The 288,358-nt window shown below is 46.2% G+C and overlaps 9 protein-coding genes across 21 annotated transcripts in view; 5 read left to right on the top strand and 4 right to left on the bottom strand.

Annotated features, from left to right (window-relative positions):
- The window catches only part of LOC144933393 (steryl-sulfatase-like), a 23,775-nt gene extending 3,858 nt beyond the window's left edge, over positions 1-19,917 (bottom strand). Inside the window, exons 1-10 of the mRNA XM_078858109.1 lie at positions 19,709-19,917; positions 12,895-13,055; positions 12,470-12,591; positions 10,608-10,730; positions 9,322-9,745; positions 6,358-6,494; positions 5,554-5,691; positions 3,137-3,299; positions 2,231-2,352; positions 1-1,228 (exon numbers count right to left, since the gene is read on the bottom strand). The exon at positions 1-1,228 is cut by the window's left edge and continues 3,858 nt beyond it. Of these exons, the coding sequence (XP_078714235.1) occupies positions 867-1,228; positions 2,231-2,352; positions 3,137-3,299; positions 5,554-5,691; positions 6,358-6,494; positions 9,322-9,745; positions 10,608-10,730; positions 12,470-12,591; positions 12,895-13,055; positions 19,709-19,831 (1,875 nt within the window). The 5' untranslated portion in view covers positions 19,832-19,917 and the 3' untranslated portion in view covers positions 1-866. The remainder of the gene's footprint in view (positions 1,229-2,230; positions 2,353-3,136; positions 3,300-5,553; positions 5,692-6,357; positions 6,495-9,321; positions 9,746-10,607; positions 10,731-12,469; positions 12,592-12,894; positions 13,056-19,708) is intronic.
- Positions 19,918-21,532: 1,615 nt separating this feature from the next.
- On the top strand, positions 21,533-32,833 carry EMC7 (ER membrane protein complex subunit 7). Its single transcript, XM_078858110.1, has 5 exons — positions 21,533-21,779; positions 24,181-24,300; positions 28,019-28,157; positions 28,486-28,566; positions 29,605-32,833. The coding sequence occupies exons 1-5, from the start codon at positions 21,550-21,552 to the stop codon at positions 29,752-29,754; spliced, it is 720 nt and encodes a 239-aa protein (XP_078714236.1). The 5' UTR covers positions 21,533-21,549; the 3' UTR covers positions 29,755-32,833.
- Positions 32,834-35,577: 2,744 nt separating this feature from the next.
- Positions 35,578-87,407, top strand: LOC144933392 (platelet-derived growth factor receptor alpha-like). Of its 2 annotated transcripts, none has more exons than XM_078858107.1 (25): positions 35,578-35,983; positions 45,037-45,111; positions 48,196-48,368; positions 55,377-55,557; positions 56,504-57,151; positions 59,163-59,290; positions 62,135-62,312; positions 63,218-63,770; positions 64,149-64,264; positions 64,838-64,976; positions 68,075-68,226; positions 68,583-68,741; positions 69,231-69,325; positions 70,285-70,417; positions 71,367-71,459; positions 77,592-77,702; positions 78,926-79,052; positions 79,457-79,593; positions 79,726-79,841; positions 80,533-80,655; positions 81,352-81,463; positions 82,523-82,622; positions 83,834-83,939; positions 84,774-84,898; positions 85,996-87,407. In XM_078858107.1, the coding sequence occupies exons 1-25, from the start codon at positions 35,965-35,967 to the stop codon at positions 86,066-86,068; spliced, it is 3,972 nt and encodes a 1,323-aa protein (XP_078714233.1). In that variant the 5' UTR covers positions 35,578-35,964; the 3' UTR covers positions 86,069-87,407. The 2 variants fall into 2 exon arrangements, with proteins under 2 accessions (XP_078714233.1, XP_078714234.1); XM_078858108.1 differs by lacking the exon at positions 35,578-35,983 and adding an exon at positions 42,890-43,023 and having other exon boundaries at positions 85,996-87,406.
- Positions 87,408-125,933: 38,526 nt separating this feature from the next.
- DPY30 (dpy-30 histone methyltransferase complex regulatory subunit) lies at positions 125,934-129,390 on the top strand. Its single transcript, XM_078858106.1, has 5 exons — positions 125,934-125,999; positions 127,123-127,169; positions 127,805-127,852; positions 127,958-128,097; positions 129,063-129,390. Exons 1-5 carry the CDS (start codon positions 125,990-125,992, stop codon positions 129,133-129,135), a joined length of 318 nt encoding a protein of 105 aa, XP_078714232.1. The 5' UTR covers positions 125,934-125,989; the 3' UTR covers positions 129,136-129,390.
- A 3,115-nt stretch (positions 129,391-132,505) lies between these two features.
- Positions 132,506-142,162, top strand: NPRL2 (NPR2 like, GATOR1 complex subunit). The gene is made up of 11 exons (XM_078858105.1): positions 132,506-132,934; positions 134,771-134,862; positions 135,462-135,630; positions 136,093-136,201; positions 136,831-136,967; positions 138,039-138,136; positions 138,395-138,431; positions 138,619-138,712; positions 139,475-139,592; positions 139,825-140,024; positions 141,056-142,162. Exons 1-11 carry the CDS (start codon positions 132,863-132,865, stop codon positions 141,121-141,123), a joined length of 1,194 nt encoding a protein of 397 aa, XP_078714231.1. The 5' UTR covers positions 132,506-132,862; the 3' UTR covers positions 141,124-142,162.
- Positions 142,163-145,514: 3,352 nt separating this feature from the next.
- Positions 145,515-175,935, bottom strand: LOC144933387 (E3 ubiquitin-protein ligase PHF7-like). 2 transcript variants are annotated; one of them, XM_078858103.1, is made up of 10 exons: positions 175,832-175,935; positions 164,951-165,035; positions 159,351-159,448; positions 158,714-158,815; positions 157,613-157,737; positions 154,337-154,505; positions 153,647-153,753; positions 152,344-152,460; positions 148,725-148,855; positions 145,515-148,249 (listed from the first exon to the last, which is right to left on the bottom strand). In XM_078858103.1, the coding sequence occupies exons 2-10, from the start codon at positions 164,988-164,990 to the stop codon at positions 147,807-147,809; spliced, it is 1,332 nt and encodes a 443-aa protein (XP_078714229.1). In that variant the 5' UTR covers positions 164,991-165,035; positions 175,832-175,935; the 3' UTR covers positions 145,515-147,806. The 2 variants fall into 2 exon arrangements, with proteins under 2 accessions (XP_078714229.1, XP_078714230.1); XM_078858104.1 differs by having other exon boundaries at positions 175,868-175,927.
- Positions 175,936-176,324: 389 nt separating this feature from the next.
- Positions 176,325-188,565, top strand: CCS (copper chaperone for superoxide dismutase). Its single transcript, XM_078857901.1, has 8 exons — positions 176,325-176,368; positions 179,810-179,882; positions 182,630-182,767; positions 184,913-185,102; positions 186,321-186,381; positions 186,551-186,628; positions 187,382-187,485; positions 188,159-188,565. Exons 1-8 carry the CDS (start codon positions 176,345-176,347, stop codon positions 188,316-188,318), a joined length of 828 nt encoding a protein of 275 aa, XP_078714027.1. The 5' UTR covers positions 176,325-176,344; the 3' UTR covers positions 188,319-188,565.
- Positions 188,566-189,619: 1,054 nt separating this feature from the next.
- WDR81 (WD repeat domain 81) lies at positions 189,620-224,408 on the bottom strand. 5 transcript variants are annotated; one of them, XM_078858102.1, is made up of 17 exons: positions 223,993-224,408; positions 218,299-220,116; positions 216,929-218,118; positions 210,932-211,063; positions 210,216-210,359; positions 208,736-209,045; positions 207,224-207,331; positions 205,359-205,570; positions 204,340-204,527; positions 201,010-201,178; positions 199,305-199,425; positions 198,243-198,473; positions 197,623-197,891; positions 195,274-195,526; positions 194,336-194,481; positions 192,859-193,038; positions 189,620-192,490 (listed from the first exon to the last, which is right to left on the bottom strand). In XM_078858102.1, exons 2-17 carry the CDS (start codon positions 220,064-220,066, stop codon positions 192,149-192,151), a joined length of 5,763 nt encoding a protein of 1,920 aa, XP_078714228.1. In that variant the 5' UTR covers positions 220,067-220,116; positions 223,993-224,408; the 3' UTR covers positions 189,620-192,148. The 5 variants fall into 5 exon arrangements, with proteins under 5 accessions (XP_078714228.1, XP_078714223.1, XP_078714226.1 ...); XM_078858097.1 differs by having other exon boundaries at positions 216,929-220,116; XM_078858100.1 differs by having other exon boundaries at positions 216,929-220,116; positions 224,008-224,408.
- A 7,937-nt stretch (positions 224,409-232,345) lies between these two features.
- Positions 232,346-282,698, bottom strand: LOC144933384 (F-box only protein 34-like). Of its 7 annotated transcripts, none has more exons than XM_078858090.1 (3): positions 282,567-282,698; positions 246,671-246,864; positions 232,346-236,980 (listed from the first exon to the last, which is right to left on the bottom strand). In XM_078858090.1, exons 2-3 carry the CDS (start codon positions 246,742-246,744, stop codon positions 234,601-234,603), a joined length of 2,454 nt encoding a protein of 817 aa, XP_078714216.1. In that variant the 5' UTR covers positions 246,745-246,864; positions 282,567-282,698; the 3' UTR covers positions 232,346-234,600. The 7 variants fall into 7 exon arrangements, with proteins under 7 accessions (XP_078714216.1, XP_078714217.1, XP_078714219.1 ...); XM_078858091.1 differs by lacking the exon at positions 282,567-282,698 and adding an exon at positions 261,689-261,754; XM_078858093.1 differs by lacking the exon at positions 282,567-282,698 and adding an exon at positions 261,631-261,680.
- Positions 282,699-288,358: the final 5,660 nt, after the last annotated feature.

Raw genomic sequence — 288,358 nt, 5'->3', positions numbered from 1 at the left:
TAAATTATCTGAGTTACATTCACTAACACAGCCACCGTTAGCTGTATTAGTAAATGGCGGCTTGCCATTCTTTTCCACCTCCATGTGGGCACTGCGCTGTCTTACATTGACATGCTAATCTCTCACAATACAATGGCCACCCCCCACAGCTCCGTAGCACCTCCCCCACATTGGCATTAGCTGCCCCGCCCATCTCTAAACCATTTGTAAACAGCTCTTTGATTGGTGTAGACCTACTGCATGTTACGAGACCTCTCCTACATTAACATTAGCTGCACCGCCCATCTCTAAACCTATATAAACAGCCTGCTGAGGCAGATTTCCCCCTCTTTTTTCACCTGTTGCGATCGAAACGTCGTGATATTGTTATTATTTTGATTATTTTTTCTATCTACATGGCTTTACCGAAAGACCCAAATAATATTTGCACAAACAGTAACTCTTTGAGATACAAATGTTTAATAAACCCGTTTGAGAAAACATCTCTCAAGAGTCATATAAGACTGCCATCGAAATGACTGAAAATATCCACTGTCTCCATCAACCATGGTCAATCCACTGCTGGATGAAGGCCGCCCCAAGCCACCGCTACCTCACACGATCTTGTGATATAACAATCCACCCAGCACCTGCACACACACACTGATTTCATTGCTCTATCTTCTCGGTGGACATGCTATTGGGCACGTTCCATTATAATAATAAACATTTGTAATGCACATTCTATCCTCGAATCCCAATACCTGGACAGCGGTAATATTGATGGTAAATGAAACAGCATGTTGTAGAGTACCAGTGCGTTTGAAGGAAAATGTGACAACTGATCAAACAAATTATTGTCATTAAATTCCCCTTCCACTGGCACGTTATTCATGCGGGAGGGTCACATCGTTGTCGCAGCCACACGATGGAAGAAAGCCACAACAAGGCTGCAGCCAGGGCTTCCAGAGCAAGTTGTTTAAGGAGAATTGGCTGGGCACCGGCGTGAGGCTCTGTTGGTGCGAGGACACGGCCCTCTGGACCACAGCCAGCACCGCCTGGACAGCGGCGCTTGTGACGGCCAAAGGGGAGCTCTCTGAAGGATCGCTTTGCATCTCGAAGACCAGCGGGGGGTCGTGTGTCTGCACAAAGTTGCCCTGGCAGTGGCAAATGACCGTGTTGTAACACCCATTGCTTCCGGCAGGAGAAAATACCGGCGAGAAGAAATGCACCTTCCAGATGAGCTGGCCTGTTAGGATAAATAATGAACGTGAATGTTAGGCGTGAAACTTAAATAACTTTTACATAAAGCGGTGAATCCTTTCTACAGAGCAACAACACATTTACTCAATTACACGATCTTAGATGGTGCAAGGGGTAAGTACAAATGGTTCAACCGTTGCCATTCATTAAAAAAAACCCGCACATTGAGGCAATAATGATGGAGTGTACATATATTGCTCTTTCCTTTCCACATGAGACAAATTCTGGCATATTCCCATCTAATCATCAAAATAAAAAATTTCTGTATGCGTTGTAAGTTTTTTGGTTTTGTCTTTGAACACCGAACCTATTGAAGGCCGACAAATGAATGAGGCTTCCAGGCAGACGGATCAATATAGAAACTTGGCAAAACCAATGCATGCGATTCTTTAGATCCTCACTTTACAAGTGAATATATTTTATCATCAGCCAAAATCAATCCACTGCTGAATGAGGCCTCCCCAAGTCGTCATCTCTTACAGCACTTCAATGTATAAATCCCACGATGCACACGAGACGATTTCATCGCTCCCATTTCCTCGGTGGACATCCCCTCGGATGCGTTCCCCTCCTTGGCTGCCACCCCAACGCTGTCATCGACGACCGGCCATCGAGCAAAGACGGTGGTCACCGCATCGCGCGCTTTCAGATGCGCTTCTGCGGCCGTCTGGAATGCTCTTCCTTTCGATATTAGGAAGCCACCGGGAGCTATGCACATTAAAATAAAATCGACTGCACACTCGTTTCTTTATAACTTTTTTCTTTGTTGTCCTTCCCTGACACGTCCAATTAGTACGGTTGTCTACCATCGGTGTGAAAGAACTTCAACATACAACAAACATCCCTACGGTCTCTCAGCGTAATTTCTGTGGCGTGCATCTCTCCACGCTTCTTCGCGCTCTTCAGTTTGCGTTCCATTTTTTTTGCCGTTATTGCCTGCGATTTCCGAACCTCGCGTTCACATGAGTGGCTGCGAATGCTGACGTACTGTCGCGAGGCACCCAGCGCACGGCATTGAGATATGTGCCGCAGTAGTGGAAGAGAAACTCGTGCTCCGAGTAGCTCTGATTTCCCAGCAGCAGGGGCAGCAAGTCCTTCCCATCGATCACCCTGCACAACGTGGAATGTGTATGCAATAAAGAGATTAGACACGGCAAGGCATGGGGAGCAGTAGCATTGCAGGTTAGTAACGTGCGTGACGAACCTGGCGACCCGAGTTACATAAAGCTCGTAGGGAATTAGAAATGCAATACATCACGGCCAACACAACTTACTGAATTTCCGATTCCCTACAAGATTTATGTAAATGGGGGAACGTGAATTCACGTGAGATGCTACACGCGATCAGGAGCAGAGTTAATTCCGCTATTACTTGCGTAGGCCGTTTGGTACTCGAGGCTCTGTTCATTGTAAAAATTATTAAGTACATACACCAACCTCTACACCTCCTTCTGCGCTCTGTCCCCCCCCCCCCCCCGATCCAACCTTTACACTTCCCCTCCCTGCAGACTTCTGTGCCCCATCGACACATTTACCCACCAGCCGTCATTGGCTGCTACATTTAACTGATTCTTGGTCTCCTACAGGCAGGGATGCACCATTCTTGAGTACTGTATTCCACCCTCCATATTATGTGATTAAACAATGGTGTAAAGTTTTCAACTGTGTACATATAGATGCAGAGCGCCTTGCAAATTACTTGCGTCAAAAAGTCACACCTACAGGTACGTAATGTCCGCTTTGTAGCTAAGATTATTCTCTGGTCATCCTGCAAATACATTATTGGACACCTCCATGAAACAAACCAAGAAATTGTTATGAACTGGCCCGGTCACAAACATGACAATCGCTCAGCTCTTCAGCAGCCCTGAAATGGCCAGGAGGATAGGCTGACCTGCCCTGTGGTAGACTGGCTCCAGCCAGTGACAGCACTGTTGGGTATATGTCCATGAGGCTGGTCGGCTGGTCCACTTGGACACTCGCAGGGAGTACTCCTGGCCATCGAAGGATTGCCGGCACACGAATTCCACCATCAAAACCACCCATAGACTTCCCACCTGCGGCACAGCACAATGAAATGGCGTTAGTGGCATCTTAACTGGTGCTAAATTCGCCCCAGCAGCATTACTCAACCAAGTCTCGAACTTCTGTTTTCGGAAGGTCCTGCTGCATGTGAGTAAACAAGTGCATGGAGAAAACTTTGGCACCAAAGTTGTGGGACAGCTCAGCCATAAATATGATGAATGCACCCACAATTCATCACTTTTAGACTAAACTAAATACACGTCATTTCCATATGGCATATGAATAACTCGCATGCATTGGACAAAAAAAGTTTTCAAGCACATGTTCATATAATTATTTATTTATTCAATATTTATGTGCATTTCGATTTAAAGCTTTCGTGACTGCAGGGATTCATCTTCTTGGTTCTTTCGGTAAAGTCACGTAGAAGGGAAGTAATAAAATAATAAAAATAAAACATAATAAAACAATTCTCACATTACTTCTCACAAGAGAATTGTGACTTTATTATATAAAGTCACGTAGAAGGGAAGTAATAAAATAATAAAAATAAAACATAATAAAACAATTCTCACAAGAGAATTGTTTTATTATGTTTTATTTTTATTATTTTATTACTTCCCCGGGGAGGCCATGAAGGGAAGTAATAAAATAATAAAAATAAAACATAATAAAACAATTCTCACAAGAGAATTGTTTTATTATGTTTTATTTTTATTATTTTAATACTTCCCTTCTACGTGACTTTACCGAAAGAACCAAGAAGATTTATGTGCATATTATCTATAATGTATTGTTTTTCAATGCTGTATTCAGTCTGCAATTGCCTCCTGTTCTGCATGGGAGGAACTGTATAGATTTTTCGTAAGGCAGATGTAGATGCAGAAACAACAGCTACAATTTCACATTTAATAATTATTATTATTGAGGTGATCAATCCAGAATACAGCGCCAGGAGTATCAGAGTGTATCATCATCGCTGTGATGTCTCCTTCGTATTTGTGGATCGGGGCATTGCGGTCTGTTCTGGATGACCACATTCGCACACTACTGGAGAGTTTTTAATTTTCCATTTGTGCATCCGGAATCCGCATCTGCCTTGGTTTGTGCGGCTGCGGGTTCGGGGAGGCCATGAGCTTCGTGGAAGATCTAACCGAGGGAATCTTCTGCGCTGAGTCTCTCACAAGGTATTTGTCAGTTCTTTTGAACTGTGTAGATAATACATTTTGATGATGACGTCTTCTGCAGGAGATCTAATTTCTCTGCCAGTAGCACTGATGACAATGTCCGCGTATTCCACCAGCACCATCTCCACAGCAGCGCGGTACCGGCTGGTACCAGCAACGTTTGGTACACATAGCCCACTCGTGCGATCCGTGTACAGTCCGCAAATGTGCAGGGGGGACACGAACCCTCTGGTCGAAAACTGACGCATGTCAAGTGTCCACATTGTGGCCTTTTCTTTGACAAGGATTTGAAAGAGCCCCCGGTCTATTTTCTCTGTGGTAACGATCACGGTAGCTGGGTAGAGCGAGCAACTCACAATCAGAAGGTTGTGTGTTCAAGTCTAGGTTGGGGGTTATCTCAACCAATCATCTCTCTGGGGCCCATAAAATATGTATCACCTTGTGGGTAAGTCAGTAGTGCTTGTTCTATGAATAAACTCACCACTGTCATAGCAACATAGAGTTTGCAACACCGGCTCAGGGCAGTCAATATGAGAAGAGCACTGCCTCAATGCTCATTTGAGCAAGAAATCACTTTGACCTTTTAAATGATCAACATGGGTGGATATTTGTATTTCATGCAATTAAGTGTATGCTTGTATATAAAGTTCATTGCCCTTCTTGTGCATATTTGGTCTGTTGAAAAGAAGTTCAGCAGGGTGATTAAAGTTCACCGTGTTATATATTTAAACATTTATTTAAGTTGACAGGGTGGCACAGTGGGAACACTTGTGTCTAACAGCAGGAAGGGCCTCGGTTCAATATCTGACTAGGGCACCTTTCTACATGTGGTTTGTATGTTCTCCCCTGGTTCTGCATGGGATTCTTCTGCATTTCCTCCCACAGCTAAAACACACACAATGTAACTGGTATTGGCCAAACATCCCAATGCTGAAAAATTACCTGCATATTATTCAATCGAGATTACACACAGCAGCAACATCAATTGCGAATACTTAGCAGGGCCCTCCTGAAAATTAATTGAGACTCACTGAGGCTTTCCTGGGTAAACAAGCTGAATAAAAAAAATCAGGATGAGCATTTATACTAGGGAACTTACCTCTATAAATACCATTCCATCCACCTTCCACATCTCCAGAGTCACTAATCTCTTCCAAATGTCCACCCTGGTCTGATGTAAAGTACACGAGGGTGTTGTCACTGAGTCCCAGCTTCTCCAGGTGGTTCACTACCTCACCTGCAAAAAGACCCAACAGGAAAGTATTGTTTACAACAGTATTGGAAAGACTGGTGAATTACTGCCAAAACAATTGTAACAGTTTCAATTACAATAGGTTATGCACTGGTATGTCTGATTATAAATGGGACTGATCAGGATTCAAATCGTATCCGGGGCACTTTTCATATCTGCCAAATTCACACCCAAAGAACAGAAAACAAGTCTACTCATTTTTAATCGATGGCAGGAATTTTCGGATCAACATTTAGCACCAGAGAACAAGTTGAAATAATGGTGCTAGTTTCTTAAATCCCGCCACCTCTTTCCACCCAGAAATATAAACGGGTATGTAACAGTAGACCAGAAGTTCTCGCACAGTGGGGTCGTGTGAGTACTCCCAGCTCGTCCAAGACGTCTGGCCACCATGGCAGAGAGAATTACACGCACGTATGTCTAAGGATAATTGGTAATAAAGAGTTGGCCATACATTTTCCAATAAATTAACTTGGTTAAAAAGTTGTTCAATTCAAATGTAACGAAATATCAAACAAAAGTACAAGTTCGATTTTTTTTTTTATATTTAAAACGTCTATATAATTATAATTGTGCCAATTACCAAGTGTTACGCGAGCATTTCCAAATATACACATAATACATCTACAGAACGATGGAAGTTTCGCATACCAACCGCCCAGTCCATCTCGTGCACGTTGTCGCCGTAGAAACCGTGCTTGCTCGTTCCGTGGAAACGCTTGGCGGCGAACAGCGCCGTGTGGACGTGGACAAATGACAAGAACAGCATGAAGGGGCCATCGCGATTCCTGGGACAGCACAAGCAATTAGTGACATAATATCATTTAGCTTGACACGGAACAATTCTGATCAATGTAGCGCCTTATATGTGCAGCGGTCACATAAGCTCGAGGTGTCCAGACGTGACATGTCGTAAAGGAATGAGAGTGACGTCATGTGTCGGAGGCATGCCCAATGCATGCTGTTTCGCTGTTTCAGGCCAATCCCGTGCTCGCTGGTCTGTGCTGGTGATTTTCAAAGCAGGGCTGTGAAGTTTTACTCGAAGTGAGCGGTAAGCAAGCAATAAGTGTGCAGAAAACTGTGAGCTATGAGCTGTAGGATGTGGCAATGTTATCCTACCACAAACTCATGAAAGGGAATTATATTTGAATGTTAGTGTTGTCCTTTTTATCAGTAACATCAAGTCAAAAATAATCAACAAATCATCACAATCATCATTATAATCCCCACCCCTAATAAAACGTAGTGCCTGCAACTCCCAATGCAAACCCGAGCACCAATCTTAGCTCGCATTAAACTGCCTATATTGGGTACACCACAATTAGTCGGTTGGCAGGTCTGGCACGGTGGGGTAATGTATGAATAGCCACTGATTTAAGTGTTCACAGGGACACTTCATTATGTTGGAGGTGGATCAATGAGTGAATGGTGAATGAGCGATGAAGAATAAGAAAATCTGTATGTTAAGTAGCAAGAGAGAACATTTTGAACAATACACTGCAGTAAACATATAAATGAACATGAATATACAGTACATTGGTGTTTCCTGAGTGTAACATGTCCAAGATTATTTTATAAAAAGGCAGAATATGGGAGAGAGATGGTAACATTAATTACATTGATCACTGAAGTTAAGTTTTGATATGGATTAATAAACGGCCAATAGGCTGTTTTATATAACAGGTCAGGCTTAGTGCTATGTATTACATTGTGAGTTGGTGCCACCGTGGTATTGGTACGGGATGATTATGACAAAAATTATGATGAAGATCGTGTGATTATGGTTGATGTTGATAATGTGACCGATGTGTTATTCACGATGCTATATAATTAGCCACACTGGAAAGAGGCACCTGTAAGGGTGGGTAGTGATGAGCAATCATGGGCATTGGAGAACACATTAAACAAAGTGTTGGATTTAGGAGCATGGTCATTTGCAGACTTGTGTATTTATGTATTTTGAACTTCTTTCGCATTCTACGTAGCCAACCGAGGAGCAGGAGAAGGACAACAAACTAAACAAAAAGCAGTTCCAAAGAAATGCGTTTTCTATCTTGGTGTAGGATGGCAGGGATTGCTAAAGCACAGAGATGGTCTATACGAAAGCTACATTTGTGTCAATTAATAAGCCGAGAACGTGACTTTGCATTATGGATGACAGCAAGACTGCAGCACTGCCTTCCAAACAAAATGTTCCATGAGCTGCTATTATAGAACAGATGCTGCCAGAGGAGGGATTACTGCAGTAAAACTCTGTAAATGACATGACCCACCATCAAAGTTTGTGCTTGTAAATAAAATAGCTTTTTTTTTGTCGGATTAATGTAATGTTTTTATAGGCTTCCCGTTATTTTCAGTTTATTTCATGTGAGATGTATTGTTATAAGACGATGCACACAGTGTTTGCCCCCGACTGCCTTATCTACGAATATCAGTGTTGTGCTTCATAGGAAGATCAAAATAAAATAGTCGTTTTGCAGGAACAAAGCTGGTTTAGAATGGAGTTATTTTTGATGAAACGTTCGCCATTGGGAAGGCCAAAGGGTGAGGGAGCACGATGGGCAGTGGCATGAAACAATACGGATAGGAAATGGGTTGTGGGCAGGAGAAATATTGTTCTTATAATGGGGTAGGAAACAAATGTTGAAATGGTCAGCAATGGTTGAGAGTGAGGAGAGGGGCTGGCTACGTACGGTGCGAAAAAATGTTCAACATACATACGGATGCGGAATGTCAAAACTATTTTAAACTAAACTCCGTGTGGTAGGACAGCCGTTTAGAGGCAATGGGCGGTCGGTAAAGGGGGTGTCGGATAGGAGACAAAGGAAGAGGGCGGCACTATTCGGGATGAGGTAAAGTACAGTAACTTTAGTGTCCATGGAGGTATGAGGTAAAACACATCGCACACAAACTTATCTGTGGCTAATGTGCATCACATACCTCAACAAATTTTACATAAAGCTTGTTGTGTTTTAGTTTATGACCTGCTATAATATAAGTCTGCTGCTGAATGAAAGCATCCCCATGCTTTATCATGCTGGTCAGTGTGGGTTGATGAATGGAGGACCCAGCAGTGGTACAGATAATCATTCACCACTGATGCGAGTCGGGAATTGAACTCTGGTCCCCAGGTTCATAGAACTGCGCTAAACTGCTGTGCCACTTTGGTGAAGTATGGCAAAACCCCAATACCCATCGGCATGCGGAGGCCATTATCCAGGAAATAGTTTGATAATATTGTAGCAGGTCAGGAGTTAAACCAAAACAGGTTTGGGTTAATTTTGTTAATTATTACCACATAACTATCAAGGTAGATATTTTCATTATACTAAAGAGCATTAAAAATATGCCAACTAAAATTACAATTATATTTAATTCAATTATAACAATGTGTTCATTCACAAAGCCACAACTTTATGGGAACACACCGACTTTCAAAAGAAGGATCGGAATTACCAGTGACATGACGAAATTTCAGGCGCATTTTTGTTGTTGCATATTCGAATTTTGCATTTCTAAGCACAAACCAAAATCCTAAATTAGTTATAGACACCAGGTGCAACTCGGAAGTAAAGGACGTTGATGTAAACCGGGTAAAAAAAAACGGGTTTATACCTGTCAATGTAGCCAATGGCTTGGGAAACAATCCTCTGCGTAAGGTTTTCAAACACAATCGGTTGTTGAATAACCTCGTGGTTCAGCATCAGAATGCAGTTTAGCATCCGTGAGTGACTCATGACAAACACAACAAGTCCAATGACGCTCATCAAAACTACACCGAAAGTGAACCATATGATTCTCGGGATGCGCACAAGCCCTGCCAAATGGGAAAGGAGCAGGGCAAGCAGAAGTGGCAGGGAGTAGGTAGCAAAATGTATGACTAATTTGTAGCTTCCTGCGATGATCACACTGCCTTCCCCTTGCTTGCAGTCCCGTAGGTTTGTCATCGGCATTCCATAGAAATAGTCAAATCCATGGCTCAGCGGGTGATGGCAGTGATCTCCTGCCACGTCACAGTTCAGCCCCTGGTGCCACTTTCCTACAGCAGAGAATTGAGAGACGCGGCGAGTTTAAAATACATGTCTGCATATTGAACATTAAAAACAGTGAAGTATTTCTTGTTTTGAAAAGTGTAGACCTATTGTGAGCCTAATCACCATTGGCAACGCGGATGAGAATGTGCAAACCAATTGACAGTTGAATTTAATGACAGCAGGTTGTATTAAAGTAGGGCAGTCGAGAGTAATGCTTTCCAGAGTATAGCAATAGACACGATGCAGAAACGCCGTGGGGACAGTCTACAAGGAAACGCAGTTGCCATGGCGAGACGAGGAGAGGTGAGTAATGCCAGTGGGTTGACAGACGGGTGGAGTCACGTGAAATACTTGACAACAGCATTGACCATAGAAGTATATGCTTAATGTACAGGGTAATGTATGATGAACTTGGTTTGCACCGTATGGGGCAAAGGAATGGCAATTAGAGGCAAGAGGGGCTGGATTATGAATAATAATTCTGCACTGGATTCCATTCAGAAGTCCCAGTGTTGACCGATGCCCTTGGCAGCAACAGTGCCATGATGCCTATACGTGCATTGTATGACATGAATACCTTTAAAAAGCAATGTATGATCTCAAAATGAATGACATTTATTTCACATGTAGGAAAGTGAACTTTTATTACTGCAATGATTACACTCATTGTGGAGATTAATTCCTGCACAACGCTCGTCAATGCAGGCCGGTGAAGGCAGGGAGCATATAAGTATAGTCTAACAAAGGCTTTTGCTGCACTGTCCTCTACTTCCCACCACATAATGCTACCCTGTGGATTTCACAACATGCTAGTTTCATAGGTTTTCTCGATCAACAAACTATAACCCTTACACAAAATTTACTTACCTATTATCGCAGTGGAATAGCCCTGCTCCTTTAACAATTTGGGGAATGTAATTTCACTTGTGGGAAGACCTCCAGAGTTGGCATTGAAAATGAAAACACGCAACGATCCCCTTGAAGCCATTCCTGCCATGAGATAGGAAAGACATTTGGCATTATTTATATAATTCAAAACAACTCACCGTTATCTCAATAAAGTTATCACAAAAGAATTTGTGTAGCTATTGTCTGTCAATAAAACATAAATACGTTGATAAACCAAAGGGCTGGTTCAATACAAAAATTAAGCAAGCTAAAGTTACATATACAGTTAATCAGTTTGCAGGCCTTTGGAGACGTATTTTCCAGCAGCATTTGTTCAATAAACATTAAGCACTGGGCCAGTGTGGACTTTGAGGCTCATTATGAGGGTTCAATGCAGGCCTGGGACTGGCCATAGGACAGCAGTCCGGGCAAATGCCTGGTGGGCCAGTCCATTCCGAGGGCCGGTGGGCCAGTCTGTCTGATTGTAAATGTGAAATACTTTAACTCCTCTAATGTGTACACTTCATTGCTTATTTGCGCTCTCAGTTGGCATTAAGTCCCATATTCTTCAGCCCTAAAGATTCTTCCTCACCGGCCCATTTGTTTTTTAGGACCTAGCCCAAATGGGACGATGAGATCGCACAGCAATCTTGGTCGGTGTGTTTACAAAAGCCTGGGCTGATTTTTATTCCCAGTTCATCACTGGTTCAGTGTCACTGGGCTACTCAGTGTTAGGGAGAGACGAGACCAGTTCATGAGTGAGTTGGATTGTGGCATTGCGGGGACTGCAAGGGATGACTGTGGTGTAGAGAGGTCGTCATCCAGCAGTGGTTTGAAATTCTTATCTTGTATAGATTTACATGCAAGGCGCTTTACAATTATGCAATTGTACGTAAGATAAGTGGTTAAAACAAAGAGTGGGGTTATTAAAGGTGGTGGCTGATGATGAAAAAGTAGGCCAAATATCCTCACGTAGGTCTCTCCAGAGCTCCCTCTTGTGCAGGCTCTTTCTGGCAGCAGAAGTATGATACATCAATTACAAGGTTGCTGCACCTTTAACTCCTTTTATTATTTGTACTCATGAGGAGCTGTAATACTTTTCTTTTTTGCCGATGGCAATATACCCAAGGAGATAGATGCCAATGTCGAGGTCTGCTAGCCATGAGAGGGTTAAAAGAGAGAGTTTATGTAGTTTTGCTAATCCTCCTCCGTTGAAGGAGCAGAGACTACAGTGGTTTAAACTCGATTTGAAGCTTTCGTGACTGCAGGAATTACTCTTTGGTTCTTTCGGTAAAGTCACGTAGAAAAAAAAAATTAAATAATAGAATACGACGTTTCGATTGCAACACAAGCAACCGTCATCAGGTAGAACTAAATTTGAGAGAGAGACAAAACACAAACACAGAGACACACACAGACACACAAGCAGAGAGAGACAACACAGAGACAGACAGAGAGATACACACAACATAGACACACGTGTCTACATAGACACACGTGTCGTATTCTATTATTTAATCTATTTTCTTTCTACGTGACTTTACCGAAAGAACTAAAGAGTACAGTGGTTTACTTTTTGGTCCATAGATTGGGTTGCATGGCCAGTCTCGCTGTGGTTTGTTTTAGTTGTCCATTTGTGAAGATGTGCACATTGCCCTGTTGATTTAAACCAGAGGGCCCGGACAAAAATCAACGCGACCACAGTGAGAACATTTCAACTCCAAATATACAGCAGGTGTCAGGGTCGGGATTGAACCCACGACCTTCTGTATACCAGGACGAGGTAGTTAACATGTCACCACTGCAGCACCTACTGGTAATTAACACCTGGTAATGCTTACCAGAGCGGACAGGGTAACGCCCAGTGAGAAACGCCGCTCGGCTTGGGGTGCACAGTGAAGCAGCGGCAATGTGCTGAGTCAGCTTGACTCCTTCTTGGGCGAGACGGTCAATATTAGGGGTCCTGTCAAAAAGCATATGGGGAAAAGTAACCCTCAAACATATCTCACTCCCAACAATTAGAGAGAACATGCATGGGTACATTTTTAAACGCATCTAGGAAAGAACCAGAAAAATAGCGAATCATTAAATACGGGCACTTACATCGGTGAAAGACTTGTTAATAATCGACTGAAGTGATTTGTCGTGTTATTGGCGTAAATTGAAAATTCCTGAAATCAATTCTCATGCGTCTGATATGAACATTTTAAGACAACTTAGTTCATTTCATTTTAAAGTAGCATTTGGTGGTGTGAAAATCTCTTACTTAATGGTGTGATTTCCATAACAGCCAACGTCCCCTATTCCCAGATCGTCGGCCATCATCAACACAAAATTGGGCCTGCGAGGGTGTGGGTCTGCATTGCCGATGGGGCCCATCAGCAGCAAGACCAAGCCCAGAAGCATGATCCTCATGGTACCAAGAGACTGCGAAACAAAACGAGGCAATTGTCACTCATCGGCATTTAACTGCAGATGTCTCGTATGTAATAACACAACAAAAGGCATACTTGCCATCTGTGGTCGTTGTTAAAATATGTGATGATTATATTATTTGCCAAGTTACTAAGAATTCGTATATTTTAAAAGAACAAATAACCTGCAATTCTGTGGATTGTTGTAGATATCATGAAGGTAAAAGCATCTTCTTGTGAAAATGTTCATACTTTATCGTCTTCATCATACAGGGAGTGGCTGAGAATTTGTTTTATATTGCTCACAACAAGTTGGGGCTTACCAGGCTCTCATTTATGAAGTGAGATTGTTTTACTACAACGAGCTATGGTCATTACCAGTCTGAATTCCTCGCCATCGGAATCGGTTTACATCAACCTATAACCCACTGAGGGTGCGGAGGGGAGTACGGTGGACACATTTTTAGAAGAATTTCCAATGTGACCCAAAGATCAAATCATGGGGGATTCAACAGTCACAGTTGTATCGACACGTGTGTTGTACGTGTCTACATGTATGTGGCTGTGGGGAGCGGTAGTGTAGCGGTTAGCACGCTGCGCTACAAACCCGGCGACCGGGACGATTCCTACTCACGGTCAACATCAGTGACGATTATCTGAACCGGTCCAGGCCTCCAGTAGGTCGACTCAGCCTCAAATAAATAAGTGTACAAACATTGCCACACCCTCGTGTGCTGTGCCAACCTTCATTAGGTACTCGCTAACATCACCTACCCCAACAGTCTGTTAAGGCTGTTGGGGTAGGTGAGAGATCACGGATGTATGTAAATGTGAGTAATGCCGGAATTAAGTCTACTCCTGACCACGCGTAGCATCTCACGTAAATGTACGTTCCCCTCTTTACGTAAAGCTCGTATGGAATCGGAAATGCGATAAATCGTGGCCTACGCAACTTACAGAATTTCCGATTCCCTACGAGATTTACATGGCCATCCGTGCCATGAACTGTGCGTCATTGTGGAGGTCACGGATTGGGCGTGAAGGGGAGGCAAGACTTCTTCTTCATCTCCCAGGCGTGGATGACAACGAGGAGATTGTGAGGAGGAATCTCCTTGGCGGCATTTCTGTGAGATGAGCATGGTCACGCATGCACCAGGCTTCCACCAGCCTTCCCTGAAGCCTGCTGGGTGACCCTCTTATCCACGCAGCCTGTATCCACAGGGTCTAGAAACCTCGAGCTTTGAGTTCAACTGGCTGCAGGATTTGGTGGTACATGTTGTTTATGTCGTTTATTGTGAAAATTCGGTCACAGTCCCTATGATCACTGGTTCATTACTTTTATGGCTTTCTTTAGGTGATTTCGAAAGTTTTTTGGTTTGGCCATGTTTGTTTGTTGTAGTACGGAGTTAGACTGATGGCCTTAATCTAAGTTGTCTTGTGGTTGTTGTTGTTTGACTTGCATCCCACTGGGATTTTTGCACACAGCGTTGGTGTACGGCGCTTTTTCTGCAATATTTTGCTGTCTTTTCTTGGATTTTCTGATTGCACATAGTCACATAGTAACTTTAAGATGTTTTCTTTTCATGTTTTTGCTTTTTGTTTGTTGCAGTTGCACCCGATTCAAGAGCTATACCTAATAAATTAAACTTGAAACCTGAACTGAGTCGCAGACGTACTCCTTGAAGGCAACACATTTATTGATACCAACACAAAGGGGTAACTGCCCTTAACCAGATAATAACATATGGTGGTGGACCACCAGGCTAACTACACCAATTACACTGGGAGTAGCTACAACGGACAGGACCCCGGCTTGGGTCCAGGTACTACACCCACATATACGGGGTGTCTGCGATGTATGCCGTGCCTCGCTAGGGCCGGCACCACACATCTATATGAATACGCAAGGATTTGCAGAAAATTCAGGTAATGGTTCACAAAATCTAAATATTAACTTTCAGCTAATGATTGAATTGTTGTTAGATATTTTACTGTGATAACAAGGAGACAGAGTTCTTCTTGATACAGTGAACCTGGCCATATGCACAAATATGCAGATAAGTCTCTTCTGATCTATATTAGTGTTTTTGGTCAGATATTTTTCATACATGCCAACGTATTGATGAAATTCTGGCTTTAGCTTTTTATCACGACTGAATTTCATCATTCCGTTTGGACGTATAAATAATTGTAAAAGTGTAGTGGTTCCAATCAGGGAGGCAGAGACTTCTTAGAGGCAACACGTTTATTTAACAATAAAGCCCTAACCACGAAGGGGTATAGCTGCTCCTTCACCAGCTATCCTAGGGAGGTACCTCCTCCGGGCTAGCTAACCCTAGCTCACACGGGGTGGCTATCTCAGACCGGACCCCGGCTCGGGTCCGGGTCTTGTAGTCGGGCAAGTCTTCTCCAGGTGACGGCTTCGGTCTTGATTCTTGCAACAGCCAGCCGGACTCGTTCAGGGCTCCGGCTGATATTGCCCGTGGCGGGGCTTACTCCGCCGCTAGCCACGCCCCCCTTCTCGAGCCTTCGAGAGGGTCCTGGTCCTGGTGTCGTGTTCCCCCAGTCCCCTCTTTGGGGCCCCCGGACCGGTACCTCTGGTCACCAGGCCTCCGGGTTCACGTGGAGTGCCATGGCCCCCTGTGTACCCCTGCACCGTCCCTGGCACTCTCTGCACATGGAGTGCAGTGCCATCCATCCTTGATCAGCAATCTCAACCGGCCCCCGCTAGGGCCGGTACTGCATTCCTACTGCAGTGCTGTAGATGGTGTGAGCGGCGTGTGTCGTGCCTCACACAGGCCAGCTTCACACAACATGCAGTGACATCCACCGATGGCACTACAAAAGTCACAATCTTGTTGGGTGGTGAAAGGTTAATGGCAATAATTTTTGTATAAAACTACCATGTGGCCTTACCCAAAAACAAATATGGATCATTGTATTGCTATGACAACTTACGTTTCAAGTAAATTGTCACTTCTATTTCGTATTCTAAATGTGTACCCCACTCTCCTGGACTCCAGCCAGAGATGAGGTGAAGAAACTTGCCACTGACTGGAAATAACATGAAGAAATCGTTTTCATGAATGAAATATAACACTTAAAGTACATTAAATATCATTGTAAGTGGGCTCTTATTTGGTAATGCTGACTGTGCTCGAGAGTTAGATGAGATGAATCTCAATGATAAGATGGAATTGTCCCATCAAAGTCTTCCTCTATAATCACAATACTATACTGATCTCGTCAGGGAGTATAAACCATCACGCAAACTCCGGTCATTCTCACAGCAGCTTTTGGCTAACCATCGAACAAAGATGGTCACTGCATCACACGCTTTCGGATGCGCTTCTGCGGGCGTCTGAAACACTCTTCCGTTCCAATATTAGCAAGCCACTGGAGCTATGCACTTTTAAATCTAGGTTGAAAACTAATTTCTTTAGAAGTTGGCTAGGTATGGTGCAAAACAAGTTCAACATACATATATACATATGGCCGATCGAGCCTCGTGTGCTTCATAATGAACTGAAAAGAGGGCTTCTTGTACACCAAGAACCTCATGAGCAAATCGTGTTTATCAGGAGTGGTGTAATGTGCGCATTTCTGCAGTGGTGTAATTTCAGTGGTACTGGCACAACAACTGGGCAGACTTCAGTCGCTCTCCCCACCCAGTCCAATTACTTGGTAACCCCAGCGTGATTACACTGACTTCAGATTGTTATATACGAAAGATCAAAAATCGTATTTGATTGTGTTGTTAAAATATTTGTATGTCAAATATCCCCTGACATACAAGAAAAGTTTGGCATGCTCAATGATAAAGCTTTGCTTGCATTTTTCATGAAAGCTATGGGCTACGCTTGCTAATGATTAACTCGTGTAGATTATTACCATCTGACCTGAGAGCCAGCAAAGCCCCGTCTCCCATGTCATACAATGTCAACACTGCAGACGCCATGTTTCTCACGGAACACAGTATCCAGTCCAAGCCCAATTCAAATGCACAAACTAAAGTCCAGAATCTACACCAGACCCCTTCATGTGGGTCTAGATGCAATTCGGTCCAATTTTCATGCGCCGTCCAAGATGGCGGCGTCCCGCCGCGTGGTCTCCGTAGCATGCGTAATGACGGACATCTCTTCAGCGCCCGCAACGGTGGACGTCGTCTCCGCAGGGGAACCCTCCGAGGCTCCGGCCCCAAACCTCTGCTCGTTATGCCCCGGCAATACTTCAGGTGGGCGCCCTGCCACCGAAGACGATGTGATGATCGACACCAGCTGGAGAAGCACCACCCGCAGTGAATCTAGCTGCTCCTCCACCCTCTTCCAGCCGTCTTCAGCCCGCTGTGGCGGAGATGCCGCAGCCGCGCCGCCCGCCTCCGGTGCGGCGACCTCACCAGCCGTGGTTCCTGTGACCGGGACCACGGATCCCGGGGTCAGCAGGTCCTGGGTCCCCGCATCCTCGTCGTCGGAAGACGCAACAGGTGGGTTCTTCTTCTTGAGATGCTTAGACATTTTTCACACTAGTAGAATATTCTTGTCTCTTCAAGGACCACTTCTGACTCCAATGTAATAAAAGACTTCCACGACGATTCTTGAATAGTGCTTCTTTATTAACTGAATTACTGTACAGTTCCGCTCCTTCCCTCTCCGGGTTAATTTCCTTTAATCAACCGCCGTGGACGAGGTGTTTTCTCCGTTCCACCGTCGAGGATCGCCACTCTCCCTCGATGATCTCGCCGCTGGCTGGCGGTGTGCCGGGGAGAAGAGGCGAGCTCCGCTGGGGATCCGCCACGTGGCCGATGGCGAGGAGAGGATGAGCAGCGACGCAGTCCGGACCCGAGGCTTCCCACACCGACCTCGAGTCCTACCCTGCCTCTGCTTATATTCCTCCCAGTGGAGCTAAGCTCCGCCTCTAGCCACGCCCCCTTGTGGAACCTTCTTGATGGTTCCCGAACATCCCCTCCGGCTCCGCCCGTCACCTTTGGCCCAGATGTCATCCCCGCTCAGGATTGGATATCGATTACCCGATAGTGCCTGTACAGTTATCCCCTGGCGCCCACTAGATTGCGCTCTCTCATTACAAAAACATTGTATTCAGGGGTATGTTGTACAAAGGTCCTTTATAAAGTCTGAACCAGACTCTTGGGGAAAGTGCTGTTAGCGATCACCTATTAAGGCTGGAACGTCACACGAGGGGGTGGGTGACTGGAACCACACCCGGCCGCCTTTGTCTTCCAAGTCGCAACAGCCAGATTTGCCTGTCACCTGATGAAGCTAGTTGTAATCACTGGCGAAACGTCGTAAATGTTGTGGCTTAGCTCTCCAACACACCGGTGTGCTGTGCTCGTAACGAATTGGCACGTTCTGTTAATGTGACAAACCTCACAATTTGGCTATGTTGGGTGGTGTCGGATGGTGGCGGGTTTACCGACACATTTATATATTTACACGATCTAACCCAAAAAACCTGTATTATGGATGATATTGGTCGCAAAAGCCGATATGTTAAACTAACATTAAAGGAGGTAAAAGTAAAAGAAAGGTAAATAAATTATCCAAAAACATACAAATAAAACTAAATATCCTCGATCCTACCAGGCGAAGCCCACTGAGGTATTAACTTATTTTTCAGAAGTGGCCTGTTCACAAATAATAACTCAACAAAGTGGCTTATCATTTGGACATTTATAGCAGAAAAATTATCTTAGCGCACACACTAGCAACACCTTACCGACACACACTATCAACACTCTACCTACACTCACTATCAACACCCTACCTGCACACACTAGCAACACCCTACCTACACACACTATCAACACCTTACCTACACACACTAACAACACCCTACCTACACACACTATCAACACCCTACCTACACACACTAGCAACACCCTACCTACACACACTAGCAACACCCTACCTACACACACTAGCAACACCCTACCTACACACACTATCAACACCCTACCTAAACACACCATCAACACCCTACCTGCACACACCATCAACACCCTACCTACACACACTATCAACACCCTACCTACACACACCATCAACAACCTACCTGCACTCACTATCAACACCCTACCTACATACACTATCAACACCCTACCTACACACACTAGCAACACCCTACCTACACACACTACCAACACCCTACCTACACACACTACCAACACCCTACCTACACACACTATCAACACCCTACCTGCACACACCATCAACACCCTACCTACACACACTATCAACACCCTACCTGCACACACTATCAACAACCTACTTACACACACTATCAACACCCTACCTACACACACTATCAACACCCTACCTACACACGCTATCAACACCCTACCTGCACACACTATCAACAACCTACTTACACACACTATCAACACCCTACCTACACACACTATCAACACCCTACCTACACACACTATCAACACCCTACCTACACACACTATCAACACCCTACCTACACACACCATCAACACCCTACCTACACACACTAGCAACACCTACCTACACTCACTAGCAACACCCTACCTACAATACACACGACAGTGACTGCTCACCTTCTGCATTGAGCACAACTACCCTTCACACGCTACAATGGGCTCACAACACCGCACTCGCAACACCACACACGCAACACCGCACTGACCCTTGTTCGTGAGCTCTGCACCGCGACTCTCCTCCGAGTTCCGTCCGGTTCACGTTGAGCAACTTTGTGACGCTCCTCACATTCCAGCGAATCCATTCCATTGATTCGCTTGTGTCGATCCATGCATCGAAAATCCGCGCCCAAGAAGACATATCTTATTAAACACCGTACTTGGATACACGTGTGTGTGTGTGTACGATGGGAAATGGCACGTTTGGGCTCCCTGGATTAACGAGACTGAACAAGACAGTAACAAACTCGCTCACAAAATATATCGATTCTTAGCTGCAATGGTGACTTCAGCGATGCGGTGCAAGAAGCACTGCCCCCTGTTTGGCCATCCCACGCCTCATCATCCTCCTCCTGCGTTGAACCACAGCGTGCCCACAGCAATAATCTCCTCCCCTCCCGATAAACAAAATATAAATTTTGAGTTAAAGCTTTCGTGACTGCAGGGATTCATATTATTGGTTCTTTCGGTAAATTCACGTAGAAGAGAAATAATAAAAGAATAATAAATTAATTGGTTAAAATTTTTATTATTTAATTATTTCCCTTCTACGTGACTTTACCGAAAGAGCCAATAATAATAAAACATTTTAACTATTTTTTATTGAACCTGGGTAAGGCCCACTGAGCTGCTGGTTTATCTCTTTTTCAGAAGCGACCTGTCTGTCTAACACAAATTATATCTCAGCAGCAGCCAAATCCTCTATCTAAACGCGTGCTTGTAAATGTGGAGGGGAAAACCGGAGGACCCGGACAAAAATAATAGAAAGCGTGTAAAAATATAATTCAATTTTTATTTTTAATGATAGAATATAGCATTGTCATCAGTAATTCAGTATGACATAAGTATACCAAGTTTGCAGTCGATATCACATTGTGAAGTGGGTTAAAATTGAGTTACAAGACTTGAGGATACAACAACAACAGAGTGAGTTAAATAAAAGCCTGTAATGATAAATTCTAGATTTGAAGCTTTCGTGACTGCAATGATCCATACTCTTAGACTTTACCTAGAAACCCTAAGAGTGTTTAATAATAGAATCCACACGACCACTGTGAGCCCACGCAAACTCCAAGTGTCCAGCAGCCGGCGTCAGTCGGGATTGCACCCACGGGGCCCCTTGTGTGCCGGGCGAGGGAGTTAACATCTCGCCAGCGGAGAGGGATACATTTGCCAGAATGTTATTAGCTACATAGTGATCATTTCCATCGCCTAGCCACGTGTAGAGAGTCAACTTGGTACCTCGTAACATAAAATTAGATTTTTTATTTTTATTTGTATGTTTCGTTAAAGTGATTTGCTTACATGTCCTATATTTCGCACTCCTGTTGTGTTTTTGTATTGTTTGTTTTGTTGTGAAGTTCTGACTCGCCCCTACTGGACATCAGAGAAAGAACGCTTTGTAGCTCATCGAATTCCTCCGATTCTAACTGCGCCACCCTGGCGGCACCGCCCCCTCCTACATAGCCCCGCCCCTTCCCACAGAGCCCCGCCCCTTCCCACAGAGCCCCGCCCTCTACAGCATAGCCCCGCCCCCTCTCAGAGAAACCCTCCCAAAGAGCACCGCCCCTTCCCACAGAGCCCCGTAGAGCCCCGCCCCCTCTACCAAAGAGCCCCGCCCCTTCCCACAGAGCCCCACCCCCTCTACCATAGAGCCCCGCCCCTTCCCAGAGCCCCGCAGAGCCCCGCCCCTTCCCACAGAGCCCCGCCCTCTCCAACTGCCCCCTCCCACTGAGCCCCCCCCACCCCCCATGAGAGCACCGCTACGAGCGGAACCACGTGACGAGTAGGAGGAGCCCCCCGCCCCCACGTGACCGACCGGCAAAGCAACATGGCGGTGTTGGTGTCGACGCTGTTGGTGGTGCTGCTCGCGGGCGGCGCCGCCGCCTCCACCTCCTCCCCCGTCTCCTCCTCGTCCTTCTCCTACCTCGAGGCGGAGGACGCCAACGGGGAGCGATTCAAGATCGAGGGCCGCGTCTCCGTGCCCGGGTTCAAGATGCAGGAGTGGATCTCTGGCGCCCGGGTGCTGGTGGAGGGCGGCGAGTACACGGGGCTGCTCAGGTGAGACCCAGGCCTCGGCGCGTCCATCCGCGGTCACTCCACTGCTCGATGAAGCCTCCCAGAGCCGTGACGACGGTAGAGATACACATCTGATGCGTTTCATATGCTCGTCCGTGCTACGGCAGTGCAAGTATGCACTCGACTACAACACTACAGCAATATAACTACACGTTCACTACATAGGCAAAGATCCCCCGCCTATAGCCTTCAGAGACTGCTGGGGCAAGTGCTGTCAGCGAGCACCGATGAAGGCCGGCACGGCACACGAGGGGGTGGGTGGCCAGCAACACTCCCAGCCGCCTTTGTCTCCCCAGGAGCAATGTTTATACATCGCACTAGGTGCTGTACTTACTTGAGGCTGAGTCGACCAAGGGGAGGTCAAGGACCGTTTCAGATAATCGTCGCTGATGTTGGCCGTGAGCGGGAATCGACCTTCGTCGCGCAGTGCGCAAACCACTGCACCACCACTCCTCTCTACAGAAGTACCGGTATACACTCAACCACAACACTACAACAATAAAACTACACGTTCACTACTAGTACCTATGTAAATTAATTACGCACTACGACAGTATAACCAAACACATTAACGTCACCACCCCAACCGTACAAGTACACAACTGATTGTACACAATAATTGCAGTGTAAACTGGGTACTATGTACACCATTACGCACGCTGCAGCAGTACGTCCACGTACAGCCGTATCGTCTTGTCTGTTGCTGGATGAGGGCCTAGCGAGTCTTGGGAGTTGTTTGACCATACTTCGCTCTCGCTGCTCGCTGCTGGTTCGTGAAGGCGGCGAGTATAAACAATGGGGCAGAGTAGAAGATGGTAACAACGATGGATGTTTTCGCACCGCGCCCTCTGCTGTCAAGGTAGCCGCGCAATCGTCTGCAGCAGGAGGTGGGCGTTGGGTTCAGAGATTACAGACAGCCTTGAACTGACTGTCACCACAGAGATTCGGGGTTCAAAGCCAGCCAAGCCGTCTGAAATAAACCTGGTTCTCAAATAAAAGGTTTTTATGACTTCGACACGGTCAACAATGACCGCGCAACAACAAAAAACCGCAACATTTGGTTCGTCGATTTATTGGGCTAAATTCTAATGACTGTCACGTGACGACATGGCGTGAACGTGCTGCCCTCTATTGTGTCGACCAGGCAAGTAGGGACCTCTGATACCCGCTTCCTGGGGACATTCGCTCACATTACTCTGAGAGATCCGAATGGATGGCTTGCTCTCATGACACAGCTGGGTACCACAATCGGGTTAAAATTTGGGGAGAAAAAAATCTACAATATTACAATAATGTAACTCTTTCAACATAAATTCTATACTATAACTGTACACCCTACATCAGTATAGCTATGCAATTATAATTCCTGTATATGCTCCTTTAAGTGAAACGATTTATGTTTGTGTATGTTTGCATGGATGTGGGTGTGTCCTTAATTTTACTTCAACCGTGAGCAGACTGAATGTTGGAGGAGAAAATTCTACTGTGGGACAATGGTAGTAAATGTAATGTTTAACCTTTTCCCAGCGCAGACATCCAGACTAAATGCTTTAGATAAAAACAATTTGTTACACTACATTGGCCGAGGTGAATAAGCACATATCACAAAAACTCAACACATTTGTCAATAACACTGGCCTAAAAGAGGGGAAACATAAGTGATGTTTGGAGCAATAACCCTTCCTCATAGCAGGAATATTTATGCTTTTGTTAATCATCTTAGAACACTGCAGCACACTAGGGGATGACGTTTGAGCGTGTGTGATACATTTCCTGTGTTTGCCTGGTAATGTGTCGTGTGGCAAGTCCATGAGACGGTTTGCATGCATCAAATATGCTCAAATGACGTTCGTCATGAGATGAAGAATACGTTCATAACTCTTATAGAGCATTGTAACCCGTTGTAGTGGAGTGGCCCACAGAAGTACACATCACAGAGCTACCTCTGAGATCGGTTCAAGTGACCCCTGGTCTACACAGTAATGGGCAGGACTTTCTCACCCACTTTCCAAAAATTGTTGGTTGCATTATAGTCAAACCATTATTTTTATTCTTAGACCTGTAGCTTTGCCAAGTTAACTGTAGAGCCACATTTTACATTTTTTTGTGCAAGTTTGCTTTTTGCTTGGTCTCCCAAGCTGCCACCACTGTTCTTTTCCAAGCTCCATTTCGTCTCCCTTGCCCTATTTTGCCATACTGTCTACTCATTACAATTATTGATGGCAGGATTGAGATCATCGATGTACACTTGAGAATCCGGTTTAACCACAGATGGCAGGGATGGATTCAAACCCTGAAACTTCACGGTGGCAGCTCAATGCTCTGACCTCTGAGCCACATGGCCACCTCCGCTCAAATGACGTGGTGTTGACTGGTTTTGCAGAACGGATGGAAGCTTCACCGTGCATAACGTCCCCTCCGGCTCCTATGTTGTGGAGGTGGCATCCCCCTCTTTCAAGTTTGATCCTGTTCGAGTTGACATCACCACGAAGGGGAAAATAAGGTAACTACATCAATATTTTCAAATCAAAGTGCTGTACATTTGTTGCATTCTTTTTTCTGTAGCCGCACATGTAACTTTTAGTCGTATGGATTTGGAGGGGCATAACGATGCCCCACAACAATGTCTCAGATATTACCAATAGTCTTTTAAAATCGCAAAACTTCAACAATGAGTAGAAAGCATAGTGCAGGTGACGGTGCAGGTGGTGAGCAAAAGAATAACCGCTGTATTACGCTCGATGTTCAAACGGAAGTGACAAAGCGTCGTAGGAAAGGTGAAAGTGTGGTTGATATCGGGTGCCATTTGAATCTTCCTTCAACGAGTGTACGTACGATAGAAGAAGAATGCTGATTAAATAGAAAGTAAAGCTAATCACCCTTTAAAGCATTCGGAGATTAAAATTACACGGCAAACAAGTGTTAAAATTATATCTGCCCAGAACTCATCCACTCTTCAAGGTAAGATCATAAAAAGTATAGGTTAAGCTAAATTATTTAGAAAATACTGCTTAAGATTGTATTTGATAAGTATAATTGCTGTTATCAGTATAAGTATTATTGCTGTTTAAATGTTCTTGAACTCACAATTGGTTATAAATGTGTACATTGTGTTGTAAAATATAGTACAGGTACTATACATGTACAGTACATGCTTTTCTGTACAGGTAAAATACGTATATTTTGGTTGTTAGCTATGAAACACAACATTTCACTAAGTTACTGTCACTATCAGTACCTTATCCCATTGTTTCTTATAGGAGAAATTGCCCCGATTTGCATCGCATAGGCAATGGTTACGCTCTTACGAGCCAACCCCCCCCCTCATTAACATGTAGGATTCCTGTGGGAGAAATGTCCCCGTAATATGAACCTTATGGCGGGACCCTTAGGTCCCATAAGCACCCAGCGCTCGCATAGACATATTGTAATGTAAACAAAAACTTTGCTCTTTTTCACCAATGGGTTTGAAGGATGGTGGCAAGTGTTGTCTTGTTAAACTATGCCTTTAAAACTGAAAACTACTTAACTGCAGTATTTCTATTTATATACACTATCGAAAAAATAATTTACACCCCTCTGTCAATCATCGTGTTTCTTATTGTGGATTTGTGAACACACTTTGTAAACAGTACATAAAATAGTGCGCGTTTTCAATGCGCTGTTCATATTGTAACAAGCGTTTATACCAATGTTACTCTACAGAGTAGTGGGTCGCCGCTCCTCTTATCCGCATTGATACGAGCGGTATGTGGGGACTATGGCTTAATCGCAAAAAAAACTATCTGCACAGATGCATACGGAGAAGAGAAATATCAAACAGGAGGAATTAACGGTGCAATGCATCTCATCTGTTAAATATCTGCAGGTAATAGGTTTGTCATCGATTGATCCTGGCTGCAGACATTGGTAGGTCACAAATAAAAATGAAGATAAGAGAGCAGTTTCACTGTATTATGCATACCGTTGACAAATAAAGGACTGAAGTCGTGTAGGCAGTTTGAGCAGCTTTGGATAAGATATATGATCCTGCCCGTACCCGAGCATGGAGTGCATTCGCTTGTTCAGCTCTTCTGCACATTCGTCCTCGCTGCGTTTGGACGACATGACAACAGAATGATCCGCGCCAGGTGCGTCGCAGCGTTTATGTGCGCGGTGGGACGGAGTCACCAAAAATAAATTAATTAATAAAGATTTTGACTTAGAAGTCCCAACTTTCCAGTCCCTAACGCCGACGTATATAGTGGGGACCCCCTGTAAACATACGGAGTTGGAGTTTAGGTACAGCGTAACAAGTTATGCATTAGACAGATATGAAGCAGGAGAGAGATCACACCCACCATATATACCAGATCTCTGACAGATTAACATCTTAAAATTAATTTATTTCTCATCAATAGGGGGAGAAAGACCACCAGGCTCTGCCATAATGATATACAGTACATATTGCTTCGGGTTCAGTTCTGATAGCATATGTAGTGGTGGTGCGGACGCGCGCCCGCAGTGAGAGATCACGGGGCGGCGCGGGGTGCGTGGTTGGGCACGCGATGTAGGCGTGGTGTTGACGCGCGCGCCGGGAGTGAGAGATTACGGGGCGGCGCGTGGTGCGTGGTTGTGCGCGCTGACACAAGGTGGGAAAGAGGATCGTGGGCAGCGCGCAGTGATTGGTCAACTGGGGTGGGTGCTCTCAGCGACGTCCGCATGAAGGACTATAAAGGGGGACGCGCGGGAGCACTCGGGGAGTTGTTAACCAGTCGAAGACCGAAGACGGAGTTCAGAGGTAGGCCCTGAGACCCCTAGTCCCGCTGTCCTTGTGAGGGCCGGGGCCCTGTGTGGCTCGGAGGCGAGACTGTGGGACCCGTGGTCTGACGTCCCTGTGGACCGAGACTGTGGGACCCAGAGTCGAGACGGACACCCCGGCTGGGTGTGTTCCGAGAGGCTACGGGGCGTAAGAGCCCGTGTGGGTGTAGCCGGGGGAACCCTGTGGGTTAAGGCTGGAGTTAGCCACCCGTGTAATATAAGTTGGTGTTAATAAAAGAGTGTGCTACCCGTAAGGTCGTCTCCCACCAAGTTCCTACATTACACATACAACAGATCTATATGTGTGAGGCATGAATAATTAGAACATTGATCATGCAATTTGATTTCATGTGCAGTCAGTGCACAAAGCATTTCTACTCTTTACATAGTCATTCCATTGCATTATATTTAGAGGATAAAGCTGAAGAATAAAGACAGTACATATATTGTTAACTGTGTAGCAATTACTACAATATAAATGAATGCTCGTTAAATTGTATCTTGCACGACCAAATTATGAAAGATATTGCCATGTTTATGTAAGAATATGACATCCTATCTCCCAACTGTAATAAACACATACATAGCTGCATATGCACACAAGTGTACACGTGCAGAGACGGAAACGCACACACACCGAGTTCCTGCTTCTTACCTGTACTGCAAGCCGCCACTATGTATGTACGCCTGCCCCAGTCCCAGCTACATTGCCTCTCCCTTCCCCTATGCTGCCGTACTCTCTTCTAAGTACAGCTGCATTTGGAAATTTTTATTCGGCCACATGATAGAAATGTCGGAAGATGCGGTGCATCCCTTATTATTTCACCGTACTTGGTGTTTTAGTTTTGCGTATTAAATTTTTAATGCATATGTTTACATTTAGTTTCTCTGAAAGTGAGGTAACTTATGTATGTCTTATGTTATCTCCATACTCAAATAATAGCTTTTAACCTATACACAAACCTTAAATATCAAAAAGCTAAATTTTATAGTTCACATGCCAGGACCCAAACACACAGGCCAGCTTTTTTAGCAGCCAACACGATGTCTCTGATTTATGTTTGTTCTCTGATCCATTTGTTTCTCACTTATTTTTTTTGGTCAGTGTCCGATATGTCTGATCCATGTAATAGCAGATAGTATAAGTATCCAAATCCTTACACCTAAATAATATATCCTTGTTTAACTCCTATTGTTATGTGTATAGTCATCCAAGCTCTCAAACCCATGTCTTAATTAACATATATTACCTAAATAATTTACAAGTAAGGAATCACAATTTCCTTTACCTTTGTTGAGCACAGTTGGCCACGTACGGTGTGAAAGACATTCAACATACATATTGATATTGCATGAACAGTGGTAAATACTGTTTTATATTATAAATATAAAAATCAAAGATGCACATTGCACCTTTGCAGGGCCCGTAAACTGAACTACATCAAGAGCTCTGAGGTGGTGCCAATGCCTTACCCGCTGCGGATGCGAGCCTTCGGAACGCCCAACTACTTCATGAAACGCGAGACGTGGAAATGGACCGACTTCCTCTTCAACCCCATGGTTTGATTCCCCTACAGATGTCTGAGCGTGCACGTGTTAATTTAGTTTACTTGGGACAAAATCGCATACATGCTCGTCACACAAGCAGCTTCTAATCTCTACAGATATACTCATTAAGAAGAATGCAGCGACGCTACTGATGGTGATAAGCGCAGTTGCACACTTTTGCTGGGCTGTAAATTCATGAGTTATTTGTAACATTTATAGCAATAACCAATACAATTGCAGTGACTATACAATCACTGTGGAACAATATTTATACAAGAGGATTGGCACCACTTGTTATGAAAGCTACGTTTGAACTAACTTGCTCTTTTGTGTTTCACAGGTGCTCATGATGGCCCTGCCCTTGCTCATTGTCTTCCTCTTGCCCAAAGTAATGAACACCAATGACCCAGAAATGCGAAAGGTAAGCATAGTTTAATGTATATTCTTGGTTCTTTTGGTAAAGATAGAAAACAAAAATATAACTTAAAAGTTAAAAACCCACGATGTTTTGATCGCAACACAAGCGGTCTTCGTCAGGTGGAGAGAAAAGAGGGGGCAAGCCTCCAAATGTAGCTGCTTATAAGGGCTCCAGAGTGAGTGGGCGGGGAAAAGGGCTGCGCAAGAGACTGGGGGAGAGGGGGGGTAGAGATGGGAGGGGGGGGAATTGACAGGGGGAGAGAGAGGTGGGTAGAAATGGTAGGAGGAGGGAATTGCACCTCGGTCCACCCATCAGACAATGGGGGGGGAAGGAATGGGGTTGCACAAATTCAAGTGCTCCAGAGTGAGTGGGTGGGGGAAAGAGCTGCGCGAGAGACAGTGGGAGAGAGAGGGGGTGGGGCAGAGATAGGGGGGGAGGAGAGAGGGATAGAGATGGGAGGAGGGAGGAATTGTACCTCGGTACACCCATCAGAAAAGGGGGGGGAAGGATGGGGCAGAGACAGGGGGAGAGAGAGAAGGGGTGGAGCAGAGATGGGGGGAGGGGTAGAGATGGAGGGGGGGAATTGCACCTCGCTACGCCCATCCACACTGCTGACGGTAGCGGTTGACAAGGAAACACAAATTCAAGTCATGACACAAAGTGGTTAATAACATCTTTCCAATGATTGCTGAGTTTAAAACCGTCGTCTCGGTTGAAATTGTGTTTGCCCCATTCCTCCCCCCCCCATTGTCTTCATGCAATATGGAAAATAATGTAATTTATCATAATATATTATCCATAATGCTCTACAACTGAGATAAGTGAGGTTTTATACAGTTTCACATGCAAAAGGTATTTGTTAAATTGACAGTAATATATTTTTTTCAATCTTCAAATCTCTGACTCATATGTAATGTTCTTTTTTTATCAAATGGTTACATATAACTATTTGAACTTTTTTTACGTTATTTTATGAACGACCGAATTCAATTAACTTTTAATTATACAATTCTCATCATTGTAATTTGTTTTACTTTACAGGAAATGGAGCAGTCTATGAACATGCTGACACCAAACAAAGATCTTCCCGACGTGTCCGAACTCATGACGCGCATCTTCACCACGAAGAAAGCCGTTAAGAGCAGCAGCACTACGAAAGTCAGTAAGCCAGGGCCGGTTAAGAGGAGATAGATGACAACTGTCACCTGCACCCTCTGATCCTTCCCTCTCTTCACACAACCACAGCAGTGGCTGCAGTTCTTTTTTGTTCCACTCTGCCCCATTGCCCAAAACGAGACATCAATATTTAGTAACATTGTTTTATATTTAAAAGAAGCTCGATTTTATTGATCCAATTTATAACTTTGAATCCCTTGTCAGAAATTGGAATAAAATCTTGGCGAATTTATAGTTTGAGAAAAAACATCACATCAAGATACGTTTCTCACGATATCGTGTTGCTGCGTGTTTTTATGCCACAACTGCCCATAGAACAGGTTATCTCATAATACTAATTACATTTTCCAAACACACGTCCAAATTTAATGGTAATTTGTTATGTTTATTATGTTTCTAGTTATTAGAAATTTCCTCGTAAGGCTGTCCTCAGATAACCATTAGTATATGTGTATATACATAACAGATTAAATAGAAATAACAACAGGTTATTTTTATTTGAACTGTTATTTTATTTATATGTACATATTACGCCAGTAGTTTTTTCTAAGCTCGCAAATTTTTTTCTGGCTTGCACCACAATGCGTTGTGCATTAATGGTAAAACACACTGAAGGAAAGTGCAAATCTAAACCCTTTTAAAACGACCTAACGTTTTGCAGGTAAACATGCAAAATGACTCATCCGTGGTCACTCTTGGATTAAATACTTTATTATTATTATTTAAGTGATGACAAATGCAGATTTAGCCAAGATATTGTTTTAATAAAATGTGAGAGCCAGTTTGTTTAAATGAATGTCATCAATTATTTGAATTCATACAAAAATCTGCAAATAAATCCTGCACGCCTAAAACCAATGGAAAAATTAAGCAGGGAATGCTTTCCAAACATAAACTTAGACGCACAACAATATTTAAGATTTACATTTTGTGGTACATAAGAAATCTGTGACTGCAATTTGAAAATAAATCCCTTTTCTTCACTCATATCATTTCCGTTAGTCCTTGTGTTACTTTCATACCAAGTACTGAGCAGAGTAAATCATCGTTAAGTGTAGTTACAAGATCTCAATTTATATCATTACCTCTGCTTGGGGACGGGGGGGGGGAAATGTGGATATTTGTAATTTTTCACATCCAGAACACATGAGCCCCATAAATGACAACTCTTGTGTAATGTTGGTTGGCGATGTTTCTTGCAGATGAGTAAACAGACCACGCACAGCCAGCCCATATACAGGTTTCCCTCATTGTGTGCGGATTCAGTTTGTGCAATTTCGTGCTGTATATGCGGCTATAACATATTTCTACCCAAAATTTTCAATATGCGGTTTGAATTCACTCCTTTGCGGTCGGACATGGGCCCACATTGTGTAGTGTGTACTGTATTGGAACGCCGCACGAAGCGAAGGAACTCTTTACTTCCCATGCATAGGGCACTGCAGTTGCTGGCTCAATGCAATCGACCGTTTCCCTAAACAATTCTAAGCTGGTAAGAGACATTTGCAACCTTTATAGGCATGTCGTCCTTGAAAATAAGCTGTTTAGCCCCATTGGGCCTTACAACATATGATGCATTGAAAAGATGATACATTTAAAACATGATAAAAAGAGCTTACTGACATTCCACAACTGTTTATTATTGATTCGTTCTGCTTTCAAATAACTTGGCACACAGTTTTGGCATACACAGTTCTTAATCAGGTGGGAGTGGCAGCAGCAAGAAAGTATGAATATGGGTTGGAGTTGGTGACTTGCAAAATAATATAAACTTTGTGTTTGTAAAGGCAATGCACTTTTTCTACCTGTATTCACATTTAAGGGTGATGTAAAACAATGTTCATTATGCACTATCATGATGGATTATAAGGAATAATATAATATACATTGGTCTGTTTTACCCTGTAAATAAATAACATTTAGGTCCATCAGCCTATCAGCTTGTGGACCACTGATTTCAAGCAATATTTGTTTAATCGGGCAAACTGGACAGGTTTTGGCTTGATCCGCGATTTAATAGAGTTTGCTGTGAGTTGTGGCACTGGGTTGCCTTGATAATCTGATAGGGAGGAAGTCTCCACAAACCCCATGCGGCTCAGCAGCACAGTACAGCAGCATTGTACAACGTGTGTAATGGATTGTTGTCGTAGATTAGTTTGCAACAACTTTGTGCTGCAAAATATTTATTGATATGCATTTCGGCTGATGGACCATGCTGTCATGGCGAAAACAAACCCCTATCTTTCATATTCCACGGCTCACAATTCAACATGACAGCACGTACACTGTTGTGCATTTTTGCTGTGCTGACGCTTTAGTCTTTCCCATTCAGGAAAGGCAACAACTTGTTTTAAAAAAAGGCCTCGCTCAGCTGATTAGACAAAATCAAGACCAGTCCATGGTTTGCTGCTTAAAACAAATGCTGTGGAAAAACATTGGGCCAGAAAGCTCATAAGTTAATGCACTCAAATGGAATTATATTTTGTATGGAAACAGATCCTTGTCTGTTTATAACTTTATTCGCTTGAAAATATAACCAATATTCACTATAATACAGTTAAATTATTGTACAGCTTTGTGTTCTTGGTGTAAATTGGTAGTGGGGTGCTGTGATTACGCAATGGTGAGTGAGCGTCTTGATGATTAGAAATGCATGATGAGGAATGAAGTGCCTGTCGAGCCGGTGGCTGTGATCCATGGCAACGCAGAGAAAATTCGACGTTTTGGTGACCGCACAGCAGCAGCTGCGACAGTAATGGCTACTGAACATTGGGGCCAGATGACCGGAAGGGAAGTGTGATTGTGCAATGACTTATCACAATTAAGAGATAACAGAAATAACTCGACAACTGATTAAACATTGTTTTGTCTTTTTTTCTTTCTTTCTGTTGAGTAACTTAACGGAATTGTTTCTCCTTGACAAGCCACTTCGTTGCTGTCCAGCGACTTGCACGTTTTGTTTTGACGGTTGAATCTTGAGCAGCAGAATGCTCTGGCGAGTGGATGGAATGCGTCACGTATAGTTAGTCTCATTTTTCATTTATTGCATTTTCATTCGCTGTGTTTCTTTGAAAATAAAATAACATAGAAGGCCGTTTACATGTGTATCATTGTCATCAATAGAAAGTGTATTATGACGGGAACTAATAACCCAAAAACCTTTATTATGAATAATATTGGTCGCGAAAGCCAATGTGCTGAACTGGTATCAAACAAATTGTTACATATATCCATGTGACCGGTTTGACAAAATAAGTTACACGATTTTTAAAACGTGTATCAGTGTCTTAACAGAAGAGTGATATGGAAACGAGTATGTTCAACTTCATATCGCTGATGTGTGTGCTGTGGGAACACCTAAACATTACACGAGTGCATCTATATTCATATTCTTGTTTATGATCCATATTTGTGTTTTGGCTAGGCCACGTAGTATAGTTTTATGGCAAACTGAAACCACGACATTGCCTTGCCAAAAAATAACATGATGAGAGTATCGACTAGGAAACCCCACGTTTTTATTGGTGGCGGTTCGTGACATTTCCATTAGGTGGTGGGGCTGTTGTGAGTGACCTGAAAATATGGTGTTCTAATTATGAAAAACCTCGTCATGTTATTGGCCTTCTCGTGAAAGTGATATAACTGTCTTGTCTTTACCAACAACGGTAGGCATTTATAAACAATACGAAACAAAAAGCACTAAAATGCTGTCCCCATGACCCTCAAGTCCACACTACACAACCCCCTTGCCACTGCCAAAAGCTTCGAGTGTGTGCACGGTGCAACCTAGCGTTGTGTCATAGTAATTACAGCCATGGGCGCCTTTTTCACGGCCCTGAATGGGTATCAAACGGCGTGGCTACAATGCGAAGATTATCGTAATTAATGAAGGGATATATCTCTCACTCGGATGCCTTCACAGCTGCCCCGAGACCTCCCCAAGGCATAAATCAGACTTGCAGCGGTTTCTAATATGAACTTAAAATGTTACCTTCATTAGGCAATTCACGTTGAAATAATCATATTTAAAAACATTTAAACACAACAAAATAATGTATAAAAAATATATTTTTATTTGAAACATAATTTGTCACCTCCAGCTGCTTGGTGGCGCGTGGCGCAACGCCCCTAGTGGACGAACCTCGCCTGCGTTTTATGTTGATATCAATATGCAAGATGACACTTTATGAATAAATTCAAGACAGTGGTATTCCTGTCGGGGGACACGTAAACATCCCATGTCATTCACACTAATACCACAACGTGCGCAAAATGGAACGTTGATGGTCATTTTTCAATATTTGCACAAAAAAGCCATGGCTTGTTGATTGGATTGTGGATGGGGTGGGGGGGTCCTGCACAAACGTAACATGTTCTAAAAAAAAAGATACAAAGAATGTTTCCTGAAACAAAAAACACATGCCTGTGCCCTTCCTTGATAATTATTCTCAGAATCCTTAAGAATACAGCCCAGCTCCGTGCAAGCTGTGCGCAGCTTTGATCTTTATTTCCTCTTGTGAGGATGTCTCGCTTGGGGTCTCGATATCCCACGTGGCTCCACTCGGCCCTCCTTGTCCCACGCACCGGGCCTAGTGCACACAGAGGGCTTCTGCGCTTACGGACACGCGAGGGAGCTGTTGCTGCGCGAACAGCCACAGTACTTGGTAACAATGTGCATGCGTGTTCCCGCACTTTAGCATTGTTAAAGTAATTTACTTTTATAACATCGTAATGTTGCGATTTAACAACCATGATGCTCACAGAGCCTTCAGTTACGTGTTATCGTCGTGCAACCAAGGGAAAGGCCAGCGGGATTGAGAATCTGCATGATTCCTTTTGGATTTTTTTCAATAAAGGAAAAATCAGCCGATGGATAACGGGGGTCAATCCGAGGTCGCGCATAATAGCACTTAATATGGTTGTGGATAAAAGGAGGTTCACTCTCGTTGCACGATATCGAGCATTCGGGACAAGGCTAGGGAAGCAATTTAGTTGGGAGGGCGGGGTGAGTTACAATAAAAAAACAACTTCAAACAAACATTAAATCAGTGGGCTTCGAGCATCAACCGTTTGTGAGGTTTGTCGGGTCCCCTCGGCAAGAGCGCCTCCTGCCTGGGCCGAGCAGAGTCGCTTCGACTTCCTCTCCGTGCGTGGAGTGGGCACACCCCGCGTCTGAGATGGTGGCCTGGGATTGCAAAAAGAATACTAAACAACCCCGCTGCAGGGCTGCACTGCATGTGGGGTTCTTGAGGCCACGGGAAGCAGTGTTCTGGGTTGCGCTGTGACCATGCATGGAGCGCATGGGCAGTTCGTGGTGCTTTTTAACACGTAGGCTTACTAGTTAGGGATGCTGTTGGCTTCCGATGAGGGGTGTGAGCTCCAGCTTCTATTGAGATGCCATCGTCCCGGGATCATAAATCCAGAGTCAATTCGTCTCGTCCCGTTCCACTATCTGCTTTGTGTCACGCCTCAACGTTGTTGCCATTAGCAGAGTACATGCAGCGTCAGCGTAACGTTTGCATAAACGGGAGGAAATGGCTTTTCGTGGCGTGATATTTGGTGCAACATATCCAATTCCGCAGATTCTCTTACGCAATATCAGCTTTGCCTGTGTCTCGCGAGCGTGAGAATGCGTTCAGGGCGATGGTGCATCATCGATGGTGATCTTTCCGTGCCTCGTGTTTGGTGGCACCGCAGCGCCTGCCATGCGTGACCATTGAGGACCGCACGCGGTGAAGGAGAGCGGTTCGCGGGGGTATGGTGAGGTCTAGGGGGGTGTAGAGGGGAGCCCTGGGGGGGGGGGGGGTGAGGCAGAAGTGGTGGGGTTGTTCACGACAGACAATACACGGAGACAGACGCAGAGGCGACTCAAGTGACGGGGAGAGCTCGAGACGAGATGCAGTGGGACACAAGAAGACGGGGAAAGTTTATACGGAGCGAGAGATAACGTGGAGATAGTCGTCGAAATGCACAGAAACACTGGCCAGAGAGACAAACGGAGGAGACGACTCAATAGACACGGAGCGAGGCACTCAGACGTAGTGACAAGACGACAACAAGAGAGCAGATACGGAGAGATAGAGACGGTCGCAAGCAGAGACCAACAAACACAGTGACCAGAAAACCCACAAGAGACACGGAAACCAACAAAGACACGAAGACCAACAAAGACACGGCCATACGGAGAGGGACGCTCGCCTGTTCGTCTCACTGCACCCTGCGCTGATGTTCGTCTGTTTTAGGGGTAAGAGATAATCATTAAAACATAAACTGGAGTAGGAGGAGGGGACACATACCCGATTCCCGTGGTTGAGTGTCGGCCCTATAATCATGGCACTGCTAGCCATGGTAACACTATACGTTGCATCCTCCTTTAATATAAAACACGATGACCCATTTATATGGGGACTCGTGTTCAATGTGCGGGCCGCGTGGCTGTTGCGTCCAGCAGTGGATAGAGCGCGGCAGTAAGGCACGACCACTCCTACCTGCGCACGGCACCACGCCACCTCTCAAGGTGTTTTCCGTGGCTGTCGTTCCGTGCGCCTCGCTCAGATGTCGACTTCGTCCCTGTACGCGCCCGCTTCCTTTGCATCCGCTGCTCGTTAATCCGGCGGTACAGAGCAGAGACGAAGACGGAGAACAGATGGTGAGCGAGACTGAGAACGAGAGATAGGTTGTGTTCCCATGACCAAACACATCTGGGCAATGTTAGTGCTGGTCTATTATTAGCACATGGTGCGCGTGTGACCTCTCTCTCGTGTTTGTATGTTGGGGACTGCCGTTGACACACATTTACTAAACCAATGATTTGCATTCTAAACTTATGGTTGTGTTCACGCGCATTCCCGCAAGATTGGCTGTTCGCGCCTTATTCATGTCGCGGCTCTGCAACAAATCCCATTCATATCCAGTTGTCCGCTCATAACCCAGCAGCAGCAGCAATTTTACCCCTCAATGATCAACACCAGCGGCGCCAAAGACAAAGACCCCCGTGTAGCCTCAACAGACAGTTGGGGCAAGTGCTGTTAGCGAGCACCCATACGACGGGTTGGGTGGCCACGACCACGTCCGGCCGCTTTTGTCTCCAAAGTGGCGATGTTTACACACCACCCCACTCCATCCCACACTACCCCACTCCATCCCACACCACCAAACTCAATCCCACACCACCCAACTCAATCCCACACCACCCCATTCCATCCCACACCACCGCTCTCCATCCCACACCACCGCATTCCATCCCACACCACCCCACTCCATCCCACACCACCCCACTCCATCCCACACCACCCAACTCAATCCCACACCACCCCACTCCATCTCACTCCACCCCACGCACGGGCGCGAGGGCGAGGGCGCACCCGGTCGGAAATGCCAGAGAGCTCAGCCCGGCGCAGTCGCGGCCACACTGCACGCACGCCCCTCCCGCAGCCCCGCTCCGCCCCGACTACTACCACCGCCGCCGCTGCTGCTTACATGCGTACACAGCACGGTGCACGCAGTTGGCGTAACATCGAGACAAAGGTTCAGCCCCCGCAATTGCCTGCTCGCGTGTCACTTGCTGGCGGATAGTGACGGGCTGGGGCTTAACAAAAAAAATTATCGACCCAGGCATTTTGGTGTGAACGCACCACGGCCCAACATTGCCGTGCGGTCATCCCACCGAGAGCGTAAATAATTAGCATTGAAGCGTGCACATTAGAGGTGGTAAAATATTGAATAAAATGTGTTCACATTTGGCAATTTCCCCACACAGCCCGGTCCACCGGCCCTCGGAATGGACCGGCCCCATCGGGCATTTGCCCGACGGGCTGCTGCCCCTGAGGCCCAGTCCATGCCTGCTGGCGGATTCACTTTGAGCCAGCGTTAACTTGCGTCGAAGACAGGAAACTCGCCCCGAGCCTCGTGTTGTGTATCAGAGGCTCCAACTTGTGATCTGCCCCGCAGAGCTCAATGATGTCTCAAAGATCCTCCAGCGTCAACGGACAGAGGAGCAGCCCTGCGATCGCTGGTGCACGCCACAGCTAGCGGGAAGGACCTACAGCAAAGGAAGTTCTAGAGACTCCCCTCTAGTGGAGGGTATTTGGCCTCCTCTTCCACGCGGAACAGAACGTCTTCGAAGAGATATGGGAGTACGCACACTTCCCACCCCCAGTGGCGTCACTGGGGTTGGTGTCACCCAGTGCGGTAACTCGTGGTGTCACCCAGTGTGGTAACTCATGGTGTCACCCAGTGTGGTAACTCATGGTGTCACCCAGTGCGGTAACTCATGGTGTCACCCCCCATGGACCTCCTCCCGTACCAGACCATACAGAATCCTTAGTCATGTTTTTGTACTAAAGTTACTCGTAAATGGTAATTCCCGTTTATCACTGAATGGAATGGCAATAGTGACATAAACAACTAGCAAAATTAAAATTACATCTTTAAATTACAATATCATACGCACATCCTAAATGCATTTACATAGTTTCATATGGTTAAAGTGAAAGTTCGATAAGAAAACAATATAATTGGAAATAAAAACGTTTAAGAACTACATCAAAATTACGTTCATTTTAACATTAAACTTAACCGTTACATGATATACATTAATGTATTAGGTTTGCATTATCAATAACGGCCCAAATAATGTAGAAGTTGTAGACAAATGCACATGGAAATATACTCATAAATGAAATAATACCAAAAAAATTAACAGGAAAAGATACATAAACATTTCAGCACTTAGTGAACATCTCGACTAAATCAGATCTTTCTTTTCCTGGCATTCAAAGCTGTGAACCTGTGAATCACTTAATCGAAATCAATGCCTTTCGCCAACTCACTTTCAATTTATAATATCGCAAGATCAGAAAGCCTTGACTGTCCCATGGTAGATCGCAAATAGTTCTTTATAAGTTCAGCTTTGAAAAGCTCCTCTCACATGAAGCCACTGCCACACGGATCGTCAGAAATAATTTTAGGCTTAGTGAAAGGGTTGGGAGAGATTCTATCAGGGGCGGTTTCTTCATTAGGGCGATTGGACGACGCACCACCAATGTCATTCAACCACAGAGTCACGCTAGCCGTCACTGTGCCTCTGGATATAGTCCAATCAGCGTCATGCTACGTTCTGTGGAGTACCGCCTCTTTTTGGGCGATTTCCCTCCGGCTGAGAATCGCCCCGAGTGGTCCCATAGACTTACATTCAAAGATGTTTTTTTTCGAACGGGGGGCGCTGCAATGCATTCTCTATGGCTTCCGGGAGGGCTCGCACTAACGTGCTTACGTCATCACGTTTCATCCAACAAAATTATTTGTCGCCACCTAGTGGAATCTTTAATAAAAGAAACATGAGTGGATTGTATTAATAGTGAGTATAGAAACAAACAAGATGTATTGTAAGAGTCACTTTATTTTTCATTAATATTAAAGAAGTGAAGTTGCCTTTACATGCTTAAGCTGTTAATTTATCCTTTGCATGGGTGGACCTTATCCTTATCAATCATCCAGACATTTGCCCCCCCTGAGAGATTTTGCAGGAGCCGCCACTGGATTCTATGAAGTCCCATTCAGCTATGAATGCCAAAACGTCTAATGTTGCCCAATCTTTGACTTCTTCCAGATCAATCTCTGCTGCTTTCCGGTGCCTTCTCAGCCTTGGTATTTCTATTATAAGCTCACTCTCAGATACCTCATCATAGAAAGTGAGTAATTTGGAATGGACACCTTTAACTCTTCTTCTATGGCAGATATGAGACTCTTCGCTTGAACAGCCTCAAACATGGCTGCTACTTCCTTGATGGCTCTTGATCTGATCTGGAGTTCAGAATGAAAGCGCTCAATGCACTCAAGCATCGCCCTCTTATTTTCTTCTTGCAGAGTGAGTCAAGTATCGTTTGCCTGCTCCCCTGCCATCCTCATCTTGAACCTGGCTCTTCTCTCTACTGCTATTTCATATTCGTCTGATTTTAAAAGCGCCTGTTCAATTGCATGCTCCAGGTGTCTGCTCCTTGTTCTGGAAAAAGTCTTAGCGCCTCTCGCTTTTTCACCACCTTGTCGAGAGTTAAGCCCTCAGTCTGCATGTATTGCTGTGTAAGATTAACTTCCTCAAGTACATCGCACCATAAGTACGGGTAGCACAGAAAAGTTAATCACAGAGAGCAGGCAAAATACCTTGTGCTGCTCCTCTTGTGTCCAATTTTCTATGTGGATCACAAAGAGCTTCAATCGCCGCCACAAACTTATCAAATTTTTCTTTAACTGGCTTAACTGCAGCATGATGAGCACTCCAGCGTGTGTTGTTGATAGCCTTTTCACTGGCAATCCAGTATGGTCAATTAACACATCCCATCGATAAGTGAAAGCAGCAAAGAAAAAAACATTGTCTCAAGAATTCCAAAAAATGTCACACGCGATGCATTTTCAGCAAAAGTGCTGACCGCACAAGTTAAGCGAATGATCCACACATCCATTAAAAATAGCTTTCTTGTTCTTTCCCTTAACAATGGCTTGTACGCCTCCATGGATTCCAGCCATAGTGGCAGCATTATCGTAACCTTGAGCGCTGCACATCATGATGTCCAGTCCGTCACTTTCCAGTTTTTAAGAATATCAGAATTGAGGTCAGCAGCTTTTTTCCCCCTTAAAGGGAACAATCCTAGAAATACTTCTTTCACTTCAACTTTCCTATTGTTTATTTTTACATATCTGATCACTTCGGACATCTGATCAGTATGTGATATGTCAGGTGTGCTGTCGAACATGATCCCAAAGTTCTTCGCAGACTTTATGTCCATGACAAGCTTCTCCTTCACATGATTTGCCAGGGCACTTATAAACTCATTCTGAGTTTTTGGTGCAAGATAAGAGACTGATACTTTAAGTTTACATGTGCTCCGCTTTAATCTCATTCGGTGCTCTTTCAGCACTGGATCATATTTTGAAAGCATCTTAACCATCTCAAGAAAGTTCCGTTTATTCAATGAAGATTCGTCTTCCTTGTGGCCATGGAATGCCAGATTCTGCTTGGCAAGAAACAATGTGATATCAAGCAATCTGTGCAAGATGTCCCTCCACTTTTTCTTCGCCATTTCCATAAAAGCAATAGTTTCGGCGTCAATGGTTTTGCGCAGCCTCAGTCCTGCTGCCAATGTTTTCCACTTTTCAAGGCGACGCAGGTGCTCTTCGGATGTCTCATGGTTATGCACTTTCGGGCTCAGTTTCCACCACTTCTGAAACCCAGTCACAAATGTGGATGTCGTATCTGTAGCACTTAACGGCAAACAGTCGGCAGCAAAAACAGTATCAATTCTCGCTGACGCGTGAGTAAACCATCCATGACCGCAGAATTTTTTCACCATTTGGCATCACCTTGTAAAACCACTCTTTTGCAAGCTGGCGCACATCTCCCTTTGCTTGTGCATCTTGCCTTGCCGCGACACTGAAAGGCCCGTCTTTGTTCTGGAAAGAAGCACTTCACCCTTTTGCTGATTTCAACCCAAAAATGATCTGGAACTGGTATCTCCCAGAGAGAAACGTCACGTAAAATTAGCAAATCTTTCTCCTTAACGTGACTCATCTCATTTACATACAATGGCTAGAGTCACTTTCAGCACTCTCTTCTGCTTCAAATTCTTCAATTTCCATTCCTTGCTCTTCTGCTTCAAATTCTGCCATTTCCACTCTTTGCTCTTCTGCTACAAAATATTAGATTTTCACTCCTTGCTCTTCTGCAGAATGCATGCTAGCATTAGAAGAATCAGCTTTATCAATTGGAGACTGACGAGCAGTGTCTTTTGATGAACCCTGGACATCATCCGGTCTATTGACATATTGAAGCATGGATCCAGCAAGCATTTTAAGTGATTGAATTCTTGCCTCTTTTGCTATCCTTTGCTGGCATCCACTTGGCCTCTTTGATATATGCACTACTCCATGCGGCATGAAATAATATCCCTGCTCAATAAAAAAAGACAAATTAGCAATATAAAAAAAACTAAACAAAAATGTTGGATATGTTAGTTCTATCAAATGTTAATTTTAATGTGTCACTATTTTTTAAACCATAATTCAAACTTAAACCCTGCAAATTTCATTAAAATGAGACATATTTGCAAGACAGTTTAAACACTCCGCCGCCTCAACTCCCCACGAGTGATGAGGCAGTTGTAGAGAGAGTGGAGGTGTTCTCATACCTGGACAGTGTGCTCATGACTAGTTTCGGTTTGGCAGCAGACGTCTCATTCCAAATCAGTCGAGCTGGATTATCTTTTCATCAGCTGCGTAACGCCGTGTGGAAGCTACCTGGCCTATCGCTCCATACGAAGCTCCGGGTCTTCTCCTCCACAGTCGTGCCCTCCCTCTCTGTGCTTGATAAACGTGGACCCATCTGAAGGAACATCTGCGCCGGTTTGAAGCATTCAGGCTGGCCTGCCTAAAATCTATTCTGGGTTTAACTAGGCTGGATCGTGTGAGGAGCTCGCAGATTTGTGAGAGATTTGGACGAAGTCGCATCGGTGATACAATCCGGCAGGCAAGGCTGCGGTGGCTGAGTCACGTCGCCCGCATGTCCAGCCACCGCATGCCCAAACAGCTTTTGTTCGGCCGGATCGAGGGGGCTAAACGGGCGTGGCACGGTCTAGAGAAGAGATGGAGCGATGCGGTGTACAGGAGGACGTGGAGCTGAGTGTACTTTCCGAAGACCGGTAAGCAGCTGGGCCAAGTCGCCCTCCAACAACAACGGAGGGCAGAGGAGCGACGCTCGGTAAGTTCGCACAGTGGGGAGCACAGCTGGTGTGCATCTGCCAAACCATCTCAGTCAGTCAACCCACGGTACCTGGGTCTTTACCGTGACCTCCTGTCAGCAGCAAGCCTTCGACACTCCACGTGGCCTCAACATTGCACCTAGTCTGGCACAAGCGCGCTGGTGACGTCCCCGCCACGTATTGGCGAATGGCTGGCTGTTGTTGGTGTGTGCAACTTTTACATCTCAGCATCCGTTTGCAAAGTTTTCCTGAACGCACTGCATTTTTTCCCTCTCTTTCTCCTCCAGTTAACTAATAGTGGGGGGGGTCTCAGCGAGTGGAGGGGGAATCTTGCTCACGACATGTGTTCCACATATGCACGGGGAGGAGACTTAAACGGGCCAAATCGCTGAGCTTGAGCCTCGAGAACGGATGTTATAAACACACGAGACGCTTACACTGGGACGCGGACGAGCTTGGGCCTCGGACAAGCGCGCGACGAATCCCTCGACTGCTGTTCAATTCCCTCCACGTTTTGGGGGGGGAAATCCAGGTAAGCGTTTTCCGGCACCACTGCAGGGGACGCATTGTTTAAGGAGCGAGCGGGCTGGGTGGGTGGGTGGGGTGGAGTTGAGCTTGGGTTCTAACGAAGAGATGCTCGTCAACAAAGAAATGCTACGCAGAGAGGGGGCACGATAAGCGAGCCGAGGCCACGGGGATCAGTCGAGACCCAGGGGGCCGCAACTAAAATAACAAGAAGAGGCATTTTTTTTATCCCAAATTCCATTTAAAAAGTAAAAATATTTCAAGAGCCGCAATATATACGTGTGTGTGTGTAAATGCGAGACGGTGGTGGTCCTGGAACCGCAGGTTATCCCTCCCCCACCTGGTCGAGACCAACAAAGTGAGTCGCGCGAATTGCACGGATGTAGCTCGGTGCGGGGCCTGTAGCAAATGTTGTTATAAAGGGACCCTACATTTTAAAAAACATAAATATTAAAATACAATTGTTTTACTTGCACAGTAAAGTAATTGTATTTTTTTATTTGCTATACAAGCATGTAATACGACAAATTGCTAACCTTAAACACCCAGTTGTTCTAAGGCGGTATAGTACTATAGTAATAGAGCAAGTGCAGAATCACTGAGCCGGAATTGATAGCTTGAAAGCATTTAGCGCGGGGCCCTTGAAAGTGCGGGGCCCGTAGCTACTACACATGTAGCTACTACACATGTAGTAGCTACTTTTGCCACGACGATAATTCGGCACCCCCCCCCCCAACGCCTGCCGTGTGAACGAAGAGTTCGCTCCGCTCGGATCAACCACTCGGCGGCCACTGACAAGCCGCCTCCTCCGCCCGTTCGTCGATTCCACGCGCAGCCGAACGATGCGTCCCGCTGTGCATCAGCCACGCGTAATGCACGCCCGCCGCCTCTCGGCCACGATAGATGGACCATTGCCCGAAACGTCACCTTCGATATGTTGAATCGTAGGTGACAATGGTGAAGTTGTTGGGCGCGCTGTTTCTGCCTGTGCGAGACGATGCCAAGTAGAATGTGATGTTGGAAATGCTGCGGCTGCTGCTGCTGTATCACGCTTTAGGCGTGGGATGCAGCCCTCACTTATGCCGCTGCCATCATCCAAGGGGTCGCCTGGTCTCAGAGACCGACGACACGGGCAATAATTGTTCATCTGCTCACTGCAGATGTTAAGGTGCTACATGCGTGGTGGTGAATGGAGGTGTGGGAGGCGACAGGACACTTGGCCAATGTTTCTCTCGCCCGTGGTGTTTGTTAGCCCTGATCGGGAATCGAACGCGATTCGCTTGGGTTCATAGCACGGTTCGCTGATCACTGTGCCACTATTTTAGCGAAGTTATCATTGACATTTGATTTAATTCCGGCCAGCAGTTAATTTGTTAATCTATTTAATCTGTCGTTATATCTATTTTAGTTATTAACTCATGAGACAGGTCCCGAAGGGTGTTTTCACTGTGGTTAAAATAAACAACATACTTAATACAGATAATGTTACCATTCAGTTTGAGCCAGCTTAACTTCATAATGGGCCTTCAGAAAACGGTATTTCGTTTAAGGAGGCACACTCGGTCAGTAGCCTGGTGTCGAATGTCACAACCTACGAGCCATTGGTGAACCCGTGAGGTTAAAGTTGTCTCAACATCACTGGGTCAAGTCACTTCTGGCAGAAGGGCCTCCTCTAGACAGCCCCTTCTAGAGGATATGTGGTCTAGTCTTCCATGCTAGCCAGACGACTTGAAAGAGGTGAAACCTACCCATACTTTACCCCCACTACATGCGACCTACCGATCGATTAACTGTGGCGTTCCCATTTATAACTGCTAGGTGGACAGAGGCTTGAAGAAACTTGCACCGTGGGAGATTGGACAGGCGGCCTCTGAGTTGCAAGTCCAGTGCACAACCCATCACACCACGGCAGCATCTGGAAACAATCCCAGTTTACAAGTTTATTGTCTCTGTGAGCAGCATTCCATGGCCGTGTTTTGTTGAAATCCTCTCTGCCCTGTGTGTGTCTGTGTCTTAACAGCGTCACTCTTTACTTTGGATTTCATCGTGACCATGATGTTCGGCCTACATATATTGCTGGCCTCCATTATTCTGGGTATGTAGCTTCCTGTTGACAAGATGAGTGCTGCACCATACATGTCCGAGTGTGTTGGTGGTGTATGTCTCAAATGTGGAATTGTACAGGTCTGGCTGGTGCATGAACAGGGATGTTAATTATAATTGTTTATTTCTTTTGAGAACAATTTCCTGACACAATGCAATTAAAAAAAAAGTTCCTGTAGGGATTCAGGATAGTTTTTAAACATGACTACAGGCTATGTGTGTGGTGGTGGTGGTGTCATCCTCTTTTAAGCATGGGTTCTTGTGGGTATCTCGGTTTCCTCACACGCAGTTTTCGAAAAGGACTGGCTAAACATTTAACAGATCAGGAAGGAGTCCTGAAAATGTCCAATTTCTGTGGACAAATGAGAATGATTAATATGAAAAAAAGCGAAGTATTGTGTGATGCTACTTGAATTGGCAGTGGTGCCCAAAACGAAATAACAAAAAGACTCAGAACCTTTTTCCACAACACTGTGTTGTGGCCTTCATCGGAAACGTTTATAATAGGCGACGTTTTGGACAATGTCCCTTTTTCATGCCAGCGAGGTAGTGCCTCCAACTCTAATCCACTCTAGACAACATCGACTGATCTCTGACGTCATCATGTGTGCCTTGTGGTGCCAGCAAAAGTGGAGGAGGCCCTACTAGAGTACTTTCTTTATTTCTATTTCAGAGAAATGTCTCCCCTAAAGTGGCATAAAGAATTCAAATACATCTATGCGGAGTCACATGACCTGCAAAACGCCAGCTCTTGATGCAAATTCGCAAATAAATGAACGCACACCGTTAAAGTCACTAGAATTTCGGCAGCCTATGGCCGCCTTAATGTATAGCTCCTGCAGAAGGCTTCTCGGCGCATCGCCCCCTCCAAATGTCTGCAGATACTACTGACTCTATAGTATGTAGGGTGTGTAGTAGATACTACTGACTTTACTGTATGTAGGGTGTGTAGTAGATACTACTGACTCTATTGTATGTAGGGTGTGTAGTAGATACTACTGACTCTATAGTATGTAGGGTGTGTAGTAGATACTACTGACTATTGTATGTAGGGTGTATTAGTAGATACTACTGACTCTATAGTATGTAGGGTGTGTAGTAGATACTACTGACTATTGTATGTAGGGTGTATTAGTAGATACTACTGACTCTATAGTATGTAGGGTGTGTAGTAGATACTACTGACTATTGTATGTAGGGTGTAGTAGTAGATACTACTGACTCTATTGTATGTAGGGTGTGTAGTAGACACTACTGACTCTATTGTGTGTAGGGTGTGTAGTAGATACTACTAACTCTATAGTATGTAGGGTGTGTAGTAGATACTACTGACTCTATTGTATGTAGGGTGTGTAGTAGACACTACTGACTTTTATTGTATGTCGGGTGTGTAGTGGTTACTACTGACTCTATTGTGTGTAGGATGTGTAGTAGACAGAGGTGGGACAAAGTCATTGTTATGCAAGTCCAAGTCGAGTCGCAAGTCATCAAATTCATGACTCGAGTCCAAGTCACATGACTCGAGTCCACATCTCATAGGTGGGACAAAGTCATTGTTATGCAAGTCCAAGTCGAGTCGCAAGTCATCAAATTCATGACTCGAGTCTGACTCGAGTCCAAGTCACATGACTCGAGTCCACACCTCTGGTAGTAGATACTACTGACTCTATTGTATGTAGGGTGTGTAGTAGATACTACTGACTCTATAGTATGTAGGGTGTGTAGTAGATACTACTGACTATTGTATGTAGGGTGTAGTAGATACTACTGACTCTATTGTATGTAGGGTGTGTAGTAGATACTACTGACTCTTGTATGTAGGGTGTGTAGTAGACACTACTGACTCTATTGTGTGTAGGGTGTGTAGTAGATACTACTGACTCTATTGTATGTAGGGTGTGTAGTAGACACTACTGACTCTTATTGTATGTCGGGTGTGTAGTGGTTACTACTGACTCTATTGTGTGTCAGGTGTGTAGTAGATACTACTGACTCTATTGTATGTAGGATGTGTAGTAGATACTACTGACTCTATTGTATGTAGGGTGTAGTAGATACTACTGACTCTATTGTATGTAGGGTGTGTAGTAGATACTACTTACTCTATTGTGTGTAGGGTGTGTAGTAGATACTACTGACTCTATAGTATGTAGGGTGTATAGTAGATACTACTGACTCTATAGTGTGTAGGGTGTGTAGTAGATACTACTGACTCTATTGTGTGTCGGGTGTGTAGTAGATACTACTGACTCTATTGTATGTAGGGTGTGTAGTAGATACTACTGACTCTATAGTGTGTAGGGTGTGTAGTAGATACTACTGACTCTATTGTATGTAGGGTGCAGTAGATACTACTGACTCTATTGTGTGTAGAGTGTGTAGTAGATACTACTAACTCTATAGTATGTAGGGTGTGTAGTAGATACCAGAGGTGGGACAAAGTCATTGTTATGCAAGTCCAAGTCGAGTCGCAAGTCATCAAATTCATGACTCGAGTCTGACTCGAGTCCAAGTCACATGACTCGAGTCCACACCTCTGGTAGATACTGACTCTATTGTGTGTAGGGTGTGTAGTAGATACTACTGACTCTATTGTATGTAGGATGTGTAGTAGATACTACTGACTCTATTGTATGTAGGGTGTATAGTAGATACTACTGACTCTATAGTGTGTAGGGTGTGTAGTAGACACTACTGACTCTATTGTATGTAGGGTGTGTAGTAGATACTACTGACTCTATTGTATGTAGGGTGTGTAGTAGACACTACTGACTCGGTTGTATGTATGACTATTGTATGTAGGGTGTGTAGTAGATACTACTGACTCTATTGTATGTAGGGTGTGTAGTAGATACGACTGACTATTGTATGTAGGGTGTGTAGGCATATATGCCTACAAAATAACATTTTTGGAACCCTATTGGATCAACTTTTTATCCCCACATCCGGTGAGGGGGAGGGGTCCACTTTCTATAACTTTTTGATTCAGGCCTTCTGAACGGCTCTGAAAATGTAGTTGACGGACAAACGGAACGCCGGGGCCTTTATAATAGGTCTTCTCATTGCCGATATTCAGGCTGCTGCTGCTGTGCTCTGGATCTTCCACGCGTGAGCCCCAACGCGAGCGAGGTGACTGTGGAGGTCGGGCAGAGGCTGGCCGTGAGGTGTGAGGCCTCGGCCCGCGTGGTTTGGGTCGATCCTCAAAACGCCGCCGTCTCAACGCCGCCCGCAACCACAGCCACGGCGCAGGTGAGGGCGGTGGCCCCCATCGGTGGCTCTGACCGAACGCGATGCGTGCACCGTAGAAAGCGATCTTGTTGTTGTTGTCGTTGCTGTTGTTCTCCACTTCCATGTTGTGTCGTGTACGCCATGTGTTGTTATAAAGAGCGCTTTATTATTACTACTACTACTACAGTAGTTGGCAATTAAGACATTTCCTAAAAAATGTTTTGTCTTTTTCTATTTGTTTCTTTGCTCCGACCTAACGAGCTTTTTTGTTATTATTGTAGTGCTCGTACCGACACGACAGCTTCTTGTCTTTCCTCGGTTCTTTATTCAATCATATAGTTCCATATTTCTCCCGTCAACACCGCTCAATGTTCCTCCGTATATTCCAACCCACAACTCTCCGTCAACATCACTCAATGTTCCTCCGCTCGCTCGCTGCGCTCCGCTGCCCTCGCTCACTCCCCTCGGCTCCTCCGGCGACTCTCCTCTCCGCTCTCTCTCTCTCCAGCTCGGCTGCTCACTATTAACTCCGTCGTCCCACTCCGTTGTAACTCTCCGTCGTCTCACTCCGTCGTAACTCTCCGTCGTCTCTCTCTCCACTGATGCTTCCGTTACTCCGCTGCTACCCTACACTGTACTCGCTCTATCCACTGCTACCCTATGCTGTACTCTCTCTATCCACTGCTACCTTATACTGTACTCTCTCTATCCACTGCTACCCTATGCTGTACTCTCTCTATCCGCTGCTCCGTCTCTCCATCCGTTCGTCTCTTGTCCCAGGCACCAACCCCCGTTTCACTCCACCATCTCACCCTTTATCCCCGAACCAATTACCCCTAATTAATTAAGTCATCCCCCGCGACGCCACTCGCCCCCAGCCCCCGGTGCCACGTGGCGTTGTTATTCCAGATACGCCGGCGCCAATCTCGGACAACAGCCCCTCTCGTCCAATTAACGCCCTGCGTCCTCAATTACCCCCGGCCACCTGCGGCCCCCTTAACTATCACACCACCTTAATTTGTACAACAACAACGGTTAGTTAATCAGCGCCCTGTGTCCTCGTTTGCCCTCACTGTCCGCCACATGCACGCATACAGACCCAGCGCGTGACGCGTGTCTCAAGCACTACATCATCATTAGGCTTTGCTATAATATGTTGCCTGTGTAGTGACTGTACCTGTCACTGTGTGGTGCGGGGACTTGCGAAGTCACGGCCGGTAATGTCATTGCGGGCAGCCCGGGTTGCGGGCTGCAGTACCAACACTAGCGGTGGTTGGGTGAGCGCCGGTTAGCGCGGAGGCACCGCGAGCAGTGTGCGGTGCCGGCTCCCAGTGAGGGAGCGAGAGGGAGCATCAGCCAGCCAGGGTTACTCTGGAGCATGATGCTCTGGCTAACCTGTTGTCACGTGACCGGACGATACTGGAGGGGGGGCACCGATGGATGGGGACCGAGGGGCGGTCACGTGGTCCCGGAGAGCTCTCGGGAACATTCGAGAAGGAGCTCGAGGAGCCTGGAAGGTGGGCGGGGCTAAGGGCGGAGCCAGCCCCAGCCCGGGAGCATATAACGAGAGCTCCGTGAGGAGCTCGGGGTTCTTCAAGTGTTGGTGTTCGAAGATCCACGTCAGGGAGAAGAAGCCTCTAGCCACGCGGTCCGGGGCCCAGCTTGTGGTCCGGACCGGGATAGCGAACCGTGTCTAGTTCTGCCGTAGCGTGGTTAGATGAGGATTCTAGACCTGGGCGTAGGTTGTGTTATGTTCGTGCTGTTATGTGAATGAATAGTGTTGCTCCCAAGATAACGTCTGCGACTCAGTTGGACTCACTACACCTGCACAGCAGACAAGGGATTTGAAACACTTGGTTTTATTAATTAGTTCATCATTAGACCTCCTTTGCCAGTACCAAAATATACTTTTTTCTGGAAACAAAACTGAAACCTTTTTACAAGTGTAATGCGGGCGTAAACGGCCTCGCGGATATGACGTCACGGGGGGGGAGGGGTTAGGTCACGTGGGGGAGAGGGGTGAGCTCTTAAGGGCGGTAACCGGAAGAGACGAGGAGAGAGTGTGGGAATAAAGACAGGGTGAGGCCACGCAGGGCAGAAGGTGGAGAGTGGCGAGATCGCCACGCGGTGAGACTCGGCACCGTCGGTCAGCGGTGACCGGGCACGGGTGGAACGGAGGGCAGCGGTGGAGCTGCAGCGAGAGCAGCTGAAAGACTGCACAAGAAAGCCTGCAGCGGAGCTGCATCGGAGTGGGGAAAGGCTACGGGAGCGACGGCAGGTGTCGAGCTGCCAAGCGGGGAGGCTCTGAGCGAGGGCCGTGTGGGACAAGTTGTAAGAACCCAAATAAAGGACAACGGAGACAGACACAGTGAAAGAGTCCTTTATTACACGAGGAATCATGTGTGCATTAACCACAATACTTGTGGTCAAAATGCAAACAAAAACACACTCTGATAAGTAAAACATTAAAATTAATGAAAGTAAAATAAAATAAAAATCACGACGTTTCGGAGGCAACACAAGTCTCCGTTATCAGGTGGGACCGTCACAGCCAGATTTGCTGCATCAAGTGAGGCAATGATTCAAGATGTAATCCCTTAAAAGCAAGGTGAGGGGGGAGGAGAGGGGGGGGAGCTCATCAGAATGTGGTAGCCAATGAATGGAACGTATCGGGAGGGAGGGGGGCGGGGCTCAAAGACGGCACGACGTGCCACGTAGAACGCATCGGGAGGGGGAGGGGGGGCGGGGCCAAAAGAATGCACGACGTGGTACACGAGAGTCGGCGGCGTGGACGTGGTTGTGCGCAAGCAACTACTGCTGCACACGCCAACGCATTGGACAGAGAGGGGGAGGAGAGGCCAAAAGAGAGTGTGGGGTGCAAGTGTACGTGGACATGTGTGTGTACAAGCACCTGTTGATACACATGATAGAAAAGAACGAAAATGCCCATGTCTTTACCAGTGCTGGCTGAACAATGAAGAGAGTACTGTTAAACACTGGGGATGTTAACACTCGGTAAAGTAAAGTAAAATAGTGCCTGTCAGATAAGATGGTCCAAAAAAGTGTAATTAAGTCTTTTTTGCGTGGTTGATAACATCTTTCCAATGATTACTAAGTTTGTACCCATCATCACGGTTGAAATTATGTCTGTGTTTGTATATTTGTATGGCTTCGTGTACAAACCTTTGATGGTAGCCAGGAGGTTTGCAGAGAACCTTGGTCTCGGAAAAGACAATTTCATGAGAGCCCACCGAGTTGTAGCAATGATCGGCAACGGCCGAAGAATCAGTTCTGCCGTGTTTCAGATCTGACTTGTGCTCGCGGACACGATCAGAAACATGACGTTTCGTTTCTCCAATGTAGCAATCACCACAAATGCAACTCAATTTGTAGACTCCAGGATACTGTAAGTCAGGAACGACATCCTTCACAGATGGAATCAGGCATCATGTTTGCATTGCAAACATGATGCCTTGAATAAAGGTGTCAGTTTTGTACCAGTTAAAAGGGTAAAAACCTACCATTATATTTTGCCACTGGTAAAAGAGATCTCATAGTGTAGATGGAATCAGATCACGGATTTCATGCACCGTACTGAATCGGACTTGGATCTTATGTTTGTTTAGAATTTTGGAGATCTTTTTGGTCACGCCTGCTATGTATGGTAACGTGATAGTTTTGGTCGGAGTTTCATGTGGCTGTTTCTGTGTGGTGGGAGAAACAGCTTGGCGGATAGTGCAGTCAGATTATCCGTTCATCCTGAGGGCCCGATGTACATGTCTTAATTCACCGGTCAGGTGGTGTTGGTCAGAAATGCCATGGGCTCACTTTACCGAGTGTTAACATCCCCAGTGTTTAACAGTACTTTCTTCATTGTTCAGCCAGCACTGGTATAAACATGGGCATTTTCGTTCTTTTCTATCATGTGTATCAACAGGTGCTTGTACACACACATGTCCACGTACACTTGCACCCCACACTCTCTTTTAGCCTCCCCTCCCCCTCTCTGTCCAATGCGTTGGCGTGTGCAGCAGTAGTTGCTTGCGCACAACCACATCCACGCCGCCGACTCTCGTGTACCACGTCGTGCATTCTTTTGGCCCCGCCCCTCCTCCCCCTCCTGATGCGTTCTACGTGGCACGTCGTGCCGTCTTTGAGCCCCGCCCCCCTCCCTCCCGATACGTTCCATTCATTGGCTACCACATTCTGATGAGCTCCCCCCCCCTCTCCTCCCTCCTCAACTTGCTTTTAAGGGATTACATCTTGAATCATTGCCTCACTTGATGCAGCAAATCTGGCTGTGACGGTCCCACCTGATGACGGAGACTTGTGTTGCCTCCGAAACGTCGTGATTTTTATTTTATTTTACTTTCATTAATTTTAATGTTTTACCTACGTGACTTTACCGAAAAAAACCTAAGAATATGAATCCTTGCAGTCACGAAAGCTTCAAATCTAGAACACTGATAATATATGCATTGTCCTTGAAACTGATTGGTCCACACTAAAGATGGCTTTCTTTTGAGCCTCGTCTCAATTGGTGCTAGACCAGAGGACGCCAAAAGGCGTACAGCTCAAAGACAAAGGAGGTCTAATGATGTAGCTGCTTACCCCGAGCCCTCATTACTTTGATAGTGCATTGTCTTTCAGTTGCAAGGACAATGCATATATTATCAGTGTTTTTTTTGCATTTTGACCACAAGTATTGTGGTTAATGCACACATGATTCCTTGTAAAAGGTTTCAGTTTTGTTGCCAGAAAAAAGGGGAGAAACCCTATTATTTTATTAATTATTATTATCAATGTTATGTTTGTTACCGAATATGCCTGATGTGATGTTTAAAAATGCAAAAGTATATGATTTCTCAATACGATTAAACGTTTGAAACTGGATAGCTAACAGCAATTAAGTTAACATAATCATGTTAACATTCTCGAGCGATGCATCAGGTTGCTCCATTCGAGTGCGTGGGGTATCAATATTCAGTATCCAGATCATCTCGAAAGCCTCCCGTGCCTCGTGTGTGGCCACCCCCCCTATGAATCCCACCTCTTTCCCCGCCCCCTGTGAAAACGTACGCCGCTGCGTGCAAGCTCAGTTCTGTTTGCGCCTTCCTTCTCTATGTACGTCGCTTCCCCGGGTGTGCCACCGGTTACATGGTTTTGTAAAGGACAAAACAGCAGCATTCGCATTTTTGTATATACAGAGTGTTTTGGTTGGACATGACGTTCTCTGTGTACAATTACTTCAAGCCTCTGCTATTAAATTTACGTGTAAATTATGCTTCCCGTATTGCAATTGGTGGCGAACATGCAACTGAGATGAGTCACGTTTCCTAGTTTACACAGCAGGCAATTATGAGCAATCAGCCTGCTCTGCGGGTGTGCGGTGGGCATGCCTCGTCTGAGTCAGTGGCGAGGGCAAGCAGATGCTCACCGTTAGGCCACATTCCCACATCGTGTCTAAAACTCATATAAAGGCATTACAGTAGACCCTCGATTATTCGCGTGTGGTTTATCCGATTTACGGATTAACCGCTCACCTGAGATTTTTACATGAATGAATAACTCATGGCATTTCCCTTAAACCTAAATGAATAATCTAAAAGCAGTTACACATTGTTATTATTTAAAATGTTTATTGCAAGTCACGTGCACAAACCGCACAAATTTGTACTCCGGATAATCCTAAATCCACGTGACCGCCTCTACAGTACAGTAGTTTCAGATCTTTAACACAGTGGGCGGAGTTTGATTGACGTTGATTGGCATGGCTCTGCCGTCCACTTAGTGGGCCGAGTCTTCTGCGCGGGAGCAGGAAAGTTGTTATCACTGAGCACGCGCATCAATTGCTCATTTATACCTTTATTCGTGGTTTTAGCATAGCGATCCACGGAAAGTGGTTATTTTTTCGGATTATCCTTGCCATTAGCGCGGATAATTGAGCCTACTGTACTTTGAATATCACCATTTTTGTTCTTGACAGGTGTGATGTGTTTATGTTTTGTTTTACTTATTTTGCACCATACGTAGCCAACCGTGCAAATCGCAGGTGCGGGATGATAGTTCATACCCACGCAGTCACAAAAGCTCCAAATCTCTCAATGACATGCTGATTTCTCTATCCCCCGCCTCTCTCTGCCCCTCCCTCTCTCTATTTAAGGCCTCGATACAGAGGCGTTGTTTCTCTGTGTGCCTTTGTGTGTGCCTCTCTCTCTGTGTGTTTCTGTGTTATCTCTCTTTGCTTGTGTGTCTGTCTATGTGTCTCCGTGTCTGTTTTGTCTCTCTCTCTCAAATTTAGCAATCTTTGGAAGAACGTAATCAATCAGGTGGGGTGTTGACTTATGTTACTAGGTCTGTTTTCTCTTTCATTTGTACCTGATGATGATTGCTTGTGTTGCAATCGAATCGTCGTATGCTAGTATTTAATATTTTTTTATTTCTACGTGACTTTACCGAAAGAACCAAAGAGTACTCCATTTCCCTCCCACAGTTAAAAAATATATATTTGACCAGGTAAGGGGCCGTCCATAAATGACGTCACGCGATTTTGAACGATTTTTGACCCCCCCCCCCTTCGTCACACGACGTCACAAAAAGTCAGACCCCCCTCGAATATGACGTCACAAAGCTCTGCCCCCCCCCCTAAAAAAATGTTGTGTATTTTTATTTAAAGTTGCGCATTTTGATGTGACGTCACATTTCTCACCCCCCCCCCCCCCCCCGTCGTCACACATTGTCACAAATGTCTGACCCCCCCCCAGGCGCGTGACGTCATTTATGGAGGGCCCCTAAGGCCAACTGAGCTAAATAGCTCTTTTGCCGAAGTGACTTGGCCACAAATGATAGCTCAATTAAGTGGCGTATCACGTGGAAATGTATTGCAGCCAAATACTGTTTCTATATATGGAGGGGAAATCCAAACTCCGGGAACATCATAGAAAGGTCTTCAGATTATGTGAGGTTTTCTTGTTGAACCTTTCTGCACGTCACAAAATCGTTTGACATTATTGACATCTTCATTTTCAGACGGAAGCCATACCTGAATTCGGCTTGTTTTCAACTTGGCTACGAATTGAGAATGCGACGCTGCAACACAATGGTGTGTACACGTGTCAGTACCATCACGAAGACATGCGTAGATACGACGAAGCTGACGCCACTGATGAGACAGAGGCACGAGGTGCCACTGTGAGAGTTTATGTGCAAGGTAAGTTTTACGTCATCATTAATGTCACGACCATCATCATCAGCATCGTCCCCTGTGTCAATGAAGAAACTTTTTTTACGACGGTCTTTTTAAGTTCGGTAAATGAAATGTTTTGTTCGCAAAATACGTTTTGTTTTTTGTTTAACAACGTGAATAATCCCTCGCACTTTGGGTTTATATCTGACCTGCATCTCAGTGCTAAGTGCAATCACTCCCTATCCTCGACCTCCAACGGGTAACTTAGCCTAAACAGTTGTTCACTGAACGTTCCTGTTATGGCAGCAGTGTTGCCACCTCTGAAAGTACAAAAAAACGAGGACACATCGTGGACATAAAAGGGCAGAAGAACAACGTGTAATTGGGACTGTTTTTCAGCAATGTTTTCTATTATGGTGAGCGCGCAAGTCCGATACAACGCGTCGATGGTTTCTTGGGGGAGATTTTCGGCGCTTGAACAAACACGTCTAGGTGTGGGGAAGGAATGCCCGGTGCCCACCCTGAGGGGGTCTTCCGACGGGGGATGAGGGGGGGAAGGAGGGGTGGGGAGGAAGTAACCAGCATTCTAAGGGCAGATCAGGGGTGTGGGGAAGGAGGTGCAGAAGGGACATGCTGTGAATCAAGTGACATACTTCATGTGTTTGGGGTGACTATGTAATTGGGACTTTGAATGTTATTAATGGATTTCCTAAGGACAGCTACCTTAAAAGGAAGATGGTACTGGGAAAACCAGTAAAAGTGGCAACCCACCCTGCCAATCCATACGGCCAAAATGGGGAATCATTGTCCCTTATTGACGGGAACACGGAACTCTTTCCCGACAGCGCGATACGACTGCCCTCGAGAGGTCTCTGAAAAAAAAGTCTTCCACTCGGAGTGACATTTCACTCGATATGAGGGTTCCCCGCCGCAAAGGTTCCAACACTGCTCGTCGCCGTGCGCTTTCCAGACGGGCGCTCGCTGTTCGTGCCCTCGCGGAGTGAGCACGCGCAGGTGGTGATCGTGCACGCAGGGGACGTGGCGACTCTCCCGTGCCTCGTCACCTCGCCACGCACGGCGGTGTCGCTCCGTCACGACGCCGCTCCAGCAGCCGCCGCGCCTGGCAGCGGCAGCAGCAGCAGCATGCCGCCTCGACTGTCCGCAACCACGCACAGAAACAACGTCGCAGTGGGAGAAAGTGTCACCCGCCAGATGCAACGTAGCGCCCAAACGCCGCAACACCAAACTGCCACAAACCAAAGTGCGCACTCCTCAAACACCCCCAGCAATGCACTTCAAAAGCAGCCGCTCCCCATCGTGAACCCTGCCGATTACATCCAAACGCTCGAAGACAAAATTAATGGCAAAGCCGGGATACCTCCTTCCAATGCTATGGCGAGCACAGGGCCGTCTTCGAATGTCACAACCGTCCACTCCACCAAATCCGGCGGAGTGTCGTTCGCTGCCGCGGTGCCGAGTGCGGGGACCCCTCGGGCAGCGTGGTACGTGCCCGGCGTGGGCCTGCAGGCGAACCTGCTGCCCGGGCGCTACCGCTGCGTCGCACGTCTGGAGGGACGCACGCAGGAGTCGGAAGAGTACCACGTGATGGTGCTCGCAGGTGCGCAGCGCAATCACCTCCGTCGACACCGACTGCAGCGCAACCGAGGAATGTCACGGGGGGGGCCCACAAAAAAACTTGATAACCCACACACAATCTTATTGTCCATCTAGCAGCATTTCGTTGAGAGTAGCAGAAAGAAGTGGATAAAGGAAGGCATCTTTTGAGTAGTTATTGGGCAGCCAGCCATCTGTGTGGGGGAGATGACGCGTGGTGATCACAATTTCGGAAGTGGGTTGTAAAGTGTTCCAATGAGGCCTGCGTAGATTATCTTTAAAATTGGAAATATGTGGATTATCCATTTTTTTCCCAGGACACGCCTCAAATGCCGCATCGTTTTAATCGACAAGCGGAATTTAAATGTCGGTTTCAGTGTAAGGCATCAGACATTAATCTCATAGAAGAGTATGTGTGAAACTACCCACCGTAGTGTGTTGAGATTGGTGTTATTTAAAAAGGCCAGTTGTAAGGTTATTCAGAAGAATACTTTTTGGTTCTTTCGGTAAAGTCACGTAGGTATAAAATTAAAAAAATCACGACGTTTCGGGCGCAACACAAGCGTCCATCATCAGGTGGGAAAGCATGGTCTGCTGCTGAACCAGGCTGTTTTAAACTGTGTTGCGCCTGAAACGTCGCGATTTATTTTATTTTCTACCTACGTGACTTTACCGAAAGAACCAAAGAGTATGGATTCCTGCAGTCACGAAAGCTTCAAATCAAGATTATTCAGAAGAATGTCTGGAAATGGTTCTCGGAACTGCTCTGTTTAGATTTCCAAATGGAATCTCTGTTTCACGACACTCATCTCATAGCGCACCGGGAACACAACCAGGGAAACGACAGAAAAAACATCTAAAGATACAATAATTTCACCTGGTAGTTATACAAAAAAAAGAAGACATCTCCAGTGATATCAGCTCCACATTGAGACACAATTGATCTTTCCAATATTGTATCTGTTTGCAAACTAGCAGACGCAAGGCCATGAATACCAGCTCACTGCATGTGGTACATATTAGCAGAGGTGGGACAAAGTCATTGTTATGCAAGTCCAAGTCGAGTCGCAAGTCATCAAATTCATGACTCGAGTCTGACTCGAGTCCAAGTCACATGACTCGAGTCCACATCTCATAGGTGGGACAAAGTCATTGTTATGCAAGTCTAAGTCGAGTCGCAAGTCATCAAATTCATGACTCGAGTCTGACTCGAGTCCAAGTCACATGACTCGAGTCCACACCTCTGCATATTAGTGCTTAAGATGTGCTGACGGGCACAATACCACTCCAGTGAGATGTGTGTGCGTGTCTCCTCGTGTGGCTGACTGTGTGTGTGTGTGTCTCCTCGTGTGACTGACTGTGTGTGTGTGTCCACGTGTGGCTGTGTGTGTGTGTGTCTCCTCGTGTGACTGTGTGTGTGTGTGTGTCCACGTGTGGCTGTGTGTGTGTGTGTCTCCGCCTGTGACTGACTGTGTGTCTCCGCTGACTGTGTGTGTGTGTCTCCGCCTGTGGCTGACTGTGTGTGTGTCTCCGCTGACTGTGTGTGTGTCTCCGCTGACTGTGTTTGTGTGTGTGTCTCCGCTGACTGTGTGTGTGTCTCCGCTGACTGTGTGTGTGTGTGTCTCTGCTGACTGTGTGTGTGTGTCTCCGCTGACTGTGTGTGTGTCTCCGCTGACTGTGTGTGTGTGTCTCCGCTGTGTGTGTGTGTGTATCTCTGCTGACTGTGTGTGTGTGTCTCCGCTGACTGTGTGTGTGTCTCCGCTGACTGTGTGTGTCTCCGCCTGTGGCTGACTATGTGTGTGTGTGTCTCCGCTGTGTGTGTGTCTCCGCTGACTGTGTGTGTGTCTCCGCTGACTGTGTGTGTGTCTCCGCTGACTGTGTGTGTGTCTCCGCTGACTGTGTGTGTGTGTCTCCGCTGACTGTGTGTGTGTGTGTCTCCGCTGACTGTGTGTGTGTGTCTCCGCCTGTGGCTGTGGCTGTGTGTGTGTCTCTGCTGTCTGTGTGTGTGTCCACAGTCTCACAGCTCCATCCCGTGGTGGACTCGCCACGTGCCGTGGTGCGGCGTGGCGACACAATCACGCTCACGTGCACCGTGACGGGCAACGACATCGTCACGTTCACCTGGAGACACCCTCGCAAGCCGGTATGGCACTTGTGCTTCGGCTATTATTATCATTATGTGCGCTTCAATTCTTATCTCATCGAAACGTTATTTTTTTTATAGCGCCTTAGCTAAGGCGCTTTACAGAGAATTCCGACCGATAAAACACGTGGATGTGATGGTGGAGGTGAGGTGAATAAAATTGATGAGAGGAAGCAATGGGGGCGAATCTGTGACGATTCGTGAATTCGGTGAAAGCGAAATTGATGACAGTGAATTATGATAAATGGATTGAATGAATGGGGAATGAGTGATAGCCACGCACAGATGTTCTTCTTCTGGTGGCTAGGAGATGTTCTTCTCCCTCGCCTGGTATGCTGCTGTATATTTGGAGTTTGCGTGTCTCTCTCCCGGTGGTCGCGTGGATTTTTCTCCGGGTCCTCCGGTTGTACCCTCCACATTTAGAAACACGCGTTTAGGTTATTTGGTTGGTATAAATTTCCACATGATAATCCACTTCGTTGAGCGATCATTTGTGGCCAGGTCGCTTCTGAAAAAGAGCTCTATACGTCTCAGTGTGCCTTACCTGGTAAAATAAAACATCGTTTTTTTTTATTTATAATGAGAATTTGAAGAGGGAACAGTAACGGTGGTGGTTATGAGGGGGAGATTAAGGGGTCGTGGGGTGAGTTGGAGGTACCAATAAACTAGTGAGAGAAGGTGACTGTGACTGCTTAATGTGGAGAGGGACGTTGGTTCCAGTGAAGGGGGGCGAGAAGAGAGAAAGAGCGAAAGCGTGGATTGACGATGTGGAATTGTCATTGACGAGCAGTGAGTAGAAGTGTCAGGATTCATTACCCGATACATGCCCATTGCGCTTTATTTATTTTGTAATGTACACTTTGCGATGAATCTTTCATTTGGGCTATAAGACTCAGAGGGGCCAACTTACGCTCCGCCAATTCCCGCACCGCCGATTAGCACGGTTGGCTGCATATGGTGCAACAAAAGTTCAAAATACGGTACAAACAAAGCATGTCATGAGCATGTTGGTAACTATTGCTGTATCTCATGCTCACAAATTATTTAGAGGGGGAGGGGGGCGACTGTGGGGAGGGGGGGGGCTGTGGGTAGAGTACACCCCACTTCGAAGACCAGGACCTTGACCGGCAACATTGTCACTGTTTGAACTTTTACGCAACGATGTTGAACATTGGGGTTTTATTGTGAACTTCCCTAAGACAAGATCGACGACAGTTGGAAGTAGGAAGTGGGAATGTAGTGAAGGACTTGACGTGGCAATGTGCCATCCATATTTACGCAGGCATGTGCCATAATGCACAGAGGGTTGCAAGAATCAGATCAAGCAACGTAGACCTTTAGCAGGGAATGCTTTCTTGATGGCCTAATCACATCAGTTTGGAAGAGTACAATGGTCACCCTGAGTTACAAGGTGAGGGATTGAGGCTGGAGTGATATCTGTGTCACTGTGCGATGTCAAAAAATGCACTTTAAATCAAGGGAAAGGAGGCTCATAACCTCTGCACACAGGGACATTCAGAGGCTACTCGTAGTTATGTAATGGGTTCCGGAGACACTTGTAGAGGTAACTTCTTTATTACAATACAACATTCCAACAGTCCTGATACTTCTTCACCTGAAGACGGCTGCTTGCGTTGGAGCCGAAACGTCGTGAGAATTATTTTATTATGTTTTATTTTTATTATTTTATTACTTCCCTTCTACGTGACTTTACCGAAAGAACCAAGAAGATGAATCCCTGCAGTCACGAAAGCTTTAAATCGAAATTTAAAAGTCCTGATACTCTGTTACAGCCTAGGAACACAGCCTAGGAACACGGCCTAGGGACACAGCCTAGTCTGGCTACGCTCTCGGGTCCTCCGGCTACAATTACCCTAGGGGAGGCTACCTGAACCGACCCAGCCAAGGTGCGGGTCTAGACTCTGGCTTCCTCAGAACTTGCCCTTACAAGGACGTAGAGCCGGGAGTCCCAGAGTCCCACCACTGGCCCGCACAGCGTCCCGGTCCTTAGAAGGACAAGCGGGACGAGGGGGTCCAGGGTCCTAGCTGGCTGGTCTTGGGTCTTGAGCTGCGACTGGCCCCCAATCGGCCAGGGAGCGGCTCTTTTATGCCTCTTGCCCATCGAGGGGTGGGGTTGTGTGTGCCCCCAGATACCCCACAGAGCACACACAGCCCCCCCGTTGGTGGCGCTAAGGGGCTTAGCTGTCTGGGATCCTGGGATCCCAGAGCCTGGCGCCGAGGGCTTAGCTGTCTAGGATCCTAGAGGCCCCAGCAGCCCCTCCCCTCTTGGGCTAGCACAGTGGCCCCTCCCCTGAGGGTCCGAGGTACCTGCAGATGGGCCCTGTCCACCAGGGTCCGAGGTACCTGCAGATGGGCCCTGTCCACCACTGCTGGTAAGTGTGGCCCACCTATGACACTACAGTTACATGGAGCGATTTAGGGAGACAACTTGACAGTTTAGAGTCGAACATGGAAAGATAGTATTGAAGATGTCATCCGTAAAAGAAGGTTACAATGGGTAGGGACACACATGCAGTGTGTAGGAGGGCAGGTTGCCGAGACTAAAGGGAATACCTAAAGCCAGACGTTGGCAGACTGTAAGAGCGGAACTTGACCAGTGGGTGTAGGCCTTTAAAACAACAATTGTGGGATTGAGCGGAAAGATGAGAGAAACAAAACGGTGTGGTGGAATCATCAGAGTTGGCCATGATGGCCTCTTGCTCTTCACCTCATCCTCCACCACAGGAAACACGGAAATATCACCGCCTTCACAGGAATGATGCCAGTGGAGATGCGCACCACGCAATGCCGACTCAGTGTTTGCGGTGGGTGGTGTGTGCGCAGGTTGATGGGGGCACGTCGCACACGAGCGTGCACGAGCGGCGCATTTCTGGCGGCGGCATGCAGATCGTGCACACGCTGACCGTGCCGCTGGCCGACGAGCGTGACACCGGCGTGTACACGTGCACGACCGAGAATTCGTACGGACAGGCGAACGAGAGCACTCACATCACCGTGTTGGGTAAGCGAACCGCCGAAACGTACTCCGCACACAGACAAAGATCTCCCGTATAGCCTTTAAACAAACTGTTGGGAATAATTCTGTTAGCGAGCGCCTATGAAGGCTGGCATGGTATGCATAAATATGGGGGTGGGTGGCCAGTACCATGCCCGACCGCCTTTTTCTCCCCAGCGACGATGTTTGCACACCTTACCAGGTACTCATTTGAGGTTGAGTCGACCTAGAGGAGGACGAAGACGGGTTCAGATATTCGTCAACGATGTTGGCCGTGAGCGGGAATCGAACTCTGGTTGACAAGCCAGGACGTAACACGTGATGCTATGGCTAGTAGTACTAACAGCAACCATGCAAATACAAAACGTTGTAAATGTATTGTACGATTATGTCCAATTATAAATGAGCAATTAATATTACTGTATCATAATTATTGGATATATGAATGCTCACAAGAGTGAATGCTAATTGACTTGAATATAATTAGGGGCCGTCCAGAAATGACGTCACGCACCTGGGGCGGGGGGGGGGTCAGACATGTGTGACGATGTGTAACAAGGGGGGGGGGGGTTAGAAATGTGACGTTACATCAAAATGCGAAACTTTAAATAAATATAAACAACACGTTCTACTTAATTAAATAGACTTTTTAATAAATGTTTTCTCCTACAACATCAGAGTGCAGCGCCACATTAAATACGCACTACAATGACAATAGATAAAAGCGATTTGAAGCATGTTTTGGGGGGGTGGGGGCAGAGCTTTGTGACGTCATATTTGAGGGGGGGTCTGACTTTTTGTGACGCCGTGTGACGAGGGGGGGGGGTCAAAAATCGTCCAAAATCGCATGACGTCATTTATGGACGGCCCCTAATGTTATCATCAACTTACATTTACTCGTTCTTCCGCAGACAAGGGGTTTGTCCGCGTGCGGCCTCACATCGGCCCCGACGAGTCTGCAATGCTCCTGAGTTCGCCCCTCTACGAGGTGGACATCTTCGCATTTCCACCTCCTCTCTCTGTCTTCTGGACAAAAGACGGCAGACGCTTGTTTGACAAGAACAAACACCGCCATCGCCCAAACGATCAGGCTCAGTTCGCTCGTCACCACCAGGAAGGAAAGCAACCAACCGAAGGTAGCGGACCAGACCACAAGCGCCGCAAGCAGACGGGTGACAGCAAGACGAACGATAACCTCATAACGAGCAGTCGGACCGACCCCAGGCGGAGCGATGCTCAGAAAATGATGGACGCTCGATTCGAGAGGCGCTTGGAGAACGACAGGCAGACTGCTGCGAGTGAGCAGACTGGCGGAGGTCCGTTGCGTCGCGATCGAGCAAGTGAGCCTGCGGACAAAGCTGCGCCTGACAGCCAACAAGACGACAAGAAGGGGGTGCGCTCCGGCGATCATGGAGACAGCCACGCACACATTGGCTTTGAAGCTGTAGATCCACGGAATAACCAGTAAGTGATGCTACCTGAATGCACCTATTGTAAGAACTGTACGACTAATATGGCCATGCACTACAATATCATAGTTCATGCAGAGATGCAGGGATGCTGTCAGGAACCATTCGAGAGTAGGACAACCCCACACTTTCACAATGTGGCTGCACCTCCGATTGGAGATGCACAAAGTCTTCTGCGCACACTCGCCGCTCGTTTGAGCTTCAAGACACAGAGGGCTTTTTTATTTTTTAGATACGCGATCTCTGTGTGCTTAACACTTAAGTGTTTAGTATCTGAATCGTTCGTGGTGGCAGTGACGACGCTGGGCATTTCAGGCGTGATGGCCGTGTGTGGCTATTGTGACACTGCGATGATTGTCTGGTGACGTCACAGTTACCGCGGCTGGCTGGGCCTCAGCCGCGTGGCGCTAAGCGATGAAGGCCTCTACTCGATCGTGGTGGAGAACAGCGATGGCAATGCCAGCTACAGCTTCTACCTGTCCATCAATGGTAAAACGCCCCTTTTATAAGGAGGCGTCAACATTGCCACGGTTTTCTTACGCTGCATGAGCTACTGTTGTGTATTTACTGTTGATTTGTTTTTCATTATAAACACAATTTTTATTTGTATTCTCAAAATAAGCACAACAATCTTTCTTCTGCATTTTTGTTTTTGGTTGGAAAATCTACTGTTTGTTATATCGCAGCATCACAACATCATGATCATCACCAACATTTCAAACCCCTGCCATCACTGATCTCGTCCATCAGTGTCATGTTATATAATCCATTCAGAGAACCCCTTAGCGTAAGGAACCAGCTAAACACTGTCACAAAACCATTTCGGCAACATCATTGTTTACAAATATGTAATTTGACGTTTTCGTGACTGCAGGGATCCATACTCTTTGTTTTCTTGCTGTGGTTGTCCCACGAAACGTCGTGATTTAATTTATTTTATTTTATACCTACGTGACTTTACCGAAAGAACCAAAGAGTATGTATAAATATGTAATTCAACACAAACATCACGTAGGACAATGGCACCAGTGCGGGTCGTAATTATGGCGTTGACTCTCTCAGTGCCAGCAGCCATCACGAAGCTGTCGGACAACCCGGAGCAGGGCGACAATGGCTGGAGCGGAGCGCACCGCGTGGTGTGCGTGGCGCGTGGCTCTCCCAAACCACGCATCGAGTGGTTCGCCTGCAGCCAGCAGCACAGGTCGGTAGCAGCGCCGAGCGGGGGAAGCCCTCGCGTCCCACGGCTCTGCGTGTGTTAACTCAATCCCGTTCCGGTATCCTTCATATAGTACGGTAAGGGCAGTCCCCCGGCAGACGAACACCTGACTTACGAACATCCTTACTTACGAACGAGCTTCCATTGGATATGTATTTTTTAGCCAACGTGATTTCGCACTTGCGAACCAAACCGCGAAACAATTTACAGTGTTGCGTGCAAATGTAGAATATTTCTTCTCATTTATGAGTTCAACAATGCTTCCATTTTTTGTTGAACCATAACACATATTTTAACACTGACAGTATGTGCTTTAAATACGGTACATTATTGTGTTCTGACTTACGAACCGTTCGACTTACGAACGGGTCTCTGGAACGGAACCATTCCTGAATTCGGGGACTTCCCGTATTCTTATATCTCACAGGAAGTCGATGGGCATGTCATGTGTGACTGGGGTAAAGTATGGGTCCTTCTACTTCTTCCAAGAATTCTGGCACAGCGTGGAAAAATCAATCCACCGATGTTTATTTGTTACACGCAGCATCCCGTTTTGCCACTTCGGGGCCATCCATAAATGACATCACGCACCTAGGGGAGGGGGGGGTCATACATTTGTGACGATGTGTGACGATGGGGGGGGCGGTTTGAAAAATGTGACGTCACATCAAAACTTTAAATAAATATAGACAACACGTTCTACTTAATTAAATAGACTCAATAATAAATAGTTTCTCCTACAACATCAGAGTGCAGTGCCACATTAAATACGCACTACAATGACAATAGTTTAAAGCGATTTGAAGCATGTTTTATTTTTTTTGGGTGGGGGGCAGAGCTTTGTGACGTCATATTTGAGGGGGGTCTGACTTTTTGTGACGTCGTGTGACGATGGGGGGGGGGGTCAAAAATCGTCAAAAATCGCGTAACGTCATTTAGGGAGATCTGTGGTGCATCAGCACAGAATAAGAACAACACCAAAGTGTTCCGTATGGAGGAACAGGCAACATCGGAACAGAACGCGTCAGAGATGTTGGCATAAATTGTGCTTAAAGAGCCAAAATGAACGATATTAAGAATAGGCAAAAATACCCCCTGTAGGGGTCCCCTTGGAGCCCCCTCTCGTGGAAGCCCTTCTGCCAGCGATGCTGTAAGCAAGCAGGGCTGTGCCTCACATTTAAATAACTAGGTTAGCATTAATTCTAGGTTAGCATTCATTCAGATTGAGTCTTTTGCAAGGGTGACCTGGGGCTACTTTGAATTGGGCAGCTTTTATTAATGTTCGGCCGTCACATAAGCATGCAGCAGCGTACTCTTGCGAGTGGTAATTGAATGTTTAGCGTCAGCATGATTTTCCAGTTGATTAGGATTCATAGTCAGCCTTACTGAATACCAAGCCTCTTTTACTATTTTACTACTTTGGGTGAGTCGGAAAACCCAGAGTGTAGAGTAATGCACAACACGCAAAAGTGCACAGAGATATGTGATGAACCTACTTTCTGTTTTGCTGACCACAATAACCCTGCAGATTAGATGTCTATACGCATGACCTCTGCAAAAATAAACAAACCCCGACTACAACACATCTTTTAAAACATGTTTTATATATATATTTATATTATATAAACACAGTTTTTTTTATACTCCCGCGTGTGTTTCGTTTACGACCGTTACATACCCTGCGCTCGTTCTCTGCAATGTCGAAGTTTTTGTCTTTCCTTTGTTGCTGCTGCTGCTATGCTCACGTAGCACTACAGATCTCCCGCTCTTATTTTGCCACTCGGTTCTTCGTTATTTTTGTCCTTTTCATGCACGGCACCTTGAGACACTGTGAAAGGCCCTTAACAAGAGCAAATGATCAGTATTGTTATTGCCGAGTGTGAGATTGCAGGCTGCGTTATCATGCCCAGTGACATTGCTGTGGTGGAGTGGTCAGCTCTCCCAATCAAATATTCGGAATTGCTTTGCAGTCTCTCTAGTGTAATAAAGGACTCTTTCTCAGTGTCGATCTCCGTTGTCCTTTATTTGGGTTCGTATAAATCTCGCTCACACGGCGTCCTCGCTCAGGCCCGCGTCTCCTCCGACGATCACTCCACAGCCACCCTGCTGCTCCGTTCTGCAGCCTCACTGCTGCTCCGCCCTGCAGCCACACTGCTGCTCCGCTCTGCAGCCACCCTGCTGCTCCGTTCTGCAGCTAGCCTTCCACAGCCCGCTAGCCCTCTGCGCCCTGACACCGATGGCTGACGGTGCCGACGTCTCTCAACACGTGGCGATCGCGCCACCCTCCCCGTACTGCCCAGCGTGGCCTCCTCCCGTTTCACTCCGTCTCAACTCCCCGATCCCCTTCCGGTTCTCTCCCTAAATCCTCTCCCCCACGTGACCCTAACTCCTCCCTCTCCTCACGTGTGACCCAGACTCCGCCCCCCTCAATCCTTGCTTGCATTACACTAGGATGCCATTAATGAACCTTATGGCGTATTTTTGGCGACTCCATCCCACCGCGCAACATAAACGCCATGACCCACCTGGCGCGGATCATTCTGTTGTCATGTTGTCCAAGCGCCAAAGCGAGGACGAATGCGCAGAAGAAACAAAACTTTAAAACTTTGATTAGCGCATCGTGCAGAGCTCGTCAAGAGGAATAGATTGCCGTACCGTTCGCCTTCAACAGACATACAATAACATCGCTACGCAGTTTATGCGAGAGCCGGGGGCTTATGGAACCCCGGGGTCCCGCCATAAGGTTCTATTTTGTCCATCACTTCCCTTCTGTTGAAATGAGAATTTGCTGACCAGAAAGAAAGAGGTTCAGCGCTTGACGACTGTGAAATTTCATTGTGATTTGTGAATGAGGCATTCACTGTTTAATAGGGAACGGCAAGAAGGTCTAGCACAGAAATGGCTCGCCCAAGCCATCGCTAGCTCTACCAATACCCTCCAAAGGGTTGGTATGGCCTACTCTTCCACGCTGGCCAGATGTCTTGGAAGAGGCGGGTGTGCGCACACTTTCCCCCACCACACGCAAACCTACCATGCAACTGTTTAATGTGTTTGTTTATTACTGTGCCTCATCCCTCCCCCAGTTGCACAGAAACAATCCATTGGACCTTGATCTACGTCAGCAATGCCACAGCTCCTGCAGGGCTAGGCTCAAGCCTGCCAGCTGACGCTAATTCAAGCCGCAGAGCCAATCCAGCTGCTGGCTTCGACTACAGCAACGTGAACCCAGACAAAGGTTCCAATGAGCATTTCCATTTTAAAAAATGACCTCACTCATCTGAATTTTGATTTAAAGCTTTCGTGACTGCAGGGATTCATATTCGTGGTTCTTTTGGTAAAGTCACGTAGAAGGGAACTAATAAAATAATATAAATATAAAACAATAAAAAATTCTCACGATGTTTCGACTGCAACACACCTGATGATGATTGCTTGTGTTGCAGTCGAAACGTCGTGAGAATTTTTTTATATTTATATTCTTTTATTATTTCTCTTCTACGTGACTTTACCGAAAAGAACCAAGAATACTCACTCATCTGCTTCAGCGTTTTGCCCGAGGAATTAACGTCGCTGCCACGCTCTGTATTGCAGAGGGTATATCTGTGCAGGAGTGGGCCGATCCCAGCAAGGGGATCAGCAGCAGCACAATCACCTTCGATCCCGTGACACTGGTGACCCCAACCGCTGTGCGCTGCGTGGCCACAAACCCCTTCCAAACCGATGAGCAGATCCTGTCCCTACTGAACACGGGTATAGTCACCACCGTCACCACCACCACCACTTCAATTCACAACAGTGCTTATCATCACCATTATATTACTTTTTTTTTATCTAAATGTCATCAGTGCCGATTCGAGTCGGACTTAACCAAGTGATGGGGCATTAGTCGTTTCCGCTGACGATCTTTCGCCACTGGTAGAAATTCCTCATTCAATTGCTGTTGACTTATCTCAAAGGAGTTTCCTTTGTTATCCTGCCTAGATGGATGGTGGGCCGAGATGACCCCGCTCTAATATTAGAACTTGCAATCCACTGTTTGCGTGTCAAAAGCACTGCAACCACAGCTCCAGCGGCCTGATGATATGAATCGTCACAATAACACTTTCGTCATGAACACGTTCTGAATGTTTTCGACTACTGTGCAACGATAAACTCAATGTAATGAGCCCATCACGGAATGTCTTGCGTGCGTGTTGTTTTGTTGCTTGGCAACGCGTGGTGACGATGATGATGATGAAGACTCCAAGGTGGGGCTCACAGTGCTGTCGGTGGTGCTGTTCCTCCTCGTCCTCTCCATTGCCCTTCTCATCGTTGCCATTGTCATTTGTAATAGGGTAAGTGAACTAGGCCTCCACCTTCGTGTGGAGACTCTGGAGTGCTGTGGAGGACCGTGTCTCTCTCTCTTCTGCTCTATACGGTGACCACGTGGTGGCTGTTGACGAGGCTGGATAGAGCTCTTCCCCCCCCCCCCTCATTTATTTTTTCCGGTCACAGCGATCGCTTCCTGTAGGAATACTTCATTCTCGTTTGAGTCCTGCTCTTTGCTGTCCATTTACCTCTCGCATGGACGTCATCTTGCTCCTTCCACGTGGCAGTGGAAGGCGGTTAGTGGATATTTGTTGATCTCCATTATTTTTCCATGTCTATAGAGGACGATACTTGTCCAATACAACGCTCTTTTTCAGTCATGGTCTAATACTTATATTACCACAGACACAAATAGCAATAGAAATAAATAACTTAAGAATATTACAGATGATAGAATATTAATGTTTCATTATTGCTCTTAACCGATCACGTTACCATGGCATTATTAATAAACTATCTTTGCAAGATCACAACACCTAAAATTAGATTTAATAGCAACGGGAATAAATGGCAAGAAGAGCCTTGGCGCAACACGTCACCTATTATATGCAGTATTTTCATTATAGATCAGCATTATTGATGAATGCATTGAGTGTGTGTTAATTTTCTTTAGAGAGAATATGATGGGGTTTTTTCCAAAAGTATTTTATAAACAAAACGATTCAGGTACATAACACAGAAGATATGAAAGGGAGTTGACACCAGCACAACACATTACGGATTACACACATGTTTCAATAAACTGTTTCAATGAACTCTACAACCAATATGATGCATTTAACTTGCACATGTTCTCTAATCCACCATGCAGTGTGCACTCTGCCCACTGCGGTGCAGCTGCGGGAAGCGTGCCACTGGCTCTTTTTCTCACGTGTGTGCGTGCGTGTGTGCGTCCGTGCGTGAATGCGTGGCTTTGCCTGCGCAGAAACCACGTTACGAGGTGCGGTGGAAAGTGATCGAGTCGGTGAGCCCAGACGGGTGCGAGTACACGTACGTGGACCCGATGCAACTCCTGTATGACCGACGCTGGGAAGTTCCCCGAAGCACTCTGAAATTTGGTACGAACGCACAGAGACACCGTCACCGACAGGAAATTTCATGTTCATAAACATATATTTCAGTATATGCATCCACCGTATAAATATGTATTTAAATAACATGTAAGTTAAAAAAAAGCTGGTGTAGCATATTAATTGTGTACTATTATAGTACTTATTGTCTCTGAATTTTATACAAAATTCAATTTATTTTATTTTAAGTGAAAACAAACCAAAAAAATTCACACTTACATTTTAAAAGCATTTTTTATTTAAACTTGGTGAAACTTTGCAGAATGTGATATTATAACAAATTGTGCAAACTTTTAATCTCTAAGTATATGAAATATTCTGGTTCGAATTAAGAGCTTACTGGAACTTAACCCAGGGCCATCTGAGCCACCCCTAACTTAGCCACGTACAGTGTGAAAGGAGTTCAACATACACACTTACAACTTGCTCCGGACCCCACTCTCATCTTCCCTGTAACTTGGTAGCTGATCGAGCAGCAGCAGCCTACCCTGTATTTCTCACAGTCGGTTCAGGGCAGACAGGGCTTCCCAGGACCTTGGTCCGTCCCAGCCCTGTAGCGTGACATAGTTTAAAATGAAACATTAAAACACTCAGGATGGTGGTGGGGGGGGGCACGACACAATCAATGTTAAACAAACGCTAAACACATTAAACGCCAAACAGCATTGGTAAGGATGTGATTTGCTTTCATCTATCTTGAATTCTGCTCTCGCTCGCAAAGTTAGCCGTTGTTAAGGAGAACCTTGAGTAAAATCCACCACTGGTGTTCAATATTGTAGCAAGGAGGGCTGAGCCCTCCCTCCGAGGCGACAAAGCTGGCCCATCTCTCATCCCCGAATTGAAATTTGAGAGCTATGGAAAGCCCTGAATCCTGGATAGGTGGGCTAACAAAATTTATCAGGCATGCTTGTGATTATTATCATCCCTCTTCGAACAGGTCGAGTCCTGGGTTGTGGCGCATTTGGTAAAGTGGTGGAAGCAAGCATACAGGGCACGGAAACTCCGTGCGTGGCTGTCAAAATGCTTAAAGGTAACATTTCCGCGCATGCACGTGCATACATACACAATAAAAACACGTTTACCAAATACACATATAATTGTGAAAACATTGTAAAAGTACATTAATATAAAGGTCAATTTAAATGAACTTAGAAAATACAGTGTCAGCAATCCCTCTATATAATATAATTTAACATTTCGATTTAAAGCTTTCGTGACTGCAGGGATTCATCTTCTTGGTTCGTTCGGTAAAGTCACGTAGAATGGAAATTCTACGTGACTTTACCGAAAGAACCAAGAAGATAATTTAACATGTACGCTTTTACAGCCAATATCAGTTCAGTTTCAGATGATTTTGAATTACCCTGTGAGCCAATTAACTCTTAAATCGGGTTTCATCAACAAAAAACAACACCGCCGTTTCTCCGACATACACAACAATATGATGATTCAACAATTTATTTTTGGATAATGCCAAATTCTGACTTCCTCGATTTTGCCCTGAAGATGCTTGGCACAGTTTTAAGCGACGCGTCATGTCTAATTGCTAAATTTGGTAGTGATAATTCTTCTAAACTTACTGGCGTGTGAAACACTTGTACAGTACACATTAAAATTTCATGTTTGGCTTTGTCGGGTGCTTGAGGAACTTATGCCACAAGTTTGGCCAGGTTATTATGTGGCCTAACGCAAAACATAAATGACTAATCATATTTGTTTATAGTTACTATCACTGTTACTATCGCAACAAGAGTGACAGTAACATAGGGGAGAATCTGAAGTGGCTCCACAATAGCAGCCCATTTGAACAAATGAGGTTGCATATTTCTTCTTGGTTCTTTCGGTAAAGTCACGTAGAAGGGAAGAAATAAAATAATTAAAATAAAACATAATAAAATAAAATAATTCTCACGACGTTTCGGCTACAACGCAAGCAGCCGTCTTCAGGTGAAGAATGAGACACTACCAAGCTAGGAGCTATATATAAGCTGGGTTGGAGGTGGAAGAGCGCCTTAACAAAAAGAATGTGCATATGAAGAGGAATTTAGCATATTCATGGGAAATGCGTAGGAGGTGGGCGGGGGGGTTTCAAAGTCATATTATGCCCATGCATTATGCAGGATCAGCAGCACCAAGGGGGGGTGCAGGGAGTAGCATTAACAAAGGAAAGGAATGTTAATAGTATGTAGCTGCAGTTACTAAACAACCACGTAGAAAACTAAAGTATAAACTACATAAAAAAACTAAAGTATAAACTGCATAGCACCATCAGTATACTTACTATACTCTACAATAAGCTGAGTTATTAACAGCAAGTAATACATTACAATTCTACGTCGTAAAAATTATATAATATGCTTCCATCTAAACTTTATTCTCTTACATCACACGAGCATACACCATACTATATACTGCCATAGATAAACCCAACATTAAATGATATACTGTATTGCTATAAACCACCCTATACCTTATACATTTTAAAATAACACTATGTATTATTCTACCCACCCTAATGTGTATCACACTGCTATATGTTTACTATACAATTACGATACTATATATTACTTTGTACATTGTATTAAGCATATAAATGTTATACTATTTGTTATTATACACTGTACCATTGACCGTCGTGTCAATGGGTGAGTCGTGGGGGGAAAACTTGCAGCGGAGCAAAGAATCCATTCCCTGCGGAGAATACAATGCCAGTGAGTGGAACGCGGTCTGAAAGTCACCGTAAACGTGAACACAATCAGTTAAGATTCGAAATGGTTTATTACGTCCTTCCAATGATTGCTAAGCCAGAATCCATCTTCTCGGTTCAAATTGTCTCTGTGTTTGTATATGTGGATCACCTCATGAACGAATCTCTCATGATAGCCAGATGGCTTGCAGAGAACCTCTGTCTTGGAGAAGTCAATGTCATGTGAGCCCACTGAGTTGTAACAGTGATCTGCCACGGCTGAGGTATTTGTCCTACCGTGTTTCAGGTCTGCTTTATGTTCACGGATGCGGTTCGAGACATGTCGTTTGGTTTCCCCAATGTAACTGCTACCACAGAGGCAACTTAGTTTGTAGACGCCAGGGTACTGTATGTCTGGAACCACATCTTTTACAGACGGTACCAGATCACGGATTTTATGTACTGTGTTGAATCGGACCTGGATCTTGTGTTTAATCAGGATTTTGGAGATCTTTTTTGTGACCCCAGCAATGTAGGGTAAGGTGATGGTCTTGAAAGGCTCCTCAACAGGATCCTTCTTGATGGTTGGAGTGATGGCTTTGCGGATTGTGTAGTCGGAGTAACCATTAGCCTTAAGAGCTTGGCGTACGTGTTTGAGTTCACTGGAAATGTGTTCCTGGTCGGAGATGCATTGGGCTCTATGATATAGAGCAGGGGTCGGCAACCAAAATAACAAGAAGAGCCATTTCTTTCCAATTCGGTACAAAATTCAGTATTTCAAGAGCCGCAATGCATCTGAGTACATACTGTACATACGTACATATCGTCAAGAAGCAGCCCGTAAAGAGCCGCATGCGGCTCCGGAGCCGTAGGTTGCCGACCCCTGATATAGAGTCTTGATGAGGGAATTATTCTGGGATGGATGGTGGTGGGAATCCGGTTTTAGGTAAGCATCCGTATGGGTGGCTTTCCTGTAGACAGAGTGGCTCATTGAACCATCAGGTCTCCTTTTGATTAGGACATCCAAAAAGGGTAGCTTGCTATCTTTTTCGACTTCCATGGTGAATCTGACCTGGTATCGACAATCAAGGGGATTGCCCTGTCCCCAGACGACCTGCTTGTCAGTTTTGATGTGGTTTCCTTATTCACCAAGGTTCCTGTACCTGACACCATCGCAATCATTGAAGACTTGGTTCATCAAGGACTGAATGCTGGGGTACCCCCCCTGGTGAGACACTGCTTAACCAATACATACTTCACCTGGAATGGAACTTTCTACAAGCAAACTGAGGGCACCCCAATGGGCTCCCCCCTATCTCCGGTTGTAGCCAACATCTTCATGGAGAAATTTGAGACGGACGCCATCCAGACTGCCACTCTACGCCCGACCTTATGGAAGAAGTACGTAGACGACACTTTTGTCATCTGGCCACATGGTCGGCCTGCTCTAGACCAATTTCTCGACCACATCAATTCCATACACCCAGCCATCAGATTCACCATGGAAGTCGAAAAAGATGGCAAGCTACCCTTTTTGGATGTCCTAATCAAAAGGAGACCTGATGGTTCAATGAGCCACTCTGTCTACAGGAAAGCCACCCATACGGATGCTTACCTAAAACCGGATTCCCACCACCATCCATCCCAGAAGAATTCCCTCATCAAGACTCTATATCATAGAGCCCAATGCATCTCCGACCAGGAACACATTTCCAGTGAACTCAAACACGTACGCCAAGCTCTTAAGGCTAATGGTTACTCCGACTACACAATCCGCAAAGCCATCACTCCAACCATCAAGAAGGATCCTGTTGAGGAGCCTTTCAAGACCATCACCTTACCCTACATTGCTGGGGTCACAAAAAAGATCTCCAAAATCCTGATTAAACACAAGATCCAGGTCCGATTCAACACAGTACATAAAATCCGTGATCTGGTACCGTCTGTAAAAGATGTGGTTCCAGACATACAGTACCCTGGCGTCTACAAACTAAGTTGCCTCTGTGGTAGCAGTTACATTGGGGAAACCAAACGACATGTCTCGGACCGCATCCGTGAACATAAAGCAGACCTGAAACACGGTAGGACAAACACCTCAGCCGTGGCAGATCACTGTTACAACTCAGTGGGCTCACATGACATTGACTTCTCCAAGACAGAGGTTCTCTGCAAGCCATCTGGCTATCATGAGAGATTCGTTCATGAGGCGATCCACATATACAAACACATAGACAATTTTAACCGAGAAGATGGATTCTGGCTTAGCAATCATTGGAAGGACGTAATAAACCATTTCGGATCTTAACTGATTGTGTTCACGTTTACGGTGACTTTCAGACCGCGTTCCACTCACTGGCATTGTATTCTCCGCAGGGAATGGATTCTTTGCTCCGCTGCAAGTTTTCCCCTCACGACTCACCCATTGACACGACGGTCAATGGTACAGTGTATAATAACAAATAGTATAACATTTATATGCTTAATACAATGTACAACGTAATATATAGTATCGTAATTGTATAGTAAACATATAGCAGTGTGATACACATTAGGGTGGGTAGAATAATACATAGTGTTATTTTAAAATGTATAAGGTATAGGGTGGTTTATAGCAATACAGTATATAATTTAATGTTGGGTTTATCTATGGCAGTATATAGTACGGTGTATGCTCGTGTGATGTAAGAGAATAAAGTTTAGATGGAAGCATATTATATAATTTTTACGACGTAGAATTTTAATGTATTACTTGCTGTTAGTAACTCAGCTTATTGTAGAGTATAGTAAGTATACTGATGGTGCTATGCAGTTTATACTTTAGTTCTTTATGTAGTTTATACTTTAGTTTTCTACGTGGTTGTTTAATAACTGCAGCTACATACTATTAACATTCCTTTCCTTTGTTAATGCTACTCCCTGCACCCCCCCTTGGTGCTGCTGATCCTGCATAATGCATGGGCATAATATGACTTTGAAACCCCCCCGCCCACCTCCTACGCATTTCCCATGAATATGCTAAATTCCTCTTCATATGCACATTCTTTTTGTTAAGGCGCTCTTCCACCTCCAACCCAGCTTATATATAAGCTCCTAGCTTGGTAGTGTCTCATTCTTCATCTGAAGACGGCTGCTTGCATTGTAGCCGAAACGTCGTGAGAATTGTTTTATTTTATTATGTTTTATTTTTGTATTTTATTACTTCCCTTCTACGTGACTTTACCGAAAGAACCAAGAAGATGGATGCCTGCAGTCATGAAAGCTTTAAATCGAAATTTAGGTTGCATATTATTTTTCTAAATTATTTTCGTTTTGTATGATTGTTTGCCCAGGATAGCCTCGCTGAGTCTCAAGACTCCTTTGCAGGAGGGTCCTGCTGCGTTTCCGTGGTCCGGGGCGGTGTTGCTACGTCTAATATAAATTGAGTAATTTGCAGGTGATACTGGTAGGAACCACCTGGTTCGTCGTACATCCAAAAATGGTAGGGGTGGGGCTGGGTGGAGAGGGGAGAGTGGGGAGGGGCTGGGTGGGGAGGGGAGGGTGGGGAGGGGCTGGGTGGGGAGGGTGGGGCTGGGTGGGGGGTGGGAGGGGTGGGGCTGGGTGGGGAGGGGCTGGTCACCCCGTGGTGCCCTTATAAAACTCAACGTTTAACCTACTCACGCCGGCTTGTGCCTGCTCTCACAGTCGGCCATATTTGTGGAATACACCACGCCGCCGTTAACCCTGGCCATTGACCGAGCAACCCAACGTTCCTACCAGCTCCCTCCGCAGGAATGTGATATTTCAGCCTTGGGTTTTGTATGCCTGACAACAAATAAAGGGATCCTTTGAACGTACCTCACCACGCAGGTCAGTATGGGGTACTGAAGGGGATGCGCTGAGGAATGGTTTAGGGGTGCCACGGTGGCTAGAAGATGTTAACTACCTCGCCTGGTATACATGAGGTTGTGGGTTCGATTTTCTGAGGGTCCTCCGGATTTTCCCTCCACATTTAGAATTACCATGCGTTTAGAGTATTTGGCTGCTACATTAGAAATTCCCACATGACAAGCCACTTCGTTGAGCTATAACTTGTGGCCAGATCGCTTCTCAAAAAAGCCGTCTTTCTCAGTGGGCATTACCTGGTAAAAAAAAAAATTATAGTTTCAATTTATAGATATCACTCACCAATAATGTTTGCCATGCTTGGGAATCAAGGAAGATCTCTTGCTTTATAGCGCAGGCCACTACGTCAACTCGCAAGTGTGTAAGGATTTGCACTTGTATGAATAATTGTGTCGCATCCAAAAGAGGGAACACGCCCTAGAGGATGTCCGAGATGGAACGACGAAATCTGCGCGGGTGTCACATGGATAGTTGCATCGCAGGACCGCGAGAGATGGCGACGGCTTGGCGAGCCCTTCATCCTGCAGCCAACAGATCACAGCTGCTGATGATGATGATAAAGTCTTTGTGTGCATGGGTCGTTGTGTCTCTCAGCCAACTCGTCCATGAGTGAAAGGAGAGCGATGATGTCTGAGCTGAAGATCATGAGCCACCTGGGCGCACATCTCAACATCGTCAACCTGTTGGGGGCCTGCACTGTGGGAGGCAAGACGATTTTACTTTCTTTGTTTAAACGCCAAGGAGGTGGAGCGATGAAAGCAGTTCATGTGCGAGTACTAGGTGGATTATTACATTGCAGAGGTGGCAGCAGCTTGGGGAGGCCTTCATCCTGCCTGCCTGTGCCACTGCTCCTCTATTTTCAGTCGTCCACCGTTATCTTTCTTCGCTCTCCTGTCGCCCCGCATTACACCTCACGGTAGAACTCTCCATAGCAGCGCGACTCACAACCTCCTCTTCTCTACACCAAGGACCATGGTCACTGCCGGGCGTCGTTTCTCCGTGGCAGCCCCCGCCGTCTGGAACGCCATTCCGCTGCTGCACATTCGCAGCAGCGTTCAACCTACGCCGACTTTTAAGACACTTAAAGGCCCCACCTCTTCACCTGGCTTTCGCGCGACATTAAGCTTGGCTCCGCGCCTTAAGAGTCGCGGTCATTTATCTCCGTGAAATGTTGCGTGCTTTATAAATTGCATTATTATTTAGCAGTGAATTGACCAGGGCTGATGATAATGATGATGAAATCACCGGATACAGCCATGGCAGAATGGATCACAAAATAGACTCGCAATGCAGAGTTTTGCTGGTTTGATCTCCCGGCCTGGCAGGTGAAACAATGGGCAAGTTTCTTAAATCCCCCCCCCCCCCTGCACTGCCTCTGTCCACCCAGCAGCATAAATGGGTACACCATAGTTGGTCGATTGTCAGGGGTAAAGTTGGGGACAGTGTGGTGGTGTAAAGATTGAGTACTGTCACCTCTTCCGAGTCAGCGAGCCAGTGTGGGAGAGAGTTCACATTGCCCTAGAGAGGGGCTCTCGAGAACTTCCTGGAGTGGAGGCCCTGAGTGGAGGCCCTGAGTAAGCGATGGGAAGCCTGCGCCTTTACCCAAATAAATCACGAGCAATTAATTATGATTTGTTTGCTCATTCAAATTCCTATTTATAGCCACCTACTTCAATTAAAAATGCATGAAAATTTTTCGTGAGTACAGTCATTTAAATATTTATGCCACTATCTTCAAACGTATCTGGGAATGTGAGTTCATTCACTGAGATCGTGAGGTGTCGTGATGCACAAATGATGTGTTGTGCTGTAACTTGCCAACGGGAGCAGGAGATGCTCGTTTTTAAAATGGACATTTTACAATGGCGAATTGTGCCATTCACATTTATAGAAGATAGCAAATAACGATAAAAACAATGACCCCACAGGTCCTGTCTACATCATTACCGAGTTCTGTTGCCACGGTGATCTGGTGAACTTCCTGCACAGGAACAAGTATGCGTACCTTCACTGGCTAAAGGATGCTCAGCAATCGCTCAAGAGGCCTGCAGCAAGGTGAGCTGCCCACGGACGTGTCCGTTGTCACCACACTTCACGTCGTGAGTAGTGTGGGTGGTTAGGCCGATGGAGCTGTTAATGGCACGGTGCTATGAACCCAGCGACCTAAGTACGATTCACAGCCACGAGCTGAATATCAGTGGCGAGTGAAATCAAAAACGGTCTCGGCTTACAACCTCCACTAACCTGCGCCAACCAAGCGTGCTGAAGTAAGGTCAAACAAACCCATGACTGATATGAAATGGGGAGGCCCTTCATTCAATAGTGGATTTACAAAGAGCTGCACATTGCAGTATTACATTTCATTGTGATTACAAAACATGAAATAATGCGATTCTGTATATAAGTACGGATGTTCTGGTTGTGCTCACGTGTACGCACACCCGCGTGTGTGTGTATAGCTCTACATGTGCTGAGAGCATGTATATGGATATGAGGCCGGGAGATGATGACAATTACGTGCGTTCTGAAGCACGTGTGGATCGCGTTCTATACACAGTGGTGGATGGGGTCTATTATATGGATACTCAAAGAGATGGTAAGAATATGTGCATTCACACAATGCATGTTCATTGTTGATAGGCCGAGAATAATATGTGCTTAACTCACGGATGGGCCCGTGAATTGTAGCATTTATGACATTCTGGTCATGGCTTGTGTATTGTTACAGACGAACCATTCTATGCCTGCTGTGAACTTGGTGGCGCGTCGCCCCTCACATCGACAGATCTCCTGAGCTGTGCCTACCAGGTGGCACAGGGCATGGCGTTCCTTGCCTCCAAAAATGTATGTCTGATATTTAAAACAATCATCAGACCTGGACGTAACTGTGTACGAACTTCACACATTAACACCACACATGTACTGAATATGTATTCACTCCACGTGAACACTCTACGATTTGCTGATGTTCTATTTGTCATAGCAGTAATTATCAACCAATCTAATGTGGGGCCTTATATGGTATATTTTGGTACTGATGTGCCAAAATAAGAGCTTGGGCTTCAGCCAAAACAAGAAACACGTGCGCCCACTTGTCATATTTGTTGCCCACTTATGCATTGAAATCTCAGGGTCATGTGATGCTTGGGTGGCATACCCAAGGCATACTTGGGTACGATCGAAGAACTGCGCTCGAACAAATTTGTCAGCTACCCAACTTGTTAGAAAAGCATCAAACTAATGTCATATCAGGAGCAGTGCTGTCGTCAATAACACAATGTATCACTATCCCAAATACTATGGATCGATCCTGTGCCTTGCATAGTACCAAGGCTAGTTGGTAGAACCAGTCTAAACTCAGTAATGTATCCTCTTGACTGTGTAAGCTTCAGTGTTGCAAGGATAAAGGCAGATGGATGAGGTGCTCGTTAAAATGCATCATGTGCTGTGCCAGCCTTAATAGGCTCTCAAAAATGCCACATATATGGAACCATATAGGGTATAACACGTGTGTTACTGTGTTTGTATGCGACAGTGCGTACACAGAGACCTGGCTGCCCGTAACGTGCTGCTCGCAAACCACCGAGTGGTCAAAATTTGTGACTTTGGACTGGCGAGAGATCTGGAGAAAGACACCAATTACATATCCAGGGGCAATGTATGTACAAAACATAACTTTCATTGCACGTGTGTGTGTGGGGGGGGGGGCAGAAGTGTAGGGGTTTGCGCAATGTGCTATGAACCCGGTGAGTGGAGTTCAATTCCTGCTCACGACTAACAAATGTGGTGGGTATTTTAACTGGTTCAGGGCCTCCCCAAGGTCGACTCTGACTTAAATAAGTAGCTCGTGCAGTGTGTAAACATGAGCACTGGGGGACAAAGGCGATCAGGTGTGGATCTGGTCACCTACCTCCTTGTGTGCCGTGCCGGCCTTAATAGGTGCTCGCGAACAAAACTTGCCCCAACAGTCTGTTCGGGCTAAAACGGGGGTGTCTTTGTTTGTACATATGTATGCACATGTAATCAGATATTTGGACATTCACGAAAAATGCACAAGACTTACATTTTTTTTTACATTTTATGAAATAATGTTATTGCCATTACACATAGGCATATAATAGTACATTAATCGATTCAAATACATTATTACGCTCATGATGCAAGCATCCAATCACACGTGTAAGAATCGATTCATTTTAACCAGTATGCTGTATGCCCTACGCAATTTGTTCACAATACCTCGGCAGTCACTGAAGTCATGCTTGGAATTAGACCGACACTGAAAGAGGGGGAACGGATGGATCAAGAATGTAACTTTTAACGAGTAAAAGTCGTAATGTCTCTGTGTGTACAGACGTTCCTGCCGGTGAAGTGGATGGCCCCGGAGAGTATATTTGACAACGTGTACACAACACTCAGCGACGTGTGGTCATACGGTGTGCTGTTGTGGGAAATATTCTCGCTCGGTATGTGAACACACACTTATATCCGAATACCACACTCACAAATGTCATTTAGTGTAATGCTATCACATATAAAATGCTATTTCAGGGCTGGTCAACTATGATAGGTGAAAGTAAACACATTCACAAATACATGATAAGTTATGAACTAAGTGGGCCCTGGGTAGTTGGGCTAGAGCAGGGGTCAGCAACCTGCGGTCCCAGAGCCACATGCAACTCTTTAAGGATTGCTTCTTGACGATATTCATTAAAGACCACCGCTCTGCGTTGCAGCTCTTGAAATATTGAGGGTTTTTTTTATTGTCCCCTGGGGCTAGATGAACAGTTGAAATGCGCTAGTGAAATCGTGCCCTCCAATTGCCAATTTTGGATTATTGCTTCCCTGGCTGGCCAATTTCCGATGTGTCTATTTTTGGCGCGTGAATGTAAAAGCGCTCTGCCAGTTGCAATCGTGAAATCGCGAGTGAAACCTGCCATCAACTCCTAGCTCCAATCCCTACACTAGAAAATATTGTTTTTGTTACAGAATACTGTATTGTTGGTGCTATGGAGTGTAGTTTTCATATAACTGTAAAGGTTCCTATGTTAAATATGCCTTATGACATTGGAAACGTGAGTATTGCATACACCCCTTGACGTGTATTTACTTAGAATTACCAATGCACATGCGACGACAATGTATGTTGAACTGTTTTCGCACCGTACGTAGCCAACCGAGCTAATCAGAGGTGCTGGAGAAGGACAACAAACTAAACACAAAAAGCAGTTCTTTAGAAATCAGTTTTCAATCTAGATTATTTTAAAATGTACAAGTCCAATAGCTTAATATCTGAAGAGTGTTCTAGAAGGCCGCAGAAGCGCATCTGAAAGTGCACGATGCGATGACCGTCTTTGTTCGATGGTCAGCCAGAAGCCGCTGGAAGGATGACGATGATGATGACGATGATGATGGTGATGATGATGACGATGATGATGGTGATGATGATGATGACGATGGTGATGATGATGATGACGATGATGATGGTGATGATGATGATGACGGTGATGATGAATTATTTCTAGGAGGCAGTCCTTACCCTGGAATGGCAATTGATGCACACTTTTATGGGCAGCTGAAAGCTGGACTTCATATGGACAAACCAGAACATGCGACGGAAGACCTGTGAGTACTCGTAGTGCGACGCATTGTGGTAACTGTGTATGTAGCGAATTAGGATGAGGGTACAGAAAAAAATCTCATGGCGACATACGTGTGGGGACCCTGGAATTTCCTACTTTATAATTAAAATACTTTATATTAAATTAATAGACAAAAATTATTACGGAAAATTGTATTTGTTACCCCTCGCAGTGGATGTCATCTGTTTTAAACGTCCCATCGCGACCGACTACAAAAATCGGTCATTTTTGTTTGCCTTCGCTTGACTAATTCTACTCTGAGAAATAAAATTGGTTTACAGAGCCATGCATGCTGGCATGGTTGGCAGTTTTAAAAGAGATGTCCATGTGACGGTAACATGCGAATACTGCTGCTAATAATAACACAAGTAATCTTGCATTGATTCTCAGCAGCTCTCCCGCGATATTTCTCACCTGATGACGATTGATTGTGTTACGATTGAAACGTCGTGATATTGTTATTCTTTTTATTATTTATATTTTTATTATGATTATTTTTTATTTGATCTATCTACGTGGCTTTACCAAAATACCCAAAAAATATAATCTTACTTTATGAAATGTGTGAACCTCAATACTGATCATGATGCATTGCATGAGGTTATTGCAGCCATCTGAATGTGGATTATATCACAACAATGATGACAACAAACCAAAGTAAATCTGAACAAAGTGTGATTTTACACTCCATGTATACCCACACAATGTAAGTAATATTTTCCCACAGAACTTCAAGTAAAGGGTGAATTAGACGTGGGCTTTTTATTCATTCAGGGTCAGGACCAAGGAAGGGCGTGCCGCCTTCCCCATTTCGACATTGTGTCTACCGCAAAGCACCCCAACCTGAGCACTCCACTCAAACCCTTGCCTGGCCTAGAGCATTCCCTTTTCATGCCAACGGCTCTCCACTCAGCACTTCCGATATCGTAAGAATTTCAAATAGTATGGCAGTGTGCTCGTGGAAACATGATTTGACAATGGTGGAATAGGGTCACAATAAAAACTTAACACTTTCGCCAATACTACCCTACACAGGTAATACACGTAGATAATGTGCAACGTTTTCGGCACTGACCATTATTTTCCTCTTTAGGGCAGTGCTAAAGACACTTTGTTGAGTTTTTGTGACTTGTGCTTGTGGACCATTGCTGAAGTTCCCTAATCTGGCTGTGACTGTGCATGTGATTGAGTCAGGTTTGAAATAATGAAGGCTTGCTGGGCACTCAGGGCATCCCAAAGACCCACATTCTCCCAGCTCGTGAAAACAGTGGGAAAGCTTCTACCACCGACATACTTACAGGTACCACATGTTTATATTTGTTGTACAAACGCGTGACTACGATAGCGGTGTTTCTACAATTTAGAAACACCAAACCCAAGGCTAAATTAAATTCATGAAATAAGTGAACTGTGCAAACAAGGCCGAAAAGTTGGATTCGTAAACATGAGCAAATTTTCTAAAAAAAATTAACATTTGAAAGGGTATAACTTGAAAACACAGCAGTATGTGTATAATAAGCGCAGCCGTGTAAAGTGGACTTTGATCAATATGATTTTTTTTAAATGATGAAGAGCTGGATGAAGCGTTTAATAAAAAAGCTGATCTCGATCATGAAAAAAAGTATACTGATGTGTCTATAAACGTTTTCAGTGTCTTCTGCTAACTGTAACATGAATCAAAAACATCAAAACTGCCAAAGCAAATGGTAAAAATGCTTGAAAGTCCATTGTCCTGGATTAATGCATGCTGTAAATTATACCAAGATACAGAAAGGGGAAAACATGGAGCTGAGAAAAAAGTAAGTAGAGAAATCATATTAACTGCTAAAATGGTTGCTGGCCGATGGATGAGACCGGCGATGGAATGGCAGGAAAAGGAGGAAATAGGTCGAGAAAATAATCTCTGTGGAGATGGAGCCATGATATTAGTTCATGTGCAGGAGCAGGATGGATGGTGAGACTGCAAGATGGCGATGTGGGGAGGCCTTCATCTAACAGTGGGCAGAACACGGATGATATTTTACAATGAAGGAGTAGCTCTGGAATCTGTTTCTATCTGTTATTTCCTGTCTGCTGTCCCTCTGCCCTTTACCACTGCTCTGGTTCCTTGCCCTGTCGCTTGTTGTCCGAATAGGCATACGATCAAACGAGCGAGCAGTTTTGTGACAGACGCAACAAGATACACAACAGTGTCCACACAAATGTGCGCGTGGATGTGAGCAGCACGGCAGATCCAGAGGACAAAACTGAGTCAGACAGGTATGTGAGACCGCACCTCATACACTTGAATTTGAAATGCAGACATATATGTTACGATAGATTAACGTGGGGGGAGTGATGACACCGTGGTTAGCACACTAAGCGATTAACCCGGCAACTATAATTTCCGGGTCACGGCTAATATTTGGGGCAAATTATATCTTAACTGGTCCGAACCCACCCTCCTCACCCCTTTATTAACCTGCATTGACCAACGTGGTGAAGAATGGTCATTCAACCCCAAAAACTCACAGTGTGCATAGGCTTTAAATCCATCAGAAATGGAAGGGTTGTCAATTGTGATGATTACAGTACTGTGTCTTAAATAAACTAAATCTTTACCCTTTGGGTATTTCGGTAAACTCGCGTAGGTAGAAAAATAATAGATCACGATATTTCAATCGCAACACAAGCAATCGTCATCAGGTGGGACAACCACAGCAAAAAAAAACTTCTGAAGTAGGCGAGAGATCTGCCGTGGCACGAGGTTATATAGGCCTCGGCAGTAGGGGGGGGGAGAGAGAAGAGGGGGGGGGGGAAGGAGGCGGGGCAGAAAGTGGACCCCACAGCAGCACCCGGGTCACTGGAGTAGAGATCGGAGAGAGATGCACAGAGAGAGGGAGAAAGACACACAGAGTCGGAAAGAACAGCTGACATAGGCAGGCAGGATGGAAACATCACAGTCAGTTAAGACTTGTTATTAACCAGGTAAAGTCTTAACTGACTGTGATGTTTCCATCCTACCTTTGATGTTATTAGTTATTTTCGACTCTCTGATTTTATATTAACAGGTTAACACTAACACAGCTGCCGTTTACATTGACATGCTAATCTCTTACATTGACATGCTAATCTCTCTCACTTTAACACCACTAGCCCCGCCCACTTCATGGTGACGATTGCTTGTGTTGCGATCGAAACGTCATGATATTTTTTATTATTTTTTATTCACTTTCTTTTAATTAATTTTTATTTTATTGTTCTATCTACGTGACTTTACCGAAAGACCCAAAAAATACGCACAAAATAGACATCGTAATGAGCAAAGTGATACGTGTGCGGTGTGTTCTGTGCGTTGGTGTGGATGGCACATGCAGGGAAGGTGGCTTGTTATACCTTCAACTCAAAACGGAAGATGTACAGCCCGAGTGGGAAACCAGTTTCCTGTGATCGACTCAGCTGAGGTTGGCATCCATTACAGGGGCACAGCACCCGGCAGTCCACTGGGTTCGCTGCTGCTGCTGCTCCAGAGCACAGCATTTCTCTCCACGTGTTCACACATTCGTCCCCATGTGCAGCTGAAGATGCAGTACCCGGGTGTTGCTGGCTGGCCCCTCTTCGAACACAAGTCGAGCACAGTACTCTTGCTACCCCCATTCCTTGATTATATTTAATTCGCTTCACGGTATTTTGCCTGTGTTATGACCTTTTTATGGAATATTTTCAATACTTATGTTATTGCATGTCCCACTGTTTATATTTTGTATCCTCAAGATTAAAAGATGCACTCCCCCCCCCCCCATCCTGTATTTTAAAGCAGAGTATATTTCCAGAGTGTCTTAAAATCTGGAGATTGCAGTAGTATTGCGATGAAGACTACGTATTAAGCGCCTCATATCGAACATAGTCGTTATAACTTGATATTTAGAACCTGTTAAACTTGCATTACTTGAACGACGTATATTAATCAGTGAAGATTCCACTTATTACTAAAGGTTTACACATTTTCTCACGTGTTTTATACTCAGATGCGAAAATATGGATACGTTACTGAACATTCCAATTTCAGTCACTACAAAGACGTTTTTAATGGTTTCATTGCGTAGTCCTAGTTATGAACACTTACAATTTCAGTATTACTGTACTGTATAGTACCTTATATGAATACGAAACAATATACACATTACAAAAATTACATTACGAATAAACGTTTAAATATTTCATGATATACTGTAATAGACCACTCTTTGCAATGGTTTTTGTAGAATTTTCCAATTTAAATATTCAAGTTAATTTTGCACAACAGGTCCATTTTCTTGAATAGTGTCTCATGCTGTTTTATAGGTACAGAATAAAGAGTAAACCGAGGCACTTGACACCCTAAATTAAAAATAGGTTGTCCTACTTATGCAGTCTGTAAGGAATTGCGATGTAACCCCGAGTGACATGATCGAGCATCGCACTTAGTTGCAGTTTAGCGAGCGCTATGACTGTCAAATATTGCACCGTGATAATTTATTGTGTGCTCTGTAATACCACAATCCCACAGGTAAAAGCACCTCGAATACATTACTGTATTAATATGACAACAGTGCTCGAAGCAATACCTGTAACAATACCTGTAACAATATATCCCCCACAGAAATCAAGTTGTTACGATCCGAGATCATGATTCAAATTAAGAAAATTTTATTTTTGCATCCTTTGTACCATCTCGTTTGCATTGTTTCTTGCTCTGCATTTTTGTACTTTTGTTTGCTAAAATACACAAACCATTTGCATATGGTTTGTGTATTTCATAAATGATCGATTCTTAAATGCACTCTTTAATTCATCCACCATGAACGCGAGGATCGCCTTTAATCGGTGACTGAATGTATCATCAACAAGTCTCCCGTGTGTGCTATAACAATCGTGCGTGGCCCCATGCCTTGCTCGCTCGCTCGGCTAAACCTTGCCTCTGCTGAACTGCATTGGTCTAACCCAATATCCCCGCAGGCATAGGTTGTGTCTAACTAACTACACGGAGACGTATATATGGAGGCAACGCGGTTATTACAACAGACTCAACGGACAGCGACTGTAACACGAAGGGGTACGGCCCCTTCAACCCGATAGCCTAAGGGAGGTACAGCATCCCTTCTCGTGTGTCCTACACACTACCCCGGGCTACTCTACACCCAGGTCTCTGGCCACGGCCGCTAAGGGAGGCGAGACCGACCCGACCCAGGGTCCCACCACCGGTCCGCTACAACCCGGCTCTGACAAGAGCCTCGGGGAGGGTCCTAGGGTGCTGCTCCAGTCTTCAGGTCTTCGGACGCTTCAGGCTTGAGTAGGCGAACACTGCCGGACCCGTTCAGAGGGCCGGCTTTTATCCCCAGGTCGGGGGCTTACCCCTTGCCTCATCACCCCTTCTCCAGAACCTTCCAGAAATGTCTGGGAGGTTCTGAAAAGGTCTTAAAGGGTCTTAAATCTTAAAGGGTCTTAAAATCAGCCGGTGGCCCCTATCCCCCCCAGCCCCCAGTCTTTGGGGGCCTGGGGTGTCAACCTCCGGTCAACCTCCGGTCACGGGCCACCCGGGGGGGGGGGGGGGGTTGACCTTGGGTCAACCCCGACACACCTCGTTCTGTTTCTCGGCTGCCCCCTGTCGGCCCGTGAGCGTGGTGGCAGGTAAAGCAACCTACAGCGCCTTGGTATGGCGCAACACATATGTAGTTGACATACATTTGGAATTTAGTGTGGATCAGACAACAGTATTAGTTTGTGTACATCAACCTAAAAGCCCCATGAAATGCTGAGATGAAAACTACAGTATTATAAGTGTTGTATTATTATGAAATTGGACGGTATATTGTGTGGTTATATGATCATAGCGCGCAACATTCCATTCTATTAGATCTGAACATTTGATAATTGAATAATTCTACGAGTGTTCAACGGTTTTGGGTTTTCAAGGCTTCGAAATGAAATGCACGTCTGGAAACAGTGCACAGCACATTGTTAAACAGGTAATGTAACGAGTCACGAGTTATCAAGAGTAATTATCAGATAATTAGTGTGCCGGCCTCATGGTTCAGATTAGCCAAATGTGAAACATGAAGTGGAAAAAACATTGCAATCATTGTCCCTTGTTGCGAAAACTTGGCAGGACCATTGTGAGACTCAGTGAGGCTTCCCTGGATAAACAAGAACAACAATAATACAACTAAAACATTTATAACTTGAAGATCATGTGAACATATTTTTGGTCAAGGTAAAAAAAAACTACCTAAAAGTGGAATTGGTATGGGAAAGCGAATATGAAATTTCGAAACCAAAACTCGAAAAAAATGCAACCTAATGCTTAAATAACACTTCTATAGGGGATAGCATTTGCTTATATATGACATAATTCACTCTAGTAACATGCTCTCCATGTCAGTTGAAATCCTATGTTGCTGCTCGAAGAGGGCTCTCGGCAAGTTGTGAAGCCGCCTCACCTACTGACACGACCCGCCACGAATACCGCTACCCACGTTTCCTGGGGCCACCCACGTTTCCTGGGGATAGCCACGTTTCCTGGGGCCACCCACGTTCACTGGGGCCACCCACGTTTCCTGGGGATAGCCACGTTTCCTGGGGCCACCCACGTTTCCTGGGGCTACCCACGTTTCCTGGGGCTACCCACGTTTCCTGGGGCTAGCCACGTTTCCTGGGGCCACCCACGTTTCCTGGGGCCACCCACGTTTCCTGGGGCCACCCACGTTTCCTGGGGCTACCCACGTTTCCTGGGGCCACCCACGTTCACTGGGGCTAGCCACGTTTCCTGGGGCCCCCTTCACAACCCCTCCACGACCCTCCGTGTCAACTCCGCCGTGTGAACGCAGGAAGGTGCGGGGCCTAAAGAGGACACGGTGGGGCCGACGGAGCGAGCAAAGTTGTCGCTCAACAACGAGGCGTGAAACTGCCGACTGCCCTAATGTTGGGTGCTTTAAAAAAATGTTAACACTTATTATGGGACTATCGTTTATAATGGAAAAAACAACGGATAATACACAAAAAAATGTATGTTAATAACTTCAAAGGGTCTCCACTTGTTCACCATTGTCAACACAATCTTCTCCAGGTGGTCTCCAGTGCGCGGAGGCACATTTTTTGTGGTATTATTGAAAACTCTCAAAAGTAGATTTGAAGTTTTCGTGACTGTGTGGGGGTCGCTAGCCCCCGAGATCCCTCCCTCGATAATGCTAACGGCCGGGCTAGCATCATCAATCGCCCCCCCGCTGCTAGGTTCCTCACCCGTGGCGTGGGAACCATCGCCCGAGGATTCCCCTCCCCCGCGGGTCCGCGTAGCCGGCATGGCTAATTACCGAGTAGTATTCTGCCCCTCCCTACTACGATACCTCCCTGTCCTAATCGCGCGCCTGCAACCCACACGGAGCGAACGTACGCACGCCCACACACACACACGCCGCTCCGCGCACTCCAACTCAACTCACGTTATGATCGCGCACCTGTATCGCACACGGGGTGGTCGCACGCACACACACGCAGCTCCCCACGCGACACACTGCTCAACAAGATCACGCGAGACCACGCTTCGCTATTAATGATTTATTATATGCTACCTGCGAATTGATGTTGAATCAGTGAGTCGACGAGGCTGGCCTATTCCACCCAAACCTGTACCTATTCCCTATTTGTCGGCTTACGCTACCCTACTTCACCTCCCCACTCACTGTTTGGTGCCCGCGGTGGTTCGCTGCTCCCGGTGCTAACAGCGCACCTCGACGCGTCGCACGGACGTCCGGGTCGCTGGCTGGAGCTGCTGCGGGTCCGCTGGCCTGGAGAGAAGAGCCCGATTTCCCCTTTGCGCTCCCCATTTATCCTGATTCCCGGACCCCTACCCCCTTCCCACGCACCGTGCGCCTTCGCTATGCTAATTAATCCTTTGTCCGCGCGGCGTGAACTCCAAACAATGGCACGCGCCCCCCTCGCCCGGGCCAGGCAGCTCCGCGGTGCCTTTGTTCCGCTAATCAATGAGCGACCTGCACGGCGCAAATTCCAATCAATCCTTTTCTCACGCAGGCCCCCATCATCGAGGTTCATGCGGCGGTGTCCATCACAAAGGCCCGTCGTGGGAAGCTGTGCATGGCTCCTCGCGCGCCTCCCCTCTCCCAATTATTTATACTAATAGCCTTATCCTTTAACTCCCCTAACAATGGTGCCTGCGCGCTCAAGCGTAATTATCCCAACCCTCCATGACTATGCGCAACAGCTCCTGTGGTCCCGCTATTCATGCTGTCCCGTCCCTCCCCTGCTTGCCCCGTCGACCCGTGGGGGTGTGTGTGGGGGGAAAATGCACCTCAACCGCGGTGGCCGAATGCCCCATGCCGCGACCACACCATATTACGGCTGGTCGCAGCGCCGCGGCGCAACGTAGCACGGGGGAGGTCGTCCAATTCCCTGATCGCCGGAAACCGTGAGAGTTAACCCCGATAAGGGTTTCTCGGATAAAAACCGGTCGGCCAGGTGACCTCCCCTCGGAGCTCTATGGGGGGGGGGGAATGCGTGCGGGTGTGTTCATGTGAGGTGAGGTGAGGGGGACGCGGGGTTGGCTCCGTTGCTTGGTGGTGGCGAAGTCGGGGGTTTGGGCGCCTGCTGAACGGCTTCGTGGCGGCGGCATCACATAGCCCCCCGAGGTGCCAGTCCCCGTCCCGGGTTGACTGGAGCACCTCGCTTGGGCCGCGCCCACGAGGAAACGTTGCGGGGTTCGGGGGATCCGTCCGGACCTGGTGGCTGGCCTCGTGGCGGGTGGTTCCGTCCTCTGTAGCTCCTGCGGCGGTCTCCTCCTCCACTCCAGCGGCTCTCCCCGTCCTCCGGCACCTGTGGGCTGGGGCACAAACTCAGCAGCGGAAGGGTTTAGTGGCCGGCGTCCGCGTCTTCTCCGGACTGGATCGGGGCGTCTCGGGGGCCCGGCGGGGCCCATGTAGTGTGCGAGGCCCCCCAACACGAGGGGTGCGGGTAATCCGGGATTTCGGGGCCTTCGGGTGACGGGGTCCTCTCTCGCCGGGGCCGCTTTCCACGGTTTTAAGCGGCGGACGTTGACCACCGTCTCTCGATCCCTCTCCCCGCCATAGATTAGTACCGTCCAGGGGGATATCTGCCGCACCACGGTCCAGGGTCCCCGCCAGTAGGTCGTCAGTTTCCCCACCTGCCCGGCCCCGACGCGAGGGGTGTGTAGCCACACCTTAGCACCTGTCAGGAATAAGGGGGGTTCCATGCGGGGTCGGGTGCCCTGTTCCTGCCGCCGATGCGCGGCTTCCCCTTGCGGGTATGCTCAGCCTCGGGCTTCTCGCAGGGTCTCCAACAGGTGTTCCACGGGGCGGCTTCCCTCCTCCGGCTGGGGGGAAGGGACGCCGAATAGCAGATCTGCGGGTAAACGAGACTCACGGCCGAACATCATTAAAAACGGGGTTTGCCCCGTCGACGTGTGTACGGTGGTGGCGTAGGCGAAAAGGGCGTAGGGGAGGTGTTCGTCCCAATCCCGTTGATTTGCAGCCGCCATACGTTTGAGTTTCCCCGCTAGGGTCTGATTCATGCGTTCTACCATACCATTCGCCTGGGGGTGGTACGCTGTGGTTCGGTCCTTCTGGATTCCGAATTCTCGGCACAGTGCCTGGAACAGCTCGGCCTCGAACTCGCTACCCTGGTCGGTGAGGACTCGTTCTGGGATCCCGTGCTTGAGTACGTAATGTTCCACGAATGCCCGGGCCACCACCAAGGCCGTTTTATCAGGGATGGCCACTGCCACGGGGTAGCGGGTGAAATACTCTACTGCGACTAGAATATACCGGTTGCCTCGATGGGATCGTGGGAATGGCCCCTGTAGATCGATCCCGACCAGCTGATTCGTGCGGCTGACGCGGAACGGCCTTAGGGGTACCTGGTATCGTGCCGGTTTCGGCCCGCACTGCTGACAGGCGCGGCAGCCCTGTACCCAGGCCGCCACGTCTTGTGCCAATTTGGGCCAGAGATACTGGCGACGCAGGGTCTCTCGCGTGCGTCGTTCCCCATCGTGGCCCCCGAGTGGGTGGTCATGCACCAGCCGTAGCAGCTGGGGTCGCACCTGGGCAGGAACACAGATGCACCCCGGCTGGCCGGCCTCGGTTAACTCCCGTACTACTCCGTTCTGCACACACAACCGGGCATACAAACCGCTCCAGGGTCCTGGTAGGGCGCTCTTTTCCTCCCGCAGGGCCGCCTCCACTGCCGCCAGATCGGGATCTCGCTGCTGGGTCTGTCTCAGCTGCTCGTCGTTCAGGCCCGGGAAGGCGCAGCCGACGTCCTCCTGGATCCGTCCGATCGGGTCCCGAGCCGCGGGTCCCGCGCTTGCCGGGCGGTCGACGGGATCCTCGGTGCCACCTGTGAGGGTCTCTGTGGCGCACACTGCACTCTCTCTCGCTGGGGGGGGGTCAGTGGCCGCGGCCGCTCGGGGGTCCGTTGCCTGCCGGCAGCGTCCCCCCGTGAAACACGGGCAGGCCTCCTCCGCCCTTGTCTCGGCGTACACCGTGGGTCGCCTCGACAAGGCGTCCGCGTTTGCATGCGTCCGGCCAGCCCGATACTCGATTTGCAGGTTGTACTCCTGCAACTGCGCCAACCACCGGGCCATCTGCCCCCGCGGCTCCTTGAATGTAAGAAGGAACTGCAAAGCATAATGGTCGGTGCGTACGCGACATCTCCTGCCGTACAAATACGGCCGGAACTGTTTGCATGCGAAAATCACGGCGTACAACTCTTGGCGGGTCACGCAATAGTTCAGCTCGGCCCCACTCAAGGTCCGGCTGGCGTACGCGATGACACGTTCTGTCCCATCCTGTACCTGTGACAACACCGCGCCCAGCCCGCTGCTGCAGGCGTCGGTGTCCAAAATAAAATCGGTGGTAAAATCGGGGAAAGCGAGGGTGGGGGCGTGGGTGAGGTGGTCTTTGAGAGTGGTGAAGGCCGTCTGGCAGGCCCCCGTCCACTGATAGGGGTGCTTAGGGGAGGTGAGTTGGGTGAGGGGGCGTGCAATCTCGCTGAATCCCTTTACAAATCGACGATAATAGGTGGCGAGCCCCAAAAATGATCTGATCTCCGTCAGATTCCTTGGCCGTGGCCACTCCACTACGGCGCGTACCTTCTCCGGATCGGTGTGCACGCCTGCCTCGCTGACGCGATGCCCGAGGTACCCCACCTCGCGTTGTGCAATGTAACACTTACGTGGCTTGAGCTTGAGATGAGCCGCTCGCAGTCGCTGGAACACCTCTCGAAGCCTGGACCAATGCTCAGACAAAGATCTACTGAACACTATCACATCGTCCAAGTAAATCAGGCACTGTTCCCATTGCAAGCCCCGCATCACCAACTCCATCAGCCGCTGGAACGTCGCAGGCGCATTGGTGAGTCCGAACGGGAGTACTCGAAACTCGAATAGTCCCATCGGGGTGGTGAATGCGGTTTTCGGCCGATCCTCCTCCGCCATCTCCACCTGCCAGTACCCGGACGTGAGATCGAGGGTGGAAAAATACCGCGCTCCGGCGAGGCTGTCGAATGTGTCGTCGATGCGGGGTATGGGGAAGGCATCGCCGAGCGTGACTGCATTTAGTTTACGGTAATCGACGCAGAACCGGGTTGACCCATCCTTTTTCGTTACTAGTACCACTGGGGCTGACCAGGGGCTCGCCGAGGGCTGAGTTATGTTATCGCGAAGCATGTCCCCAACTGCCTCTTTGATCTGGGCGCGTTCGGGTGCGCCCACTCGGTACGCAGGGAGTTTGATGGGTCGGGCTGCACCGGTGTCAATTTGGTGCTTAACAAGATCGGTCCGACCCACGTCCGAGTCGTGTTCACTGAATACGTCGGCATACTCCCGCAGTAACTCGCGCAGCCGATCGGCCTCTCCCTTAGGTAAATCCGCCCATGGTACATGTAACGCGTCGAGCAGGGGAACGACCTCGGCTCGGGGAGTCGGGCCGACTCACCAGGCCAGGTCCTGGTCACCCTCAGGACGCCCGGGGTCCTCAGCCCAGAGTGCAAACACCGAGTCGTTAGAGTGGCGTGCGTGCAGGGGGTGTACGGTGGCTATCGGGGTGCGCCGCCGCAGTATCGCTGGGGTACTGTGGGGGTTAAACATCCGCACAAACAATCGGTCCCCATCTGCGTTTACCAACGTGGCGGATCCCACTATCCCATACCGTTTTGCCAACTCCGGGTGAGGAGTTAGCATTACCTCTCCTGATGGTCGGAGCGCGGGGTCGGTGGGGGATGTTGCCACCGGCACCAGCATCTCGGTGAGCGGGCCGATGGTGACTGCCGTCGCCAGGATAGCGACCACAGGTGCGAAGCGGGGGCGCGTTGGTTCTCGTCCCAGGAACGGTATCCGCTCGCCGTTGCTCTCCATGGTGGCGCATCGCTGGCGGGGTTGCACGTTGAGTCCCAGCCGTTCTAAGAGGTCGGTACCTGCAATACACTCGTGACACAACGCACTCGACACGTAGAACTCCTGGCTGCACACCCGACTGCCTATGCGGACCTCTAGGGTGGCTCTCCCCAGCAGCCCCATTCCGGCTCCGCTCGCCGTGTGCAGCGCGCGGTCCGGTGCCTGCAGGTGACGCACGTCGACCCCGATCGCGCTGCAGTGCGCTGCGCTCACGAGCGAGGCCACCGCCCCCGTGTCCAGCAGAATTCAGGTACGCACTCCGTTTACCTCCCCTTCCACCAGCGACGTGGCCCCCGTGATCCCCGCCACCAGCTCCCGTAGCCAGTCGCCAGGAGTCACCGTTTCCGTGGGCGTTGTTGCTGGAACCTGTGTGGAGATCACTCGCTCGCCATTACTCTCATCATCGTCTATTTGTATCGGGACCGCGTCGATTGCACCCCTAGTTGGTCCGCTCTCTAGGGGGCGTTGGAGTTTAACCCCCGCGTCTGCCTAGCTCGGGTGATTTCAGGACAGTCCCTCATTAGATGCCCTCGGCGATCGCACATATAACATGCCCGGGGAGGGGGGGCGGTTCCGTAGCGGGTCCCCTGTTCACTCCCTCTCCCTCCCCCAGTACGCAGTTGTCCCAAATCGGACTCTAATTGGGACACCCTCCCGGCTAGTCCCCCTACTGTCGAGCGTAGTTCCCCCATCTCAGTCTCAACGGTACACTGTAGCTTAACCATATTTCGGCTCATTTTATCGTCTATTTGGGTTACCCTCTCACCTACTTGGTTTATCATATCTCCCATACCGGCTTGTAACCCAGCTACCCACCCCGGGGTTTTCTCGCTGGGTCTCTGGGGCTCCCTTGCCCGTCCCCTTACTGCGATGGCGATCTCTTCCTCTTCGTTGGAGAGTAGGCTCGCTACGGCGCACTCTCGTCCCCTCCCTCGAGGCTGCGCGCGCTCACCCGAGAGTTTCTCGCATTTGCGCGCGCGCTCGACGAGGGTGTTAAAGGAGAGGCGTGTACCGTCGACATTTGGCTGCCACCACGAGGTGTGTGCCAAATATCGCTGGATTTTACCGGCGGCGAGGCCCTCAATTATTTTGGCCTCGTACTCTGGGTACGCGAGCTGGGTCAACATGCGTACATCCTCGGCGTAATCTCGTAAATCTTCGCCGGGTTGGCGGCGGCGTGCCTCTAAGGCCGTCTGCGCATCCTCCTCGTCATAGGCGCCGAAGCGCCGTTCTAGTTCGCACATTAATTTTTCCCACTGGGTTTGTGCGCTTGCGGGCAACGCTTCTACAAAGTCTGCTGCCCGCCCATCTAAATGTAGCTCTAACTGCTGCAACGCCTCCTCATCTGACCACCCATTAACCTTTTTCGCCCCCCTGATGCTGCGGGCAAACGATTTCCATGTTGGAATTCCTTTGCCCGTAAATGTGCATTTGATTTTAATCTGGGTTGGGGGGCCTCTTTCCCTTGGGGGTGCGGGGGATCGTCCCGTTTCTGACACCACTGTGTGGGGGTCGCTAGCCCCCGAGATCCCTCCCTCGATAATGCTAACGGCCGGGCTAGCATCATCAATCGCCCCCCCGCTGCTAGGTTCCTCACCCGTGGCGTGGGAACCATCGCCCGAGGATTCCCCTCCCCCGCGGGTCCGCGTAGCCGGCATGGCTAATTACCGAGTAGTATTCTGCCCCTCCCTACTACGATACCTCCCTGTCCTAATCGCGCGCCTGCAACCCACACGGAGCGAACGTACGCACGCCCACACACACACACGCCGCTCCGCGCACTCCAACTCAACTCACGTTATGATCGCGCACCTGTATCGCACACGGGGTGGTCGCACGCACACACACGCAGCTCCCCACGCGACACACTGCTCAACAAGATCACGCGAGACCACGCTTCGCTATTAATGATTTATTATATGCTACCTGCGAATTGATGTTGAATCAGTGAGTCGACGAGGCTGGCCTATTCCACCCAAACCTGTACCTATTCCCTATTTGTCGGCTTACGCTACCCTACTTCACCTCCCCACTCACTGTTTGGTGCCCGCGGTGGTTCGCTGCTCCCGGTGCTAACAGCGCACCTCGACGCGTCGCACGGACGTCCGGGTCGCTGGCTGGAGCTGCTGCGGGTCCGCTGGCCTGGAGAGAAGAGCCCGATTTCCCCTTTGCGCTCCCCATTTATCCTGATTCCCGGACCCCTACCCCCTTCCCACGCACCGTGCGCCTTCGCTATGCTAATTAATCCTTTGTCCGCGCGGCGTGAACTCCAAACAATGGCACGCGCCCCCCTCGCCCGGGCCAGGCAGCTCCGCGGTGCCTTTGTTCCGCTAATCAATGAGCGACCTGCACGGCGCAAATTCCAATCAATCCTTTTCTCACGCATGCCCCCATCATCGAGGTTCATGCGGCGGTGTCCATCACAAAGGCCCGTCGTGGGAAGCTGTGCATGGCTCCTCGCGCGCCTCCCCTCTCCCAATTATTTATACTAATAGCCTTATCCTTTAACTCCCCTAACAATGGTGCCTGCGCGCTCAAGCGTAATTATCCCAACCCTCCATGACTATGCGCAACAGCTCCTGCGGTCCCGCTATTCATGCTGTCCCGTCCCTCCCCTGCTTGCCCCGTCGACCCGTGGGGGTGTGTGTGGGGGGAAAATGCACCTCAACCGCGGTGGCCGAATGCCCCATGCCGCGACCACACCATATTACGGCTGGTCGCAGCGCCGCGGCGCAACGTAGCACGGGGGAGGTCGTCCAATTCCCTGATCGCCGGAAACCGTGAGAGTTAACCCCGATAAGGGTTTCTCGGATAAAAACCGGTCGGCCAGGTGACCTCCCCTCGGAGCTCTATGGGGGGGGGGGGGAATGCGTGCGGGTGTGTTCGTGTGAGGTGAGGTGAGGGGGACGCGGGGTTGGCTCCGTTGCTTGGTGGTGGCGAAGTCGGGGGTTTGGGCGCCTGCCGAACGGCTTCGTGGCGGCGGCATCACAACTGCAGGGATCCATACTCTTTGGTTCTTTACCGAAAGAACCAAAGAGTATTCTCAAAAGTGTTCACATGTTTGTGAAGCGCCCTGTATATGGCGCTGTGTATCCCCTTGGGCTGTTCGACACCAGTCGGACGTTGATTCCACTAAAAACGAATGTGGGCTTAACCGTGTCTCGAACGCAACTTTTCACGTTCACCACCAGCACCACAGCTCCGGCAGTACAATCAACGGTGATGTGGAAGCAGTGCAAATACATGGCACGTAGCCTCAACGAGACCAACAGCGAATCGATTTCTAATTCTGATTGCGGCTCCATGCGTACACAGCAACCACCTGGCCACGCTCCCCCAATGAACAAACTCAATTCACGCTCCGGGGCCCCTCAACCACTCAATTCACGCTCCGGGGCCCCTCGACGACTCAATTCACGCTCCGGGGCCTGGCGCTGCCCGCGACCCGAATGGAGTTGGACGCGGAGTCGGTGGCGCGGCGATTGTTCCGCGCGCAGCTGCTGCTGCTCTGCCTGACGCAGACGACGGCGATGTTCGGCCACTTCGTCAGCTCCTTCTACCTCCCGCTGCTGCGCTGGCGCCTGCGGTGCGTGCGGGCGCGGAGGCGGCTGCTGCTGCTTTCCGAGGCGCGGGCGCGCCGCGTCGCCGCGCGGGTCGCCCTGGGGCCCGGGGCGGGGGGCGCGGGGCCCGGGGCGGGGGGCGCGGGGCCCGGGGCGGACCGCGGAGCTGAGCGGGACGAGGCAGCGGCGGAGGCGGCGGGGAGAAGCAGCAGGAGGGGGGTACCCGGGAGCGGACCGCGGTCACGGCTTGGTCGGAGGCGAGGCCAGGAGGCGTCGCGGAGACGAGGGGGGCGAGGGGGGCCCAGCGTGGCCCGCGGGACTCGGGACGGTGCCGGCACGGCGGGGTTGGGATGGGCACGGAACGGGGCCCGAAGCCGGGATGGGGTTCGCGCGGCCTGGGGGCCGGGGGCATCCCAGGACGGGGCCGCCTCGCCCCTCGGCGCCTGCGGAGCGGCGCAATAACGGAGCTCGGCTCAGTCGCCCTGGAGCTGAGCTGGGTGTCCAGTTCCATTGAGAGAGGTGGACCCAGTGGGGGGCGAGGGGGGACACAGAGCTGCCTGGCGTGAGCCAAGAGCTGAGGCGATGCAACACAGCTCACGGCTTCTCTGTAGCGCGCTTGTCGCGATGCGTCGATTGAGTTCGCAGTGAAGCAGAGTTCCATGTGGCCGTGCTCTCGAGGCGCTGGCTCCAGTGCCCGCCAGCAACGTGGAGTGTCCATCACCGCTGCAGTGCTGCCAGCTCAGATGACCTCTGCCATCTCAGATGACCGCTGCCATCGTTGGGCATGAAGACACTGAGCTTTTTTTAACACGGTTTTACGTCTGAATGTTTTATACAAACTTGGGATTCAATTATGTGTTGGTTAGAGGGACATACGATATTGGCTTCAGAAAATAAACGTTTACTGTACATACTTTTGGTATATAAAGCGTGTATGTTGGTGTTTTATACTCTTATGAAGACACTGGCGTGAAGAGGAATCGGCATGAGATTAAATTCAGAACCCAGAACAAGTAAAACGAGTAAAGCTTTCGGAAGAAAACACGCCGAGACGTCTTCTCGGTACCACTGACCTGCTCAGTCATGCAGAGTCGATTACCTTTCCAACTTACAAATGTCTTAACGTGCTGTATTCCGTGGCATTCCTAACATCTGCCATAGCGAATGTCGTGTATACTCAAAGCAGAGCAGTTTTCATTGTTACATTCCAAAACCCTACCTTCTAATCTCTTGACCTCACGACCCATCATCACCATTGCTTACGCAGTACATCTCACGTCTAGCCACGTGGGGGACCTTCCAGTGGCAGCCTGTGACAGCCGTCCCTTTGCGGCCCCACGTGAAAGCATCGCCATCCTGCAAGTGGCAAATGTCCTCGACTTCTTACACCGCCACACCACAACACACTCGAGTGCCCAGTCCACCAGAGTCCCCACGTGAACCAGCGCCACCTCGTGACACTGACACACCTCGTCTCGCAATCCACTCGTGTGCCGCACCCTGCATCCTGGCCATGTGCTCGCTCTGCCTCCCACATCCGACTACCAGTGTGGACCCGACGTGTTCATGTGATCCTGCTGCGTACGTGCGTGTGGCTGTGCTGCCTAGCTCTGTCTTGGAACTTGTTTCACCTGAAGAATTTCCCAGGACGATACGCGAAATGTCTGATATCACCAGTGGTGCTGAATTCTGCTCTGGCCCATGGACTGGTAACTCTGTAGCACGGTGTGAAGGAAAGTGCTACTCCCCATTGTTTGGATGACGGTTCACTTTATGTAACTTCATACGTAGTTCTGTGTTACCTGCTTTCACAGACCGTTCTCCAACATCGGAGGGATTGCACTGCTATTCAAGAGATCAGGGCGAGAACCTAACTTAACATTCCTGTACATACAACTATGTTTAAACAAAGATTTTTAAAACTGTGGTTCCTGACCACCACCCCAAGCCTCACCTAGATGTCTGCCTGGCAAGGGTGTGCGTTACTGGGGCTAGAAACTGGGTTGTGGGGTCCAGGAGAATCGAGCAGCCGGGCATCTGGAGGCTGAGGGACAACCACGTTTCTATATGAGCATACCAGAACGTCTGTTAAACGTTTTCTTTATACACAGTGGACATCAGTGTAGCAAAATTCACCATTTGCAATAAAATGTACACAATTCTCTATATTGTCGTGAGTTTATCACAAATGACCCACGGCGTGCTACATACGTGCTTTGGTGGAGTACATGTCTGTATGGGTGCATGTGCACCCCTATCAGTCCACTGCTTGAGGGTCTTGCCCACACCGTGATGGCTCTGGAGGTTAATTGACCCTACTTCACCAAGCCTGTTGGTAAAATGGTGGGGGTGCAGAGTACATTAATACATTTGTATTCTGTTAAATGTTGACCTTTAAGACCACACTACTGCTAGTGTAAACGAATTTCTCTAAGAAAGGAGAAATGTTATTTTGCTGAGCTTAAAAAAAAAATACTTTATTGGCAAATGTATGCATCAGCTTCTTGTAGCCACAGCAATTTCCTCACTCGCACACGTTGTATGGTATACCGCAGTGGCCAACACACAGCAGTCAGCAATGTACGAATGAAATCCGGTCCAAAACAAGATCAGGACTTTCAGCAATCTTGTGAACAAAGCACTCGTGCTCAGCTCACATCTTCCCACTGCCATTCCGGAATGGTGGGGGCAGGGAGGGGGAAGCTGAACCGGTTCTCGGTGTGGACCAGAAGCAGAGTTCAACATCGGTACGGGGTTTGGTGTAGTAGCAGAGGTCAACACCGGTACGGGGTTTGGTGTAGTAGCAGAGGTCAACACCGGTACGGGGTTTGGTGTAGTAGCAGAGGTCAACACCGGTACGGGGTTTGGTATAGTAGCAGAGTTCAACGCCGGTTCTGGGTTTGGTATAGTAGCAGAGTTCAACATCGGTACGGGGTTTTGTGTATTAGCAGAGGTCAACACCGGTCCGGGGTTTTGTGTAGTAGCAGAGTTCAACGTCGGTATGGGGTTTGGTGTATTAGAGTTCAACGCCGGTTCTGGGTTTGTTGTAGTAACAGAGGTCAACACAGGTTCTGCGTTTTGCGTAGCAGCAGAGGTCAACATCGGTTCTGGGTTTGGTCTAGGAGCATAGTTCAACACCGGTTCGGGGTTTGGTCCAGTAATCAAGCTTTTTTTTAATTCCACACTTTCATTAGACTTTCCATGTCTTTTCTATCCATTCAAATCTTTGACGCTTAATATCTTCGGATCTACGAAGCCTAACGAGCTGCAATTTTCTACACAGACTCGTTGTCTCGCGGGACAGTTCAAGAATTTATTTTAAAAAAACGGCTCCAGGTCCCACTGATCCTGTGCCTTTCGTGTTTTGTATTCATTGATTATTATGACGGTACCCTGGGGTACCAAATAATACAAACTGGCCGAGGCAATTAAATATTTTATTTCTGGGACACTATTTTTTCCAGGGATGTACTTAACTCCACGACTGGGTTACCAATCAATCCGAAATCAGTGCTACTCCGCGATGCCAAAGCACAGCGAGAACGATTGCACTGAAACCCTGTATGCACCGTGGTGGTGCATCGTGTACAGCTCGTCGAGATGAGTCGATTGCCGCCTCGCCGACCATCAACAGACTAAAAATGACTGCATCACGGACATTATGCGAGAGCCATAATGTTAAATTGTTATAATGAACACTCACACATTCCAACCCCCACCCTCCCTCCCATTTAAAATCACGAATGGTCGCGCCCAGCTACGGGGTGGACGTCTCGTCCAATCCTAGTGGTTGTTGCTGGGCAGCCTCTGACCAATGAAAGGCCGCTTACATCGCCGCTCGTCAAGGCGCCGGAGAGGCCGCTGTTGTTCGGTAGCCCGAGACCAACAATTACAACAATAATAAATAGTACTATTGCTAAAATAATGACATCGTAATAAATATAATTATAATTTGTCTCATCACGCCCGTTCCGACGCGCTGAGGGCAATATGGTTACGTTAAAGTTGAGTGATCAGGTTCGAACCGTGATTATGATTTAGAATGTTATCGCTATTGAAATTGTCAAAATAAATGTTCTAATTATGATTGTTGATATAAATTATTTAAATCTGTGCATGTTGAAGACTGTGTCGAGATATGCACCGTTGTGCATGCGTGCGCATTATACCATTACAGTCTATATGTCTTACCGTCTTTCGTACAGTACTTAATGATCGAAATTACGACAATTAAACGCGTAATACGTATCGTGTTCTACTTTGTAATCAGGGGGATCGTTATTCTAATTGTAATGTAGTGAGTCCAACTGAGTCGCAGACGTTGTCTTGGGAGCAACACTATTTATTCAGTAACTCAACATAACATAACACAACCTAAACTTGGGTGTTGAATGCTCATCTAGCCACACTACGGCAGAACTAGACACGGTTCACTATCCTGGCCTGGACCACAAGCTGGGTCCTGGACCGCGTGGCGAGAGGCTTCTTTTACCCGACGTGGATCTTCATCACCAGCAACACGAAGAACCCCGAGCCCCTCACTGGGCCCCCGTTATGTCGGCCTGGGCTGGGGCTGGCTCCGCCCCTCGCCCCGCCCACCTTCTAGTTCTCTCTCGAGCTCTTTCCCGAAGGCTCCCGAGAGCTCCTTTATACCACGTGACCGCCCAGCGGCCCCGTCCACCGGTGGCCCCCCTCCAATATCCGGTCACGTGTCGGCAGGTCAACCAGCATATCATGCCCCAACGTAACCCTGGCTGGCTGATGCTCCCTCTCGCTCCCTCACGGGGAGCCCGCACAGCACACTGTACGTGGTGCCTCCGCACTGACCAGCGCTCACCCAAGCCCGCTAGGGCTGGTTCTATGCCTAGTAAGCGGGTTACACATAATGCCAACACATTATCCGCTGTGGCTTTGTAAGCCCGACACCACACAGTGACATTCACAGTCACTACACAGCTACTGTTCTTTCAACTTTCTCAGTTTTTTTAACGAGTTTTTTTAATCCTTTGTTCGTTATTTAACATACTTATTTTGTGTGTTCGTATTTATGCGTATCTATTTTTTTGTGTGCGTGTTCATTGTTTGTGTGATTTAATTAAAAGTATTGTGCACTGCTATAATATACAGTGGGATGTTGATGGGTAAGCTATAATGTCATAGTATAGTAGTGTTTGATACATGTTGCAGTCTGTGGTGCAATTTAGTGTGTACGGTGCAGTGTGTAGTGTACTGTGTGATCTATTGTGTAGAGCCCTTTGGCACCACCGGCACCCCCTTGGCGTGGTATTCATCGATGCAGAACGGCACTCTGTGCCACCTGCTCCAGTGAGCCGAGCACACCAGCAGGACCACCCCGTAAAGAGGAGCACGGCCACCGAGTTCCGCGCCGTGCATCTCCAGCACCGCGCGCGCCGCGTCTATGATCTTCAGGTGGGCCGACAACCCCAACTGCTCCACTGCCTCAGCCACTGCTCTGGAAGTTCTCTGTGGGGACCTCGTGCAGTGGCCGTGACCTTCAAAATGGGCTCCTGCTCGAGAGAGGTCCTTCCCTGGCTGGTGTTTGTGTAGTGACATCGGGGATGTCACTGTATGGTGCCGGCCCAGCAGGGTCATGGCGTGCGATGTTGCTACGTCGCGGACAGCACTGGGTGGTTTGCTGTGTGATGCCGGATTTACTATAGCACGGCGTGCGATGCACCGTCATCGCGTACACCCCGTAGATGGGTGTAGTACCAGCCCTAGCGGGGCTTGGTGAGCGCTGGGATAGCACGGGCACCATGCATAGCGTGCAGTGCGGGCTTCCACAAGGGGGAGCGGGAGAGTGTCAGCCCAGGGACAGGGTTGGCCCAGGCCATGGCACTCTAGTTGACCCCGTAGACACGTGATCTGGAGTGTCCACAGAGAGGACCCCAGGTGGGGGGGCTAGGGGGTGATCACGTGTCCAGGGAGAGCTCTCGAGAGGGATTGAGAGGGAGCTAGAATGCTCGAGAAGGCAGGCAGGGCCTGGGTGGAGCCAGCCCCGACCTGGGAGGATATAAGGTGGGTCCATGAGAGGGACCAGGATCGCTTCGTTCTACAAGCTGTAAGCTCCACGTCCTACAAGACATCAACACGTGGCCGGGACCCGAGTGAGGGTCCGACCCTTCGTAGCTGTAACTTCTCTGTATAGTGTAGTTAGCTGGGTGGTCATCACCCTAGGCTGTATCTGGTAAAGGGGCAGTTACCCCTTTGTGTATTACGTGTTGATATAATACATGTGTAATAAAGCTCGTTGAGATGACTTCTGGAATCCGTCTTTTATTCAACTTATGTTACAGTTACTTCACGCTGCTGATAGGCAGCGTGAGAGGGACAGATAGACAGAGAGAGACGCACTGCCACGTGGCAACTCGGAGCCCCGCTCCCGCGTGGCCCGTTCTGACCCCGTGTCGTTCGTCTCCACCTCTATTTAATACCCGGGTCACGTGGTACGTTTCCGCCAATCCTCGTTAGCCTGCATCGAATCTTCCAGGCTCCCTCGTCAGCTCCCGGGACCACGCCCCTGACTCATCTCCTCATTGGCTGAGGCCAAAGCCAGCAGAACCAATCCTTATAGCTGTCACCTTTCCATCACGTCAGGGCCATGCCCCCAGGCTTCCCCCCATTGGCTGTAAACCAGGACCGGCAGAGCCAATCACCGTGACGAGTTGTGATACGTCAGTGAGCCGGATATATCATATTACACATGTGTTGCCTCTATTTATACTACTACTAGGTTTTCTACAACCGGTGGAACGGACTGCTGCTCGTCTCCCACCCACTAACGCTGCTCTGTATGTTTACCTCATTGTCACTCAACCCATCAAACTGGCTGTCACCTCATCCATCACACACAACACCCCCCTATACTTAATTCGTTTCCTGAATTCTGCAATATTCCAGAATTTCATGATAGTGTTCGTTTCACAAGGTCTCCACCAGTGGGAATATCGTAGCAATGGATGTGTCTACTTCTCATCAGCCATTGTCTATCCACTGCTGTATCAAAGGCACCCTCATGCAAACGGGCTGGTTTCATCACTCCTCTGGACATGCTTTCAGGCATATTCTCTTCTTTAGCTGCTATTCTGTCATTTGTCTCAATCACTGGCACCAATTTCTTCTTGTAACATGGCCTTCCCAAGCCCAATTTTTATCAGTGAATGTGACCTGTTACATGGACTTGGAGAATTTACTACTCTAATTTCTTTTATTGTTGTCTGATCTTCCATGATACATTTCTGATTTCTAAATCTTATGCATATATTTATAACTTATAATTGGTTTGTGCATACACTTAAACTGTTGAAATGTGTGTGTGTTCTGTTCAAAATTTGTGAATGAAACAAAACTGTTCACGGCAATTCAAATGTATTGTTATATCTACTCTCTGCAAATTGTCCAGTGTCTTTAAGGCACCACGTTGTAAAGCATATTTCTAAACACAGATCCGGGCAAAATGCTAGGCTGCTGTATTCTGTGATAAGGTAGCGTTTGGGGTAGGCAGTAGCTCAGTGGTTGTGCACTACACTTATGAACCTGGTGGCCTGAGTTCGATCTTTGGTCATGACTGACAATGGTGGTAAGTGATGTTTGAACTACTACATTTTTTTTTGACCAGTTATAGCCCAGTGGAAGAACACACAAACTCGACGTAGGCTTTCACGACCAACATCATCCATAATACAGATGTTTTTTAGTTAGATCGGGTAAATATGTAGGGGTGTTACGGAGGGGCTGTATACATAGGATCACACGGGAAACAAACACAGTGGGCGGGGCTTCGTGAGTGCACGGGGAGGTGCTCTCAACGACGTCCGCACCGGGCAGCCTGGGGGGCTGGCCCGGAGTTGTGATCCCCCGGGGGCCCCACCCCTCAGCGGGGGGTTTTGGTATAAAAGGGGATGAGCCGGAGAGCTCGGGGAACAATGTTAAAGCTAAACCAGTGAAGACCGAAGATCGTCTAGCTAGAGCCCTGGACTCCCCTGGGTCGCCGCCCTTGTCAGGGCCGCGCAGGACCGAGCCAGCGGCGTGGTCCCGAGAACCAGAGCTAGTGCTCTGGGACTCCGGGTACCGTAGCCCGACTTACCAGTGTCGGGCCAGACAGCCTCCCCTAGCCCGTTAGTGGAGGACTAGGAGGTAGGTCAGAGATAGCTAGCAGTGTATTCCCAGCTAGCCGGGTGAGGGGGCCGATACCCCCTCCAGTGTTGTATGTCCGCGGTTGTGACAACTGTTGCGGAATAAATACGTGTGCCTCAACCCCGGCGTCCAAGAGTCCTCAACGATATTACATCTGGTGACGACAGAAGTGAACGACCACGAACATGGACACGCGCCGGACAGCTCGAGCCGGGGTACCGAAGGCGGAGGACACCGCTGAAATTGTGGAGCCCGAGACGGCTGAAGAAGGCATCGAGCAGCCGGGGCCGGACACATCCTTACCGCAGCATCGGGATGAAGGGGAGCCGTCAACAGAAGGACTGAGGCTGGCTCATGCGAGACTGGCGGAGCTGCTGTACGCTGCTGCCGCCACGCTCGAACACATCACACAGCTGGGGGCTGGTGGACCGCCACGGGGCGAGGACAGCCGACGACCGGTGCGCCTTCCCGCCATTTCAACGGAGCCCAACTTTGAATCTCCCGCCATCGCCGCAGCAGCTGCTGAGGGCGTGGCCGGCCTGAACCTCGGGTCCGACATCGGCCTCACAGGAGCTGCCGCGTCATCACCAGCGGACAGAGCGTCACCACTGGTGCGACCGGCGATGCCATCCGTCGTTCGCGCCGAAGCCCAGCCGAGTAACGGGGACAGCGGAGTGCGAGCTTCCACGGCGGCCGCTGCGCTGCACCAACGGCTACCTCCACTCAAAGAGTTTGTGGGCGAGGAGGGCGACTGGGGCGGCTTCCAGCGGCGCTTCCTCGCGCACCAGGAAATGGCGCAGTGGTCGGATGCCGAGGCTCTCTGCGCGCTGCCGGCGCTCCTCGACAGCGACGCCCTCGCCGCTCTTACATCGGCGCCGAAGGACAAACGCTCCATGCTACAGATGGTGCTGCAGTTGCTGGCTGCGGTCTACGGACCATCGTCGGAATGCAGGCAGCTCTTTTATGATCACCAGCGGGGTGCAAAGGAGTCGCCCCTGGCATACCGTACGAGTCTCCTGGCGCTGGCGAAGACGGCCTTCCCACGAATGGACGACGAAGGCGTGGACGCGATGGTAACGGAAAAGATCCTCCTGCTGGCGGACGACCTGGACATCGCCGTTGTTGCACAGGAGGACACAGAAATGGGTTCCCTCCAGGCTGCGCGGCTCCTCCACGCCAACCTGCTGTCGCAGCGACGGAAGGCCAGCAGGGCAGCGGCCGGGCGTACGGTGGCTGCAGCCACCCTCCCGGCGGAGGAAGTTTGCGCCATCGACCATCGACTGCAGCAGAGGGTGGGAGTACGGGCGGGCCGGGATGGATCGAGCCGCTCCGACCATCCGTCATCGCCGCCTGCGCTCCCGCGCTGTTACAACTGCAGCATCCGGGGCCATGTCGCCTCGGGGTGCCGCTCTCCTCGGCAGCGCGGGACGACGCCTCGACAGGACGCCGGCCCTCCTCCCAAGCTCCATCAACATAACCCGGCGAGTCGCGGCACCCCTCATGTTTGGCCCACGCACACACCCGTCACACACTCGCACACCGCAACGAACGGGGGGCCGACATTGCGCACCGTCGCGCCAACACGCACCACTATGGGGACTCAGATCGAACCCAGGCAGTGGTCCGTGTTGGCCCATCGCGTTGTGGCTGCATCGTCGGGGTCGTCAACCGTGGTGGGGCACATTGACGGGGTTGAGGTGCGCATCCTGGTCGATACAGGAGCATCGGCGACCATCATTTCGGAACTAATTTACAATATTCTCCCTGTCCAGAGCCGTCCTTTACTGCCGGTTAACGTCCCATTCTATGCTGCTAACGGGGGCTCACTTGGCATCATTGGACAGATTCGAGCACAAATTTGTATCGGTGATATCAAATTGTCCGACCCGATTTTTGTTTCCTCCTCGCTGGCGGTTCCGTGCCTGCTGGGGACGGACTTCTTGGGCAAAATGCCGATTCGTATTTTAATAGACCAGGGCTGCATTGAGCTCCCGTCGGGACGACGCATGGCGTTTCTGCCGTCCCCTATTGCGGCTCGGACGGCGTTCGCGACGGTACCGGCGTTCGTCGTTAAAACGGTTCGCGTACCGCCGGGGGCACAAATGTTGGTGCCTCTCAAACTTCGTCGGCCCTTCGCTAAAGGCACTGGGGATCAGGGAATTCTGCTGGGGCCATCTAGGGCCGGGGTTAGCGGACCTCATTTAATTCCGGCCCAGACCATCGTAAAAGGGGACGGGGACCCTTTCATCGCGGTCCTCAATGTGGGGTCGCAGACAGTGGTGGTTCCTCAAGGGACCGTGCTTGCTCACGCAACGCCGGTGCCCTGTGAGGAACCTGTCGCGAATCACGTAGGCACTGTCCCTCTGCCGCATCCACATTCGGACACCGATGAAGGGTGGCTCGAGGTGCTTTGTGCGGGATCGACGGACCTGTCGGATTTAGAGCGTCAAAAGCTTAGGACACTGCTGCGTGAATTTTCCGACGTTTTCAGTCAGAACAAATTCGATTTGGGCTGTACCCATCTGCTGCGTCACCATATTGATACAGGTGACAGCGCGCCAATACGCCAAAATCCTTTTCGGTTAAGTCCCGCCGAAAAGGACCATGTCAAATCGGCTGTTGATGACATGTTAGCCGCCGACATCATTTCTCCCTCTACCAGCCCGTGGGGAGCGCCGATCGTCCTGGTTAAGAAACAGGATGGCTCGTTGAGGTTTTGCGTCGATTTTCGCCGCCTCAACAAAATTTCTGTTGCCGACGCATACCCGCTCCCACGGATTGACGAATCGCTGGACGCCTTGGCGGGAGCGCGATTCTTCTCCACATTGGATTTGCTTTCAGGATTCTGGCAGCTTCCTCTGGACGATGATTCTAAGCCTAAAACTGCATTCCGTACACCGCACGGTCTCTTCCAATTCAACCGGTTGCCGATGGGACTCCACTCGGCGCCGGCGACTTTCCAGCGATTGATGGAATTGGTTTTGGCTGGATTGCAATGGGACTCGTGCTTAATTTATTTGGATGACGTTATCGTCTTTAGCAGAACATTTGACGAGCATCTCCAGAGGTTGCGGGCGGTTTTCCTCAAAATGCGGGCTGCTAATTTGAAATTTAAACCCCAAAAATGTCATCTGTTACGCGAATCTGTGCGTTATTTGGGGACACATCGTTGGACGCTCAGGTATTGCTACCGATCCCGCCAAAACGCAGTGCGTCAGCTCCTGGCCGACTCCCACCTCTGTGGGAGAGGTCAGGAGTTTCATTGGATTCGCGTCGTATTACCGACGCTTTGTCGGGGATTTTGCGACAATTGCAAAGCCCCTACACGCTTTGACGTCAAAGTGGGTCCGCTTTCATTGGGGACAGGAGGAGGAGGCTGCTTTCCACTCCCTTCGGGACGCTCTGGTTAAAGCTCCTCCCTTGGTTTACCCCGATTTTTCTAAACCCTTTGTGCTCGACACCGATGCGAGCAACACAGGTATTGGGGGCGTGCTTTCCCAGGTGGTTGACGGCGTGGAACGGGTAGTCGCGTACGGTAGTCGGGTGTTGTCTCCAGCGGAGCACAGATATTGTGTCACCCATCGGGAACTGTTGGCAATTGTCTATTTCATCCAACAGTACCGCCCATATCTGTACGGTCAGCGTTTCACCATCCGTACAGATCATGCGGCACTACAGTACGCCCTGCGAGTTCAACAACCATCGGGACAATTGTCTCGATGGTTGGAGGTTCTCCAGGACTTTGATTTAGAAACCACGTACCGTAAGGGCGTTCGCCACACCAATGCGGACGCTCTGTCGCGCATGCCAACCACCCCCGAATGCGCATGCCTCCTGGGGTCGGGTCGTTGCAGGCATCCGGGTGAAATATCTGTTCCGGTCTTGGCGGCCGCAGACGATGCAGCGTCAATGACGAATTCGATCGCACAACAGGGATCAGATTCCCTGTTGGGGTTGCCTGTCACTGAATGGGGGCACCTACAGATGGAGGATACCTCCCTCCTCGCGTTGCGTCGTCGCGTCGGGGATGCTGGGCGGGGGAGGGGTGATGCCGACGCATGGGAAATGGTCACGGGTCTGCTGATGCATTGGGACGGGAAATCCCACCGGCTGGTGGTCCCTTCTGGGTTACGGGGTAAGGTGGTGTGGGCCGCTCATGAGCGCTTCCTCCACCTGGGGACCCAAAAGACCCTCGCCTTGCTCCAGCTTGATTTTTTTTGGCCGGGCATGACAAGGGATGTCGCAGATCTGTTGGGGTCATGCCCTCGGTGTGCGCAACGGAAACCACCAGCACGGGAGTCTAACCCGCCTTTGCAGTCTATCAGAGTCTCCAGAGTCAACGAACTTGTCGCGCTGGATATTCTGGGCCCATTCCCCGCCACCCCCAGGGGCAATAGATATTTGTTGACCGGGGTGGAGTACTTTACGCGCTGGCCTATGGCCTGGCCCTTGGCCAACCAGTCGGCAGCAGCCATCGTGGAGGCCTTTGTCCAGGGATACGTCCTGGACAAAGGTGCTCCCGAGCGGCTGCTGACCGACCAGGGCAAACATTTTTCCGGCAAACTGCTCCAACAAGTCTGTGAGCTCCTGGGCATGAAAAAAATTCGTACCTCTCCCTATCACCCGCAAACTGACGGGATGGTCGAGCGTCTGCACCGAACCATCACGTCCATGTTGTCACAGCAGGTTTCGGACTCACAGACCGATTGGGACCTGCACATTCATGGGGTCCTGGCAGCATACAGATTGGCCCCCCATGCGGCAACGGGATTTTCCCCCTTCTTCCTCATGTATGGCCGCGAACCTGACCCACCTGTTCGGGCCCAGCTGCAGATCCCCGCGCCGCAGGGTAAAACTAAATTGGCCGACCATGTTAAATTTAACCTTGCGAAATTAACAGAGGCACGGGATGCTGCCATGCAAAATTCCGACCTACGTCAGAAAGCTAATGAGCGGCTCAGACTGGGTCGCGCGCACGTGCTACAGTGGAAGCCGGGGGACAAGGCATGGCTGCACTGTCCCCAGGTACCACTCGCGACCTCCTCTAAACTGGTGCGGCCGTGGCGGGGCCCTGTCGAGGTGGTTGAGGTTTTGCGGCCTCAGTGCGTATGCATCAAATGGGGGAAGCGCCGGTGGTTTGTGCACCCCTCCAGATTGAAACCCTTCGTTGCGCTGCGAAGTCCCACTCCACACACGCGTGGCCAAACATGTGGGGGGTCGACCGACTCAAAGGGTCCGTCTCCGCTGCTCTCGCCTGACGTGTTGCCGGCTGTCCCGCCCCCAGGTGCACCAGGAATGACGGGCTCACGCCCGACAACCCCTACGGGGGATGCCGAGGGTCTCGCGACGTCGAGAGGAGACTCACTCGGAAATGGACAGTTGCCACCCGACGGCCCGCCATCCGGGGTTGCCCCGTGTGATGGGCCTGCTGCAAGGACGCGCGCAAGAATGCGCAGACTCTTGTGATGCACAAAAAGAAAAAAAAAATATTTTTCACATGTTATGTTCACTGTGTGCTGCGTCGGTGGTCTGTTCCTGGCACATTGGATTGTACGTATGTTGTGTTCACTGTGTGTTGTGTGTGTGCTGGGGTTCCCTGCAAATTGTATATACGTTGGTTTTACGGAATTCGTATTTATTCGGGGGTGGGGTGCGTCGGGTTATTTTCCCTTCTTGCTTTTCTGGTTCTTGTTGTTGTTCTCGTTCGCGTTATTGTTGAAAAAAATTGTGAGGCACACGCGGGGTCGAGGGGTAAATAAACTTTTATTGTCGTATGTTGCAGCCGGGACGGCTGAGAGCTGTACAGGGGGGGGTGATGTAGGGGTGTTACGGAGGGGCTGTATACATAGGATCACACGGGAAACAAACACAGTGGGCGGGGCTTCGTGAGTGCACGGGGAGGTGCTCTCAACGACGTCCGCACCGGGCAGCCTGGGGGGCTGGCCCGGAGTTGTGATCCCCCGGGGGCCCCACCCCTCAGCGGGGGGTTTTGGTATAAAAGGGGATGAGCCGGAGAGCTCGGGGAACAATGTTAAAGCTAAACCAGTGAAGACCGAAGATCGTCTAGCTAGAGCCCTGGACTCCCCTGGGTCGCCGCCCTTGTCAGGGCCGCGCAGGACCGAGCCAGCGGCGTGGTCCCGAGAACCAGAGCTAGTGCTCTGGGACTCCGGGTACCGTAGCCCGACTTACCAGTGTCGGGCCAGACAGCCTCCCCTAGCCCGTTAGTGGAGGACTAGGAGGTAGGTCAGAGATAGCTAGCAGTGTATTCCCAGCTAGCCGGGTGAGGGGGCCGATACCCCCTCCAGTGTTGTATGTCCGCGGTTGTGACAACTGTTGCGGAATAAATACATGTGCCTCAACCCCGGCGTCCAAGAGTCCTCAACGATATTACAAATATATATACAGGCGTCAGGGTCGGGATCGAACCCATGACCTGTATGCTAGGCGAGAGAGTTAACATCTCACCACTGTAGCACCCAGGTCTTGGATCCCCCACCCCTTCCTCATCAACCCCCCGAGTGACACAGCATGAGGAGGTCTTCATCTAGTAGTGGATTTACAAATGGATGTAAAAAAGCAGTGTAAAAAAAGAGTAATGCGATGTGTTTTTATGATTTGTGATCGCTGCCAATATAATTTAAAGGTTTACAGTTAAATATTTGCCAAAGGAAAATCCTTTATAAATGAACTCCACTGTTATTACATTTCAAGCTAATATTTCCAAAATGTACAGTGTTTTTACAATATCCGGGCCATGTAATTTCCACTGCCAGATCAAGGCATTCGCTGCAGACGATTGCCATGTGACACTCTTAACATATATACACTTTCCCTGAATACAAGTCAGTCAAACTCATACTACTGCCATTTGTCTCTCATTTGGAAAATATTCATTGTTCAAATATTCAAAAGTCTAAATGAGTTAACAATGATATTGACTTGTTTTTGATATAGCGCCCTATACAGCGTTTCTCGAGCACCATAATGTTCTTATGAAGCAGCGTTGCCGAAGATAATGACCAAGTTATTTCTGACTATACTCAGACCACAGCGAATAAGAGAAAAAAAGAGAAAATATGATGAGAGCTACAAACTTTATCATTTTTTGAATAAATGCTCATGTTGCAAAATTACTTCCTATTAATGTGGCTTTGGCTTGATGTTTGTGAGGACTAAAATCCCTAACATTCGCTCCTTTGGTCGACCACACTTATTTTCAACACCTCACGCAACAAATTTGAAAAGAGGGGCAAAAAATATACGTTCTACGCATATTTTTTTGCATTGTTAGCCACACCGCACACGAACACGTCCACATACTTCCACTCCCTCATGTATGGGTTGTTGAGGAGTGGCCAATTTGGTGGCCTCTCAAATCGACTATAAATTGTCACCTCTCCGAGGCTGTGGCACCCTGCTCCCCCTCATCTCAGATTCGTACCTCGGAGCTCATCAGCATGGAACATCTCCGACTGTCTTCCCTCGTTGTCCTGGCCGCCCTGGCGTGTGCTATCAGTACGCATCGCGCACCTGTTCTCGTTATAAGGTTGAATGATCGTTGGCAATGGTTATGTACATAGCCAGCCCTTTTGTTAATCAGCTTTACCGGATGGGAGTCGTGGGTGTTATTTGATCATACTTATTCGCGCTGGTTAGGGAAGGTAGATAGCACAGACGTGCGAGCATAGTAGTGTACAACGTTGACGAGGTGTGTTTGTGAGATGAAATTATATGGGGGGCGTTGTAAGGCGACCATGAGATAGACAGGTTCCGTGAACTGGCCACATCTGTCGCGGTAACCTCAATGAAGGTTCCATGCTGTCAAAACAGGAGACACACAAACCCTTCGATGTGTTTTTCGGGTTGTGCCACGTGTTATGTTTGGCATGATGTCGGACATTTCGCTCCACATGCTGGGAGCTTCTTCACTTCCTGAATTGGTATGCACGTGGAGCGAAACGTCGGACATCAAGCCGAGGAGCATGCGGTAATGAGGCCATTTTCTTCAAGTGACAGAATACTTGATATGTTTTTTTTGACGATTCTGCCTCCCTTTAGGTGCGCACGGCTTTCTGGAATCACCTGACACCGATGTTGAGGATTCGCTTGAAAACCTTGGTGCCTTGGTAAGTGACAGTTATTGTGCCACTTTTGTACAAATCGTTGCCATATTTGCACTCCCAAAGCGCACGCTTCTCTACGGACATGCTGTCGTCTTGTTTAGAATTTTAAAAAACAGTTATGCAAGAAGCCTGTGCCAGGACCACTCAACCCGGGTAACACATCGGAGCGATCGGTTGCGCAACTGAATCGCGTATCCTGAATGTGGACGTCTGGAACCAATTGCGAGCAGTTGCACATCCGGTTGCTTAAAATAAAGATACTCAACTTCGATCAAGTTTTGATCTGCTCATTTGTAGCAGACATTTTATCGCGTGCTGCATATAAGTGAACCATGGTTGTTACAATCCTGAGTACGCTGTTTCACTCTCATTGTCGTGCGACTATTCACTCAGATTTGAACAAAGCAGGGGCAGGTGATGATTAAGTTGTGCGATTGCGAGAGCAATTGGGTTGTGTGTATATGTGTTTAACTTTTGTCCCGTTGCCAACTTTACTAATCAGAGGTGCCAAAACTCTTGCGCAAATTATCTCAGGTTTAAGTTCTGTGTTTGAAATGGAGCAGCCACCTATACATATAATCAGGCTCGTAAGTGCAGAGCCTTGGTGGTTATACCTCGTAACTACGAATAACTGCACAAAACAACACTTGGGGTTTTCAGCTCTCTGCCCAAAATCTGTCAGTTCCATTGTCATGTGATGCACCAGCTGTGAGAACATGGGTGCGCTACCTGTTGTATATGATACAAAATGAACATGTTATAGTCATAATCATCGTATTACATCAAAGAACTTGTCATATGTGCTGTGTAATTATGCCATAGAATTATTGAAGTATCTGCAAAACTATATACCATATTTCAACAGGTGAAGTGTCATGATTTGAGTGCCCACAAAGACTACAATTCCTTCAACTTTCACAGCACCTCCACCGTTCACCCATACAGACCACTATGGTTATTTCTATAGTTATTTAATTGTACACGTACAGCCCTTTGTCAGTTCGCTGCGAGATGAGGGCCTCTCCACACCACACAGGTTCATTGGGGTCTTCTTCTTTCGTACGTGGCGAAGTGACATTTGCAATGTTATTTGTTGGATATGGAGGTTATTGAGCCGTTTAAAAGCCTCCACGGAGGCTTGATGGTTGTTGGTGATATTGCTTGTGAATAGGCAGTGCTGGGAGCAGTGTTGGACCAGAGGCAACAATATATATTAGGTGGCATTTCAAGCATTTACCCTTCTCCATAGCAGAGAGTGCATGGCGTTTTTGTTCAATAATGCTGCCAACGCAATCTAAATTTTTATTGTTGATTTGAACTTGAACCCATTTCCATGATCAATACAGCCACGTCAATCATTGCCGTCCATTTCAGCCACATAACCCGGTGATGCTGGGATGGTGTCTCGGGCAATGACTCACTTGACTCAATGAACAGCAATCACAGAGCTGCCAGGTGCACACACCCACTCACCCCGACCTTCATTCACGTCACGTAAAAATATCTTAAAATCACCACTTGGAAATTGGCACGAATAATATTAGTGCATGGTCACTGCACTACGAACCTGGTGATCTGAGTTAGATTCCTAGTCCTGGCTAACATCAGCGGGTAGTGATATCTGAACTGGTCCTGGGCACCCCACAGCCTCTTCATTGACCAACGTGGGGAAGGATGATCAACCCGCCATGACTAATACGATGTAAAGAAGCCTTTATCCAAAAGTGGGGCTGCTATTGTTGAATGATGGCTGTTAAATTATTGTTGTTGGTACAGTCTGTTCTCATATAACGAGGTAGTAGTTGCATTCCTAAAGAACACCGCGTTATGGAAAATCGCGTGATAATAAATAATATTAGAGTAAAGCACAGTCCGCGATGCGTATGCAGGCCGAACAAAGACTGAGGCCCGTGGGTAGCATCTCGAAGCATCCAGCAGCATCCTGCTGTGTGCGATGCTACGTCAAGGCAACCGTATAACGGCTCATTCATACTAATGGGACATAGTTCTGTTCACTTAATCGCGTTATAACCAATTCGTATCCGCGTTATAAAAAAAAAATGTTCCCTCATACATTCATCACGTTATATCCAATTTGCATCAGGAAAACACGCAGCGTTTTTGAACAGACTGCATTACTTTCATACACAGAGCAGACACAGGCAACGGGCATTAAGTACAGATGGATGAACAGTATTTTATTTCATATATAAATTATTTTGTATATGGAGTAATATTTGTAGAATAAATCTTAGGCACTGTGGTGGACTACATATCTGTCCCATTTCTAAACCGTGGTGCGTGTTTTCTCGTACAGGACCAGTGTGCTTTGTGCCAGACCACAATGGAAGTTGTCGTGGACCTTCTGAAGATTCGCAAGGTTGGAATGCACTTTCACAAGCACATAGAAATAAACGTACACACGCACAAATGTGCTCACTACTCAATTATACAGATTCAATGCCCGATTCATATGTTTGAATATTGGCAATAAGTTCGTTATGAATAGGATATGGCCACAAAAACTTCCCCCACTATGGATTGCATCAGGAGGTAAGCCGTTTGTTTTCACGGTTGGTGTCGTATAGCTCTCCGATGTGTTTGTGGGCTGTACCGTGTGTTGTTCGGCGTGATATCCTGAAGACGCTCCCAACATGCAAAGCAAAATGTCGAACATCATGCTGAACAACGTACGGTACAACCTGAAAATACATCGGGTGCTATAAAGTTCAGAGGTTCAAAGTAAGCATGGCTAAGGTGGCACGAGAATATTCCACCTGCGAAGGTGTGAAGGCATAGCAACCACTACCGTGTTATTCATGTTGCTAGTTAACTTGTCAACTGTTAAAAAGCAGCAGAAATTGTCAAACGAAACTTTTACTTCACAAAAGCTACGCTGTGCCAACGAAAAATGCCATTTTACACATAGTGGAGACCGGTTGTCCCACGTGGCAAGACCGACATTGGTGATATGCCTGGGAGCAGCAGACTAAGAATGGAAGCAACCCCAACACGTGCACAGGCAGCGGAGAAAAACAATCAGGCTGATCGGCAAGTAATATATTTGGAGATATTGTTGATTCATTGCAGATTGACTACTATTCTGTGCATGAACAGTTATAAAACGTTGGCACAGCGCTTCAGAGAGCTGGCCTGGTACCTCTGACATCAGGGATTTCAATATGGGTGTCGGCCACCTGCAATTGAACTGGGTTCTCAAGTGTAGCAATTTCATGGTCTCAAGCCGGTCACTCTAACAAAGTGGGGGGTGAATTTCGCGGAACGTACCCATAATCTAAACTATATGCACCAGGAAGCATTCGTTTGAAGAATGCCTCCAGCTCCCAAATGTGGTTGTGCCCTTGGTCATAGGGTCCCTGGACAATTATAGCATTGCCAAGGTAGTGGAACCCCAGCAGGTCAGTGTCACCACAGGCACTGGGAAAGGAGTAGCTCATTGTCTTAGCAGCCACCAACCACCACGACGTGACATGAGCTCCTACATGAGCTCAGACATCACCCAGACTGACGATATGCGTGTAGTCCAGCCACGTACGGTCGAGCAGAGCTGTCATGTCTCCCGCACTCTAGAGTTTGTTACACGTGCGACACGCATCCAGGACCCTATCGCTCTATCGTTACTCCTTTTTGCGCTCTCACACGCACACACCAAACTCTCACGCATGCCAGCCACACTTGCATGCAAAAACACATCACTTCATATTGATTGAATTGTGCTAATTGTATTAATAATTCCCAATAGTATGCACAGGCCACTGCTTCTGGTGTTGGCATTGCCAAATCTTGAGGAGTGCATTGTGGTGCTGCAGGGAATGTCAGGAGATGATCCATAAGGGTTGCTTCTCCTGACAAGCACATTGGTCAGTTATGTAGAAGCACCCCCATGATTTCATGAGAGTTGCATCTGCCGAAACCCACTCCCAGTCTGATAGGCTCCACCATGTGAGCCATTTGGAATTGGAGCCAGATGCGAGCTCCTCATTGGGGGTGATTCTTTGCCGGCTCCTTGCAGCAGTTTTCTCGTTAATTTTTTTAAATTATTTTAGCCAGAGGGAAGTTCTGGAAGATTCCGGTGATGTGGTCAGTTTAAAATGAAAATAATCCAATGATAAAAATATAATGTAATTGTATTTTGTAAAGTGGGAATTTGCCGTTTTACCCTGCATGTTACTGGATCGTTGTGTTTTACTGCTCCTTGTTTTGAACCCTGAGATTCATGGATTGTGTGATTGTGTGTGACAGAATGTAGTGTTCAAACAATCGTGCAAGTCAATGAAAAAAACGCCTGACTATCAACCGTGTCTGAAAATGGCCAGGGACGTGTTGAAAAAGCTAACCAGCCAACCGGTACGTGCAAGGTTTCTCTGCATGCACCTGCACCATCCGTACAATACACCTACACATGTTCAATACAACAATGCACGGTGAGCACCGTAGATAACACGATTCGTTGAACGCTGCTTATGGATGGACATTTGTCAAAACTGAATGTAACTTCCACACTGTTATACATTTCAAGTGATCATCTGATGGTGGACCATAATCTAAAAAAACTTTACATGTTTCTAATTACTATTAAACAAGGCATGCAATTAATGGATATGCATGAATTATCTGACGTGTTCAAAGGCACCCTTTGATTAATTTGCCCTGTGTTCTAGAGGGAATGTCGAGATAAATGCTAAACGGTCCTAGTCACTCCCCTTCACCAACCAGCACGGTCTAGCGTAGGGAAGTATGCCCCCCCCCCCACCACTGACACTATGTGGAGAGGTCTTCATCCAGATATGGATTTACAAATTGCTTAATTATTCTATTTCCTATCATGGTATCATAATTATCGGGGCTTAATGGTCTGACTGAAAATGTTCTGGGTCACTGGTCGACTGGAGTGGACCTAAAGAGAAGACAGTAGTGGCATGTGACGAGCAGCCACAGCGGAAGCAAGAGGTTTACTGGATGTGGTGGGCGGAAATGTTTTCTGGATCACCAACCGAGACGGACCTGGCTGAAGTTAAGCCCCGGTCATTGTTTATCTGATGAAAACAACTGAGTGGCATTAATGGTGATACTGACGATGATGGGCATTATTATTACACGCTTTTATTATTTAACTCACACCGTCTGTTGTCGTTTCCTTAAAAAAAGTATTGTAACTCAATTTTTACCCACTTCTCAATGTGCTATCGACTGCAAACTTGGTATACTTATGTCATACTGATGACAAGACTATATTCTATCATAAACATTAAAACAATATAATGTTTTAAACATTTTACACGCTTTAATTAACTCACTCTGTCTGTTGTATCCTCAAATCTTGTAACTCAATTTCAACCGTCTTCCCAACGTCGTATCGACTGCAAACTTGGTATAGGTATGTCATACTGCTGACAATACTATATTCTATCATAAAAAAAATGAAAAATATATTTTTTAACAATCTTTTTTACGGGTCTAATTGTCCACGCTCAACTCACGTTGCTTGTAAATCACCACGGTCCCTTACGCTATGGCAAGCTGCGGGGCCACTTCCTGGAGTCGTGGAGTTGTTCCATTACGAGTACATTTCATTAAAGCGTGTTTTTTTTAAAGTATTTTTTTTATATTTTATTTCTGCAGAGAATCGAAATGTGCAAGCACCTACAGGCGTGTGGAGCAACCCAAGTGGAGGAGGACTCGTACGACATGAGCATATAATAAGCTGCTGACATCGAGCATATGTTGGAGAATCTTTTGTAGAAGATCCCATTCCCCTGCTTTGTGTTTTGGCTTTAGCACGCAAGCGCAGTACTTGCACACGCGTAGAAACACACGACCACACATTTACTCACAAACGTTGGATAGCATCGTATTTGTTCATTACCCATTGACACGGGACAAAACTGTCTCCTCCCAAAATCACTTCGTCTACTGTAGGGCATCAATCTTAATCCAGTATGAATTTTCACAGCTCATGCCGCCACGTGCCATCAGCTTGTAATGCTGTGCCGTTGCTGTATTAGAATAAGGTTTGCCACGTGTCCTGTTTTTCCCCAGGATTGGACCCTAGTTAAAGCAGCTTGTCCCCGGAGTTCTGTAAGTCTTCCTAGGACATTAGAAGTCCCGGTGTGTGTAAGTTAGTAAATATACACCACTGAAGACAGTGCAATTACGTGTATTTCTGCCCCTTTCAAAATAGTGAGATAGTATCCTCCTCACGATATGTCCCGAGTTTTTTGCACCACAGAGGTGGCAACCCCAGTCAATGCTGGATCAAAATCTTGTTGAGCAGCCCAAAGTGCATGTTTGTGCTTCGGAATGAGGCCAGTAGAAACGCCAAGCATTTATTCGCATGAGGTTTTTTGGAAAATGTTTTAAACAGCTAATCTGGTAAATGTATACGAGTGTGTGTATACGACTGAAATAGCAATAGAAGCCAAGGTTTATATTCATAGCAGCTATTGGTCAGTCTGTAATCTCAGTCCATGATGCCTTTCAAGAAATTTTCTACAGTGACATAAATGTAAAATTAAATTAGCAGAACTCTGGGAGAAATGACTGCCACAGTGATCAGGGTGTTCCAGTGTGGGAAGTACCCACACGTGCATGGCTATTATCTATGAATGCTGGAATAGAACCCACACGCGTGGCATGAGAACACCTGGACATTCCAGGCGAGTCTAAAACATGCCGACATGCTGTGCCAAGCTGTGCTGCTTTCTGAAATGCGCCCATCAAATGGCTGACACTGCAGGATGCGACTGGATTTCGTCATTCATTGGCTGTGAATACCGATGTGTACGTAACACATCCTGCACCACATCGTTACTCTAATGCAGTGCATAATTTCAATCCGGAATGCTGTTCTGGGAATTATTTTGACACAACACACTCCATCTCGCCTTATTTTCTACAAATCCACTTTGACAGGGTTATAGGGATATAGGGTACAACAATATCGTATTATGATGTATAGGCGGACCTTGTACTCTCGTGGAAGTGCCTTACACCGATAATCCCTACTCCAAGCCAGCACAGCGGCGTTCCGGTAATTATGCAGTGACAACTGAAGCCTCGCTCGTGTGTTTAAATAGCGCCTCTACGCATAAAATGTGTAATATGTGTATCCATGTAACAAGAGCAGTCGTCACAGGCATCTAAAGTCAAATGTAACATTCACACGCGTTACACTAACACAGGCCTATATGAGCAGCACACAGAGGAACACATTAACACTGCTTTAGCTTATACGTCGCCCTTGCTTCATACAGCAAAATGTCATTCATATTTTCAATAAAGGAAATATTGTGTCAACACCGTCATGGGTAGTTGATTTAAGAATAATTGAAAGAACAGCGGAGAAAAGACAGAACGAAGAACATCAGGTTGCTGACATCTGACCTAACAAAAGTAAGTGGGCTTCAGCGTGAAATGTCACGGCTAAAGGAGATCTGGCCAATGTCATGGACAATTAGTTGCCATCCAAGGAACAGAACACGTCTGCGAGCACGTCCACCGAGGAGATGGAGTGATGAAATGAACTCGTTTGACGGTGCGAGGTGAACTATGACATTGCTGACTCGTGAGATGGCCGGGTGCTTGAGAAGATTTGAATCGGCAGCTTGACCAAGGCTGAGGACGATGTTGACGATTTTGACTTAAAACTTTCGTGATTGCAGGAATTCACCATCTTCTTTGGTTCTTTCGGTAAAGTCAAGTTACTTTACCGAACGAACCAAAGAAGATGATGATGAAGATGTGTCAGAATCAATGAAAGTGGCACAACTTGTTGGTTCACTGCTCTCTGACGTGGGAGTGAGGGTTTCCTGGGCTGCTGAATATTGCTCTAACAGTGTGCTTCACTCATTATCAGAAGCCCACTTTCGCCGATAAGACATCATCAGTGTGAGCGCCGCCACACATTTGAAACCATTGGGGTTTGACAGCACGATGGTGATGATGGGGGGGGGGGGTTCACTCTTTGTGTATTGTGGGGGGGCGTACGTCATGGGCCCTACTAAAGGCCATCAGGGGCCGCCAGTGTCCCGCGGGCCTTGCAATGAAGACCACGGCAGCTCTCACACCACACAGGGCCACGGCCGCCTACACGGAGGCAAGATCCGCTGGAAGTAACTTCTCCACCAAACCCGCCCTGCCCCAGAGCGTGAGCGCAGTTCGGGCCCCCGGTTTTGCCGCGATGAATGCTCGGGGCTTGGTGTTGCCACGTCGTCCTGATTACTTTTTTCCCTCTTCTTGGGGGGGGGGGTCCTGGGAAATCGGTGAAGTCTCCCTGGGACATTGAATGTCTCACAGGGACATTGAAAGCGGAGCCTCTGGCGCCCCGGGCCACAGTGCCCCCTCGTTCCCACGAGCCCTGCCACCCAGAGGCGTAGCGAGGGGGGGGCAGGGGTGTACATATGTCCCCGGGCGCCAAGGTAAAGGGGCGCCAAAATGAGGCTTACAACGTTACATTAGAACTTATTGCGGCGGGCGCGGCAGCCTGAAACTACTGCACAAATCTACACCTCAACCTAAAAGTTTATATATCTCGCCACACACAGCCTACATGTCATGTAATTACATTTTGGTACGCGCGCCTATTAAGAACTTACATGGAAGAACGTCCCAAACAACAGACAGGCGCAGTCTTTCAGCCTTAGTCAACAACGAATAGGTGATAAAAATTACAGAGCATTGTTTGTCAACTGTGACAACCACAGCTTAAACTTAGCAGGAGTACACTCAGCTAAACAGGATCCACTTATCACATTTATTGGAACAGTCGAAAGTATATATTTGTTTTTCTCTCGTTCAACAATTCGTTGGGAAGAGTTAAAAAAAAGCTGTGCCCATCACAATAAAGTGGGAGTCTAAAACACGCTGGAGTGCACGATCAGAAGCTGTTAAAGATATCTATGAAGGACTGGATGAACTAGTAGGGCTACTAGACAAATTATCGGATGACGTAACTATGACGCCTGAAACCAGAAGTGATGCAGAACAGTTACAGGCATGCGTATTAAATTTTAACTTAATAGTGTTATTACATTTCTGGAATGTCATTCTTGGAAAAATTGATCGTGTTCAGAAGCACTTACAGGATCCTACTATGAATTTCAAGGAAGCAGCAACTGATCTTGAATCTTTGGAGCATGAATTTGTCAAGCTTCGTGATGATTTGAGCCAAGTTGCTGTAGAAAACGCCAAAACAAGATGCACAGCCTGGGGTTCGATGTGGACAGAAGAATTAGGCGACGTCGGAAGATGCCAGGAGAACTGGCAAGAGATGCAGGACTTTCAGCAGAAGAATAAAGTGTGCGCGTTATGAAGAGCGTATTTTATCGACTTCAACAGGAGATGTCAACACGGTTTTTACGACTAAAAGACCTGAACACAAAATTAGGATTCCTGTTGGACGTCAAAACTCTTCTATCCGACACAGATGTCGATGCAATTCGTCGAAATTGCACAGATTTTGGAAATTTCCTTGACACTGACATCAATGGCCACGAACTTTTCAAAGAAATTGTAGATTGCAAAATGCTGCTCAGTAACCGGAATGAAGTTCTACCAGAAACTCCTTTGGATCTTCTTGGGTTTATTGTGTTTTATGGAGACGACATATTTCCGAATTTGCGAATTTCACTGCAAATTGTATTAACAATAGCAGTTTCAATTGCAAGCTGTGAGCGGTCGTTCAGCAAATTGAAACTTATTTTGTCGTATTTGCGTGCTTCAATGGGACAAGATCGTCTCAGCGATCTTGCTCTTCTTAGCGTTGAAAGAGAAACATTGGAAAAAAACAGATTTTGATTACGTGATTGACCAGTTTGCGACAGTGAAATCAAGAAAAATGTATCTTTTGTAGACTATGTTAACCAGTCTATGACAGTGACTGAGTGAGCCGTGTAATATAATTTCTATAAATTTGCTTCTTTAAATACAATGTTTTATTAAAATTAAAATTGTTATTCCTTATTCGATGTAATAGGAAAATGTGATTAAACGGGGAGGGGGGCGCCAATTTTATAGTTCGTCCCCGGGCGCAAAATATCCTAGCTACGCCTCTGCTGCCACCACAACAAACACTCTCAGACGACCGCCCGCCACTGCTGGCTTCGTTTAGGGGCCGTCCATAAATGATGTCACGCACCTATGGGGGGGGGGGGGGTCAGACATTTGTGACGATGTGTGACGACGGGGAGAGGGGGGGGAGAATGTGATGTCACATCAAAATGCGCAACTTTAAATAAATATAGACAACACGTTCTACTTAATTAAAGTGACTTTTAAATAAATGTTTTCTCCTACAACATCAGAGTGCAGCGCCACATTAAATACGCACTACAATGACAATAGTTTAAAGCGAGTTGAAGCATGTTTATTTGGGGGGGGGGGGCAGAGCTTTGTGACGTCATATTTGAGGGGGGGTCTGACTTTTGTGACGCCGTGTGAGTAGGGGGGGGGTCAAAAATCGTCCAAAATCGCGTGACGTCATTTATGGACGGCTCCTTTATAGCTTACCGGATTCATCCAGTTTAAAAATGTTGATGTTGCAAATGGCTCGGGTGTTTGATGTTAGCCGTGTCCGGAACATTGACTCCGTTTGGTGGAGTTCATATCGCAGTGCGCGCTAATCATTGCGCCACCGCTCTACGGCTCTGCTGTGTTGAGTGACAACTCACAAGGGGGGGGGTGGGGTGCAGACAGAAGCCCGCGGAGTCTCAGACAGAAGCCGTGAAGTCTCAGACAGAAGCCGTAGAGTCTCAGACAGAAGCCGTGGAGTCTCAGACAGAAGCCCGCGGAGTCTCAGACAGAAGCCGTGGAGTCTCAGACAGAAGCCCGCGGAGTCTCAGACAGAAGCCGGTGGAGTCTCAGACAGAAGCCCGCGGAGTCTCAGACAGAAGCCGTGAAGTCTCAGACAGAAGCTTCCGCACTCGCGCGTCGGCCGCTCACGCAGCGGCTGTGGTGCACGCGCACGCACGCGCGGCGCGCGTCACGTGACACGTTTAGCGCGCGCAGATTGGCTGCGAGCCGCGCGGCCCTAGATACGGAGGCAGCAGCAGCGATGGCGGACGGTGAGGGCCGCCTGGCAGCTCCGGCTGCTGCGAGCGCGGGGCTCGTCGCACTCACTCACAACTCACTCACCTCCTGGCGCCACCGACATAACACCACCCTCGCCACGCTCACAGAGCGCACGAAGTCACCCCTCAAAGGAGTAACACGCCCCTCGCACGATTCACACAAAGCGCGCGATTAACACTGCTCATGCCAATAACACTCCTACTAATACTGTACTCATTACACTACTCACGTATAATACTCCTACTAATACTGTACTCTTAACACAACTCACGCCAATAACACTCCTACTAATACTGTACTCATTACACTACTCACCAATAACACACTACTAATACTGTACTCCTAACACTACTCACCAATAACACACCTAATACTGTACTCATTACACTACTCACCAATAACACACTCCTACTAATACTGTACTCATTACACTGCTCACCAATAACACACTCATACTAATACTGTACTCATTACACTACTCGCGCCAATAACACACTCCTACTAATACTGTACTCATTACACTACTCACCAACAACACACTTCTATGCACTAATAGCACCCTCCTACCACACTACCTCTCATCGCAGTAATTAAACCGAATTCACTCTTAACACTCCTCGCCCTTCTCACACACTCCAGCACTTACTCTTAGCAGATCGCTCTCCGCTAAAACACTGCAAATAGTACACACTCCTAATGCACTCCTCACACTCAAACAACTCGAACTGAAAGGACATGTCTCGCACTCTTAGAACACGACACTTTTAACACGACATACTTGCTTAACACTGCTCACTCTCTCCCCGCAATGTCGTCATTCGGAGCGTATACTCTCCTCAAATGTCAACAATCACTCTTCTCGCACTCAACACTCTTGTACATTAAACAATGGAGCGTTTCTCGAGTATGCATAGCCACTCACCGGTTGTATAACACACTCGGTGATATTCGCCCCCTTTGTGTGTTTAAGGTTACAAACTAAGCCTCGCACCCCGTGTGATTCGATGAATTGCCAGGACTCGGGGAGTCACGTTCCGATTCACGCATCAGTTCTTATCGCGGCGTTCCTTCCGTCTCTCTGACACGGTTTTGTGTGTTGCGGTTGTTGTGTTGCAGAACAGGCGGTGGTGTCGGCTGAACAAGCGGCCGAGTCGCAGCCCCAGGTAAGATGCTGGCACAGCCAACGCCAGGAGGCCGCTCATTCTCAAAAGAAGACCCAGAGCATGCTTTCATGAATGCAACAATCCGTTTGTTTTCTAAATATATATTCACACGGTAGACTTAAACCATCGGTTAAGCAGGCGACGTACCACTTGATGGACTTTAACGGTTTGACATGATTCCTGACGAATGAGTTTTAAGATAAATATGTTGTCTTGGATATAATACCACAGTATTATATTCTACACGAGACAGACTTCAATGAAAAAAAAATACTTTGAATTTGCTGAGTGGGGTCATGTATTAGGCCAGTCTGGGATAAGATGACTGTATAATGAAACGAGGCTGCTTGAATTACAGTTTCAATAGACTTATCTGCAGTACAATTTAAATGCTGATAGACTACAATTGAGAACAGCACTTGGCATCTGCTCCAAATACTATCACATGCAAAGTTGCATAATTATGGTGCAGATCCCAACCTAGTTGCAAGAGTAGGAGAGAGTTTGAGAGGTAAATGAGTGCGAGGTGTAGGTGCACACTTTGATACATACAAGTTGAATATTCCCAGTGTGGAAAATTAAAACCTGTTGCGCTTTTGCAAACTGCATTCTCAAAACGGAAGTTTCCTTTGCAGGGACCTGAAAATCCACATGCAGAGTTCGGACTTGCAGACAGTATCCAGGTATTGCATCTGCACACTTCCATCTTCTATTCGGCTTCTGTTCTTGCAGATATTTCAACTTAACATGCAAACCAAAAACCTCACTGCTATTGTACTTCATTGCAGAAAATCATGGAGAGCGAGAGGGTTGGCGGGGACCGTTCCAAGCAGAAGGTGGACCTGCAGGCGCTGCCTACGCGGGCATATCTTGACCAAACAGTGGTGCCGATCCTCCTCCAGGGACTGTCTGTGCTTGCCAAGGACAGGTGCTTATGCTCTTTTACCTGGTAGAAACATTACCACGTTATTCAGTGATATGTTTGTATATTAACCGTTTAAAAACAAATCTCTTAATCACTGTTAGAGACTTAATATGAAAAGACCATACATTGTCACAGCACTTGAGCTACAAGTGATTTAGCAAGAATCATCCTCATGAGACCCCCATCTGCTGGGCATTATGGTGCTTGTAGGGGAAGGTGCAGCATAGCGAAGTCGACTGACATGGGACGACGATTGCAACGAAAGACATGAGAGCGATGATCACAAAGGCAAAAGAAGTCATCGGAAGTATTCAATAACATGGAGAAGCAAGCAAATCGGCGACAAGACCACACGGAACATTTTTTCGTGCATGTTCAGTACAGCTTTTTTATTCCTGCGAGACTTGGACATTGCCATTCGAAATGTATTGTTATAGATACTGCGTGTAAACTGGACCAAAAGAGCGACCAATGTAAAAGTAAGAAAAAGGTTGCACATAGAAGAAGACCTGATGATGCAGGCAGTGATGAGAAGGAAACTGACACAGTTTGGACACGTGTAGAATGAACAACAACAAGCACATTTAAAGTGTGTTGTTTGGAAAAATGAAAGGAACCGAAAAGAGAGGAAAATCTAACGGAGAATGACGTGGCACTACTTAAATAAATTGGCAATAGATAGGAAAGTGGAAACAATGACCAATGTGAAGTCGACACCTACAGGCTATCTGCCCATGGATCGTGATGATGATGACAGCATACAGTTTTCCATCCACTTGTGCATATCGAGTCCCCAATTTTCGTGTAGATATTCTTCATACAATATTTGAAAATAAATTGGTCCAATGCTGCACTCAGGACCTTTTTAGTATGTGTTTTCTCTGTAAAGTATTAATTTAAAGTATATAAATGGTCTGTTGAGGCTAACTAACGAAACCATTTTTTCTTTGTCTTATGTTTCATTGCAGACCACCAAATCCTATTGAGTACCTTGCAGCATATTTAATGAAAAACAAGGCCCAGTACGAAGACAAGAACTAAACCTCGGAAGGATGTGTTTGAGAGATAGAAATATTCATTTGCAAATGCGTGCTCTGGATTAGGTTATATAAACTTGTTTGTTTTTTGGAGAACCATGATTTTTCTATTTTGATTTTTTTTACCATCAGTTGTATTGAATTATAACCATTGGCTGTTAAGACGCAGTTGACTTGAATTTTGAGTAAAGTGAATCACAATGATTTGACATTGTATTGTTTAAGCTGTCAATAAAAATTAACACGCTTATTATTCAGAGTTACAGGCTTACGATTTTACTGTCTCAGGGTAATTTCTTGGCAAGTTATGAAAACATATCGAAGTGGTTTCCTACTTTGGCATGTGTGTTCTCTGTTGCTGACAGCCCTGGCCCAGTGTTGGAAATGTCACATTCCTCTTAACCAGCCTGTTTCAGGAGTTAAACAGAGCGTACATTGCACGACTAGGTATGAACAGTTATACTGGTAGGAACCTCCTGGTTACACCAGCCCACAGGGGATTATTGTGTCCGTTCGTCGTGCATCCAAAAATGGGAAGGGCGGGGCTGGGTGGAGAGGGGAGGGGCTGGGTAGGGAGGGTGGGGTGGGGCTAGGAGGGGAGGGGCTGGTCACCCCGTGGTGCCCTTATAAAACTCAACGTTTAACCTACTCACGCCGGCTTGTGCACGCCCTCACAGTCGGCCATATTTGCGGAATAGACCACGCCACCGTTGACCCTGGCCATTGACCGAGCAACCCAACGTTCCTATCAGCTCCCTCCGCAGGAATGTGTTTCACGGTAACTACCCCCAATATATATTTTAATACGCAGTGCCTTGCACATAGTGTTCCACTCAATATGTACAAGTTAATGTTGCTTAACATTGTAAAGTATGGAAATTTTAAGTGATAAAAGACAATTCCAAGCATCGTACTTAAGATTCAAATTATGTTATCTTAAAGTTTATATGGGTTAAGGTTGCCTACATACCAGGAACATTCGAGCATTACCATATCCATAGTTTATCCTTTTATCCAAGGCTTTACTACTATAGACCGAGACCATATGCAACGTTGCAGTTCTATAGGCCAATTGAAATGCTCATTTAAACATGGAGGAGAGTAAATCATGAATTCACGAATGTGTTTGGGTTAAATTTCAAACTGGAATATGGTAAAAACGAATAAAGCTACACGCCTGAAATATTTTGCAGTTACCTATGTACTTCTAAAAATGTTGTCTTACTGAGAAGGCTTATAGTATGTTCAGGAAATTTTTCACAAATGAAAAGACTGATGACATTTTTTCCTGTCTCTTTCATTCAGTTCACTTTAAATCTGTATCAATTAAGAAGACTGTAATTGCAAGAGTTTGGTAGAAAAAACTGGGCAAAGTAGGGGCAATTTCTTGACTTAAAGCTTTCGTGACAGATGGGATCAGATCACGAATTTTATGGACTGTTAAATATAACTTGGATCTTGTGATTGATCATGATTTTGGAAATAGTTTGGTGACCCCTGCTATGTATGACAAGGTTATGGTTTTGATTGGGTCCTCATATGGTTCTTTCCCAACCGTTGGAGTGATAGGTTTACGGATTGTGTAGTCAGAATATACATTCGTCTTGAGAGCTTGGCGCAAGTGTTTCAGTTCACTGGCGAGGTGATGATTGTCGGAGATACATCGAGTTCTATGGTGTCGAGATGAGGGAATTCTTCTGGGATGGATGGTGGTGGGAGTCAGGTTTTAGGTAGGCATCAGTATGGGTTGCTTTCCTGTACAGAGTAGCCCATTGAGCCATCTGGTCTCTTTTCGATTAGAACATAGTAGCTTGCCATCCTTTTCCACCTCCATGGTGAATTTGATGGCTGGGTGTATGGAATTGATGTGGTTGAATTGGTTCAGAGCTGGTCGGCCATGTGGCCAGATGACGAACGTGTCATCTACGTACCTCTTCCACAAGAATGGGCGTAGAGTGGATGCCTGGATGGCATTTGTCTCAAAATTTTCCACGAAAACATTGGCTACAACCAGAGATAACTGGCTGTGATGCTTCCATCTTGTCACCTTCCGATGTTAGTTTTATTTGACTAACTCTGGGACAAACAATTCCAGTTTTCGCTGTGTCGCCCCAACATTGGGCGCACCACAAGTTGTAAATTTCTGCAGGGCTCATGCGCCTTCCCTGCTCTTGATTCTCCGATTTCACATTAACATAACCATCTCCGCTTGAAGTTGGGCATACTACAAGTACCAAAAGTTGTTAATTTCTGCAGGGCTCATGCGCCTACCCTGCTCTTGATTCTCCGATTTCACATTAACATAACCATCCCCGCTTGAAGTTGGGCATACTACAAGTATAAAAAGTTGTTAGTTTCCCACATTAACATAACCCACTTCGTTGGGCGCACTGCAAGTGCGTGTGCTGACCCCAGGGCACCCGTACCCCGCCCACTTCGTGCTGACACTTGAGCTACGCCATTCTTTAACCTTTAAAAACAGGTTGCCTTTGGAAGCTTTCCCCCTTTTTTCCGCCTGAAAACGGTCGCTTGTGTTGCAATCGAAACGTCGTGGAAATAATTTTGAATCTATCTACATGACTACTGAAAAACCCAAATAATAAAGTAGGGGCAACCAAATGTTCTGTCCGATGCTCATGGATAAAACTGACAGTGAAAATGACCCATGTGGAGATGAAACTGATGACATTCAAGCCAAACCAACTTCCATACCAAGGTCGTGGTAAGTGCTCATTATAGAATGTAAAAGTTGCCAGTAGAAACATCATGATTAAAGTAATGTATATATCAGGGGTACAGTTTTCCACAACAATATTTTTAAATTCTGATTTTGCTATTCGTGACTTTTGCATTCTATAATGAGCATTATCACGACAATCGTTTTCAGCAATAGATGTAGAACTACATTCCTGTTATTTACACATTAATCTGACACTACCGAAAGAGGTGTGCCCTTGTATTAAAATCATCATTAAGCAGCGTCTTCCAGATCTGGTCACTTCGGGTTGAGACTTGCTGGGAGAATGTGACTGGTCCCTTTCGCACTGAACAATTGCATCCGGCCTATTTCTAAAGTAATGCATTGGGCAAAAGGAGAAACAACATTCAGGTGGCGATGCTGCTGGAGGTAGTCGGTGCACTAATAAGGATTGGACAGCGCCGATGTGGTGGAGTTCTTCGAGTGGGAATGACTGCCTCGCAACACAACGGGGCATTTACGTTCCTGGGCCCCGAAAGAGATTCATGTTCAGGGGCCACGCAACACAACGGGACATTCGCGTTCCTGGGCCCCGGAAACGCGCGATTCACGTTGCAGGGCTCGGAAGAGAAATTCCGGTTCCAGGGCCCGGACAGGGAAGGATTCACGTGCCCGGGCACGCAGACAACAGCGAATTCACATTGCAGGGCCCCGGCTCCCGTGGGCAAGGGGGTGAGTGAAAGAGGGTGAGGTGAGAGTGAGTGAGCGTGTGAAAGAGTGAGAGAGTGAGAGTAAAAGAGAGGGTGAGTGTGTGGGTGAGTCAGAGAGAGGGTGAAAGTGGGAGGTGAGTGAGGGTAAGAGAGAGAGAGACGTTGAGTAAGCGGCAGGGTGAGAGTGTGAGACGGTGGTTGAGAGTAAAGAGGGGTGAGCGAGGATGCGATAAGGTGAGCTAGAAGCCAGTGTCTGTGATAAGGGGAGTGAAAGAGATTTCGGGTGAGTGAATCCCCCCGGGTGGGGGGTGGTGGTGGAGGCGATGGAGCGACGCATCGAGTGCATCCTCTTCAGCGAGTTCCACCCCACGGCAGGGCCCAAGATCACCTTCCAGGCACGGGCCTCGCTCGGGCCCCCGTCTCGGCTTCTTCACCCCCCCCCACCCCCCCCACCCCCCCCCACCCCCCCCGCACCCCCCACCCCCCCCGCACCCCCCCCCGCACCCCCCACCCCCCCCCCGCACCCCCCCCCGCACCCCCCACCCCCCCCCGCACCCCCCACCCCCCGCACCCCACACCCCCCCCCGCACCCCCCACCCCCCCCCCGCACCCCCCCCCCCCGCACCCCCCCACACCCCCCCGCACCCCCCCACCCCCCCCGCACCGCCCCCGCACCACCCCCCCCCGCACCCCCCCCGCACCCCCCCCGCACCCCCCCACCCCCCACACCCCCCCCCGCACCCCCACCCCCCCCCGCACCTCCCCGCGCACCCCCCACACCCCCCCCCCCACACCCCCCCCCCGCACCCCCCCCGCACCCCCCCACACGCCCCCACACCCCCCCCCGCACCCCACCACACGCCCCCGCACCCCCCCGCACCCCCCCCACACGCCCCCCGCACCCCCCACACGTCATATTTGAGGGGGGGTCTGACTTTTTGTGACGCCATGTGACGACGGGGGGGGGTCAAAAATCGCGTGACGTCATTTATGGACGGCCCCTCACAGTATTTACTAAATGGGACTTTATTTTTGTTGTTGCCAGTATCATAGTATAAAAAACAAGGGTAGGTTTTCACCCTTTCTGGCAATAAAATAGGTTCCTTGCAAAAGGTTTCTAGTTGGTGTTTGAATATCTGAGAACACCTGATTTATTGCCATAAAGGGTAAACTCTATTAGCTTTTCATACTAACAATGTTTAACTTGAATACACCAATGGGGTCTTTAGTGGTGTCTTGCATAACCGCAGATGTGGGAAGCACCGCTTTCTTTGCTTGTTTGTAGAATGTTAGAGGAGTTTCTGTTTGCACAACATGGATTGTAGACACAAGTGTTCATTTGAAGAGCTACCCCTTGAAGGCATTCGTGCACGAGAGGGCCGAGGCAGTGCTCGGCTCTTCTGTTATAAACAACACGAACTATTCACTGTAATATCCCCCCATCAATCAAAAGTGCAAACATTTACAGCACTGATCAACGCTGTTAATCGTTGCGATCATGATACAATTTGTCTGCGTTGAAGATTTACACTTTAAACAGATACATGACAGATTAAACACGTGAGGTTCAAATGCTGTACAGTTATCATAATTGATACGAAGTTGATCATGCGCCGTTCCTGTTAAAATATTTGAATAACTAGATCTGCCGAATTTGTTTTAACAAGTTCCTTTCCTTTTTATTATGTCCACTTGGGCAGTGTTTCGTTAAGCGTGAAATTTGGAAAGTAATTGTATCAGTGGTATGTGGATTTGGTTTGCTAGAGAGATAGCGTTAAACGCCTTCATTGTTGGAACATATTTGTGCGGTATTTAGACGCTGTATAAATCTAAATTAATATTTGTGATTATCCAGCACCAACTAAAGCATTAATTCCTGAATTCAAATGAAATTACATTAGTGTGACATTAAATTACAAATAAAGTTGTCCATACAATGCAGCCGTGGACAGTAAACGTATTAATCTACACATGACGCTCGGATTTCAGTATTTAAAGAGATTGGTTCCAAAGAAAACTTGAGAGTTTTTAATTGATTAGAGGAAGAGATTGGATAGAGAGGGATTGAAGGTGGCTGTTGCCATTATCAATGCCTTCCTACCTGATTTTGTGAAAGCCTTTGTGGGAAATGATTGCATCTCTGCGGTGTTTGTGGTGTGTTCGTATGTTCTGTTTGGATTTACCGTGCATGAGTGTTGATGCATCATCCATTGTGCGTTTTTGACCTGCAGGTTCCAGAGGATTACATCTCAAAGGAGTTCTTTGATACCATTCAAGTTTACATCATCACCAAACCTGAACTACAAAATAAACTTATTACAGTGTAAGTTCTATTGTAAGTTCTATTGATTATTAATTCGTTTCTCATTCGTGCAGCAGAGAACCTTAAGGGAAATATGGAGTACATTAGTCTTACCAGTGATAGATAATTTGCCATTTTAATGTTTCATACATCACTAGAACAGTGGCAAAAGTATAATATTATTAAGTGTTACATTTTAATAATGCTTTTAAACATTGTTCAGCTTCAGAAATGTAACCATTGATTCATTTAAAATTTACAGTGCTTTACGAACACGTATTCATCATTGGGGGAGGTTAATTGGCAACATGCTGGATATCTAAGCCAGTGGTTATAAAGCATCTGATCTTGAGTAGAACCTGATATAAAAAAGGTTATTGCTAAGACAGTGGTCCATTGTTACTTGATTCCACAAATAACAGACATTATCTGGCTAGGAAGACCCTGAGATGATACTGGGCACGAACATTGTCCTATTTCGCTTTTGTGCCCGTTTATTTAAAGATAATGCCGTTTGGTTTCACCCCAAAATTGTACTCTTCTGACCTATTTCTGTGACTACTAGGTGATTGCATAAATGATGACAACTCAGGTTTTCGGGTGTTTCTTTTTGCCTGTAGGACGGCTCTTGGAAAGAAGGTGATTGGCTGCCCGGTGTGCATCGAGAACAAGAAGTATTCCCGCAACGCACTGCTCTTTAACATGGCCTTGGTGTGCGATGCGGCTGCCAAGACCTGTTCTCTGGAGCCTATCGTTAAAAAGCTCTCCACCTACCTCAAGACATTGGAGGTACCTGCCTTTTCCTTACACCTTAAGCAGAACTCTGCAACCTTCAAACCTAATTCCATCAGTCTTGGTTGCTTGGTGTAATTGTTGAACAAGCCATGCTTCTGCAGTGGTGACCAATAATCATTAATACAACCGTTGTTGAGTCCCACCAAAGTGATGCTGACTCGGAGGTATTAATTTTACTCACCTCTGAGATCTGATAAGACTGAGCTAACGATGGCCAGAATTGGAACTTGTGATTTTACAATTGCACACTTGATCTATTTAACTCTTTTGGCCATTACCTTTCTCACACTTTAATTACAGAACTCAATATATCAACGTAAACTCTCGCCAAGGGTAATGTCTCCTATTGTTCTGTGCGCCATGTCTTCCTCCGCTGACCCCAATTTGTCTTTCACCTGCCACCCTCTTTAGGTCACCTCTCTCTAACAAAGTGTCCCTCTCGCTCTCCGAGTACAGCAGGAGAATGGATTCATCTCCAACGAAGAGAGTAAGCAGAGGCTGCCACGCATCATGGCCGAGCTGTTGTCGGAGCTCAATTCGTCCGGGAGATGCTCCATTCCTGTCGGTGAGCGGCATGGTCTGCGAGTTCCTCTAGGTCAAGGGTAGGCAACCAAAATAACAAGAAGAGCCATTTTTTTTCGAATTCGGTTTAAACAAATGTTTAAACTATCATAATACACGGTGAATACGCGACGGTGGCCCCTAATAAATAACATCATGAAGCGGCAGTCCTTAAAGAGCCGCGCTACAGGTTGCCGACCCCTGGTCGAGGTCATCGTACGATGTTTCGATACCTGCCTACGTGCTGGGTGTTTCCGAGTTATATGATTGTTTCCGATTGATCTTACTGCAGGAAAAAACAAATATCTATCTTGCATTACTTTGGACCTATGTTAGTCCAGTGCTGGAGTAAATTTGTCCTTGTTTACATGTTTTGTCTGATGGACGACCAACACGTATGCATTATAGGCTTTGGGACCACACTGGGCAGCACACAGCTGTGCAGCATTATACATTGTTATGCTCCATGTCTCACTAACCCACACCGAACAGCGCACTGAAGTATGAAAAATTAATCCCCATGACCCATATGGCATGGGGGAGGCCCTAATACAGCCGTGGATTGGCTGAAGGGCTGTACACGTACGCATGCACATTGGGAATCTTCTTGGCCATTGCTCGGGCGCTGTGCAGACGAGTCCAACACGATCCACGTGAAGGTGGTCCCACAGCGACGTGCCCCGGCCGTGGTGCAGGAGTACGACGTCCCCGTGTTCACGGAGCCCCGCGATGCCCGCGACTTCAGCCAGTGGGACCTCACCACCCAGCAAGTGAGGGCATCACCTTGTCCACGATGCAGCGTTCAGTCAGGGAGACCTCGCCAGCGAACAAAGATGGTCACTGCATTGCGCGCTTTCGGATGTGCTTCTGCAGCCGTCTGGAACACTCTTCCTTATGTTAGGAAGCCCACAGGAGCTATGCACTTGTAAATCATCATCTAGATTGAAAACACATTTTTTTAGAACTGCTTTTTGTGTTTAGGTTGTTGTCCTTCCCCCGCACCTCCGATTAACAGGGTCGGCTACGTACGGTGCAAAATAAGTTCTACATACATACAACATATGTACACTACCCAGCAGTGTGCAGCCAGTAAGACCTCAAGCCAGCAAGCTCCTCTTCTTTCGTGGGGCAAGGAATTGATCAACAGCGTTTCTATATTCATGTCATGGTTGATGAAATATTGGATGGCTTCAGGATAGGTTTCTTAAACTATAACCGGTAAATTGGAAACCATTTTCAGAATCGATCACCGGTTGCAAAGTCAGGAACCAGTAATTGTTATCCAGTATAATTTTAGTAATGAATGCAGATTAACGCAGGCGAATGTACAAACCACGTAGTACATTGGCCCTCGTGTCTCAGTTAAATGGTAAAGGCGCAACCCCGCAATTGCTAATTTGCTTGCCCGCACCACTGCTGGCAGAAGGGGCTCTACTTGGAAGTAGTTGGTGTACCGAAGCTACCCTACGGTACGTGACCTGCTGATAGACTGACTGCTGGATGGGAACAGAGGAGCGGGGATTTGAGCATCTTTACCCATTGTTTCAACTGGTCCATGGTTTGATATTGGTGAATGCAGTCGCACTATGGGCTATCCTTAATTGTAGCCAGTAGGTGAGGCACCCCCCTGCTTACCTTCCAAATCGGGGGAGATTTTACTCTCATTACAAATGGTGAAGCCACACTTTGCTCGTAGCAGCCAAGCACGCATGCTGCCATGCGTACGTAATGAAATCCTGCACATGGTGAACGTAAAGGATGCTGTCGTGCGGTGTGTGTGCTCTGTGGACACTGAGGCGTGGCTATGTCTGTTGTTTACTGTGCGCCTTGCTGCCGCGCAGATCGTGCCGTATATGGACGGGTACCGGCATGTGCGAAGGATCGCCGACGAGGCTGATGTGGAGCTCAACCTCGTACGCATTGCCGTACAAAACCTGCTGTGAGTGCCCCGAGCCTGTGCTCCTCACCACCAGTAAACCCTGAGAAGAACATCATTCCTGTCCCTGAGCGAGAATACCGTGAAAAGTTTGTCCCGTCTCAAAAATTTAATATATCTGCACTGATACAATAACTATGTTCGCACCAATGAATCTTATAATGTGTTCTCCCAAATGTGCTTTTGTTTGTAATAATTAACCCTGTCTCTGATACTGTGCTTAGTGCATTCAGTACTAAATTATTTACAACTGTCTTACAGGTACTATGATGTTGTCACCATTGTCCCTATATTCCAGGTAAGGTTTACTGCACCACTACTGAACACCTTCTCTGATTCCAAACAAAATACTTGTTAGGCATGTATCTATTTATGGATTTTTTTTTATGTATATGGAAATCCATGCAGAGATTATTTATAATTTGTGGAAAAAAATTGCAAGGCAAGTGAGATGCTTGTGTGTTTGTGCGTGTGCATGTGCATAGTATTCCAATGTGTACTGCCCAACGCCTGGGCTGCAGCAGCTGACCGACGACAAAGCTTTACAGGAGGAGTGTCTCGCCTACATCACCAAGCCAGGTGCGCTTCGTGTCCGTGTGGGCAACAGCGTTGTGTGTACACGCGTGCGTCACTGTGTAGCCTCATGTACCCGTGTTTCAATTGTGCATCTGCTAAGACGTAACGCTTGGATATTTCCTGTGCCCTTCTGCCGCTGAACCTTTGCCATTCCATGTTGTCTTGGTGCACTTAGCATGCATCAAGCACGAAATAAGTTCTACATACATGCCACCAGTTAGTAATGATTAGTGTCACAAAAATCTGCATATTCCAAGAATAGAATATTTTCAGACTACTGTATTTTTTTATCTGACAGAAGTAAACATTTAGGAAACAGTGCTTTCACATAGGGGTAAACAGGATTACCAACACAAACACAATGTGGTCACACACAAGAGCACATAACTCTACAGAAGTGCACACACATAGGATAGAGTTGTCTGTGACCACATTGTGTCTGCGTGTTGGCACTCCCATATTTTTACTTCTGTCAGATTCAAAAAAGACATGAGTAGTCTGCAAATATTCCATTGGTATATGCAGATTTTGTGGCATAAAGATTTCACAGATACAAGTAAGATTTGGAAAAATACCTCAACAAGAACTCAGGCAGGAGAATCTGTATCAGTTTTTAAGTACAATATTTTTACAAAAATACTTTGTTTAGCCTCAATATTGGGGTAGTTTTCATTCATGGTATCCTGTGTCTTTGTGTGCTGGTGTATGTGAAGGTGTATATTGTGCTCGTGTCTGTTGTGTTTGTGGGGGCTGGGCTGCACACAGGTCACAAGCGCGTGTCCCTGCGGGAGGCATTCCTTCTCTACTCGGGCCTGAGTCCTGGGACTACGGTACGCGACCTCTGCCAGCGCCACTCCCCTCTCATGCAGCACGTGGACGAGAGGTGAGAGACCCTAGGGGCCCCCAGGTGCTTTTAGTTGATTTTTTATGCTCCCACGTCTATTGACCTCGCCTTCACCAAACCGCACTGACCAGCATGGGGAAGTATGGTCAAATAAGCCCTATGACCCACACGGCATGGGGAGGCCTTCACTCAGGCCTGTGTATGACGGTGTTTACAGACGCTTGTACAAAAGCACGTGTATAATCCGTGCGTCGTGCGTGACTGCATGCAGGAAGCTGGTGCAGTTTGGAGTGATGCGGGGCATGATCCGCCGATTGCACCGCTTCCCGCTGAAGCTCACGGGGGAGGGAAGAGGAGGGGACGAGGGGAGGGAGGGGAAGGGGAACGAGGGGAGGACGGGCGAAGGGAGGGTCCGATCCTCGCGCTGGTTCTCCGGCTGTCACAGCCAGGACCACATCAGTTGCCACAAAGGTGAACACTTACACCGTCACACACAATGAGACTGCTGTGCAAATTCACACACATGAATTACCAATAGGCAAATAATACGCCTTAATTCGCATCTTGGAAATATGTGATGTTTATGCTATCAGAAATATTGGCAAAAATTACTGGAAACTTTTAACGGTTTTAAATGTTGCCGAAAGGACGAATACATATCCATAATCCACATTATTGTGCGTCAGGGGAGCACGAATAATGCAAATGGTTTGTGCTTGAAGATGCAATACAAAATTAATCATAACGCGTGTAAATACAAAATAAGGTTGTATACGAGTGAAAACAAACAACGTATTGGCCTAACACGACTGGTGGTTTGAGTCATTTTGCAAGCTTCTCAGCTGTGACCTCATTCCCACTTCGACCTGGAAGCACAAAGCATATAGGGTGAACGGCTCATCACTATCCCTGTGTTGCTTCCATTTACATGGTAATTCTCTTGAATTTAGAAATTTCACTTATCCAAATACCATTACACGTATACACGGCCTCCCATTCACATTCTGCATGTCTCTTCATGCAAATAATTGCTCATCATGCCGTTCCGTTTATTTTCTCTTCGTCAAAGTTATCGAACACAGCTGAATTTTTTGCAGCTGTTTAAAATAAACCTATCGTTATCTTAACACTCTTTCTGCCGCTTGAAAGTCAATGGGCAAAACGCACATTTTGATAAAATGCCCAAAGCACATCATGTTGAAGGTTTTCTCTTCTCTTAATGGAGTCAAGGGAATTTTGAGCAATAAAAAAAACATACGAAAAGCAACATCAACATGTGAACCTTAACCAAACTTCCAATAAGTATCATGCCCCTGCAATAGCAGTCATAAAGTAATTATATATTTTTGTCACAGAAAGATAGGATCATTACAGAGTTAAGCATTTTTTTAAAGTAAGTAGTTCAACGCAGCTTCTTCGAGCTCCAAATACCATAAACATTTCGTTTGCATTCCCACCGAACTTGTGTTCAAGTGAATCATCTCCGTTGTGTGTGAGTGCAGGTTTAAGCTACCGGGAATTGGAAGACATCATCGACAGTGACCCGAATATACTGGTGTGTTGGAAATAACAGCACACCAACAACCAAGGTGGTCATGTACTTATGCTGTTAACAATTGTTTTGATGGCTGTTAATTTAATATTAAAGTTGCACATTATTTATTATTGGATAATGTTAATGTTTCCTTTTCATACGTAATACAAGGTATGTGTAATAAAGATAATTGTGGGTTTTTGTTTAAGTATGACAAAGTCTTTAAAATGTAAAAAATATTTTACATGACACTGGTTCGGGTCTCGGAGAAATTGTTGGGCTTTACGTGTGGCTAAATAAAGGAAGTTACATCGTAAGAACCTGTCTTTTTAAAGACATCTGTCCAGTCTCTTTGGGCAGCTTAGAATATAAATGTACATATTGGGCATGTTTTAGTTACGTTACAAATGCTGTATTCCGCAGGTTTTGGAAACAATATACAGAACCTTATTTGGTTGAGTGACATGCTATAGAATATTTCTGCCCCAACAGACTCCAATTGCCAGATCAATATGTTCTTTATTGATTGAATTTGCAGAATTCAGCATTGTTTCCTTTGACGTGAACACACTTTGACCACGGTGTTTAGAGTTCAATTTGTGTTTATGATATTGCGCTAGATTATATAACTAGCTTGTTTCTGATGCCAATATTGTGATCATTTCTACGTAACCTTTGAAAGCACACATGCTGCTTGGAACCAATCTGGCTATTAAGTTGCCTAAAGCATGTGTTTGTTCTTCACCTGTGTTGATCATGAAGCACATCAATATTTAGTCTGATCATAGTTCACCATGTTGGACAATGCGGGTTGGTTAAGTTTGAAGATGCTCAAGAACAGTTCAGATTTCACTCAGCACTGGCCATAACATATGACATGTATTCCTATTATTTATATTTTAAGTGCAGTTAGTATTATTTCATCCTGCCGCTGGTTGGAGACTCATGATTCGTTGTTGACTTGTAAATATGAAGGTTTAACTGAAATGTAAGAATATTGGCTTTCACAATGTGTTGGACATATTTGCAATCTTTAATAATAAAGACCTCATACGCATGTTTATATTTGCTTTTGCAATACTAATTTTAAAAAAGCAATGATTGTTTTTACAAATACATTACTGGACAGGTTCTAAAAGCCAGGAACTGGTTCGTTTCTAGCGGAACTGTAGTCGTGAATGCACTGATTGGCACGTGGCGACTTTTCACCACGTGCCAATCAGTGGTACATTTTCCCTCGTTTTGCAGTTGAAAGGGAACGGTGGCTGCCCTGCAATTGCTAACGCCACTGCTGGTGAAAGGGGCCTCCACTGGAAGGAACTCCAGAGAATGTACTTGGTTCACTCTTTCACACTAACCAGACTGTCTTGGAAGAAGTGGACGTGTCCACACTTTATCCTACCACACGCGATTTAAGAAACTTGCCCCATGGTTTCAACAGCAGCTCTCTTTGCTTCCGAGTTGAAACGCATGGATTTGCAATACTGTACATTCTACGTGCAGAAAATCGATTTTACTTAATGTGTGGTAACCAGTAATGATTGTACCAACTGTGCAAATCGGAGTGGGTGAAGGACAACAAACAAAAATCAATCGTGATTCATACGTTCATTTTACCGCAAATGCGAAACGCCGAATTTATTGCACTGGTGTACCCAGGAAAGCCCGAGTCTCATGACTCAAATTCAGGAGGGTCTTGCCAAGTTTTCGTAGTAAGATGGGGGGGGGGGATATTGTTAATTTCAATTCCAAGCACGTAATTTGAGTTATTTTTCGTGGCAAATTTGGACCGTGACGCCGAAATGCCCAATGGTCTATTGTTGTGCACGAATTCACGGGATCCTTCCAGTGAAAGGGGCCGCGCATTTATTTACGGTTAATTCACCTCCGCGGTAGTAATAACAACCCTTTACAACTATCTGACCTTTTGATTGGAAAACAAATTTTAATTTAAAATGAATAGAACACAAGTAAACTATTTTTGGGGGTCTTTTGGTAAAGCCAAATATAAAAATAATAACATGTTATATTTTTTTCTATCTACGTGGCTTTACCCAAAGACCCAAACAATATGAATTCCTGCTGTCACGAAAGCTTTAAGTCAAGAGTTACAAGTAAACAACTTACCAACAGCAAGAGCAATCAAAAGGTGAATCTATAACATTTCCCACCGACAACAGAACTACATGAGTTTTTAAATCAGAGGTGAAATCATAATCATTGATATAACTTTGTCATATGGGCGCCCGCAGTCTCCCACATTAACACAGCTGCCCTCTTGCGTCTGCGCATCTTTACGACAGCCTCAAGTTCACTGGATATTTCTCAATGAATATTAAACGCGTCTTCATGTCGCTGTGGTGGTGGATGTTACAGCAACTGCAGTCACCGCGAGGTGGTGAAGCCAGAATGGCCTGAGGGCGAGTTCTTGTCTCGATGTGCTCTGCAAGGGGGAAATGCGTCATTCTATTCCATAGATATGTAGTGAGTCCAACTGAGTCCAACTGAGTCGCAGACGTTGTCTTGGGAGCAACACTATTCAATAACTCAACATAACATAACACAACCTACACTTGGGTGTTGAATGCTCATCTAGCTACGCTACGGCAGAACTAGACACGGTTCGCTATCCCGGCCCAGACCACAAGCTGGGTCCTGGACCGCGTGGCTAGAGGCTTCTTTTACCCGACGTGGATCTTCATCACCAGCAACACGAAGAACCCCGAGCCCCTCACTGGGCCCCCGTTATGTCGGCCTGGGCTGGGGCTGGCTCCACCCCTCGCCCCGTCCACCTTCTAGATCTCTCGAGCTCTTTCCCGAAGGCTCCCGAGAGCTCTTTTAGACCACGTGACCGCCCAGCGGCCCCGTCCACCGGTGGCCCCCCTCCAATATTATCCAGTCACGTGTCAGCAGGTCAACCAGCGTTATCATGCCCCAACGTCACCCTGGCTGGCTGACGCTCCCTCTCGCTCCCTCACCGGGAGCCCGCACCGCACACTGCTCGCGGTGCCTCCACGCTGACCAGCGCTCACCCAAGCCCTGCTAGGGCTGGTACTACGCCCCATAAGCGGCTACACAATGTTAACACATTATCCGCCGTGGCTTCGTAAGCCCGGCACCACACAGTGACAATCACAGTCACTACAGATATAAGCGATATATAAATTTCATTTGAAGTTAAATGTAGCGCTGTAAATAGGGCTATAATATACTAAATGGGTCGCGCTACTTACCTGCAGTTGCAGACGGGGTCCACCAGGGGCAATACCTCGGACCGGGATAGGGGCCGCTAGATTCCCCAGCTCCGAGGCAAGGGGGGGCTGCGGGGTGTGCTGGGATCTCCCCGGGACCCCCCTTGGAACTCTCTAGAAGGGAGGCGTGGCCGGGGGCGGGCACGCCTCCGGAGCTGTATAAAAGCCGGACCTCTGGACGGGTCGAGGCAGCCAGTTGAAGACCAGCTAGCTAGGACCCTGGGACTCCCCTGAACCGCCGTCATTGTAAGGGCCGGGTCTGAGTGAGCCAGTGGTGCGACCCTGGAACCATCGGGGCCCGACGTCCTTGTAAGGGCTGGGACCGAGCGGGCCAGTGGTCGGGACCTGTACCTTGGCTAGGTCAGGTCAGAATCGCCTCCCCTAGGTCACCCACAGTAGCCCAAGGTCGTCGCCATGGAGTCAACATTGGGGGGGACCAAATCTTCCAGGGTGTCTGGGGGTCCCAACCCAGAAAAATATCTAAATTTGAAAACTTATTTCCTGCCTAAAATATTAAAAAATTCATGAACACATGGGATGGACTTGTTTGCTTTACAATAATGTCGAATATGTATTGTATTCAATTGCTCTGTTTTTACTTTTTTACCATTTCTTGTTTCATTTTACGTAATTGCAGAGACTAGGGATTAATAAAGTACAACCATAACCACATAAACCTATGCATCGATTTATTTCGATATTGTGGCCAAGGTTGAGCGCCGTAGGCGCCCCCGCACAACCACATGCTATGTTGTTGGGGGGCGCCATAGGAGCCCCCCAACAACATAGTTGTTAATGAACGTGTTTCCTCTAACCGACCGTCTCCACTCTCGTGAAACCCACACTACATATATTAAGCCATTCCAACAATACGTACACATTCAAAACATAATAATTGTATTTCATAACGATGTATGTTACCGTAGGGCACGTTAAAGCATTTACTTATGGACGTGCAGGGTGCACAAATAGTACGATATTTGCAATTTTCCAGTGGCCATTGCTTTAAACAAAAGCAATTGCAAATCATTTTTGTTACGCAAATGATCACCTGTACTAAATGTAAGGTGAACAGACTGACTCTGCATATCCTGTCGGTGGGTGTTACAGCACGGCACTTTCATATCCCCTGCGTCTCACCGACCCCAAATAAACACGATTTAGTTGTGCCGCCAAATCGTTTATTTTGTATTATTTTCATTAGACCACGCTGAAAAACATACATCTACGCTACACACGTGATTAAAACAGCACCTAATGACATATCACAGAGTTAATTTAAAGTGAGATAACATCTCTAACAGCAACAAATATACGACAGTACACGTCTCTAGCTTGCAGCCGAAACATAACATATTGGCGTATTCAAGACGATGCAAAACACTACATATATCCCAATGTTACACTACCAACGTATCCATTTGTCGAGATGTTTACTTAAAACCGACCACGGATTTAGCGCTCAGGTTGAACACGCAACATGTAAAATTATTCTAACACATTGTCTAAATTGCGTTCTAAACGCAATATTGAAAACATTGAAAGATTAACCATCCAAATAAATGAACGAAGCAAATAAAAACTATCACGTAGTTAAACTCTGACCCAAGAAACAACTACTACACTATGAAGGCGGTACTGAGAGCATGTCGTGGGTAATGTATTTACACGTGTAGACGATTACTAAATTAATATTACATTGCCGCATGCGGCTCTTGCAAGTACTGCTTCGTGACGTTATTTATCAAGGGCCACCGTCTCGTATTCACCACATTCCATTCCGGCTCTTGAAATAAGAGTTTTGCCGAATTTCGTGAAAAAAAATCTGTCATTTTGGTTGCCGACCCACTGAGGCAGACGAAGGTGAATATATCCGACACCAGATTCAATACCGACAGTCGTCATTAATTCAATGTTTCAATAGATTGGTGAGACGTGATGCTTAGAAACTTTTTGGTAAAAAAAAGTTTGTGAACAGAAGTGATTGACATGTAGCAAAACCTCGTGTATATATAACCACGAGTGCTTTACATATATTAGGCAATGTATAATGAAAAGTTACCATCGTGGAATTGTTTTGTAATTTATAGACAATCCTGATTGACTAACGAGGTCAGTATAAGGCTTAAGACAATTGATTGGTCCACTTTCAAATGTTTTGAGACGAGGTGTGACGTCAAGCTCCGAGACGCCCTGTAGACATATCAAAACTAATTATTACCACTTTGAAACAAACTCAAACTAGCTCCTGCAGATTGTTAAACAACACTGAGGCTTGTGGTACACCAAATCATGCTTTTCCACTTGCCTTTGGTTATTGAACTGTTATTTTTGGCTAAATCTGAAAAATCAGTGTAGCTGGATACGGTTCATACATTAATACATTACATATAAAAGAAAAACGGTAATACTTTCGGTATACTTTGAAGACGAGCACAGAACAAAGCCGATAATTACATGAATATTTTCTCAAAGCATGTTCATAAATGGTAAAGGTAAAACTTGGCATACGAGTAATAATGGAATAGAAAGAAAAGGTTTATTTTTTTTGCATGCGAAAATGGACCAAAGAGATTTACACCTAAGGTAAACCGTGTGAGGAGCTTAAAGTTGGACACCATTTCAAACGATCCAGAACTTACAGGATATGGAAGTGTTCAACATGATGCCAGTGTTGTCTGGTATATCCTTGAGTAAAATAATATGAAAACTGTAAAGCAATATACAGGCATTTGCAAATTACCGAGTTATGGTTTCCGATTAACGCGGTTCACTAAGTACGGTGTGAAAGAAGTAAAAAAAATACATACATGATTTGCTCATATTACAGATGCAAGGCATTATTACAGGTGATCGATGTAATAACTTAAAAGATCAAACTAGCATTCTGAACATTGTGCAGCCCTTTATTAAAACACAAAGACATTCATCATTGTCAAGGACATGTCTAAGGTTTGTCGAGGATTGAAGCCAGTGTCTTTATTGACACAGTAAAACAACGCAAATATTTATCTCATAATGGGGATACATTTAGAAGCTGTGTTTTAACTTCTATGCCAAATAGTTGCTTATTGGCATTAAAAAAAATATTTGATGTTATCAAGTTGCTGCTCCAGTGAACTTAGAAAATAACAAGTACAATGGAAATAACACGGTTTGTATTACTCTGCAACCAATATGGTGGAGTATTTGTTCAGTCAAGTCAAGTTATGCTTGCCAAGCAGCTCCATTCAGATGAAAATGTTACTTGCACATTTTTGGTATTCCACCTTCAAAACGGCTTACGCACATTCAGCTCTTCAACCTGGTGAATTGTGTTCCAATAAGATTCCCATCACCCAACCTACCATCACCAAATTCCACCTTTACCAATAGTTTACATATGATACAAATGCTATACACCTCTTTAATTCCACGTGGCCAGAGAGTGCTTGTCCCATCTCAAGAGCCAGAGGAGCCGTGTTGTTCTCATGCCCGCTTGGTAAGCTTCGTCTTACTTTTTTTGTGACCGCTTGAATGTTTTTTTGTAAGTGGCAATACATCTGTCAAGGAATGGCTAATGGTACGTTTGCATTTATCAGATTTTCTCACCATTCTATTGACCTGGTGATCAAGAAGCCCTCGAACACATTTACTCTTCACCTTACCACCTAACGGACTCGATTCCTCAGGGCTAGAAACTGGGTATCCTGGTGCATCTTTATTGCCCATTGCTCGTCTGTATGCAGACTGTGGCAGCGTAGCAGAATGTGCACCCTGTTTGCCATCCGTATGTTTGAAGAGGGGCACAGCATCTTCTTTTCTCGTGTGCGATGGGCTGAAGCTGCTTTTATCCCTGCGTTCCATCTCAGGATCCAGAGGAGATGAAGGAAACGAAAGCTGCAGTTTTGGAGATCCAATCTTGCCATGCGCTGAAATCATGAATTACACATACGATGCAGTTTAATACAATTATGTCCGATGTAGAATATCACTCACATTGCCTACATAGTGTATGCAAGTGATATTTATTAAGTTAACCTTGGTGTACTCCACTCTGGCTCTGTTTCAGCATAAATTTTTTAAATAAATAACATCTTGGTCCTTAGATTTAGGGGCCTTTTTGACCAATTATCGATGTGTAAAGTGGAGGGACAAATGTGAAGGAGACAGTCTGCTTATGTATTTGGTTACTTAGTCTCCATGATACAAATTACAATTTAGTTTAAAAAAAAATGTATGAGGCCGCTCAGCTGTGAGCTAGAACAAATGCAGCCGTTGTTTTTTTTTAACAAAAATTAAACATTGCAAACCTTAACACCGCACGTAAGATTTTAACCTTACCACACGATCGTAATTGGCGACAGCAGCAACAAACAAAAAAGCCTTAGCAGCTTATGTACATACGCGACTTAGTCCTCGCCAGGAGCGGACGACATCCATGGCAGAACCAGTCAGTTTGGTTGCTTTTCAGTCCCGCACATGCCAGATGAGCGCCGGCTGCACCACAGCAGTCGCAGCGCGTCACCTCCCACTTACTGAAATGAATATTTCGTGAGAGAAACAACACGGTTGGAACCTGGTTATCGATTATACTACTCAAAAAAGATATTCCGGTCACAAAAACAAAGCATACAGAACCACAAAGAGAGCTGAATTAACCTCTTGGTTAAATCGATATTTGGTCTAAAAAAAACCCAACATCAACTTGCTGTTGGAAAATATGTACGACATAATTCAGAAACGTGGAAAATATGGCCATGTTATATAGTTGCTTGAAGAATCATTCAGCTGGTTTCCAGTTTAATCTTATAAGTAACGCAAAATGTTAAATTACACTGATCTACAATTTTTTAGACGTCTACTTCTGAGATGACATGCTATTTATTATGGATTTTAATGTGCTCAATTAAAATATGACAATTAAAACAATTGATTGTTCCCAAGATATTACAGTTTTTACATTTTACGTCTATGTATATTAGTAGAGTTTTACTCAAATTGTAGACCTAGGTCTTTTCATGTGTTCATGGTTGCTTTACATGATAATACGTCACTTGGCCTGTTCATGTAACACTTAAAAAATTAGCAAAAGGGTTATATAAATAACATGTATTATGAAACAAAAGGCAAAAAAACTATTATATATATGTACATAGTTTAGTCGTTATTCACTATCTACTCAGCGCTTCTTGGCTCGTCTCTTGTATTCATTAAATGGAGCATCTCTTGTCACTGTCCAGCAATAGTCTGCAAGCATTGATGGGCTCCATTTGCCCTGATAGCGTTTCTCCATTGTCGCAATGTCCTGGTGAAATCGCTCGCCATGCTCACTCACTGCTCCGCAGTTCGGTCGGAAAAAAATCTCGAGTGCAAATTTTTTTATCTAGTGACATCTTGCAACTACAAAGCTTTTATATGCCTTTCCACCAACTCCCTGTAGTTGTCTGCCTTGTTGTTTCCGAGAAAATGTGTTGCTACTAACTGGAAAGCTTTCCATGCCATCTTTTCCTTGTCACGCAGTGCACTGTCAAATGCATAATCTCGAAGAAGTTCACGAATCTGAGGACCAACAAAGATACTTTCCTTTATCTTAGTTTCACTTAACCTTGGAAAATTTCCACGGAGGTACTTGAAAGCTGCTTGTGTTTTACCCATGGCTTTGACAAAGTTCTTCATCAGACCCAGCTTGATGTGTAAGGGTAGTAACAAAATCTTCCTTGATTCAACAAGAGGTGGATGCTGAACACTTTTCCTCCTCAGCTCCAATGACTGTCGGAGTGGCCAATCTATATTGATGTCGTGGTAATCTCTCGCGCGACTATCACATTCGCAGAGAAAACAGCAGTACTTTGTGTATCCAGTCTGCAGACCAAGCAAGAGAGCAACAACCTTCAAATTTCCACAAAGCTGCCACTGATGTTGGTCATAGTTATGCACCTCAAAAGTTGTTTCATGTTGTCATAGGTTTCCTTCATATGGACTGTATGACCAACTGAAATTGATGGCAAAACATTGCCATTATGCAGCAAAACAACTTTAAGACTCATCTTCGATGAATCAATGAACAGTCTCCACTCATCTGGATCATGAACGATGTTGGCTGCCATTAACCCATCGATGTTGTTGCAGACTACAAGATCACCTTCCATGAAGAAGAATGGGACAAGATCCTTTTCATGGTCACAGAACATGGAAACCTTAACATCACCTGCCAGGAGATTCCACTGCTGCAGTCTGGAGCCCAACAGCTCTGCCTTACTCTTGGGTAGTTCCAAATGCCTGACAAGGTCTTTCAGTTCACCTTGTGTTATGAGGTGTGGCTCAGAGGAGGAGGATGGGAGAAAATCTGGGTCATGTGACCTTGATGTTCAGGACCAGAAGTTTCATCCTCTTCCTCATCTGACTCAAGTGAGAATGATTCTGGTACATCAGGAACCGGCAGTCCTTCTCGGTGGGGTACCGGGTGTATAGCTGATGGAATGTTTGGATAATTCACAGTCCACTTTCTCTTGACACATCTTTTGCCCAACTGGAGGTGCCATGCAGAAGTAACAATTGCCAATATGATTTGTTGGCTCTCTCCAAATCATTGGCACTGCAAAAGGCATAGGATTTCCTTTTCCTGTTCAACCACTGGTGAAGTTTTGTTGCACAAGTGTTACAGCATGTGTGGGGACCACATTTTGTCCTGATCTCCAATTTTGCAGCCAAAATAAAGATGATAGGCTTTCTTAACCATAGTGGTTATACTGCGCTTTTGTGATGCAAATGTTACTTCACCACAAACAGCAGAAGTTATCTGCTTTGCTCACGCAACTACGAGGCATCTTTGCTCACTTTGGCTAAACAGAAAAGTCCCTTTACAAAATCAAACACTGACAAATAAGAGAGCACGACACTGTATGATTTCTCGAGCTGATATAGGGCAATTTGTTCAGCAGAGGGGTGTAAGCCTAGTTATGATTATGTAGTGTAGTGGAACGACACTACTCTATTGGCTTGGTATGGGGGCTGTAGGCAGGTGTCACGGGGGTCGTGTCGGGCCGTGACACTCTGCGTGAACCCAACAAGACACGTGACTGAATAAAGGGGGGCCAGGGACCCCAGGTGGGTCACGTGGTTGGGGATCGGGAAGGGGGCGTGGCCTGGGGTGGAGCTGGCCACGCCGGAGTGGTTATAAGTGGGACGTGGACAGAGAGCTGGGCTGTTCTGTGCTGTTCTGCTGGGTCATCTCTGGGATGAAGCTCTCCGGTCTCCACTAGTGGACCAGGCAAGCGGGTTGGGCTGTCCTGGTCCAGTGATGTAGTGCCCCCGTGGGTTAGCTAAGTTAGGAACGGTGGCTACCACCTTAAGTCGTTATGTGAAGTGTTACTTGTCGTGTTAGCTAATAAATAGTGTTGCCTCCAAAATCCAGTGTGCGCCTGAATTTAACCCACTACAATTGCATCATCCATGACGTCTAGGAGTAACATGATGGAATTCATATCATGTATGATGCAATACCAGGTTCAGATTGCATCATTCATTGTTTTGCTCAAAAAGAAAGTCCTGTCCAAACCCAGTCATAGATGTATTCATAGATCCAGTCAAAGATGTATTTTAGTCATTTCTGGTTTAAATTGAGATCCCTTCCCTTTATAACTCACATATCCTCCGCCATTCCCAAGTCAAGGGTCGTACACACTGACCCAGTAGCATATCTTGAAAACTAGAGCCAATCAACAATTTTAAGCATCATTTTCATTCTCATTGACCCAGAATTATTAAAGTTGGACTACATTTATTTTGGAAGCATTTTGGCTATAGATCAATGTTATTAGTGATACATGACGATGAAAATTATGTCTTTATATTAAATGCTAACCACGCTCATAACGGACCGGTATATTATCTTAACACAGTTGCTGCATCCAGAAACCTTATTCGCTTTGGCCGAACACATTGCTGTGACGAAGTAGTGGAGTGTTGAATTGCATAACTCCCCGAGCAGGTCAGGAATGGCTTGTAGCCTGTGTGCACATACCTGTTGGCTTTGTTGTAATCTCGTCCCATTGCACATTGGCAGCGTTTGATGTCACAGCGCTGGTACTGTATCAGTAGGTCTTGAAAGGCGTTCTCGTCACGCTCCCACGATGCATCCCTTTAACAAATGAATCCCAATCTCAAATTTAGCTTTAATCAATTGCAGATTTGTTTTAATCCTGCAGGGGGGGGGAGGATACTACTACCAAGTAACAATTGTCTTTTTGTCATATATATATAGCACATAAAGCCATGCATCTTAACTCCTTAACTACAAGGCTTATTGTTAGAAATATTACATCAAAATATATATCATAACATTTATTTGTACCTCTTAAAAACATAAGTGATAGAACTGATAGTGTAAATATCTATTTAAAGTAACATGTAAAGAACTCTCCAAAATCTGCGAAAACAAAAATTTGGTAAAAAACTAGAGGGTATTTGGCCTACTTTTCCACATTGGCTAGACATCTTGGAAGAGGTGGGAATACCCACTCGATACCCCACCACATGCATCATAATTACCTGTGCAGCACTCGTTTATACTGCTGGGTGGACAGAGACGGGGTGGATTTAAGAAACGTGTCTCAGTGTTTCAACTGTCGTGCCGGGAGATCAAACTGGCGACCGCTGGATTGCAAGTCCAGTGTGCTAACCGTTAAACACCAGGGCAGCATCTATTCATTTAAATCTTGACTTCAAGCTTTCGTGACTGCAGGAATTCTTATTCTTTGGGTCTTTCGTTAAAGCCACGTAGATAGAAAAAATAATAACAATATCACGACGTTTCGATCGCAACACAAGCAATCGTCATCAGATACAACACAACCCTCTTTTCTCACCCGATGACGATTGCTTGTGTTGCGATTGAAACGTTGTGATATTGTTATTCTTTTTTTCTATCTACGTGGCTTTACCGAAAGACCCAAAGCATATTAATTTCCAGTCACAGTCTTATTTAAAATAGTTTCAGCGGGTTTACAGTGCCCATGGCAAAACGAACAGCAAGCATTACCGAGATTCTGGGGTCAAATCTTGGGTATCCTCCCAAAATAAACTCGGTTCTCAAGCGTAGCGAGTTGATGGGACTTTGCCTGGTCAGCAATTGCACCAAATAAACACACATTTTGCTGTCAGTAGCAAGTTGCAGAATGGAAACATGCTCCGTCACATTTCATAATGCACGTAGCACAACTGGGATACACCTTGGTGATAGAAAATAAATAGGAAAGTAGACCTTCGACGATGTTCCACAACAATCCAAATAATAGTGCCAATATTTGAATATTTTAGCGGTTTACCTCTCAGGGATGTGGATACCCATGCGAAGCATTTCAGCTTGGAACTTCTCATTGTTGTTGCAGATGGGACAGCGAAAGAAGAACAATCCCGAGTGCAACGCCTGTTGCTGTTGTGGAACAAAAGCAAGTTATGCTGTGAAAAAGTGCAAGTGTAATTTTGGTAAAACACGCAATACGGAAATGCTTATTTCCATGTCCTACCACGGATGTCAGGATATTAGTATTATTATAGGATACACCACTACAAGGGATCATTAAGTTACCTATATATCAATCGAGGTTTAGATTTTAAGAAAATGGACTTGTACTTTTGTCAACCCAATGCTATAAGAAAACCTGCCCACAATATGCAGGTCATGGGGGGTTATTTAATATAATTTAACCATGTTGATTACTACAGGTCGGAAAAGGCAGGGAGCACAGACATGGGTGCATAGACGTACAGTACAATGTATTTTGCTACACTTCCCCATTACCCACAACAGAGGCCCGCAGCAGCAGCCCATTACAATCTGCCTTGTGCATGGTGATCATCGATCCAAGAATTATCCACTCACGCCTTCTTTAGCTTCCAAGATTTTGCAAGATAAAACAGCGCATTGAAATTTACCAAAAACAATGTCCCAGGTAATGGCAGTAGGAATGACTAAAGCGATACATACAACTATAGACAGGGTCTCAGCTATTCACCTGTATGCAGGAGCGGTGGAAGAAAGTGTCGCAACAGGAAGCACTGCACAGAGCGTCAAAAGATGATAGATCGTCTATGACTTCTAGACACAGCACACAAGTCTGCGGCTCACTGTCAGCACAGCCCCTCGCTTCAAGCTGGACTGGGCGGTGTTCTGCGCAGAATGACCTAAAAACAGAAATCCCCATTTTATATATTAAGTATACAAACTGCATATTTACTTGACAACGAATTGCAGATATAGTCTGAATGACCTGAAGCAACACCAAGGAAAATAGATCAGATAAAAAAATATATCGTACTGATGACCACTCTGGGAACTGTAAAGTATACTAAATTATCAAGATAGACATTTTAGTGCCCAAGCAAAGGTCAGCAACCAAGGGGAAGACAAAAACCCCACAAGTTGGTGAGTGTCAGCGGTCTGCTTATCGCGAGGGTCAAAAGGCTGTTATTGACAAATGTGTTCAGTTTGGTGTTGTTTGTGCCATTGCAGTACCACTGAATAATTAGCTTATTGTGAAAATGTTTGGGTGCAGTATTAAATCACGTATGGCAGACCTTTTGAAAGCAAAGCACTGCTGACAGGCATAACTCAAATTAGAAAAACGAGATACAGATTAGTGAAGCAAGAGACAGAAATAACAAAGATTTAGGTAAGAAATAAAGATTAGCAAGATAAAGGAGATGATAGACCTAGAAAGGAGAAGTAAATATAGATTAATGGCCACATGGAGAGGTTATGATGTGACATTGCACATCTACATGCATGGCAATATGACGTCACGTATGTATAACTTCTTTCCCACCGTACGTAGCTAACCGTGCTAATCGGAGGTGAAGGAAACTAAACACAAGAAGGAATTAAAAAAAAAAATATCGAAGTTAGATTTAACAGTGGATAGCTCCGGTGGCTTCTTAATATCGGAAGGAAGAGCGTTCCAGACAGTCGCAGCACATCTGAAAGCCCGAGATGCAGTGACCGTCTTTGTTTGCTGGCTAGCCAAAAGTTGCTGCGAGGATGACCGGAGTTCATGTGATGGTTTCTGCTCCTTGATAATATCAGCAAGGTATTGTGATTCATTTGTAGCAGGCACTTTGTGTGTAATGAGTGCGACCTTATAATGCATTTGTTCGACAACCAGAAGCCAATGCAACTCAGCGAGCAATGGAAGATCTTGCAGTACCTGCGCCATTTTGGATCGGTCTGGGAAACAGCCCTCGCTTAATGAAATATTTTCCAGGTGGACAATCAGCAGTGCAAGCATGTCCGACCATGATTTGAGAATCAACATGTGGATGCATTCTAGCGGCAGTCTTATTTGGCAGCCATGTGATGAACATTGACAGATCTGCCACCGACGTTGGTGCGGAAGTCTCGAGTTTTGCATTGATTCCAGTTTAATCAAACTCAGACGGCAAACCGGGAGAATGCGTTGTCTGAAAGTTATAAATTGCCGTCTTGTTTGTCACTATTTAATTGAATTATGTCACAAGTACTGTGGAAAGACCTGGTTGACTAGTTGAAGGGAAGTTGGAGTGTAGGATCCCCTTCACGACGCGCCACAGAGCACGGGGGTCATGAGCCAACTCATTTACACGCAGAGCATAGAACAATCTGAGAGACTCAATAATTAGTCGATTGGCAGATTTGCAGGTGGCTCTGCAAGCGAGTCGGACAATGTCAAAACCAGTTTTCTTCCAAAGACGTTCCACAGCCTCATCCGCGTCTGCTTCACAGCGATTGCCTCTGGTTACAGCCAATTACAATACGTTTTCCGTTCTCTTTGTGCTTGTTCGGATGGGCACGAGTTCAACAAGAAGTGATGTCATTTTCTAAGTGAGCTGCAAATGAATCAACCATCGATGCAGGATTTAGACACACTGATGATGCCCGGATAATCTGACGGAAAAAATCGTGGTCCAGTCGTTTCCAGTCTCTGTATATTGTTGTGACGGGTGGGCGAATAACCGGTTATGCCACTTTGCACATCACGAGATTGTGATCTGAAATACCCACGTCTTCGATGTCGGTCACAGTATTGGTGGATGTGAAGATGTTATCCAGTATATTTCCCGAGTGACATGTTGTGCCACAGACGTGTTGGATAAAACTGTGACTGGCAATAATCTCGGCGAGATCACTGTTGATTTTACCACAAGAACCAGTCGGTCCGGCACAATATAGGTCACCACAGATGATATCGCAAGAGGCAAGTGACCCACAGTCTAGCAGACCAGAAAGCTCAGAAAATAATTCGACAGCGGTGAAGACGCCGGTCGATAGATGACAACGATCGTAAGCCCCTGCATGCTGCTGTGCATTATGTTCACACAGCAGCTCGAATGACGGTGATTTTTAATGAGTTGGATGGGCAGATGTCTCTACGGTGAATCAGTAGGATCCTTCCACCATGTGGGGCTGCTGGTGCCAGGCTTTGTCGCGATGGTGCTGATGTACAATAGCGTATCCGTTAGATGCAGCTTCATAATTATGTCCGGTGAGTCATCATACACCCAGATTTCGGTAACCGCCAATATGTCGAGTCCACAATCGTTGATCAGATCCTGGATCAGTGCCGTCTTGTTGACTATGCAACGTGCATTGATCAATCCAAAGTTGAGGAGCCCTGGTCCAGGGTTTCGCTCGATACCCGACATCAGTAGCAGTATGGCGATGAAGGCACTCTTCCATGTTTCATGTGGATGCAGGGCGGAAGAAGAACTGACCAGATCTGTTCTCACCGTGTTGTTATATTGCGGAGGGAGAGCTCCAAAAACAAAGCTCCCCCATATAGCCTCGACCAGGCTTGTCAGGCGCAAGTGAAATATACAAACTTTATAAAATCTGCCAACACACATTTTATTGTGTTGCCAAAATAGTTAACACATTAAGATTTGGCCCCAACATCAATGCATATCCAGTATGTGCACCGAGTCCCCTTTCCCTGTGTTTCGCTGAGTGGGTGCTATATTCCAGAACAACAAGGTACTATCGACTGTGGTCTTAAACAAAAGTAAATTAACAGTAAGATATTTTATTTTTAACCAGAAATCTTGGAAGAAAAATAAAATACCTTTATTCAGCTACCAAAATACACAGGGTGAAGACAGTGACAAAAGAATGATGGATTGACAAAGCGATTTTCCAGGTGACAATCAACTTTATGTGCTGTAAAATGCTATGTGTAGTCTCGGCTTCACGTATGGGCTGTGAACATTGCTTTTACTTCATAAACTAGCCTTGTGGCCATTGATGTTTGAAAAAAACTTACGGAAAAGTGCCCTGGAACTGAAAGAGGCAATGAAGCTTTATTCCACAAGGCAGGTGGAATTTTCTTCTGCAACTTGTTAAATTGCACCCAATAGCAGCTCCTTTCTGCTTGCAAAGCATACATTTCTGTGGTGGCATGAGAAAGCGGAGTAAACACAGACCAAATGCACAACAGTTAACCCTTTCCCGTTCTGAGATGCCTCCAAGTAGCAGGGTGGGTCCTGTTCACCGCTGATTCTCGGAACGTGAAAGTGGTTCAGCGTTAATTTTATTTAGAGGCATAGCGCTTTTTTTAAAGACATGGTACTCACCCCAGAGAACTGTAGCGACACAACCGCACTCTATGATAGCTGGTGCCAAACTGTGCCACACACCCTCTCGCATGGCCTTGTGGGAGCTTTGGTCCCGATAAAGTTATTTTACGTACATGTATGTCATTGGAATGGGAAAGGGTCAATATCAAACAAGAACTACTGTGTAAATTCTGAATTTGTTGTAATTTACTCATAATTATGGAAACACTATAGACAAGTCAATTTGTTACATCATTTATTTCATGAAGTCTTGCCACACAAGTTTAAAATACATTAAACTACCAAGGAAATTCAGGACTTTGACCACAGCACTAAAATCATATAAATTCAGGTAGGAGCTTAATGAGATTTACAATCAATTCTAAGTTGCGATAAGTGATCAGTTACTTGGCAGCAGTTAATGTTGTAAAACATATATATTTTTAGTAATATTCTACCTGCCTACCTTAGAATATCAAATTACACCATCACTAATCTGTTACGATGTATTAAGTTGATCGACATTTGGAAAAATAGTGATGATGTCATTATCTAATTAAATTGTTTGCACGGTTTTATTTTAACTTTTAGTTTTTGCCATTCGCTGTCCATTTTCTTATATTCTCCAACGTATTCATTTAAAATAAGATGTCCAATCGAATGGGCTCTTATAAGGTTAGAGGTCTAAATAACATGCAATGTTTAAACGTATGCAGTGTATGCTAATTGAACACACATAGCAAATGCTGCAAAGGCTCATTGCTCCAACTAACAAATCATAAATAAAAAACTTTGCAGTGAAAACTGACCAAACGGCTTGCTCTTTTTATTTCCTTGATGATGTCATCTGGGAGGAAGCCATATAAGCCCTCCGAATCATTTCCCCGCTGACATAGGCCACTTGAAAAAATCTAGTAAACCGGAGAATCAAAATCACGTTCAAATGTTAGTTCACAACCAACGTAGTCAACATCATGGCACATACAAACAAAGAATCACATGCATTAGTTGTATTTAAATTAAATACATTTCATTTAAAGCAGTGCACCAACTTCCAGCTTTATATTAACTTCAGCTTGAATGATTACACGCTAAACAGAAAGGAAACTTACGTAATCAACTATAATTTTTTTCTATTGTAATATTTAATATGCATTTTGCCAGTGAGCAGGGCTGTTTGTATCTTGTAACCATGGAGGAGACAGGTGAGAAACGGGGTGCTAGGCATCTATAGGCTCACACTTATGTCGACCTTTTCCTCTCATTCGAGCATTTAACATGGATGATAGGGTAGTGAAAGAGAAAGTGTGGGAAGCTACGCTATTGAATGAAATTTTGATCACCGAGTTCATAATGCAGTACACTAATCACTGTGTCATCGCTCCACCCCCCCAAAAGGCAAATATACCAGAGATGACAGCATGTAAAAGTATACAAGTTGCTTACCAGGCAATAGTAATGGGCTGTGATGCCACTTTCTGGATCAGTGATTTTCTCCCCATATTGTAAGGCGTTGTTTTCTGCGTAGCCACACAGCTTGCAGGCTGAAGGAAACATAAAATAAATACTAATTTCTCAGTTATGAAATGTAAATATGCAAATCTCTAAACATGTACAATCATTTTACTTTTAAATATTTTTTTCAAGTATACAGTATAAGATGCACATACCACATATTTCCAAACAATTGCACAATGAACAAGATTTCCTGGACAATAGCCAACTTTTTTTTATTCGAAAGAAATAAGAAATGTTTACACTTGAATTCGTAACATTTCATCATTATAATCAACCATTTTCTATCCACTGCTGGATGAAGGCATCTCCTCGATGTCACCATCCTTCACGATCCAGTGCTGTTACCATTCATCTCACTGCTACACATGAACTGATCTCATCGCTCCACCTTCATGGTGGTCGTCCTATTGGAAATGTTCCTCTGGTTGTCTTTCCTCCCAATTGTCGTCCAACGGTCACCATCACGTTAAGCAATGTGTCTTTCCCAAACCCATATTGTGGCCGATTTATGTTTGTTTCCGGAACCATTTTATCCTTTTTTCTGTATTTATGTAAAGACAGTACGGAGTGATAGTGGGACAGTATGGTTCCCCGGGACCATGGTTACTAATGGACGTGCTAATGATGGTTGATGAGACAAACGTGGACAGGGTCACGTGAGGAGGAGCACGGCATCCAATGGCGGGGGAAGTGTAATTAGGGCGGTGAGTGACAGAGCAGGGACAAGCGAGGAGAATTCGAGAATAGGGGTGTGGCTGGACAAGCGAGGCTGTTGGTGTGGGGAAATCGCACTTATTCGTTGACTTTTTAGCTATTTCTTTGTGTTCGTATATATGCCTCTGATCCATGTCATAGCTGGCAGTATGCAGTGATAAAAACAATTTCAGACACACTCACAAGCTACTTTTCATCATCACAGACCATCCCTGGGCATAAAAACCTACAGGAACACCTTGCACTTCCGTCTGGTTAGGGACCAGAGCTTGGACGAATTTCAAAAATGGATGAATGTCAAAGCAGAGCCTTTATTTTGCTTGCAAATTTATTTTGGCCGGCGAAAAACGTACATGCAAATAACTACAGTAAATATAAAAACGTACATGCAAATAACTACAGTAGCTAGATAACACATGCGTGTGAAACCTAAATAAACAGAAGTAAAAGAAAAATAAACATAAGAATAAATGAATAAAACTAAATAAATAAACAAAATGATACCTTATGGGTTATTTTAGCTTTACTATCACTTGGTTCATCAGGGACTGAATGCTGGGGTACCCCCCCTGGTGAGACACTGCTTAACCAATACATACTTCACCTGGAATAAAACTTTCTACAAGCAAATTGAAGGCACCCCAATGGGCTCCCCCCTATCTCCGGTTGTAGCTAACATCTTCATGGAGAAATTTGAGACGGACGCCATCCAGACTGCCACTCTACGCCCGACCTTATGGAAGAGGTACGTAGACGACACTTTTGTCATCTGGCCACATGGCCGGCCTGCTCTAGACCAATTTCTTGACCACATCAATTCTATACACCCAGCCATCAGATTCACCATGGAAGTCGAAAAAGATGGCAAGCTACCCTTTTTGGATGTCCTAATCAAAAGGAGACCTGATGGTTCAATGAGCCACTCTGTCTACAGGAAATCCACCCATACGGACGCTTATCTAAAACCGGATTCCCACCACCATCCATCCCAGAAGAATTCCCTCATCAAGACTCTATATCATAGAGCCCAATGCATATCCGACCATGAACACATTTCCAGTGAACTCAAACACATACGCCAAGCTCTTAAGGCTAATGGTTACTCCGACTACACAATCCGCAAAGCCATCTCTCCAACCATCAAGAAGGATCCTGTTGAGGAGCCTTTCAAGACCATCACCTTACCTTACATTGCTGGGGTCACAAAAAAGATCTCCAAAATCCTGATTAAACACAAGATCCAGGTCCGATTCAACACAGTACATAAAATCCGTGATCTGGTACCGTCTGTAAAAGATGTGGTTCCAGACATACAGCACCGTGGTGTCTACAAACTAAGTTGCCTCTGTGGTAGCAGTTACATTGGACAAACCAAACGACATGTCTCAGACCGCATCCGTGAACATAAAGCTGACCTGAAACACGGTAGGACAAACACCTCAGCCGTGGCAGATCACTGTTACAACTCAGTGGGCTCACATGACATTGACTTCTCCAAGACAGAGGTTCTCTGCAAGCCACCTGGCTATCATGAGAGATTCGTTCATGAGGCGATCCACATATACAAACACAGAGACAATTTTAATCGAGAAGATGGATTCTGGCTTAGCAATCATTGGAAAGACGTAATAAACCATTTTGATACACATTAGGGTAGGTAGAATAATACATAGTGTTATGTTGAAATGTGGTTTATTGCAATACAGTATATAATTTAATGTTGGGTTTATCTATGGCAGTATATAGTACGGTATATGCTCGGTTGATGTAAGAGAATAAAGTTTAGATGGAAGCATATTATATAACTTTTACGACGTAGTATTGTAATGTATTACTTGCTGTTAGTAACTCAGCTTATTGTAGAGTATAGTAAGTATACTGATGGTGCTATGCAGTTTATATTTTAGTCTTTGTATGTAGTTTATACCTTAGTTTTCTACGGTGTTGTTTAGTTACTGCAGCTACATATCATTGGCATTCCTTTCCTTTGTTAATGCTAATCCCTGCACCCCCCCTTGGTGCTCTTGATCCTGCATAGTGCGTGGGCATGGTATGACTTTGAAGCCCCCCCGCCCCCTGCGCATTTCCCATGTATATGCTAAACTCATCTTGATATGCACATTCTTTTTGTTAAGGCGCTCTTCTACCACCCCCAACCCAGCTTATATGTAAGTTCCTAGCTTGAAGTGTCTCATTCTTCACCTGAGGACGGCTGCTTGCGTTGTGGCCGAAACGTCGTGAGAATTGTTTAATTTTATTATGTTTTATTTTTATTATTTTATTACTTCCCTTCTACGTGACTTTACCGAAAAAACCAAGAAGATATCACCACACTTCGGACCCATTATTAATATGTTAAAGCACAAAAATAAGTATTTTACAGTAATCACAAAAATAAGCACAGTACGAATACTGTACACGTGTTATACTGTTATCACAAAAATAACTATGAGTTTTTTACAGTATAATCACAGAAATAAGTACAGTATGAATATATGATTAAACACAAATATAAGAGACGAGCCTGAAGTACCTGGCGTTGCCCGGGGGAAAAATATATTTCAAAACTTCTCTTAAAAACATAACATACATACACAAATACTAAGCTATTGTGAAAGCCCGGCGTGCCGTTGGTCCATTTGTCCGTCAACTAAATTATAAGATGCTTGTAGAAGTCCAAAAAGTTATAGAAAGGTTTCCGAAAAATGTTTTACCCCCACGTAGGCATATATATCAACACACTCTACAGTCAATAGAGTGAGGAGTATCTACCAACTCTATAGTAGTATCTGCCAACTCTTTCATAGTATCTGCCAACTCTGTTATTGTATCTACTGAGCCTAGTAGTAGCTACTGACTGTATAGTAGTGTAGAGGAGATTGTGCTTAAGTGGAGGGAGTTCTTGTTGCCTGGGGAACCAAGAGTAAAGACATCTCACCGCTTCCACTCCAGCCGTAAACGGGACCTCAATCCTCACGCCGTCACTGGGCGGGTGTTGGCTGAACCCCCCCGCCCAGGACAGACGGGTGAGCGGGTATGAGGGAGCGTAGGTGAGGGCAGCGGTGGAGATGCAGAGTTGCTGAGTGTGAATCTGCTGTGTGCAAAGTTGCTGAGTGCTAAGCTGCTGTGTGCAGAGTCGCTGAGTGCGGAGCTGCTGTGTGCAGAGTCGCTGAGGGCAGAGTTGCTGAGTGCAGGATAAGTGAGGTGCAGAATAGATAAGAGCGGGGAGAAGTGAAGTGTATGTGACCATACAGATAGTTATAGGAGTGCCTACAACTGGCGCAAGAACAGGTGAAATAAAGTGGAAGCAGGTGACTTGTTACAATGTGTCGGTGTGAGTAATTTTTGAAGACACCACAGTAGTACCTACTGACTGTATACTGACCGTAGTAGTAACTACTGACCCTACAGTAGTATCTACTGACTCTATAGTAGTAACTATTAACTCTTTGGCAGTATCTACCAGCTCTATGGTAGTAACTACTGACTATAGTAGTATCCACTGACTATAGTAGTATCCACTGACTATAGTAGTTACTAGCTCTACAGTCGAAACTACTGACTCTATAGTAGTTTCTACTGACTTGTAGTATGTACTGACCATAGTAGTATCTACTGTGAGTAGTAGTATCTACTAACTAGAGTAGTATCTACTGACTCTATAGTAGTAGCTACTGACCAAATTAGTATCTACAATCACAACAGTAGTATATACTGACTGCAGTAGTATCTACTAACTATAGTAGTATCTACCGACTCGATAGCAGTAGTAGAGGTGCCTGCTACCGACTGTGGCGGCGCCAGCCATCACTGCGGCGGCGCCTGCCACCACTGCGGCAGTGCCTACCGACTGCGGCGATACCTGCTATCACTGCAGCGGTGCCTACTTACTGTGGCGGTACCTGCTATCATTGTAGTCGTGCATACCAACTGTGGCGGTATCTGCTATCACTACAGTGGTGCATGCTGACTCTATAGTCGTAAATATCAAAACTATAACACTAACTACGAACAGAGTGCCTTCGTGAGGCCTAGTCCCGTGCAGAGCCCCCGGCCTCGTTTAGATTGCCCAGCCGGCCGAGGTAGCACCTTTGCAGGCTGGGGCTGGGCTGCTACCCCCCCCCCACCATCCCCCTGCCTGCTCTACAGTAATAGTATCTAAAGGACTATAGTAGTAGTATCTACCGACCAATAGTAGTAAGTGCACACATTGGGGTGGGGGGGGACATCACACTGTGAAGAACTTACCTCAGAATTGTGTATTTTTTTTTGCATTTTTAACATGAATGAGAATTCCCCCCAACGATCGCGTGTGTGCGTTGCTTGGGCAACCGTCACTTCGAGCCGCTTAACTCGCGCATGGCGCCACCCTGTGCTTATAAGAGTAATAAATTGCTAATTTAACTACTTTTAAAGTTGACAGATGTGAAATACGAATAGTGCTTTTTCGTCCCGGGGCATACGGCGTGGTATCCATGCACTTTTTCGATCCGTAAACCCCACAGTTTGTAAGTTAAAAAAGGTCACAAGGTACCCGCGCAGACAGACAAAAAAATTACTTTTATAGGTAAGATGCTCACTGAACGACTTCTATTCAAAGATTTAACGAAAAAGATGGCGCGTGGCGCGAACATCGTGGCGCGAACATCGTGGAAGGTTAGATGAAATCAAACGAAAAAGGAAAGTACGTGGATGAAATTTGAAATGTGGTTATAATTGAAAACGGCCAAAAGAGCGAAGCGACGAAAGTCAAGTGGACAAAGTCAAGGTATCGCTGTATTTGCAAGTGGTCATGGGGATGAGGCATTACTCACCTGGCTCCTCAGGAATGACCTCACCACTGCCCTTGCTCATCTCTCTCGCTTTTCTCTCCACTTCCCACGACAATTGGTAAGAGAGCTGTAAGAATAAGAGCAGAGAAAACATGCCAGTGATGTCATAATACATTTTGAAAATTCATTTAAAAACATCAAATAATATCCACAATTACCTTTACAGCCCTTTGTTCACCAATACTGGATGACTACCAGATCAGGACGATTTTAACATACTTTACCAAACTGGTTAGCATAGATGGTCAAGGTGGGCAGCCACATAAGCATAGAAGAAGAGTACATCATTGAAGATTGCTGCACTGTTTGTAACAATCTGTGCAAGGTAGTTACTCATCCAAGCGTTTTCCAGGCACAATATGGGCTGGAGAAGAGATGGGCTTATATGGTACAGAAGGATGTGGAACTGATTGGACTTGTCGATGACTGGCACTAGTGATCTTCTTGGTTCTTTCGGTAAAGTCACGTAGAATGGAAATAATAAAAATAAAACATAATAAAATAATTCTCACGACGTTTCGGCCACAACGCAAGCAGCCGTCCTCAGGTGGAGAACAGGTCTGTCGAGGAGACAGAGTCTGAATGACAAGCCCCAGGCTTGGAGCAACTATTTAAGCTGGGATGGAGTGGGCGAAGAGCGCCTTGACAAAAAAATTTGCATATCAAGAGGGATTTAGCATATTTATGGGAAATGCAGATATGCGATTAGTACTACTTGTGAAATGTGTAGGAGGTTTGGCGAGGGGTTTAAAGTCATTATGCCCGTGCATTATGCAGAATTAGCAGCATCAAAGGGATGGGATAGGGGTAGCATTAATAAAGGGAATGAGTGTTAATAGTATGTAGCTGCAGTAACTAAACCACCACGTAAACAACTAAAGTATAAACTACATAGTATCATCAGTATACTAAATATACTCTACAATAAGCTGAGTTACTAACAGTAAGTAATACATTCCAATTCTATGTCGCAAAAAATATAATATGCTTCCATCTAAACTTTATTATCTTACATCACACGAGTCTACACCGTACTATATACTGCCATAGACAAACCCAACATTAAATTATATACTGTATTGCTTACACTATGTATTATTCTACCCACCCTAATGTATATCACACTGCTGTATATTCACTATACAATTAATGCTACCCCTATCCCCTCCCTTTGATGCTGCTAATCCTGCATAATGCACGGGCATAATGACTTTAAACCCCTCGCCAAACCTCCTACGCATTTCACTAGTAGTACTAATCGCAAATCTGCATTTCCCATAAATATGCTAAATTCCTCTTGATATGCAAATTATTTTGTCAAGGCGCTCTTCTCCCCCTGCATCCCAGCTTAAATAGTCGCTCCAAGCCTGGGGCTTGTCATTCAGACTCTGTCTCCTCGACAGACCTGTTCTCCACCTGAGAACGGCTGCTTGCGTTGTGGCCGAAACGTCGTGAGAATTATTTTATTATGTTTTATTTTTATTATTTCCATTCTACGTGACTTTACCGAAAGAACCAAGAAGATGAATCCCTGCAGTAACGAAAGCTTTAAATCGAAATGGCACTAGTGATCTTAAGATCGGCATCTGTGGAGGAGGATCATGAAGGTTGCTACTAGACAGTTGGAGGCAGTTGCCCTCCTCCAACAATGGAGGGCAGAGCAGCAAGACTATAACAACTGCCGTTCGCCACTTAGTGTCGAACGGCAGTCGTCTTCCTTTGTGGTTCTGTCTGCCTCTTGGTGTCTCCATGTGGCTCTGTGCATCTCCCCGTACCTGTCTATGCCTCACTGTCTACTTGTATGTCTCACCATCTCCGTGTCCCTGTATCACTCTGTTTCTGTGCCCCTCTATGTCACCCTCTCTTTGTATTTCTGTCTCACTCTGTGCATGCCTCTAGTCAACAATCTTACAGAAAAAAAAACCGTTGTATTTCTAAAGAAATTATATTTAAGCAGGAAGGGCCCAATGAGCTAAGGCTCTATATCATGGGTGTCCTAGGATGGTGAAGATGTTATACAGTACAGATCTTAGTGACAGCAAGTATCGGTACATGCTGTATATGTTACAAGAAAATGGAACTGGTCGATAAAAGAAAAAAAGTGTTTGATGGGTACCTAAGTTGTTAACAGATGTTCATAAGTAAACACATTTGCAGGATCTACACTATGGGAACCTCATTTGCCAGTAAAAATATGATAATTGGTTTTTTACCCTTCTATCTGGCAACAAAACTGACACCTTTTTACAAGGAGTCATGTTTGCATAGACCACAATACCTGCAGTCATAATGCAAACAAAAAACATAACTCTGATAATGTGCACTGTCCTTGAAGTTGATTGGTCCACACCCGAGACAGCTTTCCTTAGAGCCTAGTCTCACATGGGTTGGACCAGATGACGCCAAAAGGCGCACAACTCAAAGACAATGCACCATCAGAGTATGAGAGCTCGGGGCAAGCATCTACACTATGGGAACCTCATTTGCCAGTAAAAATATGATAATTGGTTTTTTACCCTTCTATCTGGCACAAAACTGACACCTTTTTACAAGGAGTCATGTTTGCATAGACCACAATACCTGCAGTCATAATGCAAACAAAAAACATAACTCTGATAATGTGCACTGTCCTTGAAGTTGATTGGTCCACACCCGAGACAGCTTTCCTTAGAGCCTAGTCTCACATGGGTTGGACCAGATGACGCCAAAAGGCGCACAACTCAAAGACAATGCACCATCAGAGTATTAGAGCTCGGGGCAAGCATCTACACTATGGGAACCTCATTTGCCAGTAAAAATATGATAATTGGTTTTTTACCCTTCTATCTGGCAACAAAACTGACACCTTTTTACAAGGAGTCATGTTTGCATAGACCACAATACCTGCAGTCATAATGCAAACAAAAAACATAACTCTGATAATGTGCACTGTCCTTGAAGTTGATTGGTCCACACCCGAGACAGCTTTCCTTAGAGCCTAGTCTCACATGGGTTGGACCAGATGACGCCAAAAGGCGCACAACTCAAAGACAATGCACCATCAGAGTATGAGAGCTCGGGGCAAGCGTCTACACTATGGGAACCTCATTTGCCAGTAAAAATATGATAATTGGTTTTTTACCCTTCTATCTGGCAACAAAACTGACACCTTTTTACAAGGAGTCATGTTTGCATAGACCACAATACCTGCAGTCATAATGCAAACAAAAAACATAACTCTGATAATGTGCACTGTCCTTGAAGTTGATTGGTCCACACCCGAGACAGCTTTCCTTAGAGCCTAGTCTCACATGGGTTGGACCAGATGACGCCAAAAAGCGCACAACTCAAAGACAATGCACCATCAGAGTATGAGAGCTCGGGGCAAGCATCTACACTATGGGAACCTCATTTGCCAGTAAAAATATGATAATTGGTTTTTTACCCTTCTATCTGGCAACAAAACTGACACCTTTTTACAAGGAGTCATGTTTGCATAGACCACAATACCTGCAGTCATAATGCAAACAAAAAACATAACTCTGATAATGTGCACTGTCCTTGAAGTTGATTGGTCCACACCCGAGACAGCTTTCCTTAGAGCCTAGTCTCACATGGGTTGGACCAGATGACGCCAAAAGGCGCACAACTCAAAGACAATGCACCATCAGAGTATGAGAGCTCGGGGCAAGCATCTACACTATGGGAACCTCATTTGCCAGTAAAAATATGATAATTGGTTTTTTACCCTTCTATCTGGCAACAAAACTGACACCTTTTTACAAGGAGTCATGTTTGCATAGACCACAATACCTGCAGTCATAATGCAAACAAAAAACATAACTCTGATAATGTGCACTGTCCTTGAAGTTGATTGGTCCACACCCGAGACAGCTTTCCTTAGAGCCTAGTCTCACATGGGTTGGACCAGATGACGCCAAAAGGCGCACAACTCAAAGACAATGCACCATCAGAGTATGAGAGCTCGGGGCAAGCATCTACACTATGGGAACCTCATTTGCCAGTAAAAATATGATAATTGGTTTTTTACCCTTCTATCTGGCAACAAAACTGACACCTTTTTACAAGGAGTCATGTTTGCATAGACCACAATACCTGCAGTCATAATGCAAACAAAAAACATAACTCTGATAATGTGCACTGTCCTTGAAGTTGATTGGTCCACACCCGAGACAGCTTTCCTTAGAGCCTAGTCTCACATGGGTTGGACCAGATGACGCCAAAAGGCGCACAACTCAAAGACAATGCACCATCAGAGTATGAGAGCTCGGGGCAAGCATCTACACTATGGGAACCTCATTTGCCAGTAAAAATATGATAATTGGTTTTTTACCCTTCTATCTGGCAACAAAACTGACACCTTTTTACAAGGAGTCATGTTTGCATAGACCACAATACCTGCAGTCATAATGCAAACAAAAAACATAACTCTGATAATGTGCACTGTCCTTGAAGTTGATTGGTCCACACCCGAGACAGCTTTCCTTAGAGCCTAGTCTCACATGGGTTGGACCAGATGACGCCAAAAAGCGCACAACTCAAAGACAATGCACCATCAGAGTATGAGAGCTCGGGGCAAGCATCTACACTATGGGAACCTCATTTGCCAGTAAAAATATGATAATTGGTTTTTTACCCTTCTATCTGGCAACAAAACTGACACCTTTTTACAAGGAGTCATGTTTGCATAGACCACAATACCTGCAGTCATAATGCAAACAAAAAACATAACTCTGATAATGTGCACTGTCCTTGAAGTTGATTGGTCCACACCCGAGACAGCTTTCCTTAGAGCCTAGTCTCACATGGGTTGGACCAGATGACGCCAAAAGGCGCACAACTCAAAGACAATGCACCATCAGAGTATGAGAGCTCGGGGCAAGCATCTACACTATGGGAACCTCATTTGCCAGTAAAAATATGATAATTGGTTTTTAACCCTTCTATCTGGCAACAAAACTGACACCTTTTTACAAGGAGTCATGTTTGCATAGACCACAATACCTGCAGTCATAATGCAAACAAAAAACATAACTCTGATAATGTGCACTGTCCTTGAAGTTGATTGGTCCACACCCGAGACAGCTTTCCTTAGAGCCTAGTCTCACATGGGTTGGACCAGATGACGCCAAAAGGCGCACAACTCAAAGACAATGCACCATCAGAGTATGAGAGCTCGGGGCAAGCGTCTACACTATGGGAACCTCATTTGCCAGTAAAAATATGATAATTGGTTTTTTACCCTTCTATCTGGCAACAAAACTGACACCTTTTTACAAGGAGTCATGTTTGCATAGACCACAATACCTGCAGTCATAATGCAAACAAAAAACATAACTCTGATAATGTGCACTGTCCTTGAAGTTGATTGGTCCACACCCGAGACAGCTTTCCTTAGAGCCTAGTCTCACATGGGTTGGACCAGATGACGCCAAAAGGCGCACAACTCAAAAACAATGCACCATCAGAGTATGAGAGCTCGGGGCAAGCATCTACACTATGGGAACCTCATTTGCCAGTAAAAATATGATAATTGGTTTTTTACCCTTCTATCTGGCAACAAAACTGACACCTTTTTACAAGGAGTCATGTTTGCATAGACCACAATACCTGCAGTCATAATGCAAACAAAAAACATAACTCTGATAATGTGCACTGTCCTTGAAGTTGATTGGTCCACACCCGAGACAGCTTTCCTTAGAGCCTAGTCTCACATGGGTTGGACCAGATGACGCCAAAAGGCGCACAACTCAAAGACAATGCACCATCAGAGTATGAGAGCTCGGGGCAAGCATCTACACTATGGGAACCTCATTTGCCAGTAAAAATATGATAATTGGTTTTTTACCCTTCTATCTGGCAACAAAACTGACACCTTTTTACAAGGAGTCATGTTTGCATAGACCACAATACCTGCAGTCATAATGCAAACAAAAAACATAACTCTGATAATGTGCACTGTCCTTGAAGTTGATTGGTCCACACCCGAGACAGCTTTCCTTAGAGCCTAGTCTCACATGGGTTGGACCAGATGACGCCAAAAAGCGCACAACTCAAAGACAATGCACCATCAGAGTATGAGAGCTCGGGGCAAGCATCTACACTATGGGAACCTCATTTGCCAGTAAAAATATGATAATTGGTTTTTTACCCTTCTATCTGGCAACAAAACTGACACCTTTTTACAAGGAGTCATGTTTGCATAGACCACAATACCTGCAGTCATAATGCAAACAAAAAACATAACTCTGATAATGTGCACTGTCCTTGAAGTTGATTGGTCCACACCCGAGACAGCTTTCCTTAGAGCCTAGTCTCACATGGGTTGGACCAGATGACGCCAAAAGGCGCACAACTCAAAGACAATGCACCATCAGAGTATGAGAGCTCGGGGCAAGCATCTACACTATGGGAACCTCATTTGCCAGTAAAAATATGATAATTGGTTTTTAACCCTTCTATCTGGCAACAAAACTGACACCTTTTTACAAGGAGTCATGTTTGCATAGACCACAATACCTGCAGTCATAATGCAAACAAAAAACATAACTCTGATAATGTGCACTGTCCTTGAAGTTGATTGGTCCACACCCGAGACAGCTTTCCTTAGAGCCTAGTCTCACATGGGTTGGACCAGATGACGCCAAAAGGCGCACAACTCAAAGACAATGCACCATCAGAGTATGAGAGCTCGGGGCAAGCGTCTACACTATGGGAACCTCATTTGCCAGTAAAAATATGATAATTGGTTTTTTACCCTTCTATCTGGCAACAAAACTGACACCTTTTTACAAGGAGTCATGTTTGCATAGACCACAATACCTGCAGTCATAATGCAAACAAAAAACATAACTCTGATAATGTGCACTGTCCTTGAAGTTGATTGGTCCACACCCGAGACAGCTTTCCTTAGAGCCTAGTCTCACATGGGTTGGACCAGATGACGCCAAAAGGCGCACAACTCAAAAACAATGCACCATCAGAGTATGAGAGCTCGGGGCAAGCATCTACACTATGGGAACCTCATTTGCCAGTAAAAATATGATAATTGGTTTTTTACCCTTCTATCTGGCAACAAAACTGACACCTTTTTACAAGGAGTCATGTTTGCATAGACCACAATACCTGCAGTCATAATGCAAACAAAAAACATAACTCTGATAATGTGCACTGTCCTTGAAGTTGATTGGTCCACACCCGAGACAGCTTTCCTTAGAGCCTAGTCTCACATGGGTTGGACCAGATGACGCCAAAAGGCGCACAACTCAAAGACAATGCACCATCAGAGTATGAGAGCTCGGGGCAAGCATCTACACTATGGGAACCTCATTTGCCAGTAAAAATATGATAATTGGTTTTTTACCCTTCTATCTGGCAACAAAACTGACACCTTTTTACAAGGAGTCATGTTTGCATAGACCACAATACCTGCAGTCATAATGCAAACAAAAAACATAACTCTGATAATGTGCACTGTCCTTGAAGTTGATTGGTCCACACCCGAGACAGCTTTCCTTAGAGCCTAGTCTCACATGGGTTGGACCAGATGACGCCAAAAGGCGCACAACTCAAAGACAATGCACCATCAGAGTATGAGAGCTCGGGGCAAGCATCTACACTATGGGAACCTCATTTGCCAGTAAAAATATGATAATTGGTTTTTTACCCTTCTATCTGGCAACAAAACTGACACCTTTTTACAAGGAGTCATGTTTGCATAGACCACAATACCTGCAGTCATAATGCAAACAAAAAACATAACTCTGATAATGTGCACTGTCCTTGAAGTTGATTGGTCCACACCCGAGACAGCTTTCCTTAGAGCCTAGTCTCACATGGGTTGGACCAGATGACGCCAAAAAGCGCACAACTCAAAGACAATGCACCATCAGAGTATGAGAGCTCGGGGCAAGCATCTACACTATGGGAACCTCATTTGCCAGTAAAAATATGATAATTGGTTTTTTACCCTTCTATCTGGCAACAAAACTGACACCTTTTTACAAGGAGTCATGTTTGCATAGACCACAATACCTGCAGTCATAATGCAAACAAAAAACATAACTCTGATAATGTGCACTGTCCTTGAAGTTGATTGGTCCACACCCGAGACAGCTTTCCTTAGAGCCTAGTCTCACATGGGTTGGACCAGATGACGCCAAAAGGCGCACAACTCAAAGACAATGCACCATCAGAGTATGAGAGCTCGGGGCAAGCATCTACACTATGGGAACCTCATTTGCCAGTAAAAATATGATAATTGGTTTTTTACCCTTCTATCTGGCAACAAAACTGACACCTTTTTACAAGGAGTCATGTTTGCATAGACCACAATACCTGCAGTCATAATGCAAACAAAAAACATAACTCTGATAATGTGCACTGTCCTTGAAGTTGATTGGTCCACACCCGAGACAGCTTTCCTTAGAGCCTAGTCTCACATGGGTTGGACCAGATGACGCCAAAAGGCGCACAACTCAAAGACAATGCACCATCAGAGTATGAGAGCTCGGGGCAAGCATCTACACTATGGGAACCTCATTTGCCAGTAAAAATATGATAATTGGTTTTTTACCCTTCTATCTGGCACAAAACTGACACCTTTTTACAAGGAGTCATGTTTGCATAGACCACAATACCTGCAGTCATAATGCAAACAAAAAACATATGCATTGTCTTTGAGTTGTGCGCCTTTTGGCGTCATCTGGTCCAACCCATGTGAGACTAGGCTCTAAGGAAAGCTGTCTCGGGTGTGGACCAATCAACTTCAAGGACAGTGCACATTATCAGAGTTATGTTTTTTGTTTGCATTATGACTGCAGGTATTGTGGTCTATGCAAACATGACTCCTTGTAAAAAGGTGTCAGTTTTGTTGCCAGAAAGAAGGGTAAAAAACCAATTATCATATTTTTACTGGCAAATGAGGTTCCCATAGTGTAGATGCTTGCCCCGAGCTCTCATACTCTGATGGTGCATTGTCTTTGAGTTGTGCGCCTTTTGGCGTCATCTGGTCCAACCCATGTGAGACTAGGCTCTAAGGAAAGCTGTCTCGGGTGTGGACCAATCAACTTCAAGGACAGTGCACATTATCAGAGTTATGTTTTTTGTTTGCATTATGACTGCAGGTATTGTGGTCTATGCAAACATGACTCCTTGTAAAAAGGTGTCAGTTTTGTTGCCAGATAGAAGGGTAAAAAAACAATTATCACATTTGCAGGATAAATATATTTCACCATGATGGTATTTACAAGTTGGAAAAAACAAAATTGCATCAGCTGTGCTGAGGATTCATTGAAGATTCTGAGAATTACTTGGAGATCCTTGGGGATTACATGAAGAATTGAGGGGGGCGAGGTCAAATGCCAATGAATAGCCAATCACAATCAAGTATTCCATTTTTAAAACCTTTCATATGAGCACCACAAAAGGAAGTGGACTGTCCAAAAATCTAAACTTGACTAGTATACTGAAATTTGACCTTACCTGTACGAAAATGTTGTTCCTCTTTCTATATACAGTACATGCATTCAATTGCCCTGGAAAATATGCACATGTAACTATAAAGGCTTATATTGGGGGTCAACTCGTGGAATAAATTCAGTCACAGTAACTCTCATAGGGACTTGTCCGATTGAAAAACTGTCAAATCTATATATAAAAAAGTTGCCGAAACCAGCATTAAAGGGATCTTAATCAATAGCGTAATGTCGCCCCACTTTTGAGACATTTGAAGAAAATTTAATTATTTAATTATCTTCCAGAAGGATCCTGTTGCGGCACAAGAGAAATAGATTTCAACAATACACGTATGTACATGGCTAATTACAGCCAATATGTGGCTGGCAGGGTTATTAAGAAACTAACCACACAGAATATGGAGGGCTGATGCAGACCTGCTCAGTGTGACGTACTCAGTTTTCCAGGTAAAGGAGATAATCTTCATATTGAACGTGCAACACTCCTTTCTTCTGCCAGATCAGATGGACAAATCTCCAATCACAAATAATTTTATCTCACACTGGGTATTAAAGTCACTCTTTTTGGAAAATAAATATGCATAAAATACTGTTATTTTCAGAAAATCTGGACAGATTAAATGTACGTCATTCCAAAAAAATGTATGCCATGCATCATTTAAACAGTTGTTGGCATTGTACGTGTGCTGCTTAATTTCTCTAATGGGACCGCCAGTTCAGTCAGTGATCAGAATAACTCTGCTCCATCTGTACTCGTGGCCAAACAGATATTCAAGGATCCTACTTCGATACGCAGTCAACTTAAACGTTCACGCAACTACCCCCCCCCCCTCCACGGCAACTCTCCACACAGAGTCCCGTTTGTGCCCCCACTGCCGCTTCCTCCTCCAGCCTTCACGAAGGGCCTTTGGCAGGACAATTGCCACATTTCATGTCAAGGGCCCTATCCATTCACAACGACCCCCGACATGGGACGCGGTCCTTTATCACATCTGGCCCCACGCCAGGTAGCGGAGCTTTACGCCTCGCTTCTGCTTCCACGACGTGGACTTTTGTGTTGGTAATGTGAAGCAACATGGCCACCCACGGCCATCAACAAACGCGTCTCGCAGGTTGCGTGCAGCGCATCAGTCTCGAGCGGCGGTTCATTCCAACGAGAACGAAAACTGCAGCTTGCGATTTAACAAACGCGACTCGACACGCTGAGGGGTTACGTGTGAACACTTAAGAGTTATTCCCGACGGGAACGGAGATGCGAGCAAGGGAAGTTGGTTAAAGTAGGCGAGCGGTGAGAGGGTAAAGGAGTGAATGTCTGGGTGGGCGAGTGGGTGAGTTGGAGAGTGAGCGAGTTGGTGAATGATAGGGGAGGGTGGCAGTAGTCACTCACCGCCTTCCTCACCACTTTCCTCACCGCTTTCCTCACCGCCTTCCTCACCACCGCCGCGGCTGCATTTCGTGGCACGACCAAACGTTGGACTTTCAAACCGCGGCCCGGCGTTTCACGTGACGCGCGCCGCGCCCGCTCATTGGTGCGCCGATCGTGACGTCACCGCGCCAACGCGACCGTTAGGGGACGCGCGCCCACGTGACGAGGGGAAACGATCGCCTCTGAGGGGGGCGAAGAGAGGTGGGGGGGCATGGAGCGATGACGTCATCGAGTGGGGGGCGTGGTCGAATGGGGGAGGGGCGTAATGGGAAGGATGGGAGGAGGGGGGTGAATTGGGGAGAGGGGTGAATTGGGGGGAGGGGGTGTGGGGGCCAGGGGGCGAGGGAGGATGGCGGGGGGAGGGCGAGGGGAGGGCGGGGAGAGAGCGGGGGGATGGCGTAGGGGGCGGGGGGCATGGCGGGGGCCACAGACGCGCATGCGCAGTTGGCGCGTGGACACTGCAGTGTGGCCATCATGGACGGGGACGGCACCACGAAGGTGAGAGGGTTTCAGAGTCGCGGCCAGCCAGGGTTCGACTCCCGTGCCGGCGAAACTCGCAACACACACACACTGTACTGTATACTGTGTTTGTACGTTTTAATTAAAACAGCGCGCCGTCCGCTGTGAAGTGGGATTCAAAGACGGCAGCTTTTTAACGTCGTAAGGGTTAACTGTGATACATCACAACGCAGGCGGAGGCCACAGTCAGTTGCGAAAGTGGTCCATGGCGAGTAGAGACTGTAGTGTAGACTGTAGTGAGTGGAGGACACCTCGCTGCCAGTTCGAGTCCTGTCTCTCACCTGTGTTCACCTGCAGTGGTTTGTCTTACTCTGTCTCTCACCTGTGTTCACCTGCAGTGGTTTGTCTTACTCTGTCTCTCATCTGTGTTCACCTGCAGTGGTTTGTCTCACTCTGTCACTCACCTGTGTTCACCTGCAGTGGTTTGTCTTACTCTGTCTCTCACCTGTGTTCACCTGCAGTGGTTTGTCTTACTCTGTCTCTCACCTGTGTTCACCTGCAGTGGTTTGTCTCACTCTGTCACTCACCTGTGTTCACCTGCAGTGGTTTGTCTCACTCTGTCTCTCACCTGTGTTCACCTGCAGTGGTTTGTCTCACTCTGTCCCTCACCTGTGTTCACCTGCAGTGGTTTGTCTCACTCTGTCTCTCACCTGTGTTCACCTGCAGTGGTTTGTCTCACTCTGTCACTCACCTGTGTTCACCTTGCAGTGGTTTGTCTTACACTGTCTCTCACCTGTGTTCACCTGCAGTGGTTTGTCTTACTCTGTCACTCACCTGTGTTCACCTGCAGTGGTTTGTCTTACACTGTCTCTCACCTGTGTTCACCTGCAGTCGTTTGTCTCACTCTGTCTCTCACCTGTGTTCACCTGCAGTGGTTTGTCTTACTCTGTCTCTCACCTGTGTTCACCTGCAGTGGTTTGTCTCACTCTTTCACTCACCTGTGTTCACCTGCAGTGGTTTGTCTTACTCTGTCTCTCACCTGTGTTCACCTGCAGTGGTTTGTCTCACTCTGTCTCTCACCTGTCTCTCACCTGTGTTCACCTGCAGTGGTTTGTCTCACACTGTCCCTCACCTGTGTTCACCTGCAGTGGTTTGTCTCACTCTGTCTCTCACCTGTCTCTCACCTGTGTTCACCTGCAGTGGTTTGTCTCACACTGTCCCTCACCTGTGTTCACCTGCAGTGGTTTTTCTCACTCTGTCTCTCACCTGTGTTCACCTGCAGTGGTTTGTCTCACTCTGTCACTCACCTGTGTTAACCTGCAGTGGTTTGTCTTACTCTGTCTCTCACCTGTGTTCACCTGCAGTGGTTTGTCTTACTCTGTCTCTCACCTGTGTTCACCTGCAGTGGTTTGTCTCACTCTGTCACTCACCTGTGTTCACCTGCAGTGGTTTGTCTTACTCTGTCTCTCACCTGTGTTCACCTGCAGTGGTTTGTCTCACTCTGTCTCTCACCTGTCTCTCACCTGTGTTCACCTGCAGTGGTTTGTCTCACACTGTCCCTCACCTGTGTTCACCTGCAGTGTTTTTTCTCACTCTGTCTCTCACCTGTGTTCACCTGCAGTGGTTTGTCTCACTCTGTCACTCACCTGTGTTCACCTGCAGTGGTTTGTCTTACACTGTCTCTCACCTGTGTTCACCTGCAGTGGTTTGTCTCACTCTGTCACTCACCTGTGTTCACCTGCAGTGGTTTGTCTCACTCTGTCACTCACCTGTGTTCACCTGCAGTGGTTTGTCTTACACTGTCTCTCACCTGTGTTCATCTGCAGTGGTTTGTCTCACTTTGTCACTCACCTGCGTTCACCTGCAGTGGTTTGTCTCACTCTGTCACTCACCTGTGTTCACCTGCAGTGGTTTGTCTTACACTGTCTCTCACCTGTGTTCACCTGCAGTGGTTTGTCTCACTCTGTCACTCACCTGTGTTCACCTGCAGTGGTTTGTCTCACTCTGTCACTCACCTGTGTTCACCTGCAGTGGTTTGTCTTACTCTGTCTCTCACCTGTGTTCACCTGCAGTGGTTTGTCTCACTCTGTCTCTCACCTGTCTCTCACCTGTGTTCACCTGCAGTGGTTTGTCTCACACTGTCCCTCACCTGTGTTCACCTGCAGTGGTTTGTCTCACTCTGTCACTCACCTGTGTTCACCTGCAGTGGTTTGTCTCACTCTGTCTCTCACCTGTGTTCACCTGCAGTGGTTTGTCTCACTCTGTCACTCACCTGTGTTCAACTGCAGTGGTTTGTCTTACACTGTCTCTCACCTGTGTTCACCTGCAGTGGTTTGTCTTACTCTGTCTCTCACCTGTGTTCACCTGCAGTGGTTTGTCTCACTCTGTCTCTCACCTGTGTTCACCTGCAGTGGTTTGTCTCACTCTGCCTCTCACCTGTGTTCACCTGCAGTGGTTTGTCTTACTCTCTCACCTGTGTTCACCTGCAGTGGTTTGTCTCACTCTGTCACTCACCTGTGTTCACCTGCAGTGGTTTGTCTTACTCTGTCTCTCACCTGTGTTCACCTGCAGTGGTTTGTCTTACTCTGTCTCTCATCTGTGTTCACCTGCAGTGGTTTGTCTTACACTGTCTCTCACCTGTGTTCACCTGCAGTGGTTTGTCTCACTCTGTCTCTCACCTGTGTTCACCTGCAGTGGTTTGTCTTACTCTTTCACTCACCTGTGTTCACCTGCAGTGGTTTGTCTTACACTGTCTCTCACCTGTGTTCACCTGCAGTGGTTTGTCTCACTGTCTCTCACCTGTGTTCACCTGCAGTGGTTTGTCTTACTCTCTCACCTGTGTTCACCTGCAGTGGTTTGTCTCACTCTGTCTCTCACCTGTGTTCACCTGCAGTGGTTTGTCTCACTCTGTCTCTCACCTGTGTTCACCTGCAGTGGTTTGTCTTACACGACACAATTGGAATCTTTTTGGTAAACACGACAAAGTTAAATGGAAGGTATACGAATTGGCATTCTCACATTCAGGACAAGTTGGTCCTTGTTCTTTGGTGAGAGTTGGGTGGATAAAACGTTATTTTCCACCCACAATCACCTAAATGTTAAGGGTAATTATGTGGTTGTTGCACCGTCTGATAATTAGTTTACTTGCCTAGATAATTGAGTCTAATGGGTGCATTTAAAATCTTAAATACCATTACGGCACAAAGAGACAAACACATTTTCACAGAGACCTTGCGAGATTCAAAGTTGGTCACTGGCAGAGACGTCAATTCAAAGGGAGAGGCACAACTAATTGACAGCGAGAAACGGTTAAAGACACATTGTGAAACAGTGAAATAAGGACACTTTAAACATTCAGAGAATTCAACACGGACAGAACAACACAGCTTCAACAAAAAAGCAGTGAGCATTCGGTTGTTACGCGTGTGTACTTTGACATCCCATGTGGTGTTTTGTGCGGTGTGCTTCTTGCACCCCTAGCTGGAGTTTGCTGTGCAGATGAGCTGCAGGAGCTGCGAAGATGCGGTGAAGAAGGCTCTGCATGGAGTGCCAGGTACATGGGACAGTGCTGAGTAACTCGTGTGTCTGTGTATATATGCCATGGTGTCATATTCTTTGGTTCTTTCGGTAAAGTCACGTGGATTGAAAAAATAAAATATTAAGTTAATAAAAATATCACAACGTTTCGATCGCAACACAAGCGGCCGTCATCAGGAAAAGGGGTTAGCCTCTAAAGGCACACTGTTTATAAAGGAGCATGGGCAGGGCAGTAATGTCAATGCAGCAGCAATGTCAATGCAGCAACAACGCCAATGCAGCAACAATGCCAATGCAGCAACAACGCCAATGCAGCAACAACGCCAATGCAGCAACAATGCCAATGCAGCAACAATGCCAATGCAGCAACAATGCCAATGCAGCAACAATGCCAATGCAGCAACAATGCCAATAATTCACTGCACCCCGCTCCACACACCACACTGCTGACGGTGGAGGTTGATTGACAAGAAAACACAAGTCAAGTCATGACCCAAAGTGGTTGATGACATCTTTCCAATGATTGCTGAGTCTAAAACCTTCCTCTCGGTTGAAATTGTGTCTGTATATATGGATGGCTTCATGAACGAATCTTTGTTGATAGCCAGTAGGCTTGCAAAATACCATCGTCTTAGAGAAATCAATTTCGTGTGAGTCATCTGAATTAAAATAATGATCAGCCATGGCAGAAGTATTGGTCCAACCGTGTTTCAAATCTGCCTTATGTTCACGAACACGGTCCGAGACATGTCGCTTAGTTTCCCCAATGTAACTGCTGCCGCAGATACAGCTTAGTTTGTAAACGCCGGGATATTGCATGTAAGGAATCTTGTGCTTCACAGAAAGGGATCAGATCACGAATTTTATGTATGGTGTTAAATCGGATCTGGATCTTGTGTTTGTTGATGATTTTAAACATATTTCTGGTTACCACTGCTATATATAGCAGGGTGATGGTTTTGATTGGATCCTCAGATGGCTCCTTCCTCACGGTTGGGGCGATGGCTTTGTGGATTGTGTAGTCAGAATATCCATTCGCCTTGAGAGCTTGGTGGAATGAATATTCTGACATCCATATATACAGACACGGACACAATTTCAATCGAGAAGAAGGTTATAGATTCAGCAATCATTGGAAAGATGTCATCAACCACTTTGGGTCATGACTTGCGTTTTCTTGTCAATCAACCTCCACCGTCAGCAGTGTGGTGTGTGGAGCGGGGTGCAGTGATTTCTTGGCGGCCCTTGGCATTGCTGCTGCATTGGCATTGCAGCTGCATTGGCATTGCTGCCCCGCCCATGCTCCTGGTGCTGCTGATACACCTGGGCTACGCCCATCTCAAACCTTTATAAACCGTTTGCCTTTAGAGACTAACCCCTTTTCCTGATGACGACCGCTTGTGTTGCAATCGAAACGTCGTGATATTTTGATTCACTTTATTTTTATTATAATTTTTTCTATCTACATGAGTTTACCGAAAGAACAAAAGAATATGAATTCCTGCAGTCACGAAAGTTTTAAGTCAAAATGATATGGTGCCCATAGTACAGCTGGTGCATCTACCAGTCATCTCAGTCAGCCAACCCATCGCACCTCGGTCTGTCCCGAGACCTCCTGTCAGCGAGCCTTCGACACTTCATGTGGCCTAAAAGTGCACCTGGCATGGTACAGGTGCCGTGGTGACGTCACCTTCACTTAGTGGCGAATGGCGGGTGTTGGTATGTTGTCCAAGTGAGAAAATGTTTTTTATGCCATCACGTTTGGTCTTAATTCATAACATTTTTTTAATTATACTTTTTAACAACAATGATAGTATTGTATTTGCACTATAACAGACGGCTGAAAGAGGTAAAGTAAAAGAAAGCAAATACAAGCTGTCTGGAGTTGCCAAAATAAATCAGAAGTAAAAAATGAAGTAAATGAAAAAAATTCAAGTAGAGATAATTCTACATTGCCATTAGGAAAATAATGAAAGGCCATAATTGTGCCCCACTCTTGCCCCGGAGAGACATTTGATATCTGATTCAGCTTGTTTTATATACAGGAGCAGATGTAGTTTGTCACACTGCTTTGGATTAATAGTTTTGTGAGTGAATTCAAATAGTACCAACTTTTTAGGTTTTGCCTTCAATGGTAGCAGTGGGGACTAGAATCTCGAGAGGTAGACGCATTCAAATATCAGCCACTTTTGGTTACCTCGACCTTTGTAGCCATGCCCCAGAGGATGGCCACTATGGAGACGGACCAATGAGATAGGTTCCTGTGCATGAGTGATCTGGATTGTGGATTTTCAGGGCTGAAACATGGTGAGGCCTTCATCCAGCCGAGGATAGGCAATTGCTGCTTCGAATCAGAACAGTCGAGTTTTGTGTATGAAGCATGAAGGAAATTAATAACTGAATGTGCAAACTAATAGGTGTAAATGTACACGTGTATGTGTGTGGGGGCAGGTGTGGGGAGCAGTAGTGTAGCGGTTAGCTGTGCTACGAACTCGGCAACTAGAGTTAGATTCCCGCTCATGGTTGACACCAGTGAAGATTTTCTGAACCAGTCCTGGTCCTCCCCTAGGATGATGCAGCTTTGAATGAGTTCCTGGTGCGATGTGTAAACATTGAAACTCGGGAGACAAAGGCGGTTGGGCTCGGTGCTGGCCACCCACCCCCTCGTGTGCCGTGCCGACCTTCATCGGTGCTTGCTAACAGCACTTGCCCCAATAGTCTGTTAAGGCTATACGTGGGATCTTTGTCTTTGTTTGGGGGCAGGTGTGCGGGGAGTGCAGGTGGACTTGGCGAAAGAGCAGGTGCTGGTGGATACCGTACTCCCATCAGCCCAAGTCCAAAGCCTGATCGAGTCCACCGGCAAGAGGGCCGTGCTAAGGGGCATCGGACCGACACAGGGAGGTGTGCCTTGCATACTGCCACTGGTCATCAAGTGTGTTCCACGTGATATTCTCAGGACCTTTCATATTGTCCGATTAACACAATGTCTGGGCAAATTCGTAATTTCATCTTTGGTTTCTATTGTGGTGTGCTCTGGCTGCAGTGATTTGTAGTCCAACAATTTGTCCATGTACTCTGTAATTGTTTCATTAATGTGTGGGGTTGTGAATTCTTGGTTTTGCCTTTCATGTTCTTGACTCAAATGATGTATTGGACCATGTTCTGTGCATTGTTCATGTAAATCCCAGTTTTTACAGATGCAGTTTTATGCACCGTGCAGCAATATTCAATTCTAAATGTCATTTCGCGCTTAATAATCGTGTAATGCGAGCGTAAGCGGGGTTCGCTGCTGGGCTCTGGGCCAATCATACGGCCCGGGGTATTGGGGGGCAGAGCCCAGTATGTGGGCGTATGTGAAGGTCCGCCGCTCACCTCGGGTACAATCGGAAGCGAGGTGAGTGGGGGCGGAACCTAAAGGCAGAGCCAGCAAGGCGCTATGGGGAGGCCGGATCTGGAAGGTTCGGAAGGGCGTGGTAAGAGGGAGGAGACAGGATCACGTGGTGAAGGGGATATAGGGGGGAGCCCGGAAGGGCTCCGGGTTAGTTGGGAGAGTCACGAAGCTGGACCACGTTGGGTGACCGGAGGGAATCCGCGCCATCAGCCACGTGGCTGGAGGAGCTTCGGCACACCGTCAGCCAGCAGTGTACAGAGCGGAGGAAGCGAAAGGATTGACGAGAGAGCGCGTGCGGGGCGCGCGCGAGGAGCAGCTGGTCCGCTGTCGGTACCAGCGGGGTGCGAGTGTCAACCAGAATAAAGAGTGACGGAGATCAAGCAGTGTGTGGCGAAGTCCTTTATTACAATCGTAATAAAGCACTCATTTGCTTGAGAATACAATCTCAACGAGCCCCCACCTGGCTTGAACGAATAACATATTTATTAATGTAAAGTGACATGCTCTTGGCAATCTGTCACTCTCAACGAGCCCTCACCTGGCTTTGGTGCAGACCCACTCACTGCTGAGTTGTTTCCTACATGAACATGAGCTGCCCCACCCATGCTGCTGACACACTTGGGCTATGCCCATCTCTAAACCTTTATAAACAGTTTGCCTTTAGAGGCTAAACCCACCTTTTTTCTGATGACGACCACTTGTGTTGCGATCGAAACGTCGTGGTTTTTGTTTTTATTTTATTTTTATTTTATTCAGGTTAGAACCAGGCTCCAGTTTACATTATAGACTGCCAGTATGCTCACTCAGTTTAATAACCATTGCTAGTCAACATCACACTGGCAATACCCTCACCAGCTTAAAAACGAGGCTACAGTCTACATTATAAACTGCCAGTACACTCACCGAGGTTAAGAACCAGGCTACAGTAAACATTATAGACTGCCAGTACTCCCAGCTTAATAACCAGGCTACAGTCTACATTATAGACTGCCAGTACTCACCAAATTAATAACCAGGCTACAGTATACATTATAGACTGTCAGTACACTCTCTCAGCTTAATAACCATTGCTACAGTCTACATTATAGACTACCAGTACACTCACAAAAATTAATACCAGGCTACAGTCTATATTATAGACTGCCAGTACACTCACTCCGATTTAGAACTAATCTACATTAGTGGTTTTTAGTTTTTTATTATTTTTATTCACTTTATTTTTATAATTTTTCTATCTACGTGACTTTACCCAAAGAACCAAAGAATATAATCTGTCACTTGTGAAAGCGTTCATTTCTTTATCGCTCGCAAATGTGTAGGGTATGTCTATGGGGAGTCGTGGAGATAATGCTCTTCTCCGATCCCAGAAACCCAGATAAGATCTCTCGTCAAGCACAGAAAAATAAAATAAAACTGTCTTTGAACTGTCTGGGCTGCCTCTGCAACGACGAAGTCTAAAACGGGTACACCGGCCAGCTTCATGACTGAGGGAGACAAAGGCAGCTGGTAATTCGTGGTGTTAATTATCGTGCCCTCCCGTGTGCTGTGCAAGTCAAGAGGTGCTTACTCTTAGCGTCTTCTGAAGACTCCGTCAAGGCTGACGTGGACAATGGTCGTCTCGTCGTTTTGGGTGCGTGCATCGTGTCCTCTCGCAGGGCCACTGGGTGCCGCCGTGGCCCAGTTGTCCGGGGACGGCGCAGTGCGGGGTGCGGTGCTGGGCGTGGTGCGCTTCGTGCAGCTTTCACCGCTCACCTGCGCCATCGAGGGCACCGTCGATGGCCTGAGACCCGGCCCGCATGGTCTGCACGTGCACGAGTTCGGAGACCTCACTAACGGCTGCTTCAGGTGATGCAGAGTTGCATGCGTGAGCGCACCCAGTATGGCACGTGGCGCGTGCGTGGGGCTTTTTGTGACGAGTTCTTAATTAGTCGTAGCCACCAGATGATATAAAAGTTCTCAGTGCTCAGGTCTCTCCCAAAAATGTTTTCACTATTCATGGATATGGATATTTATCAAACTAATTTTAACTTTAATGTGTCCTCCGGAACCACGTACAATTGCAGTCATTAACATTGAATGTAAACAGCAATACATATGAAAATGCATTCTCTTCCGATTATCCTGTTACTCCCCTCTCTTCATCTCATCATTTGAATCATGTTTCCTTGCTGACCTGCCATAGCAAAGCACATTTTCCCATCTTCCAAACACTACTTATGCTGCTATACAACTCTCTCTTCCCACTACGATACAAGTTTAATGTCGATGCATACTAATATTGATGTGCTGTTGGTAATTAGGTTCACCAAATGTAAATTCAAAACACGGCAAAACAGTGCTGTAAAAATAACACGTTTTTACAGCGCTGATTTACCGTGTGGTCATGCTGTGGATGTTTTACATTTGTTTTCAAATCAAATATATAATCAAAATTGAATTATTGTTGTTAAATGAAGACTCACATTAAAATGTAAGCATATTCTTGGTTCTTTCGGTAAAGTCACGTAGAAGGTAAATAATATTATTTTATTATTTCCCTTGTACGTGAACCAAGAATATGAATCCCTGCAGTCACGAAAGCTTTAAATCGAAAAATGTAAGCAGTAAAATATACAATTGACATATTTGCAGCTCTATCAATCCACACGATTGGCATGGTAAAGTATGGTTGTATATAACCCTCAGCATGGAAGAGGCCCTAATCTAGCAGTCGATTGACAAGAGGCCTGTGAATGTACCTAGCAGTGTAAAATGAGTCCCTTTAGCCAGTGGCTCCATTTACAGCCCTTAATTGCTCCCTTGTCACACAGTGCCACGTGAAACTCCAAGGTGGTGATTCACACGCATCCCCTGCCAACGACAAGCTTGCAGGTCGCTCGTGGGCCCTTTCGCCATCTTCTGACACCTATAACTCTTGAGTTTATCAGCCCAAAACAGTCAATTGATCAGACTCCGCATGCTACTGGTTCATAACTTGCATCCCAACATTATAACAGCGGAACCATGATGCCACTGATAAGAAAATGTTCTCGTTCAAGTGCCGTGTTTTTATGTGAATTGCAGTTGTGGAGGCCACTTCAACCCACACAGGAGCAACCATGGCAGCCCCGATGACCACAATTCCGTACGTGCGACATCAAATGATGGGCCAAGGCAGAATTAAAATCCTGCATTCAAAAGTGACACATTTATAAATTACGCGATCTAACCCAAAAACGTTGATTATGAATAAAATAACTGTATATCCTCAAGTGCCTGTCCACGTACTTTTGCGTCTATGATTGTACACGCAGCATGTTGGAGATCTGGGGAACATCACAGCGGATGAGCATGGCAGGGCATCGTTCCGCGTGAGCTCTGGAAAAATAAAGGTACTTAATCTTTACGCCTCGATTTCATGACTAGTTTTGATTGGCCAGCAGCTGTGTAAGCACTGAGCCGTGCCTTCACGCACTACTTTCTATACTAAACAATTTTTATATTACCAGGTAAGGCCCACTGAGCTTTATAGTTCTTTTTCAGAAACGATCTGGCTGCAAATGATAGCTCAATGAAGTTGCTTATCATGTGGACATTTATAGTGGCCAAATATTCTAAACGCATGTTTATAAATGTGGAGGGAAAAACTGGAGGACCCAGAGATAAATCCACCCGACCACAAGAAGAGAGACATGTAAACTCCAAATATACCGGCGTCGGGGTCTGGATCGAACCCACAAACTACTGCATACCAGGCGAAGGAGATAACATCTCACCATACACTTTGAGTATTTCGGTAAAGTCACGTAGATAGAAAAATATATATTTTTTTACTATTTTTCTATCTACGTTACTTTACCGTAAGACCTAAAGAGTATGAATTCCTGCAGTCACGAAAGTTTTAAGTTAAGATTTAACAGCTCACCACTTTCAAAGGGGGCTTTCCAGTGGAGCTATAACCAGGGCTTGGAGCTGACTCAGCCAGTGAAGACTATGCAGGTCACTGTCACCAGAGACATCACTGACCCTTTCAGCCACTACTCACTTGACTCATTGTGCGGCTCTTCACATTCGCTCATTCCCAAGTTGACGTGTGCTTGCTCAAAATCACGTGCATCAATGTGTCATTGTCCACGTGTTTGTAGGTGGGAGATATCATCGGACGATCGGTAGTGGTGGATGAGACGGCAGATGACCTGGGACGTGGAACTCACCCGTTGTCAAAAGTCACAGGAAATTCCGGGCCGGGGTGAGTCTCTTCAGTGGCAGTTAGAGGCAATATTTGTATCAGGTTACAAAGTCCACTTTGGCATGTCCACCTTGGCATTTCCACCCTCAGTTCTTGCATGCAGGTGGTTTAATAACATAATTTGTGGCAGTGGTAATTCCATTGTTTTAACTTGGTCTAAGTGAGGACACAGCTAATTAAAGCAAAAAATATACAGGTAACAGCAACAGTTGGAAAATGTGGACTGGTTCTAAGCAACAGATTAAATTTGCTTGAGGAACAATATATGAACATGATGTCACCACTGTCATAAACGAAATGGCATTTGAATGGGCATTGCCATGAAGTTGGGGGCAAAGTAAAAACGGGATATATGAAAGCACAGAAACATGGCAACAGTCTAGCACGGTATATTTGCCAAGTTGCCGGTGTGTAGTTGTTCGTAGAGAGGGTTGATGGATCATCTAAATATGTAGCCATTATTTCTGCAAGACACCCATTTGAATAGTAACAAAGTATGTTTGTAGTACAAGCAAGATTTTTGTTTTATTAAAAGCCACTTGGTGTTATTTCACTCTTGCAGTAAGGAATTGGTCAACTACTCCATGCAATGCATTGCAAGCTCAATTCATTGGCAACTTGGGCTTTTAACCCTATCCTATACTCAGTGCGACATGTGATTTTTCTACAACAGACTGGCTTGTGGAATCATTGCTCGTTCCGCCGGACTCTTTGAGAACTCAAAAAAGAAGATTTGCACGTGTGACGGCGTGACGCTGTGGGACGAGCGCGACAGGCCGGTGGCCGGGCCGGGCCGGCAGGGCCAGCAGCCGGCACACACGGCCAACCTCTAGTGCCACCCGCCAGCGGATTAAGCAACACGGTGCAAGTAAATACAGATCGCGCTTGGTGCACAGAGTACCCCATTGGAACACGCGAAGGACAACCATTCCGATCAAATAAGACTTATTGCTCCATTCATGTATGATTTTTTGACATACGATGGCAAGATTAAAAGTATGATGTGAAATTGTCTTATATTTATTGTAAAAAAATTCATGCAAATATTTTGCTTACCGAGAAGACATTCGTGATTCTATTATTTGTCAGTTTGCAGTTAATTTTTTCCCCCAATGTTTCAATAAATTATTCCAATTACATTTTGATAGCTGTGGTGATAAATTTAAATAATTTGTCAAGCGTTCATTAATTGTAGTGACAAATGAAATGGAGACTGTTAACATTCAAAGTTACAGTCGCTATAATGTCTGCGTATGTTGATGCGTAACAAGCCTGGCACAAGGTAGTGGTGGCGGCTCTTGAGTAGGGTCTTGTGTTCTCGGGGTACTGCAGCATTGGGACAGGCGTGGGGCTGTACTCATTGAAAGAGTTTCAAGCGATCGTTGCACAGAGGAGGGGCGCTGGGTCGGGGAAGGGTAAACACGACTTGCGGTTTCACACCCGAGATGGCCACAGGACAACTTGCGAGCCCTTTGGGTGGCAGCCGATCATCAGCTGCCCACAATGCACTGTGGATCTCAATGCACCTGGAATCCCTGGGCAGGCCTCCACACTTCATCACCTGCAGCTACACTCCACACCTGAACCAGCACCCTTCTCCAACCGCCCCACTACCAGCTCACTTGCTTTGGTAATGAGGTATCTATGCTGTGCAGCCTTTGCATTAAGTATTTTTTCTGTACGACTGCACGCATGATTTTGTAGCATATTCTATTCGTACGACTACTTCGGTTTATGCAGCTGTGCTGTATAGCTCTTTGATGTGTTTCAGTTCCTGAAAAAGCTCCCAACCCAAAACCACATTCGAGAGAATTCTACACGCGTTGCGAGTACGCGTGCGCTTACATTTCCCTAGACAGCTCGCAGCAATATCACCCTCGGACAAGTACCAGCGTGGGCACATTATCATCTGATGTTTGTAGTGCATGGTGCTGTGCCCTGGATGAAGAGCCCCTGACACTGCAACTCTGATATACGATCTGCAGCTTACTGCCGATTTTTCCCACGATCATTGCAAGGGCTGAGTGCAGCCGAGGTCAAATTCACATTAAACAGCTGCAAATGCAAGGGCGTTCAGTCTTCGCCCTCCACATGGATGCCACACTGCTAAACAAATGATACACTGAATACAGAAGACATTTTATTTCAATTTTTACTTTGAAAAGTCAACTTGTCTACTCCTCTGAAAACATGTCGAGGGTACAACTCACACCGTTCTTTCGTGCGACACGATGAGAGGGGGCATTAGGCAGGCACACTTCAACAAAGGCAAACACCATGTCACCTGCTCTTCATGTTTGTTTCACACTGTGGTGACGGTTGGTGGGATGGTTACAGTGATTGTCATCTGCAATGAGATATCAGCATGGTTTATACATTTCCACATCCCAGTCAGCTTTCCTCACAATGTTGGGTCTCAATATAAAATGTAAGTACTGCTATATTTGCCTTATACATCCTAAAAGTCTCTTTCAAAATCTGATGAATAGCAACTTATGCCCTATAATCCATTCCGAAATAAGCGACAACTTTCTGAAAAAAACATGATCCAGAAGTCCAATTCATGCAGAATGGATTTTGCATTTGCAGAAAACACCGACGAAACCTTTCGGCAAAACAGTTTGCGCAATTCCTGGGAGGTCGTTTTTGGCACAATTCCCTTTGAGCGTCCATATCTTCTCTCAACTGCAACCAATCACAAACTAAGGGGATGGGGCCACAGGAGGATTCAATCTTAAATGCTGACAATTGCTGACCTGCCAATACCACCGGTGGTAGAGTTCTCAATCTTAAATGTAATTGTTGAGTAGCATCGTTATTCTTAAAACTAATTATCGAATGACAACAATTTACTCATTAACGTAGCCATGATGAGTAGTTCCCGTGTTGAACCCTCATTTCAAGTTGAGTAATAAGTCGCACTTTGTTCACAATTTTACAATACATCGACAGATATAATCTACCAGCAGTATTAAGGCTACGTGTTTAGGAAATACCCATGCCTTTTGAAATACATTATTGCGAGCTTAAGGATATGCATTTATAGCATGCGTAAATGACTCAAACTCAAAAGTGTCTTGCGTCACATCTCAACTATTTCAATGCCCTGTTGCAGTCTAGCCAAGGAGGGCCCCCATTGGCAGCTTTCCCTGTCCAGCAAAAGGTGTACACATCATGGACATGCAAATGAGCATGTTAATATTTTACATTGCAATTACCGTTTTACATAACTGTAAACTTACTTTTTGTTAGGGGTGAATAAGGAAACACTTAACAATATCATCAGATGTGTGTAACTCAAGTGCTATACGGGTGATTGCTACACCACAACTTAAAGAGCAATAGTGTACAACTGGCAAAGGTGTTGGAAAAGGTTACGAGCAAAAAGAGGTTGCACAGTGATTGCTCCAAATGCTAATCCCTCCAGTAACATCTTCCCAAGTTACGCAGAAAAATATTGAGACTTAAACATGTTGAAAAACAAACATTTACAGCATTGAGCAAAATGTTCAATTCATATTAAACAAATGCCCAACCTAGGACATTGGCGGAGAGATGACATTACGTCTTCCTGATGCTGCACATTGGGCTCGACCACTGCCACCTGTCGCTGCCACTGGATATCGCAAAACGTGTCGCTAATATCACATGCGTGCTACTTCAATGTGGGTAAATATTGACGGACCCAAATTGGGGGGGGGGGGGGGGGGTCGATGGTGCACTGATTAACACACTGCACTACTAATTTCATTCCCAGCGACAGGCAACATCAGTGGCAAGCGATATCTGAACTGGTTTGGGGTTCCCCATTGACTAACCCACACTGACTCGCAGTCAAATAACCCGGCTTTAGGAGGCCTTCATCCAGCAGCGGACTGACAAATGGGGCTCTACATTATTAATAGTGCTGCCAAGGGTTTTCCAATTCTGCTTTGGCCCATAGACTACAGCACCGGTGCCGAATGTTTCTACATTCAGCCAAAATTACCCTCAATGACAACAGCTGTACACTGTAAGAGAAGAGTGCGTAACACTTCAAGATTTATTCGCGTGACTTTTTCAGAAACTTGTGTTTTTCAAAGTTTATTTCATTGAGTACATTATAAATCCTTCATGTTTAAAAACAACTTTATTAATAATCTTTTAATCTACAAAATCCATCAATAATACAATCGGATAAACAAGTTGATCCAAAATTTGGTCCAGTCATTTGCAAGGACTCATCCAGGGAAACGCGTCTCTCCAAGTCTGCGTAGGCGGTATAAACATATGTACAGATTTTCAAATGCATATTGGACTTGCAATTCAGAGGTCGCTAGTTCGATTCGATCTTCCAGTGCGGCAGTTGAAACAACGGTGCAAGTTTATTAAACCCTCTGCCTCTGTTCATCCAGCAGTATAAATTGGTCCGACCAGTGCGTCAATCCACAGCTTGTGTGCTGTAGAGTAAACTAGGTACCCCCCACCTCATCCTATATGTCTGGCCAGTGGAGAAGAGTCGGTTAAATACAATCAAAAGGGGCTTCTCTTGAGCTTCCTCTCGTGGAGGACCTTTCAGCCAGCAGTGACGTGAGAAAGCAATTGCAGGACTGCACCTTTTCACTTTTTACTAAACGCAGCAAGGAGCGGGCCAAGCGGCCGGGAGGAAGTCCCAAGGGGGCAGCTACGCCATCAAGCTCACGCTGCCGTTGTCAGAGCCCAGCAGCAGCAGCCGTTTGGACGGGAGCACGGCGAGGCGAGACAGCACCCCGCGGAAGTTTTCGGGGAGCAGCTTGGTGGCTGGTCCTGAGGCGCCGTCCCCCAGAGGGTACACAAATATCCGATTACCGGTGGTGCCAGCGATCACCTCGCCGGCCTCCCCGGCGCCATTGCTTGCCAGCGTGTCCCAGGTGTGCGCCGCCTCGGGGGTGCTGCGGAACAGATGGCTCAAGCGAGCATCCATCGCCTTCCACACGGCGAGCGTGTGGTCCGACGAGGAGCTCACCAACGTGTTACTGCCGACGCCCTGCAAATAATCATAATTTTTATACATTTGATATTCACCCCATTATTATAGCACAAGGCTATCACAGATGAATACAATCCGCCAATAGGTGGCAATGTTGATAGAAATGTGGTGGCGGATAAAATCATGAAGACTGTTCAGCTCTCCCATGTGTTTTTGGGCATGATGTTGGACATTCTGTTCCATGTGGTGGGAGCCTTTTCAGGGAATTAACATTCAGTGGCACAGCCCGAACACACATCGGAGAGCAATGCAGCACAACGCCGAAAACCCACGCACGCGGCAGAAGAGGGATTTGTCGCGGGAGGCGAGACGGGCAGAGAGGAGAAGCTGTCCTATAGGCAGAGTCTCGTAGTGAGAGCGCTCACCTTGAGCTGCAACACCTCGCCGTCGTGGGCCTGCCACATCCGAAGGAAGTATCCCGTGCGCACATCCAGCATGACGAGCATGCCGGAGGAAAGGCCGGCCGTCACCCACAGACCGTGCGGGCTCACCGCCAGGCAGCGCACCGGACCGCCGCCGCCTCCCACCGACAGCTGGAACTCGTGCTGGGTCAGCACCGCACACAGCAAGACAACAAAACAAATTTGGTTCACGTTCGTTTCACCATTGACAGCCGAGTCGTGCGGAAAGACACCGAGAGCCTCGTTAATCATTTGATAATGACTCCATCACGATCACATTTTATTTCACAGATTTACCAAATACAAAATTAAACTTTTTAAAAGGCAATATCAGGCTCTATTCCATATTTATATGTTACATTACAGATAAATCCCTACGATTCCTAGGATCCCCCTGTCATAAACAACAGCAAGGACATTGGAACCTCCTTTGCCAGTAGCAAAATATGATAATATTTTTTTTTTACCCTTTTATCTGGCAACAAAACTGACACCTTTTTTTACAAGGAGTCATGTTTGCATTGACCACAATAACGCCTTTTGGCGTCATCTGGTCCAACACCATGTGAGACGAGGCTCTAAGAAAAGCTGGCTCGGGTGTGGACCAATCAATTTCAAGAACAGTGCATACATTATCAGAGTTGTTTTGTTTGCATTCCGACCGCAGGTATTGTGGTCAATGCAAACATGACTCCTTGTAAAAAAAGGTGTCAGTTTTGTTGCCAGATAAAAGGGTAAAAAAAACAATTAACAACAGCAAGGTCAATGAGATTAATCAGTAGAATGTAAATAAGTACAGATGTAACTGTATTAGGAGATTGACGGCCAATATTGTTAAAGGAAAACATTTAGATAAGTTACAAGCTGATCCCAATACCACGTGATATTTGTGATTCCCCTCCTGTATCGCAACATGTAGCTGTGATCCAGTAACAGAATTTACACACAATGCCAGCACGAGTGTGCATGAGAAAGCGGGTGTGTGCATGCGTGGGACATGAGTGGGCACTCACAGCGTCCGTGTCAATGACTTAACCGCTCCAAATGGGCCCCATCTTGTTAGCTCTCCAAAGCTAAGCAGGGTGGAACCGGGATAGTACTAAGATGGGCAACCACCATGCACAACAGGTTGTTATAGGTTGAGGGGCTATGTGGTGGGCAGAAGAGGCAATGCAGTCAAATCTATTGTTGAAATGGACCATGCTCCAACATCTATGCTCCCCACCTTCACCAACCTGCATTGACCAGCATGGTGAAGTGAAATAACCTCCACGGGGCAAATGACGTGGAGGGAGGCCCTCATCCAGCAGTGGATTGACGAAAAGGTGTGTCCACGTATTAGGGGGCGTCAATCGTTTGTAGAGTTTGAAACGTTCGATACATTTCACAGAATCTCGCATCCCGACGCGTACGCATGCAGGCGACGGCACGTGAATCACACCTGCATCCCGGGCTTGCGCGTGTCGATGAAGCGCAGCATGGAGTCGGACGTCGCTGCCACGATCGTGTTGTGCGGCACCGGCAGCACGGCCAGAGAGCTCACGCTCAGCCGCGAGTCGGGGGCCTCGTACACAGCCACGGTGGAGCCTGCGAGGTGCTCGTGGATTACACACAGGCTCCCTTCAAGGTCACGCGCTAGGACGCACGCAATGGCCACGCGAACGTTAACTGTGTGTAAAGTCATCACGATGTTAACCTGCGCGTAAAGATGCGATGACGTACACGTCAGGTAACGGCACAAAACACACGGTTAAACTTGGGCAGAATTTTTTTGGAGCATTTTTGTAAGGTATTGTTAACTACAATATTCCTAAATGGATAGAGTTTGGTCTGCATTCTTGGCAAAGTCCCACCCTACCACTGTGTTGAAACACAGCCAGTGGGTCTCACTTAATCAAATGACATCCCATTGAGCTCATCTCTTCATAAGAGAGACCTGGATAACCAAAGATATGAAGACAATGTTTTGTTTAATATACAATTTAGATGTAGTTAGATTTACATGTCTTAAGTTTTTGGATACAGTGCAAGCACAGACCACGTGTGTGGGTAATACCCAGCAAAGAGTGTGGGGGTGGACATTGGGCTACGTGTGGTGGGGTAAAGTGTGGGGACTCCCATCTCTTTCAAGACACCTGGCCAGCGTGGATTCATATGCCAAATCTCCTCTAGTAGAGGGGGGGGGGGCTCTCTCTAGAACTCCCTCAGGTGGAGGTCCCTGAGCCAGTAGTGGCGTCGGCAAGCAATTGAAGGGCTGCACCTTGAACCTGTTATGTTCTCCCGCCTTGGTTCCCTAGCAGAAGAGATTAGCCTACGCGAGCTCGGCTCTGGTTCTCTGCGAAGGCTTTGCACTGCACGCGTCTTCGCTGCTGCCGGCACCTGTGTTGCAGTCCCAGACGTGTACGGAGCCGTCGCAGCTGACCACGTGCTGCCCGCCCTCCATGTGCGCCACCTGGCTCACGGAGCGCCGGTGCTGGCCGTACGTCAGCTTCGCGTGCAGCCGCTCGGTGCCGTCGCCAGAGTTGGACAGGGACCAGAGGCGCACCGTGCGGTCCTTGCCTCCGCTCAGGAAGCCGTCCTCGTCCGGCCGCACGCACAGCGCCTTCACCGTCCCCGTGTGCCCCACGTACGTCTGCGTCGCGACACATCGCAGCGGCGTGGGCCACGTTTGCCGTCGTCATGCTCGAGGGAATAATTTGTCGGGGTCCCCTCGGTGACACACCAATACCGCTAAGGGCCAGCACTTGTTTAAACCCGGTGGCGAGATGTGAACTACCTCGCTTGGTATACAGGTCATGGATTCGATCCCGACCCTGACGCCTGTATATTTGGAGTTTGCATGTTTACGTGTTCTCCCTGTGGATGGCATGCATTTTTCTCTTGGTTCTCCAGTTTTTGTCTCCACATGTATAAACATGCGTTTTAGAGTATTTAGCTGCTATACATTTCCACGTGATAAGCCACTTCGTTGAGATATCATTTGTGGCCAGGTCGCTTCTGAAAAAGAGCTATGTAGCTCAGTGGTTCTTACCTGGTGAATAAAAAGTGTTCTTAAGCTAAGAAACTCCAAGCCTCGCACGTCACAAAAGTCCAATGCCATTGGCATAAAATGCCTGTTCATTAACCCTAGAGGCAGAAGGGGCAGGGCAGGTGGCTCAGAAATTACAGATTACCATGTCATGAGACCGACACAGCGCTCTTGAATGAAATCGTTGCAGATTCAACCAGGGCTGGGGTTGCAATTGATAGGGTAAATTAAGATAAATTTCCATTCACGTTGTTTTATGCAACCCGGCCCAGACCATTGAGTCGATAGTTTTTAGTCCAATCTCGGCAAGAAAATATTATCACGTGAATTTGGATTTTTTTCAGAATATGCAACTTAGCACGGGGGTGGGATAACGTGTTGAAAATAATTAAAATGGCAGATGAATAACATGTAGAGCATCACTGTGAAATACAGTATTCTCACGGGTAGATGAGCCTCAAATCTGAACACACACACTGCTGTCACATGATGGTGGTCAGGGGCATGTCAGCCGACACTGTTGAGCCTCGAGGAACATTCCCGCTGATCGCTGCTCCCGCATGGTTTGCCCTGGCAGCATGTTTAATTTAATACGCTGCCACTCGGGCATTCGGCTGGGATTTGACAAAACAAAGGGTGACCTCAATATGCTCCTAACGCTCTTGACAGTTCCGAAGCTTGAAACACTATCTGTGAGCCGCAGCTGTTATTTGTGCATGTTCACACATCAGTGGGTGCTGGGTTTAAAAACCCACCATTGTACGTCCTTTTCAAATGTATGCAAGACCCGATCCAGGTTACACAGTCGGTTTGTAAGCAAACCTGGATGAACTCGTAGGGGTTTGTAAGAATACGGTTTGAGTACCGTGGTAAAACTAGTTTGTTTGGACCAAACTCGCCACTCAATCTCACTCCCATTACTAATCACCGGGTTGGGTGAATCTCTGCTGTTTGCAATGCAACACGGTGCACAAAGTCCATGTATATCTCTATGAGATATCAGGATATAAAAAAAAGTCTTAAAACGTATTTATACACTTCTGTATATTTAACTTAGTTAATTAGTGAATTTAGTAAATGGCTTTTGGCAGTTATTTCTGTCTATATGTTAGTTCCACGAGTTATTTTTTTACTAGGTGTTTGCTGCTGTGTCTCATACAGAACTTTGAGATCCTCCATGAAAGGTGCTTTGTAAATAGAATTATTATTCAGAGTGGATAGGCACAAATTAAATTAAAACAATTACTTTCTTGATGAAGAATAGACTCTTCACATTGCCAGACTATTTCCTTGTGATGATGCAATGTTGAGTTTGATGTTAAAATACGCAATTGGGGGGGCTCTGGCAAAGGGCGTTCTCATTCTTGCCCTGTTCTATGAACCCAACGAACTTAGTTGGATTCCTGGTCATGGCCAATATCAGTGGCGAGCGATGCTTGAACCAGTTTTGTGGCAAGCGTAGTGAAGTATGGTCAAAGAACCCCCATGACGGATATTTGATTAATGAAGAGCTGTAAATAATCATAACAAGCAGCACGTGGCTCACTAAACAGTAACAGATCTTACACAACTCCTGGAACAGCCCAGCAAATGGGGCCTTGCGGACACACAGCCCCCTCGCAACACGACCCCCCCACCCACCCCAGCACGTCCAAGTACTAAAGCGGCGCACCGTTCGGGCGGCGATGGCGTCTCCTCACCTGCAGCTTGATCTGGTTGAAGATGAAGCGTCCGCCCGTGCGGTTGAGGCCGATGTCGTGCTGCCAGTAGGCGAGCCAGTTCCCGGCCAGCATGCGCTCGCTCACGCGCAGCTCCTGCTTCACGAGGCTCTCCTCCTCCAGGGAGCGCGACGGCGGCGTGCTCACCGTGCTCACGGAGCTCACGGAGCTCACCGTGCTCACCGCGCTTGCCAGCGGGCTGCTGTGCGCCGACACGCGGCCCAGCGGCCCTACGTCTGATGGGGCAGAGCCTGCAACGCCGTTCGTTCCGTCAAACAACCGGATTAAGAGATGTAAGCAGCCACGTCCTGCTCATCGACTTGAGCTCGCCGATCAAATCGGTGACCAATTCAAACTGAAATGCACAGCCAGTCCCGTATAATATCTGGTGTTGTGGACAGAGGGTCACAGTGCACCTCAACTGGAACTGCTGCCGATTTTTACAAGCGCACAGAGGCTGTTTTGTGTGTTCCGCACGTATTTGCGCGTCGTTTGAAACTCGTGCATTTCAAGCATGCACTAGCTTTCTATTGCCGATGGGCTTTGTCTCGTCACTCAACAGACTTGGTTACCGATGGGAACAGCTGCGGCCCGAGACACACCTTGAGGTATCTGAATGCGGTTGCCGATCATGATGCCGCCGAAGGTGCCGAACTCATCGCTGTCCTGGAAGGAGGAACTGGCCCGGGGCTGCGTGAAGCTCCCGCCCGGCTCTCTGTCCGTCGCGGAGCCGGGCGAGGAGTCCAGCTGACTCCGCTGCAGCTCCTCGTGCTCCAAGCTCAGGCGCGTCACCAGCTCATGGTTGGGAATCACTTTCTCCACGCTCACATTCCCTGCGAGGGGCAACGGCGGCAATTTCAAATCGCAGGCCGCACACAAAGATGCCACGGATGCTACGGCGAAGTTCTGTTGGCAAATCTCATCGTCGGCGAAAGCGATGGATAGCCGACGGGTCAACATGCGTTCCACACGGCCAGTTTGCAAAGCCAGCCAGAAGTTGCATTCTTGCAGCTGTGTGATTATTCGTGCTTCGTGCTAGAAACCACCAAAGCACACCACTTAATAAAACAGACATTAAAGACACTGTGATAGCATGAATCGCAATTGGAGGCCATCCTTTGCTGGCATCTTTGTAACAACTAGCAGGCAGGCCTTCAATATCAATATTCTCTTGTTGTTATACTGTTACTGTGACATTATAAAAGGACTGTGGTCGACTATGGCAAGAAGAGTAAAGGGAGCTGCAGGAGGTATGTGGATGAGACTGTGCAAGGTACCTTTCATTTACTGAGGGTCCAAAAGAACCTTCAAGTGCCTTTGGTGGGCCGCCCATTTAACGCACACCTCGGCATCATCCAAGACCACAAAATATAATCGGGGGCCTGAACTTTTTTGGCGACTTCAGGCACCAATATAAGAAACAGTGTTGGTAAGTTTTAAATATTCCCCTATAGTACCCGATTAGTGAGACTGAGATGCTTCAAGTGACAGATATAATATTGTTTGCAGGCTGCTGCTCTGTGGCAGCGGTAGAGGCCTCGTTGTGTGCCCACAGGCCATGTGACACGAGGTCATGAGACGGGGGAGAGGCCCCGGGCCATAGGCTCCCCCCACCCCCGGTTCAAGGGAAAGCAAGCGGGAAAAACGAAAGTTGCTGAATGTACCGAGCAGGCAGACGAACGGCACAAACGCAGCGTAAGCCAACTCGGAGGTGAAGGCCTTTTTAATCTCCTCTAGGCCTGTGTCTTCCTGCTCAGGTTGGAGCCCGGACTCTGAAGGGCCTCCCTATAGCGGCAGACCAAAGGGACGTGTCACACACTCCCACAAGCACCTCCACTCGTACAACAATCCGGAAGTAATCGTGCAAGACGATTAAGAGTATTTAGATTGAAATCAACAAAGTATTCGAATATATACATCAGACCTGATTCAGAAACATTAGTGTCACTTTATAACACTAAACTTAAGAGCATATATCTGTATGGAACGATTGTAAAACACTTGATTTGCATCTCAGCAGGAATGTTGCAATAAATGCATGCTTAATAAGAAAAGAATGATAATATATTAAGAGATAGAATCCAAGTTATGTGAAACCAACATCGTAATGTACATGTGGCGAGTCACTCGCTCAAGGTATTCCTGAGCGTTCGTGTCACCGATTGTGGTCTCTGTAGAGGCTAGGCCATGCCAATGTTTTAAACCATGCTCCTTCAATTGAGGGTGGCCCCGTGTGTAAAGATTTGGCTGTTCGTGGTGCCCATTGCACCTATTTCCAGGGCGTCCCACATCTCAGTACTGTAATTCCTAGTTTTACCTCACAACAGATGACTAATAAAGTCTTATTTTTGATGTGACATTTCTTGTGTATGACCATATTGTAAAGGCAAATCGGTATAAACTATCGTAGTTAAAACATTAGGATAATTATGTCAATAAAATCATTTCAAAAATATACACAAATGTAAAAACACACATCTATATCTACGGGCTACTTTGTGTGTGTGGAGCGTAAACAAGTTTAAATCTAAAAAATATATATTTTCGATTTTCCCACACCCATCACTTCATCGGGCCTTGAAAGAAAGCACGGTGCCGTTGCAACTCGTCCGTAGAAGCAGCACTTCATGGGGCCTGGCATTAAAAAATAGATGCAAGAGATTATTTGTCTGGTGTCCATTCACAAAAGGCTGGCATGCAAGAGGATGATGAAGACGATGCTAATGTTACGGATTAACTAATTCCATCTACAAAGCACGAGTAAAAAAGTATGTCTTGATTCAAATACTTTTCAAACCACTTATTTAGATATCTATTTGCATGTTTGCTGATGCCCCGAGTGAATTGTATGTACGTATGTAGAACTTCTTTGTCACCATATGTAGCCAACTGTGTTAATCGGAGGTGTGGGGGAAAGACGCCGTACAAAAAGCAGTTGTAGAGAAATTATTTTTAATTTAGATTTAAAAGTGCATAGCTCCACTAGCTTCCTAATATTGGAAGAGCATTCCAGATGGCCGTAGAAGCACATCTGTAAGCATGCGATGCAGTGACCATCTTTGCGAGGATAACCTGAATTAACTGTAAAACTTTCCTCATTAGGAAAACAGCAAACGTAATCAAAGATAGCAAACAAAGTTAGAATACTTTCTTGAATGGAGGACACACAGGAGAGGCGGGATCAAGTAGACGTCACACGCCTTCCCTCATACACGCACAGCGAGCGACAGCCACAGCAGAATGAACGATAGACAAAAGCACACCGTGTCATTACTCGTTCACCATTGACCGTGTCGGGCCACTCATGGACCCTGTGCATCCCGAGCCCTTTTTTTTAAACAAGCTCAGGCTACAGGGTTGCATGGACACCTGTGGGGAGGAGAGGCTGTGCGCGACGGAGAAGCCGTGGAAGAAGGTGCGGATGACGTCGGCCATGTGCACTTGAGCCGAGTCTCCGCCGATGCGCAGGCACAGCAGCGCCATCAAGTTCATCGCTTTCTGGCACAGCACGGCACGGCACTGCCCACCGCTCGGAAAGCTGCTCACATGAACGAGCACGCCCGCGTACACAAGCACACACGAGTATACGCTTGCTCACGTGCCAGCATGGGCTTGACTTATCGAATGACGTTTGATAGTGAAATTGATTCCACTGCTCTACACTACACACGCGACATAGTATATTCATATGACCTGCTCTTCAGTAACCTGTACAGGACATTAACCCTACACGTGTGGCTGTTAAGTGCATTTATTTAGCGGACGCATTGCCGAAATGCTTCCATGACCTTGTAACCCTTCTCCTGCCTCTCACCTTCGCTTGCCTTCCACAGCCAATGTTATTTATTTTAATTCATCTCAATTGACCACAGCCATTGTTTACTTACACAAGGGGTCATCCACAGTTAATGTGATGTATAGTCTGCTACAAATTTACGTAGTTAACAAACTTGGGATGGAACAAGCACCACGGTTGTGGAATTCCCTACCACTGTAAATTCGTTTATACTTTTATAAGTCTCGTCTTAAAACAGATCTGCTTAAGTCAGTTTATTCTATTTAGCTTCTCTGTCTCTCGTGGCCTTTCCGTAGCCTTATTCTTACAAGACGCCTTAAGACATTAGTGGAAGGCGCCTTACAAATAAATGTAAATTATAATAATTTTTGTATTCATAAGATTTCATGAGATTTTTGTTTTTAGATTATTTGGCGGATACTATAAATTCCCACATATGTGCGACTTCGTTGAGCTATCATTTGTAGCCAGGTCGTCTCTGAAAAAGAGCTAATAGCTCAGTGGGCTTTGCCTGGTAAAATAAGAAAAAGTTTAGATTGTTAATATCCTAGCCACAGGCGACTAAAACCTCTATTCTACTGACACATCCGAGCCGAGCCAACGCAGGACCCCTCACGGGATGGGTGGTTTTCCACGGGCTATTTTCCACGCTGAGCCAGAACCAAGACACGATATGCTCGACTTGCAAGACCATCTGAGTCTGGAAGCCAGCAGTGGGTGGGGCTGACACCTTCAGTGCACCGCAAGTAGATGGCGCCAATGCATCACCAACACGAGACTGGACTTATTCAGCGTACGTGGCCGCCAGTGCCACGGCTCGGCTTCTGCAGTGAACAAACCCTTGGCACGGGCACGGGTACAGTGCGGCTCGGTTGTGCAGTAGAAGAGAGGTATCAGACCCACGTAAATCTCACCAGTGTGGGTAAATGTACATTTTTTACCACTGGCTGGGGAAACTCTGCCTGAGTTGTACGAGACATTTACATAGTATTCTTTGGGTCTTTCGGTAAAGCCACGTAGAGAGAAAAAATTACATTAATAATTGAAGATATCAAGTAAGCTGAGTTAAGCACAGTTGAGGTGAGTTAAGCTCACTTGATATCTTCAATTAAGGACATCTCACTATCTCCAGGTGATTTTCTTGTCAGTTTCGATGTGGTATATTTGTTTACCAAAGTTCCTGTGCCTGACACCATTACAATCATTGAAGATTTGGTCCAACAAGGACTGAATGCTGATGTACCGGCCCTGGTTAGACTGCCTCACCAACACTTACTTCACCTGGAATAGAACATTCTACAAACAAGTTGAAGGTACCCCAATGGGCTTTCCCTCATCTCTAGTTTTAGCCAATGTTTTCATGGAGAAATTTGAGACAGATGCCATCCAGGCATCCACCCTACGTCCTTCCTTGTGGAAGAGATACATAGATGACACGTTTGTCATCTAGCCACATGGCCTACCAGCTCTGAACCAATTCCTCAACCACATCAATTCCATACACCCAGCCATCAAATTCACCATGGAGGTGAAAAAGGATGGCAAGTTACCATTCTTGGATGTTTTAATCAAAAAGAGACCTGATGGCTCAATGGGACACTGTCTACAGGAAAGCCACCCACACGGATGCCTACCTGAAACCTGACTCCCACCACCATCCATCCCAGAATTCCCTCATCAAAATTCTATACCACAGAGCTCACTGTATTTTCCGACCGTCACCACCTAGCCAGTGAACTGGAGCACGTACACCAAGCCCTCAAGAAGAATGGATATTCAGACTACACAATCCGTAAAGCTATCACTCCAACCGTTGGGAAATAACCATCTGAGGACCCAATCAAAACCATCACCTTGCTATACATAGCAGGGGTCACCAAAAAGATTTCCAAAATCATGAGCAAACAAGATCCAGGTACGGTTCAACAGAGTACATAAAATTCGTGATTTGATCCCATCTGTGAAGGATGTGATCCCTGACATGCAATACCCCGGTGTCTACAAACTAAGCTGTGTCTGCGGCAGCAGTTACATTGGGGAAATTAAGCGACAGGTCTCGGACCGGGTTCGTGAACATAAGGCAGATATTAAACACGGTTGGACCAATACCTCAGCCGTGGCAGATCATTATTTTAACGCGGTGGGCACACATGAAATTGATTTTGCCAAGACAAAGGTAACTCTGCAAATCCACTGGCTATCAGCAAAGATTTGTTCGTGAAGCCATCCAGATATATAAACACAGACACAATTTCAACCGAGAGGATGGGTACAAACTGAGCATTGGAAGGACATTATTAACCAGTTTAGGTCATAACTGGCTGTGATGTTCCAATCCTACCTACCTATGTTAGCAGTTATTTTGGACTCTCCGAGTTACATTCACTAACACAGCCAACCTTTAGGTGTGTTAGTAAATGGCGGCTTGCCACTGCGTCGTCCGGGCCCCCGCCGAGCTTACATTTACAAGCAAATTTCTCTCTCCTACTCGCTCCTACATGAACATTAGCTACCCCGCCCATCTCCAAACCTTTATAAACATCCTGCCTCAGCAGATTTCCCTCTTTTCACCTGAAGATGATTGCTTGTGTTGCGATCGAAACGTCGTGATTTAGATTTATGTAATTTTTTCTATCTACGTGGCTTTACCGAAAGACCCAAAGAATATGAATTCCTGCAGTCACGAAAGCTTTAAGTCAAGATTTACATAGTAAACGAACTTGGCATGGAATAAGCTACATTTTTGTAGACTTTTGTTTCTAGATTACTTGGCTGCTACCATAAATTCCAAAATATAAGCCACTTCGTTCAGCTACAATTTCCACACCTCCGATTCGCACGGTTGGCTATGCACAGTGCGAAAGAAGTTCAGCGACGCACGCGGCGAGCGTGCCGATCTGCACCTGAGCGATGGGGAGGTGACGATGTTCACCACGGGCTGCAGGACCTCCTGGCTGAGTCGGCGCATGCAGTCCACCAGCGTGGTGTCGGACAGGTAGACAACGAGGCGCTGCGTGAAGGCTACCGCCCCCAGAAGGCTCGCCTCCCTGCGGCTGCTCATGCGCGCGCCTCCAGCCAAGCTGGACGCCACCTGCAGCCCGCATACAAACAGCCGCCTCTGTGTCCAGGTACACGTTCATTACATCTCCACAGCTCAGCATGGGTTGAACCGGGATAGTACTTTCCAAGTGGGGTTATCTCGTATACAGCAATATCCATTGTCCTGTACTGCAAAGCTCCAACATCTACGCTCCCCACCTCCACTGACCAACACTGACGAGGGCGTTAATGTGCAGTTAAATAATATCCATGACCCACAAAGCATGTGAAGGCCCTCATCCAGCAGTGGATAGACCACAGGGCTGTACTTGTACATTGTGGTAAATTCAGGTCTCAACACACCCATGACAGCACATTATCTCCACTTGCCAGAGACATATCCACATTACATCACGTCTCAAACCGGAACAAGCAACAATTGATACTACAGCACACACGCACACATCAATATTAAAAGATAAAATGTGAACAAAGACAACAATCCTACATAGCCTATCACAAACTGCTGGGGTAAAGGCTATTAGCGAGCCCCGATTAAATCCAGCATGGCACACGAAGGGGTGGTGTGGTCAGCAGCAAGTCCCAATGCCTTTGTATCTCCAGTACTGCTGTTTTACACCCTAAACCAGCTACTGTTTAAGGCCGAGTTGACCTAAGTGATGCTTTAAACTAATTTCTGATACAATTTGCCACCAGTGTTAGCCATTATCAGGAATCTAATTCTCGTGCGCTGAGGCCCCAAGCAAAATTTTTCTGCCAAGGACTCCCAATGGACCACCCTGTTGCAGGACCCCCCCCAGGTGCTGCTGCTACTGCGATTGCTACTGCTACTACAACTGCTGCTGCTGATGCTGCTGCTCACGGCATAGGCGACATGGGGGATGTACTGCAGCGTGAGCACGGGCTCCCCGTAGGTGAAGGCGAGGTGCACAAGGCACTGCACGACGGGCTCGGCATGGCCGTCCCCCAGCACGGGGCGTGCCCGGTACACCGCGCCACGTCCACCGCCACCACCGCCGCCCCCTGCGCCCTCCTTCGCTCCCCCCTCACTCACAAACTGGTGCTTGGCGGGGCCTGCTCAGAATGGGGCACACACATTTTCACAGCGGTAAATTAAAACGACTGTACTTACCGTGTACCACACCGCATTTTACCACAGTGGGAGTTATTGCAAACGACGCCCGTCTTTTGTATGTGTAGTGATGTTAAATGGATCACTACGGTGCGTAGCGGCAAGTGCCGTAGAAATGGGCGCTGAGGCTCACACACCGTGCAGTACCATACAGTGGGTCACTATGGGCCACTATGGGCATGGTACTGGGTGCTAGCAGAAGATGAGTCCTACCGACAGAGTAGGGGATAGCAGCCTCCGCCTGCACTGCAGGTAATTGCCACATAGTTGGTCACTGGGGAAGTGTGGTGGGGGCTGCTGGTGGTAGGGGGCATGTGAGGACGAGTCACCCCGGCAACGGCTTAAGCACGCGATGGGCCGAGGTGAGGAACGTGAGCCAAAGGTGAACAAGGGGACACGGTAAGAGTAGCTGAGAAACGTTTAGAGAGTTCCCGAAGTTGGCGTGGTTAAGGGCGGAGCCAGAGAGGGAACAGGTGTAAGGTAGCCTGGAACCTTCGGGAATATTTCAGAAGTAGGCGTGGCCAAGGGTGGATCCAAGCCACTCCGAGAAGGATAAAAGGGAAACTCCGACCGAATATCGGGGCTGTCTGCAGGTGAAGTGGAACCCAAGTGCTGCGTCTCCGTCTTCGACAGCACGTTGGCTGCTCTGACCCGATTGTAGTTATCCCGTATGCGAGAGAGATAGGTGTATTGTAGTCCCGTGTGTAACAAGAGTGAGAGATAGGTGTATTTAGTCCCGTGTGTAACGGTGTTGCATAAGTGTAGAATAAATGCTGTTGCCTCCTAAATAGTCTCTGAAATGACTCGCTACATATGTATGGACTTATGTTGAACTTATTTTGCACCATACGTAGCCAACCATGATATTTGTTCGGTTTAAAAAAAGCCTCGCTACTCCGAATGTTCTTTCAAGTATTGGAACCTTAGTCTGTTCGTTCTGAGCTTGAACCTGCTGTTGGTGTTTATATCCACGCGTGCATGGAACAGAATAAGCGGTCGGGTGCTGACAAAGGCCTGTGAACGATTCAGCAGATGATGAATGATGAGGGCAACAAGGCCGAGATGCCATCTTATGGCCAGTGGCCGATGAAGAGCGTAGGACCTAGAGGGATGTTTGTTAAGAGCAGCCCACCGTGTCATCACAAAATAGCAGCTGTTGAGCAAGATGGCGGCAGTTATGCGTTAAGGTTATGGCGATGGCAGCAGTCACGTCTGGGTCAGTCGGACCTTCAGTCTTTAAGGACTAAAGCAAGAGACTCAGAAAACAGCTCATTGTGGTTTAGCTAAAGCAGAAGCTTAACAGAAATTACGTCAGGGATTCTGTAACACTTCCGCTACTCTTTGTAGCCCACTCACAGTTTCTGTGCAAACCTGGCATGCCTCCATTTCACACAAGATGCCAAGGCAAGATATTTTACATGGGTCACCGATTGTATGATCGCCCAGCAATAGCCCTGTATGGATGTTGAGCTTGTTTCGCACCGTACTTGGCCAACCGTGACATTTACAGGATATGGCAGCCAATGCACACTTGCAAGTGGGAATTAACTGTGATTTTGACACAAGGGGTGACAGCAGATGGGGGGGGGGGGTACCCAGGTAGCAGGTAGAGAGGAGTCGCAGGAGACTCCGCGCCACATAGCGCGAGGCAAGCGTAGGTCCCAGCTTCCCAATGAGCGTGCGCACAGTCCGGCAAGCTGTGCCTATAAACACAAAACGAAGATCCCCCCCATATAACCTTATTAGACTGTTGGAGCAAGTGCTGTTAGCGAGCAGCTATGAAGGCCGGCACGGCATATGAAGGGGTGGGTGGCCAGCACCACGTCTGACTGCCTTTGTCTCCCCAGTGGCGATGTTTTCACACACCGCATCGGGTACTCGTTTTAGGATGAGGCCCAGGAACGGTTCAAATAATCGTCACTGGTGTTGGTCGTGAGCGGGAATCGAACTCAGGTCACCGGGTCCATCGCGCAGCATGCTAACCACTACACTACCGCTCCCCATATGCACACAGATCCCCTCGATAGTGTGATACACTGTTGGGGCAAGTGCTGTTGGCGAGCACACACACACACGGGCACACAAAGATTGAACCCATCACCCTTTCACATCGAGCGGTGGCATCTTTACTTCTTAGCTACAAGCAGCTCTTTGTTGATATATACTCTTGGTGTACTTTCAGTATTTTTCACAATAAGATTTGTTGTTCCTTCACCAACTGCTAAACATTTACATTTCTGTTATTTAACCCATACAGTGAATGGATTACTGCATGGTTACGTTTTAAACAATAAGGTAATCTGCCCATCATCAGATCAAGATCAGATTCTGTCCCTGGCAATGGGATTTGTACAAATGATGACTTGATCTGAAGGGCTTGGGATTGAACTTGGGTTTGATCTACCCCAGACACATGACAGGATCCCATCAGGTCAACCACATATCTCCACCGGACACATGCCGGTGGAACATTCACATCTGAATTATGTATAAAATGAGTGTTCACTCCTGCACTGTACACTTTGTCCTTGACCTTTCTCATGCAATGAGCTATTTGTTTGGAAGCTGTCCTATTAAGTTTCCTAAATGCAGCTTTCTTGGCCTCAGGCATTTATCTTCATATTGCCATGTCAACAGCACTGTCCATCTGCATTATAATATACTCGCATTCACATGGTTAACTGTGTATCTGCAACCCATCTTAAATTATATCCCCAACTTCATCAGTCGCAAAGAACCCTTTGGTCTCGCGAGAACCCGGAATTTCACCACACTGCCCATGAAGCTGCCATGACGAGAGGGCTTCCCATCTCCCATTGTGAGGAGCTTCCTGCCATTGGGCTTTCAGATGGCTGCCCCTGACCAATCAGAGTCGCACGCGCCGTGCGCTTCGAACGATTCCGCTAACATTGATGACTAGACTTTCCGAATCGGTGACCGATTCTAAAAACGACTTGCGGTCTATCTTTTAATAACCCTAGTAGTTTTACTGTGCGGATCCACGCATGCCCAGCGATACAATGTGCATTGCACTGCCTCGAAAAAGTAGAATGCAAAAGCACGTGCATTTCGCTGCGTATTTTCTGGCGCAAAACGTGCCCACTTACGGATCAGCTTCTTGATGTCGTTATCCTCGCTGTCCGGTGCTGGCCCTCCCGGCTCCAATCCATCCGCTGCTTCTCCAGCCACGAATGGCGAGGAAGCAGACAGATTGGGGAGGGTGGTGTGGCCGACCACTTCAACTGGGCTCACCACACCACCGAGCTCGCCGGGAGCCAACGACGTCGCAGTGCACTCCCCCGGCCCTGGCCCTCCCTCGTCAAGGGAGCGGTCTGCGTCACCCCCATCAGGCCGCTCCGCCCCTGCCAGGTCGTGCCCGCTGTCCACAGACTTGAGGCTCACGCCGTCTTTCTCCACCTGTCAAAATTTGAAATCAGAACCTCGACTATTTCGACATTTTTCTTGCTCCAGCTGTGGCCCGTTTGAGGATGCTCACATGGTGCATCACCCCCACGAGACCGTCTTGAGTTCAAACCACTGCACACACGCTTCTCAACGACGGAGCGTGATGGGGTGGATCCTCTTGTTGCATTTCCCATGTAAGGGTCGTCTCCTTCTTGTGAAGATGTTTTATTGAGATATTGCATGACTGCTGTGAGTGCAAATTTAAGATAAACACAAAAAACATAGTTTTCAATAAACTGAAAATCAGAACAGAGGTTAATTCTTTTGATAGATTTGGTAGCATGCTATAACATAAGATAGCATTTCACGTGTACATTCAGAACTCTGCAACTAACTGTGCATCATCGTGCCGAAGGTAGGTCCTGTAAGATGACATCACACAACTACACGCACACCCTCTGTCACTGTTTCTATTCAGGTATTAGTTACTCTTCTCATGCCAGGCCACAGGCTTCGCGATCATTTCTCATGCATAAAGGCGAAGACAAAACTGATCTCGTCTCAATCTTTTTCCAGCTGGAGACTCAACGAATATTTAGAGGCTTTTTCATTTATTTTTGCCTGTGAAAAATCCATTATGAAGTGCTGGGGTAGTGTAATTTTTTAAAAATAAACACGTGCTGTACATTCGTGAATAGGGTCTATCTTACTTTCCCTCTTGAGTCTGGCAACTCCATTTGTATATGGGATCTCAACCAGATCTGGAAGGATACTGGCGTACAGAGTGGAACGATGCAGACATTCACAACAAACACCTCATTCTGGACCCAACATCGCATCTCCTGGCTTTGACATTCCCCCTCAAAGACAGATTAGTGTAACCATCAACCACATTCAGAACATAGGTCGCTGCGCACATCTCCTTCATGAATGGAAATTTAAAGACAAGCCACAGTAGTACAACTGGCCATGCAATCCGAGCTATGGACCGTATAGTCAACCATTGTAGTCTGCGCTCCTTCAATGGAGGAAGAGAAAAAGAATACAAACTCTCACCCGATGCCCTCTCGTGGCCTCGACATTGGCATTTATACTCCTACTCTTCCCATACGCAAGAGTAGAATAGAATTAATAAAAACAATATTTGAGAGATACAACATTCGTGGGCCAGGGGAGCTGCACCTCGTAGGAAGCGTCGCTGCCGCTGCTCTTGTTGCTGTCCTGTCCGATGCTGGTGGCGTCCGCTGGCGGCGGCTGAGCACCATCCTCGTCCCCGCTGCCTCTGTACACGGCCGACGTGAAGTCCAGCGTTTCTCCCAGCATGACCTGACGTGCACACGCAGCCGCGGGAGATGCTCACACGTGCCCCTCAAAGACACTTGTCGCCATGTGCCACCGCAGCTCACCTTGCGCGGTGCGCTTGAATGCGCACGAGACCGAGAACATTTGTTTCGTGGCTACATTGTCTGCAGAGGGCTGTGCGGGAAATTTTCATCCATTGTTGTCGCGTAGTTTGCTTCTTGAACGTCTACTCACCGCCTTCACCAATCCGTGCCCACCAATGTTGGTGTAGGATCCATAAGAGGTTTTTGGGGTACATTCTTAAATATGTTGTGGTTCACACGAGGGAGCAAATGTGTCGTTAATCCCGCCACCACCCAGTTAGTAAGGTTTGTCACGTAAACAAAACGTGCAGATTCGTTACGAGTACAGTTCACCAGTGTGTTGGAGAATAAACCCACATTTAATTGGAGTACGACGTTTCGCCAGTAATTACAACTAGCATCATCAGGCGACAGCCAGTGAGCGCAGGTAGATGGGCGAGCGGTGAGTGCGAGACTGGCTACTCGCGCGCGCATGTGAACGCGCATACATGCCGACCCCCCCCCCCCCCCAACCTGATCGTTGAGCACCACCCCTCCGGAGAAGTCCTCCATCTCGCTGTCCCCGCCACCTTCCAAGTGCCCGGGCTGAGCTCCGTCCATGGATTCCGAGTGGTTCACACTCGTGCCTGCGACGTTGAGCAAGACCTGCGCGAGGGAAGGACAGCTGGCTCACACACGATGCTCACAGCCACAAGGCCCCTGGTGGAACATGGCGCAAATCACGTGCTCGCACCCTTCATCAAGATCCCACCGTGTCCGTCCAGTGCTCGCTGAGCTGCATTGGCCTCCGTTTGCTGAACAAATACGTTATAAGGTCACACTCATTACACACAAAGTGCTGTCCACAAATTAACCACAATGCCTCGCTGATCTCAGGGAGCATAAACTATTGCGCAAACTCTGGTCATCCTCGCAGGGGCTTTTAGCTGGCCATGGCACAAAGACGGTCACTGCATAGCTCGCTTTCGGATGTGCTTCTGCGGTCATCTGGAACGCTCTTCCTTCCGATATTAGGAAGCTATTGGAGCTATGCACGGATAAATCTAGATTGAAACTCACTTCTTTAGGGCTTCTTTGTGCGTTTAGTTTGTTGTCATTCCCCCGCACCTCCGATTAGCTACGTACGGTGCGACAGAAGTTCAACATGCATACATCTACCATCAACGCCAAACGTGCGCACAATAATGGCCTGTTCCCCACCTCCCGGCATGCTGCTAACAGAGGGCTGCACACACTCGCCTCCACCCCCAAGGTCCACATGAGTCCTTTGGCTTTAGTACAACGACTGCCTGCTAAGCCTGTTCATAGCTATCCCCTCGCCCACATACAGTCCAGGATTTGTAGGCCTAGGTTCAAAAAGACAAAGTTCATAGCTGTTTCTCTCAGTTTGGAAGACAATTTACGTTCTAAATTCAGTTATTAAAAATTTCTATTCGTAAGCAAAGACTCGAATATATTTGTGCAAAATATCAGCTTTCTAGAAAAACACGATGAGCATTCACATCAGTCATCCACTCATGACAATCTGTACATATTAGACAGAGGTTTTGTACTGATGAGAGCTTTGTGAGGTTATATAATCAATCGATATGAAAGTGTTGGCCAAAGGCCTATATGGGGAATACACAAAGTACACAACACTGCCAACCGAGGAGTGTTTTATAATGCTATCTACTGTGGTGCTTTAACACAATTACTATTGCTATCATTTACGACAATGATAGCGTACATCTTACTTTTCAATCTACATAACTTAGTTACGTTTCAACACGTGTTCATGCAGATATCACACCACTGCCGAGAATTTTACAAACTAACACAGTTGACCAGAATTCACCGACGAGATAATTCTGTGAGATGATCAAAAACTATTTATTGATCAACAAATGGCTAAATGTTTTTGCTCTACGTTTCTAGTTAAATGTGTGTGGTTTATATATGGGTTAAATGTTTCTGGTCTATATTTGAGTTTAACGTGTGTGGCTTAATATTTGGGTGAAATGTTCCTGCGAAATGTTTGAGATGGTGTTAAAGCAAAGGTGGTTAACACGTGGATAGGAATCACACACCAGTGGGAATTCCAGCCTAATCTCATTAAAGTGAAGAGGCTTGTGTTGGATGTGGATTTGTTTTTCAAGATTAACCTGAAACTCTCTAAGTTTATTTGAAACAATGTATGATTTAGGTCATAGGCTACATGTTTTTTTTTCAACACTGTGTTCCAGTTTTTTTTATTTGAAGCCCATGCTTCATTATTCTAAATAAAAACAACTTCCCATGCTCTTTCCATCTATTTTTATACTTCCTGTTCCTAACACTTATTTTCTCCCCCGAAAGAACACTCTATTTTGTAAAATTCACATTTTATTTGCACTCACTAAATATCCGAGTATATTAAAGATAAACTTAAAACTGCTTCTTTTGTGTAAATTTAGCATTGGATACAGGACTACATCACACACAAAATATGAATCCGATTTGGAACGAGGCTCGTTTAAATCAACATTAATTACGAAAGAGAATATGAACAGACCAAACAAAGAAGCGAGACATGACAAGCGCGCTGGGTCCTTGTTGTCAAGTCCACAGGCTCCTAAAATGCGAACCAGCAAAGGTCACCCCCGTATCAGTCATACTTTTATAACCAGCACCCCAACCTGTCTGGTGTGTTCCCCTTTGCGCACGCACTGCCAAGTGCATGGTGCACGCCCTCCATCCACAATCACAGAGGGTGTTGTGGCTCCTGCATAGCTCTTCGTGGGCCACTGCTGAAACCTCCACGGAGCCTTGAAAGCAGCTACGAGGGTTCAGCTTGGTATTTGCTTCACTATGTTTTTGTTCACATGAATAAATATTGAAAAATGTTGGTATAAACTTGCTGCTTCAGTGAACTTGTACAATGAATAACTGGTGAATTTAAATTAATAACAGGGTTTTTTTACCATTACTTACAGCAGAGAAAGGTTGGGGAGCGGTGGTGCAGAGGTTTGTGCACTCTACAATGAACCCAACAACCCAAGTTCGATTCCCGCTCATGACCAAAAATAGTGCAAATTTTTTTACCTGTCCTGGGCCTCCCTTAGGTTGACTCAGCCTTAAACTAGTATCTGGTGCGGTGTGTAAACATCAGTGCTGGGGAGACAAAGGTGGCCTGGGCGTGCTGCTGGCCACCCACCCTCTTGTGTGCCTTCCCGGCCTTCATAGGTTCTCGGGATCAGAACTTGCCCCAACAGTCTGTCAAGGGAATCATGTGATATACGAAAAGAGCTGGAAATGACGGGTGAGATCGGGGGGCTAACGCCTTTGCTGCAGCACAAACCCACAGAGGACGGTAGTGTCAGATGTCGTCAGTGGTCAGGCTGGCTGTAGACCGATGCATTCTATGCGTTAACAAAGAGCAAATGTTACCACCGGAGTCTAATGAGTCTCCATCATGTGTAGAGTTGTAAAAGCAATGATTGAGGTTAACCATGGGGTTTAATGTCACAGTGAGATAACACCTTTTGAAATCAGCCAAAAAAAAACCCATTCGGCTTGTTGTGCACTGTACTGAATGTCAAGGCCGAGAGTATCCGTTTTGTCTGCCTTTTACAAGAGAGGTTGGATTACAGCGAATGTCTGGGTAGGAGTGAGGTTAACACTGACATGTCGGGCAATGTGGTGCAATGTGCGAAAACGTGACCGCTGTGTGCATTGTGAGCGCGCACTCTTTTCTTTAAATTTTAATGGATGGTACATGGGTGTGATGATCTAAGTTGTAGCTAATCAAGAACGCAAAAAAAGTATCGCAAAAATACTTTTTTTTTCAGTGTATTACAAAACTACACCTTCCCTGTTACCCACATGTTCCTGCAGATAAGGGGGAAAAAAGTGATATCTGCCAAACCACAGACAAGTCAGACTAAAAGCAGAGCAATCACAATAGTTCTGCATGCGAGTAACTTCGCGAATATATTCATACAAACATAAACACACGTTTTCTAGTCGCGTAAAATAAACCATCAAAAGCGATCTCAAGTTGATCACGGCAAACGTGCATCCCACACGACAAGCAACGCTTGCACTCAGATCATCTCCTGAAAAGTGCACACTGTTATCGGAGGGTTATTCAATTTAATTGGGGAGTTGTGTCCGACAGACAGCAAAATTTGTTCCGCGTGAAAATGTGTCGCGATTAATTTTTAGATACGAATTCACCATGAAAAAAAGAGCGCTTTATGTGGTTGCGATACCGGATAGTCCCTCTCTTCTGCTGTGCGAATAGGAAAAATCAACAAGGACTGCACCATCACACGCGGTACCCACGATACTTTGGCAGTGAGTTCAATTGCTTGGGTTCAAACACGGAGGAGCCATGATGTGCCGAACACCCCAGGGCTGGGCCACAAGCAGCTGCGATGGCCTTGCGCATGGAGTAGCTTATGACCTTTGCCAATGGTTTGTCATCTTCCTGCCATCTTATCGTTTTCTTCACACTCCAGTCTCCCGCCCCACACGAAAGTGTTCCCCCACGGGCTGGTCGACCGGCCCATGCAGCAGCTTTCCAATACAGCAGTTGCATGGGCCCCGATGGGTACAGGGACTCCTCTACTTACAAACGAGTTAGGTTGCAGAGGTCGGTTTTTGTAAGTCGATTTGTTCTTAAGTCTAATTTTACTCCTGTCGATTCCAAACATGTTGTACAGAGAATGGCTTTAAAAGTTGTATAATTTCCTATAGATATAGATGCCACTGGTTCTTAATCTTCTGTAGCTGTAGATGCTAATTTACTTTGGTGCTCGTATTTTCTCTCTAGTCTCTTGAAAAACTTACCAAGAGATGCCTGCACAGTTGCTCTCTTCTTCTCATCATAAATCAACTTGCAACAGGCAACACAGCATCGGGAACAGCTTCAACTGGAAATAACGGCAGGTGTTTTCGTATCTCTGAAAGTTTGTAAGATCAATGTTCGTAAGTAGAGGAGCCCCTGTACAGGATTAAATTTACCATTACACTGTAAACAGCGTTATTAAAAACAAATGTTGCGCATAGCACGTTCCAAAAAAATGAATGGGTCTTATAAGCTGGAGTATACCTTCAATATGTAAAACTGATATCACGACGGAGCCATTGAACAAATTCCACTTCTATTATGCTCAGAATCTTGCTCAACAAGTCAGATATGCCGACAGAAAAACTTTTTTCTTTACATAACAAACATTTTTTTTAAACCGGCACGACAGCGGAGACAGTACTGGATATAAGACAGAAGTTATAGTACTCGAGTGAGCAGGCAATTTGTGTTGATTTCTACGCGTTTGTAAATCACGATTATCTCAATGGGGTGATTATTATTATACGTTCTACTGCTGTGGGGCATAAGGAGAGTTCGGTTATTAGTACACCAACCTGCTTTGACCCGCAGAATGAAGTACGGTCAACCGACCACCCCTGACCATCATGGCATGGGGGGGCCTTCATCCACCAATGAATTGGCAAAGGGCTGTACATTATGATTATGCTGCTACAATGTCTGGTATGTGAGCCTCACACGACCATGAAATCAGCGAAATTCGTAGCAACTTGTAATTGCAAGGTGCATCAACATTTTATAACACTGAGAATTTGCAACAATACCACAAGAAATGTGCGTCCGGTTCTGGAGACCACCTGGAGAAGATTCCAGGCACGTGTTGACAATGATGGTGAACAAGTGCAGACTGACTTTTTGGAGGTATTAATATACATTTGTTATCATGTTACAGTGTATTATCCGTTCTTCATACATTAAAAACGAAAGTCCCATATAAGTGTTAAAAAAAGTGTTTAAGCACACTGTATTATACCACTGGAGGAGTGGGTGACATTTCTCAGAAACTTAGGCATACAATTTGATTTGATGAGCTGAAAAAAACGGAGAGGGTATGCTTTCTACGTAAACTTCCATGAGACGGAATTTCCTTTGGTACTGTATACGGCCAAATATTTAGTCTCGGGAATACCTAAGAAGAGGATGTAAACGGAAGTCAAAAGAAAGTATTCACTCGATAGAAAAAAAACAACACGGCTCTGTGTTGTGTGTTTTTTCATGCGAATACCTGAAAATATACAACACAAGGTTAACTTTATTCTTGTGAACATATGGTATGTAAACAAGTCACCGGCAAAGGATATACTGCGTACAGAAGACACGGTACGAATGTGTGGGCAGCAAAATCTATTGTTGTACTATACTATGCTCCCCCCATGCCTGTGCTCCCTGCCTCCACCAACCCACATTGACCAGCGGTGGTAAAGCATGGTCAAATAACACCCCCCCACCGACGACCCAAAAGCGTGAAGAGGCTCTTGTCCGTAGCCAACCGGACTAAGAAACGAGTGTTCAATCCAAGATGATTTAAAAGTGCCATAGCTCCAGTGGCCTCTTATAATATCGGATTGACAAACAGAGGCAGCGCAAGTGTACACGCACAGAAACAAACAGCCAGTGGCGGAGGCCGCGCGGCATCGTGCACGAGCGCCGCCACACACCTGGCGTGCAGGGCTGCCCGCGGCGGCAGCGGCAGCGGTGGCGTCCTCGTCCTCGGCGCAGACCTTGCTCTCGAAGCCGGCCACCACGTGGACAATGTGGCTCAGGATCGAGTGTAGGAACTGCGGCAGGCCCAGGCAGGCGATGAGGTTGAGCACAAACGCCTCCTCGTACATGCTGCGCCGCTCCTGGCCCGACCAGTCGCTCTCGTACACGCCGATGAGAGGCTTCAGCAGGAACCTGTTGGCATTCCGCTGCCCCAGCGCCTTGGCCACCGACTCAAAGAGGTGCTGAATCGCTCGCACCGCCACAACCTTGTCAGACATGAGTGACAGCAGGAACGGCAGGAGAATCTCCATTCCCTCCGACGTGAGGTTACCAAGGAGTTTTGGAAGGTCCTCGGAGAGCTCCACGATAAATTCCCTCAGGGCGCTCTGATCGCCGCTCTCCGTCACCCTGTAAAAGCGCACGACGAAACCGTACAGGTCCGGAAAATACGCGGGGAATGGAATGATGTCCGCGTGAGGGCTGATGAGCTGCAACGCCGATGGTGGCGGCAGACCCGACTGAATCATGGGGTAATTGAAAAGGCTTCCAGCGCTGCACACGCTCTGCCCAACATCCTCCACAAAAATATCCTTGTCCAACTGCAGTAAGACCTCCACAGCATGCTGCAATGGAAGTGGTAGAGCATTCTTGTGAGACTTGCAGAGTTTCCTCACCGCTTTGAACCGATCCACAAGAGTTGCTTCCACCGTCAACGTTCTAAGTTTGGGGGCGAAAAATATTTCTGCAATCAGCACACCCAACGCCTGCATGTCCCTTTGCAGCAAGTCAGGGAAGGAAATGTCTGAAGCATTTTGTGACACCTCTGTCCTTTCAAGCTGACAATGTCCCGTGGCGCTTGTGAATTTATAGAATGCCTCCAACCTCTCCAAATTCTGGAGTGGATTAAAATCTTCTGGTAGAATTATCTTTGCACTGCTGAGCTCCTGACCTTCAGAGAGCTGCGGTTTTACTTTCCAAGTGCTCATGAGTCCCATCAACATTGGTTCCAGCTGCAGTAGAGAAACGCTGCTGCTGCTGCTCGGTGTCGCCATGGATGAGATGGCCGCTCGACTATCGGTGCGTTTTGCGTCTTCCAGAGCATCCAGTGCCTCCGCTGCATGTTCCAGACTGCCGTCGTCCTCATCTGGAAGTGCGGAAGATGTTGCAGCAAAGAAGTCACTTTTACAGTCCAAGCCTTCAATTCCAACATCAGGGACGTCCAAGTCAGGAATTTGATGGCTTTCAATAATTACAGCGTCCTTAACGACATGGCCAGCATATGAGTGCGACTGCGTAATGTACGGTGGATCCTGAATGGACTCACCACGAGGGCTCATTCTTTGAGGGTGCGGGAAGTCAAAGAGTTGAACAACACCAAAGTTTGCTAGATGGGTGTGGTTGTCCACCAAGTGAAGACAAACGTTTTTGGCTTTGATTGCCTCTTTTCCTGATAGTTTGTAGCCAAATGTAAGGTCGACCCAGTGGTGAAGGTTCTCCGAAACCTTGGGACTCTCCAGGAGTCGCCGGTGCTTCTCAATAAAGTCATTGTACGAGCCACACCAGGCCGGGATCTCCAGGTCCGGCATGTCCGCGTGGATCGAGCGGAAAATGTCTGGGTCGGTGTAAAACTCTGGGATGCACTCGTCCGGTGTCCAACTCTGCAGGCGATCCATGCTGGCCGGATACTCGTTGGGCTCCCATTTTGACCTCACGTGTCTGCACAAGACCTCCCTGGGTGTCCGCCTGGCTTTGTACACGTAATACGTGATGTCAGACAGGACGTCGGTAATGTGATGGGGGACGTGAAGGTGCTCCATGTGCCCTCCTCCCATGGTAACGGGAGCTTCCTTGTTCATCTGGTAGGTAAAGTCCAGTTGGCCATCGCCTTTGTTCAGCCGAAATTTAGATTTGGTCATGTCGCGTAGTTTTCCAAATGGCACGGTGAAATCCACCACCCACGGAAGCACAGGGTGGTAGTTTGGGTCTCCCAGTCTGCGCCCAGCAAGGCGATTCAGCTCCATGAGATAGCTAAAGTTGCTCTTCTTCCCGTGGACCCAGTCTGTGACAGCAGTAGCTAACCATTTCTTACATGACTCACAGAGTCTTTGTTCCTCCATACTTTCTGACTCTTTGTGCCCAACGACCTCCTCCATTACAGACTCCGGCATCTCTCCTGCTTTATTTTTGCGATGCCCAGATTTGCACTTCTCGTAGTCGGGTAACCGTGGGTTCAACTGCACTCGCAGCCTTTCGTCAATGGCAAGGTCGTGCAGGGAAAGGGCGCCGCACGTCAGGCCTCTACTGTGGCAGAGCGCCATGGCCTGCAGAACCTGGTATATCACAAACAGCACCTTGGCGTGACTGTTGGCAAGCTTCGCCGGGCTGAATGTAACCACGCTATGAAGGCTGTGCTCTAGAAATGAACTGATAACAAAGAGAAGGTCAGAAGTTTCGACCAGGGCTTTGGCTTTCAGCACGCTAATGCCCTGTGGTGGGTAGCTGTGCATGTGAGCAGCTTTAATACACAGAACCGAGTATTTGCTTTCAGAAGTTACAGGAACACAACTAAAGCCATGGAGCTCTTGGAGTGCGTGCTTGATTGCTGTCAGAGCGGCTCGTGGCTTTTTGCTTTCCGTGGCAGAGCGGTAGGGAGCGGCGTACTTCTCAAAGGCTTTTGTCCACTGATTCCTGAAGTTATCATGACAGACGCCTTGCATGAAATGCAGGAAAGATTCTGGAGGGGATTTGCCATCAAATCCTGAGAAGCAGTCCTTGACACACCTGATGCAGGATATTCTGTAATCGAGACAGCTCTTGACAACCACTTGTATAGACACTTTGGTCCAACCATCCGGGAGCCGGTGCACAGACTTCTGCAGAAGGGTACTGACCTCTGAGGCCGTCAGCCCATCAGGCTTGGGACAAGAGGGCGGTAGCGTACCCCCTTCGCTCAGGCTCGAGATCCAATCGTCTGGCACCAACGCAGTTATCCGGCTCCCTTCCCCCACTGCCAGCTGGGCACACTCTATTCCAAGTCCCCTTTGTGTTTCTGTCAATAATTCCTCCATGGTGACATGAGAAGAAGTCAGCATCTTTCAGACAGCCAGCGATGATGCTTCCATATTATGTTCGGTGTTTGAACCTAGCAAAAGAGAATGGAATCGGGAGGGGGGAACCAAAGAGAATGCAAGTTAATGAATACGAAATAAAGGTTTGGCCTTTATATGTAAATAAAGAGTTACTCTATTAATATATACAACATGTCAAAGGACAGGCACAAATTGGTCTTTACCGTAGTTTAATTATACATTATATAAAATGCAGTCCATGTGAAAAACACACTGCCAAGGAAGGCAGTCAAAACATATTTTTTATATCAAATTTAAGACAATAAAATAAATCAATGCACAAACTCTTCATTCAGAACAGAGTGGAATACAAATATTTTAGAGTGGTTAATTAATGGTCAAACAACCGCATGACTATTACACAGCTTGGGGAGGCCTTCATCCAGCAGTGGATTGACAAAGGATCGCTCATTACATTATATAACAACCTGCATAAACCTCTCACAACAATTGTATCGGTCAGTCTATCGAAAGTGAAATTCAATACAACTCCACTACTCAAGGTGAGTGTGGGTAACATTGAAATTCCTGAGTAAGCAGACTTTTATTTCCAATATCCACAGAAAAATCCTCCCATGGATGCCACAGGATGAATACAGGCGCCAATCTGGCGCCTTTCCCCGAATTCTCAAAATCAAACGAACAGCGATGTCAATCCCCAGTCAACGGAACACAATGCAGACTGTACAGACCCCACGGATATTAGGAACTTCAGAATACAGTCGTGGATAAGAGGCAATCAACTGGACATTCTTTTACATTTGTTCTTCTTCGAAAGTTATACATAAATGATGCTAATTATGTTGGCGAGCACTGATTGACGTCAATTTGTGTTACAGTTGACTGGACACAATGTGCTTGTCATTGGTGGATATGTGTTTTGCATTAGCTGATTAAAGTGAAGCTACATACAGACACAAATTGGCTTTTACCCAGCAGCTACTGCTGGAAAATAATAAAAATGGAATCAGAGTTTAAAAGGCAATTAAATTATAAAAAATTCTTAATCCTTAATAATACATTAAGGCTTAATGCAGTGAATTGTCATATTGTGTAGAGGTATAATAAGTAAACCATACCATCAATTAGCAATATCCTAAATAATGTCACTTGGGTATTATAAATTAGAATATATCTCTACAAAAAAAAGGTAAACTGAACAAACTGAATTTCAGAAACTTCCATTTCATTTGAAAGCGAATGACCTGACTTCACAGCAGAAACATGGAATATTGAATATAAAAAGTAACAACCATCATCGTCACCCCACAAGCGAGATACGAGAGCGTGTTAATGATAGGAGCGCAATGCTTGCAACTAAGAAAAATGATGGCCGTTTAAGGAATGGCGCAAGTAAATCTTAAATCGAACATGTATTAATACAAAATACCTTGAGGCTTATATTTCTGTAATCAAGTAATAATAGCTGACAGCCCATTGTCAATAAACTGCTGCATCATTAAGGCCTCCTTATGCCTCAATGGTGACTGGGGTTGTTTGATAATAACTTCACCACGCTCGTCAGTGCTGATTATAATCTTTGCTATCAGAGTACTGTCATTTTTTTTAAGGAGCCAGATGGGCATTGAATGTATCCCATTACATCCGTGGAGGATTCTTTGTGGCTTTAGGGAATAAATCTCCACTTACTGGCGAAATCCATTACCCACCATTGGCTTACCCCATCACATTGCGTATGTCTTACTTTTTTTGGTCGTGAAGACTGAAATATAATTTACATCCCTTTGTCGATGCCTCAATAATAAACGTGCCGAATACATAATGCATACGTTAATCCTGCTCGCATCGTTAAGTTAAATAAAACAGCGCAAATAGCCAGTCGTACTAAACTCCACTAAAGATATGGCCCCGAAACCGAAACGGCTTTAAACGCGAGCAACACAAATGTTGCACTCGAGTCGTTTCATGCAACTGAAGCCTGGACAGTGGGACACGGTGCAGCGTTCACAACCGCTAGAATCCGAAATATCTCAAAAACAATAAAAGATAGAACAATGGCTCGCTTTTATTTTATTTGCTGTTTAACGCTTTATCAAAACAAAAAAAACGTAATCTTATATTTTGAACGGTTTCTAAAGGAAACCTCACACAAACATGTTTATGGTAAACTTAAAATCCAGATTTAGGGGCCTTAAAATAAAAAATCCCAGATTTTCTCCTGTTGTTTGTGTCCTAAAAACTACCTGTGTACCAAATTTCAGCTTTCTACCTTGAGGTGTTCGAGATATACAGATTAACTCCTTATATAGAAGATCGATACCACGATGGTCAGTGCGGGCTGCTGAAGGTGGCGAGCAAAAAGGGGAAGCATAGAGTTACAGTACAACCGAGTTTCCTGTACTGCTGCCCACCACAACCCAACCACAATTGAGACCAATGACTCGATGCATGCTCCCATTAAAAAAGCATCAGAGACCAGGAGGACATTCCCGTGCAGCCTACGCTTTAGCATATTTGGCGTTATTCCGAGTTACAATTGAGTTGGTACCGAGATCGTCGACAAATTTAACCCGTTCTTTTGTAAAACAAAAAAATTGTATGTAAAATTAAGCTTACACTACATTATTCGTTTGTGGATACATTACGCTACCGATGCCTCCGACCCCCAAGATCAGGGCGAGATGTGATCTCCATCCATCGCCGGGTATGCAGGAAGACTTGGTTTGGATCCCGACCCCGACGCCTATTTATTTAGAATCATGCGTTTAGAGTATTTGGCCTCTGCTATACATTGCCACGTGATGGTGATGATAGATAAAAGCGGCTTCGTCGAGATATAATTTGTAACAGGTCGCTTCTGAAAAAATAACTACATAGCTCAATGGGGCCTTTCCCGCAACGCTAAAATACAAACTCACTCTTTGGTTCTTTCGGTAAAGTCACGTAAGTAGTAAATAAAATAAATAAAATCACAACGTTTCGATTGCAACACAAGCAATCATCATCAGGTGGTAAAACCACAGCAAGAAAATTTTGCTGAAGTGGGAGAGAGAGTTGCCGTGGTAAGAAAGATATGAATGCATGCGGGGTATATGGAGGTTCGGGCTATCTGAAATTAGTTTTACACAAAACGCGATTTCTGCGGGGTATATGCGGGAAAATACCCGGCAGATATGATAGACAACTATTACAAAGCATATTCTTGCGGTAAAGTCACGTAGAAGGGAAACAATATAATAATAAAAAATATAAAACAATAAAATTCTCACGACGTTTCGACTGCAACACAAACAACCAAGAATATGAATCCCTGCAGTCACGAAAGCGTTAAATCAAAATTCACTACAAAGCAGTGATGGTTTTACCTGTTTAATAACATCCTTCCAATCATTGCTCAATAAATACAAGTTGACATTTAACTTTTGGTTTAAGTTCTCATCTCAGCTTGTGGGTGCCACCACGGATCCCACGGCGAGGCTGGCCCCGTGAGCAGCCACCAGCTGATCCCCCCGTGAGCCGTCAACCCCCGGGGGACATAACGAGCAACACCTCCGCCTGTTTGCGTGGCGACATATTAAACAGAACAACAAGATTGTAACTAAGATCATCTACACAACTATCAGATCTGTGCCGTCAAAGGGCGCCAATGATATTGAGCCCAACAAAGTCCGCTGACATCAACAAAATCGAACTTCCTGCCCCGACCTGCAGCCCCCGCGGGGACCCGCAGGGAAACTCGGGCGGCTTCACCCCGACCCAGGTCCCCCCCCCCCCCGGGCTCTCCTCGCCCCGGGGGTGGTTCCCCTCTGTCTCCTCACCCTCCTCCTCACACTCACCCTGGCTCTCCCCCTCCTCACCGTGGCTCTCCTCCTCACCCTGGCTCTCCCCTTCCTCACAGTGGCTCTCCTCACCCTCACCACCCTCCTCACCGTGGCTCTCCTCACCCTCACTCCGGTCCTCGCCGAGTGAGCAGCTCTCCCCGCAGCTCTCCCCGCAGCTCTGAGCGCTCCCCGGGGGTCTCTGTCCCCGCGCCGCTGCCGCACTTCCCCTGCGCGTGTCCCCGTCTCACACAGCTGGACGAGTCTGGGCGGCTGTGTCTGTCTCCGTCTGTCTCCGGGTATCTCTGTCCCGGGTGTCTGTGTGTCCCCGTGTCCGGGTGTGTCTCTGTCCCCGTGTCTCTGTCTCCCCGTGTGCCTGTGTGTCTCTGTGTCTCTGTCTCCGTGTCTCCCCGTGTGTATGTCTCCCCGTGTCTCTCTCTGTGTCTCTGTGTGTCTCCCCGTGTCTCTGTGTCTCTCCCCGTGTGAGCAGCCGCCACCGCCGCTGGGCCGCGTCCTTCGCACCACGCTGCGCGAGTCACGTGGGCGCCGGTCACGTGAAGAAGCAAGCGGCGAGTCACGTGGGAACTAGACGCTTGGATCACGTGGGCCGTGCCGGAAATGACGCGCATCCTTCTGACAACACGTGGGTGGGTCTTCACTTAAAGCTCTCGAGACAGCAGGAATTCATATTATTTGGGTCTTAAGGTAAAGTCACGGAGAACAATATTTTTTTTTACAAAAAAACTAAGACGTTTCCATCGCAAGACAAGCAATCGTCATCAGGAGAAAAAAAAGATGATTGCTTGTGTTGCGATCGAAACGTCATATTTCTTTGTATGTTTTTGTTCCACGTGACTTTACCGAAAGACCCAAAGAATGCGTGGGGGTGGGGGTGGATGGTGGGGGGTGGGGCTGGACGTCCGGCAGCCATGTTGGTTAGGTCAACCCCCTCCCCCCGAATCGAATCGCATTTTGGGATCGACGTTTCGATTCGCTCGTGGCTTCTTGTCCAAGGAGGGTTCCTGCCCAAGTAAAAACAAAGTTTAGTTTTAGTTTACTTCGTTTGAGCGATTTGTTTACCTTTCCTATACTTTGCACTCATATCGTGTTTTTTTTAAAGATATATAGTTTCTTGTTGAAACTTTCTGACTTTGACGTCTGTGAAAAAAAGAGCTTTACTGCTCATCGGATTCCTCCAGGACACACGAACACATTCTGATTCGGAAGTTTTCGCTGCAAGAACGCGATGATTGGGATGTAACAATCCCGATAGAGTCTTTTGGGGGGTTAATCTTCAGTTTCTTCCTTTCACTCGGCGCGTGAGACGTGACGGCGGCGCTCGATGGCCAGCCAACTCTTGCGACTGCCGCCACGGGGTCGTTGCCCGTGTAGCGGACGGGCCGCGCTATGAGAATGAGAATCGGTGTTTATACCGCGGGAGGAATCCGATGAGCTATAAAGCGCTTTTTCACGCATGTCGAGTAAGGGCACAGGGAGTCACAATGTTACAGCAATAATACAAAAACACACGATGGGTGTGCAATGTATCGAATAGGAAAAGCAGAAACTCGCTTAAAAATATACAAAAAAAACTAAACATGCTTTTTTTTATTTAAGCAGGTAATGCCGACCGAGCTATTCACTTATTTTCCAGAAGCGACCTGGCAATCACAAATGATAGCTCAACAAAGTGGCCTGCACGGGGACATTTATGACAGCCAAATAATCGATTAAATGTTCAAAAATAGCTTATTTTTGCACATTCTTGTATGACATAGTTTTTTGTGTTTTATATTTGTTTACTATTTTACATTTTCATAAACATACAAATAGACAAAAATAAATATCCTCCTGTAAAAAGTACTTGCACGTACCGTGCCGACCACTCCAATCTCGAAGGTCCTGCATGTTGTGATGCACGTGGCACCACTGCGTTCTTTGATTCAATACAACCGACGGTACTATTTGGTTCTTTCGGTAAAGTCACGTAGGTATCAAATAAATTAAATTTAAATCACGACGTTTCGATTGCAACACAAGCAATCATCATCAGGTGGGAAAACCACAGCAAGAAAAAAATGTCCCACTTAAGCAAACAATTCTCTTGCTGTGGTTTTCCCACCTGATGATTGCTTGTGTTGCAATCGAAACCTCGTGATTTAATTTAGTTTATACCTACGTGACTTTACTGAAAGAACCAAAGAGTATGAATCCCTGCAGTCACGAAAACTTCAAATCTAGATTACAACCGACGGTGTTTGACGATCGCCGGACCGATGCATCCTTTGAGAGCGGTGCTCCGGTGGAACTCCGAATGACACAACGCCGGATCGCAGTGTGTATATTTTATATTTGTATTACCGCGGTTATCAGTCACGAAATAATGTACATACGTGCAGTATTTTCATCGTTTAACTCGCATGTATGGAGTGTATAATGTACTAACTACAGGCTACTTCAAAAAAATGCTAACACTTATATGGGACTATCGTTTTAATGGAAAGAACGGATAATACACTAACATAGCAAATGTAATGTTAACAGTTTCAAAAAGTCAGTCTCCACTTGTTCGCCATCATTGTCAACACATTCATGGAATCTTCTCCAGATGGTCTCTAGAGCCCAGAGGCACATTGCTTGTGGTATTGTTGCAAATTCTCAGAAGTGTTTAAAAAAATGTTGAAGCACCTTGCAATTACAAGTTGCTACGAATTTCGCTGATCTCATTGTCGTGTGAGGCTCACATACCAGACATTGGAGAAGTATAATAATGATAATTTATTGGTGGATTAAGGCCTCCCCCCCCATGCCATGTTGGTCTGGGGTGGTCGGTTGACCGCAGTGTACTTCATCACGCGGTTCAAAGCAGGTTGGTGAAAGGGGATTTACCAGTTGGTGGGTGTTAACATTTTTTTGAAGCACCCTGAATATCTATATTTATCATGCACCTGGTGAAGATCGCCTTTGGAACGGGTTTTCCGGTTTGGTTTGGGACCACAGCCGGATAATGTTGGAAGCAGCCGGATAATCGCTGATCATCTGTAAACCTGTTCTGAGTGGCCGTGTTTCGTCTTCTGCAGGCAGAAGACTTCACGCGAACCCGCCCCGTGCCACGAGGGGGCGCAACAGTCGCGCCGTGGCCACAGGCACCGCACAAACCGTGGGGGGATGCAGCGACAACGTCGACACGCTTCCAACTCCTGGGTGGATTGTTCGGCAGCATAATCGTTGTGTCCTGGAGGAATCCGATGAGCTATAAAGCTCGTTTTTACAGATGCCCAGTAGGGGCACGGGGATGAGAATTTTACAACAACAACAAACTACAAAAAACACGATAGGGTGGCTGGAAGGCTTTGATCTAGCAGTGGACTGATCATGGCTGATGACATAGTCTGCTATATATATAAAACATCTACATGTCTCTGTAACTTCTCTATAAAAAAAACAATATCGCATCAATGACACCTACGTAACATGTCTTGTTTAACATCTCTGATATCGTTCTACACAACCACAGACCGCCACTCAATAGGAAGGAGACGATTATCTGCGCATCTAATTGGTTACATTCTCCAAAGCGACGCTCATGATCACTGTATTACAAAGTTATTACATTACAATATTGTTATGAAACGTAAGGTCGGCCATTCTAAGGCCATTTCATGTCTTCACTTGTTTGGCGGGTTTATTTGTAATAAATTGTACGATTGTGACTGAAAGCAGCATGTAATTGTCACACTCCTTGTAAAATACACGAGAAACTGGCTAAACGGGATAATCCGCGTAGCAAACAAACTTCGTTCGCATGAAAAATGGGAGCTTTTTGTATGAAAACACAAGTTTTACCCTTTCTGGAAATAAGGCAGGTGTTAAGATGTCCAAGCACCACATAGAAACCTGTTTTATTGCCAGAAAGGGTAAAACTAATTCTTATTTTTTCATACTTATCATGGTCAGCAGTGTCGCCACAGTTAAATATAAACAGGACTTTCCAAGACAAGTTACGTTATCTTAACCGGTTCTGGGCAAAGTCACATTCAACCTGATTTCAAATGTATGGATGTTAAAGAATTACCACCATCCTTCAAATATCGAACAAATTATTGTTGACTAACGGTCTACTATTTCGGTAAACTGATACATCTTCTTGGTTCTTTCGGTAAAGTCACGTAGAATGGAAATAATAAAGTAATAAAAATAATACAAGGAAATATATAATTATTTTATTATGTTGTATTTTTATTATTTTATTATTTCCATTCTACGTGACTTTACCGAAAAAACCAAGAAGATGAATAGGGTTTTCCCTAATGATGGTTATACATGTACTTGATTAACCCAGCTAATTTTAGGAAATGTATTCTGAACACTGTATACTAATTCCCATCAGCAGTCAGACTTAACATATGCTGCTGGGTTGCCAGAAGAAATTGACAAAAGCACTCCATATCTAAGCGATGGGCTCTGTTAAACGCAATACATCAATAAGAATGCATGCGTTGCTGGCAAGCATTCTTTATACACGCAAACATTACCCCAGTGAGCGACATTAAACATGAAACGTGACTTGGCGAGGATTTTTAGACTAATTTAGTTTTTTGTTTGGGAAAAAAAGCAATTTAGTAAACTGTCCAGTGTAAATAACTCAAGTCCTTATTAATATCACACTTCATCACGTGTTTCTACTTTGTTTCAAATCGCTCAGGTTTAATTATATTAATGCGGGGTTTCCCAAACCCCAGTCCTTACGATCCACACCGCGATGTCTTTCCGCGTTTACCAATTTACTAATTCAAATACAAACCAACTCGTTCCACACTGCACGCGCCCAATGATTGTTAAACACGTCCCACGTGACGCGATTCAAATCAAGATTGATAACGCAGTGAGTGTACAAACTTGTTCCACGTAACGGAGAGTTAATTGCTTAACACTGCGTCACGTCGAACATGTTTCGCAATCATCGGACGTGTGCAGCTTGGAACGAGTCAATTAATATTTTGAATCGGGGGTGTAAATTGGTAAACGCGGATGGACGGAGCGCGGCGAGTCTTCAGGACCGGGGTTGCAGAAACCCTGCAGGACTCTGCAGGGTGCTCCAGGAGATGTCTTGTGAACTTCAATTCATTTACCCCAAACTTGTTTTACCTTTGCATATTCATTTCTGTTTTGAATAAACCTTACTTTTAAAATATCAAGTTTTATAGAATTTCACGGGGGTCACCCTGTATAATGAATTCCACACAGAAATGAAAATGCAGCATACCATATGCGCAATTTGTTTACAATCTTGATACATATTTAAAAGGGTGAACTGCTAAATCTATCAAATTATCTATTGTAACTCATGTTTGAAATTAGTTTGTTATTCAGATTACACTCACAATCGAGACAAACGTTGTGGAGAGGAAATTGTATTAAAAAAGTTATATTGTTAACATCACACAGTATAGTAAGTAAAAAAAAAACATGCTTTTATTATATGTAATTTACAAATAATTATACGGTATATTATAATTTGACTTTAAGCGTAGTTGTTCTCAACCACTAATCCCCATGCCTCTGCCTCAAAAATATAACGAAGGTGACACCAGGGCCACAATAACACGGAGATCAGATGTCAACACCTCTCGTCATCGCGGTGTTAGTCTGGCATGTGTTTCATGTTGGGTGCTTTTGTTTTGTCGCTGGAACGTGACAATGACGTTGGCCGCGCACATTTTAACTTTCACCTGCCCATGATCCATGCCACATGATTATGCCCCTCCTAAAGGCGTTTAAAGCGCCCCCACGGGCTGAGAACCACTCACTGCTTGAGTTTCTGTTCTCTTTCCATGCTGGAGTCAATCAAATACTGTGCCCATTAACTGAGAAAACATGAAGGAACATTCAAATCAAGATGAAGGAACATTCCTCTTAATCCAGTTCTGTATGTTACAAAAGGGATTTTAAGCATCATTCCAAAACACATTTTTTGTTAGGAATGGAATAAAAATTAGCACGCGTCTGTTAAAATGGGAACGGAACAAAACTGTTCTTGTGAATCGGTCCCCATTAGTAATTAAGATCTTTAAACACTGGATGCAAACGGAAATAAACCGCAGAAACTGCGGCACACTTAAAACCCCTATGGTGGCATTACTGTTACAACGTGTTGCAATTGGCATATCCTTCCAGTGCTAAAGCAGATTATTATCAGGTTCAATCAGCATTTGTCAGCCTCTTGAGTAGGCCATAACTTTATTCACAGTATAAATAAAATTGCTAGCCTAGCTCTGAAGCGTGTCGTCTATCAGCTGAATACAAAATGCATCACTTCTATCCACCTTGTGTGCGAGGATATTGAGGTTCAGATTGTGACGATACCGTGAGCAGTAACAAGAGACCTAGGGATTAGTGTGGCAGAGACGAATAACACGGGGAGGAAAAATTCAGACAAAAGAAATTGGAATGCCTGACCAGATGAACTTGACCATGTGGCGACAAAGCACGTGTGCACAACACAAAGCCTTAAGGTGAATGCTGCAACTTTCCCTCACGTAAAAAAATTGACAGGGTCTATATTTAATAAACAAGACGTAAAAAAATATCTCGCCAAGATGTTTCTCCCAAATGTAATATTTTTTATTTCTGGACGTTTCAACAGCCAATCCTGACACATTTTTACTCCTGTTAGTCACTTGGCACTACACACTTTTACATTTTTATTTAAAGCTTTCGTGACTGCAGGGATTCATATTCTTGGTTCTTTCGGTAAAGTCACGTAGAAGGGAAACAATATTTTTTATTATTATTTTATTGTTTCCCTTCGACGTGACTTTACCGATAGAACCAATATGTATTACGTTAATTAGGCCATATGGTGTTCATGAAGGTCTCTTGCCGAAACAATCAGGAAACTCCGCAGCATTTATTGGTCAGCCTGCTCTCCCACTCCAATGTGTGGGTGCATTCAAACCCAGCTCTGGTATCCGGAGTATTTGGTGAGTCCCACACGGGCAAGTGACAAGCCGATGATCACAGCAGGCGTGTGCTGTCGTCTGCCCTCTGGTCCGGTGATCTCAGCAACCTCCAACTTCTCTCCTGGCTCCACCAGATCCATCTTCTTGCTTCACTCCACATGCTCCTTTGTGGCCTCTTTAGCCTGCCCCCACGAGCCCCGATTGGTCCGAGGTCATAGAATGTCACCACAAGATGTCATTTAATCCTGATCGAGATTACCTATACCATCTTTAGCACCAAATGTCAGTTATTATATTAATTCCGTAACATGATCCTTATGGCGGTACCCCGGGGTACCAAATAATACAAACTGGCCGAGGCAATGAAATGTTTTATTTCTGGGACATTATTTTTTCCCAGCGGTGTACTTAACTCCGCTACTGGGGTACCAACCAATCCGTTATCAGTGCCACACTCCGCGATGTCGAATCGCGGCGAGGACGATTGCGCCGAAACCCTGAACGCTCGTACGCACCATAGTGGTGCATCGTGTACAGCTCTTCGAGATGAGTCGATTGCCGCATCGCCGACCATCAACAGACTGCATCACGGACATCATACGAGAGCTGGGGTACTATGGAACCCCGGGGTTATCGCCTTAAAGTTCACGTGTAAATGTGCATACAGATTTAAGGGGCGTCGGGGGGGGGGGGCTGTGAACACAATTTTAGCCTGAATCAATGCACGGGTCTAAATTGAGCAAGTACTCGGACTTTCTTCTAAGGCACACACACAAGCCCAGCTGGAATGTCTCTTTCCCAGACACAGCACTGACCACGTGTACATCATGTGTATTCCACCAGTGCTGACACCTCGACCGGGCTGCCGCTGAGAACACAGCTTACCACGAGCTTCTGCGAGGCACCAGATGTGTAATCATTCATTAAGAGCTTACTTGGTTTTAATCAGTTCATTGAATCAATCGCGACTCACACCCGACTACAAATAAATGGGAACGACCTCCTTGTGGATGGCGGTATTTCTGGCGATAGCCAAGCTTATTGTTGTGGTTGCTCCTCTGCCCATTGTACAGAGATCTCATCCTTGACCCCTATTGAACTCAGTAGCTGTAGTGTGTGCAATTACTCATTATTCATGGACGTATTCTTTCTATGCACGTTTTTTCTCCCAAGGATCAGTGTAGTAAATTACGATATTGGTCCTGGACATCACCACGGACAAGAGATCTGTATAAACAGAACGTTGTGGGGTTAAGTTTACGTATCGCACTCCAGTCTGTGGCATGCGTTGTACAATCACCTACCACTTTGGGAACCCGCTCCAATTGCATCTCTTTCTGACGGGAACCATGAGGACAGGTACGCTCACGAATGGGTAAGCTCAGAAAATTGGGAGTGCAGCGTTGCACTGTTTCGGAAGAACGATCGCAATTGGTCATTAATATGCGTGTATTAATGCGCATTAAAATGTTGTGCACGGAAACAGGATACACACTACTGGCTGCTGAGAAAAATATCTTTAATGCAAGTTATGTCGCCACATCAGTAGTATTGTATAGTATATAAAATGCCATGCAAAGAGATGAGCATGGCTACTGAACATGGTAAAACTTTCAAAGGTCAGAGGAAGAAATGTAAAGGGTAGCGAGTTCGGAAAGTGTCGAATCTGGACGGCAGCAAGATGCCACGTGTTCTGTATGGAGGGGGGGGGGGTCGCTTGCAAATGAGGATTTCACCCAATACAAAACAATTCCAAATCAAGCTAAAATCGTATTCAAAGTGCTTCATAATGTCTCAAAGGCTAAACTGGACTATTCTACGTCAAAATTGCTGGGTATGATGGTCCCTCTGGTGGAAACTCTTCGCCAGCAGTTGCATGAGCAAGCAATTGCAGGGCTGCACCTTCACCTTTCACGGTGGTCAGAGTGGAGCTGCTAGTTCTGGCAGGAACTGCACGAGGTAAACACACACATATATATCCAATCGAGCCTGAGGGGGAGGTTCTGCTGCAGTCATCACCCGATATCAAACACGGCCGCTTCCTCGCGAAGTCGGCACAGCAGCCGTCACGCACACCAACCCCCGCCGGCCCTGTCCTGAGACCTGCACCACGCCATGTATTTACCTATGGTTTACGCAACAGGTGAGAAGCAGTGGTGTGCATGCATGCATGTTCGGTGCACTAGAATTCCGGCTAGCGTGTCAGGGTTTTCAACGAGTTTAAAGGGTTTTAAAGGAATTCTTACCGACTTCTTGAATAATGTAGTTGGAAAAAAAAATTGACTTATGACCACGTGTTTACCGGGTTTGCTATCAAGCAGACAGAAAACATTCATACACCAACACAAACATTCACGGCATGCACGACAACAGTACACAATACATTTTTCAAGGGCTAGTTAACGGCTGTTAACATAACCAAAAACATTTTTGTCCTAATGCATGTGCTCGTAGAAATGCAGTTTCTGCCAATATATCAATGGAAAAGGATATTTTCACTATTTTTGCAGATTTGGCAATTGTTGTTGGATACCGATTTCTCGCCACCACCAGCATTAGGTTCGATATCTTGAAGGCTTAAATCTACACCATTGACATATATTACCACACAACATTGCAGAAAGGCATAACGTAAACAAAATATATAAAAGAATTGGTTCTTGTATCTAGGGCTCAAGCCTGTTCAATGACACAAAGTAGAAAACGCTGTGCAAGTACACAGTGAGGCAATTGTACATCAGGCATGTGACAGTGTAAGGTGTTTTGATGAATTTTATGTCAATTAAAAATGAAGAATTACACAGGCGTCACAGGAAATCAATTATTGGTAGACAGTGGGGTAAGTAGGTGGTGACCGATCTCATTTGCTCCAGAAGCCCCCTCCCTCCCCTCCTGCACTCACAGCATCACATGGGCTGCATGAGCAGTTAGTCGGCTATGAATCACACGCCACAACATTTAGGTCAATGCACAGAAAAATTAAGCCAGATTTATTGATTACACACAATAGGAGGCAAAGCCATGCACACACAATTAACTACACCATCGGGTGACATTTCCTTTGTACAATTTTCTGCATTATCTTTCTCATCCTCAACACACACACATGCAGCAAATGAACAATTTATAGACTTGTTGACATGAAATGTTCACATTAGGTGTGCATTTAAGCAGCCTGTGTATGCCTTTGACCCTTTTTGATTGTGCAACACATTACTGCAGCCACCCAGTGAGCAAAGCCATGAAGACAACAAGCTTTTAAACTGGTTTGCCTACGCAAATTCGGGTCTTATAATCAGTCTGATGTAATTACAGATTAGTTCACAGTATGAATTATCTACAGTTTGTAACTGGATCTCTACATCGGAGTCATGTGTTAGCAATGTATATATACACTTAATGCTATGAAAAGTGGGATTTTCTTTAAATAATAGAACACACCTTGTACTCCCAATTATAACAAACACTGTTACGTTTAAACGCCTCTATCTGTAGCAAATTTGCTTCGAGGCACGGCAAAACTATTACAGTGAGTGCTGAGAGCAAAGAGATCAGTAGGTCGTCAAGGTAGCGTGGTCGCGGTTTGTCTCTGCGTCTCATTCAGACTGAGGAAGGCGGCAAGGGCTTGGAAGGGACAAGGGGATCAGGCGCACACAAACACAAATATACACACGCGCGAGTTTTGCAAAGGGGTGAGGCAGACACCCCTTCCCAAACACGCAGCCCATCGTCCGAGCCACAACGGTCCCCTCCCTCCTCAGTGCTCCTCTGCAGAGAAGCGGCGAATCTGCTGCAGGCGGTCGCTGGGCTGCACCCAGTTGTTGTCGTGCAGGCCCACCTTGCAGCCTGCGGCATCGCGGTCAGGCTTACGGCAGCACATCCAGTAGGAGCGGCCGTAGAGGAGGTCGCGGTGGTACGGCTTTGGATGCCAACGGCAGAGAGACACGTCCCCACGCTGGTACCGCTTTCGACACTGTTTGCAAGGGTCATCGCTGTAACGCGGGTCGTCACTCCAGCGAGAGTCCGTGGCTCGAATGTCGTACGCCTCGATAAGCCACTTGAAGTCGCGGCACGTGCACTTGAGCGCCGCCAAGCAGCGTGTTGGAAGGTAACCGAACATCTGAGCGAGCACGTGGTCCGGTAGGGATAACATGTATTGCCGAGGCTCCAGAAGTTGCTGAATGCGGAAACGTGTTTCCAAAAACTCGTGCGACACGGCCTTTTTGCACTTGCTGGGTGACAGCTTTGGACTGCTTTGCTCTTCTACGCAATCACCTGATGTGACCTCCGACAAAGCCGGTGCTAAGCTTTTCTCCAAACCCTTTTCAGACACCGCAGGTGCTGCAAGCAGGAAGAGCTGGCCGGGAATCAAGTCGGCCAGCGAGGAGCCTTCATTGTTGGCACATCCGTCTGGTTCCGTTCTTGCCTCAGTGCAATGGGTGCTCTGCTCCGTTGCCCCGGCGACATCACCGTCCACAGCGAGCCGTATGGTGCTGGCGGCCTGCAAGCCAGTTAAGGCCATTCCCTTTGTGTCACCTGAAGAGGCGTCATCATACACCTCTGCGGGCTTTGTGGCAGTGCTTCCTGGAGGGCTACTGTCCCTTGTGCACAGGGACTTGCAGACAGATGAAAGGGCGACACAAAGAGAAGGCGAAGTTTTACAGACTTTTGGATCCTGACAAACGACGTCTGCAGGACTTTGACCTTCTGCTGAAGCCACAAGCTGGGAACAAAATGGCCCCTTTTCGTGATCAATTTTACTCTCGCCATCTACTACTGCAGGAGAAGCAGGCGTAGAGGAAATTTGAACAAAGTTTTCTACAGTGGCACCTGCAGTCAAAGTGCATCTATCATTGCTTGGGCTGGTCTGAACAGCAGGAGAGCTGGCAAGGGACAATGAATAATCTTCACCAGCCAGTGCTTCTGCACTAAAAGTGTCAGTGGCGTCAGCGTCGCGTGCAGGCTGTGAGGCAGCCGAGGCAGAGGAGCAAGATGCGGCCGAGGACGAAATGGAGATCTTCTTGAAAGAGCGACGCAGGCTGCTGTTGCGAGAAAGGCTGCAGGATGTTCGGTCTCCGGGCTGCTGTTGCTTCAGGCTCTCCAATTCAAGCCGTGCGATTGCCTCCGTTACGCGCACAGACTCGGCAGGTAACTCCCCACACGCACTGGGCTGGGTGCCGCTGTCCACACGAACACGCTCGCACCACGTCTCCACGTGGGGCCTGTCGCACCAGGCCCTCGCTAAGCTGTCTCCCACAGAACAGGAAACAGGAGGTGAGCACGCAGCGTCTAGAGAATGTTTCTGAAGATCAGGTTCTTGGCTCACAGCCGCGGCATCAGACGCATGAGCCGACGAGCTGCTTCCAACTCGACTCCTGCCCACGCCTTCTCTTGCACTCTTACCCTCCAACAGTGCTACCTTTTCCAGCACGGACAGCATGTCACTCTCTGACAGCACATTCTCATTGCAGCTTTCAAGCCCGTCTGAGCAGGCATTTGCCATTCGCCCATCGGGCTCCTTAAACGCGCTTGTGGAGCATTGGCAGGCGGCCTCCGGCACAGACCGGGCATTCTGAGCCAACGCCACGTCAGAGTCCTGCGACTTGCGACGTCGCTTCGCCTTGGTGCAGCCCTGCTCCCAGGGGTTCTTCACCTTGAGCTGCCCGTTCCAGCTGTTACACTGGTTGCGAATGAAGAAGGCGATCTTCTCGCGAGTGTTGCCAGGCTTGATCACGGACAGTATATCCAGCTGCACGCGCTGCTCCTCTCCGCTGTGGGCTGCCGCCGCCGCCGCTGCTGCCGCCGCCATGCATGCCTCGCACACCACCTTGGGCTCTGCCTGTCGGTCCAAGCACCACTCGGCCGCGTCCCGCATCAGGCTGCGGCCGCCACCTCCGCCCGAACCACCCCCGTTGGCCTTGCCCCGGGCTGGCTTTCCACTGCAAGCCCTGCAGAAGGCGACGCCGCCGACCGCACCGCCCACAGCACTCCACACCACGCGACTCCCAAAGCCAGTGATGCTCATGCTAGACTGTGCGCTGCGGAAATAGCGCTTGGCCCGCTCGAAGAGCTGTGAGGAGGGGGACGCCGCCTTGCCATGGCTGCCCGCATATGGCTTCAGCTGCATGCTGAGCTGGCTGCGGAGACAAGGAAGAAGCACAGGAAACCGGCGTGAGCTTGAAAATGATGGTAAGAGCACAACAACGTTACATCCGAAATTATAATCACATCAGAACAGCATGCAAATAATAATAATTAATTCCATATGGAAACATTTTCATTGGTTAATGTCAACACTTTTTCATGCTTTTATTGAAGTAAAAAAAAACCCAAGTGGCCCAATGGTTAAAAAAAATGTTGCACAGTACTCATCTCCAACACCAATACCACACTATTTACAAGTGGTTAACATTCATTGACCGTACTCATGTTCATGAACATGGATGGATGATGTGCAGATTCAACCCTGGCCATGATTTGAAAGTCATGATTTTAGAATTATGAGCTCAGATGTTATACCAGGTGTGCCATAAGTGAGCATGTACAGATATAATGGGCAAAATAGTTTCAACTACAGTAAAACCTTGGATTGCGAGCATAATTCGTTCCGGAAACGTGTTTGTAATCCAAAGCACTCGTATATCAAAGCACTCGTATATCAGTTGTGATCACGTGACGCTCGGCAGACAAAGCGTATACGTACTACTCGTATTGCAAGACCTCGCTCGTTTATCAAATTAATATTTATTTAAGAATTTTGCTCGTCTTGCAAAACACTCACAGACCAAGATACTCGCAACCCAAGGTTTTACTGTATATGTAAGAACATTACGACCGATTCAACATTGCTTATCCTACAGATTGGGCCCTGCCATATAGAGTAATCATGGGTCATCCAACACTGGCCTTTACAGATGACATGACCACAGCAGAAAGTATGTTTGGGTTTAAGGACTTTTAAACATGTACACAAGAGGACATATATAACCTTAAATTCCCAGAGGTTTTGTACTTGGGTAAAAACGTGGTTCTTTAGGCCGTTCATCAATATTACTGCATTACTGCCATATAACAGAAAACTATCATAGGCCGACACATTTCGGGGAATGAGAGGACTTACTAAATTTTGGTCAGAGACTACAATTTTCACAGAGGGGGGGGGGCTTGAGAAAATGGGCCAGTTAAAAATAAGTTTATGAATGAACAGTTTTGAATCTACTGAAAATAGAACTTAAGTCACTGGGTTCACAGCACAGCACATCACTGCTGCTGTCAGTTGGTCACATTTGCTCAAATTAATCTAAGACAAGAGGACCAGACAGCACAGAGGGAATGCCGATGGGTTGTTTTTTGCCATATGCACAATGGCTGTGTGCTTTTTCACACGTCTTTTCAGTCTTGTTTGAAACGGAAGGTATCTTTACTGCACACAACTAAAGCATGGACCTGTGAACATTGTCAAACATATCACCTCCGCAAGCCTGCCCTTGCTGCCCCCACAACTGCACTTAACTCAAAACCTGCAAAGAAAACCGAGACATCCCCACAGTGAGTGTACATTCGTTGCACAATAGCAGTAAGAATAGCAGGAAATCTACACTGCGCAGCACGCAATGGCTCAAACTAAAACAATGCTAGATTTGAAGTTTTCGTGACTGCAAGGATCCATACTCTTTGGTTCTTTCGGTAAGGTCACGTAGATGAAAAAAAAAGAAAAATAGTGATTTAATTTGATTATGTCTATTTTTATTCTTCTTTATTATTTTTCACCTACGTGACTTTTACCGAAAGAACGAAAGAGTATAAAACAATGCTCCGTACTTAACATATAAATTACAGAATGTACAAGTAATGTCACTCATCTGTCAGATCTTTAAATTTGGCAAATGTTATCCCCTTAGAATAAAGCCACAGGTGCTTGTTTTGGCTTGTCCTAAAATGCCGGTCACCCCGAGCATCTCTTTGAAGGTCAAACAAACGATTGTGAAAACCTCAGTCTACATGTGTCATCCACTAAAGGTAGAGAAGCTGTGGTTTGGCCAGCTTGTCGTTCCAACAAAGGCACATTTAATATTAAACAATGGTTGGCTTGTCAAACAGGTAACAGTATTATTAATGTTTTAATATTATTAGTTTGTTTTAATAACATTTCTATTTGAGTATGTACATTGTGGGAGCTGGAGTAAAAGTGTGCCACTAAAAATAAAAATGAGTTTGTGCAAAATATGTTTTCCATCAAAAAAGTTTTTAATAAGGGCATGTTAACTGTGAGGACATACAGATTGAAAACTATGGACATTGTCAAAGAAAATGGGACAAAAGCACAACAGTGTGACAATAAACATGGAGAGGTGCCCGCTTTGGAGTTACAAAGCTACAGAACGAGGAGCACACTGACTAGAGAGCATTGCAAGTTACAAACATCTTTGAATGTTAAAAAAGTAAGTTGACTTGAGCAGGACACGTCCTTGTGAGGTTTGATGACTGGTGGTCGAGACTAATGAGCGGCAGGCGAAGGAGGGAACACACCCGGAGAGACATCCACCATGGAAAAGGAATGATGAAATTAGTGTGTGCGCAGGAGATTAATTGTTGCATCACAATATTGAGAGATGGAAATGGCTTGGGGAACCCTTTATATCGCGGTGATAAAACTATTTGGAATGATCAAGAACGTATAGTAAAAGCAATCCCATCCCAAGACGATTTCCAATTAGAGATGGACTGACCGAGAAAGGAGAGAGAGCGTTTGTACATGTGGGGATTAAAATATTGAGGTATTGGATTACAGGATAGAGAATGAAGAGTCTCTGGATACATGGTGGCAAGATATTAACTACTTCGCCTGGTATACAGGAGTTCGGAAGTTCGATCCCGACCCGGACTCCTGTATATTTTGAGTTTGCATGTTCACTCCGTGGTCGTGTGGATTTTTCTCCGGGTCCTCCAGATTTTCCCTCCACATTTACAAAGCACATGTTTAGAATATTTGACTGCTATAAATCTCCACCGGATGATAAGCCACTTCGTTGAACTATCATTTGGGGCCAGGTCACCTTCTGAAAATAGATCGAGAGCTCAAGTGGACCTTACCTGGTAAAATAACATTATTTTGTAAGTAAAATTTTCAAGCGAGTGCCACACGGAGGAGAAGGAAACCCTCAAAATGTGGCTAGAACAGGTGAGGATAATGTAAATTACTTTTATAAATGCAATGGCATTAGCTTCTCTACAAATTGCTCAATGGAAATTTGGAGTCACCAAACCCTTGTTTATAATTTTTCAAACATCGTTTTGCTGTAGACGACAACATTTTGACTCGGGTGTAAAGACTTTGCAGAGGCTTCATTGGCTCAGAAGGCAAAACAGCATTTACTATTATACTCTCTCTGCACAAAACAACAACTGCTGCTATCACGCGATTGCATTAAATAATTATTATACGACATACATACAAACGTTATTGAGCAAACACCATCATGCTGACAAACATGTGTCTACAGTACAACTGTCTTTGTGCAGAATGTCACTGAATTGGTTGTCAAAGCACGGTGCCAAAGTGTCACTCGCAGCCGCGTGGAAGCACTGCGGTTTTCGGAAACGAACCGGCTGGAGTTTGTGTTGCTCAAGCGTAAAGCTGTGATGAAATTCCTGGGGAATGTCTTGTAGCCAATGAAATTTTTGATTGCGTGTTGCACATGGGGACACATGTATGCACACGTGAAAGCGACGTCAGGAAGCAGTTCATGTGATATAAGGACGGCTAAACAGACAATGCCATTAAGCCTAAAAGCTGAATCCATGAACAGCTGCTATTGTGGTGCTTTCATGGATATTACAAGTTTTTGTTGTTGTTTGGATTATTATCCACTTATGCTCAAGGTGTCACATCATTGAAATACATTTCCACTTGGAAATCTCACAGCAAGCAGTGCATCATGATCCATTGTCAGAGCAGCCCCTCGATGGTGACACCACAGAATGATCTCTGAAGTCCCTTCGATAGCCTCGTGTACACTCGGTGGTGTGCCTTTTTAGATGCCTTGTAGCATGGCAGTCAAACTAAAACACCATCTAGTTATTACTTTAAATATCCTGAATTAAATGGAATTATATTTCTAAGATTATTTTGCTATGCTGTTATGGGCGACTGGGCCAAAACCCTTAACTGGCTACACTTGAGAATCTGTTTTAATCATGGGTGGCTGCAGATTTGAACCCATGATCAGTGTCAGCTTAGTGCTCTGACATGCTATTAACCCCTCAGCTTCCCAGCCACCTCGCGGATCATAACATGTTATGGATACTATAATTGTTAACACTGTTTAATTACGACTAAAGATGAATATACGAGTGAGCGATAAACGGCAATAAGGGTGAAAATTTACAATCGACTGCTGGATGTGGCCCTCCACAAACAACTCCATGTCTGTTATGGCTGTTGTCTGACCATACTTCAACATGATGGTGGCCAGAGCTGGTTCAGATATCATTTGCCACTGAGGGTTTGCCTTGGCCAGGAATCAAACTCAGATTTCTAGGTCCATAGCACAGTCCACCAACCACTGCCCTATCCAAATACAATATACACACCTAAAAGAAACTGTTACAGCTCTGACCACACCACCTGGAAAGCACCCAATCCCATCGAACCTCGAAAGCGAACAAGCTTGGATAGTGCTAGGATGGGTAACCACCAGGCACAACAAATCAGGTGTAATTCTAGATTTGAAGTGTAATAGGCGTTGGGGCAATTGAGGGCAGTGCAGCATAATCCATTGTAGCTCTCCTCCTTCAAGTCGTCAATTTATTTTTGGTTCACACATGGCACCTTTCGGACAGCAATCTGTCCCCCAAAGCGACATCAACCTTCCCCAAATTGCACTCATCTGCATGGTGAAGTATGGTCAAATATTCCTCAAGGCCTGCAAAGCGTGGAGAAGCCCTCATCCAGCAATGAATTGACAATATGGCTGTACACGAGCTTGATGCAGCTTCAGTAACGTTATGTGATATGTAACAGACTAAGTACAATAACATTATTTTTTCTTGTACATATTTAAAAACTATATTTTATAAAGCCCAATTGAGAAGCAATCAGAAAAAAAAGTGTCATAGTTATAAATGTAATAAGGTGATATGCACTGGTATCAGACCAACCATGTCATAAACATTGGTTCTTGTTAACAAGAAACCGCATCCAGTCACTGTTCCCAAAACAAACCGACAATGTTGCTATATCAAATGTTCTTTCCTCTGCAAGAATATTCCTATTTCCACTGCCCCTGGATATTTTTGGCCAGGTTACATCTACTCGCGTTAACACCCTCGTGGGCTACATTTCTAACACAGGCCTGGAAAATTCTCTCCGCCACCTGTCCAATTCACTTTCACCTTATGTCAGTGTGAGGCCCACCTCGAGAGACTCGCACGAATCCCTGTGACACTGCCGAGTCAGAATGTCTGCATGGTGTATTTCCTCCACAGGTGCCTACACGTTAGTCTGACGGTGTTGGTCATAAAAGACATGACACCAGCGTGCAATTAGAATTTGGTAGCTGTGTCAAGCACAGATTTCGTCAACAGAAGCAAAAAAGTTTGAAACTTAGTTACGCAGATAATCCAGATATAGGGTCGTAATCAAACACTACCTCCTGCACCCCAGGCGAGGTAGTCAACATCTCGCCACCACGGCGCCCCAATTTCAGTAAGCAGTGTATCATCGTGTGTCCGAGACTTTCCTCGCGTAACTACTTCTGAAGTCGCTGTAATTGGGTCTTTTACCCACACTGCATGGCACTAGTTTAAATTCCCTTCAAAGTGTTTGTTGCACAGTAAACATTCCACAATGTGTCACCATAACAAATTAAATGTCAAATTTAACTGAAAAAGTACATTTAATGCTTACTTTTTTGTACATCCATTAGTGACTAAGTGAAAATCCTCAACTCCCTTCCCTTGAAACCCAGTTTCAATCTGACATGGCTACTCAGATTCAAACCCAGGAATTCTCTACCGTGCCAGCTCAGAGCTCTGATACAATGTGATGATATGTGATGCTTTGCTCACTTTTGAGTTTCAGAATTTTTTTTATCATAACCTGAGCAAAATAATAACTGTATATGACAATATAGAAAAATAGTAAAGTATATGAACCTGCACTTGGCAACCTTACACTATACACAACCTAAAATTATTATTTGGTATGGTGTGAACATCGGCATTCATGAAGACAATGACGGTGATTTGTAGTGTTGGTCACACCTTTTTTTATGTTGTGCTGAGCTTAATTGGTGCTTAAGAGCAATTGCCCAAGGAGGCCTTAAGATAATGTGCGGGATATTGCTTGTCTGTGTGTGCATACTGCTATAGGTACATGGTGCAGTGTCTTTGTGTGCCTTTCCAGCCTTCATAACTGCTTGCTCACAGCACTTGCCCCGACAGCTTGCATAGGGGCTACATGGGGATCTTTTTATTGGTTTGTACCTGGATAAATACCTGCTGGTCTATGAACAAAATACACTTGCCTGTGCTTGCAAGTGGCTAGTAGCGTTTTCCTCTGGAAAACAGCTGGTTATAATGTTTCAAGCTTCTAAGCCCAGTAATGATGACACCCAGAACATGTCCCACTTCAATTACAACAACAAGATGACTCGTAACTCCCCCTCCACACCCTTTTCTGCTCCGTCTCTCACCCTTCCTCCATTTTACTCAAGTGACAGCGTAAGTGAAACTATTTAGATAGATACGCAGAGAATAAGTGAGGTTAGAAGGTCATGTCACTCTATGAGTCTAGTTTCTCTGAAAACCAATACAAGTTGTCGAGGGCTACCTCCATACGCTAAAGAAACATCTGCAGGCAACAGCGAATAGTTGCCCGACAGTCAAGACAAACGAATGACTACAGCGGCAGTGTGAAAACTGACAAGCACCTACCAAGACACGACAGAGAAAGCCGATGGAACGATCCTGAAAAACAAAGGCACAGTGAGCTTGGGAGCTTTGCGTCGCCATGCTCAGTCTGACGACCGCACCGGCGCATTAGAACGAAGCCTGCGCGCACCTGCCATACCGCAAGCAGGGTCACCACGCCCAGCGAACCAGAGCTCCTCACGATCGTGCCCCGACTGGGAGGCCAACGGGCTGCTCGTCGTTGGCGCTCGTGCAGCCACATGCCACAGCGGTAACGCCCATGCGCACTTGCCCGCGGGTGAGCATACTAATGGTATATAAATAATGGCAAGCACACGGAAGGCACGCAGGACTTAAATAGAGCGCAGCTCTACTACGATCCAAGGAGATGTACGCCAACTTAGCTTCCACATTTGACATCTATGTTATAATGAGCTGTTGGGTTTGTGCAGCATTTCAAGAAAATAGTGCACTGGAAACGTTTCTTATGACTGCCGATGTGCTTTGAGACAGCATGCACAGTGAAAGGTGTTTCGGAATAAGCCCAATGATGATGATAATGAGGAAAGGCTCCTGGTGAGCGTGACATCATGTGGCCACAGAAGCACCGCGACTCAGAGGGACCCTTGCGCCCTGTGGGCAACTTTTTGCCATAAATTTTATAATTCCTGCAAATTCATAGCCAATAAATCAGGGAAAGGTTGACTAATTATTGCGGATGGCAAACCACATGTAAAAACAACAACTCTCAAACGAGCATCACAGAAATAAATGTCAAATGTGCATCATCCTGAAATGCGTGGCTGACTTTATTTTTTTGTTAACCTCTTCACGAAAATAAAATTTGACAATGCCCAATTAATAACCGAATCAGAGATTGAGTAACATTTGGTAAATACATCAACGGCAATTTTACAACCTCCAGCCAAGGAGGGGCATGTTCCCCTTTGCTTGGTTCCCAGCCAACCTTCCCTTTCATCTCAATAAGACTTAATTACATAAATGTCACTCACAAAACAACAACGCCATTCATCACTACCGCTGTTGTCATTCCCATCACTATCATTATAATTTTAATGACCTCTTAAGTTACAAATGTGAACCTTTTCAACGGCAATGTCTTAAGTACTGTTTTCCCAGTGAGACATTCTTGTCACGGCTCTTTCTAAAAAAACTATCTAAATAAACTGTGGCGGAAAGTAACCTTGGCAGATATCTTGATAAAAATAACATTTGTAATGGGCACGCACTTGTTTACACAGACATGTGGCTCTGTAAAATCTGCATACTGGCAGGGAAAGAAGTGCAATGCTCACTTCAGTCAAATAATTATTCACACTGGATAACAGTAAAATTTCCAATGTGTGATAAAAAATATAGATGTTGATTTGGCGAGGTCTTTCACAACAGAAATGCCGGATAATGTTAAATTGCACCTCTTGTGAACGGCGCAGCTTGAGTAAGTTAGTGGTTTGTGAATGCAAGGCTCCGTGTGGAGATTGTGAAGCTCTCGTGGGGATGTATAGTTGTGATTGCAAGTGTTGATTGAGGGGTCGCTGTGGGCAGAGACTATTCTTGGGGATATTTTCTGCGAGTTTTTAACAGCAACCATGGACTTCGGTGAGCAATTTAATGGATAATTTTATAATAGGTGATGCCATGTAATATTTATACATCAACGTGAACTACCCGCTGTTGCCTTGACAGTGTAAATTTGGCATTAGGAAAAGCCTTGACTTGGTGTTTCTCTCATGGGAAGTTAGGTGCTGGAGGTACAGGGGGGCTGGACTATGACATATCCACAGTGTTGAGGAGCATTAGAAATTCAATAAAGGCTTCGTGGGGTCTCGGGTCGCATAGGGAGCTGGACGCCAGAAGCATTGACTTTTGAACAGATATGAGCATTGTAATTGGTTTAACTACCTTTTCATCACATTTGGATGATTATAACAGAAATGTTCGCATAGAAAGTGAATGCTTTCCTCCAGTTGATTAAGCAGGAACTGAAATGGGTTTTGAAAGCAACTCTACTGAATCGAGTTTAGGCAGATCTCCGCGAGTGTTCACAATTTCTCTTTCGTACAGCGAGTGTGCACAGCCTCCTGCAGAGCCCAGGCTGCCCCTGCAGCGGCACTGGCAGACAGCCCCACGCTAACAAACTACGCTGCCACTAATCACTCTCGACACGACAGCATCAAACGATGCTTAATACAGCGTCTGCAACACTGGGTAAATAATCCCTCTGGGGAAACGAAAACAGCACATCCTTGCGTACAGAGGCGAGCGTGCGCCGTCAGCTGCGAGGAGCTGTGGGGCCGGCCAGGATGAAAACGCTACCAAAAAGTAATCTTTGCTAATTCAGTTACGATGCAATCTCCACAGATTCATAAATATTAAATGCTTCACGCAGATATTGCTGCTGCCTCAACCACTTGCAACTTAACACGAAATCTGACCTCTCTAATCTTCAAACTAGTTTGTGGGGTACAGGAAAATGTCCTCCTATGTGCGATGACATGCGGGGGCACCATCATTGGCCTTTAACTCCTCTCATTCGTGGGAAGAAGCGGAACATGGCTGAAAGGATTAACTTACCACCGCTTCCAAGTTACACATCTCATCTACGCTTGGATAACTTATTGGTCGGCGTGGGCCCTGGTGCAAATAATGAAATGGGGTCCCCTTTCCAACTTCCCCCAACTTCAGAGCTCGACGCCTGTGACCCGTGCGGCCCCCAATGCCCCGGTACGATCGCACATCCTGCACACTGGATGCTCCGCCACTGTGGACAGAGCAGCGCACCACTGAGAAAGCTCAAGGCAAGGAGAGTAGCGGAGAGGGGGAACGCTGAGACAAACGCAGTGGAGCCCGGGGCAATGTCAGGGCACGGAGCGGCAAGTGCGCTTGGGCCTCACTTCCTGGCGATGATGAAGGGGCTGCTGCAGGCCGAGGGCTGTGCGGGTGAGCGCTGGCCAGGACCATGGACCATGCCGAAAGCGCACGTCGTGAGAAGCCCACGCTGCACGCATCCGCAGCTCCTACATCGTTGACAGGAGTGGCGCCCTCCCTCGCTCGTGAGCCACGCGCACTCCCCGCGACGCTCCGCGCACTGCAGGACGGAACGCACACGCACGCGCGTGCACATCGTCCGTCAGCAAGGAGCCGCTTACAAAAACTCTTCACGACACCAAGCCGATGGAGATAGGACGTCAAACGGCAGCGAGCTAAGATACATTCCACAAGGCTGTAAATATTTCTACAGCTGTTTCCACAAATGGTAAGACAATATTTATAAGACATTACTAGAGCTGAAACAGGAGAACAGGACATGTTCAGAAATACAGCAGCACGCTAAAGAAAATAACTATCAAGAAGGATTAATGTTCACTTAAGACTTTTTAGACAAGACATATGTACACGTGCATAGTAGTAACTAAAAGCAGGTCGATAGGCCACTGTGACAAATCATTTTGGAACGTTTGGGGTCAGACGCTTTCCGGAGACTTGATGTAGTTGTACCTAAAGATGATGACCCATTTTGCTGGCATAATACTTTATTCAGCTATGGGTGGTTCATTCTCAAATGAAATGAGTTTCAGAAACAACAGTGAACATGTCGCGTCTTAAGCCAAAAAAGGGGTTCAATGTGGGTTTGAAACAAAAACAAAGCCGGTGTTTTTGGCGAATGTTCCTTATGCAAGCCTAATGGCGAAAGTCCATAGGCCTGAAGCATTAATTTTTTGATTATTTATATAAACTCAACCTCTAATTCATGCATAGAGCGGTCAAGCTCTTACACCTGACGCTTGAACGCATGAACGCGTGTAACCCGTACAACAAAATCAGGCGATGCCCATCTTCACTGATAGCTCTGAGCCAGTGGTGGAGATTCCACATTCCTATCATGATGGCCACTCCATAGGTCAACCATTGTGAACTTAAAAAAAGTGGTATTTATTTTATTAACCCTTAAAAGGAAAGATGGTCTGATTCAGCCCTAGCTGATATTTGAACTTGGAACCTTACAGTTGTTAATAAAGCGCTTTTGACCACAACTGCTTGTCTAAGTGCAAGAAAAAAGCCTTTTTTCCAATTGACTGCTGGATGCTGATCACTTGCCCAATGCCACGCGAGTCTTGGGGGTGAGTCGATCTACACCTAACCAGGCTGCTCCGTGTGGGTTAGTGAAGGTGGGGAGCATAGAAGTACAGGACAATAGATTTTGTTGCACTGCCCTTTGCTTTCTATTACTGCTTCATGCATTCTCTGTTGCATGCAAAGTATGGTAACGCCCAAATGCTTTTTACACCTTGATAATTAATTTTAAACAGGCCAAGGTGCAAAATATTCAGGAGGAATGGTGACATTTTGTAAATGTGGATTTTTTTAATATGTATCTAATTAATTATTGCTTATTTACATTATGGGAGAAGACACACTTTAATCAGCTCAAACATCACCATGATATCTTGGTGACAGTATAAATAATCGACATTGTTACATTTGATGGATAATTCTCATAAAGTTAAGTTATTTCTGTGAAACGTGCCAACCATTCCCTTTATTCCCTGTACTTTTTTTCTGTCTTCATTTTTAAACCCTTTGGACACTTAACAGAACACCGAACATGGAGTTATCTAATATTTGGGCTACCCAGTGTCATTCTAATAGAAATATATCCCTCCAACAAAGAATGCACACTTACATTATTTTACGTTTCACTACCCCATTCTATTACGCATTTACAAATCATACAGAATGTACACTTACGTAATTTCGGGGTTGCAATAGCTAATGTTATATTAATAAATTGTGCAATCTGCTTCACTGTTTTCAGTGAACAAAAATATATGACGCACTCATTACCATGAAAGAACAATCCTCGAGCAAGCTATAATCGTAGAGGCGTGGCTGAGGAAGAACTGGTCTGCCCGTGCCAAGTGAGCATGCTGGCTCATTGGAACAGCTCCTCCCCATTTGGGGAGGCCTTCATCCAGCAGCAGATTGATCATGGCTGATAATGATGGACCAACCGCCTGTTCAAAGGACATTTCTAAACTACTGTGTCTTCTGAACATTTCAAACTATTAAATTTTGCAAACTAATCAGACGGACTCCATTTTACTAGGATGTCATGTGAGAAAACATTACCTCGTCTAAATTCAATTTAATTCCGATATTTGCACTTTGGTTGACATTTAATAGAAATAGACTATGTAATCGCCATGCAGTGCATTTATTAGGTACTGCAGTAATATGGATAAAATAGCGAAAACAACATTATTTCAAACGTCTACATGTCTCCCACCAATTTCAAGAAACTAAGTTCATATTCCATAATAATTGAGATGAGGTTAATCTCCTGATGAACATTGTCCAGCCCAGTTCCGGTGTCATTTGCTTACAACTTTCAATGATACATAGGCGAGGGTAACAGACCGCTTGCGGGTTTGTCGCACACACACACGATCTTTGATTAAACCACACAAGAAATCATCCATTGGGGTCATGCCAAGCAAATGCAGGGATCCACACAATTATTCCACCTTGGCCAATCCATCACACAGATTGTGTCATGAGAAATGTGGGGTGTCTAAAAACGGATCTCCTTGTATTGTACACATTACTGTACGCTGTGCACATAGGTGGTTAAAGTGACTCATCTGCGCATGTAACAGCAGACCCAAGAACAGAACAATCTTCTCAGTCTATTCAATATTAACATCAATAACGATCAAGTAGAACTTCAAAGCCCATCTGAAAACATGCCATCTTGCATGACTCGATTACACATCGGATCACATTACTTTAAAAAGGGAGAGCCTTTTTTTTATTCTGACTTTTGAGAAATCAGTTTTGTTAAACTCTTCACTAGCAAGCCTCCCCAAACACCACAGCAAAAGAGTCCACAATGTAACCATAGCAAAAACACAAGGCTTTCCCCTCAGCGGCAGGTCATGTATTTTACACCTAGGCCTTCAGTGCTATCTTCCCGCAATTAAACCGCCTTCAAATAACCTCACCATGACACTAGGGCTATAGGCTATTTTCATTCGACGTAACCAGCCCATATTCAGTGACAGTAACCTTTATCGAGTGAAATAAAGTGTTTTAATACGAGGCTCAACACCTATGAGAGTTACGATACACTAATTGCAGAGAAATTAATACATGGTGACTGAAGCCATCAAGGATGTACCACTATTACGCAGTATGACAGGATGCTGCATCACAAATAGACATCACATAGCCCAAATCGATGTCATTACCAAAGAAACAAGAACAAACTCACAACCAGTCACATTTACTCGTACGACCACCAAGCAAGCAAAAATGCTGTAAAACAAAAATAACACAATCATTATTCAACAGGCTTCCCCACAAAAAAAGAACTGAAGCACTACATCTAAAAATCTAAATGTCACGAAAGAAAGTTTAAATAAATCTGAGATGATGCTACGTTACGTTCTAGCTAGTTTTACTTCAGTTAGCCAACTGGCCCTCCGATCACGCCACACGAAAAATACCAACGTAGGCGGCTAGGCCAGCTAGAAGGCTCTGGCGTGTCAAAGAATCCACCCAACATGGCAAACTCGAAATCTGATTGGTTAAAGAATATGACAATCAACAACATCGTCCCCATTTGCTTCAACAGCAGAGGGGATTCACTCGACATTCTGAAGGCCTCAGGGTATATTTTTCACCCGGAGAGGTGGAAACAGCACAGGTGTAAAATCTGACTGGATAAAAGCTCTAATTTATGAGCTGGACTGGAAGCAGCACAACTGAGGGAGAGAGTAGCAATGAAATTACGTTAATAGACTGATTAAATTATACAAAATATTTTTTTTTGATTCTGAAAATCTCTAGGCCAGCAGAGAAGGCCTTGCTGGCCCTGATGGCCCGCCTCTGGGCTTGACCCAGGTGACCACCTCTTCAACGGGCACAGCAATTCAGCTGGGGTGGGGACTCCACAGAAACAGCAAACCTTTACCACGGTAAATTAACTTTCAATGTCCTCTTATCTCAACATTCGCCATGAGCTGTACACTTCCAGCTCAAGGCCTACCCAACCTGTCCATCACCTTCTTTTACGGTCTTGCAAAACAACAATCCATCTAGTTCCTGCACACGAGCTAATCTCAGCACTCCGTCTGCCCGGTTGATGTCGTGCCAGGGTGTGTTCCAATGCATTGGAAGGAAGAAGCCTAGAAGGCTGACAAAATTTGAGTGGTGCCAGTTATTTAATTTATTTTTTCCTCAGCCTAAAACCTCAGTACTCTTTCGCTACCTACCTCTTCCCTCCACCTGGCAGCGGAACTCTGCCATATTACAGCATCCTCCACAACGTGCGTGCGAGCGAATGCAGGGAAACAACAAAATCCCCATTGGACTGCTCGGCGAGGAGATGCTCCTGCTGGTGCCAACACGTCGCACTTGCACGGCATTATGTTGTCAGCAACTTCCAATTGTGCAGCCCATCACAAACTGTGCTGTTGTTGTAAGAGCTCTGTTTAATCAATGAGAGACCCCATAAGCCTCGTTTTCATGTTTCAATCCCCAACGGCACTTGACGTATTCCAATAAGCATTCTTTCCATGCAGGGAAGAAAATGGGTCTTTCATATTAATTTGAGTGTGTAGCTTTCTTTATCATGAATGAGGGATTCCTTGTTGTTAAGCATATGTCAGTGGCCCTTTGTAGCTCAAAAACAAGGTTGAAAAATACCTCTCACAGACAAGAATACAATCACTCTCATAGAGCGCAGCTAAGTAAGGCATTGGGCACAGTAGTGCCCAAAGTTTCCCCCATTATGTGTGCTGAAGTAATGGCCAAGAACAACACTAACACAGAATAAAACTCAAAAGGATTGTGTTGGCGGTGGTGTAGCAGAGCAGAATGAAAACACTTCACTCGGGTCGACTTTCACATTTCTCTATAAAATAGACCTTTATAAGGTAAATGTTTCTCAGAGATGTAGCGCAAACTTTTTAGAAGACAATGAGAGAACAAGTCACAAAGTGATATAAACAGCAGGGTCATCGGTCTGTCCAGAACAAAGCACCAGGAAGTTCCGAATACATTTCTTGAAAAAGGAATGGAAACCCGCACTGCGCCTTATTTGGCCAAGCCACTGAACGCAGCAGAAGCCACCACTTTGGCATAGACAGTAAGGCACGACACAGACTACAGTCAAACTCATACCACTACACAAATGTACATGCTCATGGAGTCCAAGTCCTTAGACGAGTGCTCCTCTGAAAATACCTGCCCTAATGACCCCTGCCAAGGCACAGGATTCTCCCTTCAGGGTTGTTTGAAGGAAATCTTCCACCTCAGAGACAATGAGTGACTGCTTAATTTTCTTCACAACACCACAATGCCAACAGCACAGAGGGAGTGAGGAAGGGTCTGGATGCAATGAAGAAAGAAAAGGCTGCCGGCAGAGATGGTATCCCCCCCAGAAATCCTCCATCACTTAGGCCCTCGGGGACTCCAATGGCTGGCAAACCTGTACACAAAAACCAAGAAAACTGGATGCATCCCAAAAGCATGGCGGGAGGCGATGGTCATTGCCATACCCAAACCAGGCAAGCAAACTGAAGACCTGGGAAGCTATAGGTAGATACCATTCCTGTGCACGGTCTATAAACTTCAGGAAAACATCATCCTCTGGAGAGTCAGCTTCCTCGTTGAGTCAGTAATCCCTGAAGAACAAGTGAGATTTCGGCCTTGACGCAGCTGCTGCGATCAAATTTTGGGCCTTGCGACACACACCGAGGTCAGATTTCAGAATAAATCCAAGACCGGCGCAAGCCTTTGATGATTTTTCATCGGAACGACGACATAGTCTGGATTAACGGCTTGATAAGTTCACAGGGATCATTGCCTGCCTCAAACAATACACCTGAAACGATGCTAAGCAATAGGTGACTGCGTGTCTATATGGGCAACAAATCCAGCTCACCCCGGTTCAATAATGGATTGCCACAAGGTTCAGTACTCGTGCCAATGTTCGTCAATGTCTATATGAGCGACATGCCACCCACCAGGTTACGCAAATTGGTATTTGCAGATGACCTTTCCAAGCAACACAAGCAGCCACTATTAACATCGAATCCACTCTGAACCAAGACATAAACACGATGGAGGAATATTTCCAGAAATTGAGGCTCAAGCCAAATCCCCACAAAACAACAGTTACTGCATCTCATTTTGATAATAGGAGCACCCAAGCACACTCTGAAAGTAATCTTCTGCGGCAACACTGTGCGACAGGACTCCACTCCAACATATCTCGGAGTGACTATCTGAAAAAGGTAGCTACCAAGACCAAAACAAAACAAGGGATCAACCTGAAACAGACACTGGCAAGCACAAGCTGGGGAGCAGCAATCAGCACCAGTGTTACAGACATCAACAATGGCCCTTGTGTACTCTGTAGTCGAGTAGTGTGCACCAGTATGGGCCAAGGTCACACTTGGCTTGTTGATGTCTAACTGAACACTGCAATGGGTTGTATCACTGGAACCCTCAAGTCGACCCCAACACCCTGGCTGGCCATACTATCACAAATCTCTCGCCCACCCATCTGCCAAAATGCTGCAACCCTCTGGGAACTCCTACGAATCAAGGAAAACAGTTGCCTTCCAATTCGTCAGGACCTTAAAAATGTCCCCCGGCATCGCTTGAAGTGACGCAAAACCTTTTTGGACCCATGAATTAACCTTCAACAATGCAAGTTCAACAGCAATGAAGCTTGGGGAGTTGAGTGAAGTTTAAAATAACTTGCAAACAAACATCTTGTGAAAGACCCAACGCAGAAGAACCCCGAGTTTGATCTTCCACGAAGCTCATGGTCCACCCTAAACCACATCCGCACCAACCATGAAACCATGGCAGATACCTGATACGCAAATGGAAAATTAAAAACTCCAGTGTTGTGCGACTGTGGTCATCCAGAACAGACCATACAACCTATAACAACGCAATGGCCGATCCACAAACACGAAAAAGACATCACAGCGATGATGATACACTCCGCTACCCCTGATGCGGTTAACTGGCTTGACCACCTGAATGTGAAATTGTAGTTGTTGCTCTGCATCTACATCAGCCGTACAAAAAAAGAAGACTGCTTAATGGCTGCCATTAAACCTCCAAGCCCAAGGGAGTTGTGCCACACTATATTGAAGTTTACTAGCCTGCAGCACCTTTGGCCCTCCCCTTCCCCATGGCAACCTCCCAAAAAGCAGCAAATTTTGGTGCCAAATTGTCTGTGGATGATATTGTTCAGACACTTGACTACAACTGGTAATAGAACAAACGCATAGAGCATCAGGCCGGATCAGCTGACACATGCTGCATTCCTTCAGGCCTTTCCAACTCGTGCCGAGGCATTCCTTGAACGGCCCAGTACAGCATGGGTTGTCCCAATATGAGTTGTGGGCTTAGCCCTTCCCCTCCATACACTTCAACCCCTTGCCAATGGCATTTAAACGTTTAACATACACTTGGGTTAGTCTAAGCTGTCCCAATATAATACATACAAATTCCTGAATGTTTTATAATAAGAACATGGCTTTGAAGTCTAACCTATGCTACAGGCATCATTAATAGCTCAGTCTCTTCCGTGTTGAACCTGTAACATTTTCACTGATTCCGAGTGCAGTCTGTCTGACAGCGGCAGACCCCTAAGCAAAACGAAAAATCCACACAAATCGGTTGCTTGGTCTGGATACAGATCGCAGGCTGTTGTGAGAACGTGGCCTATAACGTGCTCATGGGAACTCGGCTACAGAAAACGTCGGCCACTGTGTATATCCTCATCCCGTGCTTGTGTACGTTCAAACATGGCTACTAGTGTGATTGTACGGGGCAGCCTTGTGCCCCAAAGCAGCCAGCAACACAAAGAAATGGGCTCTGTGCCCGGGTGAACAGCTTTTCCAAACAGGAAGGTACCAACCTACACAAATCAGTTTTTTATTATTATGGTTGTTTTACACTTCTCGTTTGTCGCTGTTCCACTACGCAATAAGAAATATCTTTGTTTAATAATGTAGGGAAAATTTTCGAAAAGATATAACCTTTCCGTATGTGTGCGTTTTCTAAATGTACTAAAATGTACTTAGTTTCATGGCACATTCTAGGATTATCAGCAGTGTCCTTAACTGGTTAAAATAGACAGAAGTTACAAGGTTATCAGAATACATTAAATGGTTATAACCAGTGAAGAAGCCTTTCTAATCAGTCCCGATTGTATATGTGTTAAACAATCATTCACAGCCCTTTGCTCATCCACTGTTGGGGGGATGTTTAACCATAATTCACATTGCTGGTCAGTGAGGTAGTCAAAGGGGGATTTAACTCAGGTTCCCTGGTTCAATGTGCAGGGAACTAAGCACTACACCACCATGGCTTCCCACAATAAACTGTGCAATAAACCTTTCTGAAATAGAAAGGTTGTACTCTTTGGGTCTTTCGGTAAAGTCACGTAGATTGAAAAATTATCAAATAAAAAATCACGAAGTTTTGATCGCAACACAAGCAATCGTCTTCAGGTGAAAAAATACAGCAGGCGGACTGCTGAGGCAGGAAGAAATACAGCGAGAGAGCTACTTTGCAGCCAAAGGTTATATAGGTTTGAGATGGGTACAACCCAAGGGTAAGTGGGCAGGGCTAGAGATGGAAGAGCGGCCATTGTATTGCAAGAGATTAGCATGTCAATCTGTTAATGTAACCCCATGGTTACGGTGCTGAAGAAGCCATTGTATTGCTCGAGATTAGAGATAAGCATGTCAATGTGAGACAGCTCCCGCAGCAGCGGCTGTGTTAATAAGACATTCACCCTATTAAACAACGAGCTCACTGCCGCATCGAAGAAAAAAGGAGCAACAGCTAGCTATGTTAGAAAGGTTGTACACAATGCATTAAACACAACCACATCTGTATTGAAAATATAGACACACGATTGGCGTTGAAGGATTTTAAGCGGTTAAATAACTCAAAGCCTATTACTCTACATTGAGCGCATTCACATTGGTCCCCACATGTCAGCAGTCCTAAAGCTTCTGGACATTTTCCCCATCTCAACACAAATTACCCAGTTGGCAATATGACAACGGTTCTCTTATGAGGTGGCATAAAATAAACCACACTGTCATGTTGTTCTAAGTGGCCGAACATCTGAAATAGCTTCGTTGTCTGCACGCTTGCCTGCCACAATGCAATTCAAAGTGGTTTGATTTGCGTCGGATATAGTTATTTCGAAGGCACTGCTAAAGCATGCAATGTCATGGACATTGAATAATTAAGATAATAAGCATGTCTCTCATCGTGTAAGGCAATACCCTAAACATAAAGTGTGTCCACTAAATACATTGTAAAAAATATTGCCCTTTACTAACTAGTGACATGGGTAACCTTTGAAATTCAATTAATTTTAATGGGTTGTCGCATTATTAAGGACACAACTCCAATCACTCTGGACTATATACAAAAAGTTGCCTTTTCAACGAAACTCTAATTTAAAGATTATTCCTGTAGCAGTTACCCTGAATATTTTTTATAGACCATTAGTGGACCTAGTTGCAGCCAGAGCCACATCGATTTTTTTCAGTTTTGCGTTCAATGCTCAACATTCAGCTAAAATGAGCTAGAGTGCTTTCCAGCAGCTTGACACGGACGTGAATTATGAGCGCAATAATTTTTGCAGTGCTTTGGAATCAGGGAATAATGATCTTGTAAAATATTACTTTAATAATTTGTACATACATAGCATGCATTAGGATAACAGAGCCAAGTAAAATATGTTCTGTTGTACATTGCCTTAAACCTAACTTTTCTTTGTGTATGTACAGCATAAGCAGATGCATTTCACAAGCTGGTTAATTTCATGTTCTGCTTACATAATCCTTCCAAAAATCTGACATTGCAGGTTGGTTAAAATCAATATTGATCCCTCTTGCTTCCATGCATTTTCAAATCCCCATGTGGTGTCTAACGCTGCCTTCCCATGAGCACATACTAGAGCGCTTGGTTGGTTTGGGAACTAGTGAGTGGCTGAGCCCGGATCCCCTTGGCAGCCTGTGGGCTAGGGCTGAACGATTAATCGATTTCAAATCGAAATCACAATTTTAAACAATGCGATTAGCAAATCGCAAAGGCTGCCACTTTATGCGATTTGAAAAGTCCTATTACTTTCTTATTGGAATTGTTTTATTTGTTATTATTATTTACTTTATTTATTTAACTTAACAATTGTTCTATGTTCGATTGTTCTATTTAAATTATGAGAATATATAGAGCAGTTCACATTTTGCAAGTATCATGTGGTAATGCTCCATCACATGTGTTAAATATATTTCACAGTGAATATTGAACTGAAGCTTGACTTAAAAAAAATGTAATTGCAAATCAAATCGCAATATCTGTCAGAAAAATCGCAATTAGATATTTTCCTCAAATCGTTCAGCCCTACTATGGGCTGTATCCACACCACGCAACCCACTCACAATCTCCCTTTACTAAGGGGGGCTTCCCGCTTTCAGTAAAGCCAAACTCGGAACTAGTTGTGAGGGCGACGCAGAAAAGATGCACAATGTTAATGGTGTCCCTTGTCTCGGGTCAGCTTCATTGGTGGAAATTACAAAAATAGCCGAAGCTGACACACAAGCTGAAACTCGTTAAAAATAAATAAAATACCATCACTATCCCTGGCTGTGGATGGAGGCGATAGCCCACAATGGGACAGGACCCGAGCCATGCTGGTCTACTCGAGGAGTATTCCTGTGAACCACCGCCAAAGCTGAAAGTGGACAGTCTCCTCAGCAAAGGAGCTTCATCAGTGAGCTGGGCGGCCTGTGGGAATCAAGGCAATTGAGTGCCCGTGGGAATGCATCACTCGAAAAGACATCAGCTAGTTGTCATCATGACCATTTAGCAGTCAGACTTTGCACTGTTGGCCTAATCAGTAAAGACATCCATGATTGGTGGGAATTACCATGTGCTTGTGGAGTGGTACATGCATCTCTACAGTATGTATCGTTTTAATGGCACAAAACACATTCCACATTGTAAATTTAAACTATGGTACTGGCAGAAATTATCAAGCTCATAATGGACTCGCAATACAGTATACAGAACACTTCCCTGTTCTATTTTGCCACGACCTCACCATGCTCGCAGGTTGTGAAAAAGCCACAACAGTCATCAGGTTCCACCTGCAGGCATGAGATAAAGGTCACAAACGCAGAACCACACGGTTCCTTTCTGAGGCTCGCATTTTGATATCTCGACAGTGAACTTCCCACCCTTATGTGCGAGCTGCTTGTGACCACTGCACGCAAGACTTTTCCTATCGAGGTGGGCAGCTTGGGTTTCCTAGTCAGCCATGCCAATGTACTGTACACACAAGGCTTCTGTGACTCCGGTCACTACTGTGCACAGACCCGAATGACAAGAAATCCTACCAAGGTTTCCCGAATACAACATGGAGCAATAAAACCGGATGTCTAAGTGCTATTGAGTTCATGCTAATTAATGGCAGATGTGTTAACCCAGTATGAAATGCACTTTTGCCAAATATAAGTCTTGTATCAGTGAAAAATGGAATGCTGTGAAGGTGTGTCCATCACAAATGTTGACAATAAATGCGTTTTGCATATCACACCTTGCTATGTTTAAGACTACGGTTAATTCACAATGCGATCAGAAGCTAATCTTTTGACTACCTACGCAGGAAAGTACAGGCTGGGGTTCAGGGTTTGTTTAAATTACTTCTGCTTATTCTTTGGTTCTTTCGGTAAAGTCACGTAGGTAGAAATCAAATCAAATAAATCACGACGTTTCGATCGCAACACAAGCGACCATCATCAGGCGGAACCGATACAGCAGGACAACTGATGATTTAGGAGAAAGATCTGTTAACAACTTTTTACTTTTGCTTAGTCAGTAAAACGGACCACTGCATCCCATAATGGCACGTTACTCAACATACATGTACTCATCAGGGGGCCACCAAAGCAATGTTACCAATGCTCCATCCCTTCCCCGATCATAAAAACAAATACAGTTTCCAAAACACACAATGTGTTCTTTACATTTTCAGTTCGTCACTTATATTAACAGCCTGCTAGTGTAGTGGGTCCCATGGAGGCAGACACTTGTAACTTGGAGGCAACACGCTTATTATACACCCCAATAGAGTAACTACATAAACACTCGGGATAACTATATGGTAACTACCACGGAGCCAGACCTCAACAAGGTCACTATATAAAGGGGTCAGGTCAGTAAAGTACTGCCTGACCCACGATGTCGAATGTGACGACCGAAGCCCGAAGAGCAAAGAGCGTAGCATGGCAGGTTGATTCCAGAAGACAGGCAAGAACGCTCCTGGGACTGCCCTTTTATCCTCCTGAGCGTGGCCTCGCTCCGCCCTTGACCGCACCCCCTTCGGGATCTTCCCAGAAGGTTCTGGGACCTTACATCACCTATCACTTGGGTCCCCTTCTGGCCCCCGGCCTTATCCTCTGCAGGTCACGTGCCCTCTTGGGTTCACCTAGACTGTCACATATGCCATACGTACTCTGGTGACAGAGAGAGGCTCTAAGACGCACAGTTACACTCTTCCCTCAATAGCTGGCGTAACGCCATTGTGACTCAATATATGTCCATACTCTTTGGTTCTTTTGGTAAAGTCACGTAGGTATAAAAATAAAATATACCTACCTGACTTTACCGAAAAAACCAAAGAGTATGGATTCCTGCAGTCACGAAAGCTTCAAATCGAGATTTAATATATGTCACTACCCTAGTAACATGCTTTTTGGACTCAACACTTGTGCCAGGTATAAATAAAGTTGAACCAATGTGGTGACTCCTACTGGTTTAAATGTCACACCCAATACTTTTGCTTAAAATAAGGAAAGAACGGTCTTATAATTCAGACAATATGTATAGCCTGTGAGGAGCAGAGCGCAGCTCTGGAAGTTCCATTATTAGATTGTACTTCTGATCATTGCTCCCTTTCTCCACAAACCGCAGAGCAGCAATTGAAAATATGGTAAAAAAAATACAAGCTCCACGTGCACTCAGGGCGTCGGCAGTTACTGAAGAAGCTCGAACAGCACGTGGAGGTCAGAATCGAACATCACACCAAATTGAAAACACATTCAAGAGCTATGCACAGCGCAACTGTGATAATCTACCCAGCATGGCCAAAAAAAACCCCCACAACCTGCGATGCTTGGGGAAGCTCTCACTGAGCAGCGGACTAACAAGGGACTGTATATGGAGTGCATCACACTATGTTACATACAGTGTTCGTTTAAATAAAAGTATTGCACAAAGTTTCGCACCTGTGCACAGCAAGTGCAGGTTCCACGCAGTTTCTAACAGGCACGAGTAATCTTGATGTGCCGTGTGCCAGTCTGTTCTCGCTTCACACTGCCTGCATACAGATGTTAGCATCCCACATAACAAGAGGTCCTCTGTAATAAGGCTCAACCCGTAGGACCGTTTGAAAGAAAAGCATTCACCCAGCACAACAAAGACGTCGCCACGTAACAACTGCCCAGCATACCATGACCACAAGCCAGGTACACGATCTTCATCGATGCATTTCAAGCGATTCCACACTCTACCGCGTTTTACTTGGCTCCTCTGCTCAATCGTTTCCTTCCGTGTCGTGCCGGGCAGCGGCTTAAAACAGCGACGATTGCACACGCGCGGCAAGCGACAGCGCTGCCCCGGGTCAGATGCTACTCACATCTCTGCCTGTGCTGTTGTGGGGCACACAATGTCATTACTGAAGTGACGGGCAGGCGGGAGGACACCTTATCTGGGCCGGCTGCTGCCCGGGCAGCTCAAGTCTTGGCTGTCCTCTCCTTACCCACCGCACTCGTGAGCTTTATTCCACGATTGCCATCAGTGGCGAGCTGAAGCTGTCCTGAACTCACCGCCATTCAACCCACACACGGACCAGAGTGGGTTAAAGTAGTCAAACGTCACCCATGGCTGGGCACGGTGGTGTAGCAATGTCTTCATCCAGGCAATTTACAAAGGGATGACATTCATGATGTTACACATTTGCTGTTTACTGTGGAATCAAAACATACCATTGCATGCCCTTTGCGCTGTATGGGTTGCTGTTGGACTTGCGCTGTATCGCTAACCAATTAATTCTGCCACATTAAACACAACATCTACAACACTTGACAGTGCAACAACCGGTCGCCACCGCTGACCGCGATAGGCAATGCAATTCAGCGAACACAGCAGCCACATGAGCAGTTCGGCCCCACAGAACGATGCGCACACGGACCGCATCACCACCCGGAGTGTGTCCCATCTCGTTATTTATCATAAACTACGCGGGGTAGAGTATTAACATGGGTGCCCACCATGTACAAACAAGTTGTTGTGTTATCGGCTGCTACGTCGTGCGACTACGTAGTTCTGCACAAATTGCAGTGTCGTAAAATCAAGTACTGTACCGTACTTCTATGCTTCCACGTCTATGCCCCCCCCACGCCGCCTGCACCAACCTGCTCGGAGCAGCGTCAAGTGCGGACGGTCAAGCAACCTGCACGGCGTAGGGAGTGGACTGAACAAGGGCTGTCGTCTACCATTCGTGCACTCTCAGCCAACAGCTCTCGCCGCACACCTCTCAGGCCACCCTGAACCATGACAAACAACAAAAAAACCTTACAAGGGTGGGTGGTGGGTGGGTGCAAGAGGCATTGCGCAAGCCGTTCGACCAGTAAACATTCGCGGGCGGCCGATCGCTACGGGCCTAATGGGTCGGCACCTAGCAAGCACCCTGCCGTGTCTCTCTCTCTCGTGGTGGTGGTGGGTGGGGGGAGACACACACCGGCGTTCAGGCCACGCTTGGCCGCCACCGGCCCGCGAGCCACCCGCGAGCCACGTACCTCGCGCCTCGCCCCGGGCCGCGGGCCCCGCTCTCTCGGCTCGCTCCCAGCCGAGCGTGACGCCCCGCCCCCTGCACGAGACCACGCCCCCTACACGACGCCCCGCCCCACGAGCCGCCAACTCCTCCCACTTTGGGGTCCCCCCCCCCACCAGCGCGCGGTTGCTACAAGCGCCGCCCCCACGCACGCGAGGCCCAACCCATAACCCCCCCCCCTTTCGGTCCGGCGGACACCGGCGCGCTCGGGAACCAATGGGAGCGCTTTGTCTGCGGCGATTCCCTTATAAGGACCAGTGAGGCTCGGGAGGGGGCGGGGGTAACGGAGTCTCCGAGCCTGCGCCTAAGCACCCCGCCCCCCCCCCGCCCCCCTCGCCCCGCCCCTCTTCCTTGTCCCGCCGTCCCCACTGCTTTAAAGCGCCCGCCGGGCTCAGGCTGAGCGAGGAATGGCCAAACCAGTTCGGGTGAAATAACCTGTGGTGGGCAGCCAACGCCGAGCGCCTGCGTTTGGGCTGTGCGCAGGAAGACGACAAGGGGCTGACCGGCGACACGAGCGTCAGTGTCGGATGGATCCCCCCCATAAGCCGTGGCACGTCCACGCGACTCAGCAAGGGGTTGGGAGTCCTGGGCCAGAATGACGCCCCCACTCACTCCATGCCACTTTTAATAAGCCATTGCGTATCGTCAGCAGCCGCCACGGGATATTACGTCCGAGGTTCATGCACGGATTATGCCATGAATCACCAGACCGACATTAAACTGCTCCAATGAGCTGTGTTTACTACATTACCACGATACAGTGTCCCAACGAAAGATAATATCGGTGAAAACATGTCGAGGTCGCTTTGTGAGTATGTGGCGGTGAATTAAACCATGGGGGAGATGTCTGCATGGGTAAGGCGGCGACTCGTGACTTAAACAAAAGAGTTACTTTCTGCGGAGCCCAAAGTAGCGCCTGGGGGCATCGCTACCACCCCACAGGAGGACGACACCCCTGGTGCTTAGCTGCTATCACATACAGTATGAATAAATCACACCGAATTAGCGCCTCCGCCATACATCAGCGGCTGGCTCCACGCTCCCTGCCTGCCTGCCAACAGCGAACGTGGAGGGAAGGGAGGGCACGAGCCAATACCATAACCCACTCACCCACTCACTCACTCCTCTTCCTGCAGGGCTCAACCCCTCGTGTCAGCCCAGATATTGGCGGCGCAGCGTGCTTGTGAACACGCGTTCGAATGCACCGTCAAGTTTCAACGTCACGCATCCGACCGTCACACACGCCCAGGACCCATTTGAAGCCACCACACACAGGGCAGCCTCTTTGCACGGCGTCAGAGTCGCTAATTAGGTGCACATAGAACCCCACTCGCACGCGTGACAGCACGGTTTGCGGAGAGACGGTCATTGAATGTGTGCAAGTTCTGTTGCATGAACAAGTTAGGTCATTTTACAGCACCGCTAAAAATATCAGAGCACTTTCTTTCAAATAGACTGACAGCGTTATAGGAGGAAAGAAATAAAGAACTGCACGTGCAAATTACAAGAATATCTATGGAAAAAAATCCCAGCGTTTCAGAAGGCGTGAATCTAAAGTTATAGAAAGTGCCCCCCACCCCGATGTGGGGGTTGATCCAACAGGTTTATAACAATTGTCGACCCCCCCCCCACTCCAAAAAAAAAGTATGTTGTAGGCATATATGCCTACACACCCTCCATACAAGTCAGTAGTATCTGCAGACATTGGTGGAGAGGATATATGTGGGGGCGACGGGAAAGGCGTGAAGCGCTGAGAAGCCCTGAGAATTTCGGCGGCGAGTGGCCGCCGAAATTCTAATTCACTAAAATGGGTCATACACTAAACATATACTACACTAATGGATGTAAACCAGACTTTTTTGTTTATTGTAGCCGCAACAAGTTAACATACTTTACAGTGCCAAGGTCACATTGTCGTGGAAATGATTCCTAAACAATTCAGATTTCAATGACAAAGGGAATAAAGTCCCTCTTGGAATGTATCAGAACTTACTCTTTAGGATTGAGATCACTCCCGTGCTGAAAGTACACTGCGATTCAACATAAACCTTCCAAATTATCCCAGCCCTGCACACACCCATGGGAACGTACCCGACTGCCAAATACCTACGCCGAAACACGTGCATTGTGAGGTCAGAGCATTGGCTGATTGGTTGGCTCTTTGCAGGGAGAGAATGAGCCTTCGTACAGTACTTAAAATACCAGTATGTCTGACGAAGTCTGCAATCGGTGCATTATTACCCGCTATGACAAATGGATCAGAAACAGACACTTGTAAATGCAAATGTAACAACAGCTTTAAAGTGTGTAAGGAAGGCTAGCTTGATGCAGGTTTGAAATTACAATGAGAGACAGGAAGAGGAATACGTGGATTGGGGAAACGACACACAAATTGGAAAGATGAAGGCAAGTGAGCTAGGGCAGGATGCACGGCGAGAATGAATGATGGCCGACAGACGATAATGGTCACAGAATGGTAACCAGAGGAGTAAAACACGCGAAAGACATGGACAACCCGCATGAAGTTGGAATCATGAGACCAGCTTGCAGACAGGAGTGAGAATAATTGTGGGATGGCATAGTTGCATGGGATGAAGATGGCGTGGGAGGGGTGATTCATCCCGTATCATGGCTGATGATGATCAGATTGAATATGAAGCGCTATACTATATTAGCATGCACTGCCCAATAAGCGAACAGGCTAACAGCACTACAAAGCAGCCCGTTTTACCAGCCTGTTCAGCAGAGGCTTGTGCTGTTCAAAGTTCGCACACGTGGCTAATAGCCATGACACACTTTTAATTTATGTAAAAATATTTTTTTAGTACGGCACTGCATTGTACGTATGTTGACCTTTTTCGCACCGTACGTAGGCAATCGTGCTAAACAGAGGTGCGGAAGGCCAACAATCATAATCAGTACGTGTTTGAAGAGACAGCACATGGAATTATTATTGATTTGTAGAGTATCTTGACTCCAGCTCACAACTGTGCTTAACAAGACTTTACAAAAAAGCACTCCAACTTAAACCACTTCGATATAACACCAATGCCATTACAGTCATCATCATCATCAGCCAAGGTCAATCCACTGCTGGATGAATGACTCCCCAAGCCGCTGCCATATCTCAAGATCCTAAGATTCAACAGCCATTACAGTAATTATAAACAGCATTCTCCGTGTAGTGAAACATGAGCACACCATGCGTATCTCCATTCTGGTGAAGTGTTTAGCAGGGTGTGCTGCTGGCACTGTTGAAGCCCGTGCGAAGAGTTAACATCTTGCAATTTGAGGATGTCCTACAGACATTTCTTCTTTCAACTGGTGTCCAAAAGAATGTCGAGTCTAAAATTTATTGTGGGAGTAGAGAAGTGGTGCGGTGGTTAACGCACTGTGCTATTAAACAGGCCACCTAAATGGTATTCTCTGCCATGACTCGCATCAGTTATCAGGGTGACATCTGAACCTGTCCTGCCCCCACCCCATTCACCAAACCGCACTGGCAAGTTGAGTGAAGTACGGTGAGGGAAGACACTCATGCGGTAGTGGCTTTACAAAAGGGCTGTAAATCTTATTTACCAATATAAATGAAGATGGACAACACACAAATAATGTTGCACCAATTTCTCAGCCCTGAGAAAGCTGGAAGATACTTAACAGTTGATTTATACAAAAAATATGAGATTATCTTAATCTAATTCCATTTAAATAAGTATAGATAATAAACAGCATTCTCCAAACGAACCTTATGGCGGGACCCCAGGGTCCCATAAGCCCCCGGCTCTCGCATAAACTGCGTTGCGACGTCATTTTATGTCTGTTGAAGGCGAACGATACGGCAATATATTCCCGTCGACGAGCTCTACACAAAGCGCTAATCAAATTTCCAAGTTTTGTCTATGACTATGGCAATTTTGGCAACGCTGGGTGCTTGGTGAAGAACGAGAGGATTGATTTCTGGTGGGTCGCGGCTTTTATGTGCGCGGTGGGCCAGAGTCGCCCAAAATAAGTTAATTAATTATGATTTTGACTTCCGTTTGTACGGGACCCCGGGGATCCACCATAAGGTTCAAATGTACAAACTAAACAAGCCGTGAAGCCAGTCTATTAAGGCATCCTCGACAGTGATGGGGGATTCGATTCGATCGCTCAAAGAAATGCACACGAGGGAAATTACAAAAACACAAATACAGGCTTATGCTGAGCATATACACTTACTAGTTACAGTAATGTTATAAAAAATAAACATTTTAAATAGTATTTTTCACCAAACTTGTTCCAAGACAAGTTTAATTTTTGCTGAATTTCCCTGTGCATTTAATTGACGAATGCCACTGACATACCAGCTTTTATAACGTTACGATTACTGCACCTCCTTGCTGGGCCCGAATGAAGCCGATTGTCCACGGCCACAAGCCATCTTCTGTTCCACGAGTGCGTGACCAACCAAGACACAAACTTGTCTGCTCAAGCAACCACCTCTGTCTCTTTAACACCCTGTCCTGCCTCCGTGCTTGTCTGGCATGATCATTTATTTTTTGAATATCAACCAATTTCATGGACACGTTATTACCAGTAAGTGTTGAAGATGCCAACAACAATAAAAAAAAATATGGATTACTTTTACATTAATGACTACCACACTACAAGTGTGGCCATGACTGAAAATACTTTACTTAAGTACCAACTGGAAGGTTCTGAAATTCGGAGCATGACTAGGACAACCTCAACAGGTCTAAGTTGTGATGACTAAAGTAATTGTAAAAAAATTGATATAAGCTAAGATTTGTCATAATTCCAATTCCAAAGCTGGGTTGAGACAATAACGCAGAGAACTTCAGGCCGGGTCAGGACCACTTGTACCGAAATTGTCACAGTAAAAAAAAATAATGATATTCAAATTGTTACCACCAATAATGTACATTAATAACTATTTAACATAAAGAATAAAATAGACATTAAAACAAATACAGGAATCCCGCGCCTCTCTTTCCAACCGCGGTTTGATGTATACACGGTTTATTTGTATACCAATATACCAACCGCGGCCTGGATATTTGAGTGTCCACGGATTAGCACGGTGTTTAGGAACTCAAATTTCGCGTGTATTACGTCATTGCATCACAGCACGATATAATTGTAATGCGTGAAGCCATGAAAGAGGTGCCATACCCACAGTAGTTTTATTTTTATATTCCAATTCCGGGAAAGGGTTAATTTGCCCTGAATCAAGGACCCGATGCGTGGGGTGGGCTGAGCCCCTTCTCCTCCTTCTACCCAGCCCTTCCCCCATCATCTCATTGTCATCATCATCGTTCATATTCAAGGTATGTAAAGTTAATGTAATGTTTGCGTTTCATTGCGTTATTGTCTAACAACGTACTGAATGTTACTCGGTGTTTAGTTAATAAACAGGCAACTCTGTTAAGCTATGACGAGTCTAACCGTGGACGTGGTAACCTCTGACCCCCTATTTCCCATAGGCCCTGTACTTTACCGACTGCGGATTTGTCGACCGCGGCTTATTCCAGGAACCAAACCCCCCGTGGTTGGCGAGGGTGCGCTGTACTATTTACAGGACTTACCTTGGCCACACGCCGGCTAAAGTGCACGGAGGGTTGATGCAACGACGTCCATGTTGCATGAGTGACATCGTGGTGCTCATGTGACATGGTATGAAAAATATGGTTTTACCTTCACTGGCAATATTTGTCATACTTTGATACTGGCAACAAAAAGGTATCCCATGATATAGCTGCTCACCCCGAGCTATACATGCTCTGATACGTGCATTGTTCTTGTACTGTTCGCCTTTTGGCCTTCTCTGGTCTGACACTGGTGAGACTAGGCCATAAAGGCTGCTGTCTCTGGTGTAGGCCAATCAGCTTCAAATACAATGCCCAATATATTATTTATCAGAACACGTTTGTTTGCATGTTCACCACAAGTACGTGTGGTTAATGCAGACTTGATTCCTTGCAAAATGAATCTATTTGGTGTTTGAACATCTTAACACCTGTTTTATTGCCAGAAAGGGTAAACCCTATTCATATTTTTCATACTTTGATACTGGCAAAAAGAGGTCCCATTATATGTGACATGTTGGTTGCCTTCCTGGCAGCTGATTGGCTGGTGCAGTGAGAGTGATGACGTATTCCCTAGAAACCGCTACCACGCCCCTACACTTGCACCATCACTAGGACACGCACATTTCCTTAGAATTACTTTACTTTACCTTATTAAATTTAATATATTTCTCCAATCGTAGGCTTCTGGATTGCAAGAGCATTTTCTGTAGTCTGCCACCAGAAGACTAAGTGCACATGACAGATATACACTTCCATATGATAAGCCACTTTGCTAAACTATCATTTGTGGCCAGGTCGCTTCTAAAAAACAAGGTAATCCAGTACCTCAATGGGCTTTACCTGGTAAGATAAAAAAAAAATATATAGTTGTATCTGTGCATTCTTTAAGTGATTTGGTTACCTTTCCTCTACTTTGCACTCCAATCGTGTTTTTGTATTGTTTGTTGTTGTAACGTTGACCCACCCCTCCTGGACATCTGTGAAAAAGGAGCTTTATAGCTCATCGGATTCCTCCAGTCTAAATAAATATTCTGATTGTGATGTTGAATGAAATTAAATTCGCTTATTACTTTAAATAACAAATTGTGATATTACACGAGTCCTCTCCACACCTTAACACAATGCCTCAATGGGCTTGTCTGCACATGTCATCTCGAGGTTTCTTACAAAGTCTCTTGAGTAAACAGCTCAGATGAATAATCACAGCCGACACTGGTGGGGTGTTGCGGTGGGCCCTGTAACTCTGTTTCACTCTTTGGCCCACCCAAAAACAAGCGGAGGACGAGGGCCATGACATTTCCTAGCTTCAGCTTGGAGACTCACACAGACAGAATTAAAGACACTTCAGGTGGAAGTGCCAACTGCGCTCAGCCTGTATCTCCCTGTAGCTATTGTGTTAGGCCCCAGTTTCAGGGCCTTTAGTCTGTCTCTATATCTTCAACCATTCTCCTACAATCCAAATCCTATCGTCTTACACACATTATTCCTCGTGTTTTAGATATTACCTCTAATCACTGACTAATCCATCACCATCAATGGGTAATCTTCTTCTCACACAGAATAAATAAATATACATTATAAAATAATTGATCATCGTAAATTCATTATCCAGTACTATATTATGATGAACAATATTATTGTTATACAATTGTAGTAATTAGTGCCCAGTGACCAATTCTGGGTAGGAGAATCAATCCGTGCACAATATAGGCTTTAACGGCTCGACCAGATCAGCAAACAATAGGCTTCTCAGCTAATAGGGTTACATATAACAGGCGTTCTACTGTAGATCAAACAACCCACCCTGCCAGCACAATATACATTGACTTCACACCCCCCCAACCTGCATTTAATCATCTGAACTTAGGAAATAGTCTATGTGCAATTACACATCCTACTGTCGTCTGTAAGAAAGGTGCAGAGAACCCCATCACGAATAAATGCTGTCAACCTTGAAGTACTGAAATGTTGTATGTTTATGCAAATGCACATCTTTAGGTTTTGGAACGTTCACCTTGAAGCCTCAGTTTATTTCCTCGTATGTAAAAACTACAATGCCTCCCCCAAAGTCCAAGCAAATAAAGCTGCATCATCTGCATACACCCAATTCTCTGCACTGCATCACGTGCTTTCAGATGTGCTTCTGTGGCCGTCTGGAGTGCTCTTCTTATTTGTTAAAATCTAGATTGAAAACTAAATTCTTTAGAACTTCTTTGTGTTTAGTTTGTTGTCCTTCCCCCGCACCTCCGATGAGCACGGTTGGCTACGTACGGTGCGAAAGAAGTTCAACATACGTACGTACCGTATGGGATTCCTGGATGTTTTAACTTTTACCCTGTCCATGGATTTAATAAAGCTATAACCAAACACTGCACCCAACAAAGTTGATGATGCTACCAATAATCATTACAGGGCCATTAGAGCAAGTGAAGAGTTGGGTCCCAAGAAATGTATTCGTAGGAGGGAGGTCAGCTTATGACATTGCTGAAATTTTCCACCAATCTGATATCCTCCTCGATCTAAAAACAAAATATGATCGTTGAAATGTAATTTATTCCGAGGTGGCATCCACTCTGCAATATGGGCACCACTCAAAATTACTGGAGCACTAATAATTACCACATTTGAGCAAAATAATGACTCACAAGACTACACGGGAAACAGACGCACGCCAAAGCACACAGATGGTGCAGCTTAAGTGTTGCAAGCTTTTTAAAAGCCTCGATAAACTCCCGCTCACCCCCCCCCCCCCGGTTTATAACACTGGTCTCAATTTTCCATTTACCGCTGTCTGTTGTGTTAGTTTACATGTGTTTCCGTCGCTAGGACGTGGGCGCTAAAGTGTCGTGGGTGCCAGCATGGCCCCACCGGGCGGGGAGGGGAGGGCACGGGATGGGGGGCACGCGTCACACAACCACCAGTGGAGTGGGGGCTGCTTTAAACCGACCGCAGGGTCTCATCACAAACATACTTTTATTTACGAAGCTTTGAACTGCACTCTTGCACTTTGAATCCGTATCCGCAAACATTACGTACGGAGTTCTTGTGTAAGTATAAGTGCACGTGCTGTTGAATAAGGCTCTTTACGTAGGTGCGTTTGCTAGTATTCTGAAAATTGTTCGTGCTCTTCAAATTTAAAACAAAATACACAAGCACACACAACTGGGAAGCACACAAATACATTTTCAAGCAGGTAGTACACAAACTTTACGTGCATTGCAGAAATAATATTTTCTGCCAAAAGCAGTTATTACAATTTGCTATACATCTGGTAACCTGAGTTTTAGTTCCTAGTCAAGTCTAATATCAGACGTGTGATATATGAACATGTCCTGGGTCTTTCCATTTATCAACTCGTACTGGCCAGGATGATGAAGTATATGGCCAAACAACTACCATGACCGACATAGCATGGGGAGGCCTTTATCCAGCAGTGGATTAACAAAGTGGTAACATTTCATCATGTCTAAGAACATGTCCATAAAATATCAGAGTACTGACAGCATTAGCATTGATCTAAATGAAACTTGTTTACGAAGGTGGCAACCACATTAAAATAATTAGAAAACTCACAGTAAAGTCCACCCACAGACGCATCAACCCGTGTTTACTCGTACAATATTGTGCTGGCATACATCATCTTTGCCTTTTTAAAGAGCACAATGCCGACACAGAGCCAGCCCTCTTAAAGACCTTATTTACAAAGAGTAGCACGTTTGGCACGCAAGCGGATGGCCGGAGAGATGGACTGAAATAGAAGCCGAGTGCTCATGGGCAGCACGTGCATAAAAGCCGAGAAGTGTGGGGCCCTGCACACAGATCCCTGGCCTTAATAGGAGCTGTCCCTGCTGCTGCCTGGAGCACGTGCAGTGGGCACTCCACGTGGCTCTGCTCACCATCTCCCACATCACTCACGCATTCACACAACTCGACAGCAGCACGCACTGCTCGAGATCAAATAAGTAAAATCTCTAAACTGAGTTTCGGAAACGAGTATGGTACAGATCGGAAGAAGAACTTCAGACACCGAATGTATTTTGATTATAATAATGTTAAGCAAATAATGTAACGGGTGGATCCAAACAATGTCCCTCGACTAAAATGATGGTCGATGGGAAAGAATGGTGACAGATTGGCTGCCAAAGAAGGGAACATGCCCGGGAGGATGACCAGTGTAGGTTGAGTGACGAGATCACAGCTCGTGTCCACGAGTGAGGTGGATTGTGACATGACTTGACAGTGAGGGATGGTGACAACACGAGGCAGCCTTCATCCAGAAGTGAATAAATCGTGGCTGACGATAATTGTAAACATTTACATGTGACAAAATCACTGTAATGTGTCTAATGAATATTAAGAGCTGTTTAAAAAAAAACTGCTGAGAATGACATTCATTAAAAATGATCACCTACTTACAGATGGTAAAACAAAATATGAGCTTGCATACGCTCGGGAGCTGGATCTCCAAAAAGCATCACTGTTGAATTGTTAGTAAATAGCCACTCGCTGTATGGTGCTCGTGGTGGCAGGCTTAGGCCTGCAACATCATGCAGGGGTTGAAGACTGTTGAAGAGCAAAGCCACGGGTGACCCCAACAAGTCAACACACTCTGCCAGCCGTGTGACACCTCCCACCCCCAATCTCAACACATCCCTCTCATACTTTCCACTGACCAAGGACACACACACCGCAAATAAAGTAAAGCATAACCTCACGTGACATATATACAGTACATGTACACTCCTGTTGTCAAACCACTGCTGGATGAAGGCCTTCCCATGCCACGTGGGTCAAGGGGGTTATTCGGCCATACTTCACCACACTGGGTCAGTGTGGGTTGCTGAAGGCAAGGAGCATAGATGTGCCAGCATAGTACAGTATAATACTGAATTTTACATACAGCTCTTTTATGTTCACAGCATAGGCCCGCACCAGCCAATAACACCTGTTGTATACACCATGGTTGCCCACCCATCCAAGAATTATCCAGGCTCAACCTGCTTTGCTTCTGATGGGACCGGGCATGTATACATTAAACGGAGACAATGGGGGTGTTTAGACTGCTCATATTAAAACTTAATGGGAAAATAAAATCAGAATGCATTGTTGTGGAATGAGCAGTACACTTTAAAGATGTTACACATCTCCCAATATGCCGATGTATTGTTTCGTGCTTAAGTGACTTTTGTTGTCTTAGAAACACGCGTGGGTTTATTCAGGAGTCTGGGCAATGAGCCGAACGTGGGGTGGCCCAGGGCACCAGTGAGCAGTGTGAATATCAGAACAAGAAAATGCCACCAGCGGCCTGAGCTCCATTCTCCTAAGACAACATTCTCTCCTTGGGCAGTCATGCCAATGCTAACCAATGCCAAGAGGCGTATATAACCTGCACTCACATAAAGCCCAATAGCCAAACCAGTACTCTCCACAAATATCAATATCCTCTGCTGCCCCTGTGGTCTGCAACTCTCCTTGACCAGTAATCCATGCTGTCTACTCACAGCTCCTGTTGAAGTCCAGGCTCAAGCACTTCTTTTCTCATCTGCCGGTGACTGTTAATTTCCTTTCACAAAAGAACATTGTGAATACATATATGCCTCTTCTCCCAGTAAATCACATTAATCAATATTATATTGTTAAACCCACTGACATAGCCACGGTGTAAAATGAGTACGTTTTTACCCTTATCACCGTCACTATACCAGAACCCACACAAAATACACTGCAATCCACACAAGCGCGCTATTATGGAGAGGGAAAAAAAAACGGTAAGGCACTTAACCAGGTGGGTTACCTGCACAACCAAGCCACCCTTATCCACCGACAACACAGCGTTATCGACAATCGCACCCCTCCCCCCAGCGTCACAACACCATTACTTGGACAAATACAAGAAAAACGATTGTATGCACACACCCTTTCTTATAAACCCACCTTACCGGCTAAACCCAGGTGCATGCATCCGTGGTTGGTAGGGGGCCTGGGGGGATGGCAGGGACAATATCGAAACACAGCTCACAGGGCAAACATTTATCTACCATTCGTACTCAGCTGTGCAAAAGAACATTTATCTACAAACACACTGTACGACTTCCTCGCGGCCCTGGGGTGACCCATTTGTGTTCTTTCCACACCGGAAACGCAGTCACAAAGCGCAGGCTCTACAGGTATGTAGCAGACTAGTGGGGGGGGGGGTAAACCTGATGGGATTGCGTGACACTCCACTGACACGACCAAAGTTATTAAAAACCCGGGCGTTAAACGATAACAAATACAATTGAGTGCGGCCGGGTGGCTTCGGTCTGAGCTACTAAGGGGGTCTTCTTCAGCAGGGACTTGTGCCAGGGCCTCTGGGAGCCTGAATTCAAGGCATTGGTTTACCACTTGGGGTAAAAGTTGGTACGTAACGATTACCCCCTCGGGATTCGATGAATTGTCACACTTTTGTGAGTCACGGTTTAATAAAAAAAATTACCGTGGTGAACGTAGGTAGCCCCTCTGCTGTCATCAGTGGTCACGCAAGGCAATTATATACAGCGTATATACAATACAAATGTATTCTTCATATGCACGACACAATGCATGTTTTTGGAGCAGAAGAATCCATCTTAATTGATGAGTCAATGCATTGTCTAGGCGAAAAGTACTCTCACCTTGATTCTCACAACTCATTCACCAGACATTGTATAGAACATGACCTTTTTCAGAAAAATGGCATTTGGGACCTAATTCAACCAAAAACAGGCATTGCACAACTACTAAGAACCTATTCCGCTATGAATGGACGAAGTAGGCTTGCTGGGGAAACGTTAATTTGTCGCTTTATGGCATTGTTCTATAGTTCTCCACGGTTGGCCGTCAGTAAGAGGTTTTTAGGTGAAGTGGCACGTGACACCCCTCCACCCCCCTCCCAATTTTCTCCCGCTGGCTCCTTCGGCATCACGGAACAAAATGAAGCATACATTCAGGATCTCTCACAGGGCACTGCCGCCGCCGCCGCCACCATCTGTAGTGGGCAGCATTTTCCCACCCGCCCTGCTCCTAACAGTGACGGCGGTCAAACCGATTGTCGTTAATTCTCACAACTGAGATGTAGCCAAAGCAAGTGGCAAACCTAAATTTACCGCGACGCGTTTTTGCAGGGTTTGTTCAGAGCCATTGCTCAATCGAGCTCAGACAATGAAGTCACTTGAGAAGCTGGCTCAATCACTGGTGGCTGCCTGCACGTGAACCCAGGATTCTCAACGGTGTCAAGCTTAGAACGCTGACCCGAGCCACCTGGCCACAGCTTGAGACGATTTCTGAAATAAACTCGGAAGGGCATCTGAGACTTGGGACAGCAAACAAAATTACAAGACGACTACACAATGCACTGTACGCCTGGCTCTACATCTATGTGCGCACACAGCTGCGTCTTACATAACAACTTCGATCTGGCGGGGAGGGTTCCCCAAATCCCAATTGTTTCTCTGTACAAAAGAAAGAAAACACCAAGATAACATGTTTTTCTATACAGAAACATTTAGTTACGTATGTAGAACTTCTTTCGTAGACAACCGTGCTAAATCGGAGGTTCAGGAAAATATTCGTTGTTCATAAAATATTAGCAAAGGATAAAGACACGGATGAGTGATTGCTACTTCTATAATCGCAGTCACACAAGCCACTCTCTCTCCGATGACAAAATTTGCACTTTTTGTTTCCCTCGGAGATACAAAAAAAAGACATCTACTTGTAATCTGTGTAAACATTAACAGGTTATAAGTACCGTGACATTTCGCTTTGAATTTTAACACGATAAGGTCATGTTTTTTAGCAACAGTGGTGGAATGGTCGCATAGATAAGAGAAGTTATATTCATGGTTAAACGTGAATAAAAGGTAACATGCAGGCACTTTGAAGTATATTTAGAGTGTCTGAATTGCTGCCATTGACATACTGGTACTGCTCGTTCATCACATTAAGCCATGCTACAAATACATCATGATTTAGTTTGCATCGTCTGATATTTTGCTACAAATAGCCTGGAGTCATGTGGCTTGCATGACATCTCGTGAGGTTGCTTACAGAACAAGAAGTGTGGATGTAATCTTTGTCACTGTCAATTCATTCACTGGACTTGCATCAGTGTGTTGATGTGTATATAGGGTATTTTATTAACTGTTCTTGTGTCTCTAAAGGCTATGCTAATAATGCTTTGTCCAGGAAAGACTTTGAATGACCTATCATTAAGTCAGCCTGCAAGGCCACGATCGGTGTTCCCACCTTTATAAATAATCCCATATGGCATGGCCATGAAGCTGACGTAATGAGGCCCAGGCGCTGGCCGAGTCTGTGAGTTGTCATGGCGGCGTTTCAAGTTTAGGTGCATTAACTCCAAGCCAGATAGGGGTACTGATCACAAGCAACAAACCGAGATAACAGAGTACGACGCAGAACACACCACACATTCATCAGTATTAGAAGCCTGGCATGCTCACGGTGTTTAACTGTGGAACAATGATGGCATTTCAGTTCTCATTATTTTTTTGGCCCATGGGATGCTCACCAACAAAAAAAACAGGGCGTTAAATATTTAATTACTTCATGCAAACAGCCGGGAATCTTTTAACAGTGCTTTACTGCCTGGGTTGGGCTCACAGTAAACATTTTAATACGGGGTCCTACTTAGCTTGGCCTGACTTGTATCAGTCACCATTCTCTTCTGACAAGTAGGCACTCTTCACTCTTAGCTTAGTACTCCGTATATATATTTTGCCATATTCTACAAATATGCCAACACTTATTTTCCACACACATAGTAGTTTCCTGCAGAGCCAGTCAAATCCCTCAAAACGCTGGCTTACTGCATCGACATCATGCATACTGCAAACACTGTCGTGGAAGTGTCCGGGGGACAGCCACGGTAACGTCAGGAAGGCACGCAAATAAATTCGACTTCCCCTCGATTGGAAAGGTGCAACTTCACTTGGCAGGCCTGTTGCAGAACATGTAACAGGTTTGCAGGCATTTATGCTTTTCTTCACTCTCAGTGAAAGCTGTGACTTCGTGTTGGCAGCATTCGCATCTTGCGGGGGCAACACCCATTCCCCCCTGGAGAGTTTGAAGCCTGGATGAACATTGTTTTGATAGAAACAATAAAAGCCATTTTAATACCGCCTCTATCCATTACAAACCCACGTGGTACCATAACTCAAGAGCCACACACACTTAGCGGTAAGCCCGCACTTGTACAGCTCAGCATGAATCCGTGCAAACATTTTCAAGGCTTCATTTTGGTCTTGGAATTCTGCATCTTGAACAAGGACACTACAATGCTCTATTGGACTCAACGCCACCACCATTTACAGCTTGCATTTAAATACAGAACTCTACTCATAACACTGTATACGTTTATGTTTGTATGTGACCAACATCCACATTTTTTTGTAGACAGATTCACTGGTGTTTAAATATAAGCATAACAACTTAAAAACAAATACCTTTCGGGGATAATGTGGAAACACTATTTAAACACTTCCTGCTGGAGTTATGGTACTTGAAATTTTCTCCCCCACCGATTTTATGTTCCCATCAGTGCCGGATTAAGCTAGTGCGGGGCCTGTAGCACATGTTATAAAAGGGCCCAAGATATAAAAAAACACAAATAAATATGAAAACACACATTTTTTACTTGCATAGTAAAGTACAGTAATTGTATTTTTTAATTTGCTATACAGACAGATAATACGACAAATCGCGAACCTTAAACACCCAGTCGTTAATAAAAGTTGAAGGCAGTATAGGACTATAGTAATAGAGCAAGTGCAGAATCACCGAACCGGAATTAATAGCTTGAAAGCATTTAGCGCGGGGCACTTGAAAGTGCGGGGCCCGTAGCATATTCTACTTTTGCTACTTGGATAATTCCCATCCTGTATCACAGTAGAGATAGGCATTCCCTGTGCCTTGCACATGCAACAGCTTCCAACAGAGCACACGAATACCACCAAATATTGAGGACACTCTCTCTCGTGCCTTACAATCCTCATTCACCTGCATGCAACACCCAATCGGGGGGAGCGGGACGCACAGCGTCCACTGCAAAAGCAGTGCTGCTGCTGCTGCACCAACAGCCTGACACTGGCCACAGCTGCGACTCATTTTGTACTCTCAAGGTACAACACAGCACAATGATGAATCACGCAAAACCATTTTTGTGAAATCAGGAAAGCATGGGGCAGGATCATTAAACTCGGCGAACAATGAGAGCCATTTCAGAACGAGGATTTTTTTTTCACTTTAAATGAGCAGGACAATTTTACTCACCCCACAGTGTTAGTCCAATGAGTCATCCAGTTACGTCTGACTGTTGTTTTAAATTTGTACAGTAGGGTGGGTAAATTTCACCCTGAAACAGGATCTGTTTCCGTTAGACAAAGACGTGCTCTGGCCATCCATTGAATCATTAACGAGAAAAGGCATTCGATACACATTTTACAAATACAACTTTTCCAGCCAAGACGAAAGGGTGGAAAACGTTGTCGTGTTTTTCGCAGTGATGCAAACTTGCAGACAAATACAATTTTAAATACCCTAAAGACTCCGTATTTGTCTAAACTATGCTGCGAAAATATTGAGCTTTATATACAACATAAAGTCCATTCTTAGCAGCGTAACGTGCGTTTCCAACTTTTAACATCCAGACCAACACTCGCTTACCATCTTCTACGTGTATTGCGTAACCTCCCTTGCAAAGATGTTTTGCTTCAGTAGGTCCTCACATGGTCAACGAAGACTAAAGCAGACATCAACGTTTCTAGTTAAGCAATTTCCCCCAAACAGCTTTCTTACAAAAATGGTGCATAGAAGTCTGAAGATGTTTTTTGTCTCGCTTTCCATTGTGTGCAACAGCATGCGCTGATGTCATATTGGTGGACAAGTGACTGAACGGCTAGCGTCCACTTTGTTGATTTTTGTTGGTGGCTAATCACGAGACCTATTAAAATTCCAGCAGCATCTTAGCAGCGGCGGTCACCCACGTGGATACTCTTGCACACGTCACGGACAAAAATCATGTAATTGCTACAATGCCACAGCCTTGGCCAATCAAGAACACAATGTATCAACAACACAACGACATATCACAAACTGCCACGGAATTGTGCCACAATTAGTCTGTTTGGCAAGGTCAAAACTATAAAACCCATTCGATGTTTACATCGAATTGCCACAACCTTACGCCAAAGCGTGATTACACAGAGGAGGGCATTGTTAGGCACTTTGAGAAAAAACAATGGAAGCAATTCTAATGCATTAAGATGTACACGCGCACAAGTAGTATGCACTGTATATTTATTTCACCACCGGAGTGATACCATACCTACTTGACTTGTTTAAGGTGTAAAAACACACCTCGTCATAGATATTTGAGTGGGAGAAGCCCTCTTTCCTAATGTGGTCAACATTTTTTTGTTATACCAAAGGACGTCTTAGTTTGTATACTCATTTCACGCTGAAGGCAATATGGTTGATGACCTGGTTACGGAGACGGCACGATGAGATGAATGGTGAAGAAACCCGTGCCCTGTGTGTTGTGGCTCAGCGTCTGTACATTCGACTGTGCTCAAGATTCTGCGTGCTGGGAGACAGCGTGCGGGCCATGCCACTCTCGAGGTCGCGGACTCTTTGGATGAAGCCATTATTATTCGTCTGGGCGATCACACGGCCCACTTCCCCTGCTTGAATGCTAGGAGGGGGGTCCACCACGGTACAACGCCACGCTGGTCTACCAGGCGGTCAGCAACGATGCCCGGCAGCCTCAAACCCTGAGGATTCTGTCGCTTGAAAAGGTCACAGACTACTCAAGTACAACCACCACTACAGGAGAGGTGGGCACATCGGATTTCGTACGTGCAATTAACAAGGAGTGGACCAGTGGCGCATTGCATCGTCAAGAACCCGGTGACCTAAGTTTGACTCCTGGCCACGGCTATCAGCAGTGGCCGAGTGATATCTGAACCAGCCTGAACTCCCTCGCACCACCACCCACTGATGAAGGTAATGAGGTCTGGTCAAATACATCCCATGACCGACACAGGATGGGAAGTTCTTCATCCAGCAGAAGACTTACATTTAACAAAAAAGTGGTTCAAATACTACTTCCAATAATAATGTGATGGGAACAATTTAAATAAATAGCTTCCATTAATTATTTGGAGATTGCTTAGTGATGCAACTACAGTTCAACAAATGCCACGCAATCCTGGGTTAGTGTAAACTAAGTTCAGTGGCTGTCTTCCCTGCCCCTCAAAACAACGTTGCACATAGCGCTCTAAAAATATTAACTGGATACTTTTGCTGAAGGAGATAAACCTGATAGTCTTCCTGAAAACAATTTGATTTATATGAATTTGATTAGTGCTCGCTGAAGCAAACGCAAATAAACTTTGCCTTAAGTTTTTGTACGAACAGAAACACGCCTTACGCTACGATATGCAGTCTGTGAGCAGCAGTGCACAAGCAAAATCTTGGCAGAAGCAGACATAGCAAAGGTCACACAGGTAGTCGACTACACAATGCATGGCCGGCTTGTCTGCTAATGGACTGGCATGCTACCACAATCGAGATATTTGTAACTCCTTTTTTTCAGCATTCAAAAATTAATCCCCACTAGGGGATTGTGTTGAGTATTTACATCGAATGTTAACAACACGGAACAGTGCACAGTAATTGACGTCACGAGCCACCAGGCCAGGGGGAAATGTAGGTGTGGTGCAGCGGCAGAAGAGTGCTATTTAGGAACCACTTAAGTCACCGAACCCCGGCAGATACCAGACCATTATGGAAAAGCATACCGACGGTCATCAGTCATCAGCTGTACGAGCCACGCCCAGGAAGGACATGAGCAAATCATCTCCTAGAATTATTATGTGAATTATCTCAAAGAGTTTTCCAGCTCCATCGAGGAAAGGCACAACGGGTGGAACAAATATTCATGCAGAGCAGCATTCCAGGGTGCAGTCTAAAGGACACGCAATATGCAGCAACCTTTACGTTGGCGCAGTGTCATTTCCATTGCCTTGCCCAATGCTGTAAGAATGTAAAAATTCACCCACTTTAGATTATTTGTCAAGATTCTCGAAATAAACCCAGCTGCAGAACATGTGGACGAGATTCAGAAAACTTAAAAAACAACCATAAAGTCAACACATTCACCACTGGAGTGCTTTCGAATAAGTCCGAATATTAAACACATATTTCTCTCAATTGCAAAATCCATATCCAATATAAAAACATTTCTATTGGTACCACCTTCCTCATCTTCATCAGTCTCTAATTTCTTTAATGTACAAACTAAAAATCCTCATTGGTCGGTGGCCCTGTGCCAGGAATAGTGAAGATGTATCTAACGCACATCGACTGCTAATGCTGTATTCCATGTGTTCTCTAATGCAGGACACATGCAGAATTGGCTGGTTGCTTAGCGGAGGTTAAAACTACATACATGTATTGATCAATGGGCAGACTGTGAAGGGCAATCCACTCCCAGTCTGGATCCTGTCATGTGCACAATGTCTCAGAGTTGTCTTGTCCACACCAAACACGTCTCAACACAAACTTAAATCGAAGCTGGCTCACGACCTACTAACATTCTATAACCCATGGCTCTCGGGCATGGCGAGAAGTATGAGCTCAGATTTCCAGCCTTCAATGCAAGTACCTTCAGTTAAAGGCCCTTTAATTTAACACGGAAATATATGATGTAACTGTGCGAGATATCACGTGTCTTAAAGATCCCAGTGCGGGAAAAAAAACATTATGCGCTGGTCCATGTTGGGCTAAAGACAATCCATGAAATTCCAGAAGGTAAATGACATTTGGAAATGACCCGTTGTCAGTCGCTTATGCGGCAGGGCACTTCATTTTCACACAAAGCATGATCGGTCAAGGTAACCACACACTGAGGACATCTTCTACAATTATGATGCAAACCAGCCTTAATGCGACCCCAAGTAAACAGGACAAATGCGACGCTCATTCACGAATGTAGCAAGAAGCAGTAGCAATCGGTTTGAAATGTAGGAGTCCCTTTCTCATTGCTATTATTTCTGTTTTCTCTGCTGTTTGAGGAATCTTGTTTGGTCTGCCACTGGTGTCTATTAAACTCTTTGGCTTATTGTGGTTGTCTTGCTCCTGTTTGCTGTCTGTAGTTTAGTGTTCCAGCGATGTTTGTTATCCCACTGTTTGGTGTCTGTCTTCCGTTTGTTGTCCGATGTCTACTGCTTCACAGCGCATTTCACGTGAACACGGCGACAAAGCGGCGTAGGAGGGAAAGAGATACAAGACAGAGACACGGGGATAGGAGGGAGAGAGACACGGGGAAAGGGGGGAGAGAGACACGGGGAGAGGAGGGAAAGAGACACGGGGAGAGGAGGGACAGAGACACGGGGAGAGGAGGGAGAGAGACACGGGGGAGAGGAGGGAGAGAGACACGGGGAGAGGATGGAGAGAGACACGGGGGAGAGGAGGGAGAGAGACACGGGGGAGAGGAGGGAGAGAGACACGGGGGAGAGGAGGGAGAGAGACACGGGGAGAGGAGGGAGAGAGACACGGGGGAAAGGAGGGAGAGAGACACGGGGGAGAGGGGGGAGAGAGACACGGGAGAGAGGAGGGAGAGAGACACGGGAGAGAGGAGGGAGAGAGACACGGGAGAGAGGGAGAGAGACACGGGGAGAGAGACACGGGGGAGAGGAGGGAGAGAGACACGGGGGAGAGGAGGGAGAGAGACACGGGGAGAGGGGGGAGAGAGACACGGGGAGAGGGGGGAGAGAGACACGGTGGAGAGAGACACGGGGGAGAGGAGGGAGAGAGACACGGGGGAGAGGAAGGAGAGAGACACGGGGGAGAGGAGGGAGAGAGACACGGGGAGAGGAGGGACAGAGACACGGGGAGAGGAGGGAGAGAGACATGGGGAGGAGGGAGAAAGACACGGGGAGAGGAGGGACAGAGACACGGGGAGAGGAGGGAGAGAGACATGGGGAGAGGAGGGAGAGAGACACGGGGAGAGGGGGGAGAGAGACACCGTGTAGACGATGGGGAACAGAGACGAGAAGACCACGGGGGGCAAGGATGTGGAGGGATGCGGAAACCACGGGGCGCACACAAGACACGACCACCAAGGAAATAGATACACGCAGGCCACGGTGCACGCAAACACGGAGATCGCGGGAGACGCAGACACGCAGACCGCGAGAGACGGAGGGGGGTCCTCACCACGACCAAAGCTCGGGGCTCACTCGATCCGGGGAGCGGGAGGCTCCAATCGACGGGACTCGGCTCGGCCGGGCCGCTCTGTGGCGGCTCCGTCTCGCTCCGTCTTCTCGCCCCCCGCTCGCGTGACGTCTCGCCCCCCGCTCGCGTGACGTCACGGACGCCGCTCGCGTGACGTCACGAACGCCGCTCGCGTGACGTCACGGACGCCGCTCGCGTGACGTCACGGACGCCGCTCGCGTGACGTCACGGACGCCGCTCGCGTGACGTCACGGACGCCGCTCGCGTGACGTCACGGACGCCGCTCGCGTGACGTCACGGACGCCGCTCGCGTGACGTCACGGACGCCGCTCGCGTGACGTCACGGACGCCGCTCGCGTGACGTCACGGACGCCGCTCGCGTGACGTCACGGACGCCGCTCGCGTGAAAATAAAATTCCATTGGGGGCTATGTGGTGCCACGGCCGTGGAGCAACTCCGCAAATCCCCCCTGCCCCCCACTCTGAGCACACACACAGCACACACACACACGCAGCACACACAGCGCACACACACACGCAGCACGCACACAGCACACACACACACGCAGCACACACAGCGCACACACACGCAGCACACACAGCACACACACGCAGCATACACAGCGCACACACACACGCAGCACGCACACAACACACACACAGCACACACACACACGCAGCACACACACAGCACACACGCAGCACACACACAGCACACACACACGTAGTGTCCCGGCGAGGGATCGCCTGGCACAACGGGGTTTCATCTGAGGTGGGAAGCAGCGACGTGCAGTGAGGTCAATGGCTGTGAAGGCACTGGCTCGTTTCAAAGCCAGATTCACACACTGAGGGGGGCGTGGCCTCACGGAGGGGCGTGGCCTCACTGAGGGGGCGTGTTAGACACCCCCCCCCCCTCAGTGAGGCAGATGTGATTGCTGCCTCCCCTGGTGCTTTTTCATTGCAGTTTTATGACGAAACCAACGAGCCTAAATATCTTTATACACGCACGTGAAATAAGTTACCTGGAGTATGGATAGCGAGGACATGAAATTAAGGGGTCTACAAACATTACATTGGTGACATACTGAGATAGTAACAGACACACGCTTATTGCCCGCGCTCCATCCAGTTACTGAGGGGTTGCACAATCAGAGGGGAGGCTGAGCTCGTCGCTGCCTCACCTCTCGTCTCTTCCTGTATTTGCAAAGGAGCTCCACAAATTTGGCGATTTTGACTATAAAAATGATTGGAATCGTACAAAAATGACATTTCTAACACAGATCAGTGGAAAAATCTTAATATTTATTTGATTTGATTATTCTTTTTTTTTACTTTTCGGAACAGGTATTTTCATTGGAGTATGAGAGGTGAGGCTCTGCCTCCCCTGCCTCCCCTGACCGCACGACCCTGGTGGGAAGTCCCATGGTTTCCCGGTGCCAGGAGATTGGCCGACCCTCCCGGGACAAATCACATTGCGGCGCCCCTAAATTGCCTTGACATGGTATGGGCGCACAAAGGTTCACCGGGCCAGCCGCAATGAGTTCAGCACGACATCGGGGAGAGGGCTGGGGTGAAATATTAAGCGAGCAGAGCAAACGATGAGTTCAGGGGATCCCAGCGCCACAGACCAAGTACACACTAGCCGGGTGTGGATTCGCCAGCCGGACGCGCCCTTCCAGATTAAACAGGTTGAGTCAGGGATTAATGAGTATGGGGCAGAGACAATGGGTCGAAAAATAACGTAACGTAACGCTCCATGTAAGGGTAGAGAAACGGTTGAAAATTATAGGTAGGCACACCAATGGCTGCGCAGGATAACGCAACTCTGGATTTCAAAAGTCAAGGGGATAAAAAGGGGAGCCAAAAAACGGTTCAAGTTAGTTCTCATCTCCGACCGCTTGGCCGCCCAGACCGACTCCCTGCTGTCCTGCCTCCTCGAGCCGCTCGCAGCATCCGTGCGACAGCAATAGGTAAAGTCCTCTCTCTTCTCCATCCCTCCGACTCTGACAGCGTCCGTGCGATGCCGTGAGTGCGGCCGTGAGGGCGGCCGTGAGGTACGTAATAGGGCGTGTGAATATCTGAGGAATTGGAATTGTAGGATAGGCTCTGCTCGCAGAATATTCTCTCCGGGTAGTGCAGGGTTTTGCGCCGCGAATAAAAACGTTAGCACAGAGCATCGGTGCAATGTTTGTGATTTGAGTGTGCGTGGGACGACTGCCCGCAAGCGCGCGCGTGCCCAGCCGCTTCGCGTGAGTCTTAGTGTGGGCCAGGGGCGGTTTCTTCATTAGGGTGATTGGGCGACGCACCACCAATGTCATTCAACCACAGAGTCACGCTAGCCGTCACTGTGCCTCTGGATATAGTCCAATCAGCGTCATGCTACGTTCTGTGGAGTACCGCCTCTTTTTGGGCGATTTCCCTCCAGCTGAGAATCGCCCCGAGTGGCCCCATAGACTTACATTCAAAGATGTTTTTTTTCGAACGGGGGCGCTGCAATGCATTCTCTATGGCTTCCGGGAGGGCTCGCCCTAACGTGCTTACGTCATCATACGTGCTTACGTTATCATACGTAAGCACGTTTCATCTAACAATATAATTTGTCGCCACCTAGTGGAATCTTTAATAAAAAAAAACTTGAGTGGTTTGTTTTAATAGTAAGTATAGAAACAAACAAGATGTATTGTAAGAGTCACTTTATTTTTCATTAATATTAAAGAAGTGAAGTTGCCTTTACATGCTTAAGCTGTTAATTTATCCATTGCATGGGTGAACCTTATCCTTATCAATCATCCAGACATTTGCCCCCCCTGAGAGATTTTGCAGGAGCCGCCACTGGTGTGGGCGCAGGGTAGGATATAACCGCCCGCAAGGCGCGCGCGTGTTCGCGCAGCCGCTTAGCGTTAGTGGTGGTGTGTACGGGTGAATGTGTGCTAACTCTGTACGGCGGTAAGCCAATAAGTCAGTCATGTCCTTCCGAGAGGGCGCTTGCGCGGGAGGGCCGATCACTCGTTCGGCGGGGGCCCGGTGGGAGCTGAGCGAGGCGGTGGAGGAGGGAGTGGAGGGGGCGAACGTAGCACCCTACCTGCCCGGCGAGGGCGGTGGGGTGGACGTCGGCCCCTACAGCATCACTTGTGAGCACTTCTTGCGCAAAGTGGGGGGGGGGGGATTAATGAATTTGTAATGACGACTTGACACACTTCTTTTGAGATGGCACTTTATTGAAAACACGTTCACTTGACATCAGGCGGAGACCACACTGCCACAGCCCCGAGTCTCCCGCGCATTTCCCATTTATACCAACCGAGGCCACGCCCCCATCATTCTCGCTGACTGGACGCTCGCTCCACCGGCAGACTCTACCGTCCTCTTCCTTCACCTGACGACGTTCCCTCCCTTCTCGAACATTCCCGTAGCCACCAGTCCCTTTGCACTCACAACTGATACCCCTGTCGTTACCTCCCGTGGCCACGAGTTGATTCGCACCTCATGCAGGCTCTATTGTCATTAAAATGCATATAAATGACTATGGGTATTCATTGCCGGTTGGGTTATTTATATGGTATTCAACGTACATTATGCATGTGCATAATGTACATTGAATACCATGCATAATGTACATTGCAATATCACTAAATTAGCTGTGACCGGACTGAGAGGTCGCTATGGAACCGGTTTATCATAGAATCTGAAAAGTTCAGACATTAAAGTTGGCTCAGTAAGATGTCGTGCTCTACTGTATCAATTCTTTTTTGATAGGTCAATCAAGAGGATGGCACAGAGGTGTTTATTACCAAGGTTGTTGAAGATAAAATGAAGACTGTTTAGCACTGCTAGGGTTGTGCTGAAGTTTTCCCTAAATCCTGATTGCTTGGGGTGGAGCAGGTTTTTATTTTGGATAAAGTCAGTAATTTGTGTTTTTGTAGCTTTTTGAAGATTTTCATCAGTGGAGATGAGGTCAGAATTGGTCGGTAGTTATTTGGGTCATCAGTGGCACCTCCTTCGTGAAGAGGACACAGTTTTCCATTCTTCTGGAACTGAAGAATCCGGGATGGAGAGGTTAAAGATGTTGGAGATGGGTTTTTGGCAATGTGGTTTGCCACACATTGAAAGGCAAAGGCAGGAGATCATCAGCACTATGTAGTTAGCATGTTAGTGACATCTGAGGCAGAGATTGGTTTAAAGTCAAATATGGGAGGTTTGGTGGAGGTCTTCGGAAGACTTGTGACAGGGATGTCGGAGGGGGCGTTTGATATTGCATTGGCAGTGGTGCATGAGGGCAAATAACAAACCAAACACATTAATCAATAACACTGCCTTAAGAGGAAACATAAAAAAAATATATAAATGTCCTATGAAGAAGAACCATTGTCCAAAAACATCACCTTTCATAACAGAGTTTTGGGCCAGGGCTGGAATGAGGGATGCCACGTGGAGCTTTGTGGTTGAACAAAAAGGGCTGTGGATACACCTGACTGAGAAAAGTGAAGGCAAAGTGGATGACAAAATGGATGAGTGGGGAGGATTTGATAGGCACACCAGCATGAGTAGTAGCCATACCAGCAATGGATACTCATTGTCATTTATATGCATTCATTAATCCTCCCCCCCCCTACTTCACTCAAGAAGGGCTCACAAGTGACATAATCACATCTTCCCCTCTATTTAAGGAACGAAACAGGAGGATGTTTCCACAAATCTGGCTGCCGCCTGATGCTGCTGCTTGTAATTACTGGCGAAATGTCGTACTCAGATTATAAATGTTGTCTCTTTGCTTTCCAACACATTGGTGTGCTGTACTAGTAACGAATAAGTATGTTCTGTTTACGTAACAACCCTTACTAATTGGCTGTGTCGGGTGGTCGCGGGTTTAACGACACATTTATATATTTACGTGATCTAACCCCAAAAAAAACCTGTATTATGGAGGGTATAAGGACTATGTTGATTTGAAGTCTGTTCAGATGATTACACTCTATTGAGAAGTCCTAAAAATGCAATACACCTATGAACTTCATAACCAGGTAAGAGCCCACTGAGGCAAGAGTCTCTTTGGGGCCTCTACAGAATGACTTGTCATCACTCCGATTCAATGAGGGAGTTAATATTATTATGTTTTATTAAACATTAGGAGAGCTATTCGGGGTGGCTAGGACCATGATGACAATAAACCTAAAAACCTTTATTCTGAATATATTATTATAATATAATTATCTCAGCCAGAGGCTGAAGCACATGAAGCTTGAACGTTACGTCGCCCATGTTGCATGGGGTTGCATTCCTGACAGCTGATTGGCTAATCTATTGCTTTATCAATAGAAGAAATATTATTTCTTTTAAGTCTTTTACATTTTCTTTTCCGGCATTTCGGATCTTACTACAATCGCTGCCTACCATATTTAACGAGTAGTTTCTGTACTCGGGCCCCTTGGTTACACAGTATGATAAATAAAACAAATCTCAGTGCAGAAAAACACACAAACCCCACAAAAATCAACGAAGATACGAACAATAATCCGAAGATTTATGTCTGATATGAGACACCAATAGTTACTGAGATGCATGAGCAAATTAAATAATATAATCAATTGTAGGTTCAGAATGGAAGAGGTTACAGTAGTCACACCAAATCAAACAAATTATTTGGCAACAATGTATTGGCAGTGGTGCATAAGCACAAATAAAATGTATATTTCAACACACTGGTTCTAATACTACCTTGAGAGAATATATAATAGGTGACGTTTCAGGTAATTGCCCTTATTCATAGCAAAGAAT

The sequence above is a fragment of the Lampetra fluviatilis genome, chromosome 7, assembly GCF_964198595.1.
Source record: "Lampetra fluviatilis chromosome 7, kcLamFluv1.1, whole genome shotgun sequence".
Lineage (NCBI taxonomy): Eukaryota > Metazoa > Chordata > Hyperoartia > Petromyzontiformes > Petromyzontidae > Lampetra > Lampetra fluviatilis.
This window is presented reverse-complemented; position numbering and strand designations above follow the sequence as displayed.

Excerpts from the sequence above, each read along its gene's own strand:
- EMC7 (XM_078858110.1), top strand. The coding sequence starts at position 21,550 with ATGGCGGTGTTGGTGTCGACGCTGTTGGTGGTGCTGCTCGCGGGCGGC. Across the intron at positions 24,301-28,018 it reads ACCACGAAGGGGAAAATAAG|GGCCCGTAAACTGAACTACA; the intron begins GTAACTACATCA and ends GCACCTTTGCAG. Across the intron at positions 28,567-29,604 it reads ATGACCCAGAAATGCGAAAG|GAAATGGAGCAGTCTATGAA; the intron begins GTAAGCATAGTT and ends TTTACTTTACAG.
- LOC144933392 (XM_078858107.1), top strand. Across the intron at positions 79,053-79,456 it reads CTCAAGAGGCCTGCAGCAAG|CTCTACATGTGCTGAGAGCA; the intron begins GTGAGCTGCCCA and ends GTGTGTGTATAG. Across the intron at positions 80,656-81,351 it reads ATTACATATCCAGGGGCAAT|ACGTTCCTGCCGGTGAAGTG; the intron begins GTATGTACAAAA and ends CTGTGTGTACAG.
- DPY30 (XM_078858106.1), top strand. Across the intron at positions 127,170-127,804 it reads CGGCCGAGTCGCAGCCCCAG|GGACCTGAAAATCCACATGC; the intron begins GTAAGATGCTGG and ends TTTCCTTTGCAG. Across the intron at positions 127,853-127,957 it reads GACTTGCAGACAGTATCCAG|AAAATCATGGAGAGCGAGAG; the intron begins GTATTGCATCTG and ends ACTTCATTGCAG.
- NPRL2 (XM_078858105.1), top strand. The coding sequence starts at position 132,863 with ATGGAGCGACGCATCGAGTGCATCCTCTTCAGCGAGTTCCACCCCACG. Across the intron at positions 132,935-134,770 it reads GGCCCAAGATCACCTTCCAG|GTTCCAGAGGATTACATCTC; the intron begins GCACGGGCCTCG and ends TTTGACCTGCAG. Across the intron at positions 138,432-138,618 it reads CCATTGTCCCTATATTCCAG|TATTCCAATGTGTACTGCCC; the intron begins GTAAGGTTTACT and ends GCATGTGCATAG.
- LOC144933387 (XM_078858103.1), bottom strand. The coding sequence starts at position 164,990 with ATGAGCAAGGGCAGTGGTGAGGTCATTCCTGAGGAGCCAG. Across the intron at positions 158,816-159,350 it reads CAGCCCATTACTATTGCCTG|ATTTTTTCAAGTGGCCTATG; the intron begins GTAAGCAACTTG and ends CCGGTTTACTAG. Across the intron at positions 148,856-152,343 it reads GATTACAACAAAGCCAACAG|TAAGTGGGAGGTGACGCGCT; the intron begins GTATGTGCACAC and ends TATTCATTTCAG.
- CCS (XM_078857901.1), top strand. The coding sequence starts at position 176,345 with ATGGACGGGGACGGCACCACGAAG. Across the intron at positions 176,369-179,809 it reads ACGGGGACGGCACCACGAAG|CTGGAGTTTGCTGTGCAGAT; the intron begins GTGAGAGGGTTT and ends TTGCACCCCTAG. Across the intron at positions 185,103-186,320 it reads CTCACTAACGGCTGCTTCAG|TTGTGGAGGCCACTTCAACC; the intron begins GTGATGCAGAGT and ends TGTGAATTGCAG.
- WDR81 (XM_078858097.1), bottom strand. The coding sequence starts at position 220,066 with ATGCTGACTTCTTCTCATGTCACCATGGAGGAATTATTGACAGAAACA. Across the intron at positions 199,426-201,009 it reads ACAGCCTCTCCTCCCCACAG|GGAGGCCCTTCAGAGTCCGG; the intron begins GTGTCCATGCAA and ends CTGCCGCTATAG. Across the intron at positions 195,527-197,622 it reads TCAACCAGATCAAGCTGCAG|ACGTACGTGGGGCACACGGG; the intron begins GTGAGGAGACGC and ends GTCGCGACGCAG.
- LOC144933384 (XM_078858090.1), bottom strand. The coding sequence starts at position 246,744 with ATGGTCCATGGTCCTGGCCAGCGCTCACCCGCACAGCCCTCGGCCTGC. Across the intron at positions 236,981-246,670 it reads CCCTTCATCATCGCCAGGAA|CCAGCTCAGCATGCAGCTGA; the intron begins GTGAGGCCCAAG and ends TTGTCTCCGCAG.